Source organism: Phyllostomus hastatus, unplaced genomic scaffold (genome assembly GCF_019186645.2).
Source record: "Phyllostomus hastatus isolate PE091 unplaced genomic scaffold, TTU_PhHast_1.1 phas_contig_1, whole genome shotgun sequence".
Taxonomy (NCBI): Eukaryota; Metazoa; Chordata; class Mammalia; order Chiroptera; family Phyllostomidae; genus Phyllostomus; species Phyllostomus hastatus.
This window is the reverse complement of record NW_025333498.1, coordinates 25,696,156-25,942,500: the sequence shown is the minus strand read 5'-3', so window position 1 is coordinate 25,942,500 and position 246,345 is coordinate 25,696,156. Positions and strand designations below refer to the sequence as shown.

General features: G+C 35.9%; 1 protein-coding gene and 1 pseudogene across 2 annotated transcripts; both read right to left on the bottom strand.

Annotated features, from left to right (window-relative positions):
- Nucleotides 1-2,994: 2,994 nt before the first annotated feature.
- Nucleotides 2,995-120,195, bottom strand: FIGN (fidgetin, microtubule severing factor). 2 transcript variants are annotated; one of them, XM_045851632.1, is made up of 4 exons: nucleotides 119,321-120,195; nucleotides 118,372-118,541; nucleotides 115,690-116,510; nucleotides 2,995-6,331 (listed from the first exon to the last, which is right to left on the bottom strand). In XM_045851632.1, exons 3-4 carry the CDS (start codon nucleotides 115,721-115,723, stop codon nucleotides 4,077-4,079), a joined length of 2,289 nt encoding a protein of 762 aa, XP_045707588.1. In that variant the 5' UTR covers nucleotides 115,724-116,510; nucleotides 118,372-118,541; nucleotides 119,321-120,195; the 3' UTR covers nucleotides 2,995-4,076. The 2 variants fall into 2 exon arrangements, with proteins under 2 accessions (XP_045707588.1, XP_045708153.1); XM_045852197.1 differs by lacking the exon at nucleotides 115,690-116,510.
- Nucleotides 120,196-198,230: 78,035 nt separating this feature from the next.
- On the bottom strand, nucleotides 198,231-198,829 carry LOC123816892 (annotated as a pseudogene).
- Between the last annotated feature and the right edge of the window lie 47,516 nt (nucleotides 198,830-246,345).

The following is a 246,345-nucleotide window of genomic DNA, read 5'->3' as shown; positions in this document are numbered from 1 at the left end:
GAAACATATCAAAACACTATTTGTAAAGTGTTCATGTATATCTGCACACGTGAAGAATGGAAGTAAACAGTTCTTTCTGAATAATGTAAAATAGATGTTAGTTTAAAGCTCAAATAGGCGGTGAAAACAGCACACACACATACACACACTAACTTTATATATATATATATGTATATATATTAGAACTTTACTTTAGTGGCCTCAATAGTTCAACAAACTGTGTCCCTTTCACTTTGCAAAATACAGTTTCACCGATCATGATACCCAATTCTTGTTAAGAAACACAAGAATGGGATTATAGAAGTATCTTTCTGCTTGGAGTTGGACACATTTTCAGAGACAGAAATTACAAATGCCTCTAAAACATGTTTTACAACCCACAAATATATTTAAATTTACAAAGACCTAGTGTAGAAATTAATTTGGATTTTCTTGGATGTAGTGTTTTGAAAACTGCATAGCCAAGGACTATGCAACCCATGCAAATTGACCTTGCTATTTTACATAGCATAGCCTCTGGATAGCTTTTATCACTTTCCCAGATGGTGTTTGGCCTATGTATTTTAGTGGAATGGTTTATTTTCTCCTTGATAGGTTTCAAATGCACAAGAAAACATTATACCCGTCTATCTGCATTTGAGTAGAATACAAACTGACTAATAGATAAACATTCTGTGTGAAAGTAAATAGCCTTAAAGTATACTGCCTTCACATTCCATTGATCAGCTCAGTCAGCAAAGTTTTCCATATTGTCACTAATGTTCTAAATATTTTGGTGAGAAGCATGCCAGAAGTGTAGAGTATTTCCATTTGTGTCACACATAAGGTTATTATGAACTACCTCTTGAATTTCTATTGATCCTTCTGAAGTGGTTTCCTTCACTTCCTTTTTGTCCCTGTTGAAAACGTTATTGCAGTTGTGAAGAAGAGAATTAGGGGCTGTTAAGTGGACTGGCTCAAATCCCCTGGCCAGACAGCAAGGGATTTAGACTGGCTCATTACCTCCTTACCTTCATTAGTAGCCTTCACCAAATTCTTAGCAGTCAAAACAAGGCCAAGAGTATGAAGCCATATTACTCAGCTGTACTATCACTGATTGTATGTATTCACTGCTGTGGATGTGGTACCCCCACCCCCACCCTAAGCTCCAGAAGGGATGGTCAGAAAGGAGCTCATTATTAGGCTAGTCCATAGAATAGCTCATAATGCTGTCACGTAGAATCAAAGAATCACAGGAGAGCATGATCTACCCAAAGGTCAGCCTTATCTCCCCCAACACATCTTCACTGCATCAGCATGCCCATTTTCTAAGAGATCAAATCCTCGAATTCAGGAGACTAAATGAAATTCACACACAGATTCAGCTTCTGCCTAAATACATGGAATTTTGACCACTGATACCTCAAAGTAATTTTTAAGTCACTTAAAGCTAAAAGCTAATAAGTATGACTTTATTTTCAGTTTTATAAACAAGTGTAAAACATAATAGTGCAGTCATATATTTGGCATTAACTCTTCCTAGCCACAAAAAATCTGGATCAATGTTGGATTTTCCAAAGTTGTCTAAATAAGACAGAATTTACCAAAACTTGCCGGTTGCTTTCAAGTGAACACAGCACGTTGGCAGAAATGAAATGTAATGTCTAAAACACAGAAAATAGGTCAATACTGTGCAAAAGTAAACTTGTCGGGGGGGATCAATATGAACATACAAGTTAATGGGGATATTAGAATTTCCTTACCATAGGGAGTGTGCAGGGTAGAGCCAGATCACAACTGTAGCATTTTTTCACTTGCAAGAAGCTGAGGATGTACTTAAACATTATTTTTGTATCCTTCATGAAAGGCACTGCTTTTTAATGTGGAATATTTGTATGTGAGCACAGTTTTAAATCATAGAACATCAGAGTACATTAAATTCTGGTTCATTTGCTCAGTTTTTAGCAACATGAAAAATAAGAAAAACAAGGAGTAATGGATCAAGCATCATAAAATTTCAGAAATATCATGAAGTTCTCATTAGCTTTCTCTACATTGTGTTTCAGAGAATTTCACATTGTGAATGAAATCAGTAAAAATTTCTAAAGAAAAAAAAACAATAACAGAAAGAACTTTCTTGGGGCTTCCCATTGCATTTATTTAAAATTTTAAAAAATGTACATCACTTTTTGAATACATAAAATGCCAGTGCTTTGCAAGAGTTTTCTTACTGCATCTCTTGAACAAAAAAAAAAAGGGAAAAAAGAAAAAGAAAAAAAAAAACAGGAAAAATACATTCAAAAAGCCAGGCTGTTCTGCTTATGCATGGGCAGTGGCTTTGGAAAGCTACAGCCTACATTGTCTGTTTAGAGGCATTGCCGAGCACCAGTCAGCTATCAAGGAGAAGTTGCACGTAAAAGCGTTAAAGGATACAAAGAACAACTTGGTGGGGAGGAGAGGAATAAGAAATTCAGAAAAATGCCACATATGCTCTTGGGGTGGGAGGTAGAATCAGGGAGATGTAAGCAGGAAGACTGATGTATTTGGAAACTAGGTTTATGGGAAAAGGTGGAAGAAAACAAAGTGACATGTTTGGCAAGATATCTTGTGTGTGTGCGTTTGTGTGTCCACTTCCGATTTTCAACTTTACTTTCCAGGAGAAATGTAACAAAACTGAGGTAGAAATGAATGTGGGAGCACTACAGCCCAGAAGATTTTAAAATGAGAAGCACAATTGCACTGACAAGAGAGGAGTCAAAAAGAAGGAGAGGGGATGTGGGCATTCTTTGTGGGTATATATAAGTTGGTTGGTTGCCTTTTGTGTTTATTTATTAATAATGTTTGTTTGCTTGGGTTGCTGTCTTCCGAGTTCTATCAAACAGCATGGCAAGCCAATAAGCTAGATTAGTGAATAGAATAACACCATTCCCAGCAGTTTTAAGAGAGAACTTGCAAACCACCACCACCACCACCACCACCACCACCACCACCACCACCACCACCAACTATGCGGTACAACGCAGTCCCAGTTTTGGGGCACTGTGACTTTCAGAGTCCTAAACAGGTTTTGCAGCTGACTGTCCTAGACACTAACACAAACTGAAGAAGTAGCTTTCCATTAACCAGTGTACCTTTTGAGAACATTTTCACTTCACTACCAAGGAGCAATGTACGAAGAATTCTTGCAGTTATTGACATAAAGAATTACTCTGCTCTGGTTAATTCCCCATAATTAGTAAAAGAAACTTAAAAAAATCCTTCCATTTCTACTTTAAATTGTAAATATTCAGTTGTATCACACTTAATTATTTTTCTGGATACATTCAAAGTAATTTTCCTTGCTATTTTCCAATTGTTGAGGTAAACATACATTTTAATATAAAGTAACATTGAAGCCTATCCCATTACTCTCAGCAGTACATAGTGCTTTCAACACATTCCTTTGAGGTACTGTACAAATCACAATCGCTTTCCTGAGTTTTTGCAGACAAGAACATTAAAAGAAATGAACTGCAGAAATTAAGGTCCAGATTACCGTTACCCTGTTTTACCTGTTCTTAGCTTAATACTGTAGAACAGACAGGATTGAGGAATACTGTTGCTCTTAAAATGGCAAAAATCTGGTTTTCTGTCATAACACAACCGTTCATCTCTTTAGTCCAATAATGTTTGAAGTTAAAGCTCTTTATATTAGCACATGCCACCAATGTAATTGTGAGGCAAACAAAAAATAAAGCACCACTCCAGGCACTTGACAGCAACTAAATCTCGAGAACAGCAGAATGGAATCAACACACGAGGTTCATGTCCTTCTGAAGTCAACACACTTGCACCTTGCTCCTTGGTGAGTGTTGTCTAGCTTGAACCAAACTGAGCATCAACAGATGCTTTCTGTCACCTGGGGCTTTCAAATCAGAAGCTCTTATTTGATGCATTTTTTTCTCCAAATCTACCCTGACTCTAAAGATGCAACTTAATCATCGTCTTCCCCAGTACCCTTTGCAATTTAAACACTACTGGAAAGGGACTCTATACCCTATGTAGCAGGTTTTATGTGCGTGTGCCAACATTCATTACACTTTTTTTAAAAGAAGTTATCACTGACTGCAACCAAACATTTTGTTCCATTCAACATACATATCAAGCTCTTTTTGAGATATGCTAGGCTGAATCTTGCAGAAAGCATTTTCAAAGTCTTGATATGTAATGGGCCTCAACTGGCCGGGCATAATGGCTGAGAGGTCTGTGGCTGGCATGGCATGGAGGGGCCCCACCGCTGCTTCCTGACACAAGTGAGCCACGTCTAGTCCAGAAAAGCCTTCTGTGCGCTGGACAAGCAGTGCAAACTCCTTGTCATTGAGACAGTAATTGTGCTGTGAGAGCAGTTGTACTATTATCTGGTGCCTCGCTGTGCTGTCAGGAAGTGGGATTAAAAGTCGTTTCATGAAATACCTCCGAAGAGACTCATCTATTTCTTCTGGTTTACTGGTGGCACAGATTACTATGATTTGGTCCTCAGCCGATGTTAGTACAGTGTCCAGCTGCATCAGAAATTCGGTTCTCATCCGACTGACTGGACTGTGTTCCTCACTCACTTGAGAGGAGAGAAGCATGTCAATGTCACTAACAAAAATCACCGAGGGCTGGCGACATCTGGCCACAAGGAAAGAGGCATGGATAATTTTCTCTGCTTCTCCTAGCCACTTGGCAACTAGGCCAGAACCAGTGATTTTGAAAAATGTGGCCCCCAGCTGACTAGCTATGCACCTGCCTAATAAGGTTTTGCCTGTTCCTCGAGGTCCAAATAAAAGGATGCTCCGTGGTAAGGCTGTCAGTCCACTGAATGCATCTGACCTCAACACTGGCCATAAAACCTCTTCCTTAATGACAGCCTTCACTAGGTCAAGGCCAGCAATGTCATTCCAGTCCACCGGTGGTCCTTGGGTGATGATCTCATTGGTTACCAGGTCAATGAGGTGTGTGTCAGTATTCTTCAGTTGCTCGTCCACAGAGTGGTTGGATGAGGTAGCTGCACGGAGCCCAGGGCCTTGCATTGGGTGAGAGAGGAGTTGCCTGTGCTCGTCCCCATGCTCACTCATGACTGGTGACGTGTACTTCCCAAAGGATTCACTGGATCTTGATGCTAGTGAATTTTTAGCAGTACTGTAGGAAGGAGGGGTCAGAGCCCTACTGGACTGGCTGCTGAATTTCCTTTGCTGTTCAGAGGACATTAGCTGCTTCGTTGGCTTAAATGCTAAGGATGATGTTTCAGCACTTCTGTCAAAGCCATTCCCCCGATTTGAGTTTGAAATGCTGTTGTCGGGCATTCTGTACATAGGACTCTGTGTAGATCTCTGTTGGCCATAGCTGTAATTTCCATAACTGGAGTCCATATCCCCTTGCCCTGCCATATAGAAAGCTTTTCTTTTGAGAGAGCTTGCTGAACTGTTTGTCAGGGCTGAGGGTGCAATAGGTGTCAGACCATGACCTTGGTAGGTGTAGCCAGGAACTGTGGTTGGAGGCAGAGGGGTAGGAGCAGGAATTCCTGAAGGCAGGTACGCTGAAGGAGGAGGAGGTGCACCCCCAGGGCTGTACCCAGATCCCACAGCAGTCTGAGGAGGATAGCTAGCAGAGGGATAGCTATAACTGGAGAGGTTAGAAGTCCCATTGTAGCCTGGGACCAGGGCTGGTGGCGGAGGAGGTGGCGGTGGTGGCTGTAGGAGCCCAGAGCTATGCAGAGGAGATGGATGAGGTGAGGGAAGTGCAGGTGCTGCTTGGCTACTGTACGTAGAATGCAAATATGATCCATTGTATCCTGGGGCATATTCCTGAGATGGGAGCCCTGCATGAAGACTAGGTACAGTGTGGCTTCCACAGGTACTACTGGAATAACTAGGTTCTGTCAGGTTGCTGGCCACCCCAGGAGAGCTCCCTATACTTGCAGAGACATCTGCTGGAGGGAGGGCTGAACTAACTCCAGCTTTGCTGGCAGTGATGACATCTGGAACACAGTTCATGGAATAAACAGCTTCTGAATTCAAGGAAGGCTGCCAGGGTTCGCTTTCATTTTTCCGACCATTCACTAGTCCTGATGGTGCATCTGAGTAGTTGCTGAGTACAGGTCGGTCCACAGGGCCTTCCAAAATGCCAGAATACTTCTCTGCATATTTTTTTAGTAGGTTGGATGCAGTCAGAGCAGATATGTCATCATTCGCCCAGGCATACTGATAGGTGCGCTGCAGATGACCTCTGTAGGCTTCAACCTTGTGGGCAGGAGACCGAGTGGTCGAGGTGATGTCAAAGTGCTGTTCTGGCCACTGGGCATGCTCTGGCGTCCACTGCATCTTCAAGCCTAAGGATTTGGGGGAAAATAGTTAAATTACTTAGATACTCAGAACTGTTCAAGTCCCCTCTCCCCAACATTTTTGGTTGCCTATTATTTTCCACAAACAATATGAACATTATAAAAGATTTCCCCAGTTTATAACACCTGTCATAATCTCTACTGTAATATGTATACTTTAAAATGGACTGAATTTCAGCCCTGGATCAAAAATAAACTGAATTCAAATGAAAAATTTGTACAAATATTTTCCATTTGAAAGTCAAAAGTAAATCTATTTCTGTTAAGCCTATTAAGTCACTTGCTACACCGGCAGAGAAACACATATATATGTACACACACATTCCTGTCAAAGGACAATTCAGTCATAGGTCCCTACAGTAAAATATGCATACATTTAAAACATCTAGCAAGTGATAGTATCAAAGTGCAAGATCTAGCTACTCTGTCTCTTCACATCACAGTTTCTGTTTTATATTTTAACCAATACAAAAATGAGACACAGCTGACAGATCACATCTGGGATACCTCTCTTATTTGGTACTGAACACCTAGTTAGCACAGTATAATGCTCCCTGCACAGAACAATATGACACAGACATAGCAGGTCATTCCATAATCCAACTCTCATCTAAAGTGGTCCACGACAGTTTCAAATCTGCTTCGTGGAGTGCAGCAAAGCAATCTTCCAGGCAGCGCTCCATCGCTTTCATCGCACAAAGCCTACAACTCGGTATGAATTACAACTCGCTCCTTTCTGCCTCTCAGTTCTGTTGTTGCGTCCCTGAAAAAAAAAAAGCATCACTTGTCTGTCCGTCTTCTAGCTAGCATTCTCCCTCCTTCTCTTACAATCCTGCTCCCTGTGTACAGTCTCCAAAAGAGGGGAGAGACAGAGAGAGAGACAGAGAGATAGAGAGACAGAAAGTGTGTGTGTGCGTGTGCGTGTGTGTGTGTGTGTGTATGGAAAGAGAGAGAGGAGAGGGAGAAAGAGAAAGGACTGAAACAGGTAAACGGGAAGATAATAATAGAGAAAGAGAATCTGGATTCTAATTCTACATTTCTGTGGGAAGCAGTGTGTGGCAGAAACTCAAATAGTACAACTAGATTACGAGATGTTATGAGTAATTCTATCATCAGTTAGGTTACTAATTGAAGCAAGGTGACTATGCAGCAAACTATAAAACAGGAGCATTTTCTCATTGAAGAGAAAATACTAAGCAGTTAGAATCAGAGAATCATTTGAGTTTTACAGTTTAAAGAGACCTCGGAAATTACCTTCCTTTACAGATTAGAGAACTAATACCCAGAGGTATTTATAATGTACCCTTGAGGACTCACAAATAGTTAGTTATAGAAGAGCACCAAAACCCTGTTCTATTTCCCAATGCTGGCTCATCCCATTCTAATCTCTGCTTCCTGGGAACACATCCTATTCTGGTACAGCTATATTAAACAGGCCCTCTTAATCTCCTTTGTATTACCCAAAGTGAATTTTGCAAACTATCTTGCACCCTCTGGCAGAGATTCCTCGATAAGAAGGAGGCCTGGTCTAAATGAAGCATCTGTGGCATCAGCTCTCTTCCGTCTATTCTGACGACTCCTATCCCCTTCTGCTTTCTTCCTCCAAACCCTTTAGCTTTTCATTGCCTGACTCTGGCTTCTGATATGGGCAGCTTTGACTTACAGAGCTAAACTGAACATAACACAGAGTTTGGTAACAGAATGGCATGTTGATTCCCTTCTGACTCCCTCTTCCTTGTTTGCAAAACCATTGCACCAGACACTGGAAGTTAATTAGCAGGATGATGCTGTGCTAATTGTGTTAATTTACAAGGTTTTAGTCAAAGAGAATCATGCCAGGGCTGGCACTGCTGTCATGCTTCAGACTTAATGATTAAAAAATACTGAAAACAGGGTAGGAAGGATTGCAGTAATTACACAATAAATGAATAAAGCAACAGGATTCATTTGCAAATATATTTTACTGCAGTTGTACTCATTTGCATTTGGATTTTTAAAAAGGATCCATGTAGATATTCATTTGCAAATCACCATCTTAGTTAAATTAAGTCTGAAAGCTGCACTGTATAACTTAATCAAGCTTTACATTTTCTTTAGTAAAAATACTGAAAACCTTGCTCCTCTTGTACATGCAACAGATTCTTTCTTCACTTTCCCTCACTCCCCCTAAATCTTCATGTTTCTGTTTTCAAAGTCTGTCTTTTAAAAACAATCTCATCAAATTGCAAACAAAAAAAAATTGTAAAATCCGGATGGAGTACAGCTTGCATCATTTCACTCAGAGAAACTCTGGTGAGTTCTAGGAAGAACTAAAGTGATATTCTTAATTGTTTCTGTTTTCTCAATCATTATTTTTAAGGAGGAGGAAAACACACCGCAAAGTGGTTGAAATGATCGAGACCACACTTAAAGGGGAAAAGATGCAAATTTAATGAAGCAGCATTTCAGGAATCATACTTTCATTAAATTCAACTGGAAATTATTAAGAGCAAATCACCAGGAACCAATCGCAAGTAATCAGTATCTAAATTCTTCTAGTGTCATGGGATTTACTTCAAGCTTAAAAAAAAAGAGAGTATATTAATGTGACTATAATGTAGAACTGTCTAAAAGACCTACAAATTCATTAGTCCTGTAAATTATTTCCAGGGAGTTTCTATTAGGATCTTTTCCTTAAAAGATTATAAAAATACAGAGTTGAGAAAATAAGAACACAACATGTTCTAAGTAAGAACTGATTAGACTGATGCAGAAGAAATATTTAAATAAATGTCTTAAGATTTCAGATAATAGTTCAGGAGTCACAGGCAATGGGCTTTACCATAAATGCAACACAGCACAACACAACAGAACACCACCCAATACAGTACACTTGTTAGAGGGTTTCACTTCCTTTCAGCGAGCTGAGCTAAGCCATCTGTGGCATGAGTTAACACACACCCATAACAAAAGTTATTTTTTAATACCCATTAAAAAAACAGCTTTAGAATTAGAATAATAATTATTTAAATAGGCAGCCTTCCACCTGTATTGGCTCAATTTTTTCCCTGTAAATTAATCATTTATAAAATATTCAAAAAGTGGTCTTGGTAAATTATAAGCAATATAAGAACCAGAATATAAAGTTTAAATAAAGTAGTTTGGCTATTTTCATTGGGTATTTCTGCATAGTTTGACTCCAGCAAAGCTAATTACATTTTATAAGATTTGTTTCATCAGAAATTAAGCAAAGATTCTATCTATCAAAATTGTATATTTGGAACAATTATGGGAAACACTATTGCCTTTTGATTCTCATGCTATTTTTGGATGCATTTACCAAGATAATTAAACGTTTATTTATTGATGCATACTAAATAACAAAAACCTTATCATGGCTGCAAAAAGCAAGATTGAGTTTTGATTAAATAAACTTAAAGGAACAGAATTATTCCCATCCCCTGAAACACAAGTACTTAGCCCGTGCTTTGAAATCATTAATATTATTTTAAAATGCAAGTCAATAGGTTCCCATGAGCTAGTTCTTCATGTTAGTAGGAGCTGAAGAAGCCAGCGTTCAGGAGATGGTCCTGGCCTTGGGAGCCCCAAGAGCTTTTTTGTCAGTTTCCTGAATTTTAATACTAATTGAAAGTAGAACCAAACTTGTTTTTGTTGTTGCTGTTATTGTTCCGTTTATTGGTGATGATGTTTCTGATGTGAGAGGGATGAAACACACAGAGTCAAATGTTCCTGGAACAAAAAAGCAGGCTCCCTTTGATTGCATCTCTGTTATCTGAAAGGAAGAAGCAGCAGACGCACATCACTTCACTTGGCATCCAAATAATAAGATGGGTTTTAAAAACAGCTTTCATATGCTTTGTCTTTGGAACAGGAAGAGAAAAACCTCAGAAACAATACTATCTTAAACATTATTAGAAATGTGGCTCCAGAAAAATAGCCCCCACTACTGTTTAGAAATAGCTTAAATAGGTACAATAAGAATTCAGAAAGCAGTGAAAAGTAAGGAAAATAGTCCTTAAAGATAGCTCCAATAAAGCAATTTTGATTTTTGATGGGATAAGAAAATTCTTAAGACAGCTGGACAATATTACACAGCAATGTGTTTTTAAAAATATGTATTTTAGTAGAAAACTGTTTTTAAGATACTTTAAAATGTCACACAAAAATGACAGATTCGACTGTCAAAATTGTATTTTGTTGTTCGAGGATTTATATATGTATAAATGAACAGGTCTATATTATTCTCCATAAAACTAGACAGTTTGGATCAGCTTCTCCATTGTTACGACCATTTCATAACTTAGGCCTAATTACTAAACAGTTGCTGCCTCATCACCTTACTTGCCCCATTATGATCTTTCACTATTTGAAGCAAAACAACTGTGGCAGCCTTCAAAGTTCTGTCATAGCTTCAAGATTATCAAGAAACTCTTCTATAGTAAAGTAAAGAACGTAAAAACAACTTTCTGAATGGGAGGAAATTAGAAATAAAAGACTAAGCCTTCTAGAATCTATTTTTAGCACACATTCCTGGAAATATTAGTCTCAGGCACTACTCAGCACCCCAACCCCCCACCTGTAACACACATATGCTATTCAGTAGTTCATCAGGTCTGAAAAAGCTGTTCTCTTTTACAAGGTTCCCATGTGACAAGATTCCCAAGTCATTCTGGCTGCTGGGGACTCTGCCTTCATTTGTGGGCTTTCTCAGACTTCCTGAGGGCAGGCACCTGAGGCAAACACCTGCAGTCACTGGGTCGCCTCTCCAGGATAGCTGCCCAGCACTCTCACGGGCCTGCAGGACACACCACATCGATCACACTCCTTCGGACTACTGCATCTCTGAAACTTTCATTATTATTTTTTCAATATATATTTAAAAATTAAATACCATATTTACCAAGGTTTCTCTCTAGAAAACAATCACTACGAGGGTAGAACAGTTTGGTACTTCACTTGCTATGGTGTCCGGTGGGGCTGAATACTACTTTGTCTAACACAGTGTTATTTGGGGGCATTGCTAGATTGTTGGGATAGAAAGTACTTGGAGAAAACATAAGAAAGGTTCTAGAATTTTGTTTGAAGAGTGACTATCCCAAGCTTGAGAGTCAGACCACACTGGCTTTGCTTATTCCATCACTTATTTGTTATAGTCTTGTGAAGTCAAGCACACAATACTCATGTTTTTCAGCTATTAAATGTAGATGACAATGGTATAATACATTACTGGATCATTAAAATTATCTAAGGAAATCATTATTTGTGAAAATATTTTGCAACTGTGAACTGCTATACAAATATTTTTTGCTAAACCTTGATTTTAGAAAAAAGTGGAAAAAAGCAAAATAACACCTAGAATTTATAAATTACTTTTCTTTTCTTCTTTTTTTTTTAAAGAGAAGCAATTCTTTTTTTTTTAAGATTTTATTTATTTATTTTTAGAGAGGGAAGGGAGGGAGATAGAGAGAGTGAGAGAGAGAAACATCAATGTGCGGTTGCTGGGGGTTATGACCTGCAACCCAGGCATGTACCCTGGCTGGGAATCGAACCTAGGACACTTTGGTTCCCAGCCCGCGCTCAATCCACTGAGCTACGCCAGCCAGGGCTTATAAATTACTTTTCTTCAACATCAGGACAGCTACTGAAAAGGAGATTTTCCAGTGGGAATGTTGGTTATAAGAAAGGTATAGAAATTCTTTAATACTCAGCAAAACAAAGAGTATGATCTCCTTAATCTAAAAGGTGTCAAAAATTCAAAATTTTTTCATAGCATTTTATTTATTTTTAATGTTTTTTGACTCAACATTATAGAGACCACAACTAAGAAACAAAGTACTCAGAGGTTTAAAACCAGTTAAGAATGATCTCAAAGCTCATAGTCTCAAAATAAGATATTCTAATTATATAGCAAGGCTGTCAAATGATTTTTCTCTTTAAATCACACTTTCACACCTCAAGACTTCAAATTATAATACATTTTGCAGCAAATTACTCTCTCTCCCCATTCCACCTTATTTGCATAAAGCAATCCTTTTTAACAATCATGAAGGCATTTCTGGCTAAATGGTCCTTAGTAAATATAGTTCAAATACCTCACCCTCTAACAGAAAAATTGCCACCTGACAGCCTGAGGGCAGTGTGCAGCCTGTTTTGTTGGCCAGCACAGGGTTTTAAAATCAGTCAACTTTATATAAAGTATCTGTATTCCCATATTTCCTATTTTCAAGACAAAATGATCTTGACCTCATTCTTGCCGGGCAATAGTTGGCTGCACTGAGGACCATCTGCCCCCTTTGGACATGGCATGCCCTCTGGTTTGTCACGTGCCCCCCCTCCCCCATTACAGCCTCAGGTATTTTTATGGCATTTACTGGGCACGCAAGCAATTGAATTTATGACTTCACTGTGGGGCTTCAAGCTCCAGTTTTATCACTTAACTACATTTCCTTGAAAACTAGCTAGTGCTCTAAATCTTTTTTAAAAAGTAGTCTTTAGAAAGAATTTCTTCCAAATACTATTTGTTATATGCATTTGTGTCCTCTTAATCAGGGCACAGATGGAGTAATAGCTATTTTTCTTGTTCATCCAATGTCATTAGTACAACAGTATAGAATGATGAATAATCATTTAAAAAACCCTGATTTCCAGATTGCTGTCATTTCCGTATTTTCCCCTTGTTGTGCTTTGTCAGATATTTTTTCTAATTTTTTTCTTTATGTCAATTCATGCCATCCCTAATATGCTCCTTTGAATCTGCCACAGATTCTGATTCCAGAAACCAAGGGTTAATTTAACAGTAAAGCATCTCCCATTAGTCAGTTACTAGCTTCAGAACAACTGTTGTGGGACTGTTTACGTTACTCCAAAGTTACACTCCTTATTTCTTACAGAAAGCTGCTGGGTTGATTGTGTCTGGATAAGCAACTGACCTTTGGGCTTAGGTGGAGCCTGTATTCAGTGCTACATGCACCATGACTTGGGCTGGAATGTAAATGCTCTTTCCTTCCGTTGAATTGGTGGGTAGCTTATGATCTGAGTTAATTTCCGTGAAAGGCATTAAATTTTATTCTGAAGAACAAAATATTCACTCATCAAAATGTGACCAAATATAAAAATGACTATTTTGCCAATATTTCGTACTGAGGGTGAAACCCGGTATGCATGGGTCTGACGGGTCATCATTGTTAATGTGCAGCATGTACAAAGAGGACGGCTTGCTAGTTTATGAAGCTGAACGCATCAGCACGTACGCAAAGCAAATTACACTGACGAACAAATACCGCTTTTAGTCCACTGAACTTATATTCAGTACATGATCGGGATAGACCATCTACCACTTAAAGCAAGCCAGGAAATCATAATCTTAATTCAAATAAATACCTGTTTTTCTGTAGGGTGTCTTAAAATTTCCAATAGTGAACATTTAATCACTCTCATATAAAATCCTTATATTTTAAAATTATAATTTAAATTCATGTTGGTTTCTTTTGGAAGAGGGTAGATTTTTACAAAAGTTTATCAGTTAATATTTTTTAATAATCTGTATACCCTAACATAATTAATTCAAAATAATACATAACTATGCATATACAAGCAAATTTAAAATATACAACTGATTCATACTCAGAATGTTAGTATTTACTGTTAAGTATCATCAGCTAATGCAAGGGTATGAAAGTTAGCAGGTAAGACTGATATTCCCACATTAAGTCAAATGTTATTTTGTTTAATCTACTGATGAGAATGATTTTAAATAACAATATGTTTAGTGTTTGGTAGTTAACCTTTAAAGTTGTTACTTCATGGCCTTTCATTTCTCATGCCTGTCTTTTCATTTTCCATATATGTTTTCGATCCATTTAGGCCACCTACCCTTTCCCCCAATTCCTTTTGTCATACAAAGATCATCAGGACATGCCACATGTGTCCACAGGGACTGCCATTGCTAATGCATATGTATGTTCTGTGTCACAACAGAGCACCCTTGTTCTGTAGTATCAGCCCTCTTATGTGTGTAAATACAGGTGAGCTGTAGCGTGGAGGGGTAAGTGGGGTTAACACAGCCTGAAAGCCCCATGCTAGATTCCTAGTATCTGGCCTGCGGTGATTGATCCAGAAGGAGAAATCCAAATGCCAAAAGTATTGCACATTTTCTATGTGTTTTGAATTTTTATTTTAAAAAGGACTCTGCTGAGATAACATTACCACCATCCTAAAGTTTGAGGTTATTCTGGTTTATTCTCAAGATAGTGTTGTGCCATATAAAATAAATTTGCACTTTTAATTAATACAACCCAGGGAGGGTACAAACCTTGAATTATGATATTTCTGGTTAATTTCCTTGTTCACTATCTTAAAATGTTATGTTAACCATTATGTGCACATATAGGTATTTGAAAATAGTTGTGTGTATTCTGTTTCAAGTATATAAATGCAAGGCTCAATTTAGTTATATTTAAACTGAACTATATTCATGTTTGCCCAACACATCATGCCGACATGGGTCAATAAACAAATTCAGAATCTCCCAAGCCCCATGACCTTGTGTAAGATGAAATTTGCATTCATCCTTTTTCCTGTGCTCCTTTAAAACATTACTCAAAAAAAGAAAGATACAGTTTACATAAAACAAAATAGATAATTAAGGATGCTTATTTAAAATTGAGGACTCCCTCATATAAATCAGAAAAAGGAATAAGAATATTATTTACAAATCAGTATATAATTCTTCAACCATGTCCCTTTAAAACTCTTAGCTTAAGGTGACTCTGAAGTGTGCAAAGCCCCGACAAAATTTGTTTAGGTTATTTATGCATTTTTCTCTTTTTGGTAATCCGTGAATTAATTTTTAATGCAATAGGAAAATAGTGTCTTGGACTTTGATAAAAAAAATATTCTATAGTCAGGGCTGGGTGACATAGTGCATTAATTCAGTGTCCTTCACTCCTGGGACCTGTGTATAATTTAGTCCAGCCTGAAGAAAATAACTTTGATCTGAAGGCAGTGCAAAAAGCTACATATGAAATGAGTTTCGGTAGGTTTAGTGTTGTTTCTTCTACATAAGACAACATATGAAGAAAAACTGTTTTAGAATGCAATCGACATGGCCCAGGATTACAAGTGAAGAGTTCTCAGTAACAGCAGTAGTTTCTTCACCTCCCCATTCTCTTCCCACCTGGCCCCATTCTACGGTCTCGTGAAATAAACCTCAGCATCACCTATAATTGGGATGCTCTAATTTCCAGATAAACAGAGCATTGTTAAAGTGCAGTGTGAATGACCATCCAGTCATTAGAACATGGGTTCTTCCATTTGTAAAAACAAAGAGAGCTGCATAATGAGACAGAAGCAGAAGAGGGTATCAGCACCCTCAAATAAAGTGGCATTTCCCATCCTGGAGGGGGTGCCCAACAACCTAATTCTTGAGGAAATGCTAACAATAGGAGAGACCATAAGAAATTGTTTTTTCAAACTCCATTTTGATTACCTTCTCTATGACAATATTTAACTACACAATTTCATACTATTACAACAGACAATGTCATTATGTTAAACAATAAATGTATACTCTTTGGCAGATTTGAATAAAATGGTTGATCCAGTTGCATTAAGTACCTGAAATATAGATTCTTCCTTCCTCTTGTAATTCTACAATTAGTTTCAACAGTCTGTTGTGAATAAACATGGCTTACTGGTACTCTGTCTCTAACGTAGCAGTTAAATATAAAGGGGCTCTTGTTACTGTCAATAGAATTAAAAGCTATATGGATGTTATGTTTATATGGTCTAAACTATTCTGCAATTTTTTACTTACTGATGATCATGAATGATTTTTATTAGCCTCCTTAGTTATGGGTAAGCTCTGATATTTCTTAATAGTTTTAGGGAAGAGGGAGATTTTTCCTGTCACAGTTTTTAAATTAGCAGGTAACTTGGAAGAGATTTAATTCTAAAGTTTCTAGTTTCAGTTGCTTACATTAAGAGTAAAAAGCCATACCTTCCTGATACTTCTTCAAATTGCGTGCACCTGATTTACACAAAGCCCCTAAATAACAGGAAAACCAGACCCCTGTATCATATGGGGGCTACATGTAAAATCATATCTAGGTGCCTGTATTCAGGTAAGTGTTATGTTTGTAATAGCAGAAAGGACATAGAAAAAATGGGGGAAAATGACAGAGAGAAGGAAAAGACCTTTTCTAAACCAATTTTATTCTAAACATTATCTGTTTTACTAGTACTGTATTACTAGTAATCTCAAAAATTTAAAGCACATTCTAAGCTATCTAACTAGCATGTACACATCATTCTTTTTATCAAAAGTAAGCATTACTTAAGGTTTTCTTTCATTATATTTTTATTGTAGCTTGAACCAAGTTATATACCTCAAAAAGTTTTCATACTTATAAAACTTATAAAGTCTTATTGATGGCTTCGAACACACTGTGCACACTCATTTCCTTAACTGAGTACTCATTTTTAAGGAGGTCTTTACATGTGCATTTTTCTTCAAAAAGGAACCTAATAACAATTTTATTAAGTACTGAAACACTTCTGTTTCAATTGTACACAAAAAGAAAAACACATTAAAATCACTTGAGACAAAATGTTTAAAAAATCCTTGGAAAGCAAAGTATGTAATGATACTTAGGAAAGCACCCCAATTATTAATTTAGGATTGTTTTGTTTTCTATACAAAAGATATATTTGAAGCGCAATAGAGAATTCATAAACTTAATGAAGAAAGTGCATTCCTACTTAACGGCATACCTGGAACTGGTCTCCTTTTAAAGCAAATCTTTTGAAACCATCTGAATGCCTACAAGAGCAAGTGTTTATATTTGAGTTTCAGCCTTACAGCCAGTATATATGATCACTTATAGCTATATAAGTGAAACTTACAAAGTAACAGGTGAGGATGCTTTATTGTACCCTCCTTTTTAAAAAGTGCTTCTACATCCAGCCATTGTTTTCATATACTACCTTAGAAATTATTTTATCCAGTTCAGTGTCAAATGATACTATACTTTTAAAACAACCTACTCAGAAAATATAGCATAAAATAGTGGATTGTATCCCTTGCCATAGCTCCCAGAAGCATTAAAATGTTACTAGAGTACCTGAATGACAGCAATGACAGCTTAATCACTTAAAGGCTTTTTACATTAACAATTTTTTTCTTTCAATTTGAGTGGTAATATTCAAGCATGTTTTAATAGGAGGTTAGCTGTTAATAGTGGCTAAATAACATACTTTGTAAAATATCAAGTTTAGTGTCTCACAAACATCCCTTTATACTTTCTGAAATATTAGGGCACATTTATAAAGCTTGGTTTCTTTTCTCTCCCTCCCAATATGTGTATTTTAAAAAATCAGTCTGGTAATTAGCATGCATAGTCCAACAGCTCCCTGTATTGTTACAATTTTAAGTAGAAGATCCATGGATAAAACATAATTGAAAGGTGAGCCTATTAATCTGGAGAATAACTTCCACAAACCAAATAGGAATGAATCATTTTTTAAGTCTCCAATTCATTTATAGCTTTATATTGCTAAGGGGGAAAAAAAGGAGGAACACTAAAGGTGACCTTATTTAGACATATTAGTCAAGGCAGCCTTTGCTGTTTCTGAGCAAACATGACTGTGACTCCACTTTGTCCAGCCAGGTTTCCAGCGCGTAAATTGGATGATGACTTGAACAATTCTCTCTTCATTAGTGAACTGTGCAAAAGAAATATAGAGGTGGACTTTTATTTTTTAAACTGTGCAGTGTCTTGTAGCTGCACTCTGAAGCATCAAGGAAAAAAATTATTTTTTTTTTTTGCTAGACAAGCTGTCGTAATTGAAATGAAGTCTAATCAGACTCATTACTGTTTTCAGCAATTTGCACCACCAAAGATGCTTATTAGGTAACTGTGTTTAATAAACCACTCTTTAGAAAAATACCAGTAATGAGCTCTTAACAGCCAATCTTTAGTATGAATGTAATGTGGAAAGTATTCCTAGCGCTGAATAGATTTTCACATTTAGTACTGTCATAATTAAGCTCCATGAATTGGTTGCTGTGATGTTAGATTTATTGCAATAATCTTATTTTTTCTGTTTTAAATATACTTGGAAATATAATCATCTATTAACGTTGAATTATATTCATTGCACAGCAAATTTTAGGCTTGTGTCAAGCTTGTCAAAAGCGCTTTCAACAGAGCATTTATTAACAAATGGTAAGTAAAGATTTTATAGCCAATAATTGATGCCAGCTATCAAGTCTTTTCTCATCAGCATCTCCCACCTCAAAAAAGTCTTTCTGTCATTTCACTATATATGAAAACTTACCAACGATAAAAATATATCGTGATCATTAAAAAGAAAAAATTGCATTTCTACCACTAAGTTAAAGCATGCCAAAATGGATATCCTGAAGGGAATATTTGAAGAAATCTTGGCCTTTCATAATAGCAGCTATAAATTACATTAGATATTGTTCTTTAAAATATGAATACTATTTTCCTTCCCAATTCTTTTTTTTTTTTTTTGGTAGCACTATTTACTAAGATCTTAACATTAGAGGACAATATTGCCAATATATATTATTTATATGCACTAAAAGTGATCATGAGTGTTAGTTAGGCTTCTTATTGATAAGGAAAACTAGACACACACCTTTAAAAACAGGAGTTATTTCCATACAAGGTGATACATGTGCTAAAATAAGTATATATCTATAGAGTCTGTATTGATTACTCCATGCATACAGTATCACCTGAGGCATTTTTCTCCATATATAATAATTATATAGCAGGAATTGAAAATATTTGGGGGGAACCTCTAAATAAGACTTACAGGAAGCTCTTAAGCTTATAGCCATGAAATGTCTCATAAAAGAAGTTAAGACATTCCATCTCAGAGCAACCCAAAAGATGACCCAATGAGCTTCGAAATGAGATTCTGGACATTCTGAAGCAGGTCCATGAAGATAATCAAGAAATGAAGAAGTACAGAAATAACACAAGACCAAGAGTTTATACTTGTTCATAAAAAATGGTAAGAAAAATCCTGTCACTTAATGATTCCTCTTCCAATACACTCTCATTTCTTTTAATCTCAAGCTTCACGATGCCTAATTGGAACCAATAAGACTCCATACCTGCTTTCAGCTTTCTGAGTCAACAGAGTTATGAGAACTGAGACTGTCAAATTAATGGCTTGTTTCATCCAATTTTGTGAAATACACTTTGTATTACAAGGTAGAGAAGGAAACAAACCCATTCCTTTGTGATTCATATAGCTTTCACACCAAGATACCTTCTTATTTCTTGAAGTCTTCACTATTTGTGTACTCGGAACCACAGAAGAAAATTCCAGTGTATAAAACTACTAGAAAACTAAATCCTGCATCTTTAAATGACTTATAGATAAAAAAATCAAAAACTAAAATAGGGTCCCTTTTAGTGCCTTTAGAATATCATATCATATGATGTTGAATAGCTTCAATAATGAATCATATAGTTTACCAATGTTTTATAAACATTCATAAAGAGGATGAATGTTTTGTAAAGTTGAATTTACTACAAGTAAGAGGCTCTGAGGTTCCAAATATAGTAAAAAAGACAATCATCCTCATCCTCATCATTATCATCATCCTTGGTGAGCTTTAAAAATAACTTCCCATAATGATAAAGCTATAGTTTTACTTATAAATTTTATTTAGAAATTGAGTATTGAGTTGATATAGATTAAGGCTAAGATGAATTCTGCCAACCTACTATAACTGATGAGTAGATCTAAATAAAATACCTGTCAATATAAGGAAACACAAGCTAGGGAACGTGGATATATGCATAGATAAGATTGTAGTGGAGAGAATTAACACATACATACTTATTATGTAAATATAAAATATGGTTAATAGGGCATAATAAAATGGTAGGGGTAATGAGAGGCCTGTATTTATCAGGTAAGACTTTTGGGAGAATGTGGGTTTCAAACTTTAACTTTGGGCCACACCATTTAGACATCAATCTGAAGGTGGAGAGAAGTAATATATAACTTGTAAATAATTTTGGTAAAGAATTAAGGCTCACTGATACTCAAAACTTTTGAAGAGCCACAATACCTAGTGTCAGCCTTACCATTCTTAGACCCTTACTTCACTTTATCATTTGCCATATTCCTGAACAAAAGAGGCTTAAAGTAAATATTCTCCCACATAACAAACAAGTAAACAAACAAAAATAAAACTTGAAAAAAATTCAGTTTCTTGTACTTGGGTCTTAAAATTCTTTCAGGCTTACTTCAGCACACCCTGCCCTTATTCCCTCAACCTCCTTTTCATTCTGGCACGTGGGCTAGTGAGTTATTTTCTCTCTTCTCCTTCCCTACTTTCTTTCTGTTCTCAAGCAGTTTGTCAATTGTGAGAAAAAAGGTTACAGATAAAATATATATTTAAGTCTCAAAACTAGAATCTTAAAAAATTTTCCTTGGACCTCTGAATTTTAATGACTTCTATTATCACTAGAAAAAAACAAGTACAACCAGTTGACTAGACTGTTAAACGTATGACAGTGACATTCATGCTCTGGTAATGCCTGAGTGCCTACTTGGTGAGCTTACGAAACATCTCAGTGCTGACTTGAGAGCTTCTGCTCTAACTGCTGAAGAATATAGAGCCCTGCTCTGATGGAACTCACCGTCTGTCTTTGGTGGTGATTTACCAAAGGAAGATTTAGTTCTAAACCTGTTAGGGAGAGGAGTTAAAAAAAGAATAGAATTTCACCAGTTAGAATAAAGAGAGATTAGTTTTCTTCCTGAGACAAAACATAGTCAAAAACAAAGATGAAACAAAGTGTACCTGGCACATTTGGGAAACAGGTAACTTGATATTGTTAGAAGCTAGGAAGGAGATATATGTCTATGCACAAGGGTAGGATGGAGGCAAATGAAGCTTCAATTCAGATTGGAAAGGGACTGGAATGTTTGAACTTAATTCTACTGCCAACTAAAGTGCTGCCCTCATTGGTTCTTCAGAAATATAGCGACAATAACAATACATAGGGCAGATTAGAGGGGGAAACAGGGCCTGCACTTCAGCAAAAATAAGAGAAAAATCTTAAACAGATTTTAGATGTAGAATAAAAAGCATGGGCTGCCCAGTTGCATTTGAAGGAATAAAGAAAAGGAAAGGGGACATTCAAAGGACAACACAAAATAGAAATATTTGTTAGATATCTGTCCAATAATTAATAAAGAGATTGTGGTGGATTTTACATTTAATCCTCCAAAAGCCTAGTGAGAGGTTATAATTACCTTTTATAGATGATGAAACAGGTTTCACATATCTAAGGAATTTTCCCAAGGCCACCCCAGAACCAGAAAGGCAACCTAGATAATATGCCACCATTTGGGAAACATTCTGTCTGGTTTCACAAGCTTTAATCCTCCAAGGCTAAGGCTGAGTAAAGAGACTTTGGGACCATACGCCACTAAGGAGACAAAGCTTATCTCCCTGGCAGAGGCCCTGCCTCTACCACCTTTTACTTCACCCTGCTTAGCCTAGCCCTGGGCAGATGACTGGTTAGCCAAACAAGGATAGAATTCCTCAAGGGAAGGATGACCTAAGACAGGCACAGTCATGAAGGGGCCCTCAGGGAAGGACTAGGAGGGCTACAGAAAAAAGGAGTGATGGACCCTCGCCCCTGGGCTTTGACATAGCCTGAGTCCTTATTCTGTCTGTGAGAAGTCTCCTAATCTCTTGGCTGCTCAAATCCCCCACCTTACTTAAGCCTAAAACAATGCCAGAGGTGGGTGCGGCCCTGGGCAATCAGGCTTAAAGAAGAATGCATAAAATCCTGTGAAACTACTTTGTTAATACCCTCTATTTAAATGGTAAGGGTCCAAGCATAAAATGAGTTTGTTTCCCAAAGTTTTATGGCCCTTTAGCTAACTGACCCTGATTTAGAATAAACCCTCATAGTTCTTTGAATGTTATCTATTGTTTGATCATTACTGCCTGACAATAATTGATGACCTTTACCTGTATTCCTGTGCAAACTGAACCCAATAAAAGCCCATTGAGGAAAAGGCTCCTGGCCCTTCTCCTTTGAGAGATCGGCCACCTTTCATCCCCAAGCAGATCATGTCTTGGTAGACTTATTTTCATCTGTTGCAGATGGGGGTCGGGGAGGGGGCTGCAGGAGGAGCTCCCCAACATGCCACAAAACTGCAATATTTTGTATCCTCTTGGAGAACTCCAAGACTTTTTAGCTTTTACAACCAATGAGTTGACTGCTAGAAGTTCCCATCTTTTGATGCAAGAGGAGTTAAAGCTCTTCAGTGATATTTGGAAATCATGTACATATGAGAATTTGCTGAAGTTACGGTAATGGAAGACACAGTAAAAAGTGTGTACAAAGTTTTCTTTCAAGAAGAAAACTCTTGAGTCAAACAAAATTTTAAGAAGTAGGCAATGGGCCCTGGCTGGTGTGGCTCAGTGGCTTGAGTACTGGCCTGCAAATCAAAGAGTTGCAGGTTCTATTCCCATTCAGTCGGGGACCCATGCCTGGGTTGCAAGCCACGTCCCCAGTAGGGGACATGTAAGAAGCAACCACACATTGATGTTTCTCTCCCTCTCTTTCTCCCTCTCTCTCTGAAAATAAAAAAAAAAAATTTAAAGAAGTAGGCAATGCGGATTGGGAGGGCATTTATGGAATAGAAAGAAAAACAGAGATAGGAACAGAATATGCTGTTTCAAAAGACAAGTGAGGAATGATTTTCAAGGACAAAGTGTTTAATCACAGCATATGCACCAGGGGAGTCAAATGGGATTAAAAGATAAAATAGGTAATTAGGAGGCTAGAGATGATCTGTGAGAGAGCAACATTAGTAGAGTGGTGGGGTCAGAAGCCATGGTGAGCGGGCTATGGAGGAAATGGGTTGTGAAAAAGTGACATGACAAGTATGGAAGAATTTTTCCTCACTGATAAACATCTTAATAAAGATGAACGGCATTTATGGGGCAAAGAAGAATTGAGGCAAAATATTTTATTTTTAAGAGATATGAGGAAAACCTGATCACTGCCCTAGACCAAACCATGGGCAGTAGGCAAAATACAGTGTGACATTTTCTTTGTTAAATAAAGTGGTATTGGGACACAGCCACACCCACTTATTCATGTATCACCTATGGTTTCTTTCTAGCAGAATGAAGAAGTTGGGGCAGAGACATATGGCCACAGACCTGAAAATTGTTACCGTGTAGACCTTTACAGAAAATGCTTGCCAACCCCTGCTCTAGTTCCAGAGAAAATAAATAGTGGAAAAGAAAGAATAAAACGTACAATGCCGTATGGATGGGGCAGGAATGGGAATTGATAGAACAAAGTCATCAAAAAGATGGAAAGAGACAGATGAAGGGCACACATGTTTCAGACATAAATTAGGGAAAAACAGAGGGCCACCTCTTCATTTGACATGGGTGGGGAGTTTAAGAACAGATGGAATATATCTGATCTCTGGATTCTGGTTTATTTCCCTGAAGACACCTTTAGGAGTCAGTTATCCCTTCTGCCTTCCTATAAGCCAGTCAGTAGATTCATGTTCCATGTCTTATTGCATGGGCCCTCATTCCAGTCAGGTGCAAACTCTGGGTACCAGGAGATAGGGACAGGATGAAAGAGAGTGTGGGAGGATTAAGGCAAATAAATGCTCATCACCATTAGAAAATCACCACAGGCAAACTACAGTAAACAAGAGTGCTGTGGTTGTGTTTGACAAGACAGAACAACCCTAGAAAAATAGGTCTAACTGAAGACTCCATCCAGGTTGTAGTAAAGATTTGTGTTATAAGAAGGGTAATAACTGGTAGTCATTGCTGAAGTATTAAATAAGACTTTTAACTTTAAGGAATACATAGCTTTTGAAGAAATATATGAATGAAGCTTTATGGAAAGAGATAATTATCACCTGAAGAATCCTTATTTTCTCTCCCTTCAAGAAAAAGAAAGTCTTTCTATTTAGAATTTATTAAAATCAGAACATGTATGTACAATATTAAGCAGGTGACTGTTTTTCTTCATACTCTGTGCCAGGCAAAAATACATTTCTCTCTATTCATCACCTTCTACATTTCATTAAGTACATAATTGTTAGGTGCCAGAGAACTCTGCTTCTTGTCTAGCCTTGAGTCTTCCTTTCTTTCCCATGAGCTTACTATTGGGCTCTTTAAGGTAGGCGAGATGCTCCAGGAGTGTAACCATGTGTGACCCAGAGCTTGAGTTAGGCAGGACTTGGGCTAGAGGATTACGTACATGGTTCTGACTGACTTCACAACATGTGAGTCCCTGTCGTTTCACTTGTATAACAACATGTTCGCACTATGCTTTATGGATTAATTCTTAAGATCGGTTTGGTTTTAGTGTATTTTTCCATATTATGCTTACTATCATCATGTGACATATCATGTAAACATGCATTTGCACAATGAAAGTGAGTGTTTTAATTAAAACATTTACTTTGGTTATTTATGGATGTCGTGAACTTTGTTCTCCAAGCTCACCATCCATTTCAGTTTTATTCAGAAATTAGAAAGTTAAAGTGTCCTTGTTTGGGACTAAGATACTTGATTCCCTAAGAAATTTTGGTGAAAACATTTTTACTCTTGAGAATTCTTATTCTTATTCTCCTTTTCACTACTGTTATGGCTTCATCTGGGAAGACTTCCCAGGTGTCACTACTGTCCCTCCCTCTCTACCACCTTCCATATCACCCTGTAGTTATACTGCCTTTAAATATATATTTCCTATTTTATCTGTATCACCTTCTAGATTAATCTCTTGAAGACCAGGAATCTATACCATTAGAATAGGACAGGGACCTTGTCTGTCCTATTCACAGCTATATGTCCAGTGATGGAGTATCAAGGCAAAGCAGGTAATATATCTACCTATATCTGTAGGTATAGATGTATATCTATACCTACACATGTACTTATATCTTCATCTCTCTGTATATAGAAGATTTGCTTCTTGCAGGCCCTAACTCCTACCATACGTCTAAATATTTAAGTTACTTAAAAAGTTACCAAGTTATAAATTATTTTCAAAGTTATAAACTGAACAAAAATGTTAAATATGTTCTTTCTTTCCATTTTGACAATTATGTGTTCACAAACACCTGGAAGGCTGGTTCAAATACAGGATTGTCCGGTTCCTGGGTTATTGGAGCTTTTCCAGAATGGGAAAGGCTGACCAGTGGCTGACTCTCATTCTCGCTCACTATCATCTCACTCACAAGATAAAGGGCTCCCATGCAGGATGAGTGTTCCATCTGTTCCTTGATATTCCCCACCAGCTGCCTCCTGGCCTTACAATCAGGTCTAAATGTGGGCCCATTAAGGGCACTTTTTACTTGGGAGAGGACAGACTTAGAGAATAGTCTTCCATGGGTCCTGGAAATAAACTCTGGGAATTTCAGGGGCTTGGAACACAGTCTGGAAGGGAGCCCGGGTTCCAGGTGAACACATTCCCATGACTCCCTAGCTCCCTCACAAGAGAATAAGGGAAAGAACGGGAGGAAGGCAACACCTGACCTTCTAAAACATGGTGCCCTTCTCACCTTGGTTGTAGTGACTTGTATCAAACATTTAGCAGTCTCCTAAATTAAAAGAAACATTAAAGTCATTTTAATATTTTTAAATGGAATAAACTATGTAAAGAGTTAAAAGACATACATTCTAGTACTATTTCCCTACTCATCACAACAATTTTGGTCTGAAGACCAATCTCTGAATTCAAGGTTCCTCACTAATCAGTTGCATCCAACTGACATTCTGTATGCAATGGATACCTTAATACATAGTAGTAGTTGGCAGAATCTGGGTCAGATTTAAGCTTACTGTTCTCATTTTAGTGGTATCATTACTCCATACATTTTTACTAAAATCTTCTATATTTCCACACATTGGCTTTGGTACTGCCTTCTAGACCAACATTGAACAAGATATTTTTCCATATAAAAATAACCCTTCTAACTTCACCACTCACAGCTCTTAAACAAGTTCATCTTTGTCTCTTTATTGGAACTTGCCCATGTCCATATTCACAGGTATTCACTTCTGAGATGAAGGCTATATGGCCGTAAGGTGATTCTTACCCTCTCTGTATTTTCTGGACCTCTTACTAACTTTTATCTATAAAATATCCATTGTCATTTTAGGCTAGGAGTCTACCTTTTAGAATAAACATATACCTTACAGGATATAGAAAACAATACAGGATCTCATGGTAGAAATTTAACAAGGTAGAATTTGTTATATGATATAATACTTGCATTTGTTTAAAGGAACAAAATAGGAAATAGAGTCTTTATTTCAGATATTTTATCAATATCATTTTTCATTCTCTTTACAATATCTTATTCATTCTTCTTACCAAGAGGAATGACCTTTAAAAAATTCATCATTTACCATTGTAAAGATCATTAACTCTTAACTGTCAACTGCTGAAATGTCCATATTGTCATATTCTGACCATGGTGGATTTGAATTTGGGCATCCACTTGAATTGTTCCACATGTGAATTCCTAGACTTCCAGTTAGTAGTCATGGTACTATAGCCAAATTATTTAGGCCCCCTTCGTCTCAGCATTCCCACCTTTGAAATAGGAGTAATAATCTCCTTGAAAAGTTCTTCTGAGGATGAATGAGACAATAGAAGGAAAGCAGGTAGCATATTATGTTTCTGTCCAGGAATGACAACTGCCAGATGAGTTCCTTGATATTTAGGGGACAGAACTAAAGAGATATAATTAGGGGAAGTTACAGGTAAGCAGATTTCAGAAGCAAAATATGAAACATTCTCCAACCCTTCACCTATTCATTTGTGATTAGGAGATTTAAATTCCTTTTCTGGCCCTGCCAATAACCTACTGTGTTATTTTATTAAAATAATTTCTCCAAGCATCTAGAATTAAGTTCTCAACATAGACAAAGAAAATGCACCAATCACCTTCAGGTACAGTAGCTCTTCTTCTCCTAGTCAATATTCAATCAGTGGTAAAAGTCTCCTCAATTCATCTTTTGAAAACACTAACACCAAATCCTTCTGCTTCATTCCCATGCTATTGCTTTAGATCAGCTTCATTTTTTTTCTATGTGTTTTTCCTTCTAGTTCCTCTTATTTTGTATGTATGCGTGTGTGTATATATTTTTGGCTTACTTTAAAAGAAAGAAAACCTAGTTTCCCTGGGGGAAAAAAAAACATAAATAAGAAGTCATCATTATCTGTAATTATGTAGCGATAACCTCTACTGAAGTTATTTTTTCTCTTGAAGTTTTCATTTTCTCTGAATATTTGCTTTGACATTTTCTATATATTTCTAGTTTTTATATCATTTGAGAGCATAGTAGCCACACTATTCATATTAAAGGAGTATCCTAGACTTTCTTATTCTTTGTATCTTTATATGTGCTGCTCTTTTTGTTTGTAATGCCCTTCCCGGTCCCACCCCACTTTCCCCCATGTGTCCACACGCCTCTCACACTAGACTATGAGGTCCTCAAGGTCAGTATGTATCATTTTGCTGCGTATCAGCATCTTATATACTTCTAAATGTGATGCTACAGTGTACTATTCTCCAAAAAATATCTGTGATAAATAAATGTGAATGTTATACTGCGCAGTGTCCAGTGATTAGAATGATACCTGATTACCAGTAACACATAGTCATGCAAAAAATGTTCTGGGAAATTAAAAGGAAGATGGATAATTCTGCAGATAAACTCCTTGTAAGAATCATTCAGTCAATTGTGGCATAAAATTGTTTGTTTATGAGTTAATCTCTTTCACTAGGCTAAGTAAGATGTGTCTTATTCAACCTAAGTTGCCAGCACCTCCTGCTATACTTTGCACAGAACACATGGTTAATAAATAAGAAAAAAGCTTAGGGAGGGTGGTGGTGGCTAAGAGGACAAGCTCTGAAATCAATAAATAAGAAAAAAGAATAAAATGAGCAAAATGGCAAATTACTTATAATACTAGCCCTTCTAAATTCTTATGAAACACAGAGCTATCACTATTTAGCTATATTATACCTGTAACTTTTTTATAAAATTAGAATAATTGATATTTCCTATTAGTACTTCCCAGTTTAATGTCAAATGTGGTTAATAATTATAATATTCCTTAAATCCCACACAAAATATAAAAAATTAAATAAGACTTTATTAACATGTTGTGGGTACTACTGAATAAGACTATAATACAGTGAGATTACCACAAATACTTAAACCATATACTTAAATACTACATTTTAAAACTGTGTATGAATAACCAAATAACAGAAACAAGCATTAAAATGATTTTAAATTTCTTATGGTTGAAGTCACATCATTTGCATCCTATTGTAAAACTCTAGTAAACAGTTTATGGTCTAAATGATATTTGATAACTAATGATGAAAGGGCACACACAGACTAATATTTAAGATACAAGGTAACTTTGTAGTTTATTTTATGTTGAGGATAAGAGTTATGACATTTCTAAAAAAGATTTAGATCACTAAAGGGAAGGAACTGTTTACCTGCATCAATGGGAACTGCTCCTTAGCCTTGTTTTAAAAATATAGATCTATTTGGAGAAATATCTAAATGGGGGTTGGGGGAGGGCAGAGAGAGAGCGAGACAAAGAGACAGAGACAGAGAGAAAAGGAGAAGTTATTTTTGCCATTTTGACAAGAGTCGTGGGGATTTCTAAAGTCAGTTGTGTAGCTTGCTCTTAATACAATGGCACAGTCCCTTCATTGCAGTTGATGTGTTAGGATCAGTTCTGGGTTGCTTTAGAATATGTTTGTCCTTTTTAAAATCTTGACTGTTATTATACATTTTGTCTTTTGTGTAAAATCACTTAGTTAAACTGTTTGCTACAGCACTACTTCTCAAACTACACATGTCTGCTTTCCAAGGTGATCTTATGATGAAAATGGTATGAATGTGCCACTGCACAATGACCTGCATCAGCAGACTTCTTAACAGGTACCAATGTTTAAGGTAAATAAATATATTTCCCCACATGGAATCCTAGGGATGTATGTAAAACTTGTATCTGGGAGAAAATAACAACATTAAATAGAATTTGCTAAGGAAAGCACAGGACACATTAAACATGAATCTGGTACTAGGAAAAATAAAGCAAAATAAAGAATTCCTAATTATAAACAAAAGAGAAATACTAAGCATCATTTGCTCACTTTATCATAAAGATTATTGAGGGCCAAATTTGTGCCAAGAGCTTTTCAAATAAAACAGGGAAATTAAAATGAAAGAAGAAACAAAATGAACCACTAGCATCACCAACTCGAAACTGACAGTGGTTGAAACCTGCTTTGTGGTTCCCTGGGGCTTGGAAAGGGACCATGTCTGCTCGACTTCCATCTCCCTAGGCAGGTTATGCTCTTCCTGGGGTTTTCAAATCTTTCCTCACGAATCTAATTCTGACTTTTTAACTTTGCCCAATAAATCAAGGCACAGGGACATGTCCTATGATAACAAAGGAAATCAAACTGGAGAAAACATCTTTGGTGCTGACTTCTGGCATCTAACACTTACTGGCAACTCATGTCTCCCTAGTGCCTCTCACTCAAAAGAGATAATGGGTGTTAAGATAGACAAAATGATAGGTTCAATCATATCGAAATGTGATTTATGCCCAAATAGATCCGGGAATGTCAACAACTGCAGCATAAATGACTAGTTTTAAACTCCTCAAAAGAGAAGTGAATTCAGGAACTATTTAACTTTTTTTTCCTACCACAGTGTGGAACAAAATCCTTTTTTACAAAGCTTTAAAATTTTTAGTTTCCTTGAGAAAGCCCTGGGAACCTAATAAAATGCTATAACTCCACAAGAGAAACACATATTTTAGTGTTTTTACCCTCCTCACATATTTTTAGCATGATTTGACTTTTGCCATTAAAAAAAATGAAATTGAAGTTGCACTGAGAGAATTAGAAGCAAACAAAGCACTGGCAGACAACACAGTGCCTCAGTGTGCTGGGGCTCCACCAGTCAGTCATCTGCAAATGGACAACTTCAATTCGATTCCTGGCCCCACTGGCCACGCTGAGAATTCCCCTATCTCTTCATACCAGGGGTTTGCTCTTTTAAGCATTGCTCCTTGAAGGGAAGGAAAAACTATAGAGCAAGGATTTCCAATGACCCTGCACAGATGAATGGATATGTCGATGGTGACTATTGGTTCAGCTTTGAAACAGGGAATCCTGCAGTGGTCTCGCTTCTCCAAGCCCTTCTATGCTAGTATGACTGTTGCCAAAGACTTCCCTGAGAAAGAAAGATCAAGACAGAGAAGAAGAAAGTGGAAACAAGCAGAAAAAAGAAAAAATGCTTTTTAAAAATTAATGATAATTTAAATGTTTGGGAAGTTCAACTTTCAAGAGACAAGTATGGGAGTATTAACTCTTGTGTTAGTTGGGCTTTACATTTAAAGCTTGAGGCTCTGAAACATAAATTCCAAAACACTAATTGCTCATAGAGGCAATTAGTAATGTGTCCATCTGACAGGTCTTGAGAAACAGTTAAGTACTGAAATAAGCACTTTGAATCCTTTCATTATTTTCTCTGCCAATATTACAAAGGCATACATGGACACAAGTAAAAGGAACAAATATCAATTCCATTTTGTTAGGAGATGAGCATTTCAGTTACTCAATTCAATAGATGCAGAAATTCTGCCTGAGTAACTGCAGAACACGCATTCATTTTCACATGCTTTATGGTTAGTTTTCACTCAGCTATCAATCAATCAATTATGCTGTGACATGATATAATTTCCTAATCATACTAATATTCCTGCTTTTATCACTATCAAACCTAGAGCACATATATTTCAATGAGACAGAAGTATAATTATTTAAATATGCTAGAGCATATTACATCTCCAAGGCTGTTTCCTTTATGAGTTTTTCTCCCCTCAAAAAAAAAAACACACATCTAATTTAATTGCAGAGAGAAAAGTATATTAAACAGCATTATACCCCTCCAGTAAGCAAAACTGATTTTTTACAGATTCCAATAAGTATAGAATTTTTATGTATCTTTATTTAAAGTTAATGTTTCTGCTTGTTCCTAACATAGCAAAACAGAATTTATGTCACAAAAAATGATAATCATACTCAAGGTGAAAGATAAAATATTTTAGTTTTACTTTTCAATGCCCTTGATCTGAAAAAAATTATTATAGGGATTAACTAAGAATTGCTTTATATCCTAAAAATATAATTTTCTTATTTTTATGACTGGCTTATTTCTCAAAATCTTTTTCTACACTTAAAGTTTTCACACTTAAATGACTATATCAAAGTGCCAGAGCAAAGTTTATAGTTTTTCTAGCAAGACCACTTCCCTGATGCCTATGTTGCAATCTATTATTACAGGCTCTACTATGCAGATTTAAAGCAGTAAATCATCTGTACACAGCACACGTCACACAGAGCAAACATATCCATGTTCCCTCAGATCGTATAAGGAGAAAGAAATCAGACTCAGTGGCCAGTTTTCACTTCCTAAAGTACTCAGAGGCACACAGGCCTCTCAAAACATGGATATAACTCACACATTTTCTACAATACAACCTGTTTCAATGTTCATCTTTTCCAGAGAGCCAGGAAGGTTGCTCTCTTTGGTCGGGAGTGAGCATAGATATGTTGAAACCAAATAGGAAACATTTACCTCATGAACAGCAACAACAAAATCTAAAAGACACTATTTTTCAAGTACAAAATCAATGATTTTTCAACCTATAAAAGTTGTCTGTTCTCAATTTCCCAGGGAAAACAACAATCCACTAAGACTCGTTTTGTATTTTACCTACGTATTTTTCTTACTGTTGATCTCACATTCTAGTATTTTAAGTTTTTGTAAACATAAAATATACATGAATATTTCATGCATAATGTAGCTTAGGTTGGCACGTTTCTTAGAGAAATCTCATTATTGTTGTCATTATCATCATTCAAGTGCGTCCTCAGTGCTACCATTCTTACTCAGCCTGCTGAAGAGCCATTTTGTATGAAGCCAGAGGGATGTGCACCCACTCGCACATGTGAACAGGAAGTGGTTCCTACAAGAAGTTTTCTATCACCATTCTATTCACTTGTAAAATAAAAAGCTTTTGGAGAAATTTCCACCTGCTTTAGGATTAGTACATACTTATAAAATAATTAATTATGAAAAATATGTTTAATCAAGTTGGCAGATACAGAAAATATTGAACTGGAAAATTTCACAACATTGAACTAAGGAACAACAATGTGAGAATTAGAAGATTCAGTCTATTTTTAATCATTTTTGTGAAAACCTCCACTGGTTATCCATCTTACTATTTTCTTTCACCAGCACCCCCTCTCCCTCGGCCACCATAATTCACATATATGTTTGTATATGTATTTGTGTGTGTCCACACATGTATTTCTACACTTAGGTTCCAGTTGTTTTTATTTTATACATTTCTGCTCAGGAAACGAAAAATCATTTGTAACAACTGACTTTAAATCTTTTGTACACTTTCAAGAGTCTGTACTTTGAAAGCAGTTTGATTCATTTCTCTGGAAATGAAGTTTCTTCTACAAGAACAGCTCCCCTCTGTCTCAGACTTCCATAATAAATCAAGACCTGTTCACTGGGCAAAACATCTAATTGTTTCAATTCTAAGGCTAGCTTAGTAACACAAAAGGTAGAGTTAATAAAAAATACCTGAGCAGAATAGCAGTGCCATCTTATGCTAAAGACAAAGAATCAAAATAAAATCTCTCAAAATGTGCTTGATCAAATATTTAGAATAAAACTAAATATGAATTCTGGCCCTTTGAAGCTCAAGTCTCCCAAATAGTGATAAATGCAGGACTCCCCAAAGACTCTCCTCCTTGTCCCTTAACAGCCTGTTTGGCATCAAGTGCTCAGTGGGCTGGAAACCCACAGCCAGCCAGGGAGGGACAGCACAGACGGAACCGTGTTTACTCTGTCAGAGGCAGCTGATTAGGGTGACACCAACTCTTCACATTAAACCTGCTCAGCAGTGCTTTACCCAGAGGGCTTCTCAGAACTCAGAGCATTCACTACTGAAGTTTGCCAACTAGTTTATATATATGTATATATATATGAATATAATTACAAACTATTTAAAATTTTGGACAGATACAGTTGTGACAGAAAAGCAGTTTCATATCAATAATACACTTTCAATTACTTTATCAAGCATATAAAACAATCTCCATTTATTTGCTTTTTCTAGAACTTAATGTACAGTAAACATTTGATATTATATGACACACATGCAATTACGCATGTATACATAAAAAGAACATGCATTGAATGTGCAGAAACAAAAGTAAAAATAAATAGCCATGATAAAACTTTGAAAAAATTATGCACATTTTACTTGTGGAAAACTAATTACATATACACAGTTATAGTTAATAGAAAGCAATCTTTCTAAAATTGCACAAAACATGGAACCATTAAAGCATTAATTTTTATTGCATGTAATACTATAATCCTAGGGCAAATTTGTTGCTCAACTCCAGGATATAAAACACATTGACATTTCTTTACTATAAATTCTTATCTCCAACCACAGTATATGTTAATAATGGTGAAGAACAGGCTGTATGTGAATTAAGAGCTCTCTGCAAGCAGATTTCCCTCAAAGTTTGTTTTGAACATCTAGAATTGTGCCATTTAAAGTTATTTGAAGAGAGTATCTACAGTAACTTAACCATCCTGATTTTTGTTTGAGTTATTTTAGGGATTCCTGAAGGAGAATCTCATAAATCAATGAAAAAATTAAGCAAGAGCTCCAGTTTCATATTACTGAATCACATAGCTTGAAGGGACTTTGGAGGCCATTCGTTCAACCCCTTCATCTTACAGTTGAGGGGACTGAGGTCTGGCGCCCTTACATTTCAGTAGCAGCCGAACCAGGATTAGAGAACCAAGACCTGCCAGATGTGTCTAGGGAGCTTTCCGTTACCCAAGCCTGGGTGCCTTATACCTTTTCAGAAAATCAAAAATCCACATACTGGAATGTAATCATAATTTCAAATGTAGCCTCCAGAGGCAAAGAAGTTGGAAACCTCATGAGCAAAAGAAAATAGGACTGCAATAGGATTATAATAGCACTAAATCCCATGGGTGGTATCCTTAAAATAAATCAGATTCAGTTGTTACAAAATATTCTCCTCAGAATTATACTACGACCTGTGTTGGTAACATGTGGGGATCAGCTTATCATTCATGTTTCACTTAGAATCTAGTAAAGTCTGAGGTCACGTGTTATAGAACTCATGTTTTTTAGACTATTGGGCTCCAAATATTCCTAACAAAATTCATGTTTATGCATATGATGCATTTCAGTAGTAAAGAACACTTCTCTATCAAAGCTGCATTAATCAGTTATGGTATAATCATATACTAACCTAATCTGATAGACTCATTTAGCTGCCATCTGGGGTGAATGAAATATTCTTTCTCTGTCACTATGGAATAGGTCACTTGGGAATGGCTGAGTATGACTCCCAGTCTGTGAAACACCCACTGTGAGTTTATTTTCTGAAAGTCCACTTGCTCGCCAGCCATTACAGTATAGTTTCACACACTGTTGGGCTAGGTTGATACCAATGACTAGTACCCACCCTGGTGATCCAACAGAAATAATGACTGCTTCCAAAAGCTTCTAGAAATACTTGTAAACCATATGGGACAGTGACAACAATGCTAAATTTAGGAGTAAAGAAGTCTGAATAGTTAGTCTCAGTTCTACTAATTAACTGTATTCACTAAGCTCTTTGATCATTTATTTTCTCATCTACTAATAGAGTTAGCTTACACTACCCCTAAAGCCTTCCTTAAATCTTTAGAATGTTAGGCTAAGAAACTAACTCTAATTCCCAGCCAGGGTACATGCCTGGGTTGCAGGCCATAACCCCCAGCAACCGCACATTGATGTTTCTCTCTCTCTCTCTCTCTCTCCCTCCCCTCTCTAAAAATAAATAAATAAAATCTTTAAAAAACAAAAAAAAAGATCCTCCTTTAAAAAAAAAAAGAAACTAACTCTAGGAATTAGAGAAATGGAAAGTAGGAGAGTGTTTGTGTGCTTGTCCAAGAAACCTAAAAAGTATAAAACAGGGCAAGTACTCAGAGGAAAGAACAGATAACACATGGTAGAGTTGGTTATAGATTCTACCAGAACTCTTAAGTTCTCAAAGGCGAATAGTGAATATAATTCACTTTTATGTCATCAGGAACTAACACAGTTCCTGGTCCATAATAGGCCTTCATTAACTGTATATCGGATGACTACATAAGCTGAATCTTGTAGTAAGAGAAAGTAGCATTCTAGAGAGATAGAACACTTCATGTACATGCTTTGCAGGGTTGAAAGAGAAAAGAAAGAAGCGTACCTAGATCATGGGGAATGTGGTATAATAGTGGTAGGAAATGAAGTCAGTTTCCTGTTCATAAGGTCTCTAGCATTAGCAACCAGAACACTACACATCTGAGCTGAATGGGGAAAACACACCCCATTTTGAATGCTGGGCAATAGCATGCAAAAAAGTAAATATGCTAACTATATAAAGAATACACTCACAGTGCCAATATATGCCAAATGAAGTGCAGTTGGTGGAAGTAGCATAGCAAATTAGACTAGGAGAAGGGAATCGGTTGTTCTGCTTCCTGCGTAGAATTCTTTACCTCTCCTACCACAATGTCATTCCCAAGGTTATACTGAGCTTCACCATGGTTCAGCAGAGGAGTCCTTCCTTGAGCTGCTGCACCCACTACCTTACTCTCACTTCCCCATATTCTAGTAGATTTGGGTGCAGACCCTTATTGTCTAAGACATTTTCTTTTCCCTGGGAAATTACACGTGGTCCTGCTCCAGAAATAATGACTCTTCAGGTAAAGTTGGTGGTAGTTACAAGAAAACAAAGCCTCTAAGTGTTTCTTAACTAGTCTCCTTTGATGAATCTACTTTGAATAATGAAATCTGAGTGAAGGTTCCAAAAGCAAATAAACACCTGAAAATAATTCAGACTTGGCAAAAATAATTGTAACTGATTACATGTAGGGAAGTAAATGGGTGGGCCCAATGAATCAATCTATTATTATAATACTAGTCACTATGTATGATATAACAAAATTTGAAATTCAATGTAAACTGTAAGCAACAATAAGTTTATTAGTGTGGTCATTAATAGAAGTCATTAATCATTAGTCAACCTCCCTGGTTACTTACTACCCTTATCTCTGCGATCCATATCTTTGTGTATGTCTTGAGATACAAAACTCATTCTTATGGTGTTACCTTTAGATGGAGAAACTATTTAAAAATCTTCATAATAAATTTTTCCCTTCATGTGCTATGTTCTTATTTGGGTAAAATCTAATAGATAATGTGAATGTAAAGTTTTGGTGTGACTCCAAAATTATTTATATGAAAAAGTTGGCCATTACTAAAAAGGGAAGCATTACACTGTTTTTTCTTCATCTAAATGTGATGTGTATATTTCACTTAGGAATTTAATGAGACACTTCTGCACTTTTTGTTTAACTTCAGGTATTGTTTCAGCAATAAAAGGAAAACAGCATACTACTGTGATGTCATTAGCCCATGATACAAGTTAGTAATGGTTTGTCTTCCAGGAGTCCCTTAGGTAGGTCTTCTCATAGAAGTGTCATTTTAAATGCAATAGTTATATTTGCTGATGAGTCCACAGAATGACCTATTAAGTACTTTACATAGAGGACTACGGTTTACTCTGGCTAAGCTTGCTCACATGAAAGCACTCTGTGTGTGGAATAGGAGGTCTGAGTTACAACTACATATGCCTAAAAGACATGCATGATAGGACCCAGTGCTCAACCACTACTTAAAAGTAGATATATGTCCAGGTCAGTCATTCTCCAATTTCAGTAAACTGGGGGACAAAGGTTCCTTGTACATGTGAGTTGGCCCTTCAAACTTCTAAATGTAAGAAGAAATCATTTGTAAATCCAGGACATGACTATATTTGCAAATTTAAATTGATCACTGTCATGTACCAATTTTCACTGGAAATTAAAGATGGAAATTATTATTTTTTCATCACTTCTATTCATATAGTGTTAAAATAAATATGCAATTTGTAATATATGGCTTCTGGTAAATAGATGGAAAGCTGATTTTTTCTGGTTGTTGAAATTTTACTGTACTGTCAAATCAAGAGCAATATAAGCTGAATGAATGAATCTGCTCAAAAACCTTCAACTATGTTATAGGACTAACTTAATATAGGACTACTATGAAAGAAATGCTTTTATTCTATTGCATCCCCTTTTTGTTAACAAAAACTGAACTCAAGTATTGCAATGTATATTTTAAAGTCACAAGTCATTGTTTCCATGTTATTAAACTCTTATAAAGTATAAGACATCTTTGGAATTTATGCATTTCATTGAAAACATACACTGAAGTAAGAGGTTACATAGGGACTCATAACCAACATTTTACTTTCAAGCTATAGTAGTCCTGGTATGTCCAAAATTTCATTTTTTTACAAAAATACAGCAGTAGTATGTTTCAATTAAATTATAATAAAGTGAAAGTAGTAAGAACATTTTATATATATATATCAAATAAACACTGCAATTTCACTACAAATTTTAGGTCAGTCTATGTACCAGTCTACTGCAACAGGATAAAAAGGGACGGCCACCATCTCTGTTGACAATACATTGATCTCACATTAATTTGATTGAAGGTGGCTTGCCAACACATTTCACTCTCCCCGTTTGAGAGCACTCAGATAAGAAAAACACAGTGATGTTTAGCGGATAGGCCTGGTGACACAATAGAACACAACTCATTGAAGAAGCATAATTATAGTGATTACTTTAGAAAAGAGAGCCGAGACACTGATGGGGAGAAGTAAACATTGCCACAATTACAGAGCCTAGTTCCCTTTTGGTACAGATGCAGGCATCCCAGGAAACACCACCCTGGCAATAAGAACACAGAAAGCTCTCCAATTTAACAACATAAAAGCACCAAAGGTTACAAAAATGGCATAAGCCAATTTGTCAAATGCTGGAACAAAAGCTCCCTCTTATTTGGATGAATTCAGTATATCAAATAGATTAGTCGAACAGAGAAGTACAACCTTCCACAATTAAAACTAATACAAACATCAGGAAAGTTTGCCCCAGAGAAATGTAATCTGTAAATGCTTTTTAAAGCTGTTATTTTGTTGGCTGTGAAACATAAATAACGTGAGGCATCTAGTTCTCTGAGGTCACGGTCCCATGAGAACAGTTGTGGAAGCAGGAAGGGTTCATGTGTGCAGTTAATTAGGCACATATAATACACTGCCATCAACGCACCCAAGAATTGTTTCTTAATCTGACCAATATAGGGAAAACCTCATGTCTCCCCAGTTTACAATGTTAGAGAAACAAGTAGAAAGAAAAACGGAGTTTAAAAGGGCACCAGAGCTCACCTAATGCAACTTGCCATTCCCACAGAAACAGACTCTGAGAGACTACAGCCTAACCTCAGACTGCACAGCAAGTCAGTGAAAGGGTGAGGCTAGAACCTAAATCTCATGACTCCCAGTCCCATTTCTCCACTACAGCTTGATTGCTTTTCAGTAACAAATCTTATAAAATAAAAACAACTATTTATATAAATTTGCACTGTAAAAGTTGTAACTGAAAAGCATTTGAATCATCTTATTTGATTGTTTATACCTTGTCTCTCTTTTCACATATCTACATGTATAAGTAATATACTTACATATATAGATATGTAAAGAGTACATGAGTACATATACTTATATACATAGACATTTCAAAAGAGACAAAATGGAAGAGAGATATACAGAGAGACTGGGAAGGAGAGAAAGAATGTGGGAACCTAAGAGACAAGAAAGTATGATAGGTGAGTACAAAATCCAAAGAAAAAGTATCTGAGAGAGAGCACACAGACGCAGACAGACAGACACACACGTGCACACGTGCACGGGCAAGCAAAAGAGAAGAGACAGTAAGGTCTCACATGAATTGCAGGTCAAAGAGCTGCACCTCAAACCCAGTTTGAAATTCACATCTCCCTCTCCTCCCACAGACCTCAAGGAAGGCTCCAAACCATCAAAAGAAAAAGTGAGCCAAAATACAACTATTTCTTTTTGTTTTTGGTTGTTCTTTTGTTTTTAGTCCTCAAATGAAATGGGTGGAATTTTCTTAATAAAATCAAAGCAATGGCTATTGTTGAAATGGTTGAAGGAGTCACTTTTTTTTTAAACCATTAGCTAAATCCAGCCTTGGGAAATAAATATCAAAAATAAATCTTTTTCCTGTCATTAGGGATTTAATGACCCCTACAACATGGGGTTTTTAACCTGGGATTCACGGAAGCATCTGCCTGTATCTGTAAACCCTTCATACTGCAGGCAGGATTTAGAATACATATTCAACATTGGAACTGGAAAGAGCATCCACATGACTCACAGAGGTCCCTCACTCAGAAATATCGAACCACTGGTTTATAATTTGTGGAGTGACTAAAGGCATATGTACTGGTTTTTTTGTACATAAAGGATTAACCACCTGAATAATCTGGACAAAAATAATAACTCAATTTAGAAACTAATGGTAATCTATCTTCCATGTTCCTCTTTCATAAAAATTTTTGTTTTGGGTTTAACTGCAAAATACTTTTTCATTGTTTTTGTTCCAGCCATTTTTAGCATGGGACTTATTTATGGTACTAACAACCAACTGGTAGGTTCCTTTTTCTAAAGCAAATTCTATATAAAAATAGAGCATTGAATTCAAATATATTCTTAATTGGATGCTCTATTCATCAACATTGGAACAAACTGTGTTTTAAAGCTAGAGCAAGAGCAATCATCTCATGTGTTGGAACTTGTACAACTGTCAGCATTCTTTGCTCCTAAATTAAAGCAAGATTATAAAGAGGACTTTCCTAGACTGCTAAAGCACAACACTCCCTAAGTCATGGGAACAAGCCAGGGGCAAAGCATTCGAAAAACAAGACTGTGGTAGGGGGCTTCCAAAATGTCCTCCAACGGGCCACACTTCCCTGCCTCCCTTTAGTCTTCCCAGACACCAAGTGGAGTCAGATCCCTATTCCCTCTTCCCAGCAGAATGAGCAGAAGCAGCACTGAGCCAATTCCAGTGGTAGCTTTAATACTTTTGGGAGCCTGACCTTTGATAGAAGAAGTCTGCCATCCCACTGACGAGGCCCCCCGTAGAAGCCATGTGGAGAGACAGTGAGAGGAAGAGGCCCTGTGACTAACGCAGGGACAGGCCTAGCTCTGCAGTGTCCAGCTGAGCTCAGCCTCCCTGCAGTCCCACCAAGGCACTGGACATATGAGGGACCATACTGGACATTGTAGCCCATGAGTCCTGGCATGACTGCAGCTTCAGCCAATATCAACTTGAAGAACTGCTCAATTATGCCCACTTAATCCACATTATAATAAAAGAGTAAATTGCTGTTTAAAGCTACTAAGTTTTGGGGTACTTGTTAAGCAGCAACACATGACCAAAATTGAAGCTAAGGGTAATATGGCAAGAAAAGTGGGTTTACAAGAGGAAATTTAGATGATAATAAAGCATAACTCCAGCTTATCCCTGCTGAGCACGAACAAATAACATTTATTAAGTACTAATTTGCACACCCCTTATTAACCCTCATCACTACACTGACAAAGAGAGTTTGAGTAATACTGTTGCCCAAGATGATGAAGCCAGAAAGTGGGAAAGCCAGAGGTGGAACACATACTTGATTTCACAGCCTCGATGGACAGAGGCCGTGAAGGGGGAGGGAGGGAAGCAGAGAGGAAGACTGACACACAGAGAGGCCTGACAATCAATTATTTGTGATGAAAACCATTCTGAAACACATCCATGCCTTTAAGATAGAATATGCCCATTATTTAACCTGTTTTAGTGATTATTCATCATTATTACTGATAATATCTACATTACAGTGCAATGTACTATAACAGAATATGCATTAGAGACATGTAGGATTGCTTGACTCTATATTAAAATGATCCCAAAACTTCATACATATACTCTATTTATCTCCTCTCTCTGATTTGAACACATTTCCTGTTTCTCACTTGCAGCTAGGCTGTCTCTTGTCTCTGGCAGGCACAGAAAATACAACAATGCTTGTATCTGTGTGAACAGAGAAGATAGCTTCTAACTGAGATCTTGCAGGCTTTTCTATGAACGAAGTGCATGTGCCTTCCAACATAAAGTGTAGTGTTTGGGGTGGCTGGATAAGGAAATTCTAGATGAAGAAGTTTTTAGGTAGCTACTGATTTCATTGTAACATTGTGTCATGAATTAAAGGAATAATTTTTTCTGCTTTAAAGAGCTCTAAGCCCTGTGCACAGCCTGGTGATTTTCAAACTGGGCTGTTAGGAACACAAGAGTCTGTGCCAACCCAACCGAAGATGTTTTGCACAAACTGCAGTTAAGTGAAGACTCAAAACCATCCTTTCTTTGCTTTTACTCATTTTATAGTTGGGGGTTCTGAGTTTGGCTTCGTTTGAAAACAAAATTCTACCATTCAAGTACTTTTGAAAGTAAGTGACTGGGGAGATGTACCATGGTTGAAGAAGGGTGATGGCAGAGCCGTGCGGTTGCCTCACAAAGGGAACTTCAATATTTTGCCAATTTTTATGTTCTATATGCAATAAAAATGTAATGCTTGCAAAAATGGAAGCTAATCTTTACTAAGTTCACATGTCAAAACTCTGGTGGTGGCCACTGTATGACTCAAACAGCTACAATAATTGGCAGCATCTCTAGCTCAATTCATTCTACTTAGGAGATTTAGAAGACTTTTGATAGCAAGTTCACTACATCATCATAGGCAGACACTTAGGAAGTACAACACTAGACCATGTTGTTGTCTGCACATTGAGGTTGCCTGAGAAGTTTCTAAAATGTCAATTTTAAAGGAATTAATTCAAGCAAAACTTATACCTAGTAATAACTGCTTCTTTCAAAGTGAACTTAGGGTATTTACTGATCAAAATGTCTATAGTGATCGTTTGGGAACATCCACAATTACTGCTGTCATACCCAGGGAGGCAGTCCAGTCTGTGAAAACTTTGGTAAGTAACCACTTGGCTATGTTTGAATGGAAGTCGTTTGCCCTCCACTCATATCTCAGATAGCATCTTTTATGCACGTATCTCGGGGTCCTGTGCAAAGAACACTAATCAAGACACAAAATAACATTGTAGCAAATAATCTTGTCACCGATTCCATTACACAGTAAAAGCTAAATAAAAAATAACAGCTTTTCTGCCTATATTTAAAATTTTATGTCACTTAGTGGCAGGCAATTCAGAGAAGAGAATTCCACAAAAGACAGGAAGGTGACAGGAAAAGATCCATTAACTCTCTCTCTCTCTCTCACACGCACACACACACACAAACACACACACACTTCACCCAATAAAAATGTTAAGAATAAACCTAGATAATTAGTGATCAGGCATAGGATTTTTCTTTTGTTTTAACATATTTTACCAGAAAGTTAGATGAATTGATAAACTGACTACTCTGAAATTACTATGAACAAATATATTCACCCAGACTTAGACAATAACATAATATCTCAATTTAAATTATACAGTTACAACTCCTGCTTTAGTTAGTTTGCATATGTTCTGCTAAAGAAGTTCATGAATTTATCCTTGTTAAAGAAGAGAAGTATAAAGTATTCCCACTCCCATCTCTCAGGCCTCACAAACACCCTTTAAACCTCCATAGCCCTGCAATCTATGATTTTCAAAAAATCTGTATTTGATGAGTAATTTTCACTGATTCTTAGACAAATGCAATTCTAATTATCATTCCTGTTGTACAGTTTAAAAAATTAGAAGTTGGAGGAAATGAGTACATTAGTAAAACACACACTTAATAGTGTGTGTTACCATGCCAATTACTATGACAATAGAAATACTAATTGATTTTGCTTTGGGCCTAAATTTTGGACACAAAATTGAGGCAATATTTGGCTTTATTTAAAGTTTCATATATTGCTGCTTCTGTTGTGAATAAAATTGTATGATAATAACATTATCAATTTTTTCAGAACCAAATTATGGTTTCAGTTTATTTTATGATTTATTGATTACTTTAAGGCATTAGTATTAATATTTTAAAATATCATGGCTAATGTTTTATATCAAAGTTATCTATTTTAAGTATACAATTTTAAAATATTTATGTGATTTTAGTCCATTCAAAGCAACTCTCTCCCCTCACCATGAATCTCTGTAAGATGAAACTCAGTCCAAAAGACAAAATAGATTTTGTGCAGCAGAAATTTACTTTTAAGGAGATTCTTCATTTTTCTTGCTTTACTATTTATTTTAGGAACATTTTTACAGATATTTTTTCCTTGTTTTGAGAAATAACATAAAGGCAACAGGATGTTTTTAAGGTCTATGTCTAATCCTATCTAAACCATCTTTGGTTGTGGACTTAAGTTAAATATATGTCTTTTAAAGTGGAGCCAAAAGCTAATATATGAATATAAGAAGAACTTGAAAGCTACAGTGTCTACAGGTCTCATTTGAGAAAGCTGAGTGTCTTGACCTATCAATAGTCTTGAGGATCGTTAGAAGGGTAGAAATAGGAGATTTCCACATAATTTCATTAACTGTTATTTTTATTCCTAGCTGCTACCATTGATTTCCCTCAATATCTAAAATTATCAGAGAGATCATATTATTGAATCCTGAACACAGTATTGTGCAATACTTGATATACTGTATAATAATTTGTATGTAAAGGGAAAGTATATTACAATGATCAAAGTACCTGTTACACTGTAATTGTTTATAGGCACGAACCCTGTCACTCAGCTTTAACTTTGGCACAGTACTTAGCACTCGTTGGGCTAAGATATGTTATTGATGAAAATGGTGACATACTTAATAATCAGGATTTCACTCATTCTCAAGAACACTAATGCTCCATTCTAGGTTACTATTTGTTTAGGGTAGTTGGGATCCACTTTTGATCCACTTTTAATCTTAGTAATAAGAATTAAGCTATAACTCAGCACTGTATTTAACATCTAAGCACCAAGTAGGTAGGCATGAAGTTGATTAGGACTGCTTGGTAAAGAGGAAGGGGAAAGGCAAACCATGAAGCCTCCATTATGTGCTGGTGTCTATGCCTAGTTATTTTTCACAGGCCCTCATATTTAATCATTTTAGTTAAAAATGTGAAGAAAAGAGATAGGTGAGGATATTTTATTAATTCACAGAGGGGGAGAGTTCCAGCAGGAGACTGATGCATTATAGGTAGCATTCCAGTCTGGGATGAGAAGTTGAACCAGGGGCTTCTAATGTGAGTTTACTAGCTCTGTTGTCATATGACTTTATTCTAAAACATGACCTATGTTAAAAATATATGTACATATTTACATACACTCACACACATACACAGTATATACTTGACAGACTTTTACTCTCCTCAGAACAGGTTTTCAACTAGGAAATGCAGTATCTTGGGCCATTATCTTCTCTCACACTGACATAGGCAATACTTGACAAACCATGGCTGGGTATGGCTGATAGCCCAAATGGTTCCTAACCATTTACTGAACACATCTGAAATATAGTAAGCACCAATCTTTGCCGGGTTCCAGAGACACAGACATGACCTTAAAAACCTCACAGTCTAATGCTGAAGTCAAGATCACAATGAATTATTAGATAATGTGTTAATAGGTGTAGCAGAAATTAATGACTAATGGCATGGTATTTGGGGGGTTGACATTGGAAATACAATGTACACAGATTGGAAATGTCATATAGAACACATCCCCTCTGTGTTCTTAGCCTCCCCCATCAAATTCTACCACTGGTTTTTATAACTAATTATACTCTCCTCACTGAAAATGGTAATGGCATTTCTATAATTCATGACTGATGAATCCATGTTGATATGTTGTATTGGAAAATCAGTATACATTCCAGACTCATGAAGCTGATGTTATCTCTGTCCCACATATAGTCTGGTTTCTCAGGGAGAAATATGTGGTTTAACCTCTCATGTTTACAATGACTCCTCTAATGAAGCATACACCACACAGACACACACACACACACACAGACAGTGTGATCCACATTTGCAGAGATAATGCCTAAACACTCCAGGCAGCAGAAACATTTTAGGACCTGCTAATACTCTGGAGGTACTTACAGAATGAGAGACCTGAGCTAAGGAAACTTTCACTGCTTCCTCGACATCAACGTCTTTTATAATGACTTCTACAATGTCAAATTAGATGGAGGCTAAGAACACTGTTTTCAATCACATGATTCAAATTAATAATAGGTAATTGTAGTTTTCCTTTTGGAAGTAATCAGATATATAGCTAGTGCTCCCTACAAAATATGACATGTCATCAAGATTATTCATGTAGAAAGTAAATAAATCTATAAGATTATTAATACAGATGATTGATTAATTAATATTATCTTCTGGTTTCTGAATCTTACCCTCAGAGATATCCAGAGATCTTTTTGCAGCTGCATAAAATTTTTCTTGATGTTGATGAATATGAAGCTGATGAATATGATCACTTTATACTATTGTTGGATATCAAGAGTTCTATTAAATACCCCAGAAGCTTTAAGGCAAGTACTGTGACATGTCACTCTAAATCCAAACTAGATTAAGTGAAATTTTTCATGGTTATAATTAAATAGTGAGAAAAATAGGGAATTAGCTCAGAAAAACATTAACATTAAAGGCCAAACTTCTGTTTAGACCTAATCCAGCCCCTACCTGTTGCCAACCAAGTCACATCCCACTCCAGGAGGGGTTCATCAAACCAAATTTCTGTTGTGTGCCAGGCCTGAGAAAATCAGAGGGGACACTAGATGTGATATGAGAGTTGGATTAGAAATCTACTGAGGAGTCAGAAGCTAAGCTACCAAAATTAAAATTGCTTCTAACGGGTATTATTTTTCACTGTTTCATCAGTAAGGAAGCGGGCGCCTCTGTCCTAATTTGCAGGGTGGGAATGCTTTCTGGAGTTAGATTGTCAAGAGCTGCTTTTTAAAATAGCAATACTCTTATCATAGTACAACTTGCCTGCTGAGTCAAAAGGAAAGCTGGCCTCATCTACCTTTAGAGCTCAGGAAGAATTTAAAATGTAAAAAAGCCTGGCATGATTCCAGCTGTTAGCTACTAGAGACACTTTTAAATATCCACTCTTTTATTGATCTGAAGGTACAAGTGTAAGCAGGTATACATTGTAAATGGAAAACAGAAAGAAGGCCATCTTTAAAAGTCCGATTGACTGAAAGCAAACAATAAAAAACCTGTATTTTTCTTCTTTTCACCCAAAGAATCTGACTTGACTAGACCCCATTCTGGGAGGAAAATAAAATAAATGATAGTAACACACACACACACACACACACACACACACACACAAGTGAGTGCCAAGGCATATCTCATTTCATATGATGATGAAAGGAGACAAAGTTCCAAAAAAAAAGCAATAATACTACCAATAAGGATGTTAAATGTACTGCTATTTTGATGTCAAACCACCTTTCCCCTAATCTCACTGATTTTTATTCAGCTCAGTTTGAAGCCATCATAGAACTCTGCTTCATGAATGAATCCTCCTCACTCTCAACAAATTTAATTAGCAGGAATGATACAATAGGTCTTGCAATGGTAAATTGGTGGCCTAGAAACATAAGCACCGATAAATTCCAATGGAACCTTTTTGCATAAAATGCATAGACTGTGCCAGCAAAGGTAAATAAACGGGAGCACCTTTGCACAATGCTGGAGCACGTCAAGGATCGGGATGTCAGACTGGCGTGTGTCTGTCTGTGTGTCCATGTGTGTGCATATGCATGTGTGTGTGTTGTTGCCCAAGTGAAGCTGACATTTCAAGAGAAATTCTACCTAGTCACAAAGACAAAGGAGGAGTCCAGTGTAATTAAGAGAAATCTATAAAGCCTGTAGGTAACCAGCCATGAGTTCTTTCACTCAGCCCAACTACAGTGGTATGAGGGAGGTAGACTCTTTCATTACACACTTTTAGTAGGTCATGCCAAATAACGTACACAATAAGAGAATTATTCATACTTCAGTAAAAAGACTTCACAAATATGTAATACAATAAAAGTTATAGTGCACAATATATTCAACTTGAGATTCTGAAAACTTTAGATATACATAGTAATTTTGTGATTTGGAAGCTTAAGATGAAGTGAAAACTGAGCTCATTTTCCAGGTTTAATATAAACTTTCAAGCTGGGAATAACAACACTATTTCCTTATTCCAGGGATTGCCTGAGAGGCACCGAACTGTAGAAGATACTAAAAGACTAGAAAATCACCATCAGGACTTTTATTGATTGATTGATTGATTGACTGACTGATTGATATTTATTTATTTATTTATTTATTTATTTATTTATTTATTTATTTATTAAAAGATCTTGGTACTCTCCTTCTTGGGAAGAACAATTTGTCCTCTGGGGAAAAGACAGTCCTGAGGTAGTCTCCGGGAGCCCATTACTAGTGGCAGGTAACTTATCCTTTAAAAAGTAGGGAAAGTCCCTAGCCATTTTGCAGGCTATTTGGGGGACTGAATGCTAGGACCCAGGCTGTGAAAATCCAAAGGCCTGGCCCCCAGGCACAGGGGCATTCTGAGCATATTAACAGCCATTCTTCGGAAACACCTCTCTTTTCTTTCTCTGACCTGTCCTTATGTGCCCCCAGTGAAGAGAAAATGAATCAATTCATTAGGTGCAATGATTCTTTCAGGCCTAAAACACATTATGCTGTAAATGTTCTTGAACATTCATTCAACAAGTCCCTTTGCCCAACAAAAGGCTTTGCAGCCCAGAAAGAATTCAAAACAATGACATCACCTATTCCCACAAATGAATTCTCTCCTTTAGCTGCCTCTCTAAGTTCACAAATTTCTTTCTTCCTATTAAATACCAAGAAATTCTGTGGTAATTATGCAAAAAACTCTGAAGAAGGAATGATAAATATGTTTGAAAGATTTGTTCAAAAACCCAGATTAGCTTTTTGGAAACAAATGGGGAGAAAAAATGAAAATCAGAGCAGAACCAATTAAGAGGAAATAATTTGGGTTAGAGTCCCTGAAAGAATTTGCAATATACACTGATCTATTGTCATAGCTATCAGTTATTCACTAATTTGAGATAAACTAATATATTAACCCCAATTGACAACCTAAATTTCTAGGAAATTCTGTCTTCAAGAACATTCAAAGCATTTTTAAATGCATTACCAAATGCATTTCCATGTGTGAAATCAAACTACATACTCTTTTGAATTGGAAGATGTGATCCAGAAACTCATGGGCAAATAGCACCTTCAAGGAGCATAGGAATGGACCTAGGCTATTTCCAGATATTGAAATAAACCCCAAGTATAATAGAATAAAAACTCATTTCTTGAGTTTCTACCAGAACAGCATCTCAAGTGGCCTGAAATACGTTGGTCGCTATATGAGGGAGATAAATCACTGATTTCTGTGTAAACAATCAGAAAAGGCTACTTTTTTTTTTCTTCCCCAGCTGGATAGTTCAGGTGGTTAGAGCACAGTCCTGATACACCAAGGTTGTGGGTTCGATTTCCAGTCAGGGCATGTACAAGAATCAGCCAGTGAATCCATGAATAAGTGGAACAATGAATTTCTCTCTCTCTCAAATCAATAAACGTTAAAAAATTACAAAAAGCATTTTTAAAGCATTTCTTACAATGGCAATTATATTGTTACCACTTTTTAAAGCCTTCTTACAATGGCAACATTTTTAAAGCATTTCTTACAATTATAATTAGATTGTTATCGTTTGTCGGGTAGCAAAACTGAAATGAAACTTTTTCTTCTCCTAAATTAGCAGATTGTCTATCAATGAATTCTTTAGTATGTCTGACAACTTTGCATAGTACTAAATCCCAATTTTAGTCAGGTCATCAAAACACTGAGATGCAAAATAGACTGCACATCTCATGAATGCAATTGCTGATATACTAATGACCAAGAAAATTACTAATACAGAAGTCAGGATATTGTGATATGTTTTTAAAAAAGGATTAAGCAAACAATAACCTGTCACAGCTTTGATCTTATTGTATAGAAGGAGTCAACTCCCTCTTCAAAGATTTACCAGTTCTCCAAGGCCTCTGTGTAGCTTAAATGGTTCTGTAGTGCTGTATTATTCCAAACTTTCATAATAGTATTCGATGCAGCATAATGTGATTTGGACATCGAAGAATCAATGCACCTAGTAAGAGTTGCTTCACTCTCTTTTCACTGATGGTATCTGATCTAATAGGTAGAGAAATGTGCTGAATTGTCACAGCATACATTTCAATGAGAAAAATCACTACAGCATAGAAATATTTATGGAAGTGCTCACAACATATCAATTAATAATGCCTGCAAGATACAAAGAGAGAATTTCTATCCTTTACAAGTTGAGAAAGAGCCAAGTGAAGACGATTTCATGCAGCCTGTCATATCGCAACACAGCAAATAATTTCACCTCTGATAGACTAGTCAGAGCTGACTGGGATTTTGCTAATAGCTGGAGTGAGAAAGAGCAATAAGAAAAACAGTGGGTATTGTGTGCTACCATCTATGTAAACAAGGTAAGTGGGCAAGGATATATACATAAACATTTGTATACATAAGGAATCTTTAACTTAGGAAGAAAACCTAAGATACTGGGAAAACTGGTACCACCAAAGTGGGATACTATGGGACAAGGAAGGGTGTAGACAAATTTTCACTGTATACTCCGTTGTGCTGTTTGAATTTTCTTCTTCTTGTCCTTCCTCTTCCTCTTCCTTCTTCTACCATGAGTGTGTTTACCTACTTAAAAATATTTTTTTTAGTGGCTGAAGAAGAGATGAAGAGTTAAGTACATTACAGGAGTAAGGTCGTAAGCTGGTGAAGAACTATTCTGATTTCAAATGTCAGTTAAAAAAAGAGAGATAGTATACTGTTTGTCCTATTCACAAAGTGATTTATGAGTTGTAATAAAGGTTTATCTATCTATTTATTTAGTTGTTTTATTTCTTTTAATCCTCACTTGAGGATATATTTAATTTTAGAAAGACAGGAATGGGGAGGGAAGGGGAGAGGGAGAGAGAGAGACATGATGTGAGAGAGAAACATTAATTGTCTGCCACCTGTATGCACCCTGACCAAGGACTGAACCTGCAAACTGCAACAACACTCCAATCTACTGAGCAACTTGGCCAGAGCACAAAGATAATCTAATGACTAAACATGACTTGATAAACCCTTTTATTGCCATTATTAGTTGTCTGCCCTTGGGGAATTGGCATCTACGTCCTCATCTGTAAATGGGTGTAATTACCTACATGTACCTGTGTATCTGTGTATGATAGGGGACAGGCTGGATATAATCAGGAATGCTGATGACCTAGAGGAAGGTAGTGAGTCTCATGAACTAAAGGGATGCAACTCCTGAACTCTGTATAAAGGACACCTAAAGTCTGGTACAATTTTGAAGAGAGTAAGTTTTCTTCCCATTTTAAAAAGTAAACAACGGCAATGAGAACTGATGATCTTCCTGCTATAACATTTCCTTTAGTCTCTCATTCTGCTGCATTCCAAAGCTGCCTCATCTACGATACTCTTCTTCAGTTTTAAAGATGTTGAATACTCTTGTATATTTCCATGGGCCTACATTTCTGGAAAGTTATCAGAATTGTTTATTATTTATTAAATTTCAATACACACATTTTATGGTTCACTTGCAGTTTGACTGACATAAAACCTCAGACATTAGCACTTTCCCCCTACTTATTAATCATAGGTGTCCTTCCAAAACAATCTAAACTTCCATTCATTTTATCTATATGAGCAGCCACTAGTAAAACATCATTTCTTTTCCTGTTTTTCTCTGCTTAAACCACCTCTAAATCTATCTGTAGGCCAATTAGATTCAACTTGAGTTCATAAAATAGTGCTGCCCCAGCAAGACTCTACTCAACCTGTCTTTAATCTTCAGGGAAGTTTAACTGTTACCCCAGGTTTAAATATTAAGCTCTGTGAGTCAACACTATAACCACAAAGATGAATCAGGCAACCGATTTCTTTTTTGAATGAATTTGCTATTTCATAGTGAGCTCAGCAAACCAATTACGTGAGCTCTAACACTGCATCGATGGCCAGTTGATGTTTACATGGAGGTACCCCGAGAGTAAATTGAAAACAACTCCCCAGTCTAAGCTGACTGCCTCCTGGATGGGCACTGTTTCCCCTACAGGCTGGTAAAATGAACTGTAGTTTTGTATAGTAATTCAGAAGATAATCGATTATTTGCCAGTAGTCTGTTTTTGAGTTGCCACTTATTATTATTTTTTTTATCCACTCCAGGGACACACTTTCAATTTCACAGTCTTCTGCACATTGTGGACAGTGGCTTTAATTTCTTAAAGGAAAGTGCACGTTCTCTTTCTATTACAGTTAGACTCATGGCTCTGCAAAAAGCAGGCGGGGAACTTTATATCCAGGGAGGAAATGTCTATGCTTACGTCTGCACGCTCACTCCATCTGCAGTGTCGTGGCTTATGAGCTGGGAAGGGAATTAAGGAAGAATCTTTCTTCATCTAATGAGAGACGCCTCTGTGTTTCACAATCTTAGTTGTTCTGTCTGAGGGGTGGTAAACATTCCTGAAGGTATCATTCTTTAATTGTTTATGGATTACTTCTCTTTATTTTCCTGTTAAAATAAGAGTTTCTGGCAGAGTTAAAGAGAATCTTGTCAGGAAACAGTTGTTTTCCTCCTGCAGACTAACATTCCTGCAGGCAATGCAGCAAATTAACCAATATAAATGTTTCCTTCAAAACACAGAAATCTTTTATCTATTTAGGAAGAGATCACACAATATAACATGCTGAACTATTTCTATTAAGCCCAAAGATGACAAAAAAATTGAAAAGAATAAATCCATTATAAAGAATTCATATCTGCTGCTTTGTGAGCAATCCATAATACACCGTATTGTGCAAACTATAGGAGATGATGACCTAACAATACAGAATGTAGAGAGGGCTTTTGACAACAGAAAAGCTTAAGAGAGAGTGTCATTTAATGGAGAGTGAAAAAAATGATCCTGGATTCATTTTCTTCCTTTATTTGTTGTATCACTTTGTAAAACCTTTCTATGCCTTGCTCTCTTCATCAGAAAAATGAGACCTATGGTTTTATTTTTATAAAGTGCTTTAGGATTTAGGAGAACCCAGAATGCATTATATGATGAAAGCCACCATGGTGTATGTCACGTGACTACAGCAGAAAAGGATCTAGGGACCAAAAGCAAAACATGAATCAGCAATGAACACTCACTTTGTTTTTTAAAAACCCCAGGAGGTGCAAATATATGTCAGAATTGAAGCTGATCCTCTTTTTTTATAATCACACTTTATCTGGGTCTGGTTTTGAAACTTGAGTTTAGTAGAACGAATATGAATGAAGCACGGAGTAAGGAGCAGGGTCTCTCTCCTAATCAAACCCCAAGTCACCAGAGGTGGCACCAAGAGCTATGCTAACTCATGCTGAATTCCCCAAAGGACCAGAGATAGAGGGCTAGGGACATCTCTCTGCCCCCTTCCTCAGCATACTGTCATTCCCAACAGACTTACACTTTGAGGAGATGAATTGACAAAGGAGGATCTGACTCTTCAAACCGCCCCAAGTTACATGGGTTTTTACGACCACAGGGGAGTCAGATTCAGGGATAATGTCGGTCATCATCACTTTGAGACATAGGTCAAGGGAGTGTTCTAGGAGTTAGGAGTTCTAGGTTCCAATGCTTATTTCAACATAAATGTACTGCATTACCTTCAACAAGTCAAACTCTCAGGACCTCTGTTTTCTCAACTAACACTGAGGGTGAAAAAGTGTGGGAATTGATTTCAACGATGTCCTTCAAAGACCTAGAATTCTATTATTCTTTGAGTGCAAGAATAATTACTTTAGACCTGGAATATATAATCGAGTAGGATAGGTTTCAAATATCAAGGTAACTTTCTCTGGAAATAATATTATTTCTGGCATTGGGATGGTAGAAATGAGAAAGAGAGAAAAAGACCACCATCAAGCAGTTAGCTAGTGGCAAAATTAGAAAAAGACTTCGGGATTTGAACACAAATTTTGATGTTTTTTTAACACTGCAGTTGATATTCTACAAATCCCCCAACTCAAGAAGTCTAAAACTAAATATGTTAAAAAGATAGTTCCAAGCACACAGACACACATTTTCTGCCTCCTCCCCACCCTGACCCACTATGTATGTACATACTTGACCTTTGGACAACGTGGGGTTGCTGGCATAGACTCCCCGCAGAGTTGAAATCTGCATGTAACTTCTGACTCTAAGATTACCTACTAGCAGCTACTGTGGATCAAAAGCCTTACCAATAATATAAACACCTGATTAACATATTTTGTATATGTATTATATACTGTATTCTTATAATAAAGTAAGCTAGAGAGCAGAAAAGGTTACCAAGAAAATCATAAGGAACAATACTGAGGAAGAGAAAACACACGTACAGTACTGTACATATTTTGGGGGGGGGGGAACTTTCACTGTCTAGGGTGGATCTGCACAATTCAAATCCATATTGTTCAAGGGTCAACTGAATAATGTATCTGTCACAATCTGGATTTAGCAAGCAAACACTACTTCCATATAAACCTGTTCTCCTTTCTGTACCCTCTGTTCTTGGTTAATATCACCCCAGAAGCCTAGTATGCAAAGGCAGAAGCAATGCCATCTTCCTGTTCTCTTCAGTCCCACTCGGAGTCACTCTGCATTCCCACAGTCTGCCAAATTACAAACCACCTCACCTCTGACTTCACTCCCACACTCCTTCTTCATCCCCAGCATGTTGCACCACTCAGGCCTTCACCTGTTGCCTTACTTCTGTGCTCCCAACTGGTCTCCTTGCCTCCATATCCCTCTTCCATATATGAGCTTAAAAATAGTTTTAATATTAAAATGTAAATATAACTTTTACTTGCTTAAAAACTGTCAAAATTCACTAGTTTGCCCATAGGTTGAAAGGTAAGCCTCCCAGTAGAAAACACCAGGCCCTTTTTGCCCGTGGCCTGCCTTTCTAACCTAGCTCCCTCCATTCTCCATGAACACTGCATGCTTCAGCGAGAACAAATGCGTGTGGATATTTCCCAAGTGCTGCATATCACTGTGCCTTGGCATGTGCTAGTATCTGAGTCTGGAAACCCCTATTCTTTTCCCACTGTTTACTTGCAAAATCCCATTCATCTTTTAATACCCAAGTAAATCATTCCTCCACTGGGATCCCTCCAGCTCTACACTTCCCTTTATAATTAACCACATCCTATTCTAAGCTGCTCCTGCACTTTGGACAGGCTTTCATTGTTTGCATTCTTCACACTGTACTGTAATTGTTTATTTGAGTGTCTCCCTCCATCACTAAACTATGAAACTCTTGAAGGCAACAATTGTATCTTAATCATCTTTGTCTCCTTAGCACAGAAGCTAGAACATGGAAGGTCCTCAATATGTGTTTATAACTATGAATGAATGAACAAACAAGCAAACATTCACTCAACAACTATTTTACCAAATGACTCACAGAGTTCCAGGAGATAAAAATTCCATCAATAACCAAGAAAAAAAGCAGGAAAGGATATTCAGAGAATTATATTGTATAATAGAAGGAGCGATGACTGGTTGTTAACATTGGTACATATTGTCAGGAAAGGCTCCCTCAAACCCGTAAATGACAAGATCTATCTCACACGCTTTGCCAAAAGAATATGTGTTGTCCTGAGGGATGAGCAGCAGCTCAAACTGAGGATAAGAGAGTCACCAAGCTCAGCTCAGAGGGTTTTGGTTTCAGTGACCAAGTAATTAGGAGCTATACACACTCTTATGGGGAGGACCAGGAGAGATTTGAGTTTGGAGGACAATTAAAAGTTATGCATTTGTCTTCTTCAATTTGTAGGTGCTTATGAGAAGGTGTCTAAGTAAAGATGTCCAGTAGGCAGTTAGACGTAGGAATCTGGTGTTTTAGAGGGCATGGGGACCAGGGAAAAAGACTTGAGAGCCACCAGCTTCCCCCCTAAAATGGTATTTAAAGACACCATGGGGCTGGATGACATCACTTAGGGAAGTGTGTACATTAAAAAGGGCCAAGCCCTGGGAGACACTCTAACATTTAGAGTTCAAACAGAAGAACCAGCAAAGGTGAATGAGAAGGATACACCACTTAGCTAGGAGGAGAACTAGGAGATCATGTTAAACCATGAGAAGAAAGTACATAAAAAAAAAGAAGCAGTAGTTAACTATGTTGAATTTAGGCTGACAGATCAAGTAAGACAAAATATTCAATTACCAACATCCAAGGATGCTGGGTCGCTAGAACTCTCTTCTCTGAGAATAGAGACAGGAATGAAGCCTTATTCAAGGTGAAACTCAGCTCTTTATAAGAAACCCTGGAAAGATATTACACAGTAATGAAAAATGTTTTTTCTCTATGTCCAGTTAAAGTGAAACTTAAAATGGGTAAAACTTTGATGAGATTTAGAATCAATTTCAGGAAAAATTTCCTAGCAGCACAGTTACCAAAATAAAAAACAAACAAACACAAAACATAACTTCCTATCATGCATTTACAGGAAAAACTCTCATCCCATTGTACTAATCAGTTTAATCACTCCTTTTGTTTATCTATATTTTCAAAACTGAAAGAAATAGTTGGTCAAAAATCACTCAAAATATGATTGCTATTTTCTCACACTCAGAGTACATTCCCTCCTAAATCTGTATACCTAATGGTAACTAAACATATAGCTCACCTTTTAGATCAAGACATAAGGGTAATGCATTTGACCTCATACAAGATATTGTGTGAATTAATAATTGTTATATTTATGGGTTAGAAAGAAAATCTGTTTTAAAATTTGTAGACTGAAGATGAAATGAAATGGCTCATTCTACAATTAAGCTGTCAGTCATAGCAAAGCTGAAGGAAATAAAAGACTATTTCCTTTCACAAATTCTACACTTCAAGTTAGTCTTGTTTCCTTCTTCTAGAGAAATGACAAAGTTTTCAGAAGTTACAATCTGCTGAGCAAACTCCCAAAGAAACAAAACTACTGTCCATCCAGGTGTTATCCTCTACTTCTCTAGTGACAAATAAAATGTTTTTAATTCTCTTTTAATTACTAAAGACTTCTATGATTAAAAATGGTTATCCTTAAAATATAGATATATATGGTTTCATGGAAGAAGCTAACAAATTCCCACTCATAACCTACTCATGTTTATTGAAGTACTGATATCCCACTTTTACAGGGAGCAAAAGATGTGCAAACATTTTGTACATTAATAAAATATCTAAGTAAAAACAGGAATGACTATCATAAGGCTTATGTTCTTTTATTATACAGAAAAAAAAAGATGGGCAAAACAGTAATTCTGATGGACAGAAAAGCTCAGCTTTAGCATAACTAGAGTGATCTGCTTGGGTGCACCACCATAATTTTATAATTATCTTAAAATAGATGTGATCCCTTTTAAATTTTAGCTGCCACAAAGCATTATGTCAAATATTAAAATGATGTACTGTTAATACTACAGTATACGATGAGGCTAGCAACTTTGGGGTAGAATATAGAATAAGATGGCTGTTCAAAATGTTTCGTGATTGCTTAGAGGCAGGCAAAACCGAACCAAACCAAACCCTATGAAAACAAGAGTCTCAATTGTGTGAAGTAACAACAGGAGGTTACCCTGTATGGATAGACACACAGAGTAATGATGCCACCATGTACATTTATTTTTTATGAATGAAGCATTTTCAGCAACTTAATACCATCCCCAAATTAGACTAAAAGGTCTCCTATTATATATGCACAAAAATAAATTTAGCCAAGAGAAAAGACTTTTGGCCTTTATGACAAGACAGCCGACTGTGGTTCCACTTATTTTTGGAGAGTCTTTTTTAATGAATGCTATTGGTCTATTTTAGGGACATGATTAGTTCATCAATAATACTTAACCACTATAACATCAAGATCAGACCGGAAGAGCAACTACTATATAACATGATGATTCACGTTATCTACCCAGCTGGCTTGACTTGGCAAACAGTATTTTACAAGACATTGCACCAGCATGGGGTCACCTGAAGATGCAATGTACCCACTCGCTGAGTGCTGACAGTGTGGCATGTAAACTCAACCAACACCCTCACCCATTTTTCTGCATCCTGGAAACTGGCAATACCATGGGTAGAACAGGTAGGGGGTTTAGGAATAGACAATTGAAACAACAATAAAAAATGGAGAGACAAAAGGGAATCAACCTTCATAGCATACTACACACCATGCATGTTGGAGGCTCCATGTAAGATACAGGCAATGCTATCAGATGTGTTACATGCTATGGACAACAACAAACAAAACATGCAGAAAAGAAAGTTATGAACACAGATCCCCACAAAAGCATTTAGTGTGGGAGGTATGTATACTCTGAACTCAAGAGTTGTATGTACATGGTTATATTTTCTGACATATTGCACTAGTGTTTGCCTCATGATTTCAGAACAGATTTGTAGATTTACAGTCATTTATGCAATTACCTCTGACCAGTCTATGATGATTCAATGTATCAGCAAACAAAGGGTAACTGTCAAAACAGGTCATGCCGTTTCAAAGCGGAGCACCCATGGGCATTTTCAGGGAAGAAACAGAGAATCAAAATTCCGCTTATCTAAGTTCTTATAGTTCTTTTTAATAACTGAGCAAGATTTTTACTGTATTTTAAGCATCATTCAGTGTGTTAAGTATAATACTATATAACATCAGAGAATTACTCACAGCTTCTGATTCATGTTAAAAAGCATGGGCTGATATCAAGCCACAAAATGGGTGAGCGTTAACACGATGAGGTTATGAAACATGCATATAATAATTCTGAAGTCTTCGTCATTACTTTTCTCAGATAAATTTAGTATAATTTCTTCATAACTCTGTGAGTCATTGGCCAACTCATTACAATAATATAATCAATATATTATTGAGACAGAAGTATCCTGGCAATACAGCAAAACTCTAGAAAAGCCAGTTTCTAAATTAATGTCAGAGCATTACACATGTGTCATAAATGGCTCACAAAGGGATGCCAAATCATCCCTGTTGCTGAGATAATTGTTACGCTTTGATGTTTCTTAAGATCGATTGTGTTAGTTCCCAGGTCAGGGCTCTTTCCCTCTCTCCTTTTTTGCTTCACTCTTCAATCATAATATAGCATTAAAGTTATTTGACAATGAGATAACTGAAGTTATTTCAATGGTTCTAATGTAGCAAGTGTTTTAATTCTACTTGACTGGATTTGTTACAGAGGAGAAATCCTTGCCAAGATTTATTAGAGAACTTCTTATGGTCCTATGATAACCCTCAGAAAGCTAAGACATGAAACAAGGAGCTTGGGGCACAGGTTTATAGGATGAGGGGCCCCTATGAAAAATCTGTGATAAAAACTTTATGCCTTAGTTATATTTTCAAGTGTATATTCTGCATCTCCTCCAAATAGGCTGTAAGTTCCTGTTTACACAAAACAGGTGCTTCACAAATATTTGAAGACTGATTTATCGAAGAAGCATCCACACACAACCTTGTGGAAATTCAAGAGAGTCCTCTATCTATGTGGGAAAAAAAGTGCTATAGTCATTGTTTTCTTTCCATGCTTCTGCCAGCCAGCATAAGAAAACAACGAAAGCAAGAGCAACAACAGAAAAGATCAACGATGATGCTTACAGTTAAGTTTAGACTCTTCCACTGTTTATACGGTCACAAAAATACACATTTTGTCTCTTGGGGACAGACTCTTTAGTTCAGTATCTTCTTTGCATCAACCACATATTTTTGGAAACCGTAACTTTTATAAGCTGGTTTTACTTTTACTTTGCACATTTCCTTGGATGTGGAATTTATTCTACTTTAATTTCTTTAAATCACCATCTCCATATCTTACCAAGAGGAAGGAGATACAGTGAAATATAATAGGGGGGTCACAAAGTTACATTTTACATTATTGCTGTTTTTTTAATGCCAATGCACAACTGGTTAGAATGTTGGCTAGAAAATATAAGTATGTGTGTGAGGACAGGAGCTAAGCAGCTTATGATAGGGAGAGATTATTCAAAATAAAATGGAGTCCCTTAGAGGAGATACAAGTGGGCAATGCTCGAAGTAATTTGCCCTGCATGTGGAGCCATGGAACTGGATCTGCAAAGTGTAAATAAACATCCACCTTGGGATGTGGGATTCACTTAAGGGTTTCTTCAAATGGAAACATACTTGTCGTGAGGCAGTGGGTCCCTGAGGAGAGAGAGGGCTACAGAAACAGACTTCATTTCTACTGTTCCCTGTAGTAAGTTGAATCTGACAGCTGATTCTCCTCTGGACAAGGACAATTTTTAAGCCAAGCATATAAACATAGCCCATTTTTCTGTCTTCATCTTATCCTGGATGGTGCCTTACCCTAAGATTTCAGTGTACAAACTCAAGTTCAGTGAACTCTCCAAGATTGCTATGCATTTCCCAAAGAGAGTTTCAAAAATTACTCTGCCGACTCCATGTACAAGTTCCGTTAAGCCTTTATTTAATTGCCTGGGATTTATGAAAGATCTTGTGACAAAGCTGTGCTGTGCCATAACTTATCCCAGTCTGTGAAGAGGAAACTGAAGATCAGATAGGTTAAAACTGTATGTTCTCTGGGCCAGGGAAGGTAGCTGCTCTTTTCCTCCTCATATTTTCATGGCCCTGCACAGTGTAGTGTAGTGGCCATACTGCACAGTGGGTAGAGCTTAGAGTCTGGAGTCAGACAGAGCAGGCCGGGAGCGCAAATTCCCAGTTCTAGCAATCACTTGGGGAGGTCACCTTAAAAATGTTTTTTCACCATATCTGAGCTTAAGTTTCTTCACCTGTTAAAATGGAGATAATAATAACATCTATCTTATAAAGCATTAGATAATTAAATGAAGTACTACATGTAATGTAATCAAATGGTGTCTGCTACACAGCTAATACTGAATATGTTAATACATTATTAATAGCATCTGTATTATTATTGTCTGGTACATAGGAGGTACTTGGTATTATATGGAATTAATGGATGAAAGCAGCTATTAAGCACCAAACTGGAAATACGATTTTCTCACTTCCCATTCAGTTCCTGCCTCTCTTAAGTCATACTATATTTGTAAGTAGAAGAATCCTCAAAGATTGATAAATTAGTTTAACTCACTCAAATTCGGTATCTCTTGCAGGCATATGGGAAGAATGAGCTTTTCATACTTATCTCTGGGTGTTATTTTTTTTCATAGGTTTTTTCTTTTCCCCACAAATGAGCTGAGCTTTTCTAATGTAGAAATTTACCACTGAGGTAATGCTCCATTTCATGACTTCTCCATCATTTCTAGCATTCAATAAATGCTATTGCCAATATTTCCACTAAGTTTTTATTTGGAGAGAAATCTGGACAAAACACTTCTGTTTCAAAGCTGTTTTTAGTCCTGCACAGCTAACTGCATTCACTGTTTTAAGAAGAGACTGAGAATGTCTAGTGTGGGAACTGTTCCCTGCCAGCTGAGGTCCCACCCAGCTGTAGAACACACCAGCAGAGACCCAGAGAGGGCTGGCTAGGTCCAGAACCTGCATAAGGATTTAATCAGCTTTGGAAAAGGGACTAGAAACTCTTATAAAAGGAAAGCTGTCATGAACAGCAGCACTTGCCTAGCAGATAACAAAACAAAATGCTAGTTGCTACAATGGGGCCTACTTTACACAATCATAAACTGATCTACAAACTCATGTTCTCCTATGCAAAATGCTAGTTTTCAGTTGTTAGAATAACTACCATTTCCACTCTTCCCTGTACTAGAAAACTAGACTTTTCTCCCTCGGTAATTAGTGAATTTATTTGTTATGTACCCTCTCCTGGCAAATGAATAAACTCAGATTTGTTGCCATTGTTGTTGTTTTTAAAAAGACATGGAAATTACAATGGCAACTTTAACCTAAAATTACAGTAATGTAGGCAATCATTGAATTTTACAAAAAGGAAATGATTTGGGGACTATGGCAAAAATATTTTGAAGGATTCTCTAAAGTTAAAGAAAATTTAATATAAAACAAACCTTGGTTCAAACCTATAGGATATGAAATCTCAGAAAATTATAATGCAGTTCTTTAGATTTCTTAAGTACCTTCCATAGTGATGAAAATCACACGTACGATTGCTCTGTACAACATTCTTGATGAAAATTAAAAAGACTATGATCTTTGCCCTGGCTGGGTAGCTCAGTTTGTTAGAACATAGTCCTACTACACCAAGGTGGAGATTCAATTCCTGGCTGAGGTACATACAAGAAGCAACATGGGAATGAAGACTGGTACAGTCACTGTGGAAAACAATATGGAATTTCCTCAAAAACGTAAAAATGGAACTGCCTTTTGACCTAGCAATTCCACTGCTGGAATTATACCCTAAGAATTCTGAAACACCAATTTAAAAGCACCTATGAACCCCTCTATTCATAGCAGTATTACTTACAATAGCCAAGTGCTGAAAACAACCTAAGTGCCCATCAGTAAATGAGTGGATCAAAAAGCTGGTACATTTACACAATGGAATGCTGTGCAGCAGAGAGAAAGAAGGAACTCCTACCCTTTGCAACAGCATGGATGGAACCGGAGAATATTATGCTAAGTCAAATAAGCCATGCAGTGAAAGACAAATACCATATGATCTCACCTATAAGAGGAACCTAATGGACAAAACAAACAAATGAGCAAAATAGGACCAGAGGCATGGAAATAAGGAACACATTGATAGTGACTAGAGGAGAGGGTAGAGGGGGATAAGAGTGGAAAGAAGGGGAAGGGACTAGTCAAGGGACATGTATGAATGACCCATGGACATGGAAAACAGGGTGGGGACTGACTGTGGGAGCTGGGGATGGGTGATGCAGGGGAGAGCAATGAGGGAAAAATGTGGGACAACTGTAATAGAACAACAATAAAACATTCAATAAAGCAACCAATGAATGCACAAATAAGTGGAACAAAAAATCGATGTTTCTCTCTCAAATCAATACATTAAAAAGACTATGAATTTTCTATAGTCATATATATGTAGATAGATATAAAAGTTGAAGCATTAAGTATTTAAATGGCTTTCTGAGAAATAAAGTTAGCTTCTGAAGAGAGAAGAGTAACTTAAATCTTTGGTTGAAACCCACTACTCATGATGGATCTACAGTAGCTTATGAACATGACCCTTTATGGTACCAGCAAAATATTTCACTGTGAAGTCTTAATTTATGTAAATGTTCTTTGATTAATTATTTGAAAATTTTATAAAATCAAGGCACTGAATTATTTTTCATGCTATATTTGGGTTAATATAGTCTCTTCTTATTGGCCCCAAAATAACTGGAGTAACATTAATATAAATGGATATTACAGGGCTTGGATAAGCCTTTATTTCCTCAATTCTTCAGTGTATCTTGCTTTTCAATTGCTGACTGAACTGAAAGAGTGTGTTTCAGTTCAGTCAGCAATTGACAACATTTATGGTTTATAAGATCTGAGACAGAGTTTTCATACAGTAGGAACAGTAGGACATCATACAATAGTATCTAACTACCTATAAATCTACAAAATTGTATAATGAATCAGTGATTCATTCTCAAAATGTAGTCTCCAGACCAGCAGCAATGGCATCACTGGGACCCCGTTAGAAATGCAATTCCTACACAGCCTTAATCAAGATCTCTTAAGTCCAAAGTTCTAGGCAGGGCATAGTAATTTGTATTTTAACAAGCTTTTGGATCATTCTGATAAAAGGCTTGAGAACCACCGGCCCAGACTCAGAGTTCCTTGATCCAAATATTTGCATATTTGCATACCCAGCACTTGTTTCTAGCATCACCCTTTCTTCTTGCCAAGTCTTTTGCTTTAATGCTTAATTTTTTTACTCGCCAACTATTTTCTCAACTGTATGGAACCATGGCCATTTGTATGTGATGGGAAGCAAGACATGTAGGAGATAGTCATAGATAATTTTTCATATATAGGAGCAAACTATTGCTTTTATAGTCAGTTTCAAATAGCCAGGATATATGAATATAAAATGTTTAAGGTGAGTATATTCAATAATGTTGGAAAAATTGCCTAAAGGGATTAAACTATTCACAATTACAACTGACAAATTTAACCGTAGTTCACAAAATATCTCCTATCTCCTTCAAGAACCCTGCCCCTTTCCCCAGGAATCTTGCCCGGTAAACACCAACCAATATTTGTAAGTTTCATTTAAGAGTTGTTCAATGTTATGGTCTTGCAGAACTATGCCTTACTTAAGGGAATAGTTCCATCCCTTGTATCCTGTAGAGAGTTGAATACAAATCACCAAAGCAACACTGTTGACCAGTATTTTACTTTATTTTATTTATTTTTAAAGTATTTTATTTATTTATTTTTACGGAGAGGGGAAGGAAGAGAGAAAGAAAGGGGGAGAAACATCAGTGTGTGATAGATAAATCGATCAGTTCCTTCTCCCATGCCCCCATCCAGAGACCTGGCTCGCAACCCAGGCATGTCCCTGACTGGGAATCAAACCAGTGACCTTTCAGCTCGCAGGCCAGCATTCAATCCACTGAGCTACACCAGCCAGGGCTGTTGACCAATATTTTAAATTTCACAGATCACTCTGTAACCCAACAACCATATGACACTTTGAAGTTCACCTCAATTTTCAAAGAAACAGTCTCCTTCTTTTATCTTTTCTATTGTATTGCATTAATATCATCTCCAGGTTTGTTTCTTTACATGTTGATTCAAAGGGTTACCTAAGTTATGCCTTTATTTACACAAGCTAGGAACTCTGATATATAGAATATATTTTAAGATATTCACTCCAGTTTTCTTTTGCCAAAGTGCCTCACTGGCAGCTAATTCTTGTGCTGAAAAGCATATACCTGGGGGGAGTTTGGTGGAGTGGAGTGTTGTGTATAAAATGAAAAGGTATCAGCAGACACAGCCCACAAGATCACAGTAGCTTCAATATCTGTCATCAGATACATTAGAAATGAATACCAGAAATTTATCCCACATTGGAATCAAAGTGCCATTTAAGGTAAGAGAAGATGTAAATCTGGATCTGTAGACAAATCATGCTGCAGAGAGCACGTATAAGTTTCTCTTTTTTTGTTCTGCTTGTTTTTTAAAATTCATTATACAAGTTTTCTGAACTTGAGTAACATGAACTTATTTCCAAAGGAAAAAAAATATTTTGAAACTACTGTGGGTTATAGACTGAATGTCCTTTCGGGAAATACTGACTTAAAAATTGAAAGTTTCTTCTATTTAAAAATAATGCATTTCAATTGAAAATTTTCACTATCAAGGAAATTTTATGTACACCCTTATAAAACATTTTTGTTTTCATAGTAAAATAAAAATATATAATTAAACATTCTCACAGATTTCAGGAAGACACCTGTTGGAGCAGAGTCTGTGTACCCAGCCGAGAAGCACTGCTTTATACTAATCGACGCCATCCCTCTCAGTTGTATAATCATCTAAAGTAAAGATAAAACGCATGCCCAGTAATATTTTGAAGTAGTAAATTATATATATATATTTTTAAATTCATCTGTATTTGTCACAACCTTTTAAATCAGGATGTGACTCAAGCCCCACATTGCCATTAATTCATATTACCTTGACATGTATTTGATCAATGCTTGAGGTCACCCTTTTGAGAGCCCTTAGCTTGAATTATCCAAGATAGGCACTCCTATTCCAATTTAGAGGATATTCAGAAATTGAAATTCCATGCGTTATAATACAAAAAAATATATTCCAATATTTATGCAATAAAGTATTTATAAGTATTGTATCTTATAACATATAGAGAACCAAGGGATAATATATTTTAATGGAAGGAGGAAAGGATGTCTTTCAAATTCTAATAATCACCCACTCTGCTTATGTGCTAAACACTGTTGATAGTAGTAATATCCTTGTTTGCAGCTCCACTTTAAGCCAAATGATCTGTCTCAGGAAGACTATGAACCATGGAGTTAGCAGAGTGGACATGGCTCTGCCAGAGTCTTAATCCATCTGAAAGGTGATAAAGCATATTCCTTGTGTGGAATACGAAATAAAAAGTGTGAAATAGGACATTTTATTGTTTCAAAGTTTTGAGTTTCTTGAATTTACAAGTAAAACCTACCAATAATATGAGCATACATGTAACATCTAAAAGTAATATGAATAATTTTATCCCAAATTACTTACTTGCACCACCCTCTTTCAGCTCTCACAGCCCACTGTATGTAACTCTATTGTGGTACCTGCGCCTGTGTACAGTAGAATATGCCTACTTAGATGTCTCCCCGCTAGATTTTGAGCTCCCTAGCAGGCTATCTAACACAGAACAAACCAGTAAGAAATACTGACCTAAAAATTCAATATTTTTAAGAGTAATTCATTATTTGAATACATACCACATCCAGGTACCATGCTAACATATTTATAGGAATTATATATTACTCACAATGGTCTTAAGCAATAGTGCTATTATGATCGCTTTAGAGATTATGAAACTGAGATGCAAAGACATTATGTAACTTGCCTCTGTTCAAACATTGATTAAGTTTAAGAGCTCAAATATAACCCTAACTTTTTTTAAAGTATTTTCTTGCTTCGCTGTGGGGGTCAATAAATAGTTGTTGAATGAACTAGTACATGAATATCAATGAATGAATGAAAATAATACTATATTAAAGCAAATGGTACTAAAAATTCTACATGCTTGAGCTGTTTGTCATCAAATCTTAATGTGTAGACTGGAATGTTCTTCTAAGGAAAAAGAGGGATATTTAGTGGGAAGATCATCAAAGGGTAAGTTTCTGAGTGACACAACATGCATCTGAATACTTTTCCAGGGAAAATGATAGAATCACTTTTCCTCCTGGCTTATGAACAACTCTGTGGAGAATGCTAGAATAACTGCTGTGGGGAAAAAAAAGAGCCTGAAACCAATCCAGGAACACTCTTTTCTTCAAAAGAAAATTCCAACTGATCCAGCCAGGAAATGTGGCTTTGAACAAGGAAGGCAACTGTGAGTTGGCTCACACTAGATTGGACATCTCCCAAGTGTTTTTCCCTTGGAGCTGCAGTTTGGCCTTGCTTTTAGGGACTAGTATGCTAAGTGACCGAGACTGCAAGTACTCAGAGACCTCAGGAAAAAAATTCTGGCAGAAAAGAAATTATTTAATCTACTTTCTTTTCCTGTTACAATCTTTCCTTTTTAAAAAAAGAGAAGTCACTATGAAAAGAATGTGAGTTTATTTTAATGGGAAAGGCATTTTGGGGATATAAAAATTCCAGTTGTATAATTCATTAACAAATGGGCATTTCTTATCCTTAGTAAAATTTCAGACTTCATATTTTTCAATATTTGATTCAACTGTATTTTAATTACTATTAGCAGGAGCATAGAAATGAGGCTACATTTTCAGGGTAATACTGTAATCCATTTCAACTAGTACGCATTATGCTTGGTCTGTGCTAAAAGACATGTGGTGAGGGGCCTGTACTTCAAGGCACACACGTATTATCTTGTTATAGAGAAGAGACACATGCAGAAAATAATTTGAGTGCAAGACAGTATTAAAAAGGGGGCTAAAATATAATCCAATAAATTACCATTACAATTATGGGTGTAGGGAGAGACGAGGTACAAAGTGTTTGAAGGGTTGCTTTTATAGGTGAAAGGAGAGTTTTTTAAAAAATAAAAGATGCTCTTTCAGTAACAGAAAAGAACACAGTAATGTGAGCAGAAACAGAAAGGCACAAAATAGCATTCATTCAAGTGTTCATTCAACAAATATTTGCCAAACACCTGTATGCATAAGGCCCTGTGTTATAAGCTAGCCTTACATTTCTTCTTTTTCGGAGAGAATGAAGAGATCACACGAGCAGGGGCAAGGGGGAATTTCAGCTATATGGCTTTGGTTGAATCACTTAATTCACTCAATTCATTCTGAGCCTTAGTTTCCTGCCTTGTGAAATCAGAGGATTTGCTACCAGTACCCTCCCCCACCCCTTTTAGCAGTGAAACTATTTACAGTTCTAATGAAATCTTAAACAACCCCAATGTTAAGGAAGCAGAATCTACCTGCTCTGGCTGAAGGAGGAGGGAGGGGATGAGGAAAAGGAGAACCCAGATATGCCTATTGTCAAGCACTCCTCCTTCTTCTTACCCAGTGACTACCCCCAAGGCTCCTCTTCAGAATCCCAGAATTGCAGGGGAAATAATTTTCCAACAGTTCAACTCCTAATCTCTCAATTCACTCCCAATTGTAAAATGTTGTAATAGGAAATACAAGCCACCAGAGGATCCATTTTTTAAATAGTTTGGTTATAAAGAATACTGGATTCCAGGATGCCAAAGCAGTGCAAGTTCTTAAGTGAAATGACAAAACTGCTGTTTGAAAGACTGTTCTTTGAAGGTGTCTGGTAATGCCATTTAGGAGGGACTGGAAGAAGAAAACTAGATATTAAACTATAAAGGCCTTGGCTAGGCTAGAATTACTGGGGACAGAACGGGTCAAACCAATACAGCTAAGGGAGAATCTGCAGAACTTGGTAAGATTAAATAGGGAGGAAGGAGACAAAGGATTCAAAAATAGCACTCTAGTTGTAAATCCCAAATGGTACTACAGAGAAATATGGTGAAGTGCATCTCGAACTTAGTGTACATGGGAATTGGCAGGGGAGCTTTAAAAGATACTGATAACTTGATCTCACCCCCAGAGATTTTGAATTAAATGGTTAGGGGTGTAGCCTGGGCAGTGGGAAGTTAAAGCTCCCCAGGTAATTCTACTATTTAGCTAAGGTTGAGAACCACTGAATTAGAAGGATAGGGAGTTCTGGAAGGCCTGAAGGATATGCTTTAATGAACTACCTCTGTTGTTTTTATGATCCAGCTAATTTTTATTAAAGTTGATTTTTTCAACTTCTTTGCCCAACATTAAATACTAACCATGTAACTACAGAGTCCTGTGTAATAGCATTCTTTTCTATATTATCTCTATGGCATTTCCAAAGACACTAGCTTCTGTTTTTCCAATGTTTATAATCCATTATAAAATAACCTCTACTAACAAGAAATGTGTGCATGTGTGTGTTTGAGTGTGTTTAAGTTATGTGTGTAAGGACTATCACTTCAAGAGTTTTCCTTTAAAACAAATTGTTACTATAGAGTCATAATGATATATATCCCAAAACTGTCTTTCCTTAAAACATGAACACACAAAATGCAGAGACTTATTAACAGCATATTATTTAGGCACTCTTACACTGAAATACTACTTAGTCTCTATATGGCTATTAAAGTCAAAAGAAGTTTAGCCTTTATTTTGCCAAAACATACTAAAAGAAAGATAAATGAAAATTTAAGTCATAACAATCCTTAATATTTGCACAGACTTTTTGAGTTTTTAAAATCCTTCTACAAACATTATCCAGATGGATCCCAACAACATTTCTATCACTGAATCATGACAGATACTATAATTTTCTTTTTCTAGATGAGAGAAGCTAAGCCCAGAAGTTACGTAACACAACCCAGTCCCAGTGGTAGAATATAACCCATTAAACCTCATGTTTTTTCCTTTTTTTTTCCCTATAGTTTCTCTCTACCAAACATTCTAGTTATCAGGTGCATGTCTCCAATTTAGGCTCTATGTCATATAAAGCTTTATCAGTACAATAGTAAAAGCATTATTTTCTACTTTTATTACAACTATGAAAATGCTTATTTCTATTACTGAACTATAAGCTTCCTGAAGGTTGGGTCCATGAATGATTGTCAGAGTCCTATTTCCTTTCCTCAAACCACCTAACACATCTTCATGTACTCAAGCAGGGATGGGAATTTACTCTCTCATTACTGCATTCTGTTTTAGCTCAATCTGTTACACTTCTAGTTCAGCATCAGAAACACGGTTTTCCACATTAACGTGTATTCCTGTTCCACACTCATGTGATGCATATGGAACCCTTTACTGTCCTGTGTAGCAAACGGCTCTTCAAACAGGGAAATGACTGCCACCATATCTCTCCTTATGTTTTTTTTTCCTATTATCAAGCCTAAATTTCCCAGTTTCTTTAATGATTTAGAATGGCATAAGTTTTTAAGATCATTTACTTTCTCTGACAACATCCTCCAGATAAAATTAATGTTTGGCTTAGGGACCCCAGGAACACAGCGACACAATCCTTAGAGAATTCAGAGGAACCACTACCTCCCTTGGTAGGGACCTATGATGTATAGATTAAGGGAATGTTAGCCTGCACAAGTGTCATACGTATCACTTAGAGGGATGAGCCAGCTTTCCTCCTAGGTCAATATTAATGATCTAACAGTATCATACCTGAATTCAGTGAAGTAAGAAACAATTTGTATGTGTGAGTTCTTCAAATGGTTTTTCCTGAGACATGAAATACAGTGGTACCTGATAGAAAACGGAGAAGCCAAACCAGTGTATGCTCATGGACAGTGTGGGTTTTCATTATAACTACTAAAAGAAAATCTCATTCAACCAAAAATGGCTTTGTAGAGCTGCCTTCAAGTCACAGGACATAAACCAAAAAGTGAGGATCATCATGAAAACATATGAAGAAAAAGCACTCCTTCTTTTAAAGCAGCTTTATAAAAAACCATGTGTCAAATCTACCAAAGGCACAGAATTATTTGAGAGAGTCATCAAATTTGGACTTCTACAATTTGGCTTTAAATCTCATAACAACTTCTCAATCATTATGTCCAATGAGATGATTAAATCAGTACAAAAGCAGTGACAGAAATATTGTCACAACATTTTCAAGTAATGGAAATTCTAACAAGATACAGTTGAAGTTCTGAATAGATTTCAATTCTAATTCCTTCAATTAGAAAAAGATGGGTAACCAATCCCCCACCATAATTTATCCTGACACAAATAAAAGGAGAATGGATTTAAAATTATCCCTACTCATGATAGTTCTATTCTAGGCAAAGTTCCTGCCACAAAACAGAGGGTGAAGGACTTCTAGAAGAGCCATAATTGCCATAATGTTGATTAAATGTACACTTAACTCAGGAAAGCTATTCTGTGGCATGGCAGAGCAGTCTTTCTAGTGCCATTAAAAAACCCTTCAAATACAATCTTCTAAAAGTGGTACTTTGATGAGCAATACAACAACATACCTGAAGTTTCACTGCTATGTAAAGAAGAGGCTGGAACTGCAAAGCAGTAGGAAGTGTGCGTGAGACTGCCATACGGATACTGTAACATCACACATGCATTTCTAGTTATGAACCACACAGAGAAAGACAAGGTTTATTTTATAGTTATAACTCTTTTGAGGCAAAATATCAATTTTGTTTGATCAGTACCCATCATACCTCATTTACTACATTTAGCTCCAAGTGACATTTAATTATATATATGGGGTAATGTTGCCCCATACACACACACAAACGTGTGTGTGTGTGTGTGTGTGTGTGTGTGTGTGTATGTGTGCATGTGTGTGTATATTTGGGGTAGCACTGCCAATATTAAAGATAATCAGAAGAAAGTGATAAGGGACAAAATGTACTTCCTCAGCAAGAGCGATGCATGTGCTTGGGAAGGCAGGTATGTATTTGCATTTGTCGAATAAGGTTAAATAACTTATTATAATTTAAAATCTTCGGTCATTACTTAATCATTATACATTTCATGTCACGATGTGTGTGTGAGACTGTGTACACACACACATGTACACACACACACACTGAAATGCTGCCAGCGAGATTTCTTTGCATTAAGAATAGTAGTATTACCAAAATTATAGTCAAGGTTTAAGTTATGCTTCTCGGAGGCACTTGTAAAATTTGGAAAAGAAGCAGAATGGTATTCAGAACAATCAAACTGTATGAGTAGTATTTACATACTGTGAACCAGTGTCAGGCTTCGCCAGCCAGACAAACAGAAACGCTCCTCCAGAACAGTTATGGAGGAGTGGTAGCAGCAAGCTAAACAACTAGTTCCTGGGTGCTAGTTTACAGAGCAGAACACCATCAATTGACACTTGCCTTTTACAATTTGAACACAGTCAGGTCACCTGACCCCCCAGCCTCACACACCACTTAGTAAACTGCATTGCTCCCCAAAGAATAATTTATCTTTTCCTTTTCAGAGTGCTAGAATTCACTCCAAAATGAGGGAACTGAGAGTGGTCAACTGACTTCATATCAAAACACTATTTTTTGAGAAAGAGTAAAGAATAGAGAAATCTAGTCACAAAAACAATTAGTTTCCTTTTTCCCCCACTTACCATTTGATTAAGTACATATCTACCCAGGGAACAAAATGTTCTGCATTATGACTAACAACACAAATTTAAAATTTAGCAGTATATTAAGTCTTTATTCTAATACTAGCTTTTCATAATCTGTTTTTAGTGGTAGGCCTATTTTCAAAGTAGAAATAAAAAGTGAATAATAACATGAAAAGTTAAATCAGGCCTAGGGAGTCCTCACAAGATTCAGTGAGGAACACCGCCATGCCTAACCAAAATACCAGAAGAAGACATCATCTTAGATTAGTAAGTTAGGGGTATGAGCACAAATGCCTTAGACAGCTATTAACTCTCTTAGTGAAAATTGCATGATGTTCCAATTATATTTCATAAATAAATGTTCAATAAATCCCTAAGGGTTTGGATTTATCTTATTCACTGATCTCCAAGAATGAAATTTGTCATAATATATTTGAGCATGCAACTCCACTTTATAGAGAAGTATTTATATGACGTTCACTCTCACTGAAGTGAAACATTCTAAAACCAATGTCATTATGCCTATGCCTGCTTATAAAAGATACTTCATGTGAAAGAGCCAGCAGATCAATCACCAATGAAGTGAGTATCCAATTTATCTACCATGTGCTTAACATGGGTGAACCTTGTAGTAAGACATGGTCCTAAGTATGGCATTCCAGTTGCAAAACAGCAAATAAAAATAAGACATAAGCTAATTTAGAACTAAACTCAATATTGCAAATAAGAAAAATACTAGAATTGAAGGAGATCAGCAGCCTTAAATACTTTTAAATAAGATAAGCCTTGGTATTAGAAGCAGAAAATAAAGAGGATTTGTAACATAAGAACAAAGGTAAAAAATGCAGAGTGTATATTATGTCTATGGGAAGGTAGAAATAAAAAAAAAAAACCTGTTTAGAATGGGAGATTAGACAAGGTTATTGTAGACTTAGAAGTAAGGGAATTCTGATTTAGCATGGTGAAAGCTGGAGGCTTCAGAAGGCTTCTAACAAAGAGGTAGACATGGTGGAGGTAATGTTCACCTGACTATGCAACCAAGATAATAAAAAGTGGGTGGGAGGAAGGGAAACCTACAGCCAGAGCTGACAACTTCAGATTCCTCTTTCATTTAACAGAATAGTACAGCATATATTAGGAACTTTGTGTTCAAGTTTTCAGAAAGAGACAAGCAGGGTCTAACAACTATTTGTGAAGAAAGAAGCAGAAAATTTAAGTAGCCTATTAGATGATGAATACAATGGTGAGAGTATGAGACATTGGAAGAAAATTGTAGCTCTGGCATGAAGTCTTTCAAATAACATGTCAGAGACAAAGCCTGTCTTGTGAGTCTGAAAGTGATGTTCGTCCCTTTATGACTGGTTTCATGGGTCCTACGTATCTGCCTTGGTCTCATAAATAGTGTATATTTCAATACCATATAAATTCTCATTATTTTGAATTTTGACCTTCTTTATGCCTGTTTTTAGGCTTGATTCATTCTCAAACATGCCTCAGACAAACCAGAAAAAAATAATTTTAACTCAGAAAGGGAAATGTATGACTAATACAGAGGGGGATCAAACAATACCATAAAATGGAAATGATGAACCTTTTTTAAAAACAACAGAGAATTTCAATTGACTAGTGTTCAAGTACTGAGTCACTCTGAATTACACAGAGCCTTGACCAATATTTATTGCTATATGTTTTAGAAGCAATTTCCATTTTGATGGGTTGCTTCAAAAGTGGTATTCTGAAGCAGTTGGGTAACATAAAAATATAGGATCAAGATTATGTCTGTCAGATGAAAAATATAGCATTTATGCAGCATTATATAATCCATTCGCTGGTTTATGAGCCCAAGGTCCCCATGGGAGTGTCACAAACCCACATAATATGCTGCAGGGTTATATTTTGCATTGAGAAGCCAAATGAGCAGGAAATACTTTCTAAAACCACAAGTGTAGCTAGAATACTTGTACTCAGTACCATGAAAAAAAGTCCTAAATTACAAGTAGTTTCAATTTGGCAGCTTAAGATGTCCTCAGTTTGTGTGACCCAGACATTAAAATACACGCACTGTTTCTCCAGTGTGTTAGTACCCCTCAATTGTTAAGATACATAGCACATAAATCAGATGGCCAAATTGGGCCTATGAAAGAACAGTTACCAATGATTCAATGTCAAGGAAGCCTACTGCAGTGTTCCCCAAGGATGAGGCCAGTATTTCTTAAACACTCCAGCTAACTGCCTTCAATAAAGAAAGAACACATGATACTTAATTTCAGAGATGACATCACACCAGGGATAGCTGGTGTGGCTAACTCAGGAATGGACATAATTGGAATTCAAACAAAAGGTTTTATCATGGACAGAAATTGAAAAACAAAAAATAAAGGCTAGAGGTAAGATTATACGTTTATGGAAGAAAAGAATACAATGAGACAGCAATCTCTAACATCAGAAACAAATGTATAAAACAGCTGTAGAGCTAGAAAGAAAGCAAAAAGGAATCCTGATTTGTAATGCAACCATTTTCAAAAAGTGTATCTAATCTGGGTAAATTTATATAACGTAAAATGTAATAAAGCAGTTATATGATGTTATTAGGTATGCTTATTATTAATACCAGTTCTGTCTAGGAAAAATACAAAAAAGTTACATATGTAGAATAGAATTTATGGACATATTAAAGAAGTCTAAATTATTTAATCTAGAGAAATAAGAATTGAAGGTGGTTCAAGAGTTTTGAATACACAAAAGGTTATTTGTACATAGTTGCTTTACATCCTAAAGAAAGAACAAAAAGAATACAGTTCATGTGGCAAAAACAGATTTATAGTAAAAGTGCAATTTTATACTTTTCAAATTTTGAAATAAGTGGCAAAAGTCAAAGTTTTGTGGGGTTCTTAGTGGACTCCATCCTAATCTGTGATTTTTATACTGCAGACTCAGTCCAGACTAACACTAAAGATTTCACTAGCCAATAGTAGGAATTGACTTCCAACCAACCCAACATTTTCCAACATGCTTTTAGGTGAATTATCAGCTCAAATTGTTTTTCAGTCTTTTGCTTAGACCACAGGTCTCAACAATAAACTTTTTCCTACAGGAAATGGACCACTGACCATTAACCACAGAATTAGGAATACTATGCACATTCTTTTCAACATAACACTAAATTTATCTTTCAAATTGACAGGGTTTCCAGAGGTTGCAAACTGACAGTCCATGGACAAACTGCAGACTGTACAGTGTTTATAAATTTTTTTACTACTTACTTATTTAAAAAATTGATACAATCTACTTAAAAGTGGAGTATCTGGTATATGAAGGGAAGAGACAGAACAGGAGGGGAAGGAAAAGGGAAAGGGAAAAGAAAATCTGGCAACCCTGTGCCTTTATTTTTCACAAATCAACAATCTGCTAGTACTCTGGTGACAAAGAAGATCTTGGTATCCTGTCCTCCTTCACTCATTTATAAGCCATCAGGTCTAGGGTGCATCTGAGTTTGCTGTGCCTGGTTTACAAGTGTGAACATTGTCTTATTTTGCTATACGATGTGACCTATTTTAAACTGTGGCTTTAATGTGCCTAGCATATAGTACAGCACACTCATTACTCCAAGAGTAACTTAACACCAGGAAGTCAGTCAGCAAGGGGCAGCCCTTAATGAGTGGCTATGCAGTTTTTCACTCTAGCCAGATTTCATTTGGTTTACAAATATTTCATTTTATCCACACGAAATAGGTTAGTGACAATCAAATCTCTCTCACTTCTCAAGAAGTGAGGACAAAATTAACCCCTTTAAGAATTAAAAAGAAAGAAAACCAGAGTGGGGGGTGTAGAATAAGAACTAGGGAAATATGTACTACAGCCAGAGCCAGAGGAATTTGCAATTATAATCAAGAACAAAATGTTCAGTCCAAGGAAAAGACAAATCAAAAGGCTTTTCAATTTGTTTCTAAGGATCCTCTCCAAGATGTGAATATAAACCCAAAAGCAAGCTCTTCTTTAAAAATTTTAAACAGTTGATCAACTTCATCTTAAGCATTTGTTTTGTTATACCTAGGAAAAAGACTATTCTAAGATTGCTGTCTTAACAAACAAGTTTATGTTTCACAAAAATAAAATGTTCAATTTACATCATTGTTGAAAATTATAAAAGATAAAATTTTCAAATCAAAAGATAAACAGAAATTTTTAGCTTGTAGTTCTAAGCATGTTTAAATAGGAGAATTTTATATTGTCAGTTACTCGTTCAGATAAAAGATTATAACAAGAGAACATGATTCAATAAGGAGCAAAGGCAGGCACAGAGCTAGTCCTTCTAGACACATCCAGGAGATTAATTGGAAGTACCAGTAGGAGATGTTGGTGCCTTTCATAAGGTAAAATTATTTATAGCTATGCTCTTTAGTATGATGTTAGAAACAATCTCAGTAATATATAGCAATATGATATCAAGTGTATTTTCTTCTAAGGAGCTATAAGCACCTCATATGCTTAAAATATAATTTATGTTATACATGGCAAGGAGGCTAATAATGTCTCTTCAATTTAGTGAAATGGCTTAAATTCAAAGCAATAAAAGAACTAGAAAAAGAAGTTCTAGAAAAAGTCAATCTACTACACACATCTTTCTACTAAAGATTATAATTCCTAAAGGGGCTTGAAAGTCTGTTCCTGAAAGGTAATAGAGGAGACCGACTTCTATTAATGCCGTGTCCTCTGACATCTAGTCTAGACTGTGAAAAGAAAAGAAAAGAGCATTTACTTTTAGTAGTGGACATATTAAAAAGAAAAAAAGTGAGCAAATTCAAAATAGCTATGTGGAACAAGGCGACCCAGCCTGGTTTAACAGAGAACCGAAATGTAGTCGAATGAAACCTACAACCTCTGTACCAGAGATAGTGAGGGAGACAAGGAGGCAAATACAACTTAAGAATCTGTGAAGAAAAATTAAAAGAAGTCATGTATGTGTGTAACAGGCCTCCCACTCTCTGCATAATAGATGGTCCCAAAACAACTTCAAACTTAAAAAGAGGCAGCCAATCCCCTCAGCACTTCCCTTAACCGCTGCTTCGGTATCTTTCCATGATCCATTTTCGTTTCTTAAGGAAACTGAAGGCAACTCAAACCAACAGGGCACAGTAAACCAGAGCTATGTGAACTCGGCCATGAACCACCTGAAACCCGCTTCTAGTTTCCAAGTGAAAGCGAATCCCACTGACTTTGTCTCAGTCTCTATGAAAATTCCATAAGTGGCACAGACCCTTTAACTAATCAGTGTCAGTGTGTGTGTGTGTGTGTGTGTGTGTGTGTGTGTGTTCGTTCAAGGGAATGAGGGGTGGCCAAGGAGATCAGATGAGCAAGGGGTTGAATGAATCCTTAGATAGTACCACAACAGCAAGAAGAATGAAAACATGAACAGGAAGTACACAGACTGACCAATTCTCTCACAGCTTCTCCAGTGCCCAAGCCCATGGCTTAAGTGCCCAATAAAAAGACTGATGAATGAACCTACAGCAACAACAACAACAAAAAAGTGTGTCTGTTTAAATTGCATGTTCACGTCACAAAGTCTTACACGATGTTAGTTATCAGGGAAGCAGTCCACTTGGTCATGATAATCACAATCTAAAGCAACCATAATTAGAGTTGTTAAGCCAATAAATAAATAAATAAACACAAACATACTACTAAAATAATGTATTTTAATTCTGGGAGAAAACCATTATTGCCAGCGAAATACTTTCCTTTATTAAATAATACACAAAATATCATCTTATTATGTATCTGAAGTGACAAGAAATAAAAAAGCTAGATGATATGGTAAACAACAATAACCTAAATACCACATTAAAAAACTAAGGCACATTACTCCACATTCCCTTTTGTTAGCTATTTCCAACTTTTGAAATCACACAGCTAACAGAGGACCTGTCATCTCGACCTTCCTTGTGAGAGCTCTGTGAGCGTGTATGGCTTTGCCTTCGGCGCATCCCAGGGAAGAGCTCGAAGGCCCAGGAGCAATCTGCCACCATCTCAATGCAGTGGGGCCCAGACAGGGCTGTGTGTTTCACTTCTGTCAATATTCTGTATGCCCAAGTCATTTTCCTCTTCTGAGATTGGGAAGAGATGCATAACTTCCAAGCAAACATCATGCTCACTAGAGACAACAGCCATTATGCAGTGAGCCCATTAACTTGGAATACATATTTTTTCTAAACAACTTGGGAGAGTAAATGCTTAGATTAAGGTTTCCCATAGTATATTCCATGGAACACTAGATTATATAGTTAACTCAGTTTCAGGAATGTTGTATATTATAACCCTCTCTCTCAGATTTTTCTTGGATGAAGAAGCTGAATGAAGATACCAAAAGAAAGAGTGTTCTAGAAAGAAGACGGTTAATGATAACAGCAGTTCCCTTAGCAGGAACAAATTAGTAAGAACAGACATGAAGAGGCATGCCATAATATTTCAACAAAATTAGCATGACATCTGGTGAGGTGTTTCTGAACCTCAGAGTATTTCCTGGTTACCCTTGAAACAGACTGAAAAACAAAGGAATGGCTCGTAACTTAGCTCCCTTTTCCTTTTTTTTAATCACCAGAAAATCTCCTACTTATTTTGGAGATTTCTCCTACTTCCTACTTTGACATCACTTTCTGAAATTTGAGCAAAGAGATACTGCTAAAATTGTCCAAGTAGTTAATTCCCTTCTCTTCCTATAGAGGCAACCATCTAAGTCATGTAATAACTGTGAGAAACAATGATCATCCCCATTTTAGAGATGAAGAAGTAGATAGAGAGCATTAAAAAAAAAACGAAATGCAAGGTAAACTTTGGAACCTGTATCGAACCTCAGGGCTCTGGTTTAAGCCCCACGCCTCTCCCGATACAGTGCTGAGCACGTTTTGTGTCGTGACTACCTGTGTCTCTTTCCCCCACAAACCTGTCCAAGATCTGTGAGCAAGGGCTCTGTTCCCCAAAGGCTTCCAGTGAAGCTCCGGGCGCATTAGCAGGCACTCACAAATGTCTGAGGGAAATGAGTATATAGATAGAGTATGTTTGACCTCTGATATCCTTGTTTTTCTTTTTAAAGCATCATACAAACCAGAGAATACTTAATATTGTGACTGACAGGAAGGTAGCTTTTAATGTTGAATGAACTCCATGCAGATAATATTGCCAAGAGTTTAGATTTATTCAACCTAAGACTCAGCAATGGGTGATGATTTACTTAAATATACTGAGTCTTAAACCATAAGACTCAAACATAATCCATTTTCAAGATCTCCTTGGTTTATTTATTAATATTTAATGCCCATGTGGCTGGACTCTATCTCCCTGAGTCCGTTTGCCTCACCCTATGACATGTGTTTATAAAATAATGAGCAAATTTCACAAAGCTCAGAGGAAAACAAGACCCATTACTTTATAATCCCATCTTCTTAATTAGCCTCATCCACCCTTTTCCTAGGTCCTATTCATAGCAGATTCATTCCATCTCCTTCCATGCTTATATCTAAAAAATATTAGGATTACTAATAATGGGTTCAGCCCCATCCTCTCATACCTATTTCTTATATATAAAGACCTTCCAAACCACTGGGTGGGCTTCCCACCCAGAGTGAACCACAGTAGTCCTGTCAGAGGGAAGTGGGAGTGTCTGGGTCCAACATGAGGGAAAAGATGGGAAGTATTAAGTGGGAAGAAGGAAAGCATGCTGCCTTTTCCTAAACCATGAGCACACAAACATTCCTCCTGAGCACTGTACCTTGCTCTTCCTGCTCCCGGTCACCTCCAGTCTAGGTTGGCAGAGATGGGGAACAAGGGAAGGACGGTGAGAGAGCAGTACCAGAGCTCAGACTTTGAAATCTCACAGGGCTGGGTGTGGAGCATGGTTCTACCACACACTGGTCAGGGAATCTTGGGCAATTTACTATTCCCAAGTCTTAGGGTTCCCCAGTATAAAATGGAGATGATAACTGCTGAACCTCACAGAGTTTGGGTACATTTTATTAAAATAGCATAGACTGAAGCACTTTGTGTTAATGAAGTCATACATGGTTCATTTTATTATTACTATTGGCATTTTTCCTTCTCCCATGCCCACAATCTCTCCATCTTCACTGCTACTTCCATTTCCTTAGCATCTTCTTTTGAAGAGATAAAGAGAAAGGGAGAGAGAAGGAAAGGCACTCCCTTCCTGCTCCCTGTGTAAAGCTATGTAGTATGCCTGCGAGAGCATATGCTTTGGAATGAGAAATACATGCTTTTAAATGCTGCCTCACCTCTTACTAGTTATGAAACTGTAAGCTGCTCATTTAACCTCCTGGAGGCTCATTTTCAAGTTCTATAAAAGGGATCTGTTCACCCCCCCTCCCAACGTATAGGGACTTGGGTTAGGATTAATGTTATTCTTGCCCTCTCTCTGTCTTCCCTGGGAGGTCCTCTTACAGTCCATCCTGAACTTTTCAATAAATTGAGAAAGGATAGGATTGTGAGGGAATGGCAAATATGGAAAGAAGAAAGATAGAAGGCATGGACAGCCTGTGCTCACTACCTACCCCTCCCTCCATCCCCCTTTATCAAATCCCCTTCTCTGTCATCCCTTCCACTCTCTCAAAATCCCTGCCCCAGAACAGGGAGGCCTTGAAGCTGGACAATGCAAGTCTTATTTCCAGGGCTCCCCCACCAAGGACAGAGCAAATGAGAGTCTCCTCTTCTGTCACCCGAGCTACAGGGTAGAAGGAGGCCACATTCCCTCCTTGCTAATTGCTAATTTGAAACTGGGAACACATATAATTCATGATAGATGGCAAAGTCTCTTTAAGATAATTCAGGTAAACAAACACACCAACACTTTTAGACTGGACAGGAACCCTAACCATAATGAAAACTATTATTTCTGTTGGAATCCTGCATTTTACCTTTCAATTATTTGCAAATAAACTTTTGGAACATGCTGAATTTTCACAACAGAGTCTGACAGTACTGTGGAATTAAAATGGTGTTAAATATTTTAAGTTCCTGTCAGCATGAAGGACGTTTTTTAAGGGCACTTAAAAATAAAGTTTTCTTGTTTCATCAGGGAAGAAACCAAATACACTGGAGGCAATTTGGTTCGTTTCTGTCTCTGTGGTGGAGGCAGTCTGATGTTGACAAAGTAATGGAGAGTTTCCCTGGAGCCCTGGGGAGGAGAAGGCTGGCGCTCCAGAGGTCAGGCAGCCGGTCCCCTGCCCCCGGAGCGAAGTACCTAAACTTGCCACAAAGAACTCTTCAGGAATAAACGTGTTACAGCACCATCTATACAGAACTTAACAACATCTACACAATGGAAAATTTTAAATTAAAGAGCTTTGTGAACACGAATTTCACAAAGTACAAATCAAGAAAAAAGACAGAATGGGACAAGTATGAAGAAATAGTTTTGACAGATATTTTCAGTTTTACTAAATTAAAAGGCACTTTAAAAAACCAGACAAAACCAAAATGCTATTTATACTGATTTTCCTAAAAAAGAAAGATATGCCACATATGTACACATTGAGAACAACACAGCTATATAATTCTCCTTGAAAAGTATGTGATCTAAACATCAAAAACTGTCAAGCAAGCAAAATAATACAATTTTAGTTCAGTGTCTTTGCAAAGATAGAGCATTCTGAGTGTACTGGCCTCAACACATGTTCACATGAATGTAGTTTCTTACATTGTTCTGCATATGTTTTACCTTTAGGAAAAAAAGTAGCAAAATTCTTTGTTTTCCCCTAGTGGTCTACATGCTGTGGGAATAGGGATTTATGAAAATTCTATTCAGGAAGAAAATTAAGATTCAATTAACAGTTTCTGCATTAGTTTAAGAAAGGAAATTTAACAGTCTCTGGTGCATTTTTGAATACTACAGCTATTGCCAAAGAGCTGTACATTAATAGTTTTAGTAAACCTGATACCTTTAGTATATTAGAGATACCTGATGTTCAAGAGACTACATGAAAAGTTACAAAATGAATGAACCATTTATAATATAACTACACTTTGTCATCTACTTTACAGTTGGTTTACGTACACTGAACTTTCAAGTGTGTACGGTGAACTCACCTACTCTTAGGGACATGCTAGTTTTGAGTATTACCTCCTTTGACTGTATGAAATCAAACAAAGGGTAAGGAAAGAGAAAAATAGGAGTTATGAAAGAAAATAAATAAACCAAGGCACTGGGCTCAATATAGTTCCATGAACTTTAAAACCAGACCTCCAGAGTTTGAAACTGATTCTAAAGTACGGAGGAGCCATCATTCCTTTTGTTCTCATTCTGTAATAGATATGTACCCAGTAAACCGCTGATACTGTTTGAATTGTAAATTTGGGAGAACCCTTTTTGTTCTTTTTGAAACAAAATACAGGAAATAATTCCACGCAATTCACATGAGGGAGGCAGACTTTCCCATCTGACAAAAAAGGGAGGCTCTTGGAATCATTTGGAAGCTGGGAAAGGTGCATATGTGGAAGCACGTGAATAACGAGGGCTCTGAGCAGTTTCCCTTGAAGAAGAGAAAGGAGCAAGGGGGTGCTGGGGCAGGGCTCTGAAATTTAGTTTATTGGGATAACAAGAAGCAGAATTTACGGCAGAGTGGTCATGATGAGAACCCAGAAGAGTCTGTAAGTTCTAGTTTCAAGACATAATCAGCCTGGATGAGAGAGGATGAAATCCAGAATTGAAAGACTGGGTTAGAGTCTTTCACTATATGATGAGAGAACACTTCCTCATCATATAGTTACTAGGGGAATATATAGCTATATATAGATGTATATGCATTAATGTCATAAATGTGGTATACTGTAGGAGTGGTGACGAGTAAATTCACGGAGAATGCAGAAAGAGAACCTCAGTTGAGGTTACAAGCAATGAAGGCAATTGGAAGAGGAAAATGGAACAGTGTAGTATGTGAAGATGTTCCATTTGAGGGCAAGAAATACTTCTGAGTCTGGGATTGCATTTTGCCAAAGCAAAGAAGTAGAGAATCTAAAACTGCTGATGGTGTTTCCTCTGATAGTTCTGTCTTCTCACTAAAGTATGACCCAAAACAACATGTACTCATTATCACTAATTAATATAGTGCTCTAATAAGTATTCTGCACTCTCTAGGTGTTTAGTAGATTATATACATAGCACAACCAGTTCATATTTGTGGAACACTGACTAGATACACAACTCTTCACTGGGTGCTTTATTTAGTCACTTTCTGAACACTTCCTCATCCTATAGTTACTAGGGGAATATGTAGCTATATATAGATGCATGTGCATTTAAGAAAATAATTTATTTTTGCATTGCTTATATCACCAATAAATTGCAAGCTTTGTGTGATGGTTAAAAATGTCCCTATTGAGTCAGTATCTCAGAGCTCAAGTCCTCGTTCTGCCACTTTATTGTATGACCCACAGCAAGTGCCCCAACCTCAGATTTATCTTCTGTAAAATGTGAGTTAAACCACTTCCACCATTTACCTCTCAGCATTGTGAATGGAAGGGAAGTCATGGATACAAAGTCCTTTATAAATTACAAACAGCTACCCAAAACTAACACAGTATTATTATCATCACAGTTACTCAAAAAACAGGTGCTGATTCAAGAGACACCAGAGAGCACAGACACAGAGAGCAACTACTGGACATGAATGACCAGTGCAGCTGGATGATAAGAGTGTGAAGATACCTAAACACCAGAGCACTTGCCTATGCTTCCCTGGAAACCAAAGCACTACATGAGAAGCGACTATAGAATTTAGAAGCATTAGCCCACAGGTTCCCAGCAGACTGACAAGTGGTGTGTGGGGGCTCCTGTGACGCTGAAGACGGGAAGGCAGCCAGGCTAAGGACACTTCTCAATTCCCAATAGAATGGCAACACTAACAGACATTTCCCTGTCTTAATTATTGCTACTAATGCCCACATTTTCATCAATTTCCCCAACAACTTTAGTCAATTCAGTTCTCTCTTTCCTGTGTGACTTTTTAAAGATGAGTTCCACACAATTCAGTATGTGATTAAGAAAGAGTTCAGTACCTTTGGGTATAAACATAGTCTATCAAAAGTGGCATAAAAATTTCAACTGTTGGGATTGCGTCATTCAAATTTTGTAAACTCATCCCCAATCCCTATGATATTTAACATTAGTTCCAGAAATAGAGAGTAGTACTTACTAACATCTAAAAATGGAACCAATCCTGTCCACTCAGCCATGAATATCTCCTAATACAAATCTAACACATCTGATTTTAAAAAAAGCCTTAAAATACCATTTTTGCTTAAAATGTATGAAATTAGCAGAGGCAGGTCTACCATGAAACTTCAAGGGTCTTTACTAGCACTGGCCCTGTCTAACACTCATGCTTACTTTTGTATTTTTAATTTGTACTTTTGAGTAGGACAAAAAGTTCGTTTGTTTTTTTCCATAAGAGGGCTATACTAGCTCTTGGTTGTCTTTAACTTCATTCAAAACAATTTTGTTAGACTGTCTTGTGACAGCTGTTATATCAGTGTGCATTTTTAAAAAACACCAGATTTGGTGAATTTTTGTGTAGTCATTTTAATACTAAAGATGGAAGAAAATAAGCAACATTTTTAGTATGCTTTATTATTTCAAAAAAGGTAAAACAGCAACTGTAATAATGCAGGAAAAGATCTGTGCAGTGTATGGAGAAGGTGCCGTGACTGACCAAACACGTCAAAAGTAGTTCGTGAAGTTTCCTGCCTCAGATTTCTCCCCGGACGATGCTCCATGGATCGGGTAGTCCAGCTGAAGTTGAGAGCGATCATGTTGAGACATTAACTGAGAAAAATCAGCATTCTACCACGTGGGAGATAGCCAAATCGAAATATCCAGATCAATACAGATATTGGTAAAAATGAAAAATGTGTATCTTATTTTACAGAAAAAACTAAAGGGACTTTTTGGCCAACCCCATATTATTCTCAAAATAGGGCTGCATGTTATATAAGCTTCAAGTCTTACTAAACCAGGATATACTCCTGCTGATCAATATATAAAGAACAAGAGAGCACACATCATTCTGTTCAGATGCACCCCTCAGTATCACCTTCACATACTAAAGGACAAAGTCAGTAAAGGGGGTAAATTTCCAAAGCACTGCAGAACCAACACCAGGGTCACATCTCCTATCTCCACCATTTATAACATTATGAATCTGTCTATTGCCTTCTCCTAGGCTCTTGAGCGTGATGGTACCATTACTGAAATTTCCATTTCTTAAAGAAAGTTTATGGTTGTAGCTTCAAACCAAAAGCTACTCTGAAAGACAGAAAAAAAAAAAAGAAAAAGAAAAGGCACCTATAATGTACTTGACAGAGACACAGCAAGAATGAAAAACATATGATTAAAAAGAAAAAATCATTTAAATAATGAACTCTATTTTGGCTATTTAGCAATTCTCTATTTAGCCATTTGCTATTTTTATTACATTTTAAATCAATCTGACTAATACAAATTCTTTCAACCTCACATAGTACTATTTCATTGCTGTAAACCTATATTTCATGGAAAGACAATATCTTTCTATAATAAAATGGTAATAAAAAGAGTACCAATTATCCCAGTATTTTCTCAAAATAGGTAGACTTTCTTTCATGACTTAGTTTTATGTTTTCCTTTGCCCCGTACTAAAAGCTTGGCATAATTATCCCTGAACAGGTTGAGCAAGGTCTCCACAAAATCTGCTCAGGGTGATTATTTATCCTTTTTTTTTTTTTTGTTATTTGCAGAATTTAGCTGAGACTGTTGCAAGCGGTTTATCAAAATAAATGCTTGATTGGCTTTAGCAGTTTTTTGTAATTGAAAAAATAAAGAAAAAAGAGTTTTCTAATAAATGGAGGGAGAAAGAGGTTAAATACTTTAATTACTAACTTGCAAGAAGATTTCCATTTGAATATGGAAACAATGCAAAGGGGTCCCTAGTTTTTATGAGACTGGAATCATTCCAGAGGATTTAATGATACTGCTGGGCAACTGAAATTCTGCAACTGAATAATGTGATTTCTAAGCATACTTCCTTACAATGTGACAGTGCTACGGAATATTTAAAATGGAAGGTTGACTGTGCACATTTGTATGGCAGCAAAGTTAAGGAAACTGGTGCTTCTAATGGTACATTTTTTTACATTGTATCTTAAAATGAAAACCAGTTATTTTTGAGTTCAAAGGCATGTGACAAAGAGAGGTATAGAAGGATTTTCCCATCAAGTATTGCTAGATATTAACTGAAGAGCTCAGGTAAATACATCTCCTTCTTGTAAAGCATACTTGATATTTCTGATCTTTGAACTCGGGTTTCCACTATTCGTAGTGCTTCTTAGTAATGTTTTAAGAAGTAAAGGTCATCTCGAGCTCCAATGACCCTCGTTGCTTCTTGCCCCTAGTCATATTTGGGCACTGTATTGTGGGAAAACCATATTAACTAGATGTGAAGGATCCAGCCTCTTCAGCTATATATGGTAACCCAACAGGAGATTTCATAAACAAAGGAATCCCCATCCTTCTAAATATCAGTTAATTCCACCTAATCAGATCTATTATCAGCACTAATCCTAACACGTAGATTACCAGCATTACAAAGCAGCCATTACTAATTAGCCCTCCTTCCTAATACCACTAGCCCAGGAAAGCCTACCCATATTACTATATTAAAAGAGAGTTGATTCTGAATTGCTGTTTTTTTTTTTGGAAAAAGAAAAAAAATCTGTGTTCCTTTCCAGCTGGCAGTTTTCCTAAATTAGATTAACTTTTAATTTAAATTAAAAAAATTAAAAGCCTTACACAAAGAGACAGTAATTGCCCATTTGAAACATCCAAAAAAAAAGGTGATTGAAGGGTACAGTAATATGCTTACATGAATAATAAATAATACTTAGCATTTAGATAGAGCTTCCCCTCATCAAATCACTTCTTTATGAGCATTAACTAATTCACACATTATCCCAGCAAGCAAAGTAAAATTAAATGATCAAATGTTTCTCTACTTCAAAGCTGGGTAAACTGAGGAACAAAGAAGCAATTCTGTCATGATGGTGACATGGGGTTTCAAATGTAGGCTGACTGTCAGAAGTTTTCTTGTGGGATCTATATGTGCCAATCTGAACTAAATTACTGCCATAGGCACCATGCAGGCACTGGTGATGTCACATAGGCTAATTTTGATTCCCACCTCTGCCAGTGGCAATGATGAGTTGGACAAGATACCTAAAATCTTTTGCCTTCATATCTTAATCTATGAAAAATTATTTACATACCATCTAAACGCAGTACCACACACAGTGGTACCACACACAGATAGTGATTACACACTATCACACACAGTACCTAGTAAACACTCAACACATGACACTTAGTATTCACCTTTAGAAGGAGGTATAAGACTGCTAACAGTAAGATAATGCACTGTTTCAAGCACTCTGGCAGGAAATGCAGCGATAACCCCACCTAGGTGATCAAATGGAATAAAATATTCCAAAACTCATATTGATGGCACAGCTTTGAAGGCAATGATTAATAGTTCATATTATATGGAATTAATGTACTCCCAATGATACACATTGATCTGAAATTACTTGTTTCCACTCTCTTAAATGTTAAAGAAATGTCATAGACTTAAGATACTGATTTTACTTGTAGCATCCACTGATGGGGAAAATAACGAAAAACTACAGTGAATTTTGTGAAACTCATGTAACACTTCTAACGTATGCATGTTTTTATTCTAATCACAAGAGACTCACATATACAAAAAAAGCTACAGGACATGTGTGTCATATGTATGTTTGATGCACATGTGAATTCGAGAAACCTTTTCAATAAGTCCGAGCTTCACAGTGTGGGAACCTTTCTTAGAGGCATAAAAATTGACATACTGTTCAACATTCTGATATCCACCAGAAAACGGAGTGATGCAGTTTCCACGTTCTTAAAAATTTTCAAATGGAACTTCACAGAATGTTCCTCCTACTGTTTTAGGGATGGAAGATAATTTAGACGTCTTCCAATGCAAGTCATCCATTTTAAGATAAACAACACTGAGACCCAGAGAGGCTATGCTTTTACCTCTCTGGCTGCCAGATAATGGCACAACTCAATTCTTAAAGCTAATGGCAGAACTCAGTCCTTAAAGCTTTAATTATAGTCTGCTGTGTGTGTGTGTGTGTGTGTGTGTGTGTGTGTGTGTGTGTAAACTCTTTGATTTGTTTCCAATTCCAACAGATGTGATGCAAGATTGTTCCCCACAACTCTGAAGCAGCACTCAAAGTCTTTCATTATAATGGTTTTCTTTTTCTCTTCTTCATCTCTTCAACCTTTTTTCCATTAACAGAGTGACAAGATAGGGGCACTATGAACATGTCTGGCTTTTTACATAGCTGGTTTAACATAAAATCCAGTGAAGATATGCCAACCACTACAGAGAAAATAGAAACTTTAAACCTATTTTCATCACACTTAAAAATGTGTGCATTTTTAAACCTCTGGAATTTAAAACAGTATTTTCATTTCTCTTCACCTGAGGAACTTACATGGTTGTAAGAAAACCCTGTTGAAACTGTATTTTGGTGTTCATGCAACATAATCTCAACATCTCAGGCAGCCCGAAGCATCCTGAATTACATTTTCAGCTTTCTCTGGGGCTCCGTGAAGCTCTATTCCTATTGCATAAGTTACTTTAATGCTCTTCAAAGGCGTGTAAAATGCTGCACAAACTTTACACTTCATGGCTCTCATGGTTAACTTACTTACCCGTAAATCTGAACCCACAATTCATCTAGGCATCCATGTTGGTGATTTCCACCCATTGTAATTTCTAAATGAGTTTTTTTTTTCAAGAAGTTGATTTTGATTAATGCCAGTTACTGGTTACATACATAAAAAGAAGTTCCTTGAACCCTTGCCCTAGACGTTCAACAAGGTAAAATCAAGGATGTAAAGGCAGTAGCTTAACAGTTTTACTTAAACTGTGACATTATTAATGGGCACAAACAATCCATTCAAATATTCATCAATAGGCACAAATAATCTCTTCAAATATCATTTATTAAATGTGACTGTTGTACTTATTAGAAAATTTAAGTAGCATCTAGTAAAACAAACCTAAACATGGTGATTTGAACAAGTGAAAATATTTGCATTTTAAGTTTAGACTGCTAATTTTTCTTTTTGATTTTTATTTGTTTTACGATGCTTTATTTCCAAAATGAACTGACAAACTAAAATGCATTATTTAAAATACAAATTCACAACACTACTCTCTGCATAATAACATCCCCCCAAATTAAATTTATAATGCAACTTTTTTTGATTGATAGAGTGTCCTGAGCAACATATAACCTAAAAATCATGGGCTTTGAGGAAGAGCAATGTTGAAACATCAGTTATTGTACATCACAGAGAAAATGTTTTCTTGGCTGAAATTCTGACAAAATTTTATTTTTAAACAGGTTTTTTTATTAGGACTTTTTCCTAGAACAATAGTCTTATTTATCTATTTATTTATTTATTTTTACAATAGTCTCATTTAAAACCCAAAATATATATGTAGCAAATATGCCCAAAGAGATAAGCAAACTGACAAAACCTTCATATTCTTGGCTACCACAGCAATGGAGCATCAGCTGCACCTGGTAGGAGAAATCTGACCATTTCTTTCCTGTTTTCATTACCCAACATTGGTTGTAAAACTGTACAATTACTCTTAATTTTTATTTAGGAATAAAATTTCAATCATTTTTATTTCAGGGCATTCAGAATATTATGAAAACAAATAGGCTTACCATGTTTATCCATCATAAGTATTCTCTTCAACAATTTAAGACTCATTTTATTTTAGTAAGTTATTTTATTTTAGTATCAGTTTATTTCAAAGATACAGAGAAAAATAAAAAACAAAGATTAAAACCCCAAAAAGAGTTTTGAATTTAAGTTTTTTAGTAAATTAAAATAATCTTTTTGCAAAATTATTCAGCCACAACTAAGTGTATGTTAAACAGCATTTGGAAAATAACAGTGATATTTTGTTATCATTGTAAAATTCATAAATATGAGATGTCCAAGGATATTTGCCTTTTATTTTACCTTAATTTTCAGGCAACTTAACAGTGACCTATTCATGGTGAAAGCTCTGTTAAAGAGATAAAAGAGCCAAACTATTTGTGAAAAGAGGTGATAGTGGACATATGTTTTCTTTACATGTAAATTTTATAGTGAAGAAATGCATATATTTGTAGTTAAAAAGCTGCATATTTCAAAGAGATATATTTAGTCTTGATATAAGCATAAATTTCTAAGTACTCTCAAATACACTGTTTTCTGTATTTTTAAAAGAAAATTAGACTATTTTAACAATTATTTCAAAAAAGTCACATTTTGGTATTGACACCTATGTGTTTATATATTATTATAGCACACATTTCTCACCATTTAAAAAGAGCTTTCTGTGAGGAGATGACATAGTCATTGGGGATTCTGAAGAAGAAAATTAATACGATGTCATCAGAATAATCAAACCTTGACTGACCATTTCATATACTGTTACCTTGACAGCACAGTCAGAAAATTAAAGGAAGCAAAATACCAAAAAAAAACCATACTTGACATACATACACCCCCACACTACCTCATATTCAGTGTTCCTACTACCAATAAGAATGATGTATGTGACAGCTGACCCTCACTGGTGCCTTAGTTAACTGGCATTAAGTGGTAATTAAGACTATTCCAATTAAGTTTTAATTTTAAAAAATTTAGTACAAACTCAGTCATTCAATAAAGAGTTGTAGTCATTTGGTGGGTTTCTAGGCACGGAATATAGCAATTTACTATTGACAAGCACTAACGGACAAGGTCATTTCACAAGTGTAGTGTGGACAAAGGTGAGCCGGGCACCTGATGAAATCTGTGGCTAAGGCGAAATAGCAATCTCTGAGCCAAATTGTAATAAAGTTACTGAAACAAAGCAATGTCATTTCTAAACTGAACTGTCATAAAGGAGGATATGAGCTTCAAACTGGCATGTCAGTAGTAATTAAAATATTATTTCTCTTCTTTAAAAAGTTCCAAATGGCTTTAATAGTCGTACTATTTGTTTGTTTTTATTCCAACAGCTAAAGTGAGGTTGGGAGGAGACCACAGGGAGGACTGCAGGGAAGGAGTGGGTGGTACAGAGGTCTGGAGGGAGGGTGGGAAAAATCTGTAAGGGCGGCAGAAGTACACATACTAACAGACTTGAGTCCGTGATGGCTTCCACATACAAAACACTCTATTACCCCAGAGTAAAGTAGTTAAAGGGATTCAGTAAAAAAGATGCATACCAGATTAATGCTTTAAAAGCAAGAGCTGCATGTAGACTATACTTACTGTTCACAAGGATATTGGAAGTTTCTTTAAGGCAGGACAAAATAAAGTTCTCAAAATAGATTTCTCGTAGAGACACCAAGACATTCTCTCTAAACATGGCTCTCCGATTAAGCCCCTGGTTGAAATGACTAGTTTGTCCAAACACTTGGTCAGTTTCTTCAGGAAGGATATGACTGACATGTTTGGTGACAACATAAACAGAACTGTAAGAAACAGCATTTGTTTTGTGTTCCAAGATTTCCCCCACAAGGAGAGCCTGAGTCCTTTACTAACAAGAGAATAAAACCTGTTATATCTACTATTGGTATCATTTTTGCTACTCTCATATTGAAAACAGAGCAAATCGTGTATCTGTGTGTGTGCGCGCTTTAACAAGACATTATGGGATCACAGATCTTAAGGCTGGTAACTAATCAAAGGATCATCAGACCCAGGATCCTACCTTACCTGAAATAAGAGTGAGAGGGCTCTAACAGCAATGAAAAACATGTTTGAGAAAAGGACTGTGAAAATGGAGATGGGTGTTCCTAATATGTGTGTAAGAGAGTAAATCGTCATACAAACTGAATGTCATTCTGGGGGCTCTGCTTCCTCATCAAGCCAAGTTTCCATCTGTACCACACACCCTGGCCCTTGGCAAACACAGAGAAGGAATGCATCCACCTTGCAGTAAATGAGCTGTGTGCTTAAATCCAAATCAAGACACTTGTCAGAGGGCAATACTCTCCCCCTTGCAGTGAAAGCCTTCAGCCTTCATAAAAAGTAACATTTAGCCTTAAAACATCCTTCATATCAATTCTTCATGGAATTTACAACTAGCTAATTGCATGTGATCATCTTTCACTGAACAGAAACTACTCTCACATTATTAAATAAATAAATGATTTATCTAAGCAGAAATATAAAGCACAAAGGAATTACCAGGGACCTAGGATCAGGTCAGAAAATCAAGGAGACCTTAGTTTCACTATGTAAGAAAAAGGCCAAAAGTTTGGAAATTTCTGTAATTCTTTTCTGTTCCCTCTGAAGCGTGATCTGACTTTACAAACTAAAGCATTCCCTAACAAGCTGTTAGAAGCCAGAAAGAGTGATCCACTGCGTTACCAAGGACCTATCTGCTCAGGAGTTAGATCCCACTACCTGAGAGGTCCCCTCTTGCCAGTACCCAACCAGTCCCTGTAAAGCAAAATAAACATAGATCACACGTTTCTGGAATGAAAGTTGGCTTTTTAAAATGGGCAGGCTGATCAATTTATTTTTTCTCTTACTCTTGGAAGCTTGGGGGATATATATATATATATATATGGATATATATGGATATATACACACATGTATCAGATATATTATATAATACATATTGGCCAGATATAAATTGTTATCTATATTTTCTTATTGCTGTATAAGTGTTAACATATGCTGTCATATGACAGCCTATAAGGAAAAAAAAACAGTATAAGTATTACTGAATAAGAAATGTTCCATCAAAACTATATTCTGTGATCATTTCTGTACTAGGAAACAACTGCCAAGTGTTTATAAATTCTCTCTGAAATTGTATACCTTCTACACAAATTTTAAAAATTCTATGCCAAAGTAGTGATTACCAATTAATGTCCCAGTAGTAATCACAAGAGTTCTGGCAAATAAAATACGATCCTGATGCAGAAGGCAATTGTGTCAATGAACAGCCACCATTTCTAAGGGTAAAAGTAGCAGTCATCAGTACAGCTCTCCAAAACTGTGAAATTTCAGCCTGAAGGTCTACGGTCCTTAGAAAGAAATAGAAAGTAACATTTAGCAAGGATACAAGCTACCCATTAGTGAAAAATATGAAGATTACGTAACCTCTGGTCTGTCCCTGGTTTATTTTGCTTTTTATTTTGGTAAGGCTAAATGACCTTCCTCCACAGGAAATAAATCTGTAAGGAGCTGAAAATCATAAGCAATTAGTGTACTGACCAACAAGAGAGTCCTCTCAAATTATGGTTGGGATGCGTCAAATGCAGGTGGAAATGTGTATGTGAAAAGTAAGGTAAGGCAAAGCACAGACCGACCTGCACTACTGCTAGAATACGGAAGTGAGTTTAGTTCTGTGCAAGGCTTCATGCTGCCTGGCTGTGACATAATAGTGTCAGCTCAATGAAAGATTTTATTTAGCATCAATTTTAACAAAATCCAATGTTTAACTTCTGACACTGTAGGGATTTGGAGGTCTTCCTCAAAACCTTAAAAGAAAGTAAACCAGAATTCAGCAGGAGATGAAGGTGCTATTTCATCTTGTATGGTTCCCACCCTCACCCTAGGTAATAACTTATTTATTGGCAGAATAAAGACCTATAGCATTAGCTAAAGAGACCCAATTACAAGATTACACAGACTCAGTGTTCATCTGTACACAATGGTTTGTGTGACTACAAAGAACCATCCGCTTCAAATCTTTTCATTTCATACGAACTCTTTATTGCTCCACTAAAACTAAAACCTACACACTGCACACACATGCACACCCATATATACCATGAGGGGGGAAGAAAGCATTTATTTTTAACCACAGAGCTGCAATGAAATCAAATATCCTTTTTACACCAAAGGCATCACCTGGATTAGGAGATGCTTGCCGCTTTTCAAAGCAAGTCCAGTTACCCTAACAAATGTACATTTTACCAGACACATAATTCTAATTGTGTTTAATACAGTTTCATGTTGCAGCAATGTACAAAATCAATACCATTTGTCCAGCACACAGGAAAAATGGAATCTATAAACGGCTCTTATTGAGTAATTAAACACCTATTATTGTCATGGGCAGTGAAACAATGAATATGATAAGATAAATTTTTGCAAGAAAATGCTGCAGTGATTAATACCTCCCTGCGTATTAAATAAAAATGACTGCCTTTTGTGCAGTACTGCTGGCAGAAGAACGGGGATGCGAGAAGTAGTTGCCAGTGCCACAATAACAGGCTAACCTTGAACTGAACTCCTTTCCTCAAGAAATTAAATGCTGTAGCAGGACTTTAAATCCCCCCACTTAGAGCTCATTTGTGTGCCATGTAACCTGCAGTTCCTGAAAAGAACTCATTATCTTCAAAAGGAGAATCCTTTTATAATTTCTTTATGAATGTGTATATTGTTTCTACAAAAAGAAGTATTTCAATGTCCAAAAAGGATAAGAATATTAACAGTGTAAGCAAGGCAAAGAGACTTGTACCAATCAGATAGGATTTCTACTTCCAGGAATTCAAGTGCAGAATGCAATCTGTTATGGAAAACTCAACATCAGATTGCGAATGAGGTTAGAGGAAATGCATATTTAGAAAAAGAGATTAGACTGATGCGAAAGCTCCTAGTTATTCTGTTGCTGGAGTTCCTGTATCTTTCTGGGTCTCTGTCTCTCTCTGGCATAAGCATGAAACCACTCATTCGAAAGACCCCAGCCCCTGTACACCCACACACACCCACACACACACATTCCCCTCTCTCTCCCTGCCATCCACCACATGGTGCCTCCATAACTTTGCATTTTTTTACCTTAAGAATGATGCACCAAGAACAACTACAAAGTGCAAAAGATGAATGTATGGATGTGACACTTGTAAAGGGTAACCCTATTTCACAAGTGAGATGGGACAAAAAAGAAAGAAAAAAGGCCACTGAAGCAATAACTGCTCATTGAATTACCATTAAATTGTAAGATTTACAATCCAATGTACAGAAGTGCGTATCTAATGGAGTTTGTCCTCTAAAAGAATATAAAGTGAATCTTTGCAGCATAAGATGCTTGTAGGTGATGTATGTGTCTTTTAACATTTTTTAAAAACTGAAAGCCAAAAAAAGTTCCTAACACACAAAAAAGACACAGTGATGCAACACCAGCAAAACCCCAAGGCAAACTTAGCAGCTTGCTTAATTTTACATGCACTTTACAGTAACTATTCTTATTTCCTATCAAATTAAATTCATTTCTCCAAATACAAAAGGCATGTAAGCAAATAAGTATAGTAATGCTATATCCTTCACACAGCATTAATACATGAACAGGTAAACTTTCTGAATCGTTAGTCAAAATAAAAAAAAGCTGACTCCATAAGATTGGTTATCTGAGAATTTTCTTTGTTGAAGGCAAAAATAAGACTAAGAGAGTTTATTAGTGGTTTTGTGCCATTTAATAACAGCAAATGCATTCTTATGTTGACAAAGTGAAGAGAATTCAAATATGATACTGGTGTAATCAAATGTCAAGAACATTATGACTATGTTCATTTTTTAGTAACACAACCCCCAGAAAGAAACTATTCTGGAGCACAGTTACATAAAATACTCTAATTTCTGAACAATCATTAAAAGCAAATCATCTGTCTGTGCTGCTAAGTAAATAAATTCACAAAATAATGCCCATTTTCTACCTCATGACAAATATCCAAAAAAACATCTAGTCAAAGATTCATTCACATGAATAGTATTTTAGCAAATATTTAGCTGGTTTCTGAAAGAGGGAAATTGAAAAAAGGGTAGATTAAGCAATATTAGTAGAAGATGTATTTATTTTATTGAGATAAATAGGTGTCATTTTTAAGTAGTATTTCAGAAGTCACTGTCCTTGAATTAAGTAAAATGTAAAACTATTACACCGATTTTGCAAACCTATGCTTTGCTCTTCTCACCTCTCCCACACGATCTGAATTTTATTTTAAAGGATTAACAAGTAACACATCTGATCAGCAATGATATCCTTGTTCTTTTAAACCTTGGTGAATCAAGTTCACTAAAGGTGAAGTAGTGGAATTATCAGTACAAGTGGCTATGTCATCACAGCCTTCAGAAAGGTGCTCTACAGAAACGCCTAAATAAACAGCAGCATAAAGAATTTTGCACATGAGACATATACACACAGATCTCTATCACACACACATGCACACACACAGAGCCTGCCTCCGGTTATTAAAAATATAAAATAGATTCACTACTGTATAGAAACTAAAAGGCATTTGTAATCTCCTTTCACATTAATTTAAACGTCAATGCTAGTTTAAATGATGTATCATTTTCTGCCTCCCCCCTGCCTTTGCCAAGATATTTGAAAGATATCTTTAAAAATCAGTTGGTTAAAGCCCATCTCTATGCTACAGTGAGCCGGAGAATTTCCAGCATCTGATGAAGACCAGTGGACCACCTGATACTTTTTCAGCAGGGTGATAAAATTAAAGGATGGCTTTGATTTGCTTGAAGGATTACTTCCTTTACTTAATTGTCTAAAGTGCACAGTATTAACACAAAGAGGGGGGATGAAGAAAATTAAGAAGGTGACTGTAGAGCCTGAGCTAATTGCAAGCTGATTAGATTGTGCCATGCAAGAGCTCTCCCTCCGTTACATACCATCACAAGCTCTGGTCTTTTCCACCCCGCTGCTGCAGCAAACAAGCTGATTTGCTAACAAAGTGGTCAGCCTGGGCACTTGCACAGCGGCTCACGGGGTCCACAGACGGCTGCTCTCCATGCAGAGAATCTCAAGCTCCATTTTCCAATCTGATTACATGGCTCCTTGTTCCAGCAGCCTTAAACCTTCATGGCAGTTTACCAACATTTTCATCACTTTTTTCTTTTACAAAGCAAAAGAACTGATAAGCTCTCAGGTACCCAGGATTTCATAGTCAATGGCTGGCCAGCAGCCAGCATTCCCTGACCACACAACTGTTTCGGGCCACACTGCATAAAGCAGACAGGATTTAGCAGACAGCACAGAACTATTAGAATTTTGCCGTGTGTACAAGTAAGCAGCATGTTTCTGTCCTTACAGATGTCGAGTACTGTATCTAATCACAGCTAGGAAGTACAGAGCCCTAGTAAGTGCCCTGCCCGCCCCCACCCCCATAGAAAAGAGGCAAGGTACAGCAAACCAATGAGCAAATGCCCATGAATTCACTGTTACCCTTAGGAACTCTACCTGGTAAATGCAAATACTAAAAACTCTTTTTAAAAGTCCTGGTCCCATGACCTTGACCAATTACCTCAATTTCCATGAAAATGATCTGAGTGACTTTTTATTAAAATCTTAAATTTTGTGGACAACAGAAAATAACTAATTTGCATCTTAAAAGTTTGTCAATTTTCTAGAACTTTAAAAAAGACAAACCAAATGAAGCACAAAATTTATCATCTGAAGCAACCTCATGAGAATTAACCTTTACTTCCCAGAAATCACATCATGCAGTTAGCAAGTGTCAATGTAATAATAATCACAATTCGAAAGTTTAAAACAATGACTGCAATAGTATTTCATGTACAATGCCTGTGTAACCTCTTTTCCGAGGTAATAGTTTTAAAATTCATTTTTCCCTATAGTCCATGGGTCTAAAACGAAAAATAAACATAAGCCTAAAATGTGGACTTTACAGTGAGATCATGTAAATGTTCACTCACTGTATGCTCGCTTCAACCTAAAACCAAAAGATAAATACAGAGCCTCCTTCTGCCATGGCCATAACTTTCCAACAAAGATAACAAAAAGAAAAAATGGCTTTTAATGGCTGTGGCTATTCTTGGTTCATTATTGCATCATATTGATCTATAATAAAGGGTTTGGAAGGGGAGGGGAGGGGAAGAAGAGGAGTCTCCAGTTATGAGAAAATGTACAACTCGGCTCGCACAATGCCTCAGTCCTCCAGCTCACCAGCACGCTGACCCTCTGCATCTCGGAGTCATTAGCTGGAGTCTCAGCCCTGTCTCCAGGAGGGGGGATTTGAACTCACACACTGAAGTGGGGAGATTCGGGATTTTGAGCATGCCAGACAGAAGGGTCATTCCTCCTCGCTGATGAGGAGGACGCTTGTCCCCTGGGGAGGGGAGAATTGGATGAGTGACTGTTGTAAGACTCAGGCAATAGATGGGCTGCTGACTCAAGAATGGACTGTGACAGCCAAGTCCAGCCACTCAGAGTGCGAGCAGTTTTGGGGCAGCAGCATTGACAGGAACATGCAAAAGTTAGGGGAGAATTGCAGGGAGAGTAGGAGGAAATGAATGGACACGTGCCACCACAGCTCCTTCTGAGACATATGCCTACAAAAAATAAGCATTTTTCCTACTGCAAGTTGATATTGTCCCACAGAAAAAAGATGTGTTTGTGGATATGCATATGTAGAACACCCACAACATTTCTGAATGGACTTTAAGAAGGGACATGCATTTTAAAAACAGATAACCTAGGCATGGTAAATATCCACATTCACAATACTGCAAAACCCCACAAACTCCCAGAAGTATACACATACACCCATATATGTATATACATGTGGGTGGTATTCAGCATAAATGACTGTCAACTTAAAATGCCATTCTCTAATTTATATGCAAATTCTACCTCTGGTAAAATAAAAACATATTTTAAGCAGCTTAGAGTGCCAACACATTATTCCCATGAATGATTCCTAGTAAACTATTTATGCCAACTGTGGGTTGGTGTGTTTTTTTTATGATTTATTGGATGGTGAACGAAACCACTTAAACTATAGTTGTCTGTATGAATCAGTAATTTTCATGTTTCTAATTAAAATGTAAACAGCGTAATGAAGACATCAAGTTTTTAGGCAAATGTCTCTTTCAGTGCCACTTGGGGTATGGTAATTACTGGAGCAGATCTATGGATGCTCCAGAATCCTCTACAAGTCCAGATTAAAAGCATTACTGCTAAACCTGGCTTTTTACACAAGGGAATAGTGTACTCTAACCCATTCCCAGTTTGCTTACAAATGCACATTGGCACTACCTTTAAAACCTGGTCATTAAAAAGAAAAATCAAAATGGAAAATAACAAATGAAGTAATTTATATTTAAAATGTTGATTATAAAACATTTACTGGCAATCAAAATGCTGGAACTAGGTCTATTTGGATTTGATTCCCTGCCATTAGCTTCTTAAAAAAAAAAAAAAGAAAGAAATGAAATGAAAACAACCACCAGTGTCTACCCTAAATTTCCAGAACCTAAATCTGGGTCGAGAGGTAAAGGGATAAACTAATTTCAGATTCAAGGACAACATTAATTTTCAGGGTTGATTTTGCTTAAAAGAACAGTTTAAATGAAATAAGTTCACAACATACAAATCAGCAAAATTTAAAATACATAATCCCTGGAATAAAAATATGTCATTTTCTCCTTTCATATTCAAGAATGTGAAAGTGCCTTTGATATGAAGCTGTAATCTGTTTTCATTTTTATTTCAGCATCTATTTCTCTGTGAAATTCGTCAAAATTTATCCTAAAGCAAATGACCTCTTGCACGTGCTGAAGAAAGGCATCACCTCTTCTGCCTACAACTGTTAATTGAACTTTTCTCTGAAGCCAATTTTTCCAAGTTAACCAGCAAGCTTGCTTTACATATTTACTACCTAGCACTTGAACAGTGCTTTTTAAAAATATTACAATTCTGCAACAACTCCCTGCACACCCCTTGGAACTGTTGTAGCCATGCTTGCAGTTGAGTGGTTACAGCTGAAATCTGCAGTGCTATGAAAAGTCTAAAATGCATGCTAAAAGGAGGATTCTCCTTCCCCCATCCCACCCCGACCTCTGGACTCAAAGTCCACAGACAGACTGATATGGCCCATTTTCATATTATTTTTACATAAATGCTAGACAAGCATGTTGCTAAGGTTGGCTATGGAATCAAAAATGGATAAGAAATGTGAGTGTGTGCGGGGTGATGTGAGGCAGAGAAAGAGAGCAATTTTTGCACTGTTATGTTTTATTACTAAAGTAATGCGGACAAATAAATGTATATCCACCATCCTAGGGTCAGAGGGAATGTTTAATCTAAAAGCGTTTTCTACCACTTTTCCATCTGAAACACGTATCAGCTCTTTCCCCCCTCCTCTTTGGACATACAGACACAGTATTTTGGGGTGGGGGAGGGGTGGGACATGGAGAAAGGGAGGATTTGACAGAGGCATATTTTGGTGATGTTTAATTTTTTTATCACCTCTGGGGGTATTCTAAGGGAAAGAAAGCTGATTAAACAAGGCCAAGTGTTTTGCCGGCTTAAGGGTGATATCATAGTTGTGTTCAGTATCAGGAGTGTTGCCAGTACAGGCATCATTTCTATTCGCTTTGTGGCAGAAAGGTAAACACTGGATTGCACTGTGGATTAAAACAATAAGAAATCCTTTTCCTCTCAGGCTTTCAAGGCCGTGTTAATCGGGTGTAATTTTTAATGAACAGTAGCTGCTTGGTACTCATTCAAGACATTTCATTAGAAGGTTATTCATTTAAAAATCAACGTTTCAACCATATCAAGCTGTAACCTTTCTTGAAATGTAAATGAATGGTTTAAATGAGAAGATTAATAAAGAAGGGATGTTCCAATTCCAAGCATGGCATGCTATGTATTTTTAAATTTGTCTATGCCAGATGCTGTCAGTCAGAACAAAAAACTGTCCAAGCAGACAATCTGTGCGTCTGAATGTTGATCATGTTGGAAAGTACGGGGGGAGGGGGGAGTGTGTCAAGGATTCATGGTCCTTCATCTTTGCAGTAGAGCAAACACGTCTCTCAGTATAGCGACAGACAGCTGCTTCCACTTTCTAATGTGCCCTAACTTAGATCACTGAAAGAATTGTCAGCACTCAGAGAAACACACAAAGATAACACAGCCAGCTGCCATGGAGGGGAAAAACAGCACAGCTCAGAAGAAATGGGATTTGTTCCATTTGCATGATGCTGCCTCCCTTGGGCCCCTTTCTTTCAAATCTAAAGCACAAAAGACAACACTTAACATATTTGCTTAAAGATGACAACCTCATGTTGATTTCATTTGGATGTAACAGTGTCAGGATTACAGATATAAGAATATATTATATCTGTTACAGAGACTGACAAATGTACCCATCAGTGGAACTGTCTGATTCATCTGCTTATACAGCCATTTTACCATCCCAAGGGTGCCATCTAAGTAGTAACTTTAGAAGACTGAAGGTCTAATTTTATTACACCACATTTCAACCTACTAAACAATATTATTTCTAAAATAGATCATTTTTATTGGAAGTCTCCCTGATGAAAAATCCAGTAGACACCAGAGAATTTATGAACTGTATGGGTCCTTTGAACTCAATATACTGCCCATTTTAAACAACTTCTCATGCTGTCCGGAAAAATCCCAGTATCAAATAAGTAAAAGTTAGAATATGTATGTTTTAAGTGTCTAAGTATATTGATATAGTAAACAGATGGAAGAGAGAAAAAGAGATTTATTGATTGATTGATTATATGGAAAACTATAAAATCAGTCCTTACCTGGTCTGTTTGAATAAATTCTTTTGTAACCACTTACTTCTGTCTATTCCATTATGTCTTCCCTCAATACAGCATCCATACTTCAATAGCAACTCTATGAATAATCATTGCCTGTCAATATCTTTTAGACAAATACTCAATCTGATTTCCAGTTAAGGTGCGCTTTAGGCAGAGGATACTGTAAGAGAATGACTTAGCGCAGCAATGGCTAGCCACCGGTCATTATAAATACGTAACACTTAGGAAGTCATGATTCTGATCTGAAGCTTATGTACCTTTACAAATCTTCATTCTGCGTCACTATGGATTTTGACTTTGTTTTTAAGCAAATAAATGGATGTGAGATGATGTGATTGGTTTATTTGAATCTGCATTACTCTGATTCACTAGACTGGAATTGTGGGGGCAAGAATAGAGTCACAGGAGCAGGTAGAGAGGACACAGCCATTCTCTTCACACATGCAGGACAGACACATGAACGCATGTGTGCTATCACACCCCTAAATGCCTGGGCACATTCAGCCCCACAGCCCAGCAAACTGACTTCCCATAATGAAATGCTGACTCCCTATGCTCCTGCCTTGTCCAAAGGCAGCTCTACTGCATGTTGCTATTTACTGGCAACAGTATAATTCACTCATTTGGTCTTGTTTTATAAAATAGAGTTAACTTCTATATGTGAAATTTCTGTACAGCAGATGGTTACCAATCATTATTTTCCATTTGTTTAGTTTCTGCTAAGAACGAGAAAAACCAGAGTAGTGAGGCGAAGAAAACTAGCAGCCTGCATGATAACCCAAACCAGTGCCAGAAGATACATTTAAAAATCACTTTTATCTCTAAATATAATTTTGAGGGATAAGGGAAGTTGTTCTCCCCATCCCCATCCATAAAGGAAAATGCCATTTGAATAATTTATTTTATTTCTTAGTATAAAATCCTTTTGGGTTTAGCCACTATATATATATTTTAAGTGATCAAAGTTTCTAGGAGCAACTTATTATAACCATTAATGTTTGTCATCACCCAAGCTGAAATCACTTTCTTTACCTCTAAGTGGCCCAGTTGTCCAACAGAAAATGGGAAATAGGAGCCATTTGAGGACAAGTACACATGCACAGAAAATTGAGCTGTAAATATCTGGACCGGGTTATTACTGGAATCTGGAAACATCTGGGGCTCCAGAACAAGCCGAGCCCCATTTCCACAATGTCCAGGTAATTGCTTAAATGATTTATATCTTACTGTTTCTATTAAAAATGTCTTTAAAGAGAAACATTTGTAAGCTTGGTTCTGCAATAAAAACTAGTATCTGATTTCATGTGTACAAAATGTTGTGAAAGATGCTCCACTCTTTCAGGACGTGTGCGTGACTGAACTCCGCCTGGGACAAAGACTGGGTGCTAAAAGGAGGCATGACAGTCACTCCAAGAAAACCACCTTATCAGACAAGCAAATTTTCAAGGGCTTATTTGCAATTACTTTCTTATTCTAATCCAAAGAATCCATTAAAAATTTCCCTTCATATACATAAGACAAATATATTCAAGCTGTTGTAGAGTGAATAATACCATAATATCCATTTTTAATTTTAGTTTTAACTAACTTCCTATAAGTGAGGTTTACTGATCTCGAACTAAAGACTATGCCAAACCTATCTCTAAGGAACAAATAAGTTCCAGCTCCTGGCCCACCTCCTGGGCCACTTAGTTAAGAATCTGGAGCAAGATTTAAATTGGCTCATTTTGATGGTGTCTGATTAGAGCTGCCACTGGTCCATTCCCAAGGAAAGCACTGTCCACACTGTGACCTGGTTGCTCTACTGAACACACAAGTGCACACACACAGCTGTATTCCCTTGAAATAATTTTAAGTTGCATTTCAGATTTTAAGCCAAGAGGACAAATAAACATCCTATTCTTTACGAATTGCCACATCTAGACCTAATGAGAATTTCAATTACTAAAAGCTGTCAACTATGCTTATGAGGGTAAGAAAATAAAAGAGGGGGCAAGAAAACAAACCTTTGACCAATGGCTTTTAACCAGGGCTCCTACTGTGTAGCCACCAACTTACACTGCTATTCTCTCTAGGCAATCACTCCTCTTCCTCTCTGAGAGGACTGGGGGGAAAAATGGCTGACATTTTAGGTGTGAAGAATCTGTATACAGACCTTCAACTGAGTTTAAAACCCCAAAAATGTCTCATGGTGAACCAGGTAGAATTTTAAGCCCACGTCTTTTAATCTTTCCTTGCTTTAGTTTGGTTGTTGGCAAGTCACCATCATAAGGTTTCACAATTCACAGTCATTACTTTCAACTTTGTGGATTTTAATTTATGTTTAAGCAAGTCTAACTTGCTTGAAGTTTATTAATGGTTTCCAGGAAACCACCAAAAGCATAGATTTAACAAAGGAACTAAATAGGTTGTTGTAGTCAAACTGTAAAAATCCTTTTGTTACTTTTAACATAAAGTTTCACAACCTTTATTATTGTACCTACAATGTACTATCCTTCTTTACTACTGAAACTCTTTGGTTAAGATATCATGTTTGTGTGTAATTAACTAAGCAACATTTGTCCACTGTAGCTTCTTTAATGGCATGTCTTGGTAATAGTCCAGGTTCAACAGTCAGCACTGTAGGTATTTTCTTCTATGTAATGGGAGATCAACCTAGATTTCAAAATGAAATGATAAGACAGTATCCAGAAGTTTTCAAATCTGAATAGCCCAAACTGGAAGAACACTGAGTTTTCAGTAACGGTTATCAGTTTGTGTTTTTAAAGGAATTACAACAAAGCTTTTTTTTTCTTTTTTTGAGTTCTCTCATGCAGCCTTATGAACAAGTACTGTTCTCCGGTACATCTATTGTTATGTTCAAATACACAAATATAACATAGAAATCTTGTAAAATACTGTTGACTAACTCATTACAATTTCAACATTTGGTCAAATTGAATTTCCCTTGGAAAATTTTGTAATGCTATTTGTTGTACCATTTGTGACAGGTCTGAAAAAGAAACGGACCCTTCCACAAGCACACAAACCAAACTGGTAATGCAATTGAACCATTAGAAGACAGGGTCATTGGGTGTAACACTAACTAAATTGTTTATTGCCCAGTATTTAGCACAAAATAAATTAATAGTGTCATACACTAAATATAGAACAAAAATATGCCAGCTAAAATGTAACCAAAAATGGTCCCAAACTACAGAGTAAACAAAAGTTATCGTATCGACTGCAGATCAGCTAGTTTGCATCTCACATCTTATAACTATAAGCACCATCATGTTGCCAGGGAGATCTGTTTTGAGTACTGCCCAGCACATATTTGCACACTACCTACTTATTGGAGAAAAAACAAAATATAAAGGCATGCCTTATGAGGCACCAATTTCCCATGTTCAACCGAAAGCTAAATAACCAATGTCAATCAGCCCTATATTGGTAAGAAGTTGATTTCGACCTCTCATCCAGTATTTTATGATTATAAACCTTCAAACGTTTCTGGCAGAAAGCACAAAAAGGAAGAAATTTAAAAATGGAGAGGTTACTGATTTCAAGCCATTTGTTACTGCCTATAATCAAAATAGACTATAGATTTCTGTTTTTTTTATTTTTTAAAGTTATCATTATAACATTCTGTCTTTATAAAATAGTTTAAATATTTTCCTACCCAGAGACATAAAAAATAGAATAAGTAACTATAAACTCTTTTTTTCAGGTACGTAATCATAAAACTATTTTTCAAGGTTAAAAAGTCTTTTGGTAATTAAACTACATAAAGAATATAGAAATTTCATTTTCATTTTATTTTTTAAAGATTTTATTTATTTATTTTTAGAGAGGGAAGGGAGGGAGAAAGAGAGAGAGAGAGAGAGAGACATCAATGTGCAGTTGCTGGGGGCCACGGCCTTCAACCCACGCATGTGCCCTGACTGGGAATCGAACCTGTGATGCTTTGGTTCACAGCCCGCGCTCAATCCACTGAGCCAGCCAGGGCCAGAAATTTCATTTTTAAATGAAACATGCAATTTTAATATAATTGTTCCTTAAATACTTTTAAAAGTATCTTCCCACTTTTTAAAACTAAGATTAATAAAAATATTAACCAAGTGAAAGTCTCCTACATTTTTATCAATTCAACTCACCCAATATTTACTGAACACCTATTACGGGTTTTGCACTATATAAGAAAGGAGACTAAAAATTTAAAAAGTGAATTCAATGTGATATGCTCTCGGAGAGTTTATAATTTCATACATGAGAGATGCAAATGCCCAGCAATCCATAGTAGGAGAAAAATTATGGCAAAGTATTGAAAGGAGATTTTTTACGTGCCTAGGGAATATCAAGAAATGGATTCTCACTGGGGGTGCTCAGGGAAGTTTACATAGATGATGCAACATTTGAGGCAGCTATCAAAGTACGGGAGCGTTTCCACAGGTGGAGTAGGGCATTCCAGGGTGTAAGAAGAAGATGGACAAAGACGGGTGATAGATACAATGGATAACATGGATTGCTTTTGGTCTGACAAAGATCCAACTTTCATACTAATCTATATAGATAGATATAAATAAAGACAGATGATAGATATAGATACAGATATAGATAGATAGACAGGGATCTGAAGTTCCTAACTCCCCTATCGCTTAAGTTGACATGCTTGTCGGTCAATTTATATCACTTACTGGGAAAAAGCACTGGCTGAGTAGTACTCATCAACTCTCAAGATATAAGAATTGCCGACACATTGCTTAGAACCAATTAGTAAGCATATTTAATCAATGGTTACCATCCCTCTGAAGGGCTTAACAAAGAGACAAATCGTCCTTGAGCTTCCTTTGTTGTTACCAGGACAAATTCTGGAATTTCTTAAGCAGACACAAAAGATCTTTTCCATCAGCCCCTGGTCACTAGCAAGGTTCCAGGTTACTCAAGCTCACTAGTCCATGACCAAGCAGTCGAGAATTATATAAAACTGGAAAAAATCTTAATATTCACATGATTGACTTGCCTTGTATAAAAAAGTAAGCTGAAGCTCAGAGAGGCTGAGTGACTTACCAAAGTCACAAACATGGCAGACTGTTGACTTCTACTGACACTTCCGTCACCACTGTCAGCTTCCTGAGTTACTCCTCCAGCATGGTGGCAATGCTCTCAAGATACTTCAAAACCTGTAGTTGAATTTTAGCCAAATAATGAACTATCTCTATTCTATGTCATTTGTACATTCAATTCTGAACAGATATCTCTACTTTTTATGATTTCAAACCAGGAAGAATGAATTTTTTTAAACAGCCAAAATGTTTAAGATTTCATGTATAAATTTTTAGTTCAGAGAAGTGGTTCTTAATCTCAACATGAATCGGAATCACTGGGGGAGCTTGAGAGAAGCTGTTCATCTCCCAAACTGCCATTTACTGGTCTGAGACAGGGCTAGACAAGATGTGTTGTTTGGTTGTTTAGACACAGCTAGCATTTACAGAGCAGATACATAAAGTTTACCTTTGCTCAGATCAAATCATACATCTATCTACTTTAATGACTTGAACTCCTTATAATTTTCCAAGAGAAACCTTAAAAATGGTATACCTCAACCCTCAAAGGATGTTCTTCTGTAACTTCATTTGTGGCCTAACCAAATTGAGTATGCCAAGGAAGAAAAAGAGTCTGAGAAATATGAATCAACTTTAAAGACATGTATATTTTTATACTTTTTCAAATTGTGAGTGGAAGAAGGGTGAATAATTGGTTTAACTGGTACCATCGCAAATTCCATATATTCAAGATTTGATATATAATGTACCACTTAAAAAACTGAGAATATATTTTGTTTACATTATAGTGCTATGTGCTATTTAATATGTATTAGTCACTAATCCCTAATAAATGATCAGTTTTCTCATATAATTTTATTTAGATGTATTTATTTTCCCCCTTTGTCAAACTTACTGGGGTGACACTGGTACAAAATTATACAGGTTTCGGGTGCACAGTTCCACAGCACATCCTCTGTAGACTGCATTGTGTCAGGCCCCTTCCATCATCCTTCATCTCCCCATACCCTCCTCCACTCTACTCCCCCTGCCCTCCAGCCAATCACCACACTGCAGCCTGTGTCCCTGAGATTTTTCTCTTTTTTTTTGTGCTCAATCTCTGCACACTGCCTACCAGTTCCCAAACCCCTCAACAGCTTTCAGCCTGCTCTCTATCTGTGAGTCTGTCTCTACTTTGCTTGTTCATTTTGTTCATGAGATTCCACATACGCATGAAATCATGTGGCACTTGCTTTCTCTCACTAACTTATTTCACTCAGCATAATGTTCTCCAGGCTCACCCATGCAGTCACAAAGGCTAAAATTTCCTTCTTTTTATGGTCAAGTAGTATTCCAATGTGTAAATGTACCCCAGTTTTGTTTATTATCTTTTTAATATACTCACTTGGTCTGCTTCCAAATCTTGATTATTTTAAGTAATGCTACAAACGAATATAGGAGTGCATATATTCTTAAATTGTCAATATCATTTTTAGCAATGTCACAGGCAAACAGTTCTTACCCTTAGCTTTCCTCATCAACTTCCCTAATTTCTTTTTCCTTTAGCTATTTCCCCATTCCCACAAACTGGCTTTCACCTTCTGCCCATGCCAATAACTGTTGCTATACTTTCCTCCCACCACACAACTCAACACCCTCTTAATTAATGCAAACTACCTCCTTCTAATCGAAATATCATATTCCAGTGGCTCCAGTGAAATTTGATTTTCCAGATGATGAAGTAATAAGCAGTCCTACAGGTAAATACTAAAAAACAAAAATTCAACCCCTAAAAACAGTACACAGGTATGGGTGAGAGTGGATCCCAGCAGTGGGAGGATAGATAAGGCAGCAAGGTTCTTGATGAGCTTGCAAATAGCAAAATAGGAAGAAAACCTTTGTCCCTCTGGCATGAAGAACATGGACAAATGCACACTCGACTGGTAGAAATGATTGATAAATATAAAAATATATGTATTTTAGATACACATGTACATTAAATTACATATCAGCAACAACTCCCAGATGATACCTTTAGTAATAGTGGCATTCCAGTACAGTAGGGTAGATTTCAAGGAAACAGAATTATATTGGGGTAAAACTGGGGATTTTTGCCCATCATTATAAACAAACCTATACCACATGTTGTACTATTTTCACTGGTTATTTCTTAAAACAAACAGTACAAAACAGTTTCCACTTAGGACCTTTTTACTTTGGGGCTAAAACAAAAATAAAAATAAAACAAGCATTAATGCCTCATATGCATTTATTGAGGAGCTTATTAAAAGAACAAAGCACAATAAAGAACTTCCAATGCTATATTTTTTCCTGATACTTTGACTGCTTATATGTTATTGGTAGAGATTTCATATCCCTATTTAAACAAAAATCCCCAAAGGAATTGTGCATATATACTGAATTTTTCTTTCTAGAAAGACACTAGCTCAGTCTAGGCATCTATTTCTGAATAAGATTCTTTAGTGCTATACTATTTTAACATTGATAAGTAAATTCATAGTGATGACTAGTTGATTACTACTCTTAAAATTATATAAAGCATATTTTTCCAATTATGAAACACATCGCTTAAATGTACATTCTTAGTACATTTAAAATCATCCCAGAGAAGGAACAAGCCTTGTTCATGTAGAGATATAAAATTCCAAAGCTGGTGGTATTTTTTATCCTTCTAGTTGGTCAGACAAGGATACTGGGTCCCCACATGGGGACCCTGTGGCTATATTTGGTTCATATCAGTATTCCACTTAAAAATGTTGCTTAATCTTCTGAATAATGCAAATGAAAATATTTCTTTAAAGGAGAACTTTGCACCAACACTACTGGCTAGGATACCACAGAGGATGGGGGTGGGTGGGGAGGATTAGACCCAGATCTTTTGTAAATTGGGCCTAAAATTGACTCCAGATTTGTGACTCATGAACAGAAAGTCAGTTTTAATACAGATGTGCTTTAAAAAGTAAAAAATGGCTATTATTCTTAACAAGTTACATATTGGGTATTATTCTTTAAAAATGACTCATAAAATATCTTTTTAAGTACTTAAGTTCATTAAAATGTTCTACTCTTTTACTTCTGCTTGAATGTAATTTTTCATTTTCCAGGAAAGGATACATTTTCTAACTAACCCCTTTAACCTAATTACTCATAAAGAAAATACCAAAAGCATTCCTGACATCGATACCTTCACCAAGAAATGTATCTGTGCGCATAGACACAAGCTTATTCCATGTAGTTCATCAACAATGTAATTTCTATTTTAAAGATTCCTTTAGATCCATGTAATTCCTAGCAGTAAAATTTATCAAAAGCATGTAAAAGTTTGCAAACAGTAAGAATGCCCTATCCATATCATTTCTTTATCTATATACTTAAGCTCAAAAGTATTGACTTATTAAGCTTAAAAGAATAATAATACTGTTTATTTAGTTGTTTTTGATCTAGAATGGGGGTGGTAATGAAAATGTCTTCTATCTCAAAGGGAACCTTTTACTTAGAATAATTATCTTGTAAGATTAAAATCAGTGAATCATACCTAATTCAAGGTTTATAATGTAGCATCATTCTGGTATATGATGTAAGAGAAAGAGTTCATATTCTTAACTTCAGTTTGAAATGGAAAGGGAGAAGAAGCGAATAGGAAAGAAACAAAATAGCTATTTTGGGCACACCAGTGCACTATATTGTCACATATTTGCCCAGATTACAGGTTTAATCCTTTTTAAAGCCAAACACTTACCATGAAAATACAACATACTAAAGCATAGAAGGTGGAAGTAGAAGGATCCCAATTTAAATTATATTAAAGAATTTGTAGATAGGTTATATAAAATTAAACCATTGAAAACTATGTATCGTGGCCCTGGCTGGGTACTCAGTTTGTTATTACATTGTCCTGATATGCCAAGGTTGTGGGTTCAATCCCCAGTCCAGGCATATCCGAGAATCAACCAATCAATCCATAAATAAGTGGAACAACAAATTGATATTTTTCTCGCTCTCTAAAAATCAATATTTTTTTTAAAAAAGAAGATTCACTTAAAAATTGTATTGTGGCTAACTATTTATTAAAATATTTCAAGTTTACAGTGTCTTTAATGCAAATGGCTCCTAAACAGTGGGGTGAACTTATAATTAAATGGTTGCTGGTGTAATATTTATTTCCAAGCTTTCTTTCATTAAAGTGCATTTCGCCTGAGAGTGCAATGCCTTGTTCTTACAAAGGGCAAAGAATTTTTTCTTCTTAGGAGGTCTCATATATAGTATTTTTCTTCATGAAGTCTAACAAGTAATTCAAAATAAGTTCCATTTTTTCTTCTTCAGAAATATCTTTAAAGCCCCCCATCCTCACCCCAGTCTTGGATTACATAAATGGATAGTTGCTTTTCTGAGGTCTTTGATATTTCCCTTCCTGGCAGAGTCATCTGATGTGAGAAATATCTTTTGAAAATAAATGGTGCAACTTCAAGTGCACTCAGATCCATTACTTGCTGGACATTCCATCATATCTCAGTTTTGATTTGAAAAAGGTGTTTGACTTCAAAACTTAGTTTTAGGTATCTCAATATGAAGTTTGATCTCATTGAGAAGTATCTTGGGAAGCAACAACATAATCGTTTTGTCCATCCGTCAACACAAAACGTTCACAGCAAAGGGGAAAGTAGTCACAGAGAGTGACTACATGACTCAGGGGGACCAGGGCTATTCCCATCCAAGTTCAGAAACCAAGTTCACAATTCGAATATAACATACTGCAAAGTTATATTATATTTATATTCGAAGAGTTACTTTTCACCTGTACCACATCTGTCACCACGTTTGTACAACTACACTATTGCTACTGTTATAACAAGACACTGATTTTTGTGTTTGCCCCTTTCCCCTTACTAACACTCAGAGTAGTGTTTTCTTTTTTAGTAGTCAAGATTTTCTGTTTTTACATAATTTAGGACTCCACATTAAAAATACTTATTTTACTTGTGCTTGAAAACAAGCGTGGCAGTGTTGGTGCATGCCAACTGAGAAACTCTCGGTTTCTTATCTTCTCACAAATCTTACTAAAATGCTCCCCCCTTCCCAATTATCCTGCGCCTGAGGAATACATACATAAGTGATACCTGTGTGCAGACAATGACAAGATACAGAGTTTCTTTGAAGAATATTTTGCAAAATTCGTGTGATATATGGGAGCCCGTGCCAAACAAAAGGCAACATGAGATAATGTTTAAGTCATCACTTCATGTATATGAAAAGCAGAAAATACCTAAAGGTCCATTTTCCCATCAATTCTCTTACTCAACAGCCTTTAGCGTCTCTTTAGGCAGAAGCACATGGAATCACACTGCAGAATAGTCTGCCGCTAAGTAGGAAACCCAGTGACTCCCATGAAGTAGGCCCTGAATAGAAGTTTGTGGGTCGTGAAGGCAGGGCTAGCTTCGCTGCCCTGAGTCCTCTGTAGGCCCACAGGGTCCCCCCCTACAGAAGGGCCCTGCACTTGGTTTCATGCCCCACCGATGCTGTCTCAAATTCTTACTACTTTTTGAACAAGGTGCCCCACATTTTAATTTTGCATCAAGCACCAGAATTACACAGCCAGTTCTAGGTGAAAGTGAAAATATGTGTTGACGGTAAAAAAAAGAATAGCAAAAAGGTCACAGCAACATCTAGGAATCAATGACCTTACATTATACTACTTTTAAAATTTTATTTGGAACGTTATTGTTTCCACAAATAATATTTCCTCACAAAACAAAGCATGCAAGTAGAGCTCACTCATTCTTAGATGAGTTGACTGTCATACGTATATGGCATTTAATCAATTTTTAGTTGCTTTTTTTTAAAAAAGCATCCAATTAACGTAACGCACACATTAGTTGAATTGGGGAAAATATGATGTTTTTCTTCTGGTGGGTGAAGTAAAATTCAGTTTCTGTTCTCTTGTCAGAAATATATCCACAAGTGGAATAGAATAACTATATACAAAGAATCTGAATAAAACTACTTTCTACATTAAGATACTGGGGAAAAGAAAACATTGTATATTTACTATACACGATGTATTCTGTAGTAAAAAAATTTTCCTTTTAAGTTATATATCACTAATAACGATTAACAAAAGCTACCCATGATATAAAAACAGGAACAAAATCCTAATAAGCTGAAAATTTTCCAAGATTATTTAAAAAATACTTTCTAAAAAAGATTTCCTAATATAAAAACATATATACTTAAGGTGGGTTGCAGTGTTTAAAAAAGTTTAACTTTGGGCTTTCATATAATAAATCATCATTCTACTCTCAAAATATATCAGTTCTAAAAATGATTGGAGGCGGCGATACTATTTATGCTTTGTGAAAATCACGGGAGCTCAAATATAAATAAACATATCTAATATATTTATATTTAACATAAATATGTCTGATTAAAATTCTCCTTTGAATTTATTGTTTCTAATATACCCTGAAATGACAGCCTACCATATGCAATGTTAAGTGAAGTGTCAATATTCAAGTAACAAGACAACAAGCAGATTTGTTGCATGAAATATGTAAATATTATTAACAGAAAGGGCCATATGAGATCTCATGTTTCAAGGGTTTCTGATCACCTATCTTTTTGTGCTGCCTCAGTCTCTCAGCTACAACCATCCTCAACAGGTACCGTATGCATGTGCTGTGCTGAGGCAGAGCTTCCTGAGCAGGCATCTGTGGTGCTGCCCTAAGGAAACAGCATACCCACCTGCTCTTGATTTGTTTCAAACTCATCGGTGCAATTTATTCTTACCCTATCCTTGCCTATCCCTTATTTCCACTATATGCATTCCTTGTAGCAAGCATCCCTCAAGTACAATTGCCATTTAAATACCATCAAAAACATCAAAAGAATCACTAATCAACAATCATGCCAGAGCACCTATGCTTGCAATTTCTACCAAAAGCTAAAAGAAGAGTTAATAATAAAGAGGCAAGTTTAGGAAAAAAAGTAATAAAATGATAAAATCCAACCATAAAAAATGCTTGATAAACAGGAATTTGTTTTCAGTCTTGGAAAAAAAGTCTTTCATTTTTAACAGACAAAACTTTAGATAGAATCCACGGGTGTGGATAGGGAGGGAGAGATAAGAGATAATTCAAAGGTGGAATAATTTTTAGATTTGCAGTCTTCCAGATAGTTTCTAAAAATATCTTCTAAGTTTAATTGTTTTTAATAAAAACTAGCTTTTGTATATCCCAAAAGAAAGTGACAATTATATTAATTTTTTCATTAAAAACAAATTATGGATTGTTTACTGTGCCATTTATTGTGGTTTATCAATGACTCCAGATATAAAAGCATATATGCTGATTAATCAAGTCTTATTGATCAGTAGCATTCATCAATATTTCACACAAATGTCTGCAGAACAATTTTTCCCAATCAAAAATTCATAAATCAATTTAAATTCCTGGTAATTAAATTTATTAGCTCTACAACAATAAATGTGGTACTTTATAAAAGTAGTATGTGACATCTGTAGTTAGAAACATATTGATCAATAGCAAAGCAGCAAACATTTCCATTAAACCAGGTTCTAGGAACAAACTAGAAAGTACAAAACACGAGAGCCTGCGATTGTTTCAAATACACATAGCAATTCTGCTGATTTGGGACCAATGAAACTGATTACTTAATGAGGCAATCATTCAAGGCATCTAAACAGACAAAAAGAGGGAATCATTAGCATAGCCATCTTCACCTTAAGGTAAAATTTTGAAAAATGTTGCAGACACTATAAACTTTTGGAATGTCTCATAGATGGAGAGTAGGATGACAGCTGGGGGGGTGGTGAGGGGGTGGAGGGATTGAGCAAAAAAGGACTTGTGGACATGAACAACAGTGTGGTGATAGCTGGGGGGCAGGGGTAGAAGGGGACTAAATGTAAAAAATACAATAAAGATTAAATTAAAGAGACAATAAAATCTTAAATTCTAAAAGGTAACAGTCCAAAATTCAATGGAAAAAGAAAGATTTTACCTATGATGATATAATTAATTTATCTTCTCAGGCAGTTAATATTTTAAACTCTCTTAGAAATCTCAAGTTTTCTTAAGATTTTCTCTACAGATTCTTGGAAATCCTACTTTTTTTCTCCCCTCTGGCCACACTCTTCTGCTATCAAAAAGTAATTAATGAAATTTCTGCTCTCCTGTATGTCTGTCATAAGTACTTTGCCTACAAAAAGATTTTCAAAATTCCTGCCTAACATGAATAAAAACAGAAAAAAAAAGGATTTTCTATTTATGGAAAAAATGGTACTAGAAACTTAGCAGCTGGAGTCTTTAGTATAACTAGAGAAAAACATTCTATGTTTTCACTCAGAAGATATCAGAGACAATTTTAAGAGTCTTACTGATTTGGTACAATGAGGAGAAAGAAAACTATTCTGTTTTCAAAAAAATTTAAAAAAAGATGGTTCCTGAAATAAATCCAAAGAGACCCTAATAAACTGTCTTTTTAAGAAAAGAGAAAAGCAAGTCAACTCACACACACAGCTTCCAAACAGAAGTCTTAGCTTCTTCCAGGAAAACAACAATGAGACTTTATTACCCTGCTATGATTCTTTCATTTCAGACATGATTAATTAGCAAGTATTACACTTCCCAAAACTCCCACCACACTCATTGTGGTCTATCAGCCTAGATGTGGATAGACCCGTATGAACTAGCAAGCAGCCACCAACAGTGTAAGACAAGTATCCAAAAACTCTATTTCAAAGAAGAAACACTCCTCTCATGTCTTTTGCCTTCCAAAATGAAACAGGCTGCTCTTAACAGCTTTCACAGACACACACACACACAGACACACACACACACACACACACACACACACACACACACAGAAAGAAACCACATTTTTTAAACTTGGTCATTTTCTTAATAATATCTTTTAACACTTGAATAACACGTGCAACATACTCAGTATTCAAGAATATATAGCATATTTAATCTGTTACCTACCTATATTTTTAATCTGAAGTTCTGAAAGCCTCATGAGTCCATGTAGTTTATACTGATAACCATCCACAGGCACAATTAATGAACAATAGACATGATGTGAGCAAGCATATTTTGGAGAGATGGTTTTTACAGAAAAAATGCTTAATGCTTATGTTCCAAATAAAAGCTAATATGTCACACATGGAATGAAGACAGGAAATAGAAATGAAGCATTAAAAGAGGAGGAAGAAAGGAAGAGGGCAACTCTAAAATTTGAATGAATGAAAGCTCTGATCTCTGCAAATTGCTCCGAAACACATTTTCAAGATAATTTTTCCTTTAATGCAATCTATTTTCAAAATGTCCATGTGAACCAAGAAGCCAGCCATAGCTGAATATACTATAAATATATATTTTAACAACCAGCCATTTATAAAGGCTGGGGTTTCCCCTTCAACTTTTCAACTGTTGTGTTCAAAAAACTTCACACATAGTACAATACTAATAAATAGATCTTGGTTCCAGGAAACATTTTTTAAAAATCTATTCTGGTCCAAATATCCTTGCTTTTTTTCTGTTGTATTAAATTTAGGATCAAAAACATCAAAGCAGCTTCCACCTCGGACCTAACTTTTAGAGGATCAATGTGACAAGGCAGTCCCTGATAGATGTTTCTCTTGATAAACGACTTGTTCAAAAGAGACATTGTAGCTTTCATTTCCTGACCACAACACACTTTTAATTTGCAACAGCAGAGCTGCCAGAGTGTCAGCACTTGCCCACTTTCCAGCCTTTTAGGTTTGTAGCTCTGGTTCCTTTAGGCCACACATTTGAGACACAATCTAAAAATAATCAGAGTAACAGAATTACAAAATAGGAACCATTAATGCTACTTTATACATATACACAAGTACCTACTTTATAGACATATATATAAACTTTTCCTCCTAGAATTCTAGTGTATGATAGATAGCAAGGCTCCTGAGTGAACATCATTTGCACAACAGGCATTTAAACACTCAGGGAAATAAATTATATGACTATTACTTAATAGTATGTAGAGCCTGGGTGGGGGGCAATTTGCACACATGAATCTGCTCTTAAATGTCATGAATTATTTGATTGTCTAAACCAATGTGTTTTTTATGTATTATTGCAATTATTATTATTATTACTACTACCCAGAAATCACATTTAAAGTATCAATGAGGTAAACAGTCAAACCATCCAATTTCTGCTCTCAGCACATTGTCTGAACTCCAATTTAAAATTTATAAATGTAATATCCTCCTCATCACAGGCAGCAGCCCAATCTGCTCTGAATATATATTACAGCTTTAACATCACAGAGGGAAATCGCCCATCTGGCAATCCCATTCGCTCCAACAGCTCCGGGGGAAGAAAAGCTGTGCTCTCTCCTCCTTAAAACATTTCTAAGGGCAAATTATGTGCATCTAAAATAAACAGTCTTCTTATTGATCGCTTCAAAGTCAACAAGTTCCAAATGCAAAATTCAATCAAATCCTTCCTATCATGTAAGAGTGGTGTGTGTTTAGCTCGATAGTCACTAGAGTCCACCCAGAAGTGTATGTCGCAGATCGGCTCCTATAGTCTCTTTCCTTGTATTCACATTTGTGTTATGAGAGAGCAGTAACCACGGCCACATTACAGACCCCTGGCAGCTTTGCCCCACTGCTATTTGTTTCTTTCATATTCTCCCTTTCCTTCTTTCTCTTTTTTCAGGGTGAATGCATGGTGGTAGAGTAGATGTAACAAAAAAGAAACAGTTTAAAGTGGATGGTATCCTTTGGTTATGCAAAATACTTTTAGCATCTTTTTGTTGTTGTTGCTCCCTCTTAGTCTTAATTGAATATCACAAAGTATACACACGGCATGGTCACAAGAGCTATTGAAAACCCCCTCACTCCATTTATCTGACCTTTTTTTTTTTGAAAAGAAAGAGGAAAGAGCGATTTCAAACAAAGTAAATTTCAGTGTCTGATTATTTAATTCTGTCACAGGTTAAAAGTAAAAAGCGCTGACAGACAAGTGAATGGCAAGCAAAGAAAAAAAAATAACTACCACTGTTCCTTACAAGGTATTAAGGACTTTTCAGTAATCAAAATATATTTTTATTTTCATGTAAAAGATATCCCTTCATAACTCACTCTCCCCCCAAAAGAATACCACACACACTTAGAAGAACTGATTACTCCATAAAGTGCAATCATTGAGAGAGCCGACAGTCCCATTGCACTAATAGACTGAGAAAAAAAATTCACCCAGTTCTGTGTGTGTACATATATATACTTTCATTAGTAAGCAGTCTTTCCCCACACTCCCGCCCTCTCCCCTCTCCACCCTGCCCCCTCCCCAAAAAACCCCACACTGAGTTTAACTAATTTACATACCATTTGACTTCAGCGATTATATAGTGCATTACTAGTAACATGCAACTTTGGGATTACAGCTAAAACCGATAAAAGTGGATTCTAGTAATCTAGTAATAAGCTGAAATATATAAACAAGTGATAGCAAAAATAAACAAGCATTTGGACAGGTTAAAATATACATATTTTTTAAAAAAGAATTATGTATCATGAGCATTTGCTTCCCAAGCAGAATTTTCAATGGTTTGATCATGCTATTTAATTTCTCTTTCCTATTTAGATGCAAAGGAAGTAAATTCCAAAACTGACATACCATAAACACTGGTGCTACTGATCATTTCTTGCTGGCAGCACAAAAAGCTGAATTGGATTTCTCACAAGCAGGAATTCCAAAGGTTGCTTTTCATTAAAGCCACTTTTCCTCTCAGCTATCAAATGTCACTGCCTTGAAACGTGGGCCCTTTCGTCAGGTATTCATTTAACCTACATGCATATAATTAAGGGGGAAAGCAACATCAACAAAAAGGGGATCTCAGATCACAGGAGAAGAAAGAAAGGAAAAAAAGCACAGGACCAGGAATGCAAGTCCATGTCAATTTCACTCACTCCCATTGAAACTAACAAGAGCTCCGGGGAGGATGGTAATAGGATCAGTGGATTGTATATACCATTAAATTATACATCTTTCTCTCCCGTTCCTTGCCAACAATACGCCCACCACGCTGTACCCCCTCCAAGATGATGTGCTTACATTTTTCTGCAACCGATCTGCTGACATTTTCACGTCCCTCCAGCCACGAGATTGTAATTTAACCTCAACTTTTTGTGTGTGCAAGATCCTTATTTACACTTCTTATTTACTTAGAAGTTAGTTCCCGAAGAAAGTCTAGCCCCACCCTATGGCTCCGCTTTCTTATTTTTTTTTTTTATTTTTGAAGTAAAAAGATAGTAATAAGTAAGCCCAATATAGCGGAAAACGAGATTCTTGCCATCGCGAACTCTTAATCCCACACTATTGTTTCAATGATTAAGCAGCAAAAATATGCATTATAATGTTTCATTGCTACTTTGTACAGAGAAATTAGACAGCAGGTTGGCGTACAGAATATAAACGAGTGCAAATTAAATTTAATGGTTACGACACAACTCGAAGATCTCTTTTTATTACAGGTCTTGGATTTATTTATATTATTTTAAAATAAAACAAACATAAACAAAAACAAATTTAAACAGATGGTAGGAAACTACGAAGCTCCTCTTACCTGAACGCGCGGAGCGAAAAGCCGATAGGTTAGCGTAGCATCGATCCGATGTGTTTGCTGATGAATGGAAGCTTGGGTTAAGTGAAGGTGCCTATGATTTGAAATCATTCCAAGTTTTTGAAGGGAAGACGGACTGCAGCCTCTGCCATGTTGGAATTTCAAACCCAAAACAGCTGCTTGGAAGGAGCCAGCATGCCAGAGGCTGGGCGCAGGCGCAGAGCGCCACCGAGCCAAATTCAAATCACTTTCACACTAAGAGCCAAAGATCAGTTTTCAAAGGAGAGAGGGAGAAAGAGACGGAGGCTGCCGTGAGGGAGAGAAGACGGGAGGCGGTGGCGAGAGGCGGGCAGTGGAGAGAGACGGGCAGCGGGAGGACCGCGACAGAGAGGCGCACGGAGCCCGCGGAGCTGGAGGGGGAGAAAGGGAAGCAGGAGGCGAGCTGGCGAGAGAGCTAGAGACGCGCCAGAGATTCATGGGCAGGGAGGGCTCAATGGCCGCGCCGCGGTGGCCGGCCGGCCGCTCGGGTCATGTTACACGGCCCTGGCCGCGGAGGCTGCCCAGCCTCGCCGACGCGCTCACGCAGGCCGGAGGGGGCCCCGAGGTCATGATTACGAGCGCGGGACCCGGAGCTCTCTCCGCCTGCACTCTCAGGCCGCCCAGCCTGGGGAAAGGGGAGTAATGCCTTACGGGGAAGGGGCCTTTCCTTCCCACGAGTGACCAGCCGGCCTGTGCGCTCCCCAGCCAGCCTTGGAGGGCCCAGGACAGGGTTGCGCGGCTCTCTGGCCCGCGGACCCCTCCCTGCCCGCTTCTGGCCCTCTCTACAGCTGCTGCCCTTCCACCCTTAGCCACCCTTCTGGATTCGGCGCACAGGACAAGATCTGCCCCTGAGAGCCGGGACCTCACCCACACTCTCCCCTGGGCCCCCAGCACCAGCCAAAAAATGACTTTATCGGCCAAGTATGGGCAACTTCGGGAGAGAAATCGGAATGAACCCCGTTCTCTTACCCCGCCTCCCTGTGAATAAATAAAATCATAAGTGTCTAGGTGTGCGGTCCTTTCTCGCGCTCCCTCGCTCCCCTCCCTACCTCCCCCAGGCGGCTTGAGCAGGGGACGCAGCGCCTGGGGGCCCCGGGTGCGGGCTGCTAGTGCGCAGGCAGAGCTGTTAGGCTGCTTTCCCAGCCCCCTTCTAGGGAGCAATCTGGGACCCAGGAGTGGGAAGAGAGTAGGGGCTTTGTAGTGCTGGGAGCTAAGGAAGAATGAAATGTGCAGTTGAGTGTGTTGCTCGCATCCCAGGGAGCAATGCAGTGCTGATTGTCTGTTGCTGAGATAGCCTTTTGTTCGGAACATAAGGTTTAAGAAACACACACGTTTTGTGGGTTCTCTTGTTAGATGTAAATGTGCTGCATCCAGATGCTTACTATACAGTGTAAGCTCAGTTGGCTTACTAATCACCCCGCCCCACCCCATACAACCAGGATGATTTGAATGGGAACCTCATTCAGACTTCTAGGCTTCGAGTGCTGCCTTCAACCTATTTCATTCTAGACTAGCCAACCATCCAACTTAGATAATAAAGCAAACAATAACATTTGATCATGATGTCTATGAGATAATATGCCCTGCAAAGTTCTTTAGGAATTGTAATGCGAAAGAGTGAGTGTGGTAATAATTTCTCTTCGTTTTCATTAAATATGACTTTAATACATAAATGGTAAGTTTATACTTTGGCCTAGTGGACATCCAGTCCTCTGTATTTCAACCAAGCTAAGTATGAAAGAGGCAAATTATATATTCGTCCAGGAGCACATCAAGCTGAAAATATTACCTTTGAAGGTTAGGAAAGAAAATGTACTTGTTTAGGACTGACTCTCCTCACATTTTCCCTGCTTCTCTGCTGTAGATTTAATAGACTAAATTGTGTCTCTCCATGATGAAATAAAAAGCATTTTAAAAACACCAAATATACACTTTGAAATTAATTTCCTTCTCCTGTTGTGATTTTCTTACCTTTGAAAAACTAGCCATTGAACAGATGCATTTAGCTAACAAGATGAAAAAGAAAAATTATTTTAGTTAAATGCAGGCAGATGACAGGATTAAAAGACAAAAGAAAAGTGATTCAAAATCTTACCAAATATTTCTAAGGAATGAGATTTCTCTTTGGAATGGATTTGACCTTTCTGTGCATTTTTAAAAACCAGACTTCAAGATAAAACAGAGGAACTTTATTCTGATGTAGCAGAGAACACTGAAGCCTCTTTAGTTATATATTACAAGATAGCTTTGAAAATGATATTATGAAAACTTATCCACTGGGTTTCACCACAAAGATGTAAGTGTAGGAAAATATCTATGGGTCACTGTTGGACTGACTACAGATGAATTAAACAGCAGCAACAACCGTGAAGATCTTACAATTCCAATTATTGCCCATTTCAAGAATGACAACAAGAAGTCCTGTAGACACAGCAGATGTTCTGTGCAATTCAAGCAAACCTGCTCTGTCCCTGTTCATTTAAAAAAAATAAACAAAGCTCATCAATCTTTAACACTAAATTCATAGTATTGAATTTACAGTTCTTCTTGTAAACCAAAATACTGAATAAAATACATATAATGGAATATCCACTGAGTTAAAAACAATGTATTTTGATGATTGACTTAAAACAATCCATTTCCAGTAACACACAAAATAAGCCCTACTTTTAAATGGGGGCAGGAAGAAGTGTGATTAGCAGGGATTTATTAATAAAGAAGTACTATTTTTTCAGTTCCTACATATTCATTTGAAATGCAGGTTATAGAATCTATCATTTAACATACAAATATATATAATTAATTTTAGAGTCAAAGAAAGGGAAACTATTTAAAAGAGTACTATATATTTATGTAGAGCTTAAAATCACCCAAAATCACATAAACTCCCAGAAAACAAGGTACATAACAAAACATCCATTATGAGGTTTGCATAACTAATAAGATCCACAGTGGAATTTGTCATCCCATTATTTCTAACTTTTTTTGGGGGGGGAGGGGGAGGTATACATAAAGTATACATAAAAGTTTGCATTTCTCCAATTAGTTTTTCCCAAAGGAAGATGAAACTCAACTTTGTTTTTCAAAAAGATTCATTCTCTGCAAAATTAGCACACTCTTTCTGGGTCTTATTGTTTTAATAAAACCATCTTTAATAAACTTGCATGATTAAACAGCACTTTAAAAGTCACTATATTTATCTATGCCTAGTTTTAAAGCTTTTACTCAAAAGAAGTGTTTCTGATTGCAATTGATATCTATCTCTAAATATTTTTATGAAACTTGTGGTAATATGAAAATAAAAAATTGAGTCTTTAAAGAAAGTTGATTGGCTAGTCAAGGAAATAGTTAATTCCATGAAAAACTTATTGGACTAACTTTTTCCTACTGAATTAATCATATTGCTTACTTCTTTTATTTTTTTAATGTAGAAAAGACAAATACAATGCATTTCTAATACACAATATATTCTGATTTTTAAAAAAGTGTGTGTATGTATTCTTCTCAAGCTAATTCAGAGAGGAAGAATTCATCTACTCTTTCCTGTCCTTATTCTGCACATATGAGCAAAAACAACCAAAGTGAAGGGTAAGGAAATAAGCAAGGTTGTATCGAATACGATTTTTAGATGACCATATGCTTGTCTGCATTGAACTAAAGATAATGTGACCCAGGTTAGACACAGAGATGTGCTTTACCTATGTGAAAGGAGAAGAAAAGCAAAGCAAAAAGATTAAGGTTCTTTTTAAGAAAAGAACATAGATGAGGGTGACGAGATGCTTTAAGAAAGAAACAAGATTTGGGGAGCCTTAATGTTTGGTTTTTCATGAAATGCTAAACACAATACAATTTAATCTTTAAATTATACCACTTTATAGTTTCACACTCAAATATTAACTATTTTAAAAAAACATTAAACTAGTAATATCTTTTTTTAATCTACAGTGTTTCAAAAAAATATCTTCCATAATTTAGTCATTATTTATTAGACCTAGATATTTTTGTCACATTGTTCACATAAAGTAGGTATTACATAATGGAAATTACTGGCACAATATTTTTAAGTGTTTCCATAAAAGTGAAGTTTATTTTAACACTCTTCATTTGCACTTTAACTACGACTACTGAGAAGTCCTTATTCCCCTTCCCCCAAACAAAACCAGCAGAGATCTTGACCTCATTTTAGTAAAATTACTCAATTTGTTAGAATTACACTTGAATACAGATACTGTCAAATGGTATTAGGGTTGTCTATATATCTCCTTCATGATGTAATTCTACAGTGGAAAGAAAACTGTAAGATCTTGTAATACATTCACTTGAGATGTTTTATTGTCGTTTATGCAAACCTGTTTTCTTCTAATAACCTGAGAACTATGGTTTTTTTCATTCATTTTTCTTTAAATGGTGATAGTGTTTATATATTTGCTGCAACCTCTGCCTGATTTTGCATGATTCTCGATTTCATTCAGAAAGTACATACTGAACTTACCATGGTTAAAAGCATTGCCAAAAGAAATTGCAGAGGACTTAAAGAAAATGAACATTGACCACTTTTAAATGAGAGAAGATAAATATAGTTCAAAATGAGTGTTGTAAGTGACTCATAAAGGGGTTCAGCCTGAAACAAAATATGGGTTCTTTCATGAAGAGAGCAGTTTTCTCGGTCTTGGTAGCCTCAATCTTTATGCTCCAATACAACAAGCCACTTGTAGTTTGCAGACACCACACTGTTTGTCCCAAGCTTGCCTTGCTTTTCGTTGTGCCCTCTGGTGTCCTGTCCTCTTCTGTGGCCTATCTCTCATAAACACTGAACTCCTCCAGGGACACTACCCAGGCTTTCTAGGGGTGCTTCAGTATCTTTTTCCTAGTCTGTCACCAGAGTCTCTTTCTCTTTCTCTCTCTCCTTCTCCCCTTCTCTTTACCTTCACAACACTTTAATAGTACCTTAATAAGTGTTTGACTCCTGTTAGATTGTAAGCTTCCTGAGCAGTCAATTATTGTAACTTCCATATTCACCCCTCTCCCCCAACAGTGCTTGAAACAGTGACAATGCCGAATATTTACTGAGTTCATTAATGGGTTGATGTGTAGATGAAATAGGCATGTGCAAAGGCAGCAATAAAGGGAATTCTGAGAGCCTTTGCAAGGAGCAGCATATAATCTAATCTGGTTGAGCCTATGCTGTACATGGGCATGAAAGGGAAATAAGAGTGGAAATGAGAACTGGGGGTGCATTTCTCAGGAACTTTATTCAGTCCTTAGATGACAGTTTTGCATTACATTTGGTAGGTAACAGGACTCTCTACAAGTTTCTCTACTTCTTTTACTGTGGTAAAAAGACTTAATATAATATCTACTCTCTTAACAGATGTTTAACTATACAATACAGTGTTGTCATCTGTAGGTACCATGTTTTTTAACAGATATCTAGAATTTATTCTTCTTGCATAACTGAATTTTTATTGTTTTAATTTTTTATTGTATTTTTCCATTACCATTTAGCCCTTTTATACCCCCCACCCCAAAGGTTTTTGAGCAAGAGATTTATGTGATCTGAGCCCTGCTTTAAGACGATAGAGCTAATAGAACTGGAAATGGGGCCACGAGCGGGGAAGTTATTGCAAGGGTCTATCATTTTCTGTTCCTTCAACCTGTCAATCCTTCTTTTAGGGTTTGGTGATATGCTTCCTTGACTTTTTACAGATGGTCTATTTGTATTGATTGCTCAAAACTGCATGTTCATTTTGCAATATTACAAAATGTCAGTGTGTTTAAAGGCATTCATTTAATGTCAAAGATACAGAAAGGGACAATACCTTAAAATTGAATGTTTCTTCCCTTCAAATTGAACATGGTCTTTCTTCTCATTATTCTGCCTCCCTCTCCCCACCAGCACTACCACTTCAATTAGTTCCACTCAGACTGTGCTTTTGGTTTAGCAGGTATTTCATTCTCAAGAGAAGAAATGCCTAAAGATCTGAAAAGTTCCTCCCTGGAGTATGTTTGAGCAAGTAAAACAAGCAAAGTGAATTTAGTTTTTACATACTGAATAAAAATACAGATGCACATTCCCTTCATTTCAAGTATATTAAAGTTTCCTAAACAGGATTTTTAATTCATTTAAAACAGCATTAGGTGAGGTGGGCTGTTGGTGCTTTGAATTAATGTGCAAGCTGTTAATCTCCATAGACCTGGATTTAAAATTAGACAAAGCAATAATTAGTTTGGCACCATCATTTCACTACCCAGAGGGTAATAATGTAGGTCATAAAATACTACGGTTTGGCACAAGTTTTTTTTTTTTTGTACAAAACAAGGATCTAGTATTAGGTAGTATGGAAATTAAAAATTAAAAAAGAAAGATTGTCATTGGGAAGTACAATAGCTAAGCTTTTAGATGTGCCCCACTATTCTTGAAGAGACCTAAATTCAGAAATTCTGATCAGGTTTTCCTGGTTTAAGGTGAGCTTTCCTTATGCAAAGGAATCTTCACAGCTTCTCCTCTCAGAAGTTAGATTTTTTTCTGTAATATTTTTCCACACAGCATTTATTTATTTAGTCACAAAATTAAGCATTTAATTTGCACTGTGTTTTCATTTTGCTGCAGTTACTTTTTCCATCAGTTTACCATATTATTAAGTTATACAAATGGCATACTGTGAACATTTTTTAAAATATAAAAAGTGTTGTATTCAAGGAAATGCTTACCATACCTACTACCTTGATTTGTTTTCATGGCAAATGACTACTGGCAATATCAATAATTCAAAAACAAAAACAATGAGAATACCGAGAAATTGCATTTAGATACTTTTTCCTGTCAATCATCTTTGCCAGATTCCTATTTGAACATCTACAAATGAGGAAACTTCAGATCTAGCCTTAAGTATGAGTAATAGTTTTCTATTTCCTAGACTCCTCACCCCAACTGAGCTTTTAAAGCCGAGGTATCTTGGGTGTCACTATGTACCTTAATATTTTAAGCTATGAAAATGTTTTAATATTGCATTGAAAATATATTTCATGCAATATACATGTACAAACTTTTTATTTTACATAAAGCAATAGGCAAGCACCTGTGTGTATCTACAGAGAGTGTTCAATGTATTAGATGAGTACATTCACAAATCATTTAAGTTGAGCTTTTCAAGTGATGTGAGCTACTGATACAAACTTGCTAATGATAATTATAGAACTGATGCTGATTTAGTCATTTCGAAAAAGCCACGGTGGCATAATTAGTGTCTGAATGGCCTCAATATTGCATTATTAGGAGGCTAGGGTGAAACTTGAAATGAGAACATCAAGGCTGATAACAGAAAAGAAAACATGAAATACATACATAATTCATTCTGAGATATTATAAAGGTTTATAACCAGAAACAATAATTTGCAGAAAGCATCTTATACTGGAGCCAACTGCAATCATTTGGTCAACCTGTTAAAGATCAAATAGTATATATTCTTAGCTATTCTCAGTGGTGTCTTTGTAATAAAGTAGCAGCAAACAGACACTGTTTGCTTCTGGTCACTTTTAAAGAATGTTCAGTTTATCAGTAGGGACTTTAATCTCAACCTTAATAGAGTACAAAAGCAGCTTTGTTCCTGCGCTTCTCTCCTTAAGGCCACAAGGCATGTGCGGTTTTGAAATTCAAAAGAGGAAGAATAAAATTCTCCTGTGAACACTAAATACTGTGGGTTTTCCCCCAAAGAGTAATTTTCATTCACCTTTCTTCTCTTGACAAGTTTCTTCTCCTTTTCCTTCTTGCTGATAACACAAATGCTCCACCATACTTCACAGTCATTGCCAGAGTGAAGACATGCCGAGTATCTATGAAGTATTCCCTGCCTTGGACCCCTGCCAGGCCAACCATTATCAAGTGGCCTGTGCATGGGTTCACCAGAGCATTGTAACTCAGAAAGTCCCCCTTTTTGGTGATCTTTCCTATTAGGGGGCAACAAATATAAAGAATGACTTCTAATCTATGTAAAACATAGAAATAGACTGCAGTCTTGAGATCATTCTTTTCTCTTTAGCATACAGATGATCAAAGACGTCTTTATTTTATTGATTTTTTGTTGATTTCTAGAGAGAGAGAGAGAAGGAAAGGGAGAGAAACATCAATTTGCTGTTTCACTTATTTATGCATTCAGTGGTTGTTCTTGTATGTGTCCTAACTGGAATCACACCTAGAACTTTGGGTTATCGGGACACACTCTAGCTGACTTAGCTACCCAACCAGGACAATATTCTTAAAAGCATTTTTAAATATAATCTGTCTGCTATGTAAAATGCTTGCTTCCAATGTGATTTTTATTATTATTATTAGAGTTTCCAAATATGATATGCTTGGGTTGTATTGCATAGGAAAAATCTGGGCTGTAGTTTAAGGTTTACCATGAGTAAGTATAAATATTGTCTTCCATGCTCCAGCGAGGTGTCATATTCAAGGAACAGTCAAATTGTCAACTCTCTGGGTGAGGAGAGAGTGAAGGAAACCTTAGGTAACCAAGAAGGTAGTTATGAAAGAGTGAAAAGAATGAACCCTCAGGAGTAGGTAAGTGTATTCCAGGGATTAAACATGGTTTAGGACCAGACTTTACTCTGCTCTCCCAAGTATCACAACTAATTAACTTAATAAAAGCAATGAGCCATATATTATGTGTGTGTGTGTGTGTGTGTGTGTGTGCACACACAAACAGGGTGGGGCAAAGTAAGTTTACAGTTATGAGTACACAAACCACAGATTTATTCTTATATTATTTATTAATTATTATACTATTGTCCATTCAGTGATTGTAAAACTACCTTTATATATACATGTAGACGTACACACACAGGGTATGGCAAAAATAATGCCCCTTTTTAATTACAAAATCTTTTATTAAGAAATCATAAGCATGTAATTCTGTAACACAACAGTATCACACTCAAGCATACCATATGACATTTTAGGTGAAATATTCAAATTGCTGTCCATCTCATGTGAGACCATGCTCAAGCAGGTGTTACTCTTACTTCTGCCGGACTTGATAACTGGTTACTATCTTTCTCTCTGATGTATATTAGATTTTATTCATTTATTTATTTTTAGAGAGAGGGGAAGGGAGGGAGAAAGTGATACAGAAAAATATCAGTGTGTGGTTGCCTCTCACGTGGCCCACTGGGGACATGGCCCGCAACCCAGGCATGTGCCCTGACTGGGAATTGAACCGGTGACACTTTGGTTCCCATCCTGCGCTCATTCCACTGAGCTACACCAGCCAAGGCTCAATATATATATTTCTGGTTACTAACAAAAAATTACAGTCTCTCTATTCCTTCATTCCCATACTGATGAATGAAGTAGCCAAATTCCTGACTTTCATTAAGGGAAGCTTTGGCTGCAAATAAGAGAAGTAACAACTAATAGTAGCTTAACATACTAATAAATTTGTTATTTCTCAACAGGAATTTGTAAGATTTGTAAGTAGGGTAGTTCTTTGGCTTCTGTTCCAGATGGTAATCTGGAGCATTTTAGTGCTATTTCTCTACACTGTAAATTCAACTGCTTCAGACATCCCTGGAAATAGGACTACACCCAGTGGAAGAAGATGAGTGTCCTTCTACATGTCTCTTCATTTCTAAGGAAAATCCTTTCCCAGATGCCAGCAAGGGATTTATTCAATATTATTGGGTCACCTTTCTGTGTTTAAACAATGACTGGCAAGGGAGTGAAGCCATTGAGACTGGTTTTCACCAATCATAAATCAGTTTCTATATTGAGAAATGGGTCACTTATTGACAAATACACAAATACATTTGAAGTTCTTTCATCAAGAATGAAGGAGAAGAGAGGGTTGTGGTGGCAGAGGTTGCAGAGTGCTTGTGAAGGGCTATCATTCTGATGGCACCAGGAACCCCATTTCTCCACACTAGCTGTGAATGATGGCCCCTGGGGCTGTTGCACTGGGCAAGCAACATGTTTGCATCTTACAACACGCATCTGAACAGAAAATAGAGTCTATTTCATTTTTCTTACCTCTGGCCCAGCTGTATGAATCTGAGTCAGTTTTTTAAATCTAATTTAGATCTTTATTTTAAGAATCTGCTTTTTCTAAGCTTCAAAGGCTCATAACACAGGTATGAGGCCATCATTTCAGAAATGATCCAGAGCCTGGGATGAGGAAGCTATTATTCTCAACATTAATTAAAACATTTGAATGGTTTTCAACTTAAGCAAATAATAGAGTGATTATTTGCACATATAATAGAAAAATGAATGAAAGCATTTGAATATTGACTTTCTTAAAGAATTCAAAGTAATAAAGCATTTGGTCAGGAAAATGATAGACATTCAATAAAAACTTGAATGAATGAATGAACAAAGTTAAATGCACCCAGAGATTCAACAGCAAAATAGGTAAAATTATGGTACTCCCACTCTGGCCAGTGGGGCTCAATAGGTTGAAGCACAGTCTTGTAAGCCAAAAGTTCATGGGTATGATACCTGGTCAGAGCGCATGCCTGGATTGTGGGTTCAGGGCAACTGATTTATGTTTTTCTCTTATGCTGATGTTTCTCTTCCTCTCTCTTTCCCTCTCCCCCTCTCTTTCTGAAATCAAAATGCATGTCCATGAGTGAGGCAAAAAATATTAAGGGACTCCCTAATAGTCCAACTAGCCATTCGTTGTATCTTGAAGATAAGACAGATTTATAAATGTAACAGAAAACATTTGAAATAGATACTTTTGCACCAGAAAAGAACTGAAACATTGTAACATTAACAAGTACAGGTACTGAATCCTGATATTCTGAAGAAAGACTTAACTTATACTTGTGATTACTTAAAGTATAGTGAACTTAAACTTATAAAATGTCATTTTATTGTATTGACAGACAGTAAGAAAAATAATGGTGGCTTTCATTTCAAGTGATTTTCCATGGGGTCATTGTCAATGTTTACCTTTCAGAGGGTGCCAGGGGGGAAGAGGGAACAGAGCTCTAGAAACAGTGAATTTAAAATGTGTAGCAACATGACTTCAACTTTGAGAAATACCTACCTATAAATATTATTTCAAAAATAAAAACCATTCTTTTAACTCCTGTAATTATACTTTTAAAGCTAAATGATCTTGATTTTTTTTTTCTGTTTCCATAGCTAACCAGGATTAGATCTACTTTGAAGGTAATAATTTTCCACAAGATTGGTGTTGGCTGGTGTCAGTCACAGTGAATGTAGAATTGGAGAACAATTCAACACAGACACAAATTTTATGAGGAACCAACGGAAACTTGCCTGTGACTTCTGTGTAGTCAAAATAGTCACCTTGCCAGGTCAAGGCAATCTTAGTCTTTCAATGTCTCCAAGTCTCTTTTAGAAATGTACTCAATTCAGGAATCTTCCTCCTCCCTTCTCATAGGGGGCACTCTAGAGACTGTTTCTCACACAGGGGGCTTGGGCCACAGTCACACTCTGTCTTCACTCAGGTTCAATTCATTCTTCTCAGTCTCCGTGCCTCCACCTTGATCTCAGATAAATCTGCAGCAGGTATCTAAGGTTGTATCATACGGCCTTTGGCTTGGATGATTCAAGTTGTGCCTAGTCAGGGTGTCTGGTCAATACACATGCATGTTTCCTTCATCCACTGAAACTCTCTCTGATTTTCTGCATTCCTCTTGGAGGCCCCAGAATCTTTCGGATATTTTCCCACACCATGGTTGGTATTTGTCCTCTGAGAGTCTGTCCCAGACCTGATCCTGCAGTATCTTACTGTCTTACTCATTGTTCCTATTTCACAAGACACCAGGAGTAGCACAAATGTTTTTTTCCAGGAGAGAAAATAGGGAGGGGCCAGACCCCATGCCTGCAGCTTGGCCCCATTCTTCCACTCTCCCTTTATGACCAAACCCTCTCCTTCTAGCACTCTCCTCTTCTATCTCTTCTTCCTTCAATCCAGGTGGAGTTTTTAACCTTTCTCTGTATTGGGAAAATAATGTTCTACTTCACCTTGCAGTCTTGCCAACTCTGTTATTTTTGTTATGTAGTGGTTCCCCCTCCTTACCTGCAAGGAGTACATTAAAAAATGCCCAGTGGATGCCTGAAACCTCAGATAATACCAAATTTGATACATGTCATGTTTTTTTCCTATACATACATACCTATGATAAAAGTTTAATTTATAAATTAGGCTGAGTAAGAGATTAACAATAATAACTAATAACACAATAAGACAATTATGATAATATACTACAATAAAGTTGTGTGGATGTGGTTTCTTTCTTAGATAATTTGTCTGATAATTGAAAGGGCTTCTGAGTGACTAAAAGGCAGGTGTGTCCGGAAATTATTCAGCATGCACTATGAAAAATAGAGACATTTACTGAAGAAGATACGGGATACAAGAAATATTGTATATAAGACAATGATACCTTAGTCCCTTTCAAAGTCAGCATTTGGGACCTCACACAGTTTTCCCAGTGTCTCCTCCTCTGTTCAAAACACTCTGTAAAATCCTTTGTTAGAATCACCCTCAACTGCTCCATTGTATTTTCCTGAATCTCATCGATGGTCTAAATCTCTTTCTTTTCAAAGGTGATTTTAGTTTTGGGAGAAGCCAGAAGTCACTGGGCTTCAAATATGGGCTGTAGGGAGGCTGAGTCACCTGGGTCATTTGATGTTTCACCAAAAACCTTTGCAGGAGACACACCTCGTGAGTTGGGTGGGACAAAGTGGAAAGGTATGTAACTCTTTTTCAGAATGGCACACAATGAAAACTTCTGAATTGTTCATTTCTGGAATTTTGCACTCGCTACTTGTGGGTGGCACCTGACCACAGGTGACTGAGACTGCAGGAAGTGAGACTGTGGATGAGGAAAGGCTGCTGGAAACTCTCCTCCTCTACATCTGTAAGACTTTTTATTTGTGATTTTCAAAAAAGTTCTCTCTGAAAATTCTCGGCTATTTCCTTCCTGATTATTTATCTCTATGATTGGAATTTCAAACTGAGATATTGACTCTTCCTTAACTTTATAAACACTCATGTGGAGGATGCTGAATGGTGTGGTAAAGGTAATAGATCTAATGAAGCTGATGTCTAGGGGAAGAAATGCTATTCATACCTCAAAATGCTATCTTACTAATCTATTGTATTAGAATTCTAGAGTGGAAGAAATCTGTAAAAACATCTTAATCCTTTCAGAAAAATAGTGAAATGTCAATTGCTTCCACACATTTTTCTAGCATTGCATATAGAACCAGTTTTGGATGAAATTTCAGTTATAGAGAAATAACTGGACATAACAACAAACATCTCCATTATATATTCTTTCCATTTTCTGCTCATTATTTGGGTCTTTATATCACCAACATTGTAAAAGTAATTTCTGTGGATACACAGACTTGAATATGTCAGGGATCATCCATTGAGCTAGGTTTTTTACCTAACATATTAAACATAATTTGGGGAAAGAAGTTCCTCTTATCTATATTTTCAAGTAAGAAAACTGTGTCTCAAAAAGGGTAAATAATTTGTTTCAAGGGCAGAAATCTGATGCGTGGCAGAACTAGAACTTACACCCAGTTTTATCTCATTCCAAAGTCCTTATACTTTTTAATTACCTTTTGCCCTTGTCCTCACTTTTCGTGGTGTTTTAGGCCTGTGTGCCTTTCTGAACTTCAGCCTAGTATGTTCCTACACAGAATCAATGTCATGACTGCTAAGAAATTACCCAATACTTTTCAGACTTGTTCAGGCAAAATTTCCAACCGTAATTAGGTTTGAAGTTACTCATGATGTAAAGCAGAGATGAAACACTGTGCAATAGCATTATTCTTGTTTATTACTCAGGTGAACTGGTAGATCTTGACTACAGTGTTGTTCTTTGGAAGGACAACCCCTTATGAAATCCATGGGAGTGAGGATACAATAAATCAGACCAAATGTGTTTTTATTTTTTATGTTCAAATTTATTTTGTTTGAGAAATGTTCATGATTTAAAGTATGTAATTTCTTTAATGATTAAGTTTTCACTCTGCCTAAACTAAAAATGATACATGGTGAGGGTGAACTTCAACTTCTTTCATAGATAGCTTTTCTGTTCCCTCTTCTACTTCTCTTCTTTTCCTTTTTTTCTTCCTCTAATTGACATTTTTCTCTTAAATCACAGTCATTCTTTTCAGAAAATAAAGATATGTATTATGGAATTCATTCAGGTCTGAGGTTAAAATTGAAAGAGAATTATAATGTATTATAATACATATACACAAATTCAGAGCCTGTTCCTAAGATTTTTGGTGACTTTAGTATGCTTAGAAAAGTGGGCATTTCTTCTTACCCACCAAGACAAATGTGAAACTGTAGACGTAAATTTCTGTAGATAACTCATAAAACTAAAAGGAATGTTTAAAATCCCTTAAGATATCATTTCTTTATGTATGGTCTAAACCCCCAATGTTAAATTCATCTAGGGGAGGTTATTGAACACCATTTCAGACCAAATGTGTCAGAATCTCTTGGGAAGAATTATGAAATCTTCTTTCAACATACACCTGTGAAGATTCCTTAGCATGCTTAAATTGGAGGACTTCTCCCCTATGGTATCAGTCTAGGCCATTTCCACCCTGAAGTGACAATCACACTCATAAAATGCCAAGGAGCTTGAATTCATTTATAGTGTCTTTTCCTCCCTCCCTCCCTCCCTCCCTCAGTCCCTCCCTCCCTCCCTCCCTCCCTTTGTTTCTTCCATTTTTTTCCTCCTTCCTTCCTCCTTTCTGTTTTTCCATATAGGTATATTGATAGACATGTAGATTATGGAGAAAGAGGATATCTATTATCTGCTAGCAGATAAAACAAATATGGCCCTCATTCCTGAAACTTGATGATTTCTCTTGCCCTGCTTTGAGTAGAGAAGAATCCTCCATACCTTTATACCTAGCAACACATTTAGGCTCAACTAAGCCTTTCCTTCTTTACAGTGTTATTTCTTCTCTTTGTGACTCTTCTCTTAATCTCCTCTCAAGATCTTTTCACCCCTCATTTGACAAATATCAATATTATTCACAGTGCTATAAAATGTATGCAACTACTATGAAGAAACATGTTGGTACCAACATTACATCTTTTATCAAGGCATTTCTTAACTGGCTTTAATACTATATTCTCTCATTATTATCTGGTTTGATATCCACTTTCTTTTACCTGCCTTCATATTGAGCTAGACATGGGTGTCATGGCTGGTGGGGACAGAGATCACTGTGCTGTGACTTTCAGTTTCCGCAGAGGTAAGTCTTGGTTACTGCTACCTACTTGTACATGTGCACACACAGTTTTGGCAAAATACCAGTGAGCTTCCAGGGAAACAACTTAGGCACTATTTAACCCATAAAGTCTTCCCGATTCACCAAATCTGAAGGAGCAGTATGTTCCTTTTATGTTTTTTGCCCCACTGTATTGCCATTAAACATGCTTTGTTGATAACCTTTCTAGTCTTTATCATACCCCACACTTCAAACACTTTGAGACAGATATTGTTCTTATGGTGTCATCAAAGCCCAGAATAATTCTTAACACACTCTTGGTAGTCTTTAAAATCTCAGAAATCAATGAAAAAAATCAAATTATTTGAAATAAAAACATTTATATTGCTAAAATTATAATTATTATTCCTCAAAGATAGGGAATTATTTGTGAACATTGTATGTATTCAACAAATATCTGCTGAAAAATATTAAATGAATAAATACATTTTTCAGAAACATAACCACTTTAGCTTATCATGATGACAGTAGTCACATTCTATTACTCAAATGCTATTAAACACACATACTTACACACATCAAAATCCATATATTTTCTGATAATACCTTACTATGAAATATTTTACTGTTATTTTTCTCCTTTTTAAACTGAGAAAAGAGAAAATATCATATATAGAAAGCTACCTACCAAAACCCATTCAGGATAATTCCACTGCAGTGTAGAATCTGATTTTTAATGAGTGTGTGTGCATGTGTAGGTATATGTAGTTTTTAATAATATATTTGTGTGTGCATATTTACATATAAACATGAATGCATATATATTTATGAATATGTATCTCTCTCCATATAGCTTTCCAGGATAAATATGTCTACAAATAGAAAAAGGAGAGAAAATAGCTATGCAGTTTTCAGGAACGACAGGATATTTAACCAAATTGACACATCTCTTTGTAATATCCAAATGATGTTTTTTTTTTTAGAATTACTATAAAATTGACCACAAGAATTAATTAATGTTGTAGGATAGTTATAACAAGTTTATACTATAAATTTTTCTTCTTTTCCTTTTCTTCTAATTTCTGATACTGTCTTTTTTTTTCTTGCCACTAAGTTACTCCTTTTGCTCTTTAAACAATCTTCACCTCAGATATATACACAAAAAGCATATTGCCAAGATACGATGACTGAGTTATGCGTCTTCCATTAGGCTCCATATAACAGCTCTAGTCCAAGGATGCTCACTAGAATTCAGAAGGGAACTTATATTTACCTTGCCTTTCTTATCATTATATTCTCAGGCAGATGAGTCAATAGAGGTGCCATATCTACATCTACAGAAAATGAAACACCATTCCAACACTTGAACCTACATGTTGGGCTGAGCCACAGGCTACTTGACATTTGATTGGCCTCAAGTAAACAAAGGCTCAAAGCTTCCTGACATTGGAATTTCTATCCAACTCTCATTCTCTCCATGGCAGACACTTGTCTTGAGCTGAGTTGAAGGTGGCAGGATTTTATTCCCTACCACTGTCCCTTAATTCTCCTTCGTAACTTACAGAAAAAGTGAGTCAAGGTTTTGAACTATTAACAGCCGTCTTCACTGTGTGTTCTATTCTATGTCAGCTAATGGGATCTCCCTTAATGGAATAGATGCAGAGGTATGATCAGGTGCTTCTGACTTAGGGGGATCTGTTCATTGTAGAAAAATGAAAGCTGCCTGCTTCATTTTGCAGGTTATCACTCTCAGCCTTGATATGCTTGGCATCTGTGTCCTCCTGAAATTGTCTTATTACCTTGTGAATGGGCACCATGCCATGCTAGCAGATGGGCATAAAGGATGCCAGAAACCCGGGCTGTGTATCATTTTTGAGTATTAGTGTCCAGAAATTGATGACATTTTAAATATAACTTTTGAGCTTGAAACACATTTGGAGAGAATGTTAGCACACTCAGGCTTGTCAGATAACAGACAGTATTCTTTTATTATAAAGGTGGAGATATTATGATAAGAGCAGGTATAGATCCTGTACATCTCTCTCTCTTGATCTTTCTATCACCATCAGTATGTCGTATTTAATTACTGGGAATTTGTTCTAAGAAACACCTAGGGTCATGTCTCACGTGGCAAGGCATAGGAGAAATATCATGGGCTTTGTTGACCATGAAGAAATTACTTAACCTCTCTGAGCCTAAATTTTATCATTTATAAGATGTGAATTGAGGTAACAAATTATATAGTTTTAGGTATTGTGTATGTACCTCACAGAGTTACTGTGCAAATGAAATGCAACACTGCTTAAGAAAGTACTCTGTGACTTGTACAGTACCATTCAAAAGATAGTTGTAAACTATTTTTTCTTTGACCTATTAGTAGCCCAGCTAACTGCCCTGCTGCTGATTGTAATTCTGAGGAAGAGAATGTCGCAATTAAAATTAGGCATCAAAGATCTTGCCACTGAGTTGATGAGAGATTAGTAGTGAGCTCTATTAGGCAGAAATTATTTTTCCTAGATTGGAAAGGGCTAGATCTTCATGGTATCTTCTTTGGTCAGAAAAGCAACAGGGTGATTTGCAGACCACATTTGTGCTGTCCAAGAAAAGAGGAGAGTTGAGAAATTTCCTGGTGGTATTAGACATTATAGACAGCTGATCTAGATGACTTGGGTCCCAAAGTGAAATTCTGAACATAAATTATTCAGTGCGACTCCCTGTGCAGGTCAGTGCCAGTTGACCATGAATTTGCTCAGCCCATTGCTTCATATTGGTTTTGGCCTTTAGTGCCCAGAAGATTTCTGACATTATCCTATTTGACTTCTACTCAGATGAAGTTAAAACACACACACACACACACACACACACACACACACACACACAGGAAAAATAAAAGGCAGCAATCTGAGAATATTTTTACAATTTTTATGTTAAATGTAATTTGACCTGAATAGATACTTCTCCAAAGAGGACATACTCATGGACGATAGACTATATAGAAAGATGCTAAACATCAATAATCATCAGAGAAATGCAAATTTAAAACAACAACAAGATGTCAATAAATCAGCAAACAAATGCTGGTGAGGATGTGGAGAAAAGGGAATACTTTAGCACTGTTAGTGGGAATGCAGATTGGTGCAGCCACTGTGGAAAAGAGTATGGAGATACCTCAAAAAGTTGAAACTGGAATTGCCTTATAACCAAGTGATTCCAATTTTGTTTCAGAAACCTGAAACAGTAATTCAAAAGAACATAAGCACCCCTATGTTCATTACAGCATTATTTACAATCACCAAGATATGGAAGCAACCCAAGTGTCCGTCAGTAGATAAACAACTATGGGACATTTACACAATGGAATACTACTCAACTGTAAAAAAGAAGAAAATTTTACCCTTTGTGACAGCATGGATGGACCTGGAGAACACTATGTTAACTGAAATAAGCCAGTCTGAGAAAAATGAATACCATATGAGTACACTCACATATGGAATCTAATGAACAAACTGAACTAACAAGCAAAATATAGACAGACTCTAGACAAGATATAGACAGTCTATAGACAAGATAAAAACCAAGCTGACAGTTCTTGGTCGGAGCTGAGGATTTAGGGAGTGAAGGAAACCAAGCAAAAAGGAAAAAAGACTCATGGACATGAATGACAACATGCTGACTGCAGGTGAGAGAGGGATGTAAGGAGTGTAAATGGTAGTGGAAAAATGTAATAAAAATAGAAAAGAAAAAGAAAAAAGAAAAAGCAGCGATGATTAAGGAAAATGGATTCTTCCTTAGGTTTTTTGCCAGTGATCAAGCTGTATGCTTGTTGAGCGAGTGGGAGAAGATAAGCACAGTGAAGAACCTCCCCCACAAAGTTCTGTGTGCATGACATAATGTGAAGAAGGGACTTATTAGTGTAGCTCATTTCAATGTGAAGTCCAATATGTGACCAAAAACAATGAGCAATTGGCAAGTATTTTAAACAAATCTCTTAACATATCTGAATCATACATTTCTCACTGTTTTCCTTTTTAAGATTTTTGTTGTATTTCATATACCACTTTAAATCTATGTTGGTTTATTTCAGCTTTATGAAGTGCCCATATCTAAGGCAGAGAAGAGTGGGAAAAAATTGCATTTTAAGTTCATCTCTATTTAACATTAGCAAATTTTCAGCTCACAAGCTATCACTGGCTAACAAGAGACCAGGGAATCTGAATGGTGATTATGTGTTAATAAAATTATTTCTCAAATTCATTATCTTTCTTAAAATTTTTAACAATATTTTTGGAAAAATACATTCATTGGGGTAATAGGTTGAACTTCACTGAAATACTACAGCTCCCCTTTTAGGAAACAAATTAGATTGGAGAATAAAAATGATATTAATTATTGAATTAATGTTAATTTTTTGAGTTCAGGAAAATGTTAAATATGCTTAAAGTAAAACAACACTGATTAATATTTTAGAAGTATAATTATGATGGGAATGGAAGTAAGTGAGATTAAAACTGTTCTAGCAGAGATTAGTTTCAATGAAACTGACATCACATATCAATTTATTGTCTGTTTTGACTTATTAACTCTCTTTTTACTACTAAATAGTTCCTTCAGGAAAGCATAACAATAATGAAAATAACAAAAAGAGTTTAAATATGCCCAACTTGTTTGTATAATCTGAGCAATGAGTTTTTTTAAATATATGTCAGAGTACTTAGGAAACACTAGAAAATTGAAAATCTGGTGAGAGGGCATTAGCATTTGTTGCTTTCTAGAAGCATCCTGCCCTCCTATTTAACTACATATTGTTATAACCATTATGAGTACCTTTCTAACAGCTCTATTAACAAATTCTTTTTATTTCCATTTCCATTTGTCTCTGCTGCTGGGTTAGTGCTTGTGATTAGAATAGCATAAATGTATGTAACATAGTAATGGTATGCTATAATTTTACTGTAAATATTGAGTAGTAGATTTCCATATAGACAATGAGACACAGGCTGTACTGTTCTCCACAGCAAATGAACTTTGACACTTCTCCATCAACTCTTATCTGGTAAATTGTTATGATTCCAAAATGAAACATCTTTTTGTGGGGGGAGAAATCTCTTTTTGTTAATATAATGCAGTGCATGGTATTTCTTCACTATGTATACACATGTTGAAATGAAAATATTAGCAGCTGATGTTTGCAGAGTCTTTTAGGGCTTACAAAGCCTCTTCATCTACTCCATTCTATTTAAAAAAAGAACTTGAGACTCCAGGGAGTTAAGTGATTTGTCTAAGATCTTACAGCTTGGTGAGTGGCACAGAGTGGACTTGACATCTTCTGACCTTAAATCCCAGGCTTTTCTTAATGTTAAGCCACTTTCACTGAGAGAGATCAAGGGTAAGGGCTTGGGGGTCAGAAGACCTGGGTTTGAATCCCGACACTTGAATTAACCTTGAGCAAGACATTTAACATCTTAGTCCCTGTAAGCTGGGAAAAATTTTAGTAACAACCTGATAGAGTTATGAAAGTTAAACAAAATAACATATTATTCTATTGCTACTAGCGTGGTGCCTGGCACACTGTAATCAATAAATAAATATTTATTGTTAACATGTGTAATATGTGCTTACTTATGTTTATACGTCATATCTGCATATTTGTGTGTTTTGACTTCCTTCAAATTTTAACTTGTCTCTCAAGTTTCTCAAGGGAAATAACTTTCAATTTATTTATATTCTCTGTAGATGCTAGAAAAACCTTTTGGAATGAATGTTAAAATGAATGAACACAAAGTGTTTCAATACAATACAATCAAACTATTGGAAGTCACTGGAACCCACTATAAGCATTTATTCTAGAAAGTATGAATAACTAAAGATTTAAATTTTTTCACTCATAGTCCAACTAGGAGTGTCCTCTGAGGCATGATGCCAACACTTTAGTTTATTCATTGCTGCAGTCACTCTCTGTTTTCACACAGTCTTCTTAATTTTTGCATGTCTAGTTTTCATTGTTGCCAGTTCTCTCAGACAAATATTCTTATATGCCATTGGAACTACCATTTTAATATTAAATTGAATTTACCAAATAGTCAAATCTGGTTGTTTATAGATCTTTCATATTCAGTACCATATTTTAGTCATTAGCATATAATCAGCCCCCATGTGTAAGAATCTTGCACTTCTTTTTTTAAAGACTGTGTCATATTAAATAATAAAAACAAAAAAATAATAGCTCCTCTAAACATATGAAACCATCATATCTAGAGATGGGAGAGAGAAAAGCAACACAGTAAGAATCTGTGTGTAGCAAGTAGAAAAAAGTGTAAAATACTAAATTCCCTTTGGTTAAATTTCAAATTAATTCTGAATAACTATGTATATAATTTCTGGGACAGTTATTGCACTTGTCTTCCTTTTTTATTGTAAAATATGAGAAAAAAATTTTCTCTCTTAAGAGTTCATCAACCTCACTGTTTCTTCTATGCCTGAGGTCGCATTCCCTTGCTGTTGGGAGGGTTGTGATGTCATGGAGAATAATGACTTCAGCTGAGGTAGAAACAGCAGGAGCTGACCACTTGTAAGCAACCAAGGGCTTGTTATCAGGCAAATGTTCTTGGCAACAAAACAAAAAACATATAATAAAGGACTGTCTATACTCTTCTAAGACTTCCTACACTTCTTTAAAAATGGTTTTGGAAAGAAGAGGAGCATTAACATTAATACCAAGTATGAATTAAAATAAAAAGGCCAGGGATTTGCAGCCTCTCCAAGAGGTTACTCTCCTCCTGGCCTGTAGAATCACCAGGAATCATTCCGAGATCTCTTGTCTTTCCGAGTATCAAAACCGTTAGATAGCTGAAGAGATCAATATGAGCAAGATCCATCAGACTAGGATGGCACAAGAGTCTGCAGAGTCCTGAGGTCCACACCAGGCTAGCCCCGAGGTTCTTGGCAATGGGAAAGCTAGTTCTGAAGCTCAAATGATAAAGTGAAGGGTAGTTTCTTATTCACTCCTAAAGGTGGGGAGCTCCAGGGCATCGTAGTGTACCACAAACCACATTCATGGATCTAAGGGAGTGCTAGATTTCCAGAGGATTAATCTTAGTTGTCTCGTGACCAAAATAGTTCCTAATTTACTACACCTTTGGGAAAACTTTGCATATGCATGGTTCTCCTTGATTCACAGATGAAGGTTTCTTACACACACAGGCATATATGCTGATACTCTAACAGGTGTACACACACATATGCATTTTAAAGTACTATTTCTAGTTTGTTCATATAATGTATGTGAGGTACCAGGTGTGAGGGCAATTGCAAAAGAATGTAAGTCTTGCCTTCAATGAGATTACATGTAATCATGAAATGTTCTGGGAATTTAAAAGGTAGGCTTGTCTAGTCTACTCTCTCATTTTATAGATGAAGAACCTGAGGCTCAGAAAGGTTAAATAATTATGTCACACTAATTAGTAATAGATGCAGCCCCAGTCTTCAATAACTGTAACAGTAACACCTCCGGCGACTTGGATTATGACCACCATTGCAATAGCTCTCATACCAACTATGCACCAGCCCAGTGCTAAGCACATTGCATGCATTGTCTCATTTAATGAGCCAACAAGGCCAAGACTACCACTGCCTCCATTTTATGGGTCATGCTGGTAGCTTTGGCAGAGACCGAGTTAAGGTTTAGTGCTATCTGACATTATCCTGTGAACTTAACCAGGGAGCTTTCCATGACTTTTCCTTACTTGATTGCAAGGAAAGAAAAAAAATCAGACTCAGAATATACTAATATGCTACATACAATATAATCAAGTGCTAAATTAAAGGTAGAAAATAATGGATTCTGAGTTGTCAGAAAGAGGTCCCTCTCGTCCCTCCATGGAGGGTGCATGAATAAAGTTGCAGAAGGGGTACTGAATGTAGGTGGGGGGCAGCTAGCCCTACGAAAGATATATGTAATTGGAGGCTAGCTTGCAGGTATTAATGAGAACCTTTGACACTCTCAAGATGAGCAACCACTTTTTATATTTATTGCTATTACTTCATCTTCCCTGGCTTTTAAAAATTAAGACAGGTGTCTTTTCACCTGGTGTTCCAACTGATCGAAACTTATATATTAATTAGCAAATTCAAAGAAGCAGGACACTCTGAAGGGTTATTACAGAACTAATTACATTATGTGAATGTGAATAACAGCATTTGTATTTTTTTCATCCTAAAAATAACAAACCAGAGAAATGAAGTGTCCAGTGAATGACCTCTCCCCTCAGCTCTGCCTTCACAGACTGCTTTGGATAGTTCTGCATTTACTTTTGAAAGCTGGAAGATTTTGAACTGATCATGGAAAGGACATTTTAAGAAGCCAAGTGTGGTGTTTAGACAGTTTTGGAGGAGGGAAAGAAGAAAAGGGAAGTAACAGTACAGGGTAATTAAGATCAATTTTTCCATTTATCTTAGAAGTTCAGGCCTGTTTAATTGACCTACTCTACCCTACTGCAGAGGAAACATTAACAGCAGTGGAGGCATAAATATTGCATCGTGCTGCTATGCTTGCATTAAAAACAAAATTAAAGGAAAACAAAAACCTTGTAGTCTCTAAAAACACTGGCACATTTGCTGTACTGGACAGGAACCCAAACGTGTAGCTCTGTAACACGCATTTAAAATAACGCCTTAAGTGGGCAAGGTTCCCTTGTCTTTTCTTAAGCTAATTGACTGATTTAGCTTTAGCAGTCAATAAAACCACAACACTGGAAACACAGTTTTTGGAAGTTTGTGCCTCTTTTCTAACAAGTTGGACGTGGAGAACTTAGAAGACCTTGTCACCCTAATGGGCATTTCTGTGTGCTTCAGCCAGTCAGCTACTTCTGGCTTAGCCCGTTGGTTCCATTACCGCTCACTGAAGATGATGTAAGCCAAAGGTGAGGCAGAGCGACCTAGCTCCTAGATTTCCTGTGAGAACTGAAAGAGGAAGTTCAGGGTTGATTTTAGTAGAGAAGCTAACCTTGCAGCTGACCACTTGACCATCCAACTATACATAATATGGTTCTGATTTGAGTATTAAATTGCATACTTCATGGTGCACACAAGGCAGGAAGCTCATTCAATTAATTTCTTTTCCTTTTATCACGGAAGGCATTTTTCTTCCTTCATAGAAGCAGCCTTTGTTATGTGGGGGAAGGCGTATTTGATGCTCTTCCTTGTCAAGATGTTCAAATGATGAAAATATCATTTTTCTATGCTCCACTGAAAACGTCTTGTATGTAGAGTAGAGATGCAGATCCCTGGAGAAGGTTGTCCTGTATTTTAGGGCAGGTAAACAAACAGGGATGGAGGCATGTCACTGACAGTCTCATGCAGCCCCACATTAATATGCTTGGACTCAAGGCTGATGCTTCCCACACAGGCTAGACAGTGCCCCTTGCTTAGATTCTGCAACTGACAGGCCACAAGCTAGAGGGTGATACTTGCTGGACTCTGCAGTTTTCCAGCTTTTCTTGTTTGACAGAGTCCTATTCTCTTGACCTTCAGGACATGGAGCAGAACTCATTGCTTCCACCTGGCCTACTGAAGTAAGTAAAGTTATGCTCCTAGAATACCGCTGCTGTAGTTAGTTTAATTTTAATTTATTGCAGAGAAGGTTTTATGCATATGACTTTATAACTGTGCACGTATCCTGAGACCTCTGAAGGTCAAATAAATAATAAATGCTCATTAAGAGCTTGGTGGTTTTGCTGAAACTGGCCAACAAAGGTGTCATTGGTGAGACTTTCATGTGGACAAATAAAATCTAAGTCAAGTAGGAGCTAGTATTTAACTATTAGAGTGTTCAACTTCATTGCTCCAGAAAATTATATGCCAACAATGCCTTTTTGCCCATTAAAATAGTGGGATGGTTTAAAACTGAGATTTACTTGTTTTTTAATATGTTTTTGCTTTATAATATTGGAATTTTTATGAGCTATTATTCTTTTACCGTGTGTGTGTGTGTGTGTGTGTGTGTGTGTGTGTGTGTGTATCCATTTACACTGGAGAAAGGAAGTGGAGGTGGAAAAGGGGCAGCGGAAAAATATTAAGTTCTCACACTTCTTTAAAAAATCTCCTATAGATGTCACAGGTTGCAGAAGGAAAACCTGATTTTTACTTGTGCATGAGGTACAGAACAGGGTATGAAGGTGACCCCAGGCTCACAGTTTCTGCCATGAAAATTCTGGCATCCAAAGGTTGTGTGTTCAGAGATCTTCAGAGCAGAAATGCTGCGACATGCTCTTTCTTTCTCTGTATCCCTTAAGCTACTGGTGTAGGCTCACCTCCCCTTACTGAGGCCTAGGTGTGAAGCAAGGAGACAGTGTTCAATACACCCAACCCATCCTACCTGAAAAATGCTGAATCACTGCACTTTTGATGCTGATTAAAATTAAACTCTAAAATTAAAAAAAAACATAGAAATTGGATGATCTTGGTTGAAAGCATTTATATAATCTTATCAAACAACATAACCTATTAACATGGTAGGAAATACTACTTTATAAACTTCAGTGTTAGCCCATCTTCCAAACATGATTTTCTTGTCATTAATGTGTTAAGTATATTTATGGCCTAATTATTTACATGCATTCTATTCTTTATCCTAAGCATATTTATAGCTAAGAAAGGAAACCTAAAATTGAAGCTGATTCTGTTTGTTTCATTGGCTTAAGAGCAACCTTAGTGTTTTTGGAATCTCAGTTTTCCTTAAAAATTAAAAGAAAAGAAGCAGATTGTAGCTTTTGAGTTTAATAATGCAGGATTATTCTTAGGTGGAAATGGGTATCATCATGAATGATTATATTCTGTATTTTTTAGATGTGTTTAATTCTTACCTGTTTAAAGAAATTTTCATGTCAACAACTAAATTCCCAGATACCCTGGTAATTGAAATTTCTCTCCAATTCCTAAATTAAACCTTTGGTCTTCATTCTACTTCAGAGCCATTTTTGGATTGGGTCTGGCATGGTGGAGAAGAGAAGTGTAGGGAGGGGTGGGAGAATAAGAGGATACATTCCCAAGGTAATTCTTTTCCTAGCTCCTTCCCCTGGAAGTACTTCCAGGGAATGCAGCTAGAGATTTGATTATGCCCCTCTCCAAAATTGCTGGGAATTATCCATCCCAAATTCTTATGTTGTTTTTGGTGTCTTAGATTTTTTCCTTAATGTGGACAAATTTGATTATGTTTTCTATGGACCAAAAGACCACCATTATCATGATTTGCATTATTGACTTTCTTTATTAAGTTCTATAGGCTAAACATAAAAGTAGAAGAGAAATTATTCTAATTCTGTCAATTCTACGTGGCCCTACTGCCTTTAAACTAGCCGTAACAATGTGTAGAATTCTTAGTAATTGCTATGTAATTGCTAACAAGGTGATTTTTTCTGTCACATTTTGAGGTTTTGTTTTAAGCTCATAGGTTTCCCAATGTCTGGACAAGCATATCCAGGCTCAGAAAATGTGAGTTGAAAAATAGTTGCAAGATACCACTCACTAAGGATATTCAGAGTTCTAGACACTCTGCTGAGTTTTTGATGTCCATTATTTAATTCACTGATCATGACCACTACATGAGGGAAGTATTAATATTTACCCAGTTAACAGATAAGGAGACTGAGGCAGAAAGAATAACAGACAAGGAAAATGGAAGGGCCAGGTAGAAGGATTGAGATATCATCCAGGTCTGTTTGACTTCCAAGTCTGTGCTTTGAACTACGAAGCTTCAATATCTGTAAATCATTTTCATTGATAGTGCAAAGGGATGGCATGCATTAAAAACATTTTTTTCCTGAAAGAAAATCAGTAGTTAGAAAAGTACAGTGTAAAAGGGTAGGGGGCCACATATTTCTGCCAGGCAGTCCCTCTCTTGTGAATTTAGATTCAATTTACTATCAATATCTTCTGGCAATATTTCTTTCCTTTTACCGCTACATCATTCATAAGGTTCAGTATTTCCAGAACTATAACACACCAATCGTCACCATGCTTTCTCAGCACTATTTGTATTTTAAATTACTGGAACCACTGCAGCCAATCACATGAGAAGACAGAGGACACTGTTGTTAATTCCAGGCAGTATGTGAAAGGGGTAAAAACCTTGAGTGTGCTACACAACCATGTGTCAGACTTGACTATTTTCTCTAACACACTGCAACACAGACACCCAGAAAAAAATCCACTTTTTTCCTTTTGTATTGACAAAATTCAAGGAAAAAAATGTTTTACTGAAAAACAACAGCAAAATATTATTGAGTACTTGAAGTTCAATCTATAATATATTTATTTGTAGCTTCTCCAAACTGTGCCCCTTGCATGTAGGATTTTTTATTTGATTACTTTTTTCTTAAGCAACACTGCTCAGCATTGTTCCTGAGATCCACAATCTTTTAAAAAATAACCTAAAATGAAGAAGGAAAAAAGTAAAAAAAAAATTTGGCATTAGAAAATACAATGAGAATAGCAGAAATTCTCCTTTAGAAGAGCTCTGATTTATTTAAATCTCTAATTCAGCTTCCTATAGATAATATTCCTTTAAAATGAACCTACTTCTTTCTAAACATTAATTTCTTCCTTTATAAAATTGTGATATTTTTCCAGACTTATGTCACAAGTTTCTGATGGTGAACAAGTAAGGTAATCAGCAGTTTATTAAAGTTAGAAAGTTCAAATTTTACTAGTAAAAATGTAAAAATGCAAGCCTATATAGACAGGTGAAAGAAACTTGCCACATGAACCACTGCTCCTACAATCAAATTTTCAGACAAATTTGGCTTTGGGTGGGAAACTTAGAAGTCAAATTAAGAAAAAAACCCACAAAGATTGAGGTAGAAGGGTTACCAAAGAACACAATAAACACACATACAATTATTCAATGCTTTTGACAATTAAGTAGATTTTACATATATTAGGGAGAGTGTTTTATGACTATTATTTCTGACACTAGAAGAATAGTCAAATGTTTCCCTGAATCTTTGTAAGTTACAGCACATTGTGTGGACTCTTGCAAGTGCTCAATAAATCTCCACTAATTTGACAAATCCTTTCTTTTTTTGTAGTAATTTTTTTAAAGCAGTGGAATATGTATTTCTGGAGCCAACTGTTAGTGAGTTAGCAACATAGCCCTATTTTGCCCTTATAGATGGGTTTTAGGGTCTGACAGACTTCAGCTTCAGTGCAGTTCCCATGGAGCCAAAGCACAAACTATTTTTGATCCTCAGTCTTCTCATCAGTAAAACAGGGAAGTTATAACTATATCCCAGTGTTTTTGTGTGAATTAAACATCTTCAACTGTTCAGTGCAGGCACATAATGATTACCTACTAAAGTATAACTATTATTATTCGTGGTGGTGGTGGCCATTTTCTCACGGTATATCTTTCCTTCCTCTCCCTCTCTCCATTTCTCTTTTTCTCCCTTCTTATTTGCTTCTTTACTTCTTTCCTTCCTTTTCCCTTTCTTCTGTCTCTCTTAGTCATAAATAGAAAAAGGGGTGCCCTAGAGAATTACCATTATGAAATGCCTCAATTACTGTAATGTTCTTATATGGTCATTCCCTGATAATATTGAGTACTGTCACTGATTATGGTCTTAGAGAACTTTAAAAGTAAAGTCTTAGAGATTTTTGGGTTATTCTACCACCCTGCTGACTCCTCCAACCTAGTAACCATATATTTTTTCCCAATCCACTTGTAGCCCAATAGATTGCCCTAACTTTTTACTTGAATGCATCTCTGTCTGCAGAAATTTCATTGCTTCTGTGACAATAGTTGAAGTAGATTCTTGCCTAGTGAAAAACTATCACCTGGATTTCTGTTCATTCCCAAGGAAAAGTCAGGCACAGGTAGTCTCACTTTATCTCTTCTTCTCCTTAAATCTAGGGAAAAATTAAAATTAAAATAGACTGTTTTAGTTTCCTTGGGTGATTATAACACAATATAGTCAACTCAATAACTTAAAACAACAGAAATTAATTGTCTCACAGTTCTGAAAGTGAGAAGTCCAAAATCAAGGTGTTGATGAGGCCTTGGTTCCCCTGAAACCTGTAGGAGAGAATCCTTCCTTGCCTCTTACAGCTTCTGGTTTGTCAGCCATTGTTGGTGCTCCCTGGCTTATAGATTCATCACTCCATCTCTGCCTTTGTCATTACATGCCCATCTTCTTCCTGTGTGGTCCCTCTCTTTCCTGTGTAGTCCAAAAGGACACTAGTCATATCGGACTAAGGGCCCTCCATACTCCAACGACTCCAGCTTAACTGATGACATCTGCCACACCCTATTTCTAAATGAGATCACATTCTGAGGTATGGGGTCAGGACTTCAACTTATCTTTTTGGGGGGCACAATTAATCCCATAATATACTACAGTGCTTATTCTAAGTAAAATATATTTCAAAGCCATTCTAGTGAAAGTCAGAATAAATCTAACAATGTTGTGTAGCATAGATAAGGAGAAAAAGGATCACTTGGCCAACAGATATTTGCTGAGCATTCAATGTGTGCTACAAAGTAAAATGTTCTTTAAGTATCAGGTAATCCACTTATTTGCAAGGAGTTCACAGTTGAATTGAAGGATTTTGGATATGTGTTTAGAAGCAAGGAGAGAAATATTTTTTTCACCTTAAAATACAATCAACAATCAAGAAATGAATAAAAATAACTCTGGCCAGCCCAAAGTGAGGTTTTAAAGTCTTTACACTATATACAGTTTCCTTACAGAAAATAGTTCAGTAATAAATAGTCTATTAACTTCTGTGCAACATATAATTGTAGCAATCATATTCATTTGATTTTCTAGTCTATCATAGATTAGTCATCCATACTGATGACAGTGAGAATAACAACTGAAAACCTAAGGAAAAAAATATGAGCAATGCAAAAAAGGGAACTAATATGAAAAATAAAAATGTGTTACTCTTTCTGATCACTTAGTGTAGGGACAATCCCGTATACATTGTCAAGTTTTGTGAACCTTATTAATTACATTATGATATAATAATTGATGTTCAGTGTAATGATCTCAAGGTATTGAAAACATTTGAATTCTGATCAAGATTTCCTATTATTAAAGCAGATAGATTTTTAACATATTCAGAGTTTACCCCAACATAATTAAAACATTAGATGATAAAAACAAAACTGTTATAAAACATAATCTGCAATGATACGATCCATGAGCAGTTTTAGTAGGTTTTACTTAAAAAATAGAAATGAGTGGCAGATAATTAGAATTTCAACACAGAGATAGTTGGAATGGCCAACTGTCATAGATCAGCAATTTTTAACTGGTGTGCCACAAAAATTTTTTAAACATGCAATTCCTTACTATTTAGTCAAGGGCACTGAGCTTTTTACCCTTAAACTGTCAAATAAAAAGATGACAACAGCCAACACAACAATGGCCCTCCTGTGTAAATGTCCATTCTTGAACCATAAACATACAGGTCATATAACAGACTTACTAAAGTTGCATCTGATTGGTTAATTCTTGGTACCAGAAATCTTTTACAATTATAGGCACCTGATTTTTTAAAAAGTGACTTTGAAGCAAACAGGTAGGTAATTACTATTGTTTTTTTTTTTTGCAAATCAATATAAATTATACCTATTTTCTTGTCTGATTGGCAAAAGCTATGGTACATTTTTGGTGTGCCACAGAATTTTAGTAATTAGTTTATGTGTGCTATAGAAAAGGTTGAAAACGGCTGCCGTAGGTAAAGCAAAAACACTAATATCCAGGAGAACTTGGCCCCTTGTTACCACTTAGAAACAGAACTAGCTTTGACTATGCTCCAGAGTTTTGTAAGTCTACTGAAACAGGCTGAGGCTCCTTTCTCATCAAGATGGGTCCACATGGCAAGCCTACAACCATAGTGCATCCTGTAGACTTCAGAACCTGGGATGGTTCAGGAACTGACTAGGTAGTTCAGCTTTCCTCTGGGTCAGATTGTAGAATCTAAGAGAGGAATTGCTGACTCAAATACTTTCATGGATCTATTAGACAATAAAAATGAATTGTGTGCCAGGTATGAGGTATTTTTTGGACAAATTTGGAAAGAATGTGTTGCTCTCAAAGCATTATCATTTGCATTTTCTTTATAACCTGTGCTTTTTAAAATTATCCAGCCTGGATTTGAATGCAGAACTAGAGGCTCCATATGATAGCCTTTGCATCTAGCATCAATCCACCCAGTTCCAGACTCAGTATGACCTTGGCTCCTTATAGCTCAGACCTGCTATCATTCTCTTTGATCTATTTTTACCCAATGGCCTTGGTATTCTGGGAGTGAAAAGTGAATATACACTGGTCTAATTGTTTCCAAAATGACATTTTTAAGGACACTGGTCCTGTGAGATACTCCTAAAAATAGAATCTGGTTATCAAATAATTTTGGGAAACAATATTTACTATGCCTCTTTGCAAATGATCATAATACACATTCATACAGTAAAAGCTCTAAAATTCCTTCAGAAAAGAAAATGGTTTAGTGGTTTCATTCAATATTTTAACTCAACACTAACCACACTTAATTGGTTGCAGATCTCCTCCTTCCCCTCTTAAGATTATATCACACAGAGCACTGTGCCATGAAGCATGTCCTGGGGAACCTGAAGGTAGAGGCATTACCTCCTACAAAACTCTGTGTTGAACTGTACACGTGAATAAGGCTAATTAATTCTTGAACACACAAAGAGTTTATATCCAGGGTAGGGCAAACGTTGGTCTAAAGTTGTTTGTAAGGAAAGTAATACAATAAATAAATAGTAATACAAGAATAAACTCTGTGTTTAATATACTCACAACTGTAAACCTACTTTTGTCTTGCCCTTAAAGTTTTTTGCATTAAAAGAGTAATGCTTGTTTACTCTAGAGTTTCCATAGAGGGAAGGAACACATGAATGGTGTCCCGAGTTGTCCCTCCAATAAATGCTAAGGAAAAAGCTTTAGCCCCTTTCTCCACCCAAGTATTTTCTTCACCCCAAAGGCAAGAGTGACTTTGGTGATTTGGCCATGTTGTGGTTACTGGTGAGTGAGTTTACTCTTATGCCCAGAGAAAGGAAACAGGCTCTGTTTTCTCCTTTGGACAATTGGCCTATATGAGACAGGGTATCTGTCTGTTTTTCCTCTTCTTATGTTGGATCTTTCAAAGGTTGGGCCCTCTGCTTTTAGCAAGAGGGAAGTTCTGCATCCCTCTCTAGACCAGCTTTATTAGCAACCCCCTACATTAGACAGATCTGGATCTTGCCTAATGTCACTCAAATCTCAATTCTTTATATACATACCCAGTTAACAATTAGTTGGAGGTGAAGAGGGACCAGTGACAAGATTCAGACAGCAACCTTCAACTTTGTGTACAGAATAAAAAATTCTGCTAACTCATTGACCAAGTCATTCACGTGAGCAGCAGAACCTCTATGTGCTCTTCTGACCATTTTGGACCAAGAGAGACAATGTCATTTATCAGAGAGACCATGTTTTTTCCTTTTTTTCCTATTATTATAACCTTCAGAGAGCAGTTAGAAAAGACCTTTTGCTTCCCAAGTTATATATTTGTGGGGTTTTTTTTGAGAAATGATGCAATAGGCTGTTCTATTTCTAATCTTGAGAATATTTGGTTTTGGGTATATTTCAAATGTTGATACTAGACTGATATGAAAATGCCTATTAGTACTCAAAATCCAGGACAAAGGTTATTTCCACCAAGCTCAATAGAAAGTAATAAATAATTCTGAAATATTACCTTAAAATAAGAATATAAAATGTTATAAACTTGTCAAGCCTTCCAGTTTATGTTGGCTTATTATTGCCAACCCAGCAGGTATAACGAAAGTTCTTGCCTCTGGTCTGACATTTCAGCCGCCTGGGGAGATCTACTGCTCCTCACCAAGCCTTGCTTAGCAGAGTTTCAGCCTCATTCTTTTAAGAACTCTTATTCCATGCCAGATGTATCTTAATTGTGCTAATTCTCTCTGTTACATCAATATGTCAATAAAGATTCTCCATCTTGCCCACTGTTTTTGCAGTATCTGAAACTGTGGTAAATAATGCATTTTTGATGATGCATTGAGGCTATTTATATGAAGGCAAGACTAAAACTAATATAGCTACAAGAAAAGGCCATCATTAATCTGAATTCATAGGACCTCTTGTGAGGGGTTATTTCTGTAAAAATAATAGTGTCTTTGGGTTTGGTCTAGAAAGCAGAGAAAATATAGGCTGTTTTCATTTGATTCACTGCTTTACATACAATCTCACAGAAATGAAGCACAAAACTGTTTCTCATGGACTTGATAGTGACTTTAAATACCATCACTGCACTCTTTTCCTTGGCAGAATGAAGTTTTGGCTATATGTACTACATTGTTCTACAGCCACATATTCTATACATAACTAAAACTGTTAACTCAGCTATATAGTCTAATAACAACCAGTATCACTCACGCTGTTGCAACAAATGACACTATAGATGTTTATCTTTTCTTTTGAGTTTCCATAGTTAAAACAACAGATGTAAAATCAAGATAACTGAGTCAGTTATTTTATTGTTGTAAAGGAAAGTACATAGAGTAAGATCCTGGATGCAGAGTTATTTTTCATCCTTTGTGTACGTAATGGAGGTTTACACTCCCCATGTTTCTATCACCAGGTCCTATGTCATCTGCAGAAAGGTCTGAGATGCAGGGATCCTGTGCCTGGGAATATTTTTAGAGACTTCATTGTGTGCCTTTTTTTTTACCTGCTAAGATATTTTATTGAACCAAAACGTGGTTAACAGTAATGTGTTGTAAACTTTCTCATTAAAATAGAAAAATAAAACAACTATGCTATAAAAGCAATGAATATTGCCCTGACTAGGTCACCTAGTTGGTTGGAGCATCATCCAGATGTGCCAAGGTTGCAGGTTTGGTCCCTGTCAACCAGTGTGCACCAAGGGTGCATGCATGGGTGGATGCAGCAACACGTCAATGTTTCTTTCTCTGCCTATCTCTGAAGTCAATACATAAATTTTAAAAATGTAAATTGTATAAATAAAAAACATCATTTTTGAGCGTCTCATTTTAAATAATGTCTTGCTAAGGTTTGTCCCGCTTAACCAGTGTGCACTGAGACTTATGCCTCTTGAGTGTGCTAACACTCTGTGCTCAGAAAATTTTGTTTTGATTCCCAGCATTGGCAGACAAATTGTGGATCATAAACCTTGGTATGCAGCAGTGCTTTCTAGATCAACAGGAGACACTCAATACAAAGAACAGGAACAGGAGAGGGGGTGGATTCACCTCTCTGTAATCGACAAACCTTTTTGATGCCCTTACAAGGATTTTGAGTACATTTCTGCCAGGATCAGCAATGGTGAAGTTCACCTTCACTAAAATCTAATTCCAGCACTAACTGGCAGGCCAGCACTAGTGAAAATAACATTCCGGTTTCCTCCATGACCTCAGTCCCGACATGATAACGGGAGCCCTCAACAACTCATTTCTAGCTTGGAATTCTTGATGGTTTATTTAGTTTGACTGACTGTTGGAGATTGCCATTATGAATACAGTTGCTAGGGAAGGCCTGCTGTAGTGCTGTTTGGCTTTTAAAGGGGTCAGGATTTTGCAACATCTCAAATAACACTTATGGTTTAATGTCTGCAAACAATGCAGCATTTAACATTTACTATGCATGAAAAGGATCATAGTTCATCATTTATTATTCAAAAATTATGTAAAATATTTTTATGATGGAATATGAAGAATGTGTTCAAAATATTCATGTATGTAAACAACACATAATAGATTTACCTTAAAACATCAATATGTAACCAAAGAGGTACTTGGCATTCTGTGATATGGAGCCAAATATTAAATATTTCCAAATTCAGACTTTTAATCCCATATCTTTCAAGCAGAACCAAGCTCTGATACTTTTCAACAGAGTGAACATTTAATTCTTCATCCAGGGAAACTATTATTTTTTTAATGGTAGAGAAAAGCTAGGTGATTAGTTTGTTAGAGTTTAACCATGCAACCTTCTCAATTCAAAAATTGATTGCCTGCTCCACCCTCTCATCTTACACATTTCAATAACAAGTTTTGGTTTCTTATAAAAGGTGGTTATGAATATCGGTTCTTGGTGCCCGACAATACTGAAAATCACTATGGTGTGAAGATGGAGTCATTCAAGTCTTAAAACTTCATCAGACAGGAAAGTAGATTTGAATAGAATATGGAAACCAAATGATTTGGGTGAGAATGAGAATAGATCCAACAAGAATTTTCGATTAATATGGTAGACAAATAATACAAATGTTTAGCTGCCATTTTTGTAGTAAGATGTCTATTTTTTTTAAACAGTGACCTCAATGAGTTTAAATGCTGCACATTTGAGATGAAGCCTACAAAGAGCTACCAAGAGTCTTGAATACTTTTATAGACTCCATCCATTTGTTTTGGAAATGAATCATTTCCAAATTATTATTTTAATTATGTATGACACTTAATAGTACATCCTACGAAAGTGATAAATTCTTCATAATATTTAAATTCATTATAACTCACATTAAATCTTTCCAGGAAGGGGTGACAATCTAGAGTCAGGAGAACTACAAAAAATTGTGAGTTAATGAAGGAAGCCTCTTTCCCCTCCTTTATTTTCCTTAAAACTCTCTTTTTGTGTGTTGTCTTCATTTCATATTGTCCCTACTGTGTACTTCTAGTACTTTACATTGTTAAACACTCACCTGTTTAATAAATACAGGGTCCAACAGAAGTAAGGCCTGCTTGAGTGTAGTTGCTAGGGTAATAACATGGGTGTAATAATTTATAGTTTTAATTTGAACATTTCACCTAAAATGTCATATGGTATGCTCGAGTTTGATATTGTTATATTACAGAATTACATACTTATGATTTTGTAATAAAAGATTCTGTAGTAAAAACAGGGGCATTATTTGTGCCAGACCCTGTATTTATTAAGTACAAATTATGCACAATCATGGTGCTAAGTGCTAAAAAAAGGTCTCAATTAAAAATTTTACTTGCCCAAAATGACACAGTCAGCTAGAGTCAGATCCAGCAATGGAAATCAGATCTCTGTATGATATCATCCTATTATATACTTGGCAATTTTATTTTATAAATATGATTAAACTTCTACTTAAGTAGAATATTTCATATTTTGACTTAGGAGTTTTGTTTGTTCCCAAATTACATTTATAAAGTTTAAATTATTGGCTGCCATTGACTTCATTTTTATTTTTTTGGCTACAATTGACTTTAATTAAACTCATTATGGCCTCATATGTCTGGCACTTGTTAAGGAGGAAAAAAAGCAAGTATAAAAATGAGCCAAGTGACTTGATACAAGATCTCTCAGCAAATAGCCATAATAAACCATACTGGGCCCCAGCTCAGCTAGCGATGTGCTACTTGACCCTTGGCAATGTATTTTTTTATGCTAGAAAAATGTGAGTTCATCTTTCTTATTTCTCAGTAAAGGATGTACTCTTTTCAAGTGAATGCCTTCAGTGACTTCATTTGAATGGAAGTGCAAGCAAAATGATTCTCTTATTATTTTCTTTATTCAGGAGGGGCTCTTGACTATGGTAAGCAGTATAGAGACAGTACTAGCTAATTGGGTCCATCTTAGTCTGTATCACCAGAATATGCAAACATTCAGTTAGGAAAGGAAAATTTCAGCCATGCATGTGCTCCAATGGCAGCATGCCACACACCTCTTTGTCTGGAGTCATCCAGATAGCTGACTGAATGTGTTGGATTTATGTGGGTGTCTCCCATTGTATAAACAATGCTGCTGGGACAGTGAAAAAATTACCCATATTCAAACTTTCTAATGTTCTGAGTTGCAGAGCATAGTTGTATTTTTAATTAAAAATGTATGTATGTATTTATTTAGTATTTCATCATTTTGCATATGCTAGAGCAGAGGCTCAGAGTGGTAAAATAATTTCCAAAGGTTATCTGGATTAGGAAATGACATGACCTTAAACTCAGAAGACTGACATTTAAAGGCTTTATTCCCCATACCCCAGCACCTCTATGACTACTGTGAGTATAAGAATACCTAACTGTCTGTTAGTACATCAACCACACACTCCAGCAATCCCCAACCATTCGCATTTGTCAAGCTAGACCAGGGAGATGCAGACTCAACTTCCAATTGCGCATTGCTTTATAGTTTTCAAAACACATTTACTCAAGATCATCTCACTCACTTGTTTGTTCTTGCATGCACTTATTCAACAAATAGTTACTGAGACCTTTTCTACCAGTGTTCTAAATCCTATTCCTCTTGGATATCTAGTCCTATTCCTTACTTCCTTTTCCATCCTTTTTATCAAATCTCAGCATTTGTGGTTGTAGTTTAGATGATTTTTTCTCAATCTTTTGTACATCTTTTTCTTCAGGTCCTAAATGAGAAAACTGATGAAGTCAAGGCATGGTGTAGAAATAAATGAATAGGCTAGGATATTTAATGATCATTAGACTTCCATGAGTTTCCTGACTATAAGCCCTAATTATCTCCTCTTCTTTCCCCCAGATCAAAAAGGTTATATGTTTACTTTAGTGACTTCTGAGAAGTGAATGTAGGATCATAGGTTTGCATTAAGTTCTACAGTAACCAGTAGGGAAGAAATAGTAATCAGGAGTCACAGTAATAGATAGTCAATAGTTCTTAGAGAAAAAGAATAAGGGTGTGTGTATGTGTGTGTGGGTGTGTGTATGTGTGTGTGTGTGTGTGTAGAAGAAAGGTATTGTGGAACAGATATACTAATGGTGACTGAAAAAGATTAGCAGTGGAAGTAGCAAGGAGTCTCTTGACCCAATTTGTGCCGTCCTAGACTACAGAGGATCTCATCATGGCTTGCAGCTAAGATAAATTTTATTCTTACTGTGTGTGGTTGGCATATATTACCAAAGTCCCAACTTGGAGTTTTGAAAATATTTCCCCATAAAATATTATTGAGAGTTGTTAAATTTTTCAGAGTTCCTTATGTAATACATCAGGTAAATAATAGATTACATAAGCATTGTTTCCTTGGGTATATGTGTTTGAATTCTTAGCAGTAGGTTGACAAATTGTCTTTGGAATACAAACCATTCTTAAAAAGAGGGACAACATTAGATTATAATGTCATCTCTGATTGTAGTGTATAGACATCTTGAGTCATTATTCAATCAAGGACAAACAGCATGGCATAAAAGATCAGCAGGGATTTAATCATTACAGAAAAGTTGATATTTAACATGATATAAGGCTTTGAGAAACTGGACTTTGTCTCTTTATTACAAAAGAAGGTAAACAGAAAGTAACATTTGTTAAATGCTTACTGCTACCAGGCTACATACTAAATTACATTAAATTAAATTTATGTGATCTGTTAATTCTCATAGCAATCAAATAAGGATGTCATTATTACCTCCATTTACAGGTGACAGAACTGAGTCTTATAGAGTTTCAATGTCTTAACATTGAAATACAATTCCTTCCTGAATTGTGTTGATGCGTTTACTTGTTTTCTTGTTCACTCTGTAGAGTGGAATGATTAAAATATCTGTGTATTATTATGGTGTCTTCCTTGCTAAGTCTTACCCTTGACAAAATCAACCACAAAAAAATTCAAATTAGACTTTTATGTTTTTCCAGTCCAATGTCAATAGTGAATTAAATCATCATAAAGTAAATCCAATTCTCTCATTACATTATCAGATATAGCTAAATGTTTAAAATAAAGTCATTAAGAAAATTATTTTTATTTTTATTTATTTATATTTTTAAGGTGATACTGGTTAATACAATTACAAGTTTCAAGTGTATAATTTTATAATGCATCATCTATATATTGCATTGTGTGCCCACCACCCAAAGTCAAGTCTTCTTCCATCACAGTATATTTGACCCCCTTTATCCTTTACTACCCCAACCCCATTCTCTCTGGTAACCACCATATGAAAATAGTTTATTGAAGCCAAAATTCATAAGAAAAGTGAAAAGTAAAGTAATCCAGAATTTTCACATTTTGTGTTAACATTTGGTCATTTGGAGATATTATCTGTATATGACACTCCACTGAGGCCAAATAAGAGGTGCTCCATATTTAGATAAAATGAGATATTTCATCCTATGCAAGAATTTCAGAGCTGTGTAATATTCCTCATTTAAATGAGAAAGCTTTGTACTTATTCTCGTCATTCACACACCTAGAACAACTTCTAAATGCCAGACTAGCCATTGTAGTCTGAACTGTTAGACAATAAATCAATGTGGTTGTAATAAGGTGCTATTAATTTTACATTTAAATTTAATTTTATTTCCATGTAATATATACCAATGATCTTTGGGGGTAAGATATACAGTGTTTGAATACTTACTTTAAGCACCGGGTATTCGATGGTATGGAAGAGAGACATTCTTCCTTTAAATGGTATTCCTATGCTTGTATCAGTTGCCATTTTTGTAACACAGACAAAAGCTCAATGTCAGGAACAAAATGTAACCGGGGAAGATATTTTATTTATCATATGATAAATTTCAAGTATTCTTAAGTTCGTATTCTGTTGCAAACTCTCAGGAACTATCACAAATGCAATTTGGCTCTTTGTTTCCTCAAGGGAAAAGGAAGAAAGAGATGTTCAAGAGCATGTCAGATTAGAAAGTTTAATAACACCACGATCTATTAGGAAACCTTCAACAGGTCACACTGGGACAAAATGTGTGTGTGTGTGTGTGTGTGTGTGTGTGTGGTGTATAAATGTACAAGTAAGAAAAATTAGTCAGACTCAGGTGACATGCACCAGCAGCTGTCCTCTATGACCACAGGTGATTACCATGTTTCAATGCTCATGCATAAGGCTTTGAGTCCCAAACCCTGTGATCCCACACAGTGCTTTCCTACTCATCACCACTTCCCTGGATGTGGCATATTTTTAGAGCCTTTTCCCCACTGTCCCTTCCAAAACCTGCTAACTACATCCCACTTGATAGCTTAGAAAGTTACTTGATTTCAAGATTAAGGTTAGAAAAAAAGGGTTACTTCAGCTCAACAATTTTATTAATTTTTCTAGAAAGATCTCCAAAAGCAACCTTATAATCAAGCAACTGGAAAAGCCATCTTAAATGTGTCACTAGAACCAATATAGCTTCTATCATCTTATGGGTGAATCAGATTTACTCCCCTTCTTACTAATCTAATCAAATGATTTTTTTTGTTCTCCCACACATTTGCAATGTCATGTGAAAATTAGTCAATTGAAGGGTCATTTAGTATGCTTTTATGAAGAAAATGTTCTTTCCTAAGAGAACTAAGCAAGAAGAAAACTAATGTTTATTTACTCAATGTATTTAATATTTTAAGTCCACTAGGTTTCCTGGTACATGACTTTCTCATTTGACAGCTTGCTAATTTGCAGAAGGCCATTCACTCTGCATTCATCCAATAACATTTTCTTTGTTGGTATCTTTTCCTACCAGAGAATTCTAATATTTATATGGTGTTTTGCATTATTTCTATTTCTGAAGTTTTCAGCAAAATTTAGGAGTATGTAAAGTTTTGAATCTTCTGGCTCTTAACAGATGGGATGCTTTTTTTCTCTTTCTACCATTTTTGTTTATCATATGACTTTGATTTAGTGTTGACCATGAGGCTATGATAGATTCGTGTATCTTTTCCATTTGTATTAGCCCAGTTTTGTAAGCGGGAGGATGCCATGTGTCACCACACTGTGGCTGTATTCCTGAAAATAATGACTTGTTGGTACATCTGACAATGATATTACAAGGTTTGAAACAGGAGTCAATTCAATGGAAACTAAGCTGATTTCTCTAGATGTCACCTTTGAATATATTGAATGCCAGTTATTTTATTAAAAAAACTTTAATAACAAACAAACATAAAAAGAGAAGACAAAATATTTATATAGTGTTCTAGATAGCACCAATGATATTAATGACAATGTTAGATCACTAATATGTATATATTATTGCTCTCAGATATATTTTTATAAGATTGGCTTGTTTTTAATTTTATTTTTAAAATTTCAAAATATTAATCTCTGAAATCCTGTAATACATCTTTTTTACAATAATTCAAATTTGTGAACCCTGGGATTTATTCATTTTTTATAACTAAACTTCTAGTCTTCAAAAAATTAAATAAATTTTAATTTTGATGAATCCCTTATATTTTAAAGATTTTCAACCATTATGGTGGGGTTGGGGGTATTTACATGGTAATATTATTATTTTTTCATCACCATTTATACAACTTACTCTTCATGAGAGCTTGCAAATTTACCTTTTTGCTTTTTTTCAATCTATGTGCTTATTTTTATTTAATAGTATATCAAAATGTTTGGCTTTAATAAGTATACATGACAAAAATGTCCCACCACTGGTCAAGTATTCATATCAAAATTTGAGATTGCTGACAACTCAAAAGAAGGAGGAAGAAGAGAACCAACATTTATCAAACACGTACTCCATGTTTAGCCCTTTCACACAATGTCTCATTTAATCTTCACATGTTATGATATCAATAACATTTTCTCAGTTTTGGATTTGGGGCACAGATATGTTAAGAAACTTATCCAAGTCATTCTAAGTAACATTTTTCAGAGCCAAGATTACCTTTGTTTTATTTTTGAAGTGTGTCCTGCTATAACACACTGTATTTATTTGCAAATAGTTTCTTGTCTTCTGGATTGTGAGGCTTTGTGGTTTGAATATACAGTTAATTATTCTGCGGATATTTTTGTCATTTCATCTTCTTTTTTTCATTGCCAAAGTTAAGCAGTCTTAGGTTTTCCTATACATTCTTTATACTTAGACTTGACTTTAGAATGTTGTGATTGTAATCTCCTAGGCTGCTAAGAGTATCATTGTTTGATTATTTATTTCATGTTGAAATGGAGAGATGCTTATATCACTTAAAAGTATGGATTTAGATCATAGAGTCAGAAAAGACCTTAGAAATAACATTCCAGCCCCTATGTTCAACATTGCAACCAAATAAATCCTTCTAAAGCTTGTAAGAGTATGTCTCTCTCACTCAGCAGCCTTCAGAGGCATCCCACCTCCCTCAGGGTGAGTCCCAAGTTCTCATCTCAAGGGACCTATGGATCCCTGCCCTACCTGGTCCTGAACCTTCCTACCTGACCATGTTCCTCTCCTTGCTGTTCCTTGAACAAGCCAGACACCCTCCACCTTATGGCTTTCCAATCAGCTCTTCCCTTTTCTAGGAGGAATCTGTACCCCAGATAACTTTCATGATTCACTTTCTCATCTCTTTCAGCTAAAATGTCACCACCTTTTTATAACTGCATATTCTCATCCCTCACTTGCCATACCTCTTACCTGCTGTTCCCTGCTCTGTAGTACTTACTGCACCCAGCATGCTGTATATTTATTTACTTTCCCATTTCCCCCTGCAAATTATAAACTCAAAATAACAAGAAATCTTTGTCTTTTGCCCCCACTGAGATCTCCCTAGCACCTGGGGCAGTGCCTGACACATGGTTAGTTATCAATGGATATTTGTTAAATAAATAAATGTAAGTTTCAATACATACTACTCATAGAGAACGCTACACTGAGTTCGATGAAGGGTCATGGAAATATGAGAAGAAAGTAATCTTCATATTGCACACTTGTTAGTGTGTGAAAAGGTAAATTTAGTCTGAATTAGCCATGTATTGATGAGTGAACTTGCTCCTATTAAATAAACCACTTAAGCAAAACTCAATGTTGTTTTCAAATAAAAGATGCTGGTACATAGATCTGACAGAGGCTGTTCATGGGTGGGGAAGGAGTGATTGTGGTCCCATGGGTAAATTTCATGCAATCCATACAAGTCTGTGTGACTTTAATTAGTTTTTCTCTTCAATCTAATAACACTCTGAAGGAAAAGTAAAATGTGTAAGCATCCATGAAGTAAACTTGGGTCAACACTTTTTTTTAAACCTATTTTAGCATAGCTGAAAGAATGGAACATAACAAATATTTTTCATTCAACCTTCTCCTGATCTCATCACTGTCTGATGAAAAGTGTAGTTTTGGTTCTATTGATTGGGTTTTGGAGTGAGGTGGGGAGAAAGGAGGTAGTTTTAATTAAAAGTGAAATAACACTGTGTTTAGATTCGTTGTCCCCATGCGAGATATGTCACTTCATGACTCTTGAACTTTCTTTTGTAAATAATTTCACAGAAACATATCCTGTCTATGTGTTTCAAGGAAAGCCAAGGTTTATGTACATTTCTTAATGTCATTAACTTCTTTTACTGGGGAATAGGACTGTGGCAGAGCAGAAAGTAGTTGTTAAAGTAATTTTACTTTTTATTTTGAATAGTGCAGTTTAAAATTATTTTCAAAGAAACATAAATTCAATGTTAGCTCATACAAAGCTAATTTGGAAAAGACCCTTATGTCCTGTTAAGGCATATTGTCTACATGTCACTGATAGTGCTGTGGCTATTGAATTTGCTCATTAAATATTTGCTTGATTGTGTAAATAAATGTGTGAATGATTTTTTTAGTTGTCAGAAATGAAATAGGAAGGGAAGAAAATGAAACTGTTTCATGGCATTCTAAAAAATACTTTGCCAGCTGGAGAGAAAAACCATGACCTAGGTAAAGTGTCCCAGAGCACATGGGAAGCCTGGACTCTTTCCAGAGTCAGCCCAGGAATGACAGGAGACCTGCAGGGCAAGAGTGGGGCAAAGTTCAGGCTTGATGCCAGGAGGCCTGAGGCAATATCAGAGTCCCATCCCCAGACGGTAGCCATAAGCAAGATCCTGGCCTGCAGGTAAAGTTCAAAGGGCCAAAAGCAGATTGGGGCCAATGATCAAGTCTGGCATATAAAGATGGGCAGCAGACTGCATAAAAGGGTAAGTGTGACATTTCCTGATTCAAAGTGTGATTAGATTTAGTCACGTTAGAATTCGTAGGTGAGATATCTGAGAGAGTCCCTTCACAATATTTTTAGAAATCTCCAACTCTTAGGAAAATGTGCTTTGTAATCACTTCCAAGTATTTTCCAACATAGACTGATTTCATGACTCTGCCTCAGTTAAAATCGATAAGTATCGGCATTTACCATTTAAACATCTTTGCATTCATTGTCTTCCATTAAGTTGATTTTACTTTTCTAAGCAACATTTTCCCATCAAAGTCAGGATGTAGGTGATATGCGACAGCACAAAGAGTTGCTTTTCCTCTTGCTAGTAGGACATAATAAGCTGTGCTCCTGGCTTTCTATGTGACTACAGAGGTTTCAAAATGCTGTTGAGAGCTTCTATCTTTTCTCCCACAGCGTTGAGTAGGAATTTCATTTGGGAGGGTTGTGTAAATACCTGAGTGATTAATAAGATAATACTGGAAAATGAGCTTCAGAGAAGTATGAAGACCCAGCTGCCCATGCCCTACAGGGGTTGGTGTGTATTCTTGTGCATGAGTGTGTATTTGCAGTGGCGGTAGGGTAAGTGTAAACAGGAAAACTTTCAGTTTAATAATGTGCCTTGTGGGCAATTTTAATGTAAAAAAACCCAAAAATATATACATAAAAGGAATTAGCCAAAGATATGAAGTCCTAGAATAAGATAGAATCAATTAAACTAACATAATTTCTACTATTATCAAGTTACAATAACAGACAAGCTACTTGGATAGTCCAGGAAATAGAGGGAAGTTCCTTTTGTTTTTTTCCACACACACATGCTCTCTGGATCCTGTGTCATCCATGATGTACCTTAGGCAGGAAAAGTTTCCTTTTTTCTATGATACATGGTGTAGTCTTTTGGGAACACAGGTAGATTTTGCTCCAAGAAGCTCCATTTTCAACTCTGAGTGTTTTGTACAAACTAGTTTATTCTTTTAGGTTGTAACATCCTCACATCGACATAACTGAGGATCTCACAAAAGCCAATAGCATTGCATATAACACAGACTGAATGATAATACACCTAGGTGGATTTTTAGCTAAAAGGATGCTCAAGCTAAAAAGGCAAAATTAGAGAGCTAATAGTATCCTTTGGGAAGACCTTCAATGTTACATCATAAGGTCTTTTTGGAAGATTTTAAGATGCCAAAAAGCAAAGTGGGATAATGAATATACTTCACACTGGATCAGGAACCCTTCAAATCAGAGGGTATAATATAACACATTTGAACTGAACACCATATAAGGAAAATACATGGATATTAAAACACCTAGCGCATGGCCATATACAAATAACTTTATGTAGTTGTTCAGAATATGTAGCTATGTAACAAGTTATATCAGACACATTTGAATAGGTGCCTATAAGGGGTCATGATAGTAAGAATCTAGGGATAAAATGAATATTAATAAAATAAACTAAAACAGAAGAGTGGCCTTAGAGAGTTTAATGATGAAGACATGCCAGGAATTGAAGAGTATGAACACTACAATGTTTTGCACTTGAAGTTCAAAGAAAATAGATTAAAAAAGTGAGAAAAATAAATAAATTTACTAGAAATTAATATTAAACCTAATGTTGGTAAAAACCTACTTAAAAAGACATTTTTAATGTTGATATAAAGGAAAAAGATGCTGAGGTTTTAGTTGTCTGCAGCCTGGGTCATATTATATTGTGACTGACAAAGAAAAACTAACTCTAGTTGTCTTTAAAAAGCATAATGACTGGAACAAAAAAGGTTATAGGGTACCTTTACTCATAGAACCAAACCCTGGTGATGATAATCAGTTCTGGTTGCCAAAGTTTAAGCTTCAGGGAAGTGGACTACATTCAATGAAGAAAACAATGTCATAGGAAGCTGCTTGATATTATCAGTTAGGTATGAAACAATCTAAAACTCTTGCGTGAAAAAAAGTGCCAGGTCCAGCAGAAGTAAAGCCCACCTCAGTGTAGTTGGTAGGATAATAATGTGGTTATAATAATTTATAGTTTTAATTTGAACATATCACCTGAAATGTCATATGATACACTTGAGTGTGATATTGTTATGATGTTGCAGACTTACATGCTTATAATTTTGTAATAACAGATTTTGTTATAAAAGTGGGCACTATTTGTGTCAGACCTTATACTTTCTTAATATCTGTAAATATGTAAATTCTGCCTTTTTTACCTCTGCTCTAGTGAGCTGGTAAAAAGAATCCCAGTCAATCTAAGGATACTTCCTTCCCCAAGTTGTTTAATTCTGGGTTCTTAGGCATTGCTTTTGTGTCAATTATGGAGACTACATGTTTTTCAGTCTTTGCTTGTGGAGGTAACTCATGAGATAGTCATTGTTCACATGTATCTCTTCAGCTTTGCTGTACTTGGCTGTTTCTTTGTCACCTTGGTGCAGGAAAACCTGGGATGAAGCTGATTCTGACATTATCTCTTGAGAGACAACTCGACTGTCTCTGCTTGCCATCTGGGTACCTCACAAGTAGTCTTAATGGGAAGTGGGCCATAGGTCTCATCTCTCTTTGGGAACCATGGAATTGTTTCTCTTGTCTCTTCTCTCCTAGATTCCAGGAAATCTCTCTTTAGAACAGAGAACAATCTTCCTTCATATTCTTGAAGACCTTTAATTCCTCTAACATGAAGCTTTTGAAAAATAGAGCCATAAAAATTTCCCTTTTGCCATATTCTTTTTCTAAAGTCATAATAATATAGAGCTATCTCCTAGAATAATAAAAGGAAAAAAGAAATATAAGCAAAAATAAAATAAATGACAACAACATAGGCTACTTTATTTTTCAGACATATAAAAAAGAATTTTGTAATGACATGCCTTAGTCAGTTATATAGTGGGTTGCCTTGGGTATGAGTTTATCAGTGGAGGATATGTTTCCATGGCTTCACCTTTTAGTGATGAAGTAGAAGTATTTTTTTAATCCTCACCCCAAAAATATGTTTACTGATTTAGAGAGAGAGGGAGAGAGAAGGAGAGAGAGAGAGAGCACAAACTAAAAGAAAAACAGAGATTGGTTGCCTCCCATACACACCCAAGACAGGGATCAAACCCACAGCCTAGGTGTGTGCCCTGACTGATGATTGAATCTGCAACTTTTTGGTTCACAAGATGATGCATCAACCAATGGAGCCACTGGGCCAGGGTTAGAAGTTTTTTAAGCCTTGGATGGGAAATTGGATGCAATGAACTGTAAAGATCTGCTCTGTGTGACAGCCTAAGATAATGGAAATCCTAAATTCCACCTCAAGTGTTGAATGACAATGTATGTTAATTGAGAGGTTGCAAAGAATCTAAAAAAGACAAATTTAAACTCAAACTATATAGCAAATGTAAAAGTTTATCATGAGGTAGGTGATCAATATATTGAGTTAAATTTTATTATAATTTTAAATAATCTATTTCTTTAAGAACATAAGACTATGTATTATTATAAACACAAGTAATAGTAAAACATATCTACAAAAACCATAACCTGTTTTTAGGAAAATGAGTTTAGATGGCTTATCAAATATTTATGTCAGGTTATAAGCAAGAAAATAATAAAAATAAAACGCCACATAACAGAAACACTGTAATACTTATAAAATATATTAACATTTCTGCTTTCTTTTCATTTTTAGCTTACATACTTTATAATAACTACAAATGTTTTTTTCCAAATTCTTTCAAATAACATGTGTGTTCCTATGGTTCAATGTACTACATCAAATTATATGAGGGAAATACAGACAAAGGCATAAATCCACAATTTAAAATGAGTTAAAATTTTAAAATGATTATAAATAATAAGATAAGTCCTGAATATCAAAGATTTTTCTGGCCCATCCCACTCTGCAGGAAGTCTAACTTACAGTTAGTAAAAAATTTGTAAATGGCCTAAAGTTTCTTTTTTTTCTTTTTAGCAATTACTTCATTTTTAAAGCTTAATTGTATTTTTCCATTACCATTATCCCTCCTCTACCCCCTTTCATCTACTCCTTCTCCACCCCCACCATAATCATCACACTGTTGTGCATTTTCGTGAGTTTTTTCTCTCTCTATCTTTTTTCTTTCTTTTTTTTTACCCTTATTGCTGCTCATGGGGGCTGGAGGATAAAAGGAAAGTAACTGAATGTCTTGTGTCATCTGCTGCCCTTTCTAAAAAGAGTAATTAATGATAGGTGTGAGACCCTATGAATTTGAACGTTGCTTTACATCGCCTGAGAAACAAACTGATCATTTACCAGCTATACTACCAAAAGACGTAAGGTGCTGTAACTGCTCTTCAATCCTTGTGTATGGTTTAATTTGCTGCTAAAAAGTTATGATTTCCTCTACCCACTTCTTGTTAGAGAGGCACTAGTCCCCATTAATGACTAGAAAACTAGCATTGCATGAAGAAGGCAGCATTCATAATTCCATCTTAATAAATTCCTTTGAATTGAGCTATGTAAAAAAAATGGAATTAATAAAAAGGACATTTGAAAGCATTGGAAGCACAAAAGATTAGCCAAAGAACATGTATGCATGTATGCATACCCCATTGACACAGACAACCATGTAGTAAAGGTGGCATGGGGAGTGCTGGGTGGAAGGGGGTGAAGGAGAGGAAGGTGAGGGACATCTGTGATAGTGTCAACAACAACAGCTACGTGACTACTTTCTCTTATTTCCCTTCCCAAAATTCGTTCCCAGAAAACCCATGTTCTTGCTTGTTTGATAGGTTTTTCTTTTAGTCTTTTGCATCCAAAGAGTTCCTATAAGAAAGAAAGGCAAAGAGTTTGGGTGAGATGTGCTTTAAATAACTTTATTCTGATAACAAAGGAAATGCTTATACCATCAAATAAGCCCAGAGGAATCATTCTCATTTATCTGTAAGTTACTTCTCTAAATTCATCTACTCATTAAGTTATTCAATAAATATATATATATTGAGCACCTACTACATGCCAGGCATCACTCTCTGGGGATAAAACAGTGAATGAAATACTGCAGTTTCTGCTCTTATAAAACTTACTTCTGTTGTGACAAAAATTACAATTAAAAAATAAGTTGAATACATGGTATTTACATACAGTCATCTTAGTCACTCGGTGTAAATTCCCTTCAATGTATCCTTTTTAGTTATTATTAATAATTTTAGCATAGCTCTCTACCTACAAACTTTTCCACTCTTGTATGTCCTTAAATAATCTTACCAAACAATTCTGTTTTATTCTATGCAAACTTTCAAGTATCCATTGAGCTCTCAAAGTGCTGAGTTATCATAGATTTTGGAGGAACAATGCAAAAACAAAGGAAGTGCCTGATATGTTCTCTACCCTCAAAGTACTTTCAATCTATGTTTGTTAAACTTTGCACAATAGTATTTACACTAGGCAGAATATTCTGAAGTTGGTAAGGATAACTCACACAAAGATAAATCACCCTGTAAAAGAAGGTGCTATGTGATTATGTATTGAAGATGAGACTTAAGGTGTGGAATGGAAAATTAAAGAAAGGAGATTATATCAGGCCATGGGAAAGAAATAACCAAAGATATGAATGACTGCTGTGTTAGGTAGCAGCTAGGAATGAGCTGCCAGAGGGGAAATAAAGGCAGGGCCCTCACCATTACAATCTAACAAAGAACTCAATACAGGAAGCTAGAAGCAAAAGGAAGACATGTCTCACCAATTAACTCAGCAGTTCTGAGCTTGGTCTGATAAGACTGCCAGGTATCCAGAGCATCACAAGCAAATAGCACAGAAGGGGAGTCCTTGACACTGTGCTGACAAAAGGGGCTTCTGTAACAATCTTACTAAGATTGCTGGGTGTTCTGAACATCACAAGCAGGAATAGCACAGGAGGAAGGTGGGGAGTCCTTGAGATTTTATGCTGGGAAAAGGAGCTTCTGTAGCAATTTAACTAACTAAGACAAAGAGCCGTTAGTAACCAAGAAAGAAAGTCTTTATAGCTGCACATTATTCCTAAGATTTAGAAGGGGGATAAGGGGGAACCTAGAAGCCACCCGAGGTATATAATCCCCGAACCCCAATAGTCAGTGTATTTAGATTAGCTATGTATCCACTTGTAGCCTCAACTCAAGTGCATAGAACAAACTCACAGACTTACTAACAAACTTACTAACAACTTTCTTCTATACGTGGGGCATTTGGACTTGCCAGGTGCCTGCTTGCAGCTCTGTGCTTGTATGTGTTTCATAAATAAAGTTACTATTTCATTTCTGCTATACATGTTTGTCTCTTGATCAAATTATTCTTTTGTGGGCAAGACAAGAACTGAGGCAGGAGAGGGATCTTCTTGACTTGGGTCTCTCTCTCCCTTCTATAACTGTTGCATGTTGGGGAGAAAGGGAAAATAAGTGGATAGTAATTTACAGTGCATTATTGAGGATAAATATGAACCAAGGAGGAGAAACCAAACTGTTAAATGTTTTAATTCAAGCTGAACATCAAGATTCAAAAAGTTTGGCTTGACATATATTAAGTGAACATTATGCTAAGTGAAATAACCCAGTCAGAGTAAGACAAATACCATATAATTTCACTTATATGTGGAATCTAAAGAACAAACTGAATAAGCAAAGTAGGGAGAAACTCATAGATAGAGAGCAAGATGACAGCTATGGGGGGTGGTTAGGGGATAGAGGGATCAAGTAGTAAGGAAAAAGGACTCATGGACCTGGACAACAGGGTGGTGATTGCAGGGGGAGGTGGGTGTAAGAGGGATAAATAATAATGGGAAAATACAGTTAAAAAAGATTCAAGGAGTTTGGCTTGACATATTCCCAAGACTGAATTAATTTAGTCAAATTGTTGTGGTTCCACTAGTTGTGTGCTCTGAGTGGAAAGTAGACAAAAAAATTCCATTATATAGCTTTTCAAGGATAGAAAGTTTTTCAGGAAAACAAAGTGTCTTAGAACTGGGCTTCAGTTTTGTTTTGTTTAAACCCTCACCTGAGGATATGTTTATTGAGTTTAAATGTCGCAGCCACCACCCTGCAGTGACTGCAGAATGCTGCGGATGGCTCCTCGAAACACGAGAAAAACATACACAGAGACAACCAGGTCCTGTGGGGAAATAGGAACGAAATGGTCACTCTATCTAGTGGGGAGCGCCATAGCCACCCTCCCTAGGGGAGAACGCCTCATTCCCCCTCCCAAGCAGGCTTTTTATTAGGTTCATTTGCATGAGAATTCAGGTAAAGCTCATTACTCATTGCTAGGAAGTAAGGATCAAACAATAGGTAACAAGGAAGTCTGAGGGCCTCTTTTGAGTCAGGGTCAAAGAGCTGTAAAAGACTTTAAGGAACAAACTTACTTCTTCCTTGGATGCTTATCATTCAATTGAGAGCATTCTAAACAAAGCAGGTTTCACAGGATTTTACATATTCTTTCGAGGCCTGATCACCCAGGAAACCCGCCCTTTCCAGTACAGGGCTGCACCACCCTCTGTCATTGTTTCAGGCTTAGGTGGAGCAAGGGAAGTAAAGCAGCCAAGAGATTAGGAGATTTTCCCGCAGACAAGGAAGACTCAGGCTATGTCAAAGCCGAGGTGTGGGGGTCCATCGCCCCCTTTTGCTGTAGCCCCCAAAGTCCTTCCTTGGGGGCCTCTCACGTGATTGTGCCTGTCTTAGGTTGTTTCCCCCTTGGGGAATCTTACCCATCATTGGCTAACTGACCAAGCATTGGGGCCAGGCAGGGTGAAGTAAAAGGAGCAGAAGCAGCACTCCTTCCAGGGAGATAAGCTTTTGTCTCCTTGCTGGCTTATGGTCCAAGGTCATTCCCTCACCCTTATCCTTGGCAGGGGTTACAGTTTTTGATACTAGGCAGGGCAGTTCCCAACATTTAAAGACAGAATAGAGACAGAGCAAGAGAGAGTGAGAGAGAGAGGAAAGGAAGAAAAGAAGGAAAGGAGGGAGGGAGGAAAGGAAGAAGGAAGGGAGGAAGGAAGGAAGGAAGGAAGGAAGGAAGGGAAGGAAAGAAAGAAAGAAAGAAAGAAAGAAAGAGAAAGAAAGAAAGATGAAAGAAAGAAAGAAAGAAAGATGAAAGAAAGAAAGATGAAAGAAAGAAAGAAAGAAAGATGAAAGAAAGAAAGAAAGATGAAGAAAAGAAAGAAAGAAAGAAAGAAAGAAAGAAACATTGACGTGAGAGAAAAACATATATTGATTACCTCCTGACCTGAGATTGAACCTGCAACCTAGGTATATGCCCTGACCAGGGATCAAACTCGCAATCTTTTGGTGCATGGGAGGATACTCTGATACACTATGCCACCTGGCCAGGACTGGGCTTCAATTTTAAGAAAATGAACTGATGTACATGAGTCAATATGGCTTTTCCTGGTCCATGGAATGAATCTTTACTAAAGATCTCAGTCCTGATACAGTGGAATTGGACTAAGGGACCATCCTAAGGACTCAAGAGTAGTAACCCAGAGAATGAACATGGTTTGCTCACCAAACATTACATTTACTTCCTCAAATATTTATTGAGTATGTTTTTTGTATGTGGTATTTTATTGGGTACTATGAGATAAGACAGAATGTACCATTTGGTTCTGCTTCATTCATTGTTCAGTACATATTTTTTCTGAGCAACTTCTATGTTGTAAAGACCAGCATTCTATCAGGACTTGGGAGTATCTTGTGATGTTTCCTTAAAACTATCCTCCTCAGGTAATTACTCACCTCTATACCCTAACTTTTCCATCCCTGTTTCAGAATTTCAGATTCTGTATAAGATAAAATCAGATTTTTTTCATTTACATTTAGGTTGAAAAAATGATAATAAATTAATAGATATTAGGAAGTAAGTGCTTCTTCTAATGAAACCAAAAGAAATTTGGCTTACTGAAGATAAATCCAAACTACTTGGACTCTTGCTGGTCTTGTTTTGGAGAGTAATGTCTCCATTATTTTCATGAAAGGACATTTTTCTGGTGTCTTGCCAGTCCTCACTTTAAGTCCATTCACTGTGGACTTGGTGATATCATAATAGTTAAGTGAATTTCACAGTTGTTCAAAAGCTGATAGGATGTCAAGTCTGAGTTGCTTTCATGTTTGTTTTCCTCTGAAATGTCATCTTATGTGTGTCAAAAAACAATAAATATACAACCAAAGGAACAAAGAAAAGAATCAACAAAATAATAGAACTCTTGCGTTTATTACGCACTGCAATAAAATTGAAGACAGGTAATTAGAATTGGAAAATAAATGAGTTTTACTGAAAAACTGGTTTTCATACATTTTAAAATTGTACTGTTTTAAAACTTAATGAATGCCTACTCTAAGTCTCATATACCAGATCTTGTGTTGTTTTACTTCATGATTTTGTTATAGTCTTACAGGAATCTGTGGAGTAGTTAATACAACATTCATATTCTATCTGTGAAAATTAACATAAGAAAAGTGAAATGAGTCATACAGCTAGTTAATGACAATGGTGGTTTGGTGGGAAGAACACAGCTGTCTTGTCACAATGACTGTAGAATAAAATTTTTAAAAAGGTAAAAATCAACTCAAGCTTTCAATAGACTTGATTATAATAGAGAAGACATACATAGCAGCATGAATTGTCAGTACACATTGTTTTGCTGTTACCATGTATTGTAATTGAATCCGTATTTCATTAATTAAAAATTGGTTCTATGAAAATCATAACATTGATCAGCATCTTCCTAAACCAAATGAAAAGATAAAGCAGAATTGAGCTTGTAAAACATTTGTGTTGTCATGTAGAGCATTTACTGTATCCAGCCCAGTCATCTTTTTTAGTTAGAAGTTGTCAAAGTGCTTGCTAATGATTGATTTTGTATCAGGTCAAGTAATATGCCAATTCTCTTATTAACTGGCACCTCTCACTAAAAAATAAATCTTAAAGCAATAATAATTCAGTGTTTGCTTTACCTTCATATTACAGATTTTGTAGAAGTGAAAATAATTTTCTTTGTCATTCTCAAGAGGTTGTGTTGAACATAAAAAAAATCTTTAAGGCCAAAACTGGCTACCCATGGTAAGGAGCAGTTTAGCAATGTAATTTATAAGGAACATGTGATAGTTTCCAGGAGTGACATGCGTCATCTTCCCACATGAAACTACATAGAATGTAATTTTACAGTTGGGTAAATTTTCAAGGCAGGGCACAGAAATCTGGCTGTGGAACACCCATTAATGTCAAAAGGCGTCAAGGGGCCCTATTCCTCATGCCCCTCTTAGAGAACGCACCTGTGTCAACCTGCTGTGAGAGGAGTCCATTCCTTTTCTAAAAGTTCTGAATGCCATTGGTGATGAGTATCAGTTACAGATGTGATTATAACTGTAGGTTGGTTCTTAGACTTGCCTGTATGGTCAATGGTGGCATGAAAATAGGGAAGTCACATGTTTTACCCCATCTAATTCTAGATTTATTTTGTGAGTATGAAAAAGCTACCATAAGCATAAACACTTACATTATGTGAAATATAAGTCATATAACAAAAAATCTATGCAAATCAAAAAATTGTAATGTGATGTTATATAATATAATCCATATGAAACTCAGATCCGTAGAGTTTCAGACCTAGAATAGTGTTGCAGTCAAACAAAGAAGGCCCATGCTATAATGCATAGACCCAGTGTATCAAGCCTTTGTTTCTTGTTTCTTCCAAACAGGGAAGGTGACACCTGTGTCTTTGCAGTATTTGTTAAAATTCTCATTTATCTTTTAAAATTTACTAATCTCACACACTTTAGCAAACTCTACTCTGCTGCCTTCTAAAAATCTTTGACTTCTTCTGGAGTACCTGTACTATATTTATTTTCTTTCCTCCCATTCTCTTTTAAAAGTCCTAAAACCAGTTTGGTTAGGCTGGATCTGCCTGTGAGGGAGTGGGGTGAGCAAGAAACTAAGAAGGTCATGCCATGTTCCTCTTCAGCAGAAGGTAAACAGCTAATTATTAATTCATAATTAAGGGTCTGTACCATTAGAGATTTTTGGTTATCCATTCACGTACTTATTTTTAGCAGTTTCTGCTATCAAAAGAAGTTTAAAATTTAGATGAGGGAAATGTTCTACAATATATAGTAGTATACAGCATGACAGTAGCCACTATCCATATGCTGCTATTAAGTATCTAAAATGTAGCCAGAGTAACTAAATAATTTAGTTTATAATTATATTTAATTTACATTTAAATTTGAATAGCCACAAATTTGAATTTGAATAGCTACTGTATTAGATAGAGCAAATTTGTTAAATCCAGAAACCCAGTTTGTGAAGTAAGTACCACAATTTCAAAATAGGGTTAATGCTATGAGATAAGTACAGACAAAATTCTTTAAGGCCCAGAGAAGTGAAATATCTCAACTGAGAAAATAATTAATGTTGCGCGTGGGTCACCGGCCAGCAGTGACCACGGAATGCTGTGGATGGCTCGACGATAAACACGCGAGAAAAAACATGCACAGAGACAAACTAGTTTCTGTGGAGAAGTAGGGACGAAATGGCCACCCCTTCTAGTGAGGAGAGTGCTGATTTACTGTCCATACCTGCTTTTATTAGGCTCATTTTGCATAATAATTCAGGTAAAGTACAGTACTCATTAGGGGGAAGTAAGGAACCATAGAAAACAAAGAACTCTGCCGGTCTATTGAGTTGGGGGGTCAAAGAGCTGTAAGACTGAGGAACAAAATAACTTCCTCCTAAGACCCTTCTCATTCAACTGAGAGCATTCTAAACAAAGGAGGTTTCACAGTAATTTACATGTTCTTTCTTAGGCCTGATCACCCTGGGGAATCCGCACTTCTCAGTACCGAGCTGCACCACCCTGTCATTGTTTCAGGCTTAGGTGGAGCAAGGGAACTAAGGCAACTGGGAGACAAGAAGGTTTTTTTCCCGGACACTGAGAACTCAGGCTATGTCAAAGCCGAGGAGAGAGGGTCCATCACCCCCTTTTGCTGAAGCCCCCCAAGTCCTTCTTTTGGGGGGGCCTCCCAAAGTGATCGTGCCTGTCTTAGGTCGTTCCCCCCCGTGAGGAATCTTACCCGTCTTTGGCTAACCGACCAAGCTTTTTGGGGTTCAGTCATGAATAAAGCAGCAGAAGCAGCATTCCTGCCAGGGAGATAAGCTTTTGTCTCCTTGCTGGCTCACGGTTCCAAGGGCATTCCCTTAGCTTTAGCCTGGGCGGGGGTTTCAGCCTCTGATACCAGTCAGGGCGGTTCCCAACAAATTAAATCATCAGTTTAATGTAGTTTGAAGGATGAGGCAGCATCATTTACATTAGTGCAATTGATTTCATAGGTTAGTTTAAGGGTAAAAGAACACAGATGTGCACCAAGTATCTTTGTATGCATTTACTCATTTAGTTTCCAAAGCTGGGAAATACTGTCTTTTCCTTAAAGCAGAAAGAACTGAGACATTAGAGTTATTAAAACCCAAGTTCACCTAGGTAGTAACAGTGCTTACTAGGTTTGAACACAAGTCAACTAACTCCTGATCTCAGGTGTGCTCTACTAATTATGCTGGTGAAGGAGTGAGGGGGAATAAAAAAATGATTCAAGGCTACAAAGTGGGATGACTTGAGGAGGGCAGTGGTTTAGTCTGGCAGAGGGTTAGCTTGGAGCTGGTAAATGGATGTATAGGCTAGTCATGGGGGAATATAGGAGTGATGATTTGAAACCATGGGAAAAGGCTGAGCCTCAGCAAGGGCCTCTACATTTAGGAGCCAACTGTGAAATCTGAAAATTGATGCTAGATTGGTTGGTGTGTCATCAAAAGAAAAAATGCATAAATAAGGGTGCTTATATCAAAAGCTTGGGAAACATGACTTATTAGGGCTCAGAAAGACAAGATGGGCCACTAAAAGGATCAGTGAAGTGATCAGAGAAGTAGAAAGAAATAACATTAAATTGATGGTAACCAGTGCCAAATACTACAGGCAACAGGGAGGGTGAAGATCAAATAACAAAAATGAAAATTTTCCTTTTGAGACATTTAGTTCCTTGGAAAGAGAGCAAACAACTTTTAAGAACCTTCTACTTTCTTTAAGATTTGTACTTTCCAAAGGCTCTTTTTTCTATGTTCCTAAGCCTATACTTTCAAACAAGCCACCTGGTTATTTATTATTTTTATTATTAATTTCTGTTTTTTTAGGTAGATTAGATATGAATACTTTAAAATTAAACTTTATGGTTTTCATGAAGCTCTATCTGTATTTTCTTCCTATATCTAGCAACCAGTTTCGTATCTGGAACTTAGTTAACACTTAATAAAAACTAGTAGGATGAATGAATGAGAATGAAGAACTTTTTTTTCCCAATGAGCATTTTAGCATTTAAGGTGAGGATTAATTATTGAACCCCAGGTGCTAAGTATTATTGGTAATACAAAACACATCTAACAAATGATAAATATTATTCTTGGTATCAAAGAATTTATAGTCTATCTAGAAGAAAGAATAAGACAAACACACCTAAGATTGTTAGGTGCTAGGTTGTGTTGAGCCCAGAACCCACAGGCAGCCATTGGGCAGTAGTGCAGCCAAACTAGATTTTTTTCTTAATTTTTTTAATTGTTCAAGTACAGTTTTCTGCCTTTTCCCCTCATCCCAGCCCAACCCCCCAGCTGTCCCCACCTCCCTCCCATTTCCACCCCACTCTAGTTATTGCCCATGTGTCCTTTGTAATTGTTCTTGCAAACCTTTCACCCTTTTCCCCTGAAATTCCCTCCCCTCCCCTCTGGTCACTGTCAGCCTGTTCTCAATTTCAGTGTCTTTGGTTATATTTTGCTTATTTGTTTGTTTTGCTGATTAGGTTTCTGTTGAAGCTGAGATCATATGGTATTTGTCTTTCTAGTTCTAAATACTGAACTCCTTTCGCCTTCTGTGGAAGCTCCCTGACCATCACCTCCTCCTTGGGAACTCAGGACATCCCCATATTCTAGCAAGTGAATGGGTAGAGCTGGCAAACAAGGGTCTCTAGAGCCCTGTTCCAGCAATATGTAGCCCATGTCCATTCTGATTGGAAGAAATTCTTATCTCAATCATTGAATATTTATAGTATCACTCTGGAGGTGCATATTACTATCACAATGTAAATTTGAAAGGAGTCTTAGAAAATCAGGTAAAATAAATGACTCAAGAAGTAATGGTGATATTAATAATCTTTTTACATAAGAATGATTATTAATCATTGATTGGTCACATATTAATCATGGATACATGGGTGCATATAGTACACATCTATACCATAATAATTTACCTTAAAATAATAATATGATTTACTTTGTTTATTCTTTGCCTTTCTGCTATTGTTGTCATACATTGTATTTCTACATATGTTATGGAAACCAAAATACATTGCAACTGATTTTGCTTTTAATAATGAAATCTGTTTCAAACATTAAAAAATTGAGAAATAACAGCTTTCATATTTACCTACATACACCCATTTTGGTGTTCTTCATTCCTTTGTGTATATCCAGATTTCTGCCTGGTATCATTTTTGTTAGGCCTAAGGAACTCCCTTGCAATGCAGATGTGCTGGTAATAAATTTTTTCAATTTTTGAGTGTCTAAGAAAATTATATATTTCCCCTCCATTTTTGAAAGATATTTTCACTGGGTATAGAATTCTACATCGATACATGACTTTTTCTTTCAGTACTTCAGAGATAATTCTCCACCATCTTCTGGACTGCATTGCTTTCATCAAGAAATGCACTATTATTCTTGTCTTTGTTTCTCTCTATATATAATGTGTCATTTTTTTCCTGTGGTGGCTTTTAAGAGTTTTCTCCTTATTACTTGTTTCAAGCCATTTAATTATGATATGTATCAGAACAGGTTTTTTAAAAGATTTTATTTATTCATTTTTAGAGAGGGAAGGGAAGGAGAAAGAGAGAGAGAGAAACATCAATGTGTGGTTGCTGGGGGCCATGGCCAGCAACCTAGGCATGTGCCCTGACTGGGAATCCAACCTGTGACACTTTGGTTCGCAGCCCGCGCTCAATCCACTGAGCTATGCCAGCCAGGGCCAGAACAGTTTTAATTCATGTATCTTATGCTTGTCTTTTGCTGAGCTGCATGTATATATATCCATAATTTTCAACAAATTTGGAAAATTTTGACCATTTGCCTTCACATATATTTTTTTTTCCTAACCTTCCCTTTTGGTGACTTTGATCACAGTCACACCAGCTGTTTGCAGTTGTCCCACAGCACACTGATGCTCTGTTCATTTTTCCGCAGTGTTTTATCTCATTTTTCATATTGAATATTTTCTTTTTCAATACATTCAGGTTCACTAATCTTTTCTTCTTCTTTGTCTCATCTGTTAATTGTACCTAGTCTAATTTTTTTTCCAGGTATTGCATTGTTTGTTTGTTTGTTTGCTTCATCTCCAGGAATGTGAATTGGGTCTCATTTATACTACCAACGTTTCCATGATTGTTACTCTTCTACCTTTTTGACTATATGAAATATAGTTATACTAGCTGTTTTAATGGTTTTTGTATACTAATTGTATCACTTGTGCCAGTTCTGGATCTTTTTCTATTGGTCAGTTTCTGTCCTCACCACATGACATGTTTTCCTGTTTCTTCCCATGTTATCAGGGAATTTTTTTAATGTATGACAGATACTGTGAAATATATAGGTGGTAAATACATTTATTTTGCTATAAATTTTCTTGAGTTTGAGGTTTATTCTGGACCTCAATTATGCTACTTGGAAACAAGCTTGATTCTGTCAAGTTTTGATTCTGAATTTTGTTTAGACGGGCCCAGAGCAGCCTTTAGTCTAGGGCTAAGTTTCCCTTTTACTGGAGCAATATCTTCCCGTGCACTCTGCTTGATGCCAAATGAATTACGAGATTTTCACATCTTCTCCATGGGATTACGGACTAATTCCAGCCTTGTGTGAGTTCCAGGGACTTTTACCTCTGTTCCTTTTGAGTGGTTTTATCCCCTTCCTTGAACAGTTGACTCACACGCATATGCGGATCAGTACTCAAAGACTTAGGGGGACCCTGTGCTGATCTCTGGTGTTCTCCTCTCTTTGTGCACCTCTCCTCTCTGGTATCCTGCCTTGTGAACTGTGGCTACTTTGGTTTCGTAACTCTGTCACCTCCTCACTCCCATGAGACTTCTGGGTTTCACCTGGACGCCCCCTCCCTGTGTGCAGCCTGGAAACTTTGTAAAGGCAGTATGCCGGGACAATCATAGGTTGTTTTCTCTCTCAGCGGTCACTTTTCTATGCTGCTTAATGTTCAATGTTCAAAAACTGTTGTTTTACATTTTTGTATAGTTTTAAATCTGTTTTTCAGGTGAAAGGGCAAATATGGTGCCTGTTACTTATTCATTATGGCAGAAGTAGAAGTTGTTGAGTAGTTTTTTGGTGTGTAAAATCTGGCCATAAACAGCTGTATATTTCTATGAAAAATCTGAATTCCAGTTGCTTTTTATCCTGGTAAGAGCTTCTGAATTCTTTTTAATATAAACTCGTCAGATGGTTAGCACTTTTCATTTACTATTTATTTACTTATGACTGTTTTTGCCCCTCTCTGTGCACTTCCTTTCTTGTTAATCTATCACCAGTTAGTCACATTGGCTTCCCAGTTTAAAGCAATCTTGCTCTTTTGTGTGTGTGTGTGTGTATGTATGTGTTTTGGCTCAAGTGCTTTTTAACCACAGTCACCTCCGGTGATTTCCTCCACGAAGCCCTACAGGCAAAGTGTTTTCATACTTTGTACCTAAAGCCTCCAAATGGTGCTTGCCACCAGGTCATTCTCTCTTCCCACAAAATCATTTCTTTGTAGGTCTAGGTCCTCTCTTCTGGGAATTATAATTTGCACATTACAATGCATTGAAACAATCCAGGACCTCTTTTCTGATTCCACTTCTATTCAGAGTTTCACTGGATCTGGGTGTGCTATTAAGTGGCCCCACAGTATTATGTAGCAAGTGACAAAATATCTTTAAACATCTTGTCAGATTAATAAACTTTTATGGAGCGTACCTCTTCATTATAAAGTTGGTCTTCTCTATTATGGGATCTAAGATTTCTTAGCATTTTCACTCTATAATCCTAGAAGAAATAGTTCTGGTACAAGTAGCATGCAGCACCCCTTTTGACAAAATCCATACTGCCTGTGGGATAACATAGTCCTATTCGAGTCTGACTTGAGTAAACCTGGTCTTTTCTGTAGTTCTGTGTCTTTAAAACTTGCTATTCTTTCCCCCATTTGTCAGTTAAATTGCATTAGGAGCTTATGTGGGCTCTTCCATAGTTGGAGTAAGAAAAAATATTTTGTTAAAATGTTAGCTGGTACTAAATATAGTTATCATTATTGTGGCCTTTATATATACATTACAATTTTGTCACAAGCTCAATGTAATATCTAAAATTCCCTTAAAATAAAAACTAGTGAGTGCGTTATGAAATTACAGCCAGGACAGATGGCCAGATCCTGTCATTGGAAATAAAAGTAATGTTATAAGTGTATAACTCCATTGGGGAAATTGAGTACCATAATAAAGTAGACTTCCACTTTCTGCAATGAAATTCAATGACTGTTGAGGAGTTTAGGGTTTAGAAAATTGAAAAATGAAACCTTTGGTTTTTTTGCCGCTGTTTGATGATGTGTAGCAAGTCCCTTTATGGACTGAGGCTAACATCCAAATAGTAACAAGCTTGCAGTGAATAGAGCCCACAGAGGATAAGCTACTAAATCTTGCAATAAAAGCTGTGTGATTTACAGTAAATTCCAGAGGGCTGACAGCACCACAGCTGAGGGCATAAACACTTCTTTCATGGCTGAAGCTTCAGTCAGCTCTGTCTGCTGTGAAGTACAATCGAGCAGCGAGGCATGCTGCTTACCAGCAATGACTTTGATAAATAACTAGGAAGTCCCACTGTTGGCTTAAAACTAGAAGTTGTTCAGTTGCAATTCTGCATTTGTCCTGCTTTAATGGGTATGGAAGTGGCTTTAGCTGTAATCTGTCAGTGATTGATTAGGCCTTGCCGAATCCCCTCTCCAGTCTGTTTTCAGCTCCCTGCTTTCCACAGTTAAAACAAAATTGGTACATATGTGACTGCCCTCTTATGAGGAAAGTAAACACTTTTAATTCTGCTCAAGTGAGTATGAGTTAAATGGCCCCAACTGATAAATTGGTGACAGAACAACAAATCCTAACCGAGAAATGGTATTCTACACGCAAAGATATTTGGGATCATGTGTAGTTTTCATTTGCTGCTGGCAGAGTGGGTTGTAGTTAAAAGTCCCAATCACCATCATTTATTTTATGCGCACACATAAAAGCCAAGGAGGAAGTAGGCTGCTGTTCTAATCATAGAAGTATTGAGATATCAGGCTTAACTACCGGCCATTCATAATCACTCTGCCTGTCTAAATTAGGCGTACTATTAAACAAGTGCATGAGTTCCACAAAACAGAAGAGAGAATATTGGAGCAGTGCTCGTAGCTATAATTAGGGCAGGGGTATTTATATATTTATTTTAGGAGGTTAATTTTCCATTACACCTGGTTGAAACATATGTGAGCCTACCAGATGCAAAGGGTGGTTTTGTTGTTGTTTCAAATAAGACTTTCAGTCAATTGATTAATTTTGTAAGTGGACAAAGGTGAATACAAGTAATTATTATTGTATTTGGAGAGAATTCATGTCATTTAATGTCAGCAGGGGAAACAAACCTCAATTTCTATCAGGGCAATCTCAGATGCCATGGCCAAACTTGAAATTGAAACAATGCTGCCTGCCGTGAAAAGTACAAGGTAAATGGGACAGAAAATACCAATTATAGGGAGACTGTGCAATACTTCTCTGAAGCTATGAAAGAATAACACAAATCCAAATTATTAATTTACTTCCATGAGCTACTGGATTGTTACAAAAATGGGTGTTTCATGGAAGAGACAGTAAGAGGAGAAAGAGGGAGAGAAATTTTGTCTGTATCATTCATCTCATGGATTTGTCATCAATAGACTGAGAGGCATAAGAATGTGGAATTGCATATGGAAACCCAAAGACTCCCCATGCACAGTAGTGCCAGGGCAGAATTCAGGTAGTCTATAGCGTCATACTGCCTTAAACCAGAACAGAATAAATTTATAGATGCAAATTAATGTATCCAGTATAATTTTATTACTCAAACAGTAGTGAATCATGTCTAATATAAACTATAGCGATCTGGGTCCAATTGTATAGCTTCCATTTTCAGAAGATCCAAGAGGGGGGAAATGGTTTGGAAATCAGGCTGTCCACCTATATATGTCATTTCATCTATTCCTCAAGAACTGCTGAGGGAAGGAAACTTGCTTTTTGACACAGGCACACCAATGCTTACATGAAGTGAAAAGTGACTGAAAACATACTTTTCCCTTTAATGGTTCACCTTGCATCAAGAGGAGTTTTGACTTTGTGGGGAAAGTTCATGCCTTTTACTTTAGATTATTTATGGTGTCTTACTTCACCAGGTGATAATCAACATAAGGCATATTTACCATGTTTGGAGTTTCTGTTCTTCAATGCGAAACCTAGGAAGATAACATCAGACAAGAACACTTGCCTCTTTCCCCTTCCTGGCTGCAGGATATGACTTGATTTTAATTTTGCCATTTCATTCTTTTTAACAAATTAGGCCTGATTCTTTATCCCAGAAACTGTTCACTTCCTGTGGCATGCATTGAATAGTTCCAAAAGAATTAAAAGAACAAATTATAGTTGCCATGAACTTCTCTTGCCATGTCAGAGAACTGAGAAATAAGGAGTGACAGAGGATAACATCTGATTAGCTTGAACATGCTGAAAAAATGATTGGTGTAAGTGTTCCACAGATTTAGAAAGCACTGTGCTGAAGCATCCTGTATGATTTGCATACCTGAGGAAAGGCAGTTCAAACAGCAGAGTGTGAGGTCAGTCAAGAATAACTAGTTAGGAAATTCAATTGGTAGCTCTTTTCCTCATGCTTTTTTTATACTTTTGATTTTATCTCAGTTAATCAGAACTGCTATTAGTAGACACTGAGAGAATCAAAAGCTTAGGTTACATTCACCTGTTAACCAATTAAACATTGTTATGCTTCTTTAAGTATACATTTGTTTAAAAGGAACCCAGCCCCCCCCACCAATAAAATGATAACACCATAATCATTTCTAATTATGTCAGACTGAATTCTAATGTTTTCCACTAGTCTTTAAGTTTAGTTGCTGGGTGATATGCTACTATCTTGATGTCTTCTTTGGTTTGTATAGAGAGGGTGGATTTTGGCTCAGGGTTCTAGTCTGTAACAGAGAGTGTGAAAATAAGGGCGAATGTGATGTGAGCATTGTGTTCTACCTGTTATTTCAGCAAGTTGTCACTGGTCTCTAATTCATTAGTTCCATTTTCATTTGTTTTTTTTCTCTCTTTCTTTTGTCCCTTTACCTCCCCTCCCTCGCTTTTTAATGGTTATAGGCATCTCAGCAAGGACAGATGCTTGACAGGAATCTTGTCAACCCCCCTCCAAAAGCCCCCATTATTCCTGTCTTTTCTCCTGATTCAAGGGAATCAGAATCTTGTGGAAAACTGCCAAGTGCTATAGCCATGGAGCTGACGTTGTCCAGTATAATTCTAATCTCTGCATTTCACCTCCCAGTGATCAACTGGCAAGATTGGGAACATGGATACTTAAGGAAATTACTGACATATCACAACAGTCTAAAATATTTATACATGTAGAGGAATATAATTTATGATATTTTATTGTAGCACAGATCATTTTGTTACATTTACAGCCAATTATCTATAATAACCATAGTCATGAACATGATTTTTTAATTTTTCTTCAAATAATTATACTTTAAGTGAACAGTCTTTTAAAAAAAATTCCATATGTGTTCACAAAAGAAAGCAAAACAAAATGAATATATATGAATATATTTTCAGTTGTGCCCCAACATGCTACTAATAAAGAATGTTGTAGTTAATTGCCATGAATCTGAATTCTAATCTTAAGTCTGCCATTAACATTTCAGAACATTTAATTATGAGCATCTTTAGACCTTGGTTTTCTCATCTGTAAATGATGAAAATGAATTTAATAAGATATAAAGACTTCAACAGGCAAAAATTCTATGACTTCCTTGGTCTCACTCAGTAGTATAAAAGCATACACTTTTGTAATGCAAACACTTTAAAATCATGACACCACAATTTGAAGTGGTGACTTACAGCTAAAGAAGAGTGTCTGGTATAGGAAAAAAAGCATCGTTTCTCCCTTCAGGTGCTTCTCCAAGCTTGATGAGAGACTAAATGCCTCACAGCTCCATGCTATTATTTCTTTTGTGGCTTTTGCAGCATTAAATACAAAACTTTTCTGATCAGACTTAGAGAACTCACTTTGGCCAGTTAAAGGCAAAACTGTAAAGGCTTGATGGCATCCTCTATGGAATTTTAGTATGTTTCACTTCATTCTGAAAGAAAAATGCAGCTTAATCAAAACTCTAGGTTGATGTGGCCCATAAAGTAATAACTATTAGCACCTAAAATTATAGATGCTGGGCAGTGCATAGCCGATCAAAAGAAATATATGCCAAACAAATGAAAGAGAACACACCACACATAATTTACATCAGTCTAAACCTTGGACCTATTAGCCATCAACGGTGTAGCTGATATAACCAATATATGGAATAACAGAATGTATAGTTTTAATATCATACACAACTAAAAACATTTTTCAAAAAAAGAATGACTATGACCCAACCCTCAAAAGTGTGTGTAATAACTGGCACATTATTTAATGGATTTTACTTTTTTAAAAGTTAATTTCTTTACTTTTTATTATTAGTCATGGATTGCAGCATTAAAATTAACATAAAGGTGAGGATAACGCATGATCTTTATATGTCATCTCATTAAAATGAAGCTATTTTTAATACTTTTAAGAGACCTATCAGAAAACACAATTTATATCCTCAAAGTATATTTTGTCAGTTTCAAGTATAATTTTTGCATTCATATTCTTTTATGAATTTTAATGGAGTCACTTAAATTGTAATTATTCCTCTCAGCTCAAATGCAGGTAACAAATGGAATTCAATCAGTGTTTGCGCATAATGACCATCATTAAGAGAGAAATAATAATGACATTCTCTCTGCATTAAACTTGCAGAGTCTTTACACAATGATCTGAATCCCATTATTGATCTCCATGGAGATATGCAATTGTCACCTATTCTGCATAATATCAGAATGTTAAATACATTTGTTTGGAACAAATATTTTAATGAATACAGTCAGTTCCACTTAATTAACTATCTGATAACTGAATATTTTTACTTAATAATTCAACTTGGAACATCAAAATTGTTCTATTTTTCATTCAAATGCACTTGAGATTAGTCACAGATATTCATTTGAATGTTCATAAAATGTATGTGGAGTTTAAAATTCCCCTTGGCTTTCTTTAAACTACATCCATTAGAGGGACATTGAAGGGGTATTTTTCATCTGTTTGAAATAATTTTTCCCCTCAGTGTTGTTTAAAATAACCCCTTAGAATCTTACTTATAAAATGTGTTTTTTCTGACCAAAATTCTTCTGCCATCTAACTTCCTTTCATCATAGAATCATTCATAAGAGTGCCACTATTCATATTTACTTACATACATACATTTTTAATGTAGGCATTTGGTCAAGGAAAGAAAATATAAATAAAATGTTGAATTCACTTGTGCAGAAGCTCTAGGAAAGCCATAATTGGTGAATATATAGCCTACTGGCATTTTAAGAAGAAGAGTTCTGGTTAATATTTGTAATAATAGTACCAGTAAATACTAGGAATAGTGGCTAGATTAAACGTTTTGGCCATGGGAGAAGTGTCACAGACCAGCATCAACACTCTGTGTATAGGTACTGTTTTATCAATCAATTCCACAAACATTTGCTGAGAACTGACCCCAAGTCCAGCATTGCACTTAGAGTGATGACACCATAATGAGGAAGACACCAGGCCTGGCTTCAGGAAAACCACCATCCGGTGAGAAGAAACTCACGATAAATCGTGACACAGGTGACAAATGCTAGTTATTTAAAAGAAGTGTGCTAGAAGCACGGAGATGAAAGTCAGTGCTCCCACAGCCCAAGAGAGATTATGATGTCTTTAGAGAGATGGCAAACTCCTGTGTCTTACAGGATGAACACATTTTTGCCAGGTTTAACATATGGGTAGAATGGTTTTAGACTAGGAGAATTGCATGAACAAACCTTGGAGGATTAAGAGTGTGGGTATCTTTCTGAATAGTACAGTGTCACTTCCATCAGCTAGAGTCTGGGGTACATAGTAAGCAATATAGGGAAGTGCAACTATAAAGCTTCTTATGATAAATAACTATGACTTATTGAACATTTTCTAGGTGCCAGGAAATTGATATATATCTCAAACTCTTGGTAGAACCTTGTTCTATATCAGTTATATAAACATGGACATTACATTTAGAGATTTTAAATGACTTGCTTGATGTCACCTAACAAGTAGTTGACTTGGAATTTTGGACCAATTCTATTGGTGTTTAAAGTCTTGTGAAGTCCAGGTGGAGTTAAAAAAAAAAAAAAGATTGAGAGGGCCTTGAATGCATGCTTAGGGAATTAGAGAAGTAGTGAATGATTTTCCTCAAGAGAATGACATAACCAAATCAGTAATTTAGAAACAAAGTTTGGGTTATAATGTGGGGATCAAATTAGAAGCAAGGAGACTTGAGAGAAACTGCAAATTATGAGGTTGTTTTATTGGTCTAGGTGAGAGTACTTCAACTAGCAGAGTGACAATGGGAATAGAAAGGGGACAGATTCAGCAAACTTCCTGCAGTAAAATCAACAGGACTTGGTTTCAAACCGGGTAATTGAGAGTATAAAAAAAACCATTGGGGGAGAAAAGAAGTTTATGTTCCCATTGTATATCTCTGGTGATGGACTAAAGTTTATACCCAAACAGTATAGTTTCCACAGATTGAAACTACATTGATTTAAAAATACATTGGTTTTATTTCTAGGAAGTCCTGGGAAACTTCAGCAAGGCTATAGTTTTCCCTCACGTTAGCTTCCATTTTAGTGACCATTCCGTCCGATCTATTCCTCTTCAGTGTCTAGGCACCTAATGTGAAAAAAGGCAATCTGATTAACTCATATGTCAATACCATTGACTCAATGTGTTAATCTTTCCAACACAGTTAAGATGGTAAAAGATCGTTTCTTGGAGGGCAATATTCAAAGCAAAAATTAAAACAATATATATCATTCACTTATTTATTAATTTGTTGAGTATTGAGAATATCTCAGTCTCTTGGGATAAAGAGATAATAGTAACAGAGTCCACACCAGGTAGTCTGCATGTGGGACAGACACAAACCTTTGAGATCCAGAGTATGGGCTGTGGTAGGCAAAATAATGCTGCCACCACACCGCATCGCCATAGATGTTTATGCCCTAATGAATGTAAACTGTGAATACATTCTGTTACACAGCAAAAGGAACTTTGCAGATGGTTTTGAGGTTAAGGATCCTAAAATAGGAAAACTATCCTGGATTATCTGATGGACCCAGAGTAATAACATAAGACATTAAAAGTGGAAGAGGAAGACGGAGGTCAGTAAAAAAGGAGCAGTAGAAGAAAAAGCAGAAGAAATTCAAAGTGTGAGTAGAATTAAACCCACATTGCTAGCTTTGCATATGGAAGAAGATGGCTACAAGCCAAGCAATGTGTGGCCTCCAGACGTTGGGAACTTCCTTCATCGAGAGCTGAGGAAACTGGTGTTATCAGTCCAACAGATACAAGGAACTGATTTCTCTCAACATGAATGAGCAAAGAAAGAGATTCTGTCCTAGATGAGCTGACTTACAGAAGTATAAGAAGATAAATTTTTGTTTTAAGTAGTGAAGTTCTTAGTAATTTGTTACTGTAGTAATAGAAAAATAATGCAAATGGGAATAAAAATAATGCTTATCTTAAAATGATATAGAGAATATTAAATATAATACATTACTATATCTTATACATAGAAAACACTAAAGCAATTAGCTCTTACTTTTCTCATTATAGGACTGATTCTAAGTTTATCCCTTGGCCCACAGATGTTTTTCCATTTTACCAGGAGTGCTGTGTAACATGCCAACCATTCTCTGTGTCCATGGTCTACTGCCATTAGTTCTAGAAATATGGCTATGGATCCAACCTAATTTAAAGGCGGACTTCCATGTCCTCATATTCTTTTTGGGATCTACCTTACCCATGACAGGTAATGGGAATACAATGAAATTTAATTCCTTGGAGAAAAGGTACAAGTTTTAGACCTTATCTTAACTTTCTCCTCCCCAAATGCAATAGTTCTCAGAGACAGCTCAAATACAACTTATAGTGCTAAGGAGAACACTCTGCTCTTCAGTTAAAGAACATCTGCATTCAGGCCAATTATTATGACATGGTTCTTCCAAGGAACAATGGGGCTAGTGTTTGCTTCACACTCTGACACCAAAGGTTGAAGTCAGGTGGTTAGCAGAGAGAGAGTGTGATTTCTGACTTGTTTTGCTACTCCGTTCCATTTACTGAAGTAATTACATCTCATTATGCTTTGAGGGGGCCACCTGTACTAGATGTTATTGGGTCCCTACACATGTCACCTTGTATTTTACCATCTCAGAGCAGGATGGTCCAACTTCCAAGTGCCAACATCTACACCTCTGCCCTAGGGCTCCCTTTGGTCTACAGTGTCTTCTGTCTGTGTGCCTGGCAGGACAGACAGAGTCCTAGAGAATGAACTCCTGCAGGAGTGACTCTCACTCAATGGCTGATGGGAGTTGGACTACACATTTCCTGTTTTTCTCAGGTCGGGTAACCAGAGTTTCCCAGCATGACTAGGTTTCAGTTACCAATCATGGAAGCTGGCTCTATGAGTTACCACTTACTGGCTGCCTTCCCTTCCTGACAAAACTTACCACATCTCTGTCAGGGTTTCCTGAGATTGCCTTCCAAATAATTTGCACTTGGACCTTTGTCTCAGAGTTGGCTTTTAGAGGAAACCCAAACAAGAAACTAATCTTTCTGTGCTCCTAGTTGATGTGCTTTGGCTGAAGATGATTGACTTTATGGTTCAAATGATGGAGCATGTGATACAGTTACCTAAACCTGTAAGTGCATTGTGTCCCCCATCCCACCTGACCCCTTCCCATGTCTGGTTCAGAGATGAGAACATGACACCATCAGAGTCAGTGATTACAGACATTATAAATGTGCAATCCAGTTAATAAATAGTTTCAACTCATATATGTTCTAGGTATGTTCTAGGTATTATTGGCATAAAAAACCTCCAAATTTATGTGGTACCCATGCTGGATTCTTACTGTCTAGGAGAGAAATAGTTATTAAACAACTATTTATTTAAATAAAATATGTACAGTCATCTATGGGGGATATGTTCCAAGATGTCCGGAAGATACTTGAAACTACAAATGACACCAAAACCTATGTATATTGTTTTTATTACTATACATACAACACTTTACAGCTTCTCTTTGGCATATCTCAATTGCCAGAATCACTACTTGCATAAGCACTATGATGCCAAGACAGTCAACCTGGTAACTGGTAGGTACTAAGATACTAACAGATAGGCAGTGTGTATAGCATGGATACAGTGGACAAAGGGATGACTTGCATCCCAGTTGAACAGAGTGGGGTGGGAAATTTCATCATGCCACTATGAACAGCACACAATTTAGAAGTTATTAATTTTTTTATTTCTGGAATTTTTCAATATTTTTGGATTGCATTTGACCACTGAAATAAAACTGGGAAACACAAAAATGCCAATAAAGAAGATTACTGTAATTACAACTGTGATAGTACTGTTTCAGAAAAATAGAGTGTATCATTGGTTTTAAGTGAAAGTTCCTTTCAGCTTTTAGAAGTCCACTAAGTTTTAAAAAAATCTCAGAAGTTTCAGATACGCTAACCTAACTGGTTAATATACTATTACTATAATAATAAAAATATCATCTTGGTGCACACTCAGTTTTTCACCATAGAGTTCTTTTTCTAATTGCTTAGACTAAGAAGCACAAATCTTAAAATGAAATGACTATTTTAATATAGTGGTGAAGATGACTTCTTTAATTATATGAATATCCATCTATCTAAATGCTAAGCATTGGTCATCCATCTGTCAGGAAACATAGGAAGTGATGAGAAAAGGTGTTTTATTGAATGTATTTATCTTGGTCCTTTGGGGCTGCAATAATAAAATTCCATAGTCTTATAGACAACAGAAATTTATTCCTTATAGCTCAGAAGGCCAGAAATCTGAGATCAGGGTGCCAGCGTGGTTGCATGAAGGCCACCTCCCAGATAACAGACTTCTCCACGTGTCTACACATGGTGAATGGGGCAAGGGAGCATATGGGGTCGCTTTCATAGGAGCACTCTTCCCATTTATGAGAGCTCCACACTCTTGAATGAATCACCTCCCACCTTAGGATTCCAACAGCAATGAATAATCGATTAGATAGGTGATGAAAATTGAAGGCTGAAAGTGACCATGTCATCTAGAAGTCCCTGGTTTTGTAAAGAAAAAAAAAAAAAGAGGATGTGCACAGTGCCAGCTTGGTGAGGCTCTGATAATACCGCCAGCAATTGGGCTCTGGTTAACTAGTTTCTCCTGAGGGCAGGCCTTGCTAAGAAGAGAGTGCTGTGACCTGTTTCAGAATGGTTCTTTTCCCTCTCTCCCTGCCTGAAGCATGAGTTTGTCTGTTTTTCCCCTCCTCCAATTTATACTGTGACTACCTTGTCAAGCTCCTGGAGATAAAGGTCACAAAAGTGTGGGGATCTCCTAACACTGAAATTCCCTGGAGTCTTTCACTCTCCAGGAGTTCATTAATTCCATTTCTGATCTTTCTACTTCCACCCCCTAGCTGGCTCCCATGGAAAATTTGGCTCCAGAATCTCTGCTCAGGTAAGTCATGGAGCCCTATGTTTGCCTGTCTTTCCATCCTTGTGGGAAGTGGTTTGCCCTGTGTACTCCCCTCTCTTACAGATTTAGGAATAATTGTCAATTTTTCCTTCTGCACAACTTTTTACATATTAGGACAGAGTTGCAATTTCTAAGTTCCTTACATGTGGAACCAGGGACTGGAAGTAGTTTCCTTAATTTTTTTTTTAAGATTCCGTTCATTTATTTATTTTTTTTTTTAAGATTTTATTTATTTATTTTTAGAGACGGGAGGGAGGGAGGGGGAGAGAGAGAGAGAGACATCAATGTGCGGTTGCTGGGGGTTATGGCCTGCAACCCAGGTATGTACCCCATTGGGAATCAAACCTGCAACACTTTGGATCCCAGCCCGCACTCAATCCACTGAGCTACGCCAGCCAGGAGTTTCCTTAAAATTTGGCATTAGTTCCTGAACTTTCTTTTCTTTTTAATGTATTTTCTTATCAGCTATTATTTCATCCATCATCTTTTAAAGTTCATATATTATTTACTTACTTTGGAATGAAAGTAGTTTCTGACTATAAAAATAATCAGTTTCATATAAGTGGTGAAAATTTACCACAAATAAATACTTTTCTACATGTATATTATGGTTCAATAAAAAATTAAAGATAAGCTATATACTTATCTTTCACATATTATGCTATTCTATTTAGTTGTGGATTTTTGTAAGGCTCCAACTGCCTATTTTTTTCAATTTTTCTTCATTTTCCTCACTAAGTACCCTATGTTCATGCAGAATACTATTTACTAAACAATTTAGAGACTAAATCTTATGTCCCCTATGTCTTTAATTAACTACACTTTGAACCTCCTTCTCCTTGATCATGCTTGTATTTTAACTTAAGGGTTAACCTAACCTGAGGGAATTTCAAGAAAACTCGAGTAACAAGGTCTGTAAAATTTGTTTAGTTTAATTATTCATTTAGATAATATGTAGTAGGATCTTGGTTTAAAAAATAATCTGACAATTTCTGCCCTTGAGTGGTTAGACCATTTACAATTAATGTAATTATTAATATGGTTTGTTTATCATTTGTTTTGCACTTTTCCCATTTTTCTTTATTCTCCCTTTCTTAGCTTCTTTGGGATTGAGTACATTTCATAATTTTCTTTTTCATCTATAGTATTAGCTCATTAGCTATTCCACTTAAATTATTTGCAGTAGTTTCTCTAGAATTTAACTTACCACAATCTACATTCAAATAATATTTTACTAATTCACATAAAGTGTAAAAGCCTTACAATAATACTCTTCTATTTCTGTCTCCCATATTTTGCATTATTATCCTACACATTTTACTTTGTCAAATTATATAAACTTCAAGATACATTGTTACTTTGCTTTAAACATTAGGTATATTTGGAAGAAATTTAAAAATTGAGAAAAATTTGTCTATATTTGTTCACATATTTATTATTTACAAGGTTTTACCTGGTATCATTATATATTTCTGCCTGAAGAATCTTTAAAAATATTTCTTGTAGAACAGTTCTCCCTGAAATGTCTCTCTCCACTTTTGTTTGCCTGGAAGAAATATCTTACTTTTCCTTCCTTCATTTTAAAGAGATATTTTTATTGTGTATAGAATTCTAGGTTGTCAGGTTTTATTTCTTCCAACACTTTAGTATCATTCTATCATTCTACTCTATCTAGAATTTTATATCATTTTGTTGTGTTCTCACCTGTATGCTTTCTATTAAGAAGTATGTTGTCATTGTTATATGATATGTACTTTCCTCCAACTGCTTTTGTTTTCTCTTTATAACCAATTTTCATAAATTTAACATTAATATGCATTCATGTGGATCTGTCCATCCATATCTATCTATATCTATCTATCTATCTATCCATCTATCATCATCTGTCTATGATCTACCTATCATCTATCTACCATCTGTTTACTTATTTTGCTTGGGGTTGATTGAGAATCTAGGATCGGTAGGCTTACATAGTAGTTAACAAATTTGAAAATATTTTACTTATTATATCTTTAAACTTTTTGTGCTCCATTCCTGTTTTGTTCTTTTTGTGCTCTATGTATATGTTATACTGATTGATATTGTCACAAAGCTTACTGATGCCCTGTTTATTTTTTATTCCCATTTTTCTTTATGCTTCTTTTTGAATTGTTCTCTTCATATGTCTTTGAGCTCACTGACCATTTTTTTGTCTAGTTTCTAATCTACTTTACTCCCATGCAGTGCATTTTTCACTTCAGGTAGTGAATTTTTTATACTTAGAAGTTTTATATAACTTTTAGTACTCTTTTCAGTATATGTTTATGTTGTTTTTCACATGTTAAGCATATTTATCTAAGGCAAAAGAGGTTTTTTTAGGTCCTGGTGTAGTAATTCTATCATGTCTGTTGTTTTGGGGTCTGTTCATTTTTCTTATTTTCTCCTTGTCATATTTTCCTGTTGTTGTTGTTCTTTTTCTTTTTTTTTTGCATACCTGATATTTTCGTTTTTATGTGGCAAAGGATGGATTTTACGTTGTTGAGTGTTGAATTTTGTTCTGCACACAGGTAAGCACTCTTAGATAATAAGCATGATCCCTTTGAGGTTTACTTCCACGTTTTGTCAGCATGACCAGAGCGGCTTTTTCTATGGAGCTAACTTAGCTATAACTATTTAATGTGACCTTTCTACAAACTCTGCTCTTTGTCTTGTGTATTTTAAGGTCTTTCCACTCTGGTTGGTTGGCATAAAACTATCTCTCCCTATGTTTGAACTCTGGCAATTGTTAAACCAATTGCTCTCTCACTAGCTTTCAGTGGTTATTTTCCCAGACTCAGGGACTGATTTTCCCCCACAAATGGCCAAATCAGCCCAAGCCTTAAGGAGATTCTCCTGCAGACTCCCAAACTCTTTCCTGTTTATTTCTACCACTCCACTATTCTGCTCTGCAAAATCTCATTCTTGACCTTCCTGAGCTCTGATAACTGTCTTCTCAACTCACTGCCCCCACTCCAGGCTTTATTGCAGCTTCTTGTGCTTTGGCCTGAACCCTGGCTCCAGGTGGTAGACTGGGGCAATCATAAACCTTACCTTCTTTCAGGAATCTCGATCTGGTGCTGCCTGCTGTCTTTTGTCTGAAAGTTGTTAATATACACTTAAAAAATTTACTTTTCTAGTCATTTATAGTGAGATAGATAAAGTGGAAATGCATTTTCATTCTCCATGTTTATTACAACTTCTGTTCCAACAGCCAGCTACAGGTGATATTTTTTTTCTGTGTACTCTAACCTTGCTCCTGACATGGCCCTACCCAATCTCTTTTAGGAAAGGTTTCTCCTTGTTTGCTCAGGGTAGGCTTTGGCACTGCAGTGAAGCCCCTTCATTTCTAGATGGCACCTTTATTTTGGAATGAATTGGTAAGGAGAACCATCAGGGGAGGAAGAAAAAACAAAATTAAAGTTCATGGACATCAGTTTGGTGAGACATAATGATGAGGCACACTGTGTCCCTCACTACTTCCCACAATGCTCATATACAAAGTCACCTTACACACAAACACACACTTGTTACACACATGTGCCACACAGCAATACGTCCACAGCTACAAAATTAGCTTTCAGAAAGTTTTTTCTACATGTACCCTTATCTTTAAAATTTATCTCCTGAACTCTCTCTCATCAGGTTAAAGGAAAGGATCTCTTCCAGCTTACTGTTAACCATTTGAAATGCTGTAGCTTTGCACAAGTCACAGTCCTGGCTTCTCTAAGCAGCAACATGCACCCCCCACTCCTTCCTGCCAAGAAAGCACAGTTGAAGGAATAAGAATTTGTCAGAATCTTCTTTAGAAACCTTCATTTAAAGTACTCACTTGTGGAATTGAGGTTGTGTCTGCTTCTAGTATATTTCTGCAATTTGGTCAACAATATTTTTTTTCTGCCAAAATTTTAAGTATTTTTTCAAAGGATTGGCTCTCTCTACCTATTTGTGAACTAAAATTTAACTCCAGATTGCTTTTATTTCTGAGAAATGTGTTCATTTTCTAAAGAAATGTTACAGAGTTACTCTCCAAAATATTGAAATAACTTGCAGATGAGCTTGCTAAACATATACTGCTGAATATTGGTAGAAGCTGAAAGATGCCAGAAAACTAGGGAATAATAAATGCTATCTTCAAAAAGTCCTGACAAAATGTTAGGCAAAGGAAAAAGCACACTGACATCCTCAGAATAATTCTGCTACAGTTGATCAAATATATGCCTGAAACATTTGTAGCCAGAGTAGTAAACACTAGAAGTGAGAATGGCTATAAGAATGTAATTCAAGCTATCTCAAATCAATTTTCTTATAAAAATTTCCATGAAACTGGTTAGCCAAGGAAATGTTATAAATGTAACATGTCTACATTTAAATTAGCATGGGACAAAGTCTTATGATATTCCTATGGAAAATAAGACAACTATGGCTTTTAAAATAACTTAACAAGACTAATAATGCTTTAAATGACTGCACCTAAACTTTAATGATTAATGAGTGAATGTCAAAATAGAGGAAGGTTGAAAATGGCATATTATAGCTTTCTGTACTGGGTTTTTATTTATTACTCAATTATATAAGAATGAAAATTACATACTTGTTAAATTTCTATAGAAAAATGTTGAAGATAATGATGAGTATATATTTTTCATGTCAGAATCATGAATTATGAAGATCTTGGCAAACTGGCTACAAAATATAATATTAAGCACTAAAAGTGGCAGGTATAGCTACATAGCAACACACCTAGTCAAAAATATTTTGACCTTGAAGTAGGTGACTATTAGTTCAATATTAGGTAATAGTATATTGAGGGTCCTAAAAACTTGTTACATTCATTTTCTGTTTTGATGGTGAATGGCAATGACAATGTACAGTCTCTAAAAGCATGCAAGATGATAGTCCTGCTGTTTTCTGGAGGCATGAAAAGTCTAAGAATACAATAGACACTTCAGAGATGTAGCAATGGGATGGAATTGGGCAAGAAGCTGAGTGACCTGGAAAACACAGAGGCAACAGACAGAAATAAAAAAGAAACTGATCATTGTAAACCTGGTAAAGAAAAGACCCACATATCCTTAAATGCTCGAAGGGCTATCACATGAAAGATTAGTACTTCCTATAGGTCAAGACAACAGAACCAGTAAAGTCAGACAGAAGTTAGATATACAACCCTTTGGAACAAATCTATAAACTGAGATGCTCAATGAGAGTAAATCCTGGTTCTTTCTTGTTTATCCTAGTAATCTCCTGAGTGCCATGGAATGGGAGCTTGTGAAGTGTCCCTGCCACTGCAGGTAGTTCAAGAATATTTTAAAGTTTTATCAGATGAACTGTACGATTTTTCAACCAAGATGTTCTTTGACTCAGTTTGACACAAAGATTTTCTCCCACACAGACCCCTCTCACAGTGGTCTTTACATACTTGCTTACACTAAATTGGTCAGTATTATAGTGCTGCCTTTTTGAAATCTTTCACATGACACTTTACCCTCTACCTATATCTTGTCCATCTTTCAAATCTAAACCCTTAGTACCTCTCTTCTCTGAAGCATTTCTTTTATTATTCAAACCACTCTCATTTGCAACTCCTATTGCAAGTATCACTCAACTTTTTAAAATTTAATATACACTTAGCATTCAAGTTAAGCTCTGCAAGGGGACAAATGTGTTGGGAAAAGTAAAAATAGTATTTTTTCTCATTCTGAAAATTCTGAAAGGTCCTTTTTGGTCACAGAGGTTATAAACACATATGCACATGCGTGCACACACACAAAACTCCAGAAGGACAATCTTTGAAGGTAGGAAATACTGGACTTAACTAAGCATTTAGAAATGATAGGGAGCTAAGAAGAAGTGAGTACACCTGCAAAGTAATTATATTTTTGTTTAAACTTAAACTTGTCAATGGCTTCTTTCCTTGAAAACGTTATATTCTACTTGATACCCGGCTACACTTGTTGGAAACTTAGTGAAAGCTCCTAAGTGATCCCACTTGGAAATTATAACCATACAACTAAGATGTTTTGAATATTATCCTAGCCATATGTCACATAAACTTTAGAAACTCTTAAGATCTCTTTTACAGAAATTCTCTCTCTTGCCTGATGTTGTTTAAGGGCCAGAAGGCTAACTTCCTTCAATGAGACAAAAAAAAATTCCAACTACTACTATAAATAAGAAATCTTTCTTTCAAATATAAAATCAATTTCCTCAACTCTAGAAGGAATTCTGATTCAGTGGTTTTTACTCTCATTACTTCACTTCAAACAGGGACCTACACATTTTTATGCAATAATAATTAAGTTCCTCTTCTGATTTTTTAAGAATGAAATTAATTAAATGTGTTGAAGAGACCGCTGACCACTAAAAATAGTCTCATTACCTTACACATATGGCCTCTGCATCGAAATATATGGCATTTTTCCAATCATTTTCAAATCTGCTCAGAACTTCTTTTTTAAAAAAATATCATATTTGCAAGATTTGAATCAATGCTTTAACAGAAACTGATTCGCAACTCCCAATTACTGTTATCATCAGTTTTAACAAGTCTAAATTTGTTCCACATCTGTTTTCTTGATTATAAATGTTAATAATATGGAAACATTTTTGATATAACAGAACATTTAATGACATCAGTTTCCCCTCAACACACAAGTCACTCCATGATTATATTGGCCATTTCCATTGGTTGGCAGGAGGCTCTTTCAGTACAGTCTTCCATGGTTACCATTGTATCATTTTTCTTATCAACCACAGTTCACTTTCAACCTGAAGAAACCCCTCTTTGGCCACCCTAAAGTTGATTTTCTAATTTGCTAACATCTGATTCTGTTTAACTATATCAGCTTCTCATTTGTAATCTGTTTTGTATACTTTCTATATGCTGCATTTTTAGGGATTTGCTTAAGAACATCAAGAATCTTTGTGTCCTGTAGTTTCAGCCTCTTGTGTGGACTCTCACATACAGCCAGGCCCAGGAGCCCAGCAGTCTCCTTCAGCAAGCCCACCACGACAGTGCTGAGGAGCTGAGTTCGCAACTTTTAAAAATCCCTTTTTCCTCTGTCTTTGAAGCATTTATCGCCATTTAACATACTTTATGTTTTACATTTTTTCTTCTATCTTCCCACATTAGAATTTAAGCTCTACAAACTGGTGGCTTTAACAACAGAATTTACGCTGTCAGTGTACTGTAGTCCAGAAGTCCAAAATGAAGGTGTCCGCAGGGGTGGTTCCCAGGGGAGGCCCCGAAGAATAGTGGGCTCCATACATATCTCATAGCATCCAGTGCCAAATGGCAACTCTTCAATCTTGGCCTCTGTCTTCACATTGACTTTCTTCTAACTGGGGCTCTTGGCCTCTGTCTTCACATTGACTCTCTTCTAACTGGGGCTCTGTATGTTCTTTTCTATCTCACAGATGATTGAATCTAGAACTCACCCTAATGCCATCTTGGGATCTTTACCTTTATTACATTCTCATTGACCCTATTCCATTCTGGGCTTGACAGTGAATTTATTTTGGGGGAACCACAATGCAACTCACTACAGCTGGTAAAATTTTTCTCTTGTGTTCACTGCTGTATGTCCAGAACATGCACCATTGCCTAGAATGTAATAAGTACTCAGTGAATACTTATTCAATGAGTGCATGAGGACCTACAGACTGCCAGACCCTAGATTTCTAAATCCAATGCTGTGTGTGTACTGCTGATGTACAAATAGTAGAGATGTGAATGGGTAAGAGAGTCACTGGGTATCACTTTTGATTTGTTTTCTCTCACCACATAAGCATCATGTTCTTCCTGCCCTGCTGGGTAATATAACCTTTTGAAAGAACCATTCTTGTCCTACCCTCCACCCTGCCCCCCAAAAGGATCTTTCTATTCAAAAGAACTATTCAAGAATATATGAATTCATGAGAAAAATATGTAAGTAGAATCCTATGCATAAAATATAATATCAATATGTAGTTACAAACTTTGTCATTCAGATAACCATAAGATATTATACTTACTTAAACACCATGTTATAGTCATGTGTTTTGCTATATATATGTTTTAAAATTTTTAAATAATTTGAATCTGTAAAATAAAAACTCAGAAAAAAAGGAACTGAGTTCTGAGCTTATCGCCAACACTTTATTTTCTCTAATAAATATTGATTAAAAATGCAAAATATCCTAATTTGTCTATTTTATATTCACATCAAAAAAGCAGTCTCACATTGTTTGTTTCCTCTATGATCTTTATAAATTAGGACAACTAGTCAGCTTTCCACTGTGAATGTTATATGAAATTGATAGGACAACTTTTTTTGTTATGTTAAACTCATTTACCATTTACATAGGTGATGAGAGTCTGAAAATATGGTTAGGACAACAAGTCACTCATAAGCTCAGAACAAAAGTTATCAGCACACACTCTCCTGAACAACATTACCCTAGGAAAAAAGGGTAGGCAATACTTTACAAAATTTGAAGTCTACTGCTTGCTGTTTTTGATTCTCTGATTTATTTTATGCCTTGAATGTGAAATTATATATTACTTTCCTTAACCTTTATATACATGATATATACATGATAAATATTATAAATATTTATATACATTATAAATATCATAAAATAGATCTATGAAAAATCTATTATGCATTTTATATTTCTTTTTTCTATACCACCACCAACCACTCCCACTCACATGCATCTAAAATGCATCTAAAATTATGTAAAAGAGTATTTAATTCTATAGTGAAAATATCATATGTGAAATGCCCCCTTCCTATGCTAGCAACTCAGTATTCAAAAGCAAAATTACAACTAAAAAGGGTACTCAAAAAAAAATCTACGGAAAAAAAAAAAAACCTTATTAAAGACTGACTGATTGGTTACCAAGGTCACAGGTCTGATTTTTAGGAAAGTTTTATATAGTTCCAAGAATGGCATCCAGATGCTTTCTTAGGTATGGGTGTCATTATTTTTAGCAAAAGAAACCTTTGCACCCTTAGCCACGTCAAAGCACAAAGAATTCCATAAATCAGTGCCAGGCTTGTTTTTATTCCTAAATACCTAATTGCATATATAGTTATGTCACATAAATTTTATTACTTTGTTTTCAATAATAATTTAGAAGATTAAAATGGACTTTTAAAATATAAATGTATTTTTAGCACTCTTTTCTGTTTTTCTCTACATCCACAATTTCTTTTAGTTTGGGCAATGAAATTGGACTAGTCAGTTTAATTTCTATTGCTAGTCCATTTCACCTCTTAGATTCCAGGGGACAAAACTAACCAACAACATTTCTAGTGAAAACATTGTAAGAAATTCTTAAAACCAGACTCTAAACAAGCACATACAGTGGAACATTTTTTATTTATCACAAGCTGTATAAATTTTGAAAAGACTATTTTTGCCTTAAGTCTGAAGCCATGCCCTTTTTGTCATTGAGAAATATAGAAATATTTGAAATTCTCCAGTAATCTTGGGCTCACAAATGGAAGCATTTGGCTGCATTTGGTTCACAAGCACACAGGGCCTGTCTGCTTTTGGTTTTGCATAATTAGAATGTACAGATTTGACATCAAATGTGCTAGATTGTTGTTAAAACGTAAAGAACTCAGTACAAGTGTGCAAAAGGTTGGATGCAATTTAGAGTATAATGTTCTAGGAGTAGGAGAGGGAGAAGGAATAAGCCAAGTGATATCCCTTGTGTCTCTGCAACAGATCAACACACAACACAACATTTAGATATTGGCAATTATCTTACTCTGACCAATTTAGAACGCATGGTTATGTGAATCAGATCTCAAACTCCACAGTAATGGTTATTATTTATTCTGTTCCCAGATCAAATTAGCTGGATGACATCCAAATTTGCATTTGACTATGCCTTGTCTATTCAAACAAACTGACTATTCAGGTTAAATTGACTGGTTATGAATTAATTGGTTAATAGAACTGAATGAACTGGCCAGGTCACTTAGATATATATTAGGAGAATTTAAAGAACAGATAAACAAACATATGAGAAGAAAAAAGCTGAAAGTTCTTTCAATAATGAATTCATGTTCTAATTTATCCATAACATCAAAATTCTTCTTTACTTGTAAAAATTACAGCTTTCAGTATAAGGATCTAGGATTATAAAACCAATCTGAAATTCTGTTTAGAAATAAATGAGTGAATGATAAAGAGTGGAAAATTGAAAGGAAAAATTCTGTTTTAAAAATATTTCTGATTTAGTAAGTAATTTAATATCTCGCATTGAAGTGCATGCTATATCATCTTTGAGATTGTTTTCCAAGTCAAATTTCTTAAACAAAGTCCTTTTTTTTTTTTTTACTAAAAGTTTAGCTCTGAAATTGAAAGGACAGTTAAAGAAAAATATTTGCTGATTATATTTCCAGAGATGATATGAGTATGAAAAATGTGGGAACTGATACTAAGAATAAAAATTTTGACCTCTTTCAACCAAGCACCACATGATAGAATATTTATTTTCCTAAGATAACCATTTTGTTTCTTGGACAACTCACCATTTTATTTTCTAAAATAAAAGTCTTGTTTGTATATTAATGTTCTATTCTTGGCTTCATATATGAAGTGTATATGGCATCCACCACTTAGTGTGCCCCCATAACAGCACTTTCTAAATCCCTGCAATACTTGGGAGACTGTCATGTTTATGGAAGCCACATTATGGCCATTGATCACTTTCCTGACTCAGGTGAGCCACCCATGGCAGGAGAACATATGCTGTAAATTTTCAACTTCAGGTGTTTGTAGACTGAGAAATATAAGGAAAAAGCAAGCAAAAAATTTTTTACAAAATTATTTATTTATTTATTTTTAGAATGAAGGGGAGAGAGGGTAAAAGAAGGGAGAGAAACATCAACATGAAAGAGAAACAATGAGTTGCCCCCCACATGCACCCCAGCAAAGGACCTGATCCACAGGCCAGGCACACGCCCTGACCTGGAATTGAACTAGTGTTCTTTTGCTTTGCGGACAACCACCAAGCAACTGAGCCATATCAGTCAGGGCAAGCAAGGTAGATTCTTAATTTTAACTTTGGAACTTAAATATACTAATCCAGGTATCTTTAGATAATAATGTGTAATTGGACATAGAAATAATTAATTTCAAAGGGGAAAATAGTCAAAAAATAAATTAATGTGAAATTGCAAACATGAAGGAAGAAAGTATTGTGGAGAATCAGAGCAACAGTGGGGAGCCGTGTGGGAATGACAGAAAGAAAAAAATATGTCTGATGTAGTATCAATATCAGAATTAGACTAAGGAACAAATTTAAACACTGTTAACTGGGATCTATCCTCTTTCTGACTTTATTTTGTCTATTTTCAAGAATTTCTTTTTAGAGCTGAATTGAACCTATATTGTCATCCAACAAAGATGGCCATGGCACTGTTCCAGGGTTCAGTAATAATATTTAAGGGATATGAATTAGGAAGACTTTCTCTACTCTTAGGCTATCATTCTTCTGGAGAGGTTAACCTCAGATCCTGCCTGAGGTGTACTGAAGAAAATTTCATTGGTAGGAAGCACAAAATACATCTGTGTCAATCAGACCAGGGGTGATTTGCACAAGCTATTATCAGTTCAGGGTGATATAAACATTTTAAACATTAAGGTAGAATCAATTCAGATGGGGCTTGTGTGGGAGCCAGAAATATCAATTTAAAAAATCAAGACTTAATTGAGGGCAAACTAATTGTTCTATATTCTTTTTGCTCTATTGTTAAGGTAATTTTAAACAATAACACTTATTGTTTTTGCTATAATCACAAAATAATTAATGTTCCTTGTATAATCTAACAAAGAAAATAGAGAAAAATAACACACAAAATTAAAATTTGAATCCTCAATAGATGGAAAAAAAACTGTTAGTATATTTGTGCTTAGCCTTCTCCTAAGTATAATGCATTTGTAGACTTTAAAAAGTATCTGGGCCCTGACTGGTGAAGCTCAGTGGATTGAGTGCCAGCCCATGAATCAAAGGGTTGCTGGTTTGAGTCCCAGTCAGGGCACATGCCTGGGTTGCAGTCCAGGTCCCCAGAAGGAGTTGAGTGAGAGGCAACCACACATTGATGTTTCTCTCCCTTTCTTTATCCCTCTTTTCCCTTCTCTAAAAATAAATAAATAAAATCTAAAAAATAAAACAAAAATTATCTGGGAAGTTTTATAACATATTTTTACTTAAAATATTAGAACATTTTCACACAACTTTAAATATGCTTATAAAATGAGATTTTTTTCATTGCTACGTATATTTACTCTTGTGAATGTAATTTATTTATCCAAACAATTATTGAAGGAATTTTGATTGTTACATTATTTGTTTTGCTGTTATGAATAACACTGTTCTTTAAAAGCACTTTTGTATATATTCAAGTTAAAGTGTATGCCATTTTAGAGGGCTCAAAGATACTGAGGGGTAAGTGGAAGCTGCACAAACCTCCTCCCAGGACCAAACTGGAATCACAACCAAATTGTAGAGAAATCATCCTGAATAACCAACTGAACACTAGCTGGAGAAAAGCCTTAAAACCAATGACAGACAAAAGATACCATTTGACCACAATGTGACTAGTAGAGAATGAGTAGGAGGCACGAAAGGGCTTGCTAAGCTCCCATGGGTGGCAGGTGAAGTTCCAGAGGGATGTTTAGGTGGCCAGGAGAGTTCCCCCTGAGAAGTGTGGGGTCTAAACCCCAAGCTGGGTTCCCTATCCTACAGTACCAGAACCAGGAAAGGAGCCCCAAAAACATCCAGCTGTGAAAAGCGGCAGGGTTTCTGTCCACCAGGGAGTGATGGTGGGAGATGCAGAAAGCCTCTTAAAGGGCCAATGCACAAAATCCCATTTGCAGCCACTAACCCTGGGTGCTGGCAGAGGAAGGGTGAGTTGTCTAGAGACACATGAGGAGAGCCTGGGACTGGTGGTTCTGGGGAGAGAACTGATGAACAGCCACCAGGATCTCTGTTGATTTATTCCCTATAGAGAAGAGGCCATCTTTCTTAGGCAGAGCACACCCTTCCAAGTGGCATTAGGCTGAGGAGAGGCAATAGATCTACCCACAGGAATTACTTTGCTACACTCTGGAGCTTACAGGACTGCTGAGAAGTACAGCTGGAGGATATCTCAGTGATTAAGTTTAGCAACTAAGGCAGATCTCTGGGAGCTCTGAGATTTTAGCTGACTGCCTTGAACCCGGTGCTAATAAGAGTCAGCCTTGAGGTGCAGCCTAGGGACTTTCTACACACAAACAGACCCAGCAGAGGGAGACACAACTGTGGATCACTGATAGTGCCCAACAGGTTGTCCATGTCTTTACAGCCAGCATCTGACACAGGTATGCACATAGTTTTTGCAGATCTACTTAATACATAAAACAAACACAGAGAAGCAGCCAAAATGGAAAGACAATGAAACAGGCCCCAAATGAAAAAAATAAGAGACTTCTCTAGAGGAAGACATAAATGAAAGAGAGGAAAGCAGTTTATCAGATATAAAGTTTAGAGTAATGATAATGAGGATACTCAAGAGCATTAAAAAAGACATAGAAACAATAAAAAAGACATAACCAGTCAGAAATAAAGAATGTAATATTTTCTTTATATTTATTTTTGGTTTTTGTTGTTCAAGTATAGTTGTCTCCATTTCCCCACCAATCATCCCCACCCCATCCATCCCCACCTCCCATCCTGATCCTACTCCCTTTGGCTTTGTCCATGTGTCCTTTATACACATTCCTTGACGACCTTTCCCCTTTCCCCTTCCTTATATGCCTCCCCTGTGCTCCCTCCCCTCTGGTTACTGTCAGTTTGTTCTTTATTTCAATGTCTCTGGTTCCATTTTGCTTGCTCGTTTGTTTTGTTGATTAGGTTCCACTTAGAGGTAGATCATATGGTATTTCTCTTTCACTGCCAGGTTTACTTTATACTTGGCATCATACTCTCCAGATCAATCCATGCTGTAACTGAGGGTAGGAGCTCCTTCTACAATAGCCAAGTGTTGGAAGTAACTTAAGTGCCCATCAGTAAATGAATGGATCAAAAAAGTCCCACAAAACTATGGTGCATTTACACAATGGAATACTACACAGCAGAAAGAATGCAATATCTGAAATAAATAATACACTGGAAGGAATAACTAGTATGTAGATCAAGCAGAGGATTGAATCAGGGATTTGGGAGACAAGGTATAAAACAAAAAAAAGCAGAGCCACAAAAGAAATAAGAATTAAAAAGAATAAGGAGAGCTTAAGAAACTTTGGGACAACATGAAATGTAATAACATGCACATTATGGGAATACCGGAAGGAGAAAAGAGTGAGCAAAGGATGGAGAACTTATTTGAAGAAATAATGACTGAAAACTCCCTAGTCTGGTGAAAAAAAAACGACACACAAGTCAAGGAAGCACAGAGAATCCCCAAAAAGATGGACCTTAAAAGCCCAACACCAAGACACATTATAATTAAAAAGGCAAAGCTTAAAGACAAGGAGAGAATCCTAAAAGCTGGAAGAGAAAAGCAGGTAATTACCTACAAGAGAGCTCCAATTAGATTGTTATCTGATTTCTCAACAGAAACACTTTAGGCAAGAAGAGCTTGGCCTAAATATGAAATATTCATGGTAATGAGAAGCAAGGACCCAAACTGAAGCTAATTTACCCACCAATTTTTTATTTTATCATAAAAAATTGAAGGTGAAATAAAGAGTCTCCACTCTGGCCTTTGTAGCTCAGTGGACTCAGTGCTGGCCTGTGAATTGATAGGTCACTGGTTTGATTCTTGATCAAGACACATGCCCAAGTTGCGGGCCAAGTCCCTAGTTGGTGGCACTCAAGGGACAGTGATTGATGTTTCTCTCTCTTTCTTCCTCTCTTCATTCCCCTCTTTATAAAAATTAATTTAAAAATCAAAAAGAATGGGGTAACTCTCTAAAAAGAAAAAAAAACTTTTCCCAGGCAAGATAAAGCTAAGGGAGTTTATTAACAGTAAACCAGTACTACAACAAATGTTAAAGAAGAACAGAGAAAAAATATTTACAAATAAAATGACAAATATATATCTATCAATAATTACTTAAATGTAAATGGCTTAAATACTTAAACCAAAAAACATAGAGTAGCTGAATGGATAAGAAAACAAGAACTTTATATATGCTGTCTACAAGAGACCCATCTCAGATAGAAAGATACACATAGACTGAAAGTAAATGTATAGAAAGATATCTCATGAAAATGTAAAGAAAAAAAAGCTGGGGTATCAATACTTATAACCAAAAAATAGACTTTAAAAGCAAGGTAATAATAAGAGACAAAGAAGGACACTACATAATGATAAAGGGAACAATCTAACATAAGGATATAACCCTAGTAAATATTTGTGTACTCAACTCAGGAACACCTAAACATGTAGGGCAAAATTTGATGTACATAAAGGGAAAGATGGACAGAAATACAGTCATACTAGAGAACTATAACACCCCTTTGGCTTCAATGAATAATCTTCCAGACAAAAAATCAACAAGGACATGGCAGACTTAAGCAACACACTAGATCAAATGGCTTTAATTGATATCTTTAGAGCATTTCACCTCAAAGCAGTTGAATATACATACTTTTAAAGTGCACATGGAATATTTTGAAGGCTAGGCCACATGTTAGTACATAAACCAAGTCTGGATAACGTAAGAAGATTAAAATCATATCAAGCATTTTCTGTGACCACAATGCTATGAAACTAAAGCTCAACCACAAGAACACTGAAAAAACACCTAAGGACATGGAAGCTGAATAACCAGTAATTAAACAATTAATGGGCCAACAATGAGATCAAGGAAGAAATCAAAAGATACCTTGAAACAAATGAGAATGAGAACACAACAATCTAAAATCAGGGGACACAGGGTAAGAAATCTTAAAAGGGAAATTCATAGCATTAGAGGTCTATCTAAAACAAACAAACAAATAAGAAAAAGCTCAAGTAAACAATATAACCTTACACTTAAAGGAACTGGAAAAAGAAAAACAAACAAAACCCAAAGTGAGTAGAAGACAGGAAATAATTATTATTAGAGCATAAATACAATAGAGTAAAATAAAATGAGTCAAAGATGAATTAATTCAAAAGCTTGTTCTTTGAAAAGATAAACAAGATTGACAAACCTTTAACCACCCTCATCAAAGAAAGAAGAGTGAACACCAAAATAAATAAAATCAAATATGAAAGAGGAGAAATAACAATTGATACCAGATAAATATAAAGGATTGTAAGAAAATATTATGAATAACTATATGTCAACAAACAGGCAATCTGGATGAAATGTATGAATTTCTAGGAATATACAATCTTCCAAAACTGAATCAAGAAAAAGAGAATCTCAATAAATAAATTATACCTAGTGGAATTGCTGTAGCAAACAAAAACCTCCCCAAAAACAAAGCCTTGGACTGGATGGCTTCACAGGGGAATTTCACCAAACATTTTGGGAAGAACTAAAATCTCTCCTTCTCAAACTATTTCAAAAAATCAGGAGGAGGGAAAGCCCCAAGCTCACTTTATGAGGCCAGCATTATCCTAATTCCCAAGCCAGATAAAGATAGTACAAAGAAAGAAAATTATAGGTCAATACCACTGATAAATATAGATGCTAAAATCCTCAACAAATTGTTAGCAAACCAAATACAGCAATACATCAAAAAAATCATACACTATGATCAAGTGGGATTTATTCTTAGAATGCAACATTAGTAGAATATTTACAAATCAATAAATATGATTCACCACATAAAAAAGTGAAGGATAAAAATCACATGATCATATCAGTAGATGCATAAAAAGAGTTTGATAAAACCCAGCACCCATTTATGGTAAAAATCCCAGCAAAGTGGGAACAGAAAGAACATACTAATACAAAATAAAGGTCACATATGACAAACCCACTGCTAACATCATACTCAATGGGCAAAAACTAAAAGTGCTCCCCTTATAATTGAGATCAAGACAAGGATGTCTGCTTTCACCACTCTTATTCAACATAGTACTAGAAGTCTTAGCCACAGCAATCAGACGGGAAGAAGAAATAAAAATCATTTAAACTGAAAAGCAAGAATTAAAACTGTCTTTATTTGAAGATGACATAATACTGTCTATAGAAAACCTAGAGATTCTACCAAGAAAATGCTAGAGCTGATAAATGAATTCAGCAAAGAAGCAGGATACAAAATTCATATCCAGTAATCACTTGCATTTGTAAAAATGCAAAAAATGAACAAAGAGAAAGGGAAATTAAGAAAACAATCTCATTCATGATTGCTTCAAAAAGAATAAAATACCCAAGAGTAAATCTAACCAAGGATGTCAAAGATCTGTACTTGGAAAAGCATAAGACACTAGTGAAATAAATTGAAGATACAAATAAGTGGAAACACATAATGTGTTCATGGATAGAAAGAGTTAACATCATTTAAATGTTCATGCTACCCAAAGTGATTTATAAATTCAACACAGTTCCTATCTATATTTAAATGTCATATTTCACAGAAGTATAACAAATATTTCAAACATTTATATGGAACCACTAAAGGCAACAATAATATTGAGAAAGAAGAACAAAATTGGAGAAATCACACTACCTAATATCAAACAATACTACAAGGACATAGTAATCAAAACAGACTGGTACCAGCATAAAAACAGACACATAGATCAATGGAACAGAAAAAAGAGCCCAGAAATAAACCCTCACCTTTATAGTCAGCTAATATTCAATAGAAGCACATACAATAGGTTAAAGATATTTTACTCAATAAACGATGTTGAGAAAATCGCATAGATATGTCCAGAAAAATAAAATTAGACCACCTTATTACAGCACATATAAGAACAAATTCTAAATGAATTAAAGACTTAAACATTATACCTGAAACCATAAAAATCCTAGAAGGAAACATAGGAAGTAAAATCTTGGACACTGATCATAACAATATTATATCTGATGTATCTCTTCAGGTAAGGGAAACCAAAGAAAAAATAAATAAACTATAAAGTTTTTGCACATCAAAGGAGAAAATCAGCAAAATAAAAAGACAATACATAGAATGGGAGAACATATTCACCAATACATCTGATAAGGGGTTAATATCCAAAATTTATTTTTAAAAACTTTCAAATTGAACACCAAAGGAAAAAACAATCCAATTAAAAATGGGCAAAGGACCTGAATAGATGCTTCTCCAAAGAGAACATATAGATGGCCAATAGACAGGGAAGGATGCCCAACATCACCAATCATTAGAGAAATGCAAATAAAACCACAACAGGATATCACCTCACACCTGTCAAAATGGCTATCATCAATAAATTGCCAAACAGCAACCGCTCATAAGATGTGGAGAAAAGGAATCCTTTGCACTGTTGGTGGGAATGCAGACTGGTGCAACCACTGTGGAAAGCAGTATGGAGATAACTCAAAAAGTTAAAAATGGATCTGCCTTTTGTCCCAGAGATCTTACTTCTTGGAATATGTCCAAAGAAACCCAAAATACTAATTCAAAAGAACATAAGCATTGTGTTCCCATCCACCATGGATGAGAATAAGTCTACCAAGACACGATCTGTTTGGGGAGGAAAGGTAGCCAATCTCTTGAAGGAGAAGGACCAAGAGCCTTTTCCTCAATGGCTTTTATTGGGTTCGTTTACACAGGAATTCAGGTAAAGCTCATTACTCATTGCTAGGAAGTAAGGATCAAATAACATGGAACTCTGAGGGCCTATTTTGAGTCAGGGTCAGAGCTGTAAAAGAGCTATAAAAAAACTTTAAAAAACAAATTTACTTCTTTGGACCCTTATCATTCAATTGAGACCATTCTAAACAAAGCAGGTTTCACAGGATTTTACATATTCTTTCTTAGGCCAGATCACCCAGGAAACCCACCCTTTCCAGCAGAGCTGCACCACCCTCTGTCATTGTTTCAGGCTTAGGTGGAGCAAGGGAAGTAAAGCAGCCAAGAGATTAGGAGATTTTCTCTCAGACAGTAAAGACTCAGGCTATGTCAAAGCTGAGGGGTGAGGGTCCATCACCCCCTTTTGCTGTAGCCCCCAAAGTCCTTCCTTGGGGGCCTCCCACGTGATCGTGCCTGTCTTAGATTGTTCCCCCTTGGGGAATCTTACCCATCATTGGCTAACTGACCAAGCATTGGAGGCCAGTTATGGATGAAGAAGTAGAAGCAGCACTCCTTCCAGGGAGATAAGCTTTTGTCTCCTTGCTGGCTTATGGTCCAAGGTCATTCCCTCAGCCTTAGCCTTGGCAGGGGTTACAGCTTCTGATATCAGGCAGGGCAATTCCCAACAAAGCATCATTGTGCTCATTGCAGTGTTATTTACAATTGCCACGATATGGAAGTAGTCCAAGTGTTCATCAGTAGATGAGTGGATAAAACAACTATGAGACACTTATACAATGGCATATTACTCAGCTGTTAAAAAGAAGAAAAATTTACCCTTTTTGACAGCATGAATGGACCTGGAGAACATTATGCTAAGTGGGAAAAAAGCCAGTCAGAGAAAGACAAATATATAATTTCACTTATGTGTGAATTTAACACTCAAAGTGAACTAACAAGCAAAATAGACACAGATTCATAGGAGCAAGATGACAGCAATTGTGGGGGAAAGTCGGGGGTGAAGTTATCAAAGAAAAGGAAAAAAGTACTCATGGACATGGATAACTGTGTGGTGATTTGGGGGAGGGGGTTATAAAGGGTTTACATGGTAATGGAAAACATACAATAAATATTTTTAGAAAATGATAAAATGTATATAATTTTTAAGGCTTTTAAAAAGCCACTAAATATCTTCCAAAAAATGTGTACCAATTTATGTCTATACTGGAATGGTATTAAGTATCCATTTCCCCACTGTTAGGGAAGTAATAGATAATACCCTAAGAAAAAAATGACTTCATTCATTTGATAGGGAAAAATGATATTGTAAAGGTATTTTAATTTCTCTTTCTTTAATTGGCAGCACAGTTTGAAAATTTTTTAAAACTATTAGTCACTTACAACTTCTCATTGTCAGTTAATGTTTTTGTCACAAGTTTGGGTAAGTACTTATTACATGGTATTGCTGCGTTGGCATCAATTTTGTTTGGCCAAGCAGTCAGCAGTGACTTTTAACCACACTGACCACTTGTGGAAGCCCTTGACTGAGACAGCAACCCTCAGACTCACAAGCACATTTAAGTTCCTGATATGACTTCCTGAATGGCTCTTGTGATTAGCAGCCTCCTCTCCATCCCAGAGCCTTCCCTTTGTGCACACCATGGATTAGATTCCCAGGGGCTTACTAAAACCCTGCTATGTGGTTTAAATGGACAAATTCCATCTTCTTCTTGGGACCCCAAAGCACTTTCCCCACAGATCCTGGTAAAAACATGTGGCCTGTATCCTTTCTCTCTCTCTGCACCCTGCTTTGACCTCTTCCTGTGGCCCCTCAAGGTATTTTCTCTGGGACCTGTGAGTAATACACTTCTCCATTTTGATTTGTTTTGTGGTCTGTTGCTGAACTTCGACTCACCATTCTTTACCTTGTGGTCCTCTTAATGAACACTAATTTAACAAAGCCATAACAATTTCTTTGCCTACTTTTCTAATGGGATTTTTGCTTTTTTTTTTACTCAAGTTGTTTGTCATTTGATTGAAAATATACTTTCCCACTATTTTTATGTTTATTTCACTTGTTTATGGTACTTTTGATGTTGAGTTTCTGTCCCTGGGTGTTAATATTACCAAAGCTATTGATTTTCCCTTTATTTCTTCCTCTTTTATATAGTTAGTTCTTTTTACTTTATTCATCAAAGGATAACTATGTATTTCTATTTTACTTTAAAAACTAATGGTGCATTTTTTTTGTTTAATGATATTATTCATCAAGAATTCATTTTGATACGTGGTGGGAAGTACATATCTAACTTTATTTCCAATGTATTTTTTCCCAAATAATTAACCTATTCACCCAGCATAATTTACTGAATAATCAGCCCATTCCTTCAGATTTTAAATGTCACTTCATTTACTATAATATTAATTACATATGCATTTTTTTTAAATTATCTTCCAAGATATATCTATTCTTGTGCTACTACTACATTGCCTTAATTATTATGGTGTCATATGTTTTGTATCTGTCAATGAAAGTCCTTTTCTTTTATTACCTTCATAAAATTTCTGAGTTTTATCTGTTTTAATTTCTAGTTATATTTTTAGCCACTCTATTATCTTAAAAAAATTGAGTTGTATTGAAAGTGTAAATTAATTTGGAGATTGTGATAGAACAATGACCCCCTTCCCAAAGATGTCCATGTCCTAATCTCTAGAATTTGTGAATTTGTTACTTTACATGGTAAAAGGAACTTCAAAGAAATGATTACTTTAAATGTCCTGAGATATTTTCCTGCACTATCTAGGTGGAGCCATAGAATAATAGGAATGGATCCTTGTAAAGGAAACAGTGAAGCACGTTAGTTAGAAGCAGGAGCTTGTGGTAACAGAGGGCAGAAAAGAGAGGGATTTCATGATACGACACTGCAGGCTTTGCTGATGGAGAATAGGGGCATGAGGGAAGGAAGGCAAGTGGCCTCCAGAAGCTGATAAAAACAAGAAAAGGAATTTTTCTTCTTGAACCTCCAGAAGGAAGCCAGCCTAGTGTCATCTTGATTTTAGCCAAAAAAACAAAAACAAAAACAAAAACAAACAAACAAAAAAAACTATTTTGGACTTCTAACCTCCAGAACTATAAAGAATATATTTATGTTGTTTCCATCCACAAAACTTGTGGTAATCTGTTACAGCAATAGAAAACTAAGGGGGATCCATGATGGCAGAAGAGTAAATGGAAACTACACTAACCTTTCCCCAGGAACAATTTAGAAATACAACTAAATTATAGAAAAATCATCTTGAATAGTCAACTGGACACTACCTGGGGAAAATTCTTATTACCATGGACAGACAAAAGAAAACACTTCACCACAACATGACTGATAGGGAGTGCAGAGGAGATGCAAGAGGGCTGGCTGGGCACCCATGGGTGGCAGCTAAAGTGCTAGAGGGATATTTCAGAGGACAGGTGGTTCCCCCTGAAAAAAGTGGCATCTAAACCCCAAGCTGGCTTCCCCAGGCACAACAGAGGCAGAAAAGAACTTAGATAACATCCAGCTGTGAAAAGAAGCAGGGTTCTATCAGTCAGGGAGAGATGGCTGGAGATGCAGGGAACCTCTTAAAGGGCTAAAGCATAAAATTTTGTTTGTAGCCTCTTACCCTGCTGCCAGCAAAGGGAGGGCAGAGTGGAATAGAGATGCTTGAGGAGAGTCTGGAGTTGGTGGTTCTGCAGAGAGATTTGAAGGAACAGCTGCCAGGATCCATGTGCTGTCATTCCCTATATGCAGGAGCCATCTTTCTGGGACAGAGCACTCATCCCTGAATGGCATCAGAGTGAGGGGAAGCAAAAGTTCTGATTGCAAGTATTACTCTGCCCTACCCTGTGGTGCTTAAGCCTGACTGCTGGTTACACATAGGTTAGATTACCAACTGATAAGTTTAACATCAGATTAATTGAACATCTAAGATCAAAAATACAAAGTAGAGGCCAACATGGGAAGACAAAGAAACAGAGTCCAAATGAAAGAATAAGAGAATTTTCCAGAAGAAATAGATGAAATGGAGGTAAGCAATTTACCAGATAGTGAGCTTAGAGTAATGATTATAAAGATATTTGACAGCATAAAATAAGATGTGAAAAACATAAAAAAGGATCAGTCAGAAATGAAGAATACAATATCTGAGATAAATAATACACTGGAAGGAATAAACAGGTTAAAGGAAGCAGAAGATCAAATCAATGTTCTGGAAGAAAAGGTAGAAAAAAAAACAATCAGGCAGAGCAGCAAAAAGAAAAAAAAAGATTTGAAAAAATGAGGAGAGCTTAAGAAACATGTTGGACAACATGAAACTTAAAAATCTCTGCACATGGAATACCAGGAGAAGAAAGTGAACAAAGGATTGAGGAAATATTTGAAGAAACGATGACCAAGAAATTCCCTAATCTGGTGAAGGAGAAAGTTGCACAAATCCAGGAAACTCAGAGAGTCCTAAACAAGTTGGACCCAAAGAGGCCTACACCAAGACATATTATAATTAAAATGTCAAGGCTTAAAGACAAGGAAAGAATCCTAAAAGCCACAAGAGAAAGGCAGGTAGTCACCTACAATGGAGCATCAATTGGACCATCATCTGGTTACTCATGAGAAACATTCCAGGCCAGATGAAAGTGGTGTGAAATATTCAAGGTGATGAAAAGCAAGGACTTACAATCAAGGCTACTTTACCTAGCAAAGCTATCATTTAAAATAGGAGAAATAAGGAACTTCTCAGACAGGATAAAGCTAAAGGATATTGTTAATGCCAAGCCAGTGCTGCATCAACTGTTAAAGAGCTTGCTTTAAGAAAAAGAAGGAGGAGAAGAAGGAAAAGGAGGAAGAGGAGGAGAAAATAGAGGGCAGGAGGAGGAGGAAGATGAGGAGGAGGAGGAAGAAGAAGAAAAGAAGAAGAAGAAGAAGAAAAGAAGAAGAAGAAGAAGAAGAAGAAGAAGAAGGAGGAGGAGGAGGAGGAGGAGGAGGAGAAGGAGAAGAAGGAGAAGAAGGAGAAGGAGAAGGGAGGGGAGGAGGAAGAAGAGGAAGAAAAAAGTAAAAAAAAGCAGAGGAGAACAGTTTAAAAATGAAATGGCTCTACATATATGTCTATCAATAATCACCTTAAATATAAATGGCTTAAATGCTCCAACCAAAAGACAGAGGTAGTTGAATGAATAAAAACGCAAGACCCCTATGTATGCTGCCTCCTAGAGACCCATCTCAGATCAAAAGATACACACAAAATAAAGTAAGGGTTGGAAAAAGAATATTTCATGTAAATGGAAAAGAAAAACTGCTGAGGTAGCAGTACTTATATCTGACAAAATAGACTTGAAAATCTAGAGTCTCTTACAAACCTCTTTGTAAGACATAAAGAAGAACACTACATAATGATAAAGGGAACAATCCAACATCAGGATATAAATCTGGGAAACATTTATACACCCAACACAGGAGCATCTAAATATTTATAATAAATCTTCATGGACATAAAAGGAGAGATCAACAGAGATCATGGTTGGGGCTTTTTACACACCATTAGCTTCAATGGATAGATTTTCCAGGCAGAAAACCAACAAGGAGACAGTGGTCTTAAATGGCACACCAGATCAGATTTAATTAATATCTACAAAATCACAGGTTTGATTCAGATCTTTTAAGTCTCTCAAGTTTTTGTTAACATGAATGTTCTATATTTCTTTAGAAGTTAATTTCTAATAATATAAATTCTATGGATATTATTATTAATGTGATGTTTTATTGTAAGTAGTTTTATGCTACATAGGAAAGGCATTACCAATTCTGTTAACCTACTTTTCCCCCTAATTTTTCTGATATTCTGCCTTTTAAAAAATCCTGCTTTTATTTGTATTAAGTCCCGGTTTCCTTAGGGTTATTTTGGTTTATGTTATATTCATTCTTGAGTTAAATGCCAATTTATTAATTTTTTTGTTCATTTGGCAGTTGAAAATAGTTGGTGTTATAGTTTGCTTCTGATGGCTTTTGCAGTGTCCTCTGTTTAGATTTGGGTTCTTATAATAATGTTTATGCAAAAGAAGTTTTTTTTAAATTTTTAATTATTTTAAAGTATATTTTATTGATTATGATATTATGGTTGTCCCAATTTTTTGTCTCCTTTATCAACCTCCACCCTTCACCCTCCACTCTCCACCATCCCCCCACTTAATTCATGTCCATGGGTCCTACATATAAGTTCTTTGAATTCTCTGTTTCTTATACCATTCTTTTTTTCTTAATTTTATTTTAATCATTGTTCAAATACAGTTTTCTCCTTTTTACTCCCAGTCCAACCCCCCCACCCCTCCCCACTTCTTATACCATTCTTAACCTCCCCTGTCTATTTTACACCTACCAATTATTCTTCTTATTCCTTGTACCTTTTCCCCTATTCTCCCCTTCCCCCTCCCCATTGATAACCTTCCATGTGATCTCCATTTCTATGATGCTATTCCTGTTCCAGTTGTTTGTTTTTGTTTTTTAGGTTCAGTTGTTGGTAGTTATGAATTTGTTGTCATTTTATTGTTCATACTTTTTTATCTTCTATTTCTTAGATAAGTCCCTTTAACATTTCATATAATAAGGACTTGGTGATGATGAACTCCATTAACCTGACCTTACTTAGGAAGCACTTTATCTGCACTTCCATTCTAAATGATAGCTTTGCTGGATAGAGTAATCTTGGATATAGGTCCTTTCCTTTCATGACTTCAAATACTTGTTTCCAGCCCCTTCTTGCCTGCAAGCTTTGTTTTGAGAAATCAGCTAATTGTCTTATGGGCACTCCCATAAGACATTTGAAGGTAACTCTCTCCTTTCTTCTTGCTACTTCTAAGAGTCTCTCCTTATCTTTAATCTTGGGTAATATAATTATGATGTGCCTTGGTATGTTTCTCATTGGGTCCAATGTCTTTGGGACTCTCTGGGCTTCCTGGACTTTCTGGAAGACTATCTGGCAGAAAAACAGACTATCTGGCAAAAGTTGATCTCTTTTGCCAGATTGGGGAAGTTTTCCTTCATTATTTGTTGAAAAAAGTTTTCAATTTCTTGCTCTTCCTGTTCTCCTTCTGGTACTCTTATGATTCAGATGTTGGAGTGCTTAAAGTTGTCCCAGAGGTTCCTCAGCCTCTCCTCATTTTTTTGAATTCCTGTTTCTTCATTCTGTTCTGGTTGGATATTTATTTCTTCCTTTTGTTCCAAATCATTGATTAGAGTCCTAGTTTCCTTCCCATCACTGTTGGTTCCCTGTATATTTTTATTTATTTCACTTTGTGCAGCCTTCACCTTTTCCTGTATGTTTTGACCATATTCAACCAATTCATTTAGCATCCTGATTACCAGTGTTTTGAACTCTGCATCTGATAGGCTGTCTATTTCCTCACCACTTAGCTCTTTTTCTGGAGTTTTGACCTGTTCTTTCATTTGGGCCATATTTCTTTGTCTTGGTGTACCTGTTAAGTTGTATGGGAGCAGATCCTTAGGTATTTGCCAGGGTGGGGCAACCCTCTTGGCTTCATTGTGGTGCTGTCTGTGGGGGAGGGGTCACAGTGGGAAAAATGTTGCTGGATTGCTTTGCTCTGGCCCCACTTTCCAACAAACTCTCCTGTGAGACTAGGTGTTTCTCCCACCTTTGCAACCCCTATTGTATTTTACTGCTAGAGGTTTTGAGTCTGTAATTTCCCAGTAAGCCAGCCCCTCCTCCATGGGCACAGTTCCTCTTCTTTCTGTGAGTTCTTCCAACCACCAAGCTGCCTATCTCTCCCATCTCCTACCGGTCCTGATGAATGTTTCTTTAACTCTTGGTTGTCAGAGTTCCATGCAGTTTGTTATTCTGAGTATTCTGGTTGTTTATTGTTTTTAAATTGGTTGTTTTCCTTCCTTTGTTTGTGCAAGGAAACAAAGCATTTCTACCTACACCTTCATCTTGTCTGGAACTCTGTAAAAGTTTTAACTGACACTGACTAAAATTTATTTCATGAGAATTTTTTAATGTTGCTTTAAATTTGTTTTGCTTCTTTTTATTATATTTGTAAAGAGGCATATACACAATTTTAAATTTTTGAAAATTATGGTGGACTTTTTGCCTATGGTCTATCATTATATCCATTTTTCTAAATATTCTATGAACCCTCACATAGCAGGTAATATTTTTAGTTTGATCAATATTGATTAAATATATTGAGAATGTAATCTAGAATCTCTGACTTGATTTGTAGCAATCTGTTCTATATTTTTTCCTTTTAAACCTTATAATGTCTTGAATATTATAAAGAGAATATAGCTAGATTTGCTTTTAATTCAATCAAATAATTTTAAAGGTAGTGAAATAAGATGCAGCCTGTTTAGGGTGGTATGGCCATAAGGTAAAGGGTGTCAAATATATGGTGACAAAAATAGATTTGACTTTGGGTGGTGAACATAGTGATATACAGGTGATGTATTATAGATTGTAGACTTGAAACCTATATAATTTTATTAATTAATATCATCCCAATTAAAAAAAGTTAAATGCATTGTATCATTCAAAAATAAGGATAATGATACATGAATCAAAGCAGTGAGGGATAAATTTGACTAGATGCATTTGAGAGAGATTTTTAGAAGATAGAATAGACACAATCTGATTGTTTTGGATATAAAGCATAGAAAGTTCAAGAACAATTTCCAATCTTCCAGCTTGCACAGAAGCATAACATCATTATGTGAAGCACATAAATGATTTTTTTGTAAGAATTTTTCATGAATCTCTTTGAGGTGCATATATACAATGCAGGTTGAATATATCTACTACATATTGGATGACAAAATTTTTAGCAGCTTGTGCATGTGATAAAACCTATGAATTTATTGACAGAAAGACAGAGTTTGTCTCTTTTAATTGAGATTAAAATAAACATGTTTGCAGTTTGAGGAACACAAGTGATAGGTTGAAGATAAAAGACAAAGAAGGATTCACTAGTGGATGATAATCCTAAATCATAAAAGGAATATGAATCTAAAGGAGTGTTTGTCTTACAAAGAAGAAAGGACATTTTGGGAAAGTATCCAGCCAAGTAATGTGAAAAATAGAGACATTTATTGAAGAAGATACAAGACACAAGAAATATTGTACATAGGACAGTGATGCCTCAGTCCCCTTCAAACTAGGCCCCCTGGGACCTCACACTGTTCTCTGAATCGCCATCAGCTGTCCCATCATATTATCCTGAATCTTATCAATGGTCTGAAATCTCTTCCCTTTCAGGGGTGATTTTAGTTTTGGGAAAAGCCAGAAGTTGCAGGATGCCAAATCTGGGCTGTAGAGGGGCTCAGTCAGCTGGGTATTTGATATTTTGCCAAAAAAAAACTCGACACGAGACGTGACGAGTGACCTATAGGCATGTTGTTGTGATGAAGCTGCCAATCACCAGTTGCCTATAGCTGCAGCCTTCTGAATCATCTGAATAGTTTCTGCAGAGGAATGTTCAAGCTTAATGCAAAATTTGATGCAGATTCATTGGCCTACTTGCTCAGTCATTTTGAATGCCATGGCCACACAATACACATCCTTGTCAGTGGTGTCCTTCACCCCCACTGACTAGTACAGTGAAGTTGTCATTGTTCACACATGTGCATTCCTGTCCACTCTCCTTGGCTGCCATGTTACATCAATGGCATGCAAACCCTTCTTGTTATATTAACTAACAACTGTTGAATTTTTTTTGTATATATAAAACCAGCACAAATTATTGGAAAGACTACTATTCTCCCCATTACACTGCAGTGGAATCTTTATCATGATTAAAGTGACTGTAGAAGTTTCAGTCTTTTCCTGATTCTATTATTGTATTTCTCTGGTATTTTATTTTATAAGAATATCTCTATGACTATTGGAACTTTTATAATTTGCAAACATCCTCCAGTTTTGCTTTTCCTTTTCAAGATTATTTTGGTTTTTTTTCTCAGCTCTTATACTTTATATTCAGTTAGAAACATGCTGTCGCTTGCCAACCCAGGAAAGAAATTTACCTGCATTTTTACTGGGCTTTTGTTGAGTATACAGAGTCAACATATTTACTGTATGAAGCTTTGTAATCCATGAATATGTCATATCTTTCTATTTTTATTATTTCAATAATGTATCATAGATTATTGTACAGTGTTAATAAACATTTTTGAGAAACTTATTTTGGTATTTAATATTTTAAATAATATTTTGAATTGTATCCTTTAAAAATCATCATGTTCTAATTATTTGTTTTGGCATATAAAAACCATTAATTTTTAATAGTGACTTTGTATACAAAGACTTTGCTAAGTTTCTTATGAATTCTAATAGTTTTTCTCTAGATTCATTAAAAGTTACACAGTTTGTTCTTTTTTTTTGAACTCTGAAATGGATTGTGTAAGACTGGAATTTTTTAAAAGAATTTGATCCTAGAAATAAATTTTCATACAGAAGATTTTAAATTATAGATTCTGGTTCTTACTGAGTTGATTATTCTAAGTTGTTTTTACCCAGGATTTAATCTCTTTATTAATGGACTGACATTGTTCATAAAACCTAATTTGTATCATTTTAGTACTTGTGGAATCTATAATGATATGTTTTAATTTCAACAATTAGCAATATTTCTTGGTGAGTCCTTTAGAGATCATAAAGCACACTTCAAATATTTTTTAAAATTTTAGTCCTTTAATGGAGTATTATAATATTTTACATACAATCTAGTACTAATATATTTTTTATATAATGCTGGATACTATTTGCTAATTTTTTGACGATGTTTGTGTTTATGTTCATGAACTATACTAGTTTAAAATTTTCTATTATTGTAAAGCCTTTCTCTGGATTATGCTTGCCTTACAAATGCATTGGTAAATTCTTCCTTCTCTACTGTGTTCTAGAAGTTTGTGTAGAATTAATATGATCTCTTCCTAAAATGTTTGGTAGAATTTTCTAGTGATATTATTGGAGCCCAGAGTTTCTTTTCTTGAAAGTATTTTGACTACCATCAATTTTCTTAATCATTATGTATGTTCAACGTATCTATTTCTTTTTGTATAAACTTTAGTAATTGTGTCTTTCAAGAAATTGGTTCATGTCATTTATATTGTTAAGTTTATGGACATACATTGTTTTATAATGTTATCTTATCCTGCTAATGTCTGAAGGATCTGTAATGCTGCTTTCTTTTTCATTACTGGTATTAGCAAATGTGTCTATGTTTTGGGCATTTTTGCAAGGAGTTACTAATTTGAAAAATTATTTTCTTTTAATTTTCTTATTTTTTCTCCATTATTTTATGTTGTCATTTTACTTAATCTCTGTTTGCATCTTTATTACTTCTTTCCTCTGCTCACTTTGAGTTTAATTTACTCCTCTTTTTCTAGTTTCTTAAGGCAAAAGCTTAGATAATTAATTTGAGATGTTTCTTCTTTTCTTAATATGCATTTTTGATATAAATTATCATCTAATCTCTGTTTTAGCTGTATCCTGTAATTTTGATATATTGTGTCTCATTCATTTAATTCAAATTCCTAATTTCTTCTTTGACTTTTTCTTTAACCCATGAGTTATTTAGAATTGTGTTTTTATTTTCAAAATATTTGGGTATTTCCCAGTTATCTTTTGATTATTTGTTTCTAGCTTAATTTTCTTAGGGTAAAAAATGTTTTCTATGGTTTTGATTATTAAAAAATTAAGGTATGTTATATGATACCAAAGTTGTCCATTTTGTGAATGCTACAGGTATGAATGAAAAGAATGAACATGTCAATTGTTGAATTTGTGTGGTGAATGTATGGGTAGTTATTGAACTATTCTTTTTTCTATATGTTTAAAGTTATAATCCATATCTGAACAACATTTTAATGTTGGGCACTGGCTATTACCACTTAATCAAAGTGAGCCATCAATGTGAGCTAACCAATCAAGGAAAACTTTATTGAAGGTTTGAGGGGTTTGGTTAGGTTTTCAAACCAGTTAAAATTAGGTAGACAGAATAAAAGAGTGTGGACATGCCTGAAAGAGAAGGCTAGAAACAAAAGCCAAGGTATTAGGATGAAAATGACATGTTACTTTCAACTTGCTTCATTTTACAGTAATTCCTGGGAGCTCTTTCCTAAGGACAATGCAGTTGGTTTTCCAAAACCTTATTTGTAATTATGCTGTAGTACAATAGTATCAATTTCCCCTAAATAAGAGGTTCTATGTTCATAGGAAGAATTGAAGAGGAATTTGTTTAAATGTCTTACCTAAATACTATGGATTGTTACAATATTCATCAGTTCCTCCATGAAAGTTTCTATTTTAAGAATTATTGCAATTCTCTATTCAGAAGTCTGTTTCTTTTTTATAGAATGACTTGGGAAAATACACTGTCTATATTCTCATCATTGCCTTGATAAATATTTAAGAATTAGGATGTTACTAATCTGTTATTATAATCAAAGCTTCCAGTTATTATTGCACAGTTCATGACTCACAAAAAGAGTTAAGATTTCTTTTCGGTTTTTTTGATGTTGTTCAATCATATTAGTTTTGTCCCTTGTTGCTTCACTTCCCATATTCTTCTGTATCTCAGTTACAAATAATCATAATGATAGTTCTGTGCTTAGTCTCTTACCTTCTGAATAATAGCAGATCCTAGCATTTACACTGTATATGGTTTTCCATTTTCAAGGTGCCTTGCAATCAGTGACTAGCTGAGCTCCCTTACCAGGAAAATTTATTTCTTGATGACAGAAGGAACAAATTCTTGGCATTTGACTATGCCCACTATTGCCATCATGGAGCAAGGAGAAAATTAGTACTGTGGAGAAAGAGGTTAGGGGCCAGAAAATTCATGTCCTATTTTTGACTCTTCACTTGACTTATGCATATTCTGGTTTAAGGCATGCAATTGCTCACTTTAAATTTCACCACCTGTAGGAGAAAAAGAATCTAATCCACATTGAAAAAATGTGAAGATCACAAATAGGATACCTTGAATTTGTACCGGGACTCTGATACCTGATAAAATTTTCCACAAAAGAATATGTGGACACTATAGCTTCTTGATGCAGAATTTCATTTGGAAAGATTATTCTAAGTTTCTGAAATTACATAGTACATAAAAACATCCTCACTATATTTACTTCTTAGATTCTTTCTCTCTTTATAGCACAAGTGGTCCAGAAAAAGAAAGAACACCTAGTTAGTGACATTAAGTAAACTACATACTATATATTACAGTCATTGGAGTAACTTTCAACAACTATATAAAGGAACTAATGAAGATTTCTAGTACCATATATGATAAGACTTGGTGATCAAACTGTCTCCCCTTACCTATTTTATTTTTTTTCTGTTTTTAGTGTAAGTGGCAGGTTGTTATAAGATCTCTATCACTATAGAAGAAATAAAACATGCAAAGGAACAATAGAAAATGTCTAGAATGGTGACAAATATTTAGAAAAGGGCAAATATGTTTATCTGGATATCTATTTTGATGTGCAGATCAATACCTACTTCCTTTTTTATCACAGATGTTATTAGAGTTAGAACATTTGTCCTCAGTGCAACTTGAGTGTTTGAGTTTATTTCTCATGCAGTGAAGTTTCTCATGCAGGAATTACTCTACATCAGAAGACAAGAAAGCATAATATTTACTAGATTTCTCATAAAAATGAAAGTGATATTATTTTGAAAAGTAATATATTTTTGAAAGTGATATATGTTTTAAAGTAGGTAAAGAAAGTCAAACCTTGTTTTAAGAAATTCTAAAGAGAAAATGTGGAATGATTTGTAGGACAGTGGAAAAAACAATTTAGTAATTTTAAGTTCATCAGAAAACACAATTATATAAACCCGCAGAAGGTATCTTCTGCCCTTTTTTCTCCCTATTACTCAGGGAGAGGCTATTTCACTCAGAACAAGGGGCACTGAATATACAAGTTCCACTCACTTTGAAGTCCTATCTGGGAGAATGAATTAAGGGGGGCGTACAAGGTCAATTAGTGAAATTATTAGCTTTCCACAGTGGTATCTTCCAGATCTCTGTCTTGCCATATTTACTTCTATTTTAAGGTGGTAGCTAAACTGAAATAGAATATTCCAATAAGAACTGAAAAATCAAGAAAGAACCATATTTTCATTTGTCTAAATATTTGATATATTTATAACTATATATATGGGTGATTTTTCAGGTTCCCATTTCAAAACAGAAGTAGTATTGAACTGGTGTTTAGGCCAGATGAAAGGAAAAAAAGAGATCAGCTTCTTCACAAACTCACTTTTACAGTTTTGTTGTTATTAATGATACAATGATTTTGCTCAAATAAATGGAGGAAGCTATTATAATTGATTTCTGCTCACTTTATTTTCTCCAACATTTGGGCCCAATAAGAAGAGTGCTAACCATCTTTCTTCTTGAACACAAATATGACAGCTTTGTTTCTCATATGTTGGTAGAAATTACCAAATTGTAACTACTGTACAATTCACAGAAATACACTATGGATTTAATTTCTTCTTTTTTAAAAAAATTTTTTTAGGATGAAACTTACTTTTTCTTCAAGATTTTATTTATTTATTTTTAGAGAGGGAAGGGAGGGAGAAAGAGAAGGAGGGAGAAACATCAATGTGTGGTTGCTGGGGGTCATGGCCTGCAACCCAGGCATGTGGGATTCCCCCCTGACTGGGAATCGAACCTGCGACACTTTGGTTTGCAGCCATGCTCAATCCACTGAGCTACGCCAGCCAGGGCTTGGATTTAATTTATTCTTATGATTCAGTAGTGGAAGTAGAATTTTGGCTGAAGCCTTTTACTTTTCCTACCAATATCTTCTAATTTTGAGGGGAAAGTATACAGTCAAGAAAATTATTATACATTATGGGTTTCATAAAATATCATTGGCTTTGCCGTGTAAGAAAAGCCCATTTCACAGTCTATTCACACTCGACTTTATGGCACTTCACCAAGGAAGGGTGAACAGTTTAGACATTCACAATGAGAAGCAACTTAAACTGTTTAACTTTCAAACCTTTACATTTTTTTTTAAGGCTCAGGTAATTCCCAGCAAGTCTTGACTAACTTCTTTCCTACTCACCACCTGCCCTCTAAGAAATCAAACCAGCCACTTACTGGAAGAAACACACTATTTGTTTTCTGTATAATCTGGAGTTTTCCACATTTTCAGAAAACTGAGAGAGGGTTGAGATTTTTTCTTAAAAACAGTTAACTCTATCAAAAATACCTAAATGAGATAAATTAAGGCATATATTTAATATTCATTTCTTGATAGGTAAAAAACAGTATGAGGTATAATGACAGTTATAAGGTTGACTGTTATGTATGGTCAACCTTTTTATTTTATTCACTGTTCTTCAAATAAAGCACATATGTAGCTTCTCATATAGTTAACAAAAATTGTATTAACTAAAAGCCATTAACAAAAGCTAAGTGGAAGTACAGGTGCCTTCTGGGCTCAGGGGAAAAGATAATGTTGAATAGATACTTTCTAAATAATAATGCTATAATTATACCTTGCATTTGTGGAGTACTTTCATTTTGTATTGTAGTCCTATAAGATCTGTCCGGAAAAATTCCAGCCATTGTTAAGACAATGGGAATGGTTTGCATGACATCAACATAATCGAGGTAACCTGGCAGCCAAGGAGAGTGTACCAGAATGTGCATGTGTAAACTATGACCACTTCACTATACTAGTCAGTGTGGGGGTAGATGCTCCCACTGAGTGAGCGTGTGTACTGTGTGGCCATCACATTTAAAATGACTGAGTAGAGCAACAAATATGTTCAAATTTTGCTTAAACTTGAACATTTCTCCATGGAAACTGTTCAGATGATTCAGAATGATTTTGGGGATGATGTGGTGAGTGCAGCACAAATAAAAGTGTGGCACAATTGCTTCAAGGATGATGGAGAGTATGCTGAAAGTCATCTATGTTCTGGAAGACCCTGAAACAAGCAGAACACCTGAGAATGTTGATCATGTCTGGGCTGCAATCAACAAAGATCGTGACACAGGTGACTCAGTCCCTCTACAGCCCAGATTTGGTGCCCTGTGACTTCTGGATTTTCCCAAAACTAAAATCACTTTTGAAAGAGAAGAGATTTCAGACTGCTGATGAGATTCAAGAAAATATGACAGGCCAGCTAATGGCAAGTGGGAGAACTGTGAAGTTTCAAAGGGCCTACTTTGAAGGGGACTGGGGCATAATTGGCCTGTGCACAATGTTTCTTGTATCTTGTATCTTTTTCAAAAAAATCTTTATTTTATTAAAAGATTTTATTTATTCATTATTAGAGAGAGGGGAAGGGAAGGAAAGTGGGAGAGAAATATCAATGTATGGTTGCATCTCTCATGCCCCTGTTGGGGACTTAGCTTGCAACCCAGGCTGGCAATCAAACTAACAACCCTTCGGTTTGCAGGCTGGTGCTCAATCCACGGAGCCACATCAGCCAGGGATGCCTTTATTTTTCATATTATATGGCTGGATACCTTGTGGACAGACCTCATATATAAATTTTAGAGTAAATAAAGAAAAATGGTGTTAAAAAAGATTTTTTCTTCATTAATATGTTTAACCTGAAAAATAAATAGATATGTGAAAAACTAAATTAAAAATATATCAAAGGTAACTCTCAGTATCATAGGTTTATACCTGTTGGTCACTTCTGGCAGTATTTGTGCATTAGCTTTTAGTAAAAGATTGTGTTTAAGTATTTTATGGAACCAGCTGCAGGGCTTTGTAACTTCAAATAATCCAAGATTCCTCCAACTATGTGGTCCTTTTCACATGCTTCAAATATTTAGGTTTAATATTTGAACATTTAATGGCTGCTACTTACATGGTAACACTTAGTGGACCATTTCAAAAATGTTATTTCCATATTTAAAAATTAAACTTTTTTTTAGATTTATTTATTTATTTTTAGAGAGGGAAGGAAGGGAGAAAGAGAGAGAAACATCAATGTGCGGTTGCTGGGGGCCATGGCCTGCAACCCAGGCATGTGCCCTGGCTGGAAATCGAACCTGCGATGCTTTGGTTTGCATCCCGCACTCAATCCACTAAGCTATGCCAGCCAGGGCAAAAATTAAACTTTTTATTCAGTATAATGTACATAGCAGAAATGCATACAAATAGTAAGTGTACTACTGGATGGATTTTTTCTTTTTTTTTTATTGTTATTCTATTATAGTTATCCTAATTTTTCCCTCTTTGTTTTCCTCTGCCCAGCCCAACCCCTGCTCCACAGTCAGTCCTCACCCTATTGTCCACGTCCATGGGTCATACATACATGTTCTTTGAGTAGTTCCTTCCCTTTCTTTCCACCATTATCCCCCTGCCCACTCCATCTGGCCACTGTCAATCTGTTCCATGTTTTCATGCCTCTGGTTATATTATCCTCATTAGTTATTTTGTTCATTAGATTCATCTTATAAGTGAGATCATATGGTATTTGTCTTTTGCGGCCTGGCTTATTTCACTTAGCATAATATTCTCCAGTTCCATCCATGCCGTCAGGGTGGGAAGGAGCTCCTTCTTTCTTTCTGCTGTCTAATATTCCATTGCATAAATTTACCACAGTTTTTTTGTCCATTCATCTACTGATGGGCACTTAGGCTGTTTCTGGTAGTTGGCTATTGTAAAGAGCAGTGCTGTGAACACAAGGGTGCATAATTATTTTTGAACTGGTGTTTTAAAATTCTTAGGGTATATTCCCAGCAGTGGAATTTATGGGTCATAAGGCAGTTCTATTTTTAATTTTTTGAAGAAATCTTATACTCTTTTCCACAGTGGCTGCACCAGTCTGCATTCCCACCAACAGTGCACTAGGGTTCCTTTTCCTCTACATCTTCCCAAGCACTTGTTTTCTTTCTTTCTTTCTTTCTTTCTTTCTTTCTTTCTTTCTTTCTTTCTTTCTTTCTTTCTTTCTTTCTTTCTTTCTTTCTTTTGATTTATTAATGGTAGCCATTCTAATAGATGAGAGGTGATATCTCATTGTGCTTTTAACTTGCATATCAATGATGGCTAGTGCTGTTGAGCATCTTTTCATATGTCTATGGGCCATCTGTATGTTTCCATGGACAAGAGTCTATTAAGGTCCTTTACCCATTTTTTAATGGGACTGTTTGTCTTCATTCTGTTGAGACATATGCATTCTTTATATATTTTGGAGATTATACCCTTGCAGATTATACCCTTGCAGAATCTTTAGCTATGCAGAAGTTTTTTACATTTGACATAGTCCCATTTCTTTATTTTTTTCCTTTATTTCCTTTGCATTAGGAGGTGTATTGGCAAAAATATTGCTACATGGGACATTGCTACATAAGCACTGAAATTTTAGTGTTTATGTTTTCCTCTGGGGCTTTTATAGTATCATGACATATTTATGTGTTTTATTCATTTTGAGTTTCTTACAGTGTATGGTTTATGTTGGTGGTCTAGTTTCATTTTTTTTGCATGTACCAGTCCAGGTCTTCCAACACCATTTATTGAAGAGACTATTTTTACTCCATTGTATGCAATTGCCCCTTTGTCAAATATTAATTAACCATAGAGACATGAGTTTGTTTCTGGGCTCTCTATTCTGTTCCATTGATCTATGTGTCTGTTCTTATGCAAGTACCAGACTGTTTTGATTACAGTGGCCTTGTAGTATAGTTTTGTAGCAGGTATTGTGACCCCTCTTACTTTATTCTTCTTTCTCCAGATATCTGAGACTATTTGGGGTCTTTTTTGGTTCCATATATTTTTTTGGAGGATTTTTTCTAGATCTGTGAAATATGCCGTTGGTATTTTAATAGAAATTGCATTAAAACTATAGATTGCTTTGGGTAGTATGGACATTTTAAGGATGTTAATTCTCCCAATCCATGAACATGGTATATGCTTCCATTTATTTATAGCTTCCTCAAGTTCTTTGTTTAGTGTTCTATAGTTTTCCAAGTACAGGTCTTTAACTTCCTTGGTTAAATTTATTCCTAGGTACCTTATTTTTCTGGTTGCTATAGTAAATAGGAGTTTTGTTTCTAGTGTCTCTTTCTGATAGTTCATTGTTGGTGTACATAATACCATTAATTTTTTAATATTGACTTCATATCCTGCTACTTTACCAAACTTACTTATTAGGTTAAGTAGTACTTTGGTGGAGACTCTAAGGTTTTCTATGCACACTATCATGTCGTCTGCAAACAATGACAGTTTTACTTCCTCTTTTCCAGTTAGAATGCCTTTTATTTCTTATTCTTGTCTGATCATTGTGGCTAGAACTTCCAGTACTATGTCAAACATGAGTGGTGAAAGTGGACATACTTGTGTTCCTGATCTTAAGGGAAAAGATTTTAGTTTTTACCCATTGAGTATGATGTTGGCAGTATGTTTTTTTGTATGTGGCCTGTATTATGTTGAGGTATACTCCCTTTATTACCATTTTTCTGAGTGTTTTTATCATAAATGGGTGCTTGATTTTATCAAATGCTTTTCAGTACCTTTTGATATGATCATGTGATTTTTGTCCCTCATTTTGTTTATAAAGTGTATTACATTTATTGATTTGTGAATATTGTACCATCCTTGCATCTTTGGGATAAATCCCACTTGATCATAATGTATGATCTTTTCAATATATTTCTGGAGCCATATTGCCAATATTTTGTTGAGGATTTTAGCATCTGTGTCTATCAAAGATATTGACATGTAATTTTCTTACTTTCTTGTGCCTTTACTTGGTTTTGAAATTAGAATAATACTGGCCTTGTAAAACTAATTTGGGAGCCCTACCTCTTTTTGAATTTTTTGGAATTGTTTGAGAAAAATAGGAATTAGTTCTTTGAATGTTTGGTAAAATTCATCTGTGAAGCAAGCCATCTGGTCCAGGGTTTTTGTGTCCTGTGAGTTTTTTTATTATACTATTTCTATTTTGCTTGTTGATATTGGTCTATTTGGGCTTTCTGCTTCTTCTTGATTTAGTTTTTGAAGATTATATATTTCTAGAAATTTATCCATGTTGTCCAGATTGTCCAATTTTTGGCATATAGTTCATAGTAATTTCTTACAAATCTTTATATTTCTATGGTATCAGTTATTACTTCTCTTTCATTTCTGATTTTGTTTCTTTGAGATCTCTTTTTTTCTTGATTAGTCTGGTTAAAGGTTTGTCACTTTTGTTTGTTGTTTCAGAGAACCAGGTCCTGGATTCATTGATCCTTTGAATTTTTTTAGTTTATATATCATTTAATTCTACTCTGATCTTGATTATTTCCTTCCTTCTCATCATTCTGGGTTTTGTTTGTTGTTCCTCTAGTTCTTTTAGGGGTAGGTTTAGAGTTTTTTTTCTATCTTTTTTAGGTAGGCTTATATTACTATGAATTTTCTTCTCAGGACTGCCTTCACTATGTCCCATAGGTCTTGGTTTGTTGAGTGTTTATTTTCATTTGTTTCCAGATACTCCTTGATTTCTTCTTTGATCTCATTGTTAACTCACTCATTACTTAATAACATGTTATTTAGTCTTCATGTATTTTAATGTATTTGAGTTTTGTCTGTGAGGTTGATTTCTAGATTCAAACCCTTATGATCTGAGGATTCTCGATATGATTTCAATTTTCTTGAATTTGTTGAGGCTTGTGCTGTGTCCTACCATGTAGTCTATTTTTCAAAATGACCAATGTACATTTAAAAATATATACTTTTCTTCTTTGTGGTGAAAAGCTCTGTAAGTATCAATTAATTCCATTTGATCTAGGGTGTCATTCAATGCCACAATATCCATGTTGATTTTTGTTTGGACAATCTATCCATTGTTGACAGTTAGGTGTTAAAATTCCCTGCAACAACTATATTGCTGTCAATTTCCTTCTTAAAGTCTTCGAAGATTTTCCTTATGTATTTTGGTGCTCCTATGTTGTGTGCATATATGCTTACAAGGGTTAAAACTTTTTGTTGGAAAACTCCCTTAAGAATTATGTAGTGACCTTCTTTGTCTCTTCTTATGGCTTCTGTTTAAAGACTACTTTGTCTGACATAAGTATTGCTAATCCAGCTTTTTTTTTCATGTCTGTTTGCTTGTAATATCTATTCTGCCCATTCACTTTTAGCCTGTGTAGATCTTTTGTTCTGAGGTGGGTCTCTTATACACAACATATGTGTGTGTTATGTTTTTCTTATCCATTTAGCTATCCCACATCTTTTGATTGGAGCATTTAATACATTTACATTTATTGTTGTTATTGATAGGTATTTTCATTGTCATTTTTCCCTTTGTGCCTGTGTTCCATCTCTCTCTCTCTTTTTCTTTATCTTTTTAAAGTAGTCCCTTTAACATCTCTTGCAATGCTGGTTTGGTGGAGATGTATTCCTTTGGCTGCTTCTTTTTTTTTTGTCTGGGAAACTTCTTATTTTGCCTTCCATTTCAAATAAGATCCTTGCTGGGTGCAGTAAGTCATGACTGTAGGCCTTTGCTTTTAATTACTTGGAATATTTCATGCTATTCCCTTCTGGCTTGTAGTGTTTCTGTTGAGAAATAAGCTGATAGCCTTATTTAAGCTCCCTTTTATGTTACTAGCTGTTACTCCCTTGCTGCCTTTAATATTCTCTCTTTGTGTTTAAATTTTGCCATTTTAATTATGATGTGGCTGGGAGTGGGCCTTTTTGGGTTCATCTTGTTTGGGGTCCTTGCTTCCTAAACTTGCTTTACTTTTTTCCCATACCAAGTTAGGAAGTTTACTGTCATTATTTTTTCAAACAGGTTTTCTATCTCCTTTACTCCTTTTCTTCTCCTACTGGTATCCCTATGAAGTAAATATTGTTACATTTCATGTTGTCCTTTAGGTCTCTTAAACCATCCACATTCTTTTTGAATTTTTTTTTTCCTTTTGTTGCTCTGACTCTGTGTGTGTGTGTGTGTGTGTGTGTGTGTGTGTGTGTGTGTGTTTCTACCTGGTCTTCCAACTTGCTGAATCAATCCTCTGCTTTATCTAATCTGCTTTTAATTCCTTCTTTTATATTCTTCACTTCTTCCTGGTTCTTATTCATAGTTTCCATGTCTTTTTTCATGCTGATGTAGTTCCCATTAAGTTCTTTGCATTCTCACTGAGTTCCTTTAGCATCCTTATGACTATTACTTTGAACTCTATATCTATTAAACTGCTCACCTCAATTTCCTTAACTCTCTTTCTGGGGATTCCTCCCTTCCTTTTGATTGGGGGTTGTTTCTTTGTCTCCCTGTTCTAGGTGGCTCTTTTTATTTGTTTCTGTGTATTAGATTGATTTACTTTGACTCCCTGTCTTTGTGGGGTGGCCTTCTTTGGTAAGACACCTGTGGGACTCAGTGGTGTGATCTCCTTAAACTCTAAGCTGGATGCTCTAGGGGTGTGCTCTATGTAGTTTATGTGACTTCTCTTGTAATAGTGTTTTGTTTGTTGTTGGCTCATTCGTTAGTGGGATCTCCCCTTTGGTTGGCTGATTGAGAGTCACAACCCCCACCACATCTCATGTGCTGTTGTACAGGAGTTGTTTCTATTGATAAAAATACATTATTAATTGCAATACCATTCAATTTATTAATTTTCTCTTATGGCTCATGTTTTTCAGTCCTGTTTACCAGATGCCATAAGACAGCTTCCATCTTTTCTTCTAAGGAGTTTATTTCCTTACATTCACATTAGATTTATACAATATTTGGCATTGATTGCTTAGTATGATATAAGGTGGAGGATCAAGATTCATTCTTTAGTATTTATATCTAATTGATCCAATCCATTTGATAAAAAAATAATCTTTTACTCATTGCATAGCACTGCCATTTTTTGTCATAAATTAACTCACCTTATATGTAGGTCAGTTTCTGGACTTTCCATTTTATTTCATTGGGTTTTCATTTTTTCTGTCTTTCAACCAATACTAACTGTTAATCACTGTACTTTACAATGTACCTTTATATTTCGTTGTGAATGTCTTTCAACATTGTCCTGCTTCTTCAAGATCATCTTGAATATTCTGGTTCTTTTGCATTTTCATTGTATTGTATTTCATTGTATTTTAGAATTGACTTTTTGTCCCACAAAAATAATTTTAAATATTAGTATATTTTATATTAAAAAGAAACTAGCTAATTAATCTGATTAAAGTATACTGGAATTGATTTTTTAAATTAAAATAAAATCATGCTGAGATTTTGGTGCCCATTTGTTTTGAGTAAATAGATCTATTTGAAGAAAATTAACATGATTCAATATTGAATCAATACTCTAATACATGATCAAGGTATTTCCTATTACTTTTTTAAATTGTCTTAATTGGACTCAATATTTGCTGTGTTTTAATGTAGCATTAGTCTTTGTCTTTCTTGAACTTTAGTTTTAGGATGTTTGTGTATTTTGATGCTATTATAAATATCACTTTCTACATTTTATTTTTTAATTGTTTGTTGCTTGTTGTAACAAATACAGTTGATTTTGTATATTGACCTTTTCTACAGTGACCTTGATACATTTACTCATTAATATTAATCATTTCTTTTAGATTCTCTCCATAAAATTATGTCATCTGTAATTACTAAAAAAATATATATATATATTCTTTTAAAAAAGATTTTATATATTTATTTTTAGAGAGAGGGGAAGAGAGAGAGAAAGAGAGGGAGAGAAACATCAATATGTGGTTGCCTCTTGTGTGCCCCCTGCTGGGGACCTGGCCCAAAACCCAGGCATGTGCCCTGACTGGGAATTGAACTGGCAGTCTTTTGCTTCACAGTCTGACATTCAATCCACTGAGCCACACCAGCCAGGGCTATTTATATTCTTTTTTAATCCCTGTATTTTTAATTTTTTTCTTGCTTTATTGTATAAGTTAGGATCCAGTACAATGCTGAATTGAAGTGGCAATAGTAGGTATCCTAATTTTTTTTATATTTGAGTTGAAGATGTTTCAGTCTTCAATATTTTAGTGTGATACTTGTTAGAGGTGTATTAATCATTCTCATTGTTAACATAAACTTTACTTTGTATATCTCATAGTTAGGTCTTATTTTGGTCATCTTCCCTCCTCTTTGCTTCATCTCCATGAGCCAATGCTTGGCATTAGGCTTTTAAACATTTAATTTGACCAAGCAAAATACTACAAAGACAACTGTTGTCATAATTACCTAGTTCACTTATAGTAGAGAAATTCTCAGGTTAGTTGTTAATTTCTCACTGCAAAATAGTATGTATTTACTCAAAGACATACACAAAAATACATATTCACACAAAAACACTCAAAGACACACATATTTACACACATACATACACTTTTGCTGTTATCACCATTATTTATTTAAGTTTTTGTTATGGAAAATTTTAAACATACACAAAATAGAAGAGTATAATAAACACATATTATAATCAAATATCAATAATTCATTGACCTTATTTTACCTATATACACCAGTAGGGTGTTTTAAAGTAAATCTCAAGTCATAGGTTTAAGCCCATCAATTTTAGATTTCTAAGAAATTAGAATCTGAAAAATTGTAACAGTAGAAACATCATACCTTAAAATTTTAAAATTATTATTAATACTATTTAACACACATTCAGTATTTAATTCTCCTTTATTACTTCATAAATTTCTCTTAATTTGATATTTAAAAATTACATTATATATAATGCAAATTTTATATATATATAAAACTATATATATATAAAAAACTATATATATATATATATATATATATATATATATATATATGTCCCAATCTAGTTGTGCTTCTTTTCCCTCTTTATTTATTCCTTTTTTGATTTTTGTGTCTTATAGTATTTACATTCTATACTTGGAAGACTGGATCCCTGTGGTGTAATTTAACATGCTTTTCTATTTTTTATTTACTGTAAACTAGTAGTTACACATCTACAGAATCAATCTGATTCAGATTGAATTTCTTTTGCCATCATTTTTAACTTGAAGGGATTACTTTAATGTAGGAGGAAGTGACCAATGATGAGCAGGCATTTAATAATGTCTCCTTCTGTTCTTAGTAGAAGAAATGGGAATCAACTTCATCCCCACTCAAATCAATCATAGTACTCAAAACAGTAAGACTAAATTGGAGCATTGATACCTATATGTTTTCAAACATTTCCAGTTTTGAGATTGGGTATCATTCTTTCTTGAGTATCGGGTGTGTAATGGAGCCTATTTTTTAAACCATAGGCTGAATGTAAAGAAAATGGGGAAGAAAGGAGCAATGAATTAAGTCTAGGTTTTTTGTGTTTTTTTTTTTCATTATTTGACTAAACTTTGAATCTAGTCCACTTTTGAATAGTTTGAACTGTTTAGAAATTAGGAAGTTTTTTGCTTTCACTAGTGTCTTAGCAGTGTCTTGAGCTAACTCAAGTCTTAGCTTTGCTGTTGTTATTGTCAGAGGATGAGAATTAGCCAAACTTCTCATTTTTATTCCTTCTGCCTGCTTAACTTCTGCCTAACCCTTTCCACTAGCCCTAAATCATAACTGGGTCAATCTAGTTAAGGATCAATCTAAAGTTAAGGCAAAGAACTACTGAACTTGAGCTGGGCATGCTGAGACAGTGAATGCTCCATGTGGTTCAAGGGAGAGCCTGTAACACATTTTTCTCTTCTTTCATCTATTTTTCTAGATCAGTGCATGACACTGACATGTTATGGCAAAAGAAGTTCTGGACCAAGTACAAATAAATCAACATATATTTAGCCATGTATATATACTTAATCTAAATTAGATAATTTTCTCAAATATTAGCAAGATTAACAAGTCTTTGTGTTCCACTTTTAAACAAATTTTTAAAATTATTTTATTGTTATTTAATTACAGTTATCTACATTTACTCCCCACCACTCTCCCATACCCCAGCCATTCCCACCTCCCTCCCTTGCTTCCAACCCCCTTGGTTTTGTCCATGTGCCCTTTATAGTTGTTCCTGATTTTTAACTGAACTATCTTTGCCTAAATGCTCATGAATTGATGAGAACCTACACGTTTTTGAAAATATTTTGATTATCTCAACTTTAAATTTCTCACTAAATTTTGGAAGCATAATTCTTTATTCTTTCAAAGAAGGCTATTTAGATAGAAATGCTGATAAAATCTTAACCAACAATACACTAATATGGTATATAAATAACCATTTCAAATTAAGACACTAGCTTCCACATTTGGTTGAGGTGGAGAATAAACTACATTTAAAAACATCTTTAACCTAATTTATAATCTTTCATACTGACTTGGAGACTTTAATTGCACTAATAACATTCTATTCACCACTTTACTAAGGCAAAAGCAAAGGAAAACTTCACATTGCCAAACCACTTAGTACTTATTTAAAAGTGTTAAATGGAGTTGATGACTTGGGTGTAGCTCACCAATACTTACAGTTGAGGACTGAGTATGTTGAAATTTATATTATCATTAAATGTTATGTTAAGTTGCTAGAGCTGTGATGTGGTCTGATCACCGAGTGTACATATCATGTTACAAACCAGGGGACAGATGTTAGGGAAAAGAAAGCTTAATTTATAATGGATTTTTTACACATTCATTTTACATTGTTTTTATGTAGATTTTTGGTTCCTAACAACTTTGCTTTCTGCTTATATAGAACATTGGTGTCAAATTTGCTTATTTTCATTATTATTATCACTGTATTTATTTGTTATTTTCAACATATATGGTTTTACAAAGTAATGATGACACAATTGCATTTCCTGTATTAATTCTAAGGTACTTCAAAGTTCACATTCATCATTTATCACCCATTTTTAAAATTCTGTCTTTTATCCAATGAATTAGGTTTGTATCTTACTTAACATTTTCTCTAATTGAAATGTAGTAAGGTCTTGTGACACAGGAACACATTAGAGTGTATACTGTCTCATCCTGCTTTATTTTTCCTGTTTCCACTCATGAGAGCAATATTGTTTGTTTTTTTATTCTAATTAGCAGTTTGACATAAAAAGTACTATTATGTGAAGTAATATTTATACATTTATACAGTAATATTTTACAGTAATATTTTACATTTTTAATAAGTTTACATATTTCATTTGTAAACTATGCAGAGAAACTTTGCAGTGAGATTTGTCTTCATTTATTAAAATTATAACATATAAGAAAGTCTTCCAATAATATATTTTTCAAAGAACTTTCACTTTATTTATTTTGTTATTTAGACATTCTTTTTCAATTATAGTATTATATTTGTATTCAATATTATTTTGTATTAGTTTCAGGTATATAGCATAGAGGTTAGACAATCATATACTTTACAAAGTGACCCCCCTGATACTTCAAGTACCCACTTGGCATAATACATATTTATAATGACATTATTGACTATGTTTCTTACACTTTACAATCTTGTGACGTTTTGGTAACTACCAATTTGTACTTTTTCTTTTAAAGATTTTATTTATTTACTTTTAGAGAGGGGAAGGGAGGGAGAAATAGAGGGAGAGAAACATCAATTTGTGGTTGCCTCTTGTGTGCCCCCTACTGGGGATCTGGCCCAAACCCCAGGTACATGCCCTAAGTTTCCCCAAATCATTTAACAGAAATTTTGTAGCACTCATATCATGAAAAATTAGTTTACTACAGGACATAACTTTATGATAGAATAGTCATCCTTGTTCTAATCCAACACTTTGATTCAATAATTATTTTGCAATGTTTCAAAAGATAATGATTCAAATTATGATTATATAATTTAGAAATGGGAAATTGACTATAACTCTGAGAAAGCTATTTTATATTTGGACAATTTTCATGATCACAGAGATTTTTATGATAGGTGTATTTGTTTCAGTGAAATATTATAAAGAGTTAGCTAGCTGTTGTATAGTTTCACCTAAATATTGTTTTTGTCACTCATCTAAATGCTCCTCCTCTTGCTTCAATCCTAAAATAATGAATATTCACAGAGATCCTTGGATGAGATTTATGTAACCATTTTAATTCTGAAAAGGACTCACTGACAATTATAAACTTGAAGATAATTATAAATGTCAATCTGAACCAGCATCATCACGTATAATTTACCCTTGTCTGGAAATATATATTTTGCATTTGAAGTTTCCGATCTGGAATCAATTGGTTTGGAGGTGGTAATTTTAAGTGACTTTTTAGTGATTTTGCTAAACTTAGAGCCATGTGACAACACACAGATGTCATAAAGTCTACCTGAATACCTACTGTATATAACCTGTGCTTCTTTGCTCTTAAGACCTATGATGTAACAATAAAAAGCTACCCAAGGTTGGCTGCTTAATTTTTCCACACATGAAATCCATGTACTTCTAGCTCAATAATATTTTCTAAAATTTCTTTGACAAACATTCATTTTATTTGTCCTCAATAATTTATTCATTGGACTAAATGTTATCTAAAATGTGTTAGGCACTGTTCTGGGAAATGGGGATATATCATTGAATAAAACTGAAACTCTCCCCAACCCATTCATTGACCACCTCATTTTTTCACAGTTAATTTTTTCAAAGGGGGCAGACAACAAATAAATACATAATATAGTATCTAGCAGTGCTCAGTGAAGGCATCTGAGAGGAAGGTGACTTTGAAAGAGGAAGGTTACTTTGGAACTGAGACTGGAATGACAAAGGAGTGCTGCAGACAGAGATCTGCAAGTTTGAAAACTCAGAGGTTTTCTGTATTGTTTGAATAGTTTGTAAGAATATGTTCATCATTACTTTTAGAACAAAATGCAGAAATCTATGCATCTTATTGAAAAGCTATACATTATAATATCCAGACATTTGATACAGAAAAATACAGAGACTGGGTAAAAGATAAAAGTTTTTAGTATTCAATATGAAAGCATTAGAAATGTTTAAAAAGAAACAAAATATATTTTTCTCTTTAATTAGTAATTAATCTTAATAATTTTAATCTTTATCCAAAGAGAGCTTAGTACTAAAAATATGTTATATGCATTATCTAGAATTTAAAAACAAATATCAAGTATATTATATGTACTGTTTATAAATAGAAATACAAAAGGAGATAAATGTAAAGACACCCCTTGGAACATATTGGTAGATGCATATCTTCAGCAATATGATCCAAATGTGGGACATTAAGAAAGATGACAAATCAGTAATGTCAAGTAGATAACTATGAAATCAATGCATGACTATAGTCATTTAATATGTGCAAAAAATTGCTTAAGTTTATACCACTTTAAGAAAATGTAATAAACACATACGTAGAATAAGGATTTCCTTATTTTTTTCCAAAGGATTATTTATTTTTAAGAAAGAGTCAATCTAGATTTTCTTGAAATACTAGCTCATTTAAGTCATTGAAGTCATTTAGGATAGGTTTTGAGTTACAAAATTCAATCATTATCAAAATTTTCATAATTACACCTGTTGCATAAGGTGAAGCAATATTATATAAGAATAGCTGTTATATGTATACTATTATCCTTTTGGATATGTTTAAGTGACCTTATGAGACATTGGCCGGGGACCCCAAACATCAACATTCAGGGGAGGGGGTAAACCTATATTGTAATAATACATTATAGACAATATAATTTTAAAATGATATATGTTTCTCTTTGTGTATAAAGTTATAAAAAATAGAATGAATCATTAAAGCATTGTTTCTCCATACATATAATACCTGTGTTCTGTACAATTCACTTGATTAAATTATGTAAAAGATATTGATCTTCTTTGTACAAGTATTTGCTTTTAGAAAAATAAGGACTTAAACATCCCTGTCTGCCTCCCTGCATCTGTCTTGGATACACAGGTCCCTTTGAAATCGGTAGGATATGAGGGAGTGCAGTGGGGGATGAAAATCTGTGAATTCAGTGGCCATTTCTCAGGTGGAAGATTGGGGGAGCTGCCATTTTAATGATATCTCTCAGTGGGAGACCCAGTTTGATGAGGCTGAATAAGCCTGAAAGCATTGACTTCAAGATATAAAGAAACAGAATCAGAGAGCCTCACTGCTTCCAGAAGGCATCTGGAAATATGAGTGATATACACTCCCTTTCAGATTGAATTAATTGAATTTGTGTAATTTCCTTTTCCCTTCTTAAAAAATTCTACCTTTAAAGAAAAATTACCCACTATATGTCATTTTTTCTTTTTTAAAGTATGTAATTTCTTAATGTTAGAACTTGTTCCTTTAATTCATATTTTGAGCCTGCCAATAGTTATTCTCTTTTATTATATTTAAGAGCCCAATGCCTAGGAGCTCAGGTATATCTAAGATGCTCATATACATCTCCAATGAATTCAATGGTTCTTTAAGCTCTTTCTGGTGATTTTCTCATTTTAGTGATTTTATATCATGATTAGAATACTTTTATGTTATGTGGGGTTTCCCTTGAACTTGACTGCATTATACAGGAGTTTTCTTTAAAAAACGTAGGAACAAATACAACTTTGAAATTATGAGAGATACAAATTTATCAGAATGATTTTCCCTTTTTTTCTGCATATTTCTTGATATCCTACATGGTCTGAAGAATACTTGTTATCCCAGTGTCAGAAGAAATACATTCCATATTCTTAGTATCTTCTCAGCCATTGGTACATTATACTGTTGTCATACCAGTGTTATACACATAATATCCACTATTTGAAAGCACAGACATAAAAATAACCATTAACAAAAAGACCCCTCTAAATATAGGATCCACTGAAAAATGTTATATCTATACATCTGGGGCAAATAAATTGATGCAATCTCTCCACACACTGGAGCACAGAGAAAGCACTCAGTGCCATGAAGCAATTAAGAAATGATTTGGTTATTTGGTTGGAATACTTTTGGAGTAACTGTGTGAGACAATACAAGAATGTAGGACAGGGGGAGTTTGGGGCGCATTTAGTAATCCTGCCTAAGATCTGCTCTGTCCTTCTAGATGGAACCTTATTCAAATCCCAGCAGCCAATTGTAATACTTATCATAATCATAACGTTAAAGATTTTCAAAGGCAGACATTTCCCTGAGCTGTCCTTAGGAGCGTATTTTAAGTGATTAAAATTCAATGCTGTCAAGAAGTTCTTACATTATGTCAACCTAAATTTGTCTTGCAAGTTAAGCCATTTCCTGCTGTAGCACTGAAGAACAGCTGGTCACTATCTTCTTTATGATCATCCTCCCTAAGCTTGAAGATAACAATAAAATGATCAATCCTTTTTTTTTATTTTTTAACTGAAGTCATCACAACTTATTCATATTTTTCATAGATTCTTAGGTTTTCTAATGATATCATTTACTCTTAAGGTCACCAAGCCTTCTGGTATCCCTGAGAAATTAGTAGATGGCAGCCACTGCTCCTTTCCGTGACGGACAGTAACTTGCCAAAATAATTTCAAATTATGTCTGCCTATCTTTTAATACACTGCCAATGACATAATGTTCCCTAAACAACACAAATATAATTGACATCTGTAATTAACATTAGGTCACACTTTTCTCTCTCACATTAAAAATGTCTTCTTTGAAACATTATTTCAGTGGTTATGTTTGTGCCAATATAGATATATCCCAGATATATTAGCAGTGAACCATGCAGAGGGGAAAGCTTAAATCTCCAAATGCCCTTCACACACTGACTATTTTTAAAATCCTTTGAAACATGATGTGAATCACTGCCTGTACTATGGGAGGTTTATTTATTTTTTCACAGGACATAGTAGGTCTGTGTCTTCCTGATGCAAGTCATGAATTAAAGGCAAATACGTAGGCCAGTTATCTGCATATGTCAAAGTTAAGGTCCCTGTTCCTAATTTTTCTATGGTTCTTTGATGGTTTGTAGTTGGATTCTATGTAGAGTTTCAGATTGGATGGCTTATTGAATAAATTAGGTGTACTTGACCAGTGTAATTAAATAATTGAGATAATATAGGGCCTCAAGCTTCTGTTCTTTCTTCAATTACACATTTCAAAAACTATAAACTTTAATAATTTTTGGAAATATCCTCTCAGCTTTGCCTATGGAGCTTGAATATGTTTGTCAGATTATTTTTAGAGTCAAGATTCTCCCTAAATTAGAAGGAAGCAAATATGTTATATATCATACATCTATAGTTCCTGTACTAAGGCCAGATAAAGTCAGTTAGTTATTTGTCTGTTCACCATGGTTTGTCTACTAAATTTATCATTATATCTCAAATTACTGTTACAGCAAATATTATAAAATAAAGCAAAAATTTAACAGGGTGTAAATAAAAATCTTACATATATGGATAGTTTTATAAGTGTGCAAGTGTGTTTGTGCATAAGAAAAGTCTGGAAGAACACTCACAATATAATTAAAGTGATTATCACTGAGTGTTGCAATCATGGGCTATTTTTCTTTTTTTGTTTGTAATGCTTTAAACAATTTTTAAAAGTAAACATGTATTACTTATGTAACAAAATAAACTAATTTTAAACATTTTATAGATTAAATCAACTAAAAATATATGTTTAAACCTAGAAGAACCATTTATATGATGTTCTGAAAAAATTCAGCTATTTGAGTTAAAGACTATACATATTAAATAGGCAGGGACCTCATTTCAAGTATTTAAAAAAATATCCTAGCATGCCATGTGTACTCAAATAGATTATCCTAAAATGAATATTAATATATTAACTACAAAAATTGGGTGAAGTTAACTATTTTCTTTACATAGGCAAAATACATCTTTACACTATTATAACTAGATAATGGACATTAAGAACTGCCAACTATAGGGAAAGAGCAAAAGGGAGATTTTTAGTCCCAAGATGATATTTTGGGGCATTAGTTTCTACAAATAAACACTGAGTTATGTCAGGAATGTTATGCAGCCATAGTGCTGTCGATCCTCTGTTCCTGTCTCGGTGGCTGGAAGCACCAGTTCAATGTTCTGAAATTTCACAGTTGTGAAAAATTTCCTTGTCAAAACAACTTACTTGGAGTTAGTCCTAAATATTTATTGCATAAAGAAATATGAAGGAACTACATTAAAAAAGAGCACTGCAAATAGTACAATTACACTTAACCTCATGATGTATTAGGTGAAATATTTCACTGAAAGCAAGCAATCTAATCACAATGTTGATGTTTTTTCTTCTTCCTTATTAGGCTAAAACTTTGATCACTTCACCCCAATGCTTTTGATCTGGCATAAAAATTTGAGAAAAAGATTTAAAATGGTTTTCAATAGTGGTGTGCTGAAAAAAATTGAAGAGAGTAAGAGAATCACAGGTCTCAATATGACTCAGTCTTTTATTTTTATGAAGATAGTATAACATAATGGCAAAGATCATAGAGTTTGACTACCTGGCTTCACATTCTATCTCAAATGCCAGCTAGATGTGTAAATGTCTTTGTTAACCTCTCCAATCCTCAACTTCTTCATCTAAAAGAGTTAATAATAACTGTAAATGTATATGTCATTATTAAATAAGATATAATATGTGAAGATCTTAGCAAAATGTCTGACATATAGAAATTCTCTATAAATGTTAGCTATAATTAATTCAACAGATATTTATGAAGCATCTACTATGTGCTGGGAAATATATTAAATGCCAGAAAAATAATCATGAAAATTAAAGGCATGATGTCTAGACTCACGAAGCTTTTAATTGTGTTAGGGCCATGAACAAACAAGCAATTATAAATTCTTGACACCAAGGTCAACTAAGAGGCTGTAAAAGTACAAAGAATGAGTACTTATACCAGTCTGGGGAGATTTATGCAGGCAGTGGTATCTACATTGAGACTAGAGTAGAATATATAGGAGTTAACTAGGTGAAGAAATGAGAGAAATACACTTTAGGTAGAAGAACCAGCATCAAATATCCTATTTCAGTCATGATTTCTTTTGCATTTAGCCCAGTCCTGGTCGGCTAACAATAATAGAGGTATATTAGCTCACTAAAATAAAAAATGCACAGGTAGAGAATATTTCAGATGGAACTTTATCTGGGTTCTCATTTGATTTCCTTCTAATTTGTAGGCTCTGTTTTGATTTTGTCCTCATAAAGGATTTTCTCAGTTTAGCCCTCATACACCCAAATAGAAATGAAAACTTTTTTCCCCTTCCATCTATCAAACAAAAAACCTTGGATTCACTAGGATTGACCAACTTAGGTCATGTGCTGATATCTGAACCAATAACTGGGATATAAGTAATAAGGTCATATTGAATCATTTGGCCATTCAGAGAGTTCTGGAGCTGGAATCAATAGCACCCAGAAATCAAGCTGCTACCCAATAGAAGAAAGGAAGAACAGATCCTGGGAAGGAAGCCAATGATGCCCACTATAGGCCAGTGGGTGAGACAGAGCTTGGTATGCTGAAGGAGCTGAAATAAGTTTAATAAGTCTGTGCCTGGCATATGAGGCAGCTGGGGATGGGAAATGGCAAGTTTGAAATTAGAGAAATGGCAAATAGCAGATGATTCAAGACTTTCAAAAATATTTTAAAGATTTTGGACTTCTTGATAGGCTGAGAAGTTTTTAGGCAGTGGAGTAAATGATCTTGCTTGTGAACTATAGTGTAGAGAATAGATCAAAGAAAATTATGACTGAAGATCAGAGACAATATAGAAGACAACATAGCAAATAAAATAATGGTGACTTGAATTGGTGATGGCAGTGGGGATGGAGAAAAGTGAGTGTGAAGATTTATTTCAGGAAGAGGATTAGGATAGTTTGGTTACTGTTCTGGTGAGATTAGGGGAGAGAAAGGCATCATAAAGGATAATGTCATAATGCCTACGTTTGTGGTTTAGGCAATCAGATAGGTGGTCATGGCATTCACTGAGATAACAATACAAGTCGAAAGAATAGACTTGGAAGTGAAGATAATATGGTCCTTGTGGAACATGTAAGTGGAACATTAATATAGGTTAGAGCACAGAAGTGTTATTTGTATTGAGATATTGTGAACGCCAGGAGAATGAGGAGGTAATCCAGAGAAGACATAGAGAAAGAAGAAAAACTTTAAGATATGAATTAAGGTATATGAGGAGAATGGGAAAAGATGACCAAAGAATGAAAGGAAAAAAAATACTAAGTGAACCATAAAAAACATGAAATATTAAAGAAAATACTTGCAAATGGGGAAAGCCAGATTGTGGTGGATTAAAGTATCTTGTTAGATGAGTAAATGGGGACATGGACATGGGCAACTTGTAATTTGGTCACAAAAGAGTAACTGACAAGCAGTAGAAGGATTTATTTTTATTACTTATTACTACACTTTAAGATGAAAAAATATTGAATACACACACACACACAAACATCTCCTTCATAGTAACTACATGAGATTAGCGTTGTTATTTTTCAAATTTTATAAATAAGGAAACTGAGGCACAGAGTTAAGTATCCTGCCCAAGATCACCAGCACGTAAGTTGTCAAGCTGGAATGAAACTAATAGCAGCCTGGCCCTAGAGTCAATGACCTTAACTGCTCTGCAATATTGCTATCCCTGGGCTAGGTTGCCTTTACCTCAGTTTATTGATTAAATGAATAGTAACTGTAAAATATATGGCAGAGAACGGAAATAAAATTTGAATGAAGCAAAGGGGTTGAGGTTCTGTTGCAAGTGACAGAAAATCTAGGATAATTTTGTCTTAACTTATTTTCCTGTCATCCAAAATTCCAGGTAATGATGTAGTATGGTATGGTGTTGCTTTATAAGGAATCTGATTTCTTTCCATACTGTTGTTTTATTTTTTATGACTAGCATCTTGACAGTGGAACTCTAGCCCTGTGCTAGCCAATATGGTAGCCAACAGCCACATGTACTATTGATTAGTTAAAATGTGGCCAGTCCAAACTGAGGTGTGCTCGATGCTTCCTGGTGGTCTAGTGGTTAGGATTTGGTCCTCTCACCAAATTGAGGTGTTCTATAACTATGAAATATACACTAGGATTTGAAGACATAGTACAAAAAATGTAAAATGCTTTGTTCAGTATTCTATATTAATTATACGTTGAAGTTGTGAACATTTAGATACCTTTCAATAATGAGATGCATTACTAAAAAGTAAATTCATCTGTTTCTTTTCACTTTTTAAATGTGGCTA

Bases quoted from the DNA above. Each gene is read 5' to 3' on its own strand.
- FIGN (XM_045851632.1), bottom strand. From the start codon at position 115,723: ATGAGGCTTTCAGAACTTCAGATTAAAAATATAG. The intron at 6,332-115,689 runs GTAGGTAACAGA...CCAAATCCTTAG, and splicing joins ACTTCAGATTAAAAATATAG to GCTTGAAGATGCAGTGGACG.